Source organism: Geotrypetes seraphini, chromosome 8, assembly GCF_902459505.1.
Source record: "Geotrypetes seraphini chromosome 8, aGeoSer1.1, whole genome shotgun sequence".
Taxonomy (NCBI): domain Eukaryota; kingdom Metazoa; phylum Chordata; class Amphibia; order Gymnophiona; family Dermophiidae; genus Geotrypetes; species Geotrypetes seraphini.
In genome coordinates this window covers 6,920,019-7,208,376 of record NC_047091.1, presented here as the reverse complement: position 1 = coordinate 7,208,376, position 288,358 = coordinate 6,920,019, and the positions used below count along the sequence as shown (strand labels likewise).

Here is a 288,358-nt window from a genome sequence, read left to right as displayed (position 1 = left end):
AAAGCTATCTTGGCGAAACATGTCGGCTTGGACATCCCTTATAAACGCTGACATCTCAAGCCAAGCAGACTTAGCCACAGTTTTAAGCTAAGTATATAAAAAACACATATAAATTATAAATAAATAAATAAAAAGTCTAAAACTATTTAGCTCTAAAAAGATTATGAGACCCAGTGACGAGCAGACACGTAAAGCTCAGGACAATGAAAAGTTTGAGTCCTGAGTGGTGCCACTGAGGGTCGGTAAAAGTTACAATATGGTTGCTTGTTTAGCAGGAAAGAAAGTATTTCTTAGCTAAATCTTTGTTGTTAAATTACAAGACATTGAATTTGTGTTTTGGGACCCGATATAGTTGCAACAATTTTTAGTGGCTAGAGAGACAACATGACTACTGTTTACCTAATAGAATGAGGAATGAATATGAATAAAACCCTGATTTGATTGTTGTGAATGGAATTATGGTCCACTTGGTATTGGATTATTTTTCCATTCAATTTTTTTCTTCAGTTTAATCTCCTTAGACATGAAGTATGTCTCCTCAATAATGACGACTCGAAAGGAATTTATGATCTGAATTGTTTACTATTGGTAAAATTGTGATGATTTGTCCTTTTCTTTGTTCATTATGTAAATGTAATGATTGAAATTGAAATTTTTTTTTTTTTTTTTTTTTTTTTTTTAGTATAAACTTTTTTATTCACCAACATGAAAGATATACACAGAACAGAGAGAACACAATAATTTTCTCAGTACAATGCCACAATACAGATTAACATGGTAACACCCAACTAGAAATCTCAGATATCAGCGAGAGTCCAGGCCTGTACTCTGATAGCCTGGAGCCCTCCAAATCCATACTAGACACAACCCCCCAACCGCTCCATCCCAACACCCCCCACCCCCAAAACCCCACCCTCAACCCACTGGCAAGACGGGGGCAACTGGCTTCCGCAAGCGATTGACCACCTGGCTCTTTATCACAGGGGGCAGAGTATCCAAATAAGAAGCCCAAACAGACAGAAAAAGCTTGCTCCGAGATCTAGAGAACCGAGCGGACATAGACTCCCAGACCATTAAAAGATGCAATTTATTGCGCCAATACCAGAAAAGTCTTCAATCTTTTTCCAAAAAAAATTTGATACGTAGTGCATGATTTTAAGCTGGTAAAAAGAAAAGAACAAGAGTGGGTAGCTTTAAATGACGGAAAAGACAACTAAAAAGCATTTGTTGTGACAAAACTAACGTCAATGGTACAACTAAGTCATCTACAAGGGGCCCCTGAAAAGTTCTAAACCAAACCAACAAAGTTGGGGCAATCTCCATCAAGGGCTATATACTTAGGTCCTCTTTTACAAAGGTGCATTAAACATTTTAGCTTGCGCTAACCGCTAACGCGTCCACAGGATACCATGCACGTGTTAGTGTTTAGTGCGCGCTAAAAAGCATAGCGCACCTTAGTAAAAGAGGAGGGTAGTCCAGCAATTTTCCACTCTTTTCGTTTTGTATTTTTCGTCGGAATGAAAACAGTGGAAAATCTTTTTTGTGAGGCAAGTAAGTAAAAAGTAAGAGGAAAAGAAGGCCGCTTTGGTTCTCAAAAGTAGTAGCTGAGAAGGGAAGGAATATGAGGTTAGCTTTCATAAAGTACAAAAGATGACAGAAAGAGGAAAATAGGCAAAAATATCTGGAAAAGTTAAGAGAGGCTGCTCGAGTAGTCAGGAAAGCAAAGATGCAAATGGAAGAAAAAATAGCTGACTCGGTAAAATGGAGAGACAAGACGTTTTCTCGATATATCAGTGATAGGAAGAAGTGCAAAAGTGGCATTGTGAGACTGAAAAGTGAAGGGAAGAAATATGAAGAAGCTGATAAAGAAAAGGCTGAATTGCTTTAAAATATTTCTGTTCTGTGTTCACGGCTGAAGCACCGGGAGCGGGACCACAGAAGACAAACATGAATAGGGATGGAGGAGTGGTAAACCCTGATCAATTTTCAGAAGGTTGTATTCATAAATTAAATGTAGGCAAAGCGATGGGGCCGGAAGGTGTACATCTGAGGGTGCTGAAGGAACTTAGGGAAGTTCGGTGGCTCCACTGACTGACCTTTTCAATGCTTCTCTAGAGTCGGGAGTGGAACCCGAGGACTGGAGACGGGCAGATGTGGTCCCTCTTCACAAAAGTGGAAGTAAGGAAGAAGTAGGGAATTACAGGCCGGTAAGTCTGACTTCTGTGGTAAGCAAATTAATGAGAATGCTTTTAAAACAGAGAATGGTGAAATTTCTGGAATCCGGTGGATTACAGGACCAGAGGCAACATGGATTCACTAGAGGTAGGTCTTGTCAGATACATCTGATCAATTTCTTTGACTGGGTGACTAGAGAATTGGGAAGATGAAGTGTGCTACATATGGTGTATTTAGATTTTAGCGAAGCCTTTGACAGTGTTCCACACAGATGTCTAATAAGCAAACTGAGTGCCTTCGGGATGTGACCCAAAGTGACGGGCTGGGTCAAGAAATAGCTGAGTGAAAGACAGAGGGTAGTGGTCAATGGAGATGGTTCTGAGGAAAGGAATGTTAGCAGTGATGAGCCTCAAGGTTCTGTTCTTGGGCCTGTTCTTTTTAACATTTTTATAAACAATATTGCGGAAGGGCTGTAGAGTAAGATTTACCTCTTTGTGGATGATACCAAAATTTGCAATAAAGTAGACACCCCAGATGGTGTGAATGACATGAAGAAAGACCTAGCGAAGCTTGAAGAATGGTGTGAAATTTGGCAGCTAAAATTTAATGGTAAAAAATGCAAGGCCATGCATTTGGGCTGCAAAAATCCGAAGGAATGGTACTGTTTAGGGGGCGAAGAACTTATGTGCACGACAGAAGAGCAGGACTTGGGTGTGATTGGATGTGATGATCTTAAGGTGGCCAAACAGGTCGAAAAGGTGACGGCAAAAGATAGAAGGATATTAGGATGCATAGGGAGAGGTATAGCCAGTAGGGAAAAGGCGGTACTGATGCCCCTGTATAAGACTCTGATGAGACCTCATTTAGAATATTGTGTACAAGTCTGGAGGCTGCACCTTCAAAAAGATTTTAAAAGGATGGAATCGGTCCAGAGGAAGGCTACTAAAATGGTGCGTGGTCTTTGTCATAAGGCCTATGGGGACAGGCTTAAAGATCTCAATCTGTATACTTTGGAGGAAAGGCGGGAGAGGGGAGATATGATAAAGATGTTTAAATGCCTATGTGATGTAAATGCGCACGAGTCAAGTCTCTTTCATTTTAAAGGAATCTCTGGAATGAGAGAGCATTGGATGAAATTGAGAGGTGATAGGCAGGAAGGGTGGTAGATACATGGAACAGTCTCCCGGTAGAGATGGTGGAGACAGAGACTGTGTCTGAATTCAAGAAAGCGTGGAATGGGCACATGGGATCTCTTAGAGAGAGGAAGAGATAATGGTTACTGCGGATGGGCAGACTGGATGGGCCGTTTGGCCTTTATCTGGCATCATGTGTCTCTGTTTCTATGACATCACAATGCAAGTGTTAAGATCCTTAGCTTACAACAACAATGCTCTCTGACCTCACAATACAGGTGTAAAGAGGCTTAGCCAATCGGGAGAGGAGGAGATAGTGGATACTGTAGGTGGGCAGACTGGATGGGCCATTTGGCCTTTATCTGCCATCATGTTTCTATAACTTCATCAGTCCTGATCTGAAGCACTGCTTGCCCTCCTCTGTATGCCTGTGCTGAGACAAGACCCTTCTTCCTAAGAAAACCTGGCAAAATTTAAGTCTGAACTTAAAAGTTTTCTATTTATAGATGCCTTTAATGATTAATTTTTTTCGTATTCTTAATTTAATAGGTCAATTGTCTTCGTCTCCCTTCCTATTGTTTTTCCCCTGAATTAATGATTTTAATACTGAATGTAACCATTAAATAATTTTCCTTTTGTTTCATTATAATTTGTAGAAATACCCTCTAAATGTACTGTAATATGTATATATAAGATTATCATTTGTTTAATTTAATAATTGTAAGTATGTTACCAAAAATTTTTATTTATTTGTACATCGCCTTGAATTTTGAATAGGCGATAAATCAAAATACTTAATAAACTTGGAAACTTGGAAGTGCTGTTTGCAGTGGGCTATGGCTGTGCTAATGAGGGGTCAGCTTTTGCTTGCATCAGTTTAGTCATTGGTTTTATGAGAAGACATTCAAGCTTTGTTTTCCAATAAAGCCATATTATGCCACTCTGTGGGGAAGTTATTACCATGCTTTCAGACTTAATTCTAATTTGTCTATGAATTTCTGGAATTGCAAAATGTAATAGGCTTCAAAGGAATTTTCCCTCCAGCGTCATTTGCCATTATTGAGATTTGCGGTCCAGAATATGTTTCTTTAATTTCATCTATTGTTCTCCTCTCTGCCGATAATTACCCTGGGGAAGCACTGAGGAAAGGAAAAATCGCTGAGCCACAAACACATGTGCAGACATACAAGTGCCAGACAAATACTGCCATCAGAGAATACACAAATGGAAAAGACCTTCAGCGAAGAGATAATCAGCTTTCAGCTAATAAATGCCAGGCTGAAAAGTAGGCATGTGGTCCAAGTTTTACGCAGATCAAGTACAGAAATGTCAAATATATGGACACATCCTCAAACATACGCACATACCTACAAATGTATACACTCATATGCACACATATACATACATGCACATACAAACAAACATCTGCACATATACACCCATGCATGCATACACACACTCACATATACACATGTATACACAAATGCACCGATACAAATACATAGACATACATGTAGACATACACACATACATATGTATTCACACACACATGCATACACATATACACTTGCACATATATACCTGCACATATACAAACATAGATGCACACATGTATACATACACACAAGCATATATACACATACACACACAAAACACTCATGCACATACTCACACATGCACAAAAGCACATATATGCACACACATACAAACATGCACATTCACTCATATACATCTCTGGCAAGGAGTTCTAAATTAAATGGATAGCAGCAGCCCATGGATTGCACTATTTATTTTATTCTCAGCATCTGTACGGAGGGCTGTGCTGGATATGGATTCAGTTAAATTTCAATGCCGGAGCTCAACCGAATCCAGTCATTGCACCCGCTCAAAAACAGCCCCAGTGATTTCTGCAAGAAGAATTAATGCTTCATTTATTTCTGGGCCATTTTTTCAGTTCATTTCACATTTTCATTTAGAATCTTTTAACAGTGCAGAAATTGTACCTCCGTTAATTTGTGGAGATATTCAAAGGTGTTTAACTGGGAGGAGTTGGATCCTATCTTTGCAGGTGCCAGCTCTGAATACTGGCTGGCACCTGGGTCTGCTGAAAACTCAGATATGCCCTACCAATGCCTGGACATGGCCTGGCATCAAATATGCATGCCTAATTCAGCTTGCGGCCTAGATTTGGGTCACCCAATTAGATTACTGCTAGCATTTTATAACTCATTTGACCTCTGGTGCTGGAGGAGGATTCTACACATGCCATGGACCACTAGGAAAACTAACAATTCGATTTTGGAAGAGATCAGACCAGATATGTCACGGAAAGCCCACATGATGAAGTTACAACTATCTTATTTTGGACACACCATGTCTCAAATCAGACCAGTAATAAGAGATGATCAAACAGAAAATATTTAACCAAATCAGCATCAACTGGAAAGAAAAAAACTTTTTCGAGGTATCACAAGTGCACGCTGGAAAAAAAGGAGACTTTTACTTTTTCAGGTTCCAAAGGCGCCTGGACGGATTTAGCGTATGGTAATGATTATGCGCAGCTCAGTCCTGGAATACCCCCTTACCGATCAGGTTTTCAGGATATCCACAGTGAGTATGCATGAAAGAAATGGGTATATAATGGAGGCAGTGGATGCAAATCGAGTTTATGCATATTCATTGTGGATATCCTGAAAACCTGACTTGCAAGGGGGTCTTCCAGGACCGAATTAACACTGCACTAAATGACATATAGCCCATTATATTCCTACTAGTCTTATAGCCTGTTACATTAACGGGTGCTAGAATATATGTGTGTGTGTCTGTCTTTATTTCTTTCTCTCTCTCTCTCTCTCTCTCCTTAGCCGCTTTCTGTATTTCTCTTTCTTTTTTCTCGGCTGTCCACCACCACCCCTTGCTTGCTCCCCCTGTCCATTCTCCCTTCCTTTTACCTCCCCTGTGTCCACCACCACCCTTTCACTGCTCCCCTTATCCAGCAGCAGCCCTTCTCCCTTTGTTTTATCTCCCCCCCTGTCCAGCAGCATCTCTTTCCTGCTCCCCCTGTCCAGCAGTAGGCCTCCCTTCGTTTTTCTTCCCCCCCTGTCCATCAGCACCTCTTCCCCTGTCCAGCAGCACCTCTTTCCTGCTCCCCCTGTTCAGCAGTAGGCCTCCCTTCCTTTTTCTGCCCCCCCCATCCATCAGCACCTCTTTCTTGCTCCCCCCTGTCCAGCAGTAGGCCTCCCTTCCCTTTTCTGCCCCCCCTGTCCATCAGCACCTCTTTCCTGCTCCCCTTGTTCAGCAGTAGGCCTCCCTTCCTTTTTCTGTCTCCCCTGTCCATCAGCACCTCTTCCCCTGTCCAGGAGCACCCCTTACCTCCATTCGCGTCTGCCCTCCGCCACAGCCGCCTCAAGCCGCCGCAGCCTGCAGGCGCCGACAGCCACCTTAACGTTTCCGCCATCTCTGCCACCGCCGCTGCTTGAGAGGCCAGTGGGACCAAAGGCGGTCAGCGTGTCTGGGGCTCAGGAGGAGGAGTCCTGGTGTCGCGCATGTGCACTCCTGCCGACCACTGACCACTGACCTGGGAACACACTTAAGAGTGCCCATGCACGCTTAGCATTTTATTATTATAGATGGGTTTCTTTGCATTTATTGGGGCATTCTATAAAGTCTGCCTAAAGTTAAACACCTACATCCACACGCCTAGCTGATGTAGGTACCAAACTTAGAGGGTGTTTTACTAAGGCATGCTAACTGATTTAGCATATGCTCAATGCTAACACATCCATTATATTCTATGGACACGTTAGCATTTAGCAGGCGCTAAATTGGCTAGCAAACCTTAGTCAAAGACCCCCTTAAGTGTTTAATAGACATAATTGGTGCTCATAATTGAAACACATCATAACTGACCTAAATTGCACTTAATTGGATGTTAAGCTCCTTACTTGGTAGGCGTCTGTCCCTTTGAGGTCGGTGCCTAGTCCAAAGTTCCTACCGCAAAATAGGCGTGGTTCGGGTTGGATCGTGGGCACATTTTGTGTGCAGGCACTTGTTTTGGACTTAAGCACTGGCAGGTGCCTATCTTAGATGCAGGTCGGAGAAGGTGATCATGCCGCTGTACTGGGCCATGGTACGCCCTCACCTGGAGTACTGCGTCCAGCACTGGTCGCCGCACATGAAGGACACGCTACTACTCAAAAGGGTCCAGAGAAGAGCGACTAAAATGGTTAAAGGGCTGGAGGAGTTGCCGTACAGTGAGAGATTTGAGAAACTGGGCCTCTTCTCCCTTGACTGAGAGGGGACATGATCGAAACATTCAAGATAATGAAGGGAATAGACTTAGTAGATAAAGACAGGTTGTTCACCCTCTCCAAGGTAGAGAGAACAAGAGGGCACTCTCTAAAGTTATAAGGGGATAGATTCCGTACAAACGTAAGGAAGTTCTTCTTCACCTAGAGAGTGGTAGAAAACTGGAACGCTCTTCCGGAGGCTATTATAAGGGAAAACATCCTCCAGGGATTCAAGACAAAGTTAGACAAGTTCCTGCTGAACCAGAACGTACGCAGGTAGGGCTAGTCTCAGGGTGCTTGCCTTTGACCAGAGGGCCGCTGCGTGAGCGAACTGCTGGGCACGATGGACCACTGGTCTGACCCAGCAGTGGAAAATCTTATGTTCTTATGTATTTAGGCCAAGAAAACCCTGGCATAAGTATGGTGTTCTAGAGCAGTGGTTCCGAACCCTGTCCTGGAGGACCACCAGGCCAGTCGGGTTTTAGGGACAGCCCTAATGAATATACATGGGGCAGATTGGCATGCCTGTCGCCTCCATTATATGCAAATCTCTCTCATGCATATTCCTTAGGGCTATCCCAAAATCCTGACTGGCCTGGTGGTCCTCCAGGACAGGGTTGGGAACCACTGTTCTAGAAGGCCTAGAAGGGCATCGCTAAGCATGATTCTAATAAGTGCCCCTAACTTTAATAAAATCACGCTTATCACTGTACTAGTCGCCATATATGGAATCGGGCCCTTAGTAAATACTAGTCATTAGCACATGCCAACTCCATTAGCACAAATTAGTAAAAAAAAAAAAAAAAGAGCCTATAAGCTGAAAATCATTTTTCACAGCCTGAACAAAATTCACCTCGTGCACACATCCAAATGCAAACAATAAATCCCATGTTTCAAAAAATAAATAAGTACAATGAAACTTATCCGCGACTGAAGAGAAAACGGGAAAAAACCAACACCACAAATACAAATATGCAAAAACCAGAGTCGAATTGTCCAATCTAGATGCACGGTGTCAGTTCACAGGACTCGTACCGAATACGATATGATACTCTTCCTTGATTGATTTGTGGTTAGTTCCACTTTGTATGCCAGCATACTACGTATATCACCATTTGCAATTTTTAAGACTCCTGAGGCAGCCTGATGGCCGAAACATGTACATGTCCAGTCATTGAGTTGGTGAATGTGTCATTGATGCTTGAACAATAAAGATCTTCATATGACCAGACGAATTGTAGGGCACATTTTTTTTGTGCCCATCAGTCTAATTTGGACAATTCCACTTATCCGCGGCTGGCACGTGCGGTAAGGTTTTCCGCTTCCGTACTGTGTTCTGCAAGACTTAGGGCTCCTTTTACTAAGGTGCGCTAGCGTTTTTAGCGCACGCAACAGATTAGCGCACGCTAACCCTGCGCTACGCGGCCAGAACTAACGCCAGCTCGATGCTGGCGTTAGCGTCTAGCCGTGCGTGGCATTGTAGCACGCGCTATTCCGCGCGTTAATGCCCTAACGTAGCTTAGTAAGAGGAGCCCATAGTCGCTGCCCATCTCAAGGGAGCCTGCGGATGTGTCAGCTCATTCTGGGTTTTCTAGTTTCAGGCAAGAGACTGTGGATTTTTTTTATTTTTTTTTTATTATTTAATATTTATTGAATTTTTCAATATAATCAAGCCTAAAACTTGTACAGAAAGGAAATTCAGCATGAAATTAATACAATTGAAAACGTATATAAAGAAATATCAAATATAAGCATAAATTTCTACTCAAGTCCTCAATGAGATCCAAGAGGGGTAATAGGTGAATCAAAGTAATTATATTTAAATCAAGTAACAACTAGTTGAATGAGATTAAAGCACCCTTTCTTAAATTAAGCACTTTCTTTCTCCAGAGATGCAGTTGAGAGAAAGGTTGTCAGTTGAGATGGCTCAAAGAAAACATATTTATGAGAATGATAATTAATAACACATTTACATGGATGTCGCAAGTAAAAAGTCGCCCCCAGAGATATAACACCAGGTTTCCTTAACAAGAATTCTCGTCTCCTTCTCTGTGTGTCCCTAGCCAAATCCGGGAACATCTGAATTTTACAACCTAAAAATTATTTTTGTTTATTTTTAAAGAAAAGTCTCAGCAACCAGTTTTTATCTGGTGCGAGAGCTACTGTCAAAAGTAAAGTGGCTGGGGGTCACTAATTCTCTATCAGACATTTCCAAAATATTAGATATGTTCATTAAATCAGGTCCCATTTTCTGTTGTTGTTGTTGGTCTTGAGTCTTATTTGGAAGGTAATAGACCTGCATAAATGGTGGTAACGACTCTTCAGGAAGTTCCAATACTTCCGTCATATAACGTTTCAACATTTCCCTTGGGAAATTTATCAGTCTGAGGTTATTGTTACGAGAAAAATTTTCCATTGCCTCCATCTTCCTTCTTAGGTTAGTATTGTCTTTAATTAATGTCTCAGTAATTTGTTGGGAGACTTTTAATTCTTGACGGACATTCTGTACTGAAGTTTTTGAGTCCTCAAATCCAGTCTTTAAGTTTTTAATCTCAGTTTCATGGTTATCGTTTCAATTTGAGAAGCCCCGAGAGGTTACATTAGATTCTCTGTGGGATCTTGTGGCCAATTTGGCAAGATCTATTAACCCACAACTACAACAACTAGAAAAGAAACTTAATAACCATGAGACTGTGGATTTTTACAGACATCATCCTTGCGGGCACTGCTGCTCTGTTCGGGAACAGCGTGCTTTTGAAGAATAATCAATTCGTGTAGATTATATTTTTCATGTTCCTGTTGAAACCCCTGGATTGATTTACATCATTTTTATTTTTGCCTCCGTTCTCTATACTTTATTGGAAAAACAATTCACCCGTTAAGACTCTCATGATTGAACACCATAGCTGCATTCGGACATTAAACCTGGAAGCCCCTTTGGTGTCACATTGCGTTTAACTGAAGCATACTTTTCAAGATTTATGCTTTTCCGTGCTCAATTGTTCAACATTACCTCTCTGAGGTACGGGATTTATTGATTGAACATAGTGTTCCTATTTGGTCTTAACAATAAGGTTGACTAGTCCGTCTTCTGATTGCTTGGCTAATTTTTTTTTTTTTTTTTCCAATTCTTTATTCATTTTTTTAAAAAACTTACAATAAGTGTAACAGTATTTATAGCATTTAAAATTCGAATAGAACACTTAATATTCTGTTAAACATTATATCAGACTTTATCACCCTCCCCTCTAATCAATTACACTCTTAAAATTCCAGAAAACCTATCATAAACCCCATTCTTATATGCCTTATTTAATGTTCAAATCAATAAAAATCCCTTCCCTCCCCTCCCCCCATCCTGGATATGTATTTTTAAGGGAAAAAGAGAAAAAAGAAAAAGAAATATTCAATACATAAGAAGTACCTCTGCTAGGTCAGACCGGAGGTCCATCGTGCCCAGCAGTCCGCTCGCGCGATGGCCCAACAGGTCCAGGACCTGTATAGTAGTCCTCTTTTTTTTTTTTTTATTCGTTTATCATTATTCCAACAAAAAAAGCTTATTGAACAAACAAAAGTTTTCCCAAATTAAATATACAATGAAAATAGAATGCTCATTCAAAATTCAATTACTTACAAACTTTTGACTAGCCCACATTAAAGGGAGAAACAATTCACATTCATGGGAATGAAAAAATTAGGAATTTAGAATAACAAAATCAGTTGGTAGCTCGTCGTCTTCATTTTAAACAAACCAGTAAGTTGGTATCAGTTGGCATTCTGCATTGAGACTCCCTTCCAAAAAATACTGCAATTGGGAAGGTTCATAAAAAACAAAAGTCTTCTGCTCCATGTAAATGACATATTTACAGGGAAAACGCAATTGAAATTTTGCCCCCAAAGTTTTAACTTTCTCTTTCAACTCCAGGAATCTTTTCCTTCTTGTTTGAGTTGTCCTTGAGACATCAGAGAATATGGAAATCTTTCCATCCATAAAGGAGACTTCTTTCAACCTAAAAAAATAGGTGAAGAAGCGCTTCCTTATCTTGAAGAAATACAAATGTCACAAGAAGAGTTGTTCGAAGTACAACTTCTTCCTCTGAGGTCTCCAAAACTCTAGATATATTAATAGGACTTAAGTCCATATTAGGTTGAACAGCTTCTGAGGAAGATTTTTTTAACAGAAACTGGTATAAAGTATATTTTATGTAGAGGAGGAAGCCCTTCTTCGGGGTATTTAAAAACTTCTTTCAGAAATTTATAGAACAAATCTTTGGGGGGCATCGTAAGTGTTTTTGGAAAATTCAAAATTCTTAAGTTCAACTGTTTAGTATAATTCTCCATATTTTCCATTTTCCTCAAAAACACCAATTTGTCCTGAGTAAGTAAATTACAAGAAGATTGAACTCCTTGAACAGATTGCTCTAAAGATTTAACTTTCTCCCCTTGGGCTTTTAAATCCTCTTCAAACTTTTGCATATTCATATTTTGATTTTGAACAAGTGGTAGGATTCCCAGGCATACCTTGTGGAGGGAGTCCAGTGCAGTCCAAATTGATTCCAGAGTAATTTCAGCAGGTCTCTCTAGGGGTTGAAGAGTTGGTAATTCCCCCTGCACTGCTGAAATTGCTTTAGCCGTCTTCGGTGAAGATGATCCAGTCAGAAGGTCCTGGGGAGTCAGTAAGCCCGATGGCTCAGTAGACAGCATAACTTGTCCAGGACCACGGTGGAACGTGATTTAGGAGTGATCATTAGCGATGATATGAAGGCTGCCAATCAAGTAGAGAAGGCTTCATCCAAGGCAAGACAAATGATGGGATGTATCCGTAGGGGTTTTGTCAGCAGAAAACCTGAGGTCATAATGCCACTGTACAGATCCATGGTGAGACCTCATCTCGAGTATTGTGTTCAATTCTGGAGACCACACTACCGAAAAGATGTGTTGAGAATTGAGTCGGTTCAGCGAATGGCTACCAGGATGGTCTTGGGGCTCAGGGATCTCACGTATGAAGAAAGGTTAAAAAAACTGCGGATGTACTCGCTGGAGGAGCGAAGAGAGAGAGGGGACATGATTGAGACCTTTAAGTATATTACTGGGCGTATAGAGGTGAAAGATGATATCTTCAGTCTTACAGGACCCTCGGTAACCAGAGGACACTCGCTGAAAATCAGGGGAGGGAAATTTCGGGGTGATGCTAGGAAGTACTTCTTCACTGAAAGGGTGGTCGATCATTGGAACGAGCTGCCTCAGCGGGTGATTGAGGCCAGCAGCGTGTTAGATTTTAAGAGAAAATGGGATATTCATGTGGGATCTCTAGGAGACTAAGAATCAGGGAGTGGGTCATTGGTATGGGCAGACTCGATGGGCTATGGCCCTTTTCTGCCGTCAATTTCTATGTTTCTATGTTTCTATGTAACTTCCGTTGTCTCCGTAGCTGCCAACATTCCCCTTCCACCCCACCACGAGATCTCGCTCCCCAGCGCCGACGCTTCCCTTGCATTCGGCTCAGTGGGAATGCCCCGAGGCGAACACATGAAGAAGCCGGTGATAGCTCCCTGCCGCTGCAAGGTAGGCTCCAGCGGTCGGGCTACTGCCGCTCTACCTCTTCTTTTCGGCATATCTGTAAATGTGCTAGAAAAAGCAAGAGAATAATTTTAGGCAGGAGCTGTAGTCACTGCGTCTTACTGCCAAGACGCCATCTTGTTTCTCCAGAGCGTAGTAATTCTCTATCTATACCCTTCAGAAAATTGTCCAATCGCTTCTTGAACCCTAATACTGTACTCTGTTTATCATGCCCTCTGGAAGCGCATTCCAGGTGTCCACCACCCGTTGGGTGAAGAAAAACTTGCTAGCATTGGTTTTGAATCTGTCCCCTTTCAACTTTTCCGAATGCCCTCTCATTTTTGTAGTTTTCGAAAGTTTGAAGAATCTGTCCCTCTCCACTTTCTCTATGCCCTTCATGATCTTATAGGTCTCAATCATGTCCCCTCTAAGTCTTCTCTTCTCCAGGGAAAAGAGCCCCAGTTTCTCCAGTCTCTCAGTGTATGAAAGGTTTCCCATTCCTTTTATCAATCATTACAATATTTTGTTAATGGCTCACAAATCTCCTGAAATTTTCTAAAATTTCCCTGCTGTGTGGCTATTATCTTCTCCATTTTATATATATGACATAAAGAGTTCCACCAAAAACTGTAATTAAGTCTCTTCCAGTTTTTCAAATTATTCATAATCTGTTATATGGCAACCCGTCATAATAAGTAGAAGCATATTATTCTTAGACTAGTCTTTAAGCCTGTTACATTAACGGGTGCTAGAGTAGATGTCTGTCTGTCTGGGTATTTTTTTTCTTTGTCTCTCTCTCCTTGCATGCAGGCAGGCAGTCTGTCATTTTTTCTGTCTGTGAATCTCCCTGTACCTCCTTCCTATGTCCTTAGTGCCCCTTCCTATGTCCATAGTGCCCCCAGTGCCCCTTTCTATGTCCTTAGTGCCCCCAGTGCCTCCTTCCTCCCCCTCCGATGCCAGCCTGCCTTCCATTGAAACCCCCCACTCCCTCCATTGCCTCCCATCCCCCTTCCATTGAAACCCCCCCATGCCAGCCTGCCTGCCTCCCATCCCCCTGAGCAGCATATTTCCATGGAAACCACCCCCCCCGATGCCATCCTGCGTGCCTGCCTTCCATTGAACCCCCACCCCCCCCTCCAATGCCAGCTTGCCTGCCTCCCATTCCCCTTCCACTGAAACCCCCTCCCCCACCCCCAATGCCTCCCATCCCCCTCCCACCCCTACAATGCCTGCCTCCCATTCCCCTGAGCAGCATGTTTTCATGGAACCCCCCATGCCATCCTGCCTTCCATTGAACCCCCCCACCCCTCCTCCGATGCCAGCTTGCCTGCCTCCCATTCCCCTTCCACTGAACCCCCCCTAATGCCTGCCTGCCTGCCTGCCTCCCATCCCCCTGAGCAGCATGTTTCCATGGAACCCCCCCAATGCCATCCTGCCTGTCTGCCTTCCATTGAACCCCCACCCCCCCCTCCGATGCCAGCTTGCCTGCCTCCCATTCCCCTTCCACTGAAACCCCCTCCCCCACCCCCAATGCCTCCCATCCCCCTCCCACCCCTCCAATGCCTGCCTCCCATTCCCCTGAGCAGCATGTTTTCATGGAACCCCCCATGCCATCCTGCCTTCCATTGAACCCCCCACCCCTCCTCCGATGCCAGCTTGCCTGCCTCCCATTCCCCTTCCACTGAACCCCGCCCTGATGCCTGCCTGCCTGCCTTCCTCCCATCCCCCTGAGCAGCATGTTTTTAACCCCCCCCCCTGCGCCGACCCTAGGAACACCACTAACATGCCGTGACTCCCCCTTCCCCCCGACCTTAGGCACACCACTAACATGCCACGACTCCCCCCCCCCCCCGCCGACCTTACCCATAGAAACATAGAAACATAGAAAGATGACGGCAGAAAAGGGCTATAGCCCATCAAGTCTGCCCACTCTACTGACCCACCCCATTAAGTCTGAGTACTAATGACCTAGTTCCTTAACTCGACCCTCGTAAGGATCCTACTAGGGCATCCCATTTATTCTTAAAGTCAATAACGCTGGTGGCCTTGATCACCTGCTCTGGAAGCTTGTTCCAGTGATCTACAACCCTTTCTGTGAAGAAATACTTCCTTATGTCACTATCGAATTTCCCTCCTCTGAGTTTGAATGGATGTCCCCTTGTGACCGAGGGTCCCCTGAGAAAGAAGATGTCTTCTTCCACCTCGACACGTCCCGTGATGTATTTAAATGTCTCAATCATGTCCCCCCTCTCCCTGCGCTCCTCTAGAGTGTAGAGCTGCAATTTGTTTAGTCTTTCTTCGTATGAGAGACCCTTGAGCCCCGAGATCATCCTAGTGGCCATCCGCTGAACCGACTCAACTCTAAGCACGTCTTTACGGTAATGTGGCCTCCAGAATTGCACACAGTATTCCAGATGAGGTCTCACCATGGTTCTGTACAGTGGCATTATGACTTCAGGTTTGCGGCTAACGAAGCTTCTATTGATACATCCCATAAGTTGCCTTGCTTTGGATGAGGCCTTCTCTACTTGTTTGGCGGCCTTCATGTCTGCACTGATGATTATTCCCAAGTCTCTTTCTTCTGAAGTCCTAGCTAGTGTTTCTCCATTTAAGGTGTAAGGTTTGCATGGATTTCTGCTACCGAGATGCATAACCTTACATTTCTTAGCGTTGAAGCCCAGCTGCCATGTCGAGGACCAGTTTTCCAACGTAAGCAGATCCTGCGTCATACTATCCTGCAGATTGCTTTCACTTACTATATTACACAGTTTGGCGTCATCAGCGAATAGAGTTACTTTACCCTGAAGCCCTTGGGTCAAGTCTCTTATGAATATGTTAAAAAGGAGTGGACCCAGGACCGAGCCCTGTGGCACTCCGCTGGTCACCTCCGATGTCTCAGAGAGGGTGCCGTTGACCATCACCCTCTGACGTCTTCCACTCAGCCAATCTTTGACCCATGCAATTAGTGTCTCGCCTAACCCCATCGATTTCATCTTGTTTAATAGTCTACGGTGTGGGACGCTGTCGAAAGCTTTACTGAAGTCTAAGTACACTATGTCCAGAGACTCTCCCGAGTCCAGCTTTCCTGTTACCCAATCAAAGAAGCTGATAAGATTGGATTGGCATGATCTACCCTTAGTGAATCCATGTTGACTAGGATCCCTTAGATTCCCCTCATCCAAAATTGTGTCTAATTTACATTTAAGTAGTGTTTCCATGAGTTTACACACTATTGATGTGAGACTCACTGGCCAGCACAACAGAAACCCCCATTGACCCTCCCACCGCTACACGGCTGACAAACCCGGCAGGAGCAGCAACGTCCCAGGCATACTGAACGCTGCTTCGGGTTTTCTCCATGCGCTGTAGGGCACCGCAGGTAGGAGTGCGCATGCGCGCGAATCCCCCGAGGCGGATGTCGGCTGCGGCAGCTGTCGGCAGCTGCAGGCCGCCGCGGCTGTCGGCGGCTGCAGGCTCGGTGGCAGGTTGGAGACAGCGCCGATCCTCAGATCCCCCCCCCCCTCCAGCCATCAAGAGGAGACGTAGACGAGGTAAGAAACACCTCCTTCTCTTCCCCCCCCCCAACCCGGGCAGAGGCGCAGCCAACAAACGTACCCGGAGCTGAAACCGAAACGAAACGCCGAGGAAGGTAAGCAGGGTTCCGGCCGGGATATCCTGGTTTGTAGCTCATCTTGCTGTAGGAGGGGCGAATGGGAGGGTCAATGGGGTCGGCTGCACGGTGGCGGGGGGGGGATGGAAACAAGCTGATCACCGGTTCTACTGCACAGGGGGGGGATGGGAGGGAGGGAAATAAAAATGCCGGGTTCTACTGTACAGGGGGAATGGAAGGGGGGTAGAAATTTAAAGATGCTGCTATTGATTTATGTAACATTACAATGACCAAACAATGCACAATAAAATATTTTAATAGGACCGCATAGGATGTAAGTACAGGTGGCAACTCATGTTCTTCGAAGTCCCTGCTTTGCTTCCACTCTGCTGCTTCCTCGCTGAAGACAGTTGAATGTTATTTTGTGCTGCTTATTTCAAAGCAACGCAACACTTAAATCGCTTAGAATTTACGCCCTTGACATATCATCTCTCCCTTTTGCACTGGCAAATCCCCTTCTTTGGGATAGTTCACCCCGTCGTCTCTAGTTGATTAACGTCTTCGTTCTCACTCGCCCTGACGGTTCGATATCGCCCTAAGTGTGCATAAAATCCCTATTATTTGTGAGGACTCTTTCCTTGCCATTAATAAAATATTGGTTACTGCTGTGTGGGGATTCATTTTAAATCAACACTGGGTTTGGCCGGATCGAACCGCTGCCCTTCCACTCCTCCTCCGGCTTGGAAAAAGAGTGGGAGATGACTAAAATGCTTCCGCCCTGCCTAGATTTCAGTCCATAAAAATGCCTTTTCTGAAAGTGAGATGAGAAAACAAAGAGAGCCAAAGACCGCACACAAGACTTCAGATCAGATTTGTTTTTCCACCCAAGCAAGGCACCTCGAGAGACACCAGGCAATCAATAAACAAGAAACTGCAGATTGTGATGAGAATTTGACATAAAAAAGTAACCCCAGGAATAATTAGAGCCTTGATATGTCAATTAAGGCAGGGAATATATTACAGTGTGTAATTAGTACCTGTTATATTTTTCTTTTCTTTGTCTGGTCACCTGCTGCAAATCAAAAACTGTCTCTCTCCTTCTTTGTTTTTGCTTTGTGTCTCTGTTTAATTTTTCCAGTAATTGAGGCTAGGTGGGGGCAATAAATATTTATGAACCAATATTTTCTGTATATAAACATCATAATGGAAAGCTAGTTGGCGCTGGTCTTACTGGCTGTAGTCCAATACGATAGCCATGAAGTTTCACAGTTGGCGTGGCGGGGCTGATCCATTCCAGAGTTTACCCATCCCATTCCCTGTTCAGTCCTACCATCCCCTTTTACCGGGGTAAGCGTGGATTTAGGAAGTCCTTCTTCTCTTTAGGACATCAGGACTGCAAAATGCCACGGTCAGTGCTCACCCTGAATATTCAAACTGAGATGGTTAAATCACCAAACTACATGACTGCCTCTCGGAAATAAAAAAAGCTGGAAGGCCCAAAACAAGCTGCAACTAAACACAGCGAAAACCGAGCTCCTCTGGATACAGAGAGGTGACCCCTGAACTCGCCCGTACCATCGATCTCTTGGGAATTGGCCACCCTCAGGGCCAGATTTTCCTATAGGCTAACTAGGCTTCAGCCTAGGGCCTCAAGATCAAGAGGGACCTACATTCAAATTGTTAGCAAAATTAAAATTACACTATTCTAAAAACAGTGAACACTAAAACACTGAACCGAAAATAAGGAGAAATTCTACGCTTCGGGATCGGAACCGGCTCCGGCCGCAACGGGGCGCCGACTCGGCTTCTCCCTTTCTTTTTCTCGCCCTGGGAGGAGGATCGGGGAGGGAAAGACGTCATCCGGAAACAGCTGGGCAAAGCCCAGCCCCACGGGGAGAGAGGCAAAACGTGGATCCGTCAGGACAGGGCAGCCCAGACTGGCATCGGTGGGGGGGAGGGGTGTTTCAGTGGAAGGGGGATGGGAGGCAGGCAGGCTGACATCGGAGGGGGGGTGGGGGGTTTAATGGAAGGCAGGCAGGCAGGATGGCATGGGGGGTGTTCAATGGAAGGGGGATGGGAGGCAGGCGGGCATCGGAGGGGGGGGTGAGGTGAGGAAGGACGCACTGGGGGCACTATGGACATAGGAAGGGGCAATGTTAAATGTTATGTTTGATTAGTTATTGTTACAAGTACTATATATGGTGCTGAGAATAAATGTCCAAATAAGTGTTCTCGACTTTTTTTTATTTATTCTCCGTGTCACATTTTTTATAAAGGTTACTACCAATAACAACATGTTTCTTTTAACATATTGATATATATCACAGTAATGATGTATTTTATTATCTCTCATGTAATTTATAAACTTAAAACTGGGAGGTGAAAGGGCCTCATAAGTGGAATAGCCTAGGGCCTCTTTTCATCTAAATCCGGCCCTGGCCACCCTGACGGCCAAAGACAAAGTACACAACCTAGGGGTGATCCTTGATGGTGACCTCTTACTCTCTGACCATATCTCCCATGTAGTATCCGCCTCATTCCTGTACCTCCAGTAGCTATGGAAAATCAGACAACACTTCTCGGAACTGGATTTCTCTCAACTACTCTATGTCTTCGAACCTTGGATCCATGTTGGGACATTTTAATATTTTAAACAATAAATATCCCATTCTGGGACTGTTTTTTTTAAGATCCTGGGAGTGTTGTTTGAGACATCTCCCCTGCCTTTTTTTCTGTTTGCTGTATTTTCACGAGGCAAATACTCTTTGTTTCGCCATGGGTCCGGATTTTCCTTCTGGAAAATCGGGTAAACCTAGCCCTTGTTATCCAAGGTGGAGCGAAATAAAATGTTAACAGGCCAGAGACCCTAGTAGTGCATTCAACTCCCTGTCCTTTTGCGTAAAGGACATACTGTGAAGGCAACTTTTTTATCAATACAATTACCAAAAGAAAATCTAATGAATTAGCTGCAAATGAGCTTCAAAGATGCCTAGGAAGTGACAAGAAGACAACAGGACAAAGAGTGCCTGCTAGCTCGCTCACTTTCGACAGCACCTTTGATAGAAAGCGCCCACAGGAAGCAGCTCTTGGTTAGGGAGCTGAGTCAGCTGTCTTGGCTCAGAATAATTGTTTCATTTTGGCCGCATCGTCCACTGTAAGTAGCCAAGTCCTCTGTAGGCCAACTGTGTCCATCGCCAAAGAGTATCAGGAGGATAATTGCTACACCGTTTGAACGGCAGCTGTTAGTAGCACAAATTAACACAATCCATCAGGATCTCCTCTGGGACTAATCTTACAGCCCTGTATAGGCTTGTGCCAAATACTGATCCCCTGTACATCTGGATTTCCCCATTCAGGATCTCAGGAAACAGCTGACACAGAAAGACATTTGATGACACAACTATGAAAGTCTTAAGGACCTTTTCCCAACATTAGAACAAGGGTAACCCCTACCCCCTGTGTTCCCTCCCCCCAAAAAAAAATATTTCAGTGGAAGGGATTGAAGGGTTTTAGGCAAAGGATCACCTTACAGGTCATGGACCTGATGGGCCGCCACGGGAGCGGACTGCTGGACACGATGGACCTATGGTCTGACCAAGCAGAGGCAACTTCTTATGTTCTTATGAATCTGTCCAAGATGCATTCTGGGAGATAGAGAGTCCTCTACAGCAGTGTTCTTCAACCAGCAGTCCATGGACCAGTGCCAGTCCACAGAAATTTCCTGCCGGTCCACAGGGCCAGCACGTGCATCAGGCCCAAAACATTGTTCTTCAACCGCTGGTCCACGGTGCGATTGATGCGGCGTTATCTTCGAGCCAGCTCCCTCTTTCTGATTCAGTGCACAAAGCCACGGGCAGTGGCTCCTACGGGCATCCTGAGCCTGAACCGGAAGCCTTCTTTCTGACGTTGCAACGTCAGAGGGAAGGCTTCCAGATGAGGCACGGGACATGCAAGGTGCAATTAGTACTATTATGGGGCGGGGTCTGGGGTGGAGATTGGGTAGAGATGGGCGGGGTCTGGCCCACGACTTAGCCCAGTGTTTCTCAACTGCCGGTCCACGGACCGATGCCGGTCCACAGAATAATTATTTTATTTCTGCCGGTCCATAGGTGTAAAAAGGTTGAAAAACACTACTCTACAGCTGCTGTCTGTCTCTTTGTCTTTTTACGAAACAAATGGAATAGTGAAAGGAAGTGTGTGAAGGCCGAGGAAGTATTTACCCGGATAAACTGGCCTTCTTAAAATCTGCCCTCTGAAGACATCTCAGCTTCAGACCTTGCAACCTGTTAACTGCATTATGAAAGGGCCTCTCTTAAAGTGTGTTTAGGTCAGGGGGGAAAAGTAGCCATGTCACTAGAGCCAGAAGAGGTTTGCTGGGTACCCAAGGTAAACCAGCCTTGTGCTAGGCTGCCCACACCCCTGATTTACAGCGCCAGCTGTGGCATGGCTTTCCGCCATTCTTGGCATCCTAAGCAAAGCATTTGTTACGCTCTGGAACTCATTCCCAGAGGATGTGGTGAATGCAGTTAGGGTAACTGGGCTTAAAAAAAGGTTTGGACAAATTCCTAGAGACAAAGTCCAAAAAAACATTATTAAGGTAGACCCAGGGAAAGCCATTACCTACAATTTTGGAGGGGATTCTGCCAGGTGGCTTAGCTGCTGTTAGATGCAGGGAACTGGGCTAGATAGGACCTTTGATCTGACCCAGAATGGCAGTTCTTATGAACATAGAAAAGGTTCAAAGAAGAGCGACCAAGATGGTAAAGGGGATGGAACTCCTCTCATATGAGGAAAGACTAAAATGGTTAGGGTTCTTCAGCTTGGAAAAGAGACGGCTGAGGGGAGATAGGATTGAAGTCTACAAAATCCTGAGTGGAGTAGAACGAGTACAGGTGGATCGATGTTTCACTTCATAAAAAATTACAAAGACTAGGGGACACTCAATGATGTTACAGGAAAATACTTTTAAAACCAATAGGAGTACATTTTTTTTCACTTAGAGAATAGTTTAGCTCTGGAACGCATTGCCAGAGGATGTGGTAAGAGCGGATAGCGTAGCTGGTTTTAAGAAAGGTTTGGACAAGTTCCTGGAGGAAAAGTCCATAGTCTGTTATTGAGAAAGACATGAGGGAAGCCACTGCTTGCCCTGGATTGGTAGCATGGAATATTGTTACTACTTCAGATTCCAGAATCTTTTGTTGCTCTTTGGGATTCCGGAATCTTATTGTTCTTTAGGATTCTGAATGGAATGTTGCTACTCCTTGGGTTTTGGCCAGGTACTAGTAACCTGGATTGGCCATCGTGAGTCCGGGCTACTGGGCTATTCTTATGCTCTAAGCACTGGCCCCACAACCACAGTTCTGGCACACAAGGAGGAGGAGTTCTACTGGTGGGGCCACTTGGCAATCTCTACTTGCTCCTTTGCCATCCATCCCCTAAATTCTGACACCATAGCCAGCTGCCTGTTTTGAACAGTGGTAGAACCGGCCCTGCACATCACAGAAAATTTTCAACCTACCTGCTATTGTCCACCTTTTGGCTGCCTATTCAAAACAGGCGCAGACTACGCAGATGGCTTTTAGTGAGGGGGATATATACAGATTTTCAAAGGCAAAAAAGTCTGCATAGGTTTCCTTTGAAAATTCTGGTAAAGTATATTTGACCACTAATCATTTCTGCTGTGCTGCTAGATGTATGCAGATATTTCCTCTGTCCCTAGGGGGCGCACAATCTAAGTTCTTTGTACCTGGAGCAATGGAGGGTTGGGTGACTTGCTGTTGGTAATGAGGAACTGGGAATCAAACCCAGTTCAACAGGATCAAAGCCCACTGCATTAACCATTAGGCTACTCCTCCAATCCAAGGTGCGTGTGAATTCGAGAAAGTATGGGACAGGCAAGTGAGATCTCTTACGAAGAGGAGGCGATGGTGGATGCTGAGGACGAGCAGACTGGATGGGCCATTTGGCCTTTATCTGCTGTCAGGTTTCTATAACCATAAAGCTCTATGACCTCACAATGCAGGTGTAAAGAGCCTTAGCCTATAGGAAGAGGAGATGCAAATGTTAAGAGCCTTAGCCAATAGGGAGAGGAGGAGATAGTGGATGCAGTGGATGGGCCATTTGGCCTTTATCTGCCATCATGTTTCTATGTTTCCATATCCATAAAGCTCTATGACCTCACAATGCAGGTGTAAAGAGCCTTAGCCTATAGGAAGAGGAGATGCAAATGTTAAGAGCCTTAGCCAATAGGGAGAGGAGGAGATAGTGGATGCAGTGGATGGGCCATTTGGCCTTTATCTGCCATCATGTTTCTATGTTTCCATATCCATAAAGCTCAATGACCTCACAATGCAGGTGTAAAGAGCCTTAGCCTATAGGAAGAGGAGATGCAAATGTTAAGAGCCTTAGCCAATAGGGAGAGGAGGAGATAGTGGATGCAGTGGATGGGCCATTTGGCCTTTATCTGCCGTCGTGTTTCTATGTTTCTAAAACCGTTCATGTACTCTGTAATTAATGGGTGTTGTTTCAAAACAGACCCCCCCCCCCCCCCCCCCCCCGACCTTTTGCTGTTGCTGTTACTGACAGGGGTTACCCTGGAAGAACAAGACGGTGATACTGGTTTTGAGAGCAAGAAGCAGCCACATGTTGCAGAATGGGAAATTTTTACATCCTGTTGGTATCTCCAACCCTAAGAAACCTTCAGCTTAATTAAAGCAAAGCAGCGTGATAAAGAAGAGAAAGGAACCAAATTAGCTCTAGAAAAGGAGTCTTAAATTGAATGCCATTGAGAAATTCTCAGAGGAGGATCTAAGCAGAGCAGGCCTCCGATAATTAGGAGCCTGGAGTTTATGCTATTCCTTGGTGCTGCAGAAGCAAAGTGGAACAGACTGTGCTGGTAATTGTGCATAATAGAGGGTGATTAATTCATATAAGGGAATGCAAGCAGGAACAAAGGCAGCAAATACAGTATATCGAAATAAACGAATTAAAATATATTTTCGCAGCATCTTCCTGCTCTTTAGCCCTTTGTAGAAACTAATCTTGAAGTCTTGTAGAGACCTTGGTGTTCGTAGGATGGATCCTCATTGGTTCAAGCATCAGAGCAGGAAGACACAATCCACCCAATATTCAGAACTATTTTGCCGGTCAGAAACTTTGCCCCCCCCCCCCCTCCCCGATTGGCTAAATAACACATAGCCACCTAAATGCTAATATTCAGGCAATTGGGGCAAACTCCGGGGGTGACTCGGGGGGTGTCTCCGTGGATGAACTCCGGGGGTGTCTCCGTGGACGAACTCCGGGGGTGACTCAATTTACCGTCGCTGTTGTGCGATTCATGGCTGAGTTCTGCCAGGCGACCGATTCACTACAGAGCCCTCATGCAAATTATCTGATCGGATGCACGCCCCACCGTGATCACACAGATCGCACGCGCAGACCATCCTGGTTGGCTGTAGATGCGATCCGTGCATGCGCTTGCTCTCCGCACAAAGCGAGGTCAAAACTAAGGGGGAGAGGGGTGGCTGCAGTTTACTTGAGTGGACATTTCAATTTAATGGAACAGAACACGCTTTTACGGGCTCGCACTGCACTGCGCTTTTTGTAGAATATTTGGGGACTAATGTACCGTTTTACTTTTTATTTTGAGGGGGTTTTTTTTTGTAACCTCGATACTGGGATTTCAGAGGCGGCAGAGAGCAAGAGAGCCAGCAAGGACAGTAAGCGACGGGTCCTCAGCAGTCGCCTCATTTTGGATCGTCAAACCCAATCGGTGTTTCTTGTTCTGTTTAGTGAATCGATGACTTCCTACTTAGCATGCAAGAGCAAAGTGGAAATGTCCAATCAGATTGGTGCACAAAAAAGTGTCTTTCAACTCATCTGATAAATCCAGTGGTCTTTATTAATCCAAATAAGCTCATACATCCAAAGCAACTCAACGACTCGACATGATCATGTTTCGGCCACCCGGCCTGCATCAGGAGTCTTAGGAGTCTTTGGGTATCAAATAGTCTCAAATGGTCTAAAGCAAAACGAACAAACCGTTGCTCCGAATCTGTAACACCACAGAATAACACAGCTTTGGGGCCGAAACATGATCATGTCGAGTCGTTGAGTTGCTTTGGTTGTATGAGCTTATTTGGATTAATAAAGACCATTGGATTTATCAGATGAGTTGAAAGACACTATTTTTGTGCACCAATCTGATTGGACATTTCCACTTTGCTCTTGCCTGTTTGATTTTGTGGAATTGCTTCCCCTGTTTTATTGTTCCTACTTAGCATGCCATTTCCCCTCATTTGCATGGGCGGATCGGATCGAGTGGGAGAATGATCGGGCACAAGGTTCGTGAATCGGGTCGGGGAACGATCGCAAACTGGTCGGCAAACGATTGGTGAGTTTCATGAATCTGGCTCTTGGTTTCTTGCAACTACTATTCCCTTTGATTATATCAGTTCCAGTTAGCGTACCGATCCCAGTATTGTTAACACCTCGACCTTTTCTTAATGGTCGGCTTTTTCATAACACTAATTCGCAAACGTTATAATCAGCTTGACTAATACTTTCAAGGACTTTGGATCACTTTTGTACTCTTCATTTAGGACTTTTGAACAGTAGGTCAAGAGAACATAAAGTCCCACTGGTAACTGATCTTTTCTCTTCCTACCGCCTGGATATTCTCTGTTTTACCGAAACTGTTTTACCGAAACCACTCCATAAAAAAGGTTGCAAAATGGAGGCTGCAAACTATAGACCGGTGAGTCTCACATCAATAGTGAGCAAGCTGATGGAAACTCTAATCAAACGTCAATTGGATACGATCATGAACGAGGAGAATCTACGGGATCCCCGTCAACATGGATTTACTATAGGGAGATCCTGCCAATCCAACCTGATCAGCTTCTTTGACTGGGTGACGAGGAAGCTGGATGTTGGGGAGCCCCTGGACATCGTATACTTAGACTTCAGCAAAGCTTTCGATAGCGTACCACACCGCAGGCTGTTGAACAAAATGAGTTCTATAGGATTGGGTGACACTTTGACAAAATGGGTTGAGAACTGGCTTGGAGGCAGGCTTCAGCGAGTGGTGGTGAATGGCACCCCCTCTGAAATGACAGAGGTGATCAGTGGAGTGCCGCAGGGATCGGTCTTGGGCCCGATCCTGTTCAATATCTTTATAAGAGACTTAGCAGAAGGGCTTCGAGGTAAAATAACGTTATTCGCAGATGACGCCAAACTATGCAATGTAGTAGAAAGGAGTGTAACGATCAAAAACTCAATATCCGACAATATGACGCACGACCTACTCCTATTGGAGCGCTGGTCTAGGATCTGGCAACTAGGTTTCAATACCAAAAAATGCAAGGTCATGCACCTTGGCAACCAAAACCCATGCAGAAGTTACACCCTTAATGGCGAGATCCTAGTAAGGACTGTAGCAGAACGGGACTTAGGAGTGATCATCAGTGAAGACATGAAGACTGCCAATCAAGTGGAGCAGGCTTCATCTAAGGCTAGACAAATCATAGGGTGTATACGTAGGGGTTTCGTCAATCATAAGCCTGAAGTCATTATGCCATTGTATAGATCCATGGTGAGACCCCATCTGGAATACTGTGTACAATTCTGGAGGCCTCATTACCGGAAAGATGTGCTGAGACTAGAGTCGGTCCAGCGAATGGCCACCCGGATGGTCTCAGGACTCAAGGACCTCCCATACGAGGAACGGCTGGATAAGTTGCGGCTATACTCACTCGAGGAACGCAGAGAGAGGGGAGACATGATCGAGACGTTCAAATATCTCACGGGCCGCATCAAGGTGGAAGAAGATATCTTCTTTTTCAAAGGTCCCACGGCTACAAGAGGGCATCCGTGGAAAATCAGAGGAGGGAAGCTGCACGGTGACACCAGAAAATACTTTTTCACCGAAAGAGTGGTAGATCGCTGGAATGGTCTTCCACTTCAAGTGATTGAGGCCAGCAGCGTGCCTGATTTTAAGACAAAATGGGATCGTCACGTGGGTTCTCTTCACAGAGAAAGGTAGGGGTGGGTCATTAAGGTGGGCAGACTAGATGGGCCGTGGCCCTTATCTGCCGTCTATTTCTATGTTTCTATGTTTCTAATCATACTTATATCAATCCACCCCCCCTTCAGCTTATAACGCACCACTCTCCGCAAGGAAAGGTGGCGGGACAGCTATTATTCTCCCAATTGCCTACGCTTCTACAGAGATACCACACTCTGAATTGTCTTACGAAGAATTGATGGTCATTCATATATTATTACCAGTGATTTAACTATTGAAGGTTGCTATTTTCATCACAAGCAGCTTGAAATTCTTTATTCCAAGCTCTAGCGAGAAATTGGTACCAGATTTCAAGATCTTATAGTGCTAGGTGATTTTAATATTCATATTAATGTCCCGGCACAATCACACTCTTCAATCTTTCTCTCCTTTGTGAAAGACATAAGATTCTCTCAATTAGCAGAGGCTCCTACCCACGTCCAGGGGTGAAGCAAGGGTGAGTGGCACCTGGGGGGGTGCCCCTCCCCCACTCTCTTCTCCACCCCCCACCCGCCACTCCTTCCCAACTCCCCCCTACCGCAAGCACAGCCCCCCTTCCCTTCCCCGTGCATTTTTAATTTTCCGGGCACGAGCAACATCATGAACTCGCTGCCCGTGTCATGTCGGCTATCCTTCTGACATCACTTCCAAGGTGAGGGGCCCAGAAGTGATAACATAGAGAGGCGAAACCGATGCGGGCAGCAGGTTCATAATGCTGCTTGCCCAGGGAAAATTAAAAGTGTACGAGGGAAGGGGTGCACACGCATGGAGGGGGGGTTGGGAGGAGCATGAGTGAAGGATGGGTGCCTGAACTCCGGTCCTCGAGAGCCATATTCCAGTCGGGTTTTTTAGGATTTCCCCAATGAATATGCATGAGATCTATTTGCATGCACTGCTTTCAATGCATATTCATTGAGAAAATCCTGAAAACCCGACTGGAATATGGCTCTCGAGGACCGGAGTTTCCTACCCCTGCCCTAGAGGAAAGGAGGGACGGGGGGGATATGATTCAGATGTTCAAATACTTGAAGGGTATTAACGTAGAACAAAATCTTTTCCAGAGAAAGGAAAATGGTAAAACCAGAGGACATAATTTGAGGTTGAGGGGTGGTAGATTCAAGAGCAATGTTAGGAAATTCTACTTTACGGAGAGGGTGGTGGATGCCTGGAATGCGCTCCCGAGAGAGGTGGTGGAGAGGAAAACAGTGATGGAGTTCAAAGAAGGGTGGGATGAACACAGAGGATCTAGAATCAGAAAATAATATTAAATATTGAACTAAGGCCAGTACTGAGCAGACTTGCGCGGTCTGTGTCTGTATATGACCGTTTGGGGGAGGATGGGCTGGGGAGGGCTTCAGTGACTGAGAGGGTGTAGATGGACTGGAGTGAGCTTTGACGGAGACTTCAGTAGCTGGAACCTATGAAAGGTACCGGGCAGAGCTTTGGATTCTTGCCCAGAAATAGCTAAGAAGAAGAAAAAAAACCCAACAAATTTTTAGATTGAATCAGGTTGGGCAGACTAGATGGACCATTCGGGTCTTTATCTGCCATCATCTACTATGTATGTTAAGTACAATCCCGCTGCCTTGGACAGATCACTTTTTTGTTACTGCTCTACTAAAAAGACCATTTTGTTCCAGATCCATGTCAGTTAAAACTCAAAGTAAAGTCAAGTGGTTTCAATACCATGATCCGGTAACATGTCCTCCTTTAGAATCTTTCTTTCTGTCTAACTGACTACTTTGAACTTGATCTAAACTTGGCTCCATTTTTTTCTGCATTTCTTCTCCTCAAAAACAAGCCTCTAAAATGTCTAGGGAAAAATCCTTGGTTTCATTCAGGCCTATTCTTACCTCGACAACCAACGCGTCAAGCTGAAAGACAATGGAGAAAAAAGCGACACCCCGATCTCTTATTAATCTGTACACAAACAGGAAATTGCAAAAGCAAAGAAGGAGTACTTTGAAAAATTATGTGTAAACAATTTTTATTGATGATAAACCAAAACAATCAAAAACACGCAGCAAGATCATATCATAAGCACCAAACAGGACATCAGCAGAACAGAAAATAAACATAGCTGTATCATCGTATTTTACAATAACAAAGGTAACATAAATCCCCCACCCCATGTAATTCTAACCCCTCCCCAACACAAAGATTTGAGTTTGAAAGGAGCCAACTCCCCCCCACACACACAAACCTCTCAAACCCCCCCCCCCCCCCCTTTCACCCCTTCCCATCCATCCCCTTACCCTCTCAGCCAACCCAATGATAAATAAGGACGAAATACCACTGGAGCGGGAAGCGTGTCAAACTTTCCAAGTTTATTCAGAAAATAACTTCCCACACACGGGGGTAGCCGATGAATACTTTGCAAAATTAATATCTAGTTCTAATAATATATCAAGAACTACTTTTTCCTTTATATCTGATCTTACTAGTAGAAGAAATACTGACACTCAATTACCTTCAGCTAATATTTATGCTTCTGTTTTTTTAAGACAAAGATTACAGAGCTGTTTCTATTGATAATGCTTCAATAAAGTTTCTCTTTCAATTCAAAATTCTTCTATAAGGGCTACATGGTCCTCTTTCTTAATTCCATCTCTTCAGCACCTTATTTCAAAATTCATTTAGCAAAATCTTTACTAGATCCATTTCCTTCTAGCTGGCTAAAGATTCCAAGGCACGGGCCATAGTCAAAGGTTCTACATCTTATTAACCTTAGCCTAAGACAGGGGTGTCCAATGTCAGTCCTCGAGGGCCGCAGTCCAGTCGGGTTTTCAGGATTTCCCCAATGAATATGCATTGAAAGCAGTGCATGCAAATAGATCTCATGCATATTCATTGGGGAAATCCTGAAAACCCGACTGGACTGCGGCCCTCGAGGACCGACATTGGACACCCCTGGCCTAAGAGATGGCATAGTCCCTCTGCATGGAAGACTGCCAATGTTTCCCCAACTCTGGAGTCCATCTGCTGAAAATTGTCTGCCAAATCATTTCATCCAATTTCAAGCCTTTGCATAGTCTCAAAAATGGTTGAAAAAGTGGTCTTTGACCAGCTTTCAGACTATGGGGCTTATAATCAAAACTTTGAAACGTCCAAAAACCAGCCTAAGTCGGAACTTGGATGTCCTCATAGCAGGGAGGTCCAAGTGCCGATAATCAAAGCCAACTTTTTGGACATGCAACAGTACTTCTCAGCTGCTGTGCGTCCAGAGCTCAAAGGAGTGTGTTGGGAGATGTGTTATGGGCGGGAATTGGGTGAGCTTAAAGCTGGACGTGCTGCAGTGATAATCAATTGTATTACCAGGCACCGTTAATATAAATCTTGCTTGAAGTATATATTCATGAAACCAATATTACAACCATAAGAAGTTATCTTACTGTTGTGATTAACTTCAATCTATTCAGCTCAATATTATTCATAGGTCCTCAGCGGGCCACCACATACTCAAATCTTTTCATTGTATGTGGCTTTACGCTCCAAATCCTCATCGGACCATATATTCATTTTTGATTTTTTAAATTTTTTAAGGTAAAGCTTATTCGAAATACATTCAAAATATATGCTAAGAATACTTAGCTTAGCGTGTTCGACGTTAGTCAGGAGGGAACAGATGTCGCCAACATGTTTCGCCCGGTCAATCCCCAGGGCTTTATCAAGGCTCCCTCTCCTACATAAATATATAATGTGTAAAAGTGACGTAAACCAGCATATATTCGTCCCTATAATACTTTAAACCTATTTAGCCTTAAAAGTGTATAACAATAAAATTCACTCACACCACTCGTTTAGCTCACTCCACCATTACGTCGGAACAATAATGGCGGCACAGAACCCTACACCCCTCCTCCCAATATCCCCCTGACATCCCTGGACCCCCAACATTCCCCCCATATCCCCCAACATTCCTGTCCCCCACATCACCCCACACCCTCAACATCAGGCAACACCACCTGACATCAGTCACCACCCGAGAAATGGCCATTTTGAGCCAATCAGTGCCTTAGGCCCCTCCCACTGCATCCCAAGATGCATTGGGAGGAGGAAGGCCCCCATCATTCACAGCACGCAGCCCTGTAGGCAAGAGAGAGTGGGCTTCCCTCTGCCGATTTTGCAGCAGAAGGTATGGGGTGTCGGGTGATGTGGGGGAGTGTTGCCTCAGGTTGGGTGGCACTGGGTAATGTGGAGGTGATGCAAGGTCAGTTTCTTTCTTTTGGTCTCCTTTGACTTAATTGAACATTCTTTATTGCTCTGAAGTCCATAAGTATGGATGGAACATTTTAGCATGGTTCACCGCATTTCTTACTAACAGGCAATTTCAAGTATCAACTTCCATCTTCAGCGTTATCTTCATTAATTTCTATAATATAATCCGGGCACCAAGAACACTTGTGCAACCCAGTTCTGGCACATTTAACATTTAGGCATCTACAGTTACACCAGCCTTAGACCTGGCATAAGTGCAGATGCCTAAATATGGCAGGGTAGTTGTGCATTGCAGTGGCAGACCCACCCGTGCCTTTCCACGTTCCATGTATGTTCATGCCGCATGCATTTGCAACACCATCCTCCAAATTCTGCATATGGTGCCTTAAGTTGTGTGCGCAATTCAGTGCGCCCAGCGGATTTGCACATTTGTTTAACAAGCCTAACGAGTGCTGACAATTGGCAATTAGCACTTCATAACCGATGCTAATTGACACTAATTAAAAGTTAACACATACAACTTGGTAGGCGCATTCTATAAAGTACTGGGTGCCAGTTCTAGTGCCTGAATCCAAAAAAAGGGGTCGGGGCCAGGGGAGGAGCATGGACGGATCATGGAAGTTACTAGAATTTATGCGCACTGTTGTAGAATACGCCAGTGCGCGCACAAGTCAAATGCAGCTAATTAGGATTCGTTTTCCTTGGCTTAAATGGGTGCGCCTAAAAGTTATGATGCGCACTGGCACTTAGCGTGATTCTATAAGGCGTGAATCTCAAGAAGCACCATTCTAGTCAGTTCTGATTATTTTGGCGCCATATGTAGAATAGGACTCGGGGAGTAATTCATAAGTCATGGCAACTATTTTTTTTACTCTCTCCAAAATGTGCCAACACAGGAAATCGAATATATAAGTTTGAAAGTGTGCGATATATACTTCTTAATGTTGCCACCAGATGACAGATGAGCGCAGGCGTCTCTGGTACGGGAGAAGCAAAAAAAAAAAAACATTACATTTGAAATCACTGTTTTATTATGGCATACAGTGTGCAACATGAACAAAGTACTTTAACTGTTGACACCCCTCAAAGTAGTCCATGTCTCTTCAATCTGGTTGCTAATGTGATGAAGCCGTTGCGTGGGACATTTTAACTGCATTTTTGGCGACAGCTGATACACTTTAGCGAATCTAATGCAGCTGATGGTATTCACCGCCCTCCCCATCGACGGCAACGAACCGTGGACAATATGGGTGACTACTTTGAAGGGCATTAACAGCTAAACAGTTTGTACTTGTGCTTTGGTGTTCATGATGTTCTACACCAGTGGTTGCCAACCCTGTCCTGGAGGACCACCAGGCCAATCGGGTTTTCAGGCTAGCCCTAATGAATATGCATGGAGCAGATTTGCATGCCTGTCACTTCCATTATATGCAAATCTCTCTCATGCATATTCATTAGGGCTTGCCTAAAAACCCGATTGGCCTGGTGGTCCTCCAAGACAGGGTTGGCAACCACTGTTCTACACTGTATGCCATAATAAAACAATGATTTCAAAGGTCATCCACTGCCTCCATTGTATACAAATCTCTTTCATACATATTCATTGTGGACGACCTGAAAACCCAACTGGAAAGGGGGCACTTGGGAAACACTGCTTTAGAGTAGGGTTACCGGATTTTCCATCTAGAAAATCCAGAACCCCTAGACCCGCCCCCAGGTTCGCCCTGTCCCACCCATCCCTGCCACATCACGCCTCGGTTCCACCCTGTCATGCCCCCCCATCCCCCCTCCAGCCCTGCTGTCATCGCGTCATATCCATGCATGCGCAGATGCGCTCCTATACGAAGGAAAGCTTTTCAAAACCCGGACATGTCCTCAAAAGGGGAAATCCGGACGTCTGAAAACCCTACTTTAGAGAAGCCAAGTCCAGCAACCTATAGGGCTAGTGAGGCAAAGCCAGGTCTGGCTTGGATGACCTGGAGCTGCTGGAGGTACACATACAGTGTGGGAACTCCTCACATTAATAGAGGAGGGGGTGGAGGGTGAAAAAGCATGTACCTCTTTGAGCATGAAAACAAAGGAACACTGCTGTGTGATTTCATTACAGAGGCCCCGGGTCTCGCTCTTCAATCTTTGTTAATATAGTGAATCTTTCAGCAGTGCTCAGGAATCCAATTATTGTTTAACAAGGTGGCTTAACAAGAAATCTAATTACTGCCCTGGACTTTTGGACGGAGCCTTACCTGGCACACAGCCGTCTTCAAATCCATCAATTAAGAGCTGAAATATTGCTCCGGGTCGGTTAAAGGGTGGTACCATCCAGCCTTTGCATTTTCATTGGAATTAACCTGCGTGGCTTACTGGGGTCTGATGCCTCTCCACATCTGGACGATAAATTATAGCCCAAATTAGAGAGGTTATTTGATCTGACACCACCATGAAATTACAGCTACAGTTAACAATATGGGGGGTCAATATTCAAAGCAAACTAATTGATCAGAAACAGCTTCTTGCTGATTGGTTACTTCCACTATTTCTATAGCGCTAAGAGATACACACAGCGCTGTACATTAAACACGCAAGAGACAGTCCCTGCTCAGAAGAGCTTACAGTCTTATTATGACAGGCATACAGGTACGTTTAGGCATGGAATTACTGAGGGAATGATGAGGTGAAGAGGGTAAGGGACTAAAGAGGGAATGGCAAGAAGATTTTTGTTCTTTGCAAGTTGAGAGGGTTAGGACTTAAATGCAGTTTTGACGAAGTGGGCTCTCAGCCTGAATTTGAATACCACCAGAGACGGAGCCCGACGTACCAAGTCAGGCAGGTTGTTTAAAGCGTCCGACTCAGCAAGGCAGAAGGGACAGAGTCGGGAATTGACAGTAGAGGAGAAGGGTACAGGCAAGAGAGACTTACCGGATGATCGGTGTTCCTGGGGCGGGGTATAGTGAGAGATAAGAGAGGAGAGATACTGAGGGGGAGGGGGCCGCAGAGTGGATCCGCTTGTAGGGTCAGTAAGAGGAGTTTGAACTGTATGCGGAAATGGACTGGGAACCAGTGAAGCAACTGGAGGAGAGGAATAATGTGAACATTGAAGACCCTAGGCCTTCACAGATAGACCACTCAACTCTCTTTATGCTGATACAAATAATATGAGGTTTAATAATCAAATAGTAACAGCTTACAGGAACAAATCTCACAGCATACAGAGTGATAGAGCATACATCAGGCTTTTATATGATTCTGGCAGCTCTGGCCCACGTTGGTGCATATTACATTTCACACTTTCATTGGTTAATTATATTCATTATCTCATATATTAAGCTATGGATTCGATAATTTAAATTGAGTGATTCTGTGCCACGCCTTTCCTCATAAGCTTCTCCCTCACTTCCCCGTAAATGTCCTTTTAATATACCAAGTTCCTCTTTTGAGCACCTGGGCCTAACGGTTTTCCAGCTCTGTGGTTGGCCTTTTTGTTCACTTCTGTCCGTGGTCCGTCTTTCCTCTGGTAAAACTTTCATAAAGTTATCATGCTGTTTATATTTTTCATCAGAACTGTTTTTCTCTATAACCACACTCTCTGTTTCTAGGAAAAAGCAGAAGTGTCTTCCAGAGTTCACAGCCCCTTTCAGAGTTGACAATTTCTAGTCAGAGAGTCAGAGAGTCCATTTGCTTTTTCAGCCACCATTTTAGGTCTTAGCTGTACTGGCCTTAGTTTGGCTTGCTACTGCTGTGACAGGGAGATTCTCGGGGGTCTTCACCTGAGCTTACAGGACTTTCCCCTCCCCCTTCTCAACCTGACGACCTTGGTGGAATATGACCTGTGCGGCAGAATTCTGAACTGATTGAACAGGGGGGGGGGGGGCAGGGGAGGGAGAGATAGCTTAGCAGAAGACCTGGTGAATCTCTTGGTCAGAACTATTTATTTGGAAAAAATTTTTGATTCTAGATAATTGCTGTTAGCTTTGTTGTTTTTCATTTATAATTCACCAGGTATGTCTGGGGTTTATTTTTCTGTGAGCCACGTAGAACTGTAAGGTTTTTTTTGTCATATACAAATAAAATGTTATATTATGTTAACTGGTTATATTTAGGGCACTTAACCAGTTAATATAATCGAAAAAAAAATCCAGTTAGTGCCCAACTCAAAACCAGCGGAGGGGGCGGCAACCATGCGAAGTTGCCTTCAGGTTGAATCCCTCACGAAGGAATTGAAGGAACTGAGTGGCAAGGCTGAGAAGCATCCTTATGAATGAGAGAAACGTGGATGAAATGCTTCATGAAGCATCAAAGATTTCCAGCCGTGGGAAAGAAGAGGCCATGCTGAGGGAGAACAGCTGGACTCAGGTTACCAGACCTTGCAGGATCGATACTATATAACTCCACCTCCCCTTGAACTGAAGAACCGGTATGCAGCCCTGGAAGCGGAGGAGATGAAAGCATCCCAGGGAGAGGAAGGACCAAAGCTCAAAATCCCCAAAGTTTCTGGATCCATGACCACTAGCAGGTGAAAGGTAGTGGTGGTTGGTGACTCCCGTCTAAGGGGTACAGAGGCATCCATCTGCAGACCATGCCTGAAGTCCTGGGAGGTGTGCTGACTGCCTGGTGCCAAAATTCAAGATGTTACGGAGAGCTTGTCAAGACTCATCAAGCCTAATGACTATTATCTGATGCCTGCCCTTCCATGTTGGTCCTAATAATACTAATGTATTCATGGCTCTGGGAAAGAAGGTGAAGCCGTCATGTGCACAGGTGGTGTTCTCCTCGATCCTCCCTGTTGAGGGTAAGGGCCAGGTCGGAGAAGCCTCCGTGAGGGGGAAAGGGGTAAAACGTGGACCTGATGGACCTCGCGGATCTAAACCCGCACGTCCTTAAAAATCTAGACCAGTGATTCCCAACCCTGTCCTGGAGGACCACCAGGCCAATCGGGTTTTCAGGCTAGCCCTAATGAATATGCATGAGAGAGATTTGCATATGATGGAAGTGATAGGCATGCAAATTTGCTTCATGCATATTCATTAGGGCTAGCCTGAAAACCCAATTGGCCTGGTGTTCCTCCAGGACAGGGTTGGGAACCACTGGTCTAGACGATGTGTTGTGGAACAACTTTTGCCCACTTACAGGTTAGATCGGTGTCCTACAAACTTTGTCGCACCGCGGTACATTAAATGTAGTAGCCACGGCTCAAGGCATCCGGAAGTTCGCGGACATCACCGTGATGACATCCGCGCATGCACAAAGGCCCTACAGCCGGGCCCCAAGCCGCGAGTAGGGGATGCCATCAGGGAAGAAGGCCGGAGAAGAGAGGCACTGGTGCCTGCTGATTGCCTACAGGATGTGCCTCTCGCCACGAGAGGCACGTCCTGTAGTCAGTCAGCCAGCACCTCTCCTACTCCCCAGTGGGTCGCGGCACACCTGAAATCTCAGGAGGCACACAGATTGTAATACACTGGGTTAGGTAATAAACAAAGCCCTACCTTTTGTGGGTAAAATGTTACTTTCCCTGAAGACGTAGCTTTAATAATTATTCTCCAATTCTGTCCTGCACTTTAACTCTTATTACAGAGTATTATTGGTACACTAAGAGCTTCTCTTTTATTTTAAAACAAGTCTTTGCTTCTCGACAGGGTCTGCTGCTTCTGTAGCTCTCATTCTGCTCATTCTTTGGGGGCCATTGTTACCGGGCTCTGGGCCTGGGGCTAGCAACGCTGCAGAGTTTTCCAAGTAGCTGGTCTCCCTTCCCTTGCAGGGAAAGAAATATTTCAGCTTTAGGAAGATCCTTTTCAGCAACTCCACAGTATTTGTTAAGTCTCATTATTGTCCCCTGAGGAAGGCGACGCTCATCGCCGAAACTTGGATCCTAGTCAGGACTTTATTTGATAAATACTTTTTAGATATTTTAATTTCATTAAAGGACATGTGACCATCAGTTGACTTTGACATAAGAACATAAGAATTGCCACTGCTGGGTCAGACCAGTGGTCCATCATGCCCTGCAGTCAGCTCATGCGGCAGCCCTTAGGTCAAAGACCAGCGCCCTAACTGAGACTAGCCCTACCTGCGTACGTTCTGGTTCAGCAGGAACTTGTCTAACTTTATATTGAATCCCTGCAGGGTGTTTTCCCCTATAACAGCCTCCGGAAGAGCATTCCAGTTTTCCACCACTCTCTGGGTGAAGAAGAACTTCCTTACGTTTGTACGGAATCTATCCCCTTTCAATTTTAGAGAGTGCCCTCTCGTTCTCCCTACCTTGGAGAGGGTGTACAACCTGTTCTTATCTACTAAGTCTAGTAGTACCCTTTAGTACCTTGAATGTTTTGATCATGTCCCCTCTCAATCTCCTCTGTTTGAGGGAGAAGAGGCCCAGTTTCTCTAATCTCTCACTGATGTTTAAATTAACTACTCTTTGGAGAAATAAGAAACAGAATTATAATACCATCTAGAGTGCATATGAAATTTAGATTAATTCTCAAAATGATAGTCCCATAGATCTTTGATATATAATCTTGTACCCATATCTTATGAATCTCCTGCACACATCCTTCCATAGGGGTGGGGGGGGGGGGGAGAATGGTAGGATGGGAGGGTCGAGACATATCAGACATCATTGACAAATTGGAAAATTTTTATTATTTATTGTGAAATAAGATATATAATGTATCAATGTACTGATCTGCATACAACTGTATAAGTCAGATGTTTTAGAATGCATTATTTTTCAATCAATTAAAAAAAAAAAAAAGACGTGTTCCTTCGTGGGTCCGGACAGCTTTTCAAAACCCGGCACTTTATCTGGGTTTTGAAAAACTCTGAACAAATCACAGTTGGGCAGCAGCGCATTCTCGCATGCACGGATGCCCTTCTGCCCAATGAGAGCAGGCAGCGGGGGGGGGGGGGGACTAGGGCATAATGGGGCATGGATGGGTGGAACTGGGCGGGCCTGGAGGTGAGTCTAGGGGGATCCGTATTTTCCTCACGGTGGCCAATCCAGGTCACTAGTACCTGGCAAAAACCCAAAGAGCAGCAACATTCCATGCTACAATCCCATGCAAGCAGTGGCTCCTGAAAGCTAATCAAGAAATATATTAATTTAGTGAAAGGTACCTCCTTATATTTTTTTTTGTAAATGCTCGCTTTGGTTTTATTTATTAACGTTTATTTTCTAGACTTTCAAATGGACTAACATGGCAACCACACCACTGACACCGTTTTTAACCTCCATGAACCACTGCAGGTACTATTTGGCATAAACGCAGCCACATTTCAAGTGTGATGTCTTTTTTTTCATCCCTCGTGCTCTCCTGAGCTTGTTAGAGTTAGGATTCAGCCTGCCCAGACCCTCAGGGTAAAAGCACTTATCACACTTCTGTGATTGTATTGCGAACTCATCTGAAGGTGCAAGGGAAGCCATTTATCTGCCATAGTATGATCGCTCTCCTGGCCCCCGAGTGGTTCCCGTCTCATTCTGCCTCTGCCATCACTTCATCTTCACACCATCATCTTTGCTCAATAGGCAGCAAAGGCTATCTGTCTGATATGGAGCAGAGAAATGTTGCCAGTTTATTTTGAGATTCCACCCCCTCTAGTTTTAATCACTGATTCTGTATGGAGCACACAGTGGCGTAGCGAGCGTAGGGGGTGCCTTGGGCGATGGGGGTCCCCCCTCCCATGCCCGCCTCTCCACCCCCTAACTCGCTCCTTCCATGCCACATTCACACCTTCCCTTCCCACCCGTCCCTCTTTAAATCTTCGCCAATGCGAGCAGCTTCTCCAGCCTGCTGCTTGCACTGGCTTTCTCTCTGATGTCACTTCCTGGCCCTGCAACCCGGAAGTGATTGCAGAAGGAGCCAGGCCGACGCGAGCAGCAGGCTAGAGCCACTGCCCGTGCTAGCAAAGGTTTTAAAGAGGTAGGGGGCGGAGAAGGGTGGGCGCGAGTGTGGCACTACCACTAAGTTTGATTCTATATATGGTGCATGCCTTTTATAGAATCATGCTAAGTGCTGAAATTATAGCCATTGAGATATATATATATATGCGTATATATATAAATGATACATGATCTGTTATAATAGAGATCTATTGTTGTTGATGGCATTATTGCTACAACTGTTTTCTTTTAGGGGAGAATTGTATAAGAGATACCGAAGATAAATAAATAGGCACCTAATTTAATTAGTGAATTGGCTTTAATTGGGTAATAGGACGCCGTAGCAAGACCAGCAATATTTTGATGATGAAGGGTCTATCAAATGAGATCTAATAGGGGTCAAAAGCGACAATGGCTGTGCTTCAGAGCAAGGATGCCTACAGGTTTCTATCGGGGAAGTTTTTTACTCTATCATACACAGCATTGTGATGTTCAGTTGCTTTTTCAAAGCGAGCTGCGCATTCGGTCAGCGTTTAATTGTTGTTTGGAAGTCCCTTTTTGGGACCTTAGTGAGTGTACTCCACCTGACGAAACAAGCAGCCTTGTAGAGTTTTTCTTTACTCGATAAAATTTTCACTGGTTGATTTGAACATCTCACTTGCCTTCTTCTCTGTTCGTAACGGAAAAGGGGGGGACATTTTGATTGGCCTTAGCTGAGCTGCTATTTCATCATAACTTTGGTTCTGTTTTCACATCATATAGAACAGTGGTCTCCAACTCAAACCCTTTGCAGGGCCACATTTTGGATTTGGCGGTACTTGGAGGGCCGCAGAAAAAAAAATAGTTAATGTCTTTTATTAAAGAAATGACAATTTTGCATGAGGTAAAACTCTTTATAGTTTATAATTCTTTCCTTTTGGGTAAGTCTTAATAATAATATTGTCATTTATAGCTAAAGAGACATATGATCAAGAAACTGATTTATTTTACTTTTGTGATTATGATAAACATACCGAGGGCCTCAAAATAGGACCTGGCGAGCCGCATGTGGCCCCCGGGCCGCGAGTTTGAGACCACTGATATAGAAAAACTGTAAAATTCTGGCCAGTTCTTGTTAATAAATAAAACTGCCTTTAAGGATTTGTCTTTCTGAAAGGCAGAAACTGGAAGTCATCAATATTCCAAGTTCGCATCCATTTTTTGCGACAGAGCTTGAAACTGAACCTCTGAAGCTGCAAACAGGAGCAGGTGAGTAATTTCACTGATATAGAACTTGCAGCATTTTAGATGGCTGGTGTTTGCACCCTCTGACAGGTTATATCTGTGCAACAGGAATCCGAATTGCCAAACAGTTGGCTCTCTGAGTGGCACGGTGTGGTAGCTGTGTTAGTCCACTTTCAAAAGTGAATGACTAACTGGCAATGCTAATGATGTGTCTCTGCAGAGCGGGTGCATAAAATATTGTAGTCTCCTAGTGCCAGCAAAATGGAAGAGAATCTGTAAACGGGTTACGCTCTGAGGGGTAGATTCTCTTTACTGCGTCTAAACTGAGGCGTGCTTTAGACGTCCGATTTAAGTGAATAACGATTGAGTTAAGGGTCTTAATAAGCGTTAATTGAGACTTAGACGAGGCTAGACGTCCTGAGAAGATAGACGCAGGACAGACGTCTAGATAGAGTGTAGACGCGTCTAAGTTTATAGACGTGGGCGGAACATGGCCGTGGTAAGGGGCAGGCACTGCTAAGACACTACTTAGGCAGCAGACCGCGTCTAAATATCGTCTAAAATGTAGGCGAATGAAAAGCTGGTCTATTGCTTTATTTCAATGCAGTTTGAACTTTCATAACGCCGGCTCTCTCTAGACGCAAGTTATGCGTGCTCTCTGCTTTTGCAATTATAATTCCCATACTGAGTTTGAGTAAGTATTTGTTTTTTTCTTTCTCCATCCTAATAAATGTAATGACACCATATCAATAAAGCACATTATATTGCATGGATAACAAAGTACATTACTGCCCAAACAATACTAGAATTTACTCATTCCTGTTTAAAAAGAACCCTCTTTATTTCTCAACAAACAGTGCTGCAATCAGCTCTTTCTTGAAAGCAAAGAAAGAACATGAGAAACATATCATTATTGCACACATTACTTCATTTCTCAGCACTTAAAAAGAGAAAAAAACAGATACAGACCTTAACATGCATTTTCCCACATTGAAAAATGGAGCTCTCCAACCTCACAAAGCTGACCTCATTGTGAGATCATCAAGCTGCACCTTCAAGGTAGTATGCCACAATTAAAAAGATGTGCTGGGTGTAGAACTCACAACCTCTGTATGACTAGCACAGGAGTTTAATCCATGGAGCTATACCAGCTTCTAGTGAGGTGTATCTCACTGCCCTTTCATATCATACTTGACTGACCTGCCTATGTATCATCTCATTAGCTATCATGTCACACTCAGCTCAAAGAAAGCATTTCTGGCTCACCAGGTTAATGCACCTGGTCCAACCTCTCAAGGTCACTAGTTCAACTCCCACCCTCACCATCCCTCTTTTTCACAGCTTCCTATTAGCTCTCAAAGACGTCCGACGCAGGTGGAGATCGTGAGAGGAGCCACCGCCGTGTCTTTCAACTAAAAAAACAATAGGGCAAGGTGAGCAGGGAGCAGGCCAGACCGAACAACAGGATGAACAACAGAGCCCTTAGCATGCATGCGCACTCCTACCTGCGGGTCCCTACAGCCCACGGAAAACAGGCACACGCAGTGGGAGTGCGCATGCGTGGATTAGGGTTTTATTATATTAGATTCAGTAGCACAATGCTGAAAAGGAAAATTACTGTGTGAGCATGGTCTGGATTCGACTCCTTCAGCTCACACAATACTCATTTTAATAAATATTACAAGACTAGTATTTTAGCCCGTTACATTAACGGGTGCTAGCTGTCTGTCTTTCTTTCCCCCCCCCCCCCACTTCCCTGTGCAGCAGCCACAGCAGCATTCCCTCCCCCTCCATGTCCCTGTGCAGCAGCATTACCCCCATCCTACTTCCCTGTACAGCAGCATTTTGATTCCTCCCCACTTCCCTGTGCAGCAGCCACAGAAGCAGCTTTCGCTCCACCCACATCACTTCCCTGTGCAGCAGCAGCAGCAGCAGCAGCAGCATTTTCTGCCGCCCTCTTCCCAGCCGCCGCATTGGAATTGATAGAAAAGCGCTGCACCGCGCTACCGCTGGCTTCTATCCACTGCGGCCAACCCTAGCGGAAACAGCAAGTAGTCAGAGAGGGTGGGCCACAGTGGACAGAAGACGGCGAGGCCAGGGTTAGTGCGGTGCAGCGCTTTTCTCTTAATTTAAACGCGATTGAGCTGGGCAGAAGGAGGAGGCTTTGGCGGTGGTGGTTTTGGCGGTGAGTGAGGGTGGGAGGGGGGGAGTCGCCGGCTGTGCTGTGTGTCTCCGAGTTGCCTGGCTGCCGCATCTGCACTCCTGCTGGCCACGAACCTACTGATCACAGATCAGAGATCACGTAAGCACGCAGGTAAGTGCGCATGCGCGACTAGGGTTTTATTATATAGGATATAGACCTATCGCATCTCATTTTCATCTCAAACACATTAGCAATACTATACACAATACATTACAAAGTTGAGCTTGCGTTTGATAAAGAAACAGCATAATTTGACTCCGTGTTACATTTATTGAACCATACTTGAGAATATGGGTTTTGCATCCGTGACAGCAGTGCTTTAAACCATTGAGCTACCAGTCTTTTGCCTCAACTGACTCTGAGATGATAGCTAAGTAGATTATACCTTAGCACATCAATAAGGTATGCTATGACAGGGGAGCCAGAGACACTGGAGTGAAAGGTGCTGTAGCTCCGTGAGTAAAAGTGCTGTACCGATCTTCCAGATGTGTGGGTTCAACTCCTGGCTTGTCTTTTACTTGTGGCATATCTACCTTCCAGGTTCACCTTGATGATGTCACAATGAGGTCAGCATTGTGCTCCTGGCTACTTCCTCTTCCTATGAACTAGAAGCCACATTCAGGTCTGATCTGTGTTTTGATTCTGTTTCTAAGTTGGGCCAGTGTAAGTTATGGGATTTACCTTTGGTCTGAAGAATGAGCTGATTGTAGCAATGTTTTAAGACCAGGAGAGTGTTATTTAGAGCAAGATATCACTTCTAAAGTATCCTCTCTCAAATAATGTCTCTGGGAAATCCAGAGAAAGCTCATTGGATGACTTAGGGTGCCTTTCCTGCCAGTCTTTGTGGAACTTAAACTAGGTTTATCAGAAGCCTATATGGTGTTCAAAGTCCTATCCTTTCCACTTCTAATAGGAGGTGAGTATAACATTACTGTGCAACTTTCTGTGTAGCATACATCTATAGTTTCCCACCTTCCATACTGATAATATAAGTTCAACACCCACTCGGTACGTTTCATCTTCTAGTTCTCCTTTTAAACATAACATATTTTTTTACTTTATATTAATGGTAAACTCTACAATTCTGATATCATAGAGGAAAAATATACAACACAGCAGTGTTCTCTGTCTGCCATTCCCTACCTCACTGATATTCCCAGATCAACTCCCACTAAAACTAATATATTACAGAAAATATATAGTTTACAAAATGGTATACTGTGTTTTGATTATCCTTTTCATCATCCTATAGTTTGGGTTAATTATGTGAAAGCTTACAATGCTGAATGACTGATAATAAATCAATAAAGAGTACTTCTTTATATATACTTATATTAAAAAACATCGTACAGACGTCTATCTGGCGTCTAAGAACGGCCATTTGGAGACGTCTAGATGACGTTTCAGAAAGCCTCGTCTATTTGCGCTCAGCGTCTGTACAGGCGTCTACCAGACGTCTAAGTACCGTTGATTGACACTTGCGCTTTCTGGACGTCTAAAGCACACCTAAGTTTAGACATACTATAGAGAATTTACCCCTTAATGCCTAAGTCAATCATGCCTATTCTCCACCCCTAACCACGCCTACTTTTCAGGTAGGCATAGTTAGGTGTCAGAGGGTACCTTGACTTAGGTGTTGCTGGGTGCCGGGTGGATATCCATGCGCAACTTAAACTGATTTTTAATGGTGTGGTCAATTCCACATGGAACACAAGCATCACTAGGCATTCCGTGATTAGAGCATCTAGTGGTGGCTAACCGAGACGCTTTTTACAGAATTAGGCCCCACAGAATTTATCTGCGGTCATTGTTTTCCTATGTTAAAAAATTTGGTATAATTTAGCTACAAACCTGCTGCACAGTTTACTTATAAAATTACCCTCATCATCTACTCCTGCCTCTACAAATTTCCAGTCCACCCTTTGGATAACCCTGCTAAAAAAATGTTCTCCTACTAGGAGGCAGCCTTAACACATCAGTGCAGTAACCAAAATCTATGAGAAACTCGTTTCCCCTCCTGCAACAGTGCTGGTTGTCATGGAAACTAATAGGCCAAACGTACAGCTCTCTTGGCCCAGAAAATGAAATCGACAACATGAATCTCGATGACGAGGTAGGTCCATCCCGGAGAGGAGCTGACTAACCACTTGATATCAGTTCGTTGGAGTCTTGCAGCAATGCACCATTCAACGGACTGAGGGCAAAAAAAAAATATAAAGTGTCTCCAAAGTGTACAAAATGCAGCAATCAAGTATGTCAGCCCACTGGCTACCCATAGCCAAACGCTGCATCTTCAAAGGCTTAGTACTTGTGTTCAAGTCCTTACACACTCTTGGCACCGGCTACATATCAGCCAAACTCCTGCCTTATGTCTCAGACACCTCCACTCCCAGGAGGAAACGCGTCTTCAAATACTCCCTGATTGAAGCCTCCAACTAGAAAGTGCCAGAAGAAGGTCATGCTCTCACTTATTAAGTACTGGAATCAACTTCCTCCTAACATCAGATCCCTTGATGGACTTTTGAGCTTTAGGAAAGCAATAAAAACCTACCTCTTCGCCTGACTCCTCAGGACAAGCTAGCATTCAGACTGTTACTCCCAAACCACCGGATTCTTAATAGATGTTCAACTGACTCTCTCCCTGTGCGTGCTTCAGGCGCCAAGTGTCTTGAACTAGACGCATCTCATGGTACCCTATTGCCTTAGTCTTCTGTTCCTTGTTGTTAACTGTAATATGTCTTATTGCTACCTGTTATGTATGTTACCATGTAATGCATTCTGGGCTCCTTAGGGAGGACGTGATATAAATGAAATAAATACATAAATAAGATATGGGGGCTGATATTCAAACCACAGGAAGCAGGCCAGTTAACTCCTAGCATTGGCGCAGACTACTACCACTATTACTACTGATCATTTCTATAGCACTGTACATTAGAACATTCAAGGCATGGCCCCTGCTCAGAAGAGTTTACAGTCTACTTAATGGACAAACATGACAAGTAGGTGGATATTCAATGTCATGCCATTTTCAGTGACAGGCATTGAATTTCAGGGGGGGGGGCATAAATGTAACTGGCTAAGTCAATATTCAGCACTGGCTACTTAAGTTTATAGTGGTGAAAGATAGTACTGCCATATACGTGGCCTAATTTTGCCACTAACTTGGCCAAACAATGAAAGTTGCCAGTTGCAATGCGATATAACTGGTTACTTTCAGCCACTAACCATGAATATTCAGTGAAGATAACTTATTATCTCAAGCTGAATATTGTGACCAGGCGGACACGAAGCAGGCCAAGGTCCCAGTTAGTTCAGGAGTAAAAGTAAAAGGGAAAACCCGGAAGGCAAATTCCAAGGTCTTTCCGGACTAGATTTCTGACAATTTTTCCTTTGACCACCAAAGGGAGCCTGATATAGCTGGGAATGAGATAAGTGAGCTGTACCCAAGCCACCACCGGGGGAGCCCAAGAACCTCCAGGTACACTGCTGACTCAGCCAGAGTAGGGCAGGGCTCTAGGGTATGTAAGCCAGCAGTGGAGATTAGACAGGGAGGCCGGCTAGGGAGGAAGTTCAAGTCTTGCCTCCCTGAGGAGTTCCCTGGGCCAAGCAGGAGCAATGGACCCATGTCCATGGAGCTAACAGAGGCTGGAGAAGCTGAGGATTTGTCTTTACTGGATGTGGAGCCCATGGACTATCAGGAAAGTTGTGCAGTGTGTGAAACCGATTGTCCTGAGCCCATGCAGGTGGATCTCATCTCAAGCTACAAAGAGTGAGTGCTTTGAATTGTTTGCCTGTTTTGGACTATTTTGATATTTTTTTTGAAAAGCTAGGAGTGTGGAATTGGGGAGAGGTTTTGTTAACATCCTGGGTGGGATTTTGAAGGCCATTACTGTGGCTTTATTTTTGGCAAAACCTGAATCACTCTCCTTTCCTGGCATTAGGATAAGACTGTCAGAGGCTTTACTTATTTTTTTTCTTTCCAATTACTGTGAAGGGTGGAAGCCAGTACCCTTAAAGCTAGCTGTGAAATTGAACAAGCTGCTTGGGAGTAGGCTTGTGGTAGCTCCACTGAGAGTTGAAGACTTTTGTAACCAAGGTGAACTTTACTTTTGGAGCTGTTTGAACTGCTGTTTCTTTTTGGTATTTTTGTTGCTTAATTACTGTTTTGAATGCTGACCATTTTGCAGCTGTACAATTCAAGGCTTTACTTACCTGAATGCAAAGCATAAGTAAAACAGAACTATTTTGACTACAAACTTTAGTGATGGTGACTTTGTTTATTTAATTTTCAAGTTCCTATTTTTAATTCCAGTTCAATCCTGCAGGGTGACTCCATTTCGGGTCACATGCTTATGCTGTTTTCTTAGTAACCACTGGGGGAGCTGTGGAGTCCCGCTCGGTCCACAGTTCCGGTTACGATATTCACATTTAACCAGTTAAGCACTACTTAACCAATCAGCGCCATTTCTGGCCAGTTACGGTTAATCGCACTGAATATCAACTGGATTCTCTTCCCAACTGCTACCGTATTTTCGCGGATATAACGCGCGCGTTATACGTGATTTTACGTACCGCGCATACCCCTCGCGCGTTATATGCCTGAGCGCGGTATACAAAAGTTTTTAAACATAGTTCCCACCCCGCCCGACGCCCGATTCACCCCCCCAGCAGGACCGCTCGCACCCCCACCCCGAACGACCGCTCGCACGCGCTCCCACCCGCACCCGAATCCACGATCGGAGCAAGAGGGAGCCCAAGCCCTCTTGCCCGGCCGACTCCCCGACGTCCGATACATCCCCCCCCGGCAGGACCACTCGCACCCTCACCCCGAAGGACCGCCGACTCCCCAACAATATCGGGCCAGGAGGGAGCCCAAACCCTCCTGGCCACGGCGACCCCCTAACCCCACCCCGCACTACATTACGGGCAGGAGGGATCCCAGGCCCTCCTGCCCTCGACGCAAACCCCCTCCCCCCAACGACCGCCCCCCCCAAGAACCTCTGCCCGTCCCCCAGCCGACCCGCGACCCCCCCTGGCCGACCCCCACGACACCCCCACCCGCCTTCCCCGTACTTTGTGTAGTTGGGCCAGAAGGGAGCCCAAACCCTCCTGGCCACGGCGACCCCCTAACCCCACCCCGCACTACATTACGGGCAGGAGGGATCCCAGGCCCTCCTGCCCTCGACGCAAACCCCCCTCCCTCCAACGACCGCCCCCCCCCAAGAACCTCCGACCGACCCGCGACCCCCCTGGCCGACCCCCCCACCCCCCTTCCCCGTACCTTTGGAAGTTGGCCGGACAGACGGGAGCCAAACCCGCCTGTCCGGCAGGCAGCCAACGAAGGAATGAGGCCGGATTGGCCCATCCGTCCTAAAGCTCCGCCTACTGGTGGGGCCTAAGGCGCGTGGGCCAATCAGAATAGGCCCTGGAGCCTTAGGTCCCACCTGGGGGCGCGGCCTGAGGCACATGGGCCAAACCCGACCATGTGTCTCAGGCCGCGCCCCCAGGTGGGACCTAAGGCTCCAGGGCCTATTCTGATTGGCCCACGCGCCTTAGGCCCCACCAGTAGGCGGAGCTTTAGGACGGATGGGCCAATCCGGCCTCATTCCTTCGTTGGCTGCCTGCCGGACAGGCGGGTTTGGCTCCCGTCTGTCCGGCCAACTTCCAAAGGTACGGGGAAGGGGGGTGGGGGGGTCGGCCAGGGGGGTCGCGGGTCGGTCGGAGGTTCTTGGGGGGGGGCGGTCGTTGGAGGGAGGGGGGTTTGCGTCGAGGGCAGGAGGGCCTGGGATCCCTCCTGCCCGTAATGTAGTGCGGGGTGGGGTTAGGGGGTCGCCGTGGCCAGGAGGATTTGGGCTCCCTCCTGGCCCAATATTGTCGGGGAGTCGGCGGTCCTTCGGGGTGGGGGTGCGAGTGGTCCTGCCGAGGGGGGAGAAGAATCGGACGTCGAGGGGGGGCATCAGGCTTTCAGGATGGGGACAGGACTTCAAGGGGGGACAGGCAGATCTTCAAGGGGGACAGGCAGACCTTCAAGGGGGACAGGACTTCAAGGGGGGACAGGCAGACCTTCAAGGGGGGACAGGCAGACCTTCAAGGGGGGACAGGACTTCAAGGGGGACAGGCACGGAGAGGCGGGGCAGTGCACCGAAAGTCAGGGCGGGTGAACGGTGAGTCGGGGCAACCAGAGGAGAGTCGGGGCAGTGCACCGAAAGTCAGGGTGAGTCGGGGCAACCAGATGAGAGTCGGGGAGGGCGAAAGGAGAGTCGGGGTGGCCAGAGGAGAGTCGGGGAGAGCGAAAGGAGAGTCGGGGTGGCCAGAGGAGAGTCGGGCAGCATGCGCGTTATATGCCTGAGCGCGGTATAGAAAAGTTTTTGTACATATCATCGTGATTTCTGCGCGCTATACCCCTGTGCGCGTTTTACAATGGTGCGCGTTATATCCGCGAAAATACGGTAATTCAGGCAAAGGGCTAGAAATGACCAGTAGCAAAACCAGCTGAACAGTGGCATGTGTAATCTCTATAACTACAATTTGAAAAGTTAGACGCTTTCTCCATGTGCATCTATCCTTTCCTTGCTATTAGCCTGAGAATAATTTTAAACTGTGCCTAGTCTTTATTTCTACCCTGTTCCCATCCCCACCCTATTAATGCAGACTCAAACTCCATCATCATCCCATATGCACAACCGTAATATAAAAAGCAAATGATTGGCTTTGATCAAAAAATTATGGGACTATTTTGGTGATGTCTGAGTTTAAGGGAAGAGGATAGGGATAGGAGTGATATATATGCCAGAGAGCATCTGTGCTAAGGTATCGTAAGATTTGAGAAATCCCTTCAGCCCAGCCAGTGAGAGCAGAGAAAGTTTTGCAACTTCAGCTGTCTCCTGGCAGATCAGAAAGGTCAGTTCCTAGTCACCTTTCCATAAATGTGCATTGAACCCTCTGCCAGCTATAGGGACAATGTGGTTAAAGTCTGAAGCCCCCACCAAGTCTTAATTTAAATTTAGGATGTAACATTAGAGTAAACTCAAGTCTGTAAAACGCTCTGGGGGGGGGAAGGTTTCCCAAGTGGAAAACAAATTATAATAGAACAGGGTCTTCTCAATAATAGGAGTGCAATATTGTATACTAAGAATGTGTGCAAATTACTTTTCACAGATTTTTTTTTTTTTCTTTGCTTTGGTACCTGGTCAGTTAAGGGTAATTTAGAAGAGTTAGACTGTGCCTGAGTCTGAGAACGTTTTCGTCTTTCCAAATTACTTAAACAAAGCTTCCCGGTCTGCCTTGACGGAGCTGTCAATGGTGCTGAAGTGCTTCACCCTATCCCTCCGTTCCCTGATTGGATCGCCTCCATTATCAAAGGGTAACGTTACACACACGGGAAGCAAGATAATACGTCTGCTTGCTTTTTTTTTTTTTAAACTCTGCTGAACACTCCTATCTTGACTGCACTGAATTAGAAACGGGTTGCAGCGTGAAGCATGACTGGGATAATTTAGGTTTAGCTTCTTCTGCCTCTGCAGAGTTGAAATGATCCTATTATATACCCAGGTTTGCTGTTCTTAAAAACTCCCACATAAGTTTGAAGATGGCATTTCTAATTTATCTGTCCCACAAGTTAGTTTAAAATGTTGCTAACATTATATATAACAATGAAATGTAGTGATATGTAGCTGGAATGGAAGAAAGTACTTGTTAGTACAAATTCTGGTGTAGGACTGTAATTAACTTGAGACTGGAAAGTGTAGTTTAGTTTCTAAAACCCTTTTCAGTTATCCAACACCGGGTTAGTCCCCTTTATCTTGGATAATCGAGACTTTGGTGTATAAGCAAATATTATCAAATTGCCAACATGGACATTTTCAATTCCTATTTGTATGTTCTTCCAAAAATCTGCTTCGATGAATAGAATTTTGCTCTCATGTAGACTTTTACATGTGGGATTAATTTTATAAGATATATATATATATTGATTAGAGTGGTAGGAAAGTGGGATATAATGTTTTAAATAAATAAATAGTGGCACAAATGTTAAAATTGCTTTATCATATTAGCTCCAAAAGGGCAGTCCAGTTTTCGAAGTGAGTTTTCCAACACCAAGGTCTGGTCAGATTCCAGTGTGAAGCTAGGAAAATGGATCTTTCGGTTATCAAAAATGTTCAGTCCTCCAAAGATAGTGATAGTCAACTCTGAGATGACATGAGACCGATGACGAGGCAGGCTATATTACTACTATGAATTCTTTGTATAGCGCTACCAGATGTACACAGCACTGTACTGAGTCACAAAGACAGTCCCTGCTTGAAAGAGCTTACAATCTAAAAAGGCAAGACAGACAAACATGATGTCATGGATACAGTTAAGGGGAACGGTTAATCTGCTGGCTGGGTTGGAGAACATAAGAACATAAGAACATAAGAAATGCCTCCGCTGGGTCAGACCTAAGGTCCATCGCGCCCAGCAGTCCGCTCACGCGGCGGCCCATCAGGTCCAGGACCTGTGCAGTAATCTTTTATCTATACCCCTCTATCCCCTTTTCCAGCAGGAAATTGTCCAATCCTTTCTTAAACCCCAGTACCGTTCGCTGCCCTATAACGTCCTCTGGAAGCGCATTCCAGGTGTCCACCACACGTTGGGTAAAGAAGAACTTCCTAGCATTTGTTTTGAATCTGTCCCCTTTCAACTTTTCCGAATGCCCTCTTGTTTTTTTATGTTCTGAAAGTTTGAAGAATCTGTCCCTCTCTACTCTCTCTATGCCCTTCATGATCTTGTAAGTCTCTATCATATCCCCTCTAAGTCTTCTCTTCTCCAGGGAAAAGAGACCCAGTTTCTCCAATCTCTCAGCGTATGAAAGGTTTTCCATCCCCTTAATCAGTCGTGTCGCTCTCCTCTGAACTCTCTCGAGTAACACCATATCCTTCTTAAGGTATGGTGACCAATACTGGACGCAGTACTCAAGATGCGGACGCACCATTGCCCGGTACAGCGGCAGGATAACTTCTTTCGTTCTTGTTGTAATACCCTTCTTGATTATCCCCAGCATTTTATTCGCTCTCTTGGCGGCCGCTGCGCACTGTGCCGTCGGCTTCATTGTCATGTCCACCATTACCCCCAAGTCCCTTTCTTGGGTACTCTCATTCAATAACATCCCTCCCATTGTATAGCTGTGCCTCGGGCAGAGGGGAGTACAGGACAATCAAGCCATTGTGACATCACTGATGAGGTTGGCTCTTATTGGTGGAATGAGGCATTATGACATCAGAGGGTCAAGGATTGAAAGCTATATCAAAAGGTGGGTTTTCAGTCTGCTTTTAAACAAGGGAAGGAAGGGGCCTAGGCAGTAGTTCTAAAGATAGCCACTGAGGTTAATATCTAGGGCTGTTGGCTTATATATTTGTAGGAGTTTGAATATGATACTGTATTAACCCTACTGACATCAAAGTGCCTTGCTCTTTAATGCCTACTTGTTTCTTTCCCCAGCTAGGGAAATCATGGCAAATATTTCTGTTACACTGTAGTTGTTTGGCTAGTGACCAAAAAAAATCAATTCGATGGATACCAAATGTTCACTTTCCAGAATAGATTTGATTTGGTTTTTTTTTTTTGGTTTTTTTTTCATGCCAAGCATGCGCTAGACGACAAAACTGCCTCCTCTGCTCAGAGCTCTCATTTTAATTGGGGTTTCATTTCAAATGCCACGTTTCTGAGCTCTTGTGATCTAATATTCATACCAGTCATGCTGCCTGCCAAGGAATAGAAGACACAGCCAGAAGACTCATGTGCTGGCCTTTCAACCCAGAGTGGGGAGGGGGGTGCAGAGAAGGGCAAATGTTATCAGAAGATGAGCTGCTTTAAAGATTTACGCAAGGAGGACAGTTTTCAGAGACATTTACCTGCATGTGGGAGAATGTGGCATAGTTGTTAGAGCTACAGCCTCCGCACCCTGAGGTTGCAGGTTCAAATCTTGCACTGCTCCTTGTGACCCTGGAATAGGGGGAAAAATGCATGACAACCTGGTTGTAAATTGCTTAAAACGCCTTGTCCAAGCAGTATATAAAACCCCATTCCCTTCCCATAAAGTGCTTATCTGAAAATAAACGGGTCTGTCTCAATTTTGGCTAAACATATGAGCAGGTTTCTACACTATAAATCAGGGATCTCAAAGTCCCTCCTTGAGGGCCGCAATCCAGTCGGGTTTTCAGGATTTCCCCAATGAATATGCATTGAAAGCAGTGCATGCACATAGATCTCGTGCATATTCATTGGGGAAATCCTGAAAACCCGACTGGATTGCGGCCCTTGAGGAGGGACTTTGAGACCCCCTGCTATAAATGCTTTCAGACAGACTGAGGGGTTCAAGCATTCCTAGGGCATGTTTGGATTTGCAAATCCCTGTGTGGGTAGGTTATAGAAATGGTCAGAAACCACTTCACAGGTCACAGACCTGATGGGCCGCCGCGGGAGCGGACCGCTGGGCGAGATGGACCTCTGGTCTGACCCAGTGGAGGCAACTTCTTATGTTCTTATCTGCAGAAAAAGCAAGTGGAACGTCCACAAGTCTCTGGCACCTAAGGGGCAATTGTTTCAAAGAAAACTATGCATGTCATTTCTCCTTGAAAATGAAGAACAAACTTTGCACCTAGAAGGGGTTTTTTTGTTTTGGTTTTTTTTTTTTAATGACCTCACTTCATTATAAATGAGTTTGGTGACCCCATTGAATCAAACCCTGCAGAGATGAAATGTTGCACTGGGTAAGTAGGATTGGGGGCTTTCATAGTAATATAATAAAGACTTGAACAGTCCATCCAGTCTGCCCATTAAAAATACATGATTAAATTAACTTGTCTCTTTTCTTTGATATTTCTGGGCCATAGACTAAAGTCCTCCCAGTACTGTCCTAGGTTCCAATTGCTGGAGATGCCGCCCAAGCTCACTCCAGCCTATCCAACCATCCCGTTGTTTGCAGGATATCTACCGTAAAGTCTGGCCAGTAACATCTTATGTTCCATAGTAGTGGAGTTCCCATTGATGCCCTCCCCAACCCATCCAACACCAAATCACCATATATGGGACACAGACCATGCTGGTACCAGCCTTAGTGCTTTAATTTTTACAATTCATTTTCTAATTAGAGATCCTCTGTGTTTATCCCACACTTTTTTGAATTCTGTCACTGTTTTCCTCTCCACCACTTCCCTCGGAAGGGCATTCCAGGCATCCACCACCCTCTCCGTGAAAAATAATTTCCTAACAATACCCCCAAGTCTTCCTCCCTGCAACCTCAAGTTATGCCCTCTAGTTTTATCATTTTCCCTTATCTGGAAAAAATTTGGTTCTACGTTAATACCTTTCAAGTATTTGAACGTCTGAATCATATCTCCCCTGTCCCTCCTTTCCTTTAGGGCAGGGGTCTCACAGTCCCTCCTTGAGGGCCGCAATCTAATCGGGTTTTCAAAATTTCCCCAATGAATATGCACGAGATCTATGTGCATGCACTATTTTCAATGCATATTCATTGAGGAAATCCTGAAAACCCAACTGGATTGCGGCCCTCGAGGAGGATCTTTGAGATCCCTGCTCTAGGGTATACATATTCAGGGCCTCCAGTCTCTCCTCATACGTCTTATGGTGCAAACCTCCTATCATTTTTGTTGCCCTCCTCTGGACTGCTTCAAGTCTTCTTATGTCCTTCACCAGATACGCCTTCACCAGTATATCTTGTAAATCCTTTTGGACTCTTTTATACCCGACATGATCTGTGTTTCGGCGACAACACTGAAGCCTGCATCAGGGGTGTGGGTAAAATAATCCACTAGATGGCGCTGAAACTCTTTGTCTATGGAAAAATACTATGCTGTTCCCGGTGCAAGCAGCAGGTCAGGGTTGCTGCTCACACCGAGAATGATAAAGAGGTACAGGAGAAGGGAAGGGGTGTGCATTTGCAGCAGGAGGGGGCAGGGGGTGTAGAAGAGGGGAAGTGAGGGAAGGGGCCCAAGCACCCCGGCCACCTATCATCCTTGCTACACCACTGCATACCATACCATCCAATTTCATGTATCCCGCAAATTTCAACAAGGATTCATTGTGGCTTACAATAAGATTCCTAAATTTTCCAGTACAATTACAGGAAGATTCTTAGATTACAATGAAATGATGATCATGAGAATTGCAAAGAGAACAGGTAAGTCTTTAACATTTTCCTGAAATGGTAGTAGGAAGTAGTGGACCTTCCTAGACAAAATAAACTCTATTCCCTTCTTCATGGTTGCTACATTAATACTCATTAAGAAAACCAGCCAGCTATTAATATGTATGATTTCACTAAGAAATTACAAGTCTTTACTCGTTTGATGGTGAATGTTCCAATTAATCCACCCAGGGGTGAAAGAAGTCCATTATGTTATATAGTGGTGAACTAATTTCTATTCAAGGATGCCTTCACTCCTTAAGAACTTTCTGTTTCTAGGTAGTGCAGGACTTCAGCCTTCCCCTCCCTACTGTGGAAGCCCGTTTGTCTTTTTCTTTTATTTTGAATAAATCTATTCCCTTCCCCCCCCCTTTATTCCCTTTTCACGCTTTATTCCCCCCTTTATTCCCTTCCCCCCTTTCTTTTATTTTGAATAAATTTATTCCCTTCCCCCCTTTATTCCCTTTCCACGCTTTATTCCCCTCTTTATTCCCTTCCCCCCTTTATTCCCTTTCCCCCCTTTCTTTTATTTTGAATAAATTTATTCGCTTTCCCCCCTTTATTCCCTTTCTCTGCTTTATTCCCCTTTATTCCCTTTCCCCCCCTTTCTTTTATTTTGAATAAATTTATTCCCTTTCACCCCCTTTTGCTCTTTAGTTTACTCTGTCCTATTGATTATATGTCCTAATAGGATTTTTGTTTCTCTATCCCCCTATACTTGTAACAATTTTTATTCTTGTGGAAACCACCTAGACGTAATGATAGGTGAGGTCTCAAATACTTAAACTTGAAACTTGCTCTGGTAAGTGTATATTTATGTGTGTGGGGAGGGGGAATATGAAATGGGTTTGTACATAGGAGAAAAAAAAAAAAAGTTATGAGAAAGCAGGAATGGCTCAGTCCCTGATCTAGTGCGGCCACCAGACCTGTTACATTTTCATGGCTTTCACTCACACCTGTGATTAATGATACACTTTTAAATTTCTAGCTACTTCAATAGGCAGGATGAAGGTGAAACACTGTTTCTTAAGCTGAATGGGAGTCCTCCATCTATAGTCCTGCCAGTGTGTGTATGTGGGGGGGGGGGGGGGGGTGCTGTTTCACTATCACAATTTCAATAGTAAGGGACAGGCAAACTCTGCAGCACTCCAGGAAACCTGCCTGTCTCTAGCAATTGAAAAAAACACCATTGAAGCACCACCCCCTAGTGGCAGCAATGCAGATGGAACAGTGGTCTCAACTCGCAGCCCTCATCTATCTCTTTAGCTATAAATGACAATATTATTATTAAGACTTAGCCAAAAGGAAAGATTTATAAACTATAAAGAGTTTTACCTCATGCAAAATTGTCATTTATTTAATAAGACATTAACTATTTTTTTCTGAGGCCCTCCAAGTACCTACAAATCCCAAATGTGGCCCTGAAAAGGGTTTGAGTTGGAGACCAGTGGCCTATAGGAAGAGGAGATGCAAATGTTAAGAGCCTTAGCCAATAGGGAAAGGAGGAGATAGTGGATGCTGTGGATGGCCGTCGTGTTACTATGTTTCTATAACCATAAAGTTCTATGACATCACAATGCAGGTGTAAAGAGCCTTAGCCAATAGGGAAAGGAGGAGATAGTGGATGCTGTGGATGGCCGTCGTGTTACTATGTTTCTATAACCATAAAGTTCTATGACATCACAATGCAGGTGTAAAGAGCCTTAGCCAATAGGGAAAGGAGGAGATAGTGGATGCTGTGGATGGCCATCGTGTTACTATGTTTCTATAACCATAAAGTTCTATGACATCACAATGCAGGTGTAAAGAGCCTTAGCCAATAGGGAAAGGAGGAGATAGTGGATGCTGTGGATGGCCGTCGTGTTACTATGTTTCTATAACCATAAAGTTCTATGACATCACAATGCAGGTGTAAAGAGCCTTAGCCAATAGGGAAAGGAGGAGATAGTGGATGCTGTGGATGGCCGTCGTGTTACTATGTTTCTATAACCATAAAGTTCTATGACATCACAATGCAGGTGTAAAGAGCCTTAGCCAATAGGGAAAGGAGGAGATAGTGGATGCTGTGGATGGCCGTCGTGTTACTATGTTTCTATAACCATAAAGTTCTATGACATCACAATGCAGGTGTAAAAAGCCTTAGCCTATAGCAGTGGTCTCAAACTCACAGCCCAACAGGTCCTATTTTGAGGCCCTCGGTACGTTCATCATAATCACAAAAGTAAAATAAAAGAATTTCTTGATCATCTGTCTCTTTAGCTATAAATGACAATATTATTATTAAGACTTAGCTATAAGGAAAGATGTATAAACTAGAAATAGTTTTTACCTCATGCAAAATTGTCATTTCTTTAATAAGACATTAACTATTTTTTCTGAGGCCCTCCAAGTACCTATAAACCCAAAATGTGGCCCTGCAAAGGGTTTGAGTTGGAGACCAGTGCCTTTGAGGGAACAGTGACGAGGGCAGACTCAGGAGGTTAGTGGTCATTGGCTTCATCATAGAGCATAAAGGGATAGACCTAATGATCTCAAAGGCGAGAGAGGGGAGATTTTGATTTGATTTGATTTATTATATTTGATATGCTGCTTGCACAGGAGTATTAAGCACTTTATAATACTAATACTATAGAAATGAGGGATTATCCCTCTCTGTCTCGGTGGGCTCACAATCTAATTATAGTAGATAGACATGATAGAGAGGTTTAAATACCTACATGGCATATGGGGCGATTCTTTTTCAATTGAAAGGAAGCTCTGGAATGAGGAGGCATAGTATGAAGTAACCTCAGAAAATACTTTTTTCGCAGAAAGGATGGTGAATGTATGGAACAGCATCCCAGTGGAGGTGATGGAGACAAAAAGTGAATCTGAATCTCTAAGGGATCTCTGAGGGAGAGAAGGGGATAGTAGAGGGCATGGTTAGGCAGACTAGATAGGCCTTGTGGTCTTTATCTGCCGTTGTTTGTCTTTGTTTCTATAAACATAAGAATAGCCATACTGGGTCAGACCAATGGTCCATCAAGTCCAGTAGCCCGTTCTCATGGTGATCAATCCAGGTCAATAGTACCTTTTCAAAACCCAAAGAGTAGGAACATTCCAGAATCCCAAAGAGTATCAAGATTCCATGCACAATCTCAATGAATAGCAAGATTGCGCAACACTAAAGAGTAGCAACATTCTATGCTACCGATCCAAGGCAAGCAGTGGCTTCCCCCATGTCTTAATAACAGACTATGGACTTTTCCTCCAGGAATTTGTCCAAACCTTTCTTAAAACCAGCTACGCTACCACAGCCTTCTTCATTGGAAGGCTGATGGATGACTGCAACAGGTTTCCAATGAAGGGAGGGCAAGACTGTGTCTGACTTCTTGAAAGCATGGAACAAGTACGTAGAATCTCTACTGGAAAGAGACTAGATGGTACGGATGGGCAAACTGGTTAGGCCATATGGTCTTTATGAGCCTCCGGTTTCTATAGAGTCAACACTCAAAAGTGATTTGACTGAAGAGGCTCCTACCTGGTTAAGTTGCTTGTGCAGGACTTTCCGCTTATATTTTAACGGCACTCAACTGGTTCGTGCCCCAGAATATTAGTACTAACTGCTGAAGCCAGAGCCGGCGATTTTGTGGGAGATCTGAGGCGGTTGAGCGACAATAATCAGAACTTGCCCACCTATGTTAACCTGACAACTTGGACCATATATAACACAGTCCGATCATTGTCCGGTTTCACTTAGACATTTGAATGCTGAATGCTGCACTCATAACCAGATAAGGGATAGCCAGCTGTATAGAACGGTGTCAGGTCAAAAGCGCGCCGGGACAAAGGCACGAGCAGACAATTGAGCGCAGCGAAGAGGCACGCGCCGCACAAAATTACTGTTCTTACGGCTCCGACAGGGGGGACATGGGGGGAACCCCCACACTTTACTTAATAGAGATCGCGCCGAGTTGTGGGGGTGTTGTGGGGGGTGTGGGGGGTTGTAACCCCCCACATTTTACTGAAAACTTCACTTTTTCCCTGTTTTTAGGGAAAAAGTTAAGTTTACAGTAAAATGTGGAGGGTTACAACCCCCCAAACCCCCCACAACGCCGGCGCGATCTCTATTAAGTAAACTGGGGGGGGGGGGCTCCCCAACAAAACCCCCCGTCGGAGCCCCTAAAAACTGTAATTTTCTTCGGCGCGCACCTCCGTCTTGTGCTCAGTTGTCGGCGCACGCCTTTGTCTTTCGCCGACTTGTCTATGAACCATATAGAACCAGATACTTAATGCCTGACCCTGGACATAGCCAAGCACTGAATATTTGGCCATAATGCCAACGGCAGCGAAAAAAACCCCAACACACTGAACATTTACTCCTGTGTTTCTAGGTAAGCCTTTGGTTTTCCCCTAATGAGGAAGTCTCTGGCTCAGCATTTCTCCCCTTTTGTCATTTTCTTAGTCTGTTTTATTCTCTGCTTCTTTCTCCTTCCCTCCTCCATAATATTTTATTTTGCTTTCTTAATTTCTTGTCGACTAGAGATGTAGCCAGGTGCCGGGCACTTGAAGGACTAGACCTTTATTTTTATTTTTTTTAAAAAAATGATGATCTCTTTGGGGGTGACCTTTTTTCTCCGACATCCTTGTAAATGTGTGATACAATATTGTATGAAAAAATATGTTTTCTTTGATCCAAGCCAGCTGACAACATTCTTGTCTACAGCACCCCAGGTTTAAGGGCTATATTGATTATTTGTTATCCTGTCTCAGTCTAAAGGGCCTGTTTTTCCTTCATATAGCAACTTAGTTTGTTAAATTTCTGTTAATTTTTCACTATGTATACCTTGTGGACTTGAGCTGAAGTTAAGCTGTATTGATTTTCTTTTCTATTTTGATAGTTTGAAATGTTTGATTGAATACATTATTGGCTTATCTTTATCTTTCTGTACAAGTGGATACTTGATTTTGTAATTTGAAAATTATTTAAAAAAAAAAAAAAAAAGAATGATGATCTCAACTTTCACCCAGTCTGACATCCCCCTCTGTTCCACTAGTCACATTATAAAATCATCTAAGGAGCAGCTTTTGAAGGCTGGCCACTTTATACATTATTCAAACCTTCACCTTTTCTCTTGAAATGTCAGTTTCTCCAGGATTTTTCTTCTTTTTTCCTACTCATTTCCCTTTCCTCTCTTTCCTCATCCTTGAATCTCGCGCTCGCCTGTGCTCCGCTCGTTCTCGCTGTTCCCCCATCTTTGATCTTAGAACCGGCTGCTCCTCGGTTAAATCACCAGGGAGGGGGCAATCTGCCGAAACCAGCTATTCAGTGGGTGATCCAAGGACAGAGTTCTTTGATATATAAGGTACGACACGCTGGCGCTTCAAGAAATGTTATTTATTTGTCTTTTTACTTAGTTATTTGGCCCGTCCTCCCCAAAAGGCCCAGGGTGCGTCCTTATGGAATGAATCTGTCCCGTATGAAATGTGGCTTTCCAATTCTTCAATTTAAGCAATGTGATCTGTAACCTATCTACAAAGGATGTAATACTTCAAATCAGGTGAATTATGTTCATTTCATTTGAGTTCATTTTTATTGTTTAATTCATCCATTGTGTTTTGGATTTTACTAGCTCATAGGTTTTATTATTTATAGGATTCCATTTCATAATTGTATCCACCTCCTATACCAGGGGTAGGCAATTCCGGTCCTCGAGAGCCGGAGCCAGGTCAGGTTTTCAGGATATCCACAATAAATATGCATGAGATAGATTTGCATCTCAAGGAGGCAGTGAACGCAAATCCATCTCATGCATATTCATTGTGGATATCCTGAAAACCTGACCTGGCTCCGGCTCTCGAGGATCAGAATTGCCTATCCCTGCCCTATACCATCGAGTGTACCCTGACTTGGTATGTTTTTGGGCCATAATCAACTCCTTATGTCCACACGGTTACATCATTGCTGCATTGCACCTCTGGATATTCGTCACTTTGTCCTACTGCATCAGAATGTCTTTCACCCATTCACTTTGTCATCAATTACGATTGCAGTGGTTTTTAATAATAATAACTTTATTCTTTTATACCGCCATAAACAAAAGCTCTAGGCGGTTTACACTAAAAATAGCTGGACAATCAGCGAAATACAATAAAACAGTAAAAAATACAAATATTTGTAAAATAGAATTTCAATAATAAAACTCACTAATAAACTTATCGAACAAAGTGGTCTTAATTAATTTCCGAAAACAGCATTAGGATAACATAGCTTGCTGAATACATTTACCTAACCAAGATTGTTGCCTACCAGCTTGAAATGCTAGGGTCCTATCTAAGAAGGTCTTATATGTATACCCATTAATTTTTGGATAAGCAAATAAGTAGAAGTTTCTAGTTTCTCTTGATGGTCTATGCAACACAATGAGGAAAAAGGTAAGCAGGAGACAATCCCGATATCAGCTTAAAGCAGATACAGGAAAATTTGAATAATACTCTTGCCTCCAAAGACAGCCAATGAAGTAAATTATAATATGGACTAATATAGTCGTTCTTTTTTAAACCAAAAATCAAGCAGCTGTATTCTGAATTATCCTTAATTTCCTTAGAATATTTTTGGGTGCTTCTAAATAGATGATGTTACATTAGTCTAAAATAGATAAAACTAATGCCTGCACCAATAGTCTGAACGATAAAGGATCAAAATATTTTTTTATGGTTCTTAATTTCCACAATGTAAAAAAGCATTTTTGTATCACTAAATTCGTGTGTTCTGCTAGTGTTAAATGTCGGTCTAGTGTGACTCCCAGAATTTTGATAGATTTAATAATCGGGTAGTCATGACCATTAAGATGAAGCAATGAATTTGTTATTTTGTCATTGGGACTAGCCAAGAACAAAACGACAACACTTGTATACGCTCTCCCATTAATATCGTATCACATAATCTATTGTTGCACACTTAACTTACATGTGTAACTTACACATGTAAATTACACGTGTAGGTTACACACTTAATTAGACAAGAGAACAAATATGCCCCCACCCCCCCACCCCAATAATCTAGGCTTCCAGGACTGTCAGCAATGGAGTAGAATTGTTTCTGCTATAATGAACACCATTCTGAGTCCAATTTTTGAACTTATGTAAATCGCATTGGATTTGGACTATGCGAAGTAATCAAAGAAATGAAATAAACTTGAAACTTAAACTCAAGAAGAACAAGGATATTAAAAAGCATTGATGAAGTACCATCAGTACTCAGGGCAGATGGAAAATATTATTTAGAATGTGATCGTAAAAGACCAAACCCAGAATAACAAAATGGGTTAAGCATCCATAAAAGAATAGGAGCAGAAAAGCTAAATGAGCTCGATGGATGGAATGCCTTGAATTCTGAAGAGGTAAGAACGCCTTTTTAAAGTGATATCATGCTCCCCTTCCCCCAAACGCAAGCGGCATGGTGACTTGTGAGACCTAGCTGGATTTAGTAACTGTGGGTACCTTTCCTGGCCAGTGATACCAGGCAGGCAGGGTGAGCCAGGTGACCCTTTTTGGCAGACATAAATGACATATGAAGGAGAACCGAGGCTGGCGCCAACAGTAGGTAAGAGATGCTGTTCACTGCTTGTGAAGATTTGAAGAGGTGGATGGGCTGAGAGGAACAGAGGTGCTGGCGTCCCCACCAAGATGGCACCACCACCCCCTCCCCCCTCACTGGGGTTACCAGATTTTCCCGAAGGAATATCCAGACCCATGACCACGCCCACATCATGCCCCATCCTGCCCCCAGCCCCACCCCTTAACCTAGTCATGCGTTGGGACAGCATCCGCGCAAACGTGGATGCAACGGGATGACACCGCGGGAGCGCACGTCCCAATGTCGGAAGCTTTACAAAACCTGGACAAAGTGCCGGGTTTTGAAAATCCGTCCAGACACGGCTTCAAAAGAAGGACATTACATTACAGATTTCTATTCCACCATTACCTTGCAGTTCAAGGCGGATTACAAAAGAAATTATCAAGGAAGTATTACAAAAAGATCTTACCAAAAAGAAATTAGGTCCTTTTCAAAGAGAGCAAGAAATAAGTATGGCTATTTGTTTAGGGTAGTTGGCTTTAGTGAGAGGCAGTGTTTGATACTTGCGGTGTTATTTCTTTTTCAGGGATTTCTTGAAGAGTATGGTCTTTATTTCGTTTCTAAAAGTTTTGTAGTCTAGGGATGCCGTCAGTAGATTGGCGATTTGGTTGTCTAGTTTGGCTGCTTGAGTGGCTAGTAGGAAATCCGGATGTCTGGAACCCTACCCCTCACTATGCCACTGTATTCAGGCCTTTATCTGCTGTGAATCCCAAATTCAGCTGGCAGCAGTCGGCAGAATGCCCACAAAAATAGTTGGTTTCAGCTTAGGCCTAACTGGGCATTTTCAGAGGCAGTTACTTGCCATTAGAAATGCCCAGTTAGCCCCATACAAGTCATTTAAATAGCCAGAAACCTCTCCTGGTCATTTAAATCACTTTGAATCTGAGGCCCTGTGGTACTATGTATAACCATGCACAAAGAAAAGTCAGCCTTCTTTGGGTTCTCCCTGCTGCTCTCACCAAAACTGGCAGCATTGTATTAGTTTAAGCTAGACAGGGAGCCAGCTGGCATCCCCGGGGAAGCAGATTTGTCAGACTTTAAAGAAAACTGAATATTTATATTTTTTGACAGCAAATAATGTTGGGGAATGAACTCCGTGAGACATGGCAGAGAAAAGATGGCTTAAGATTGTTTGTTTTTTTTTCCATGATTAGCAAATGAACAGTCGTATGTGGGTGTACCATCGTGTCTGGCTGGGCAGCCGATACCTGAGAAGTCCCCAGGATCCTTTCTATCAAGTTTAAGTTTCAAGTTTATTCATATTATTTGATTGAACACTTTACCAAATTACAAAGCGTTGTACAAAAGGTAAAAATATGATTTTAGAGAAATCACGTATACATAATTCGTTACCAGACCTACTTGGGTATTTGCTTTTTAAAGCCACGGGAAACAGTAGGAAAGAGGGGAGGAAATACAATTTTAAAGGAAAAGTACATAAAAGGGAAGTACATAAGGAGGGTAGGAAGAAGAGGATTGCTGGCGGAGATGGGGGTCGAATAAAAGAGCTATTAAAAATCTTAATTTGGAGATGGCTGAAATCGTAAAGTATAACATCTTGGTTGGACATTGCATTTTCAGTTAAGGGCTTCTTTAAAAAGAAGACACTTTAAACTACTCTTAAATTTCTGCAAATCTTGTTCGAGTCTTAGATATAAGGGAAGAGAATTCCAAGTCATTGGAGCAGTTACAGAAAAAATAGAAGCACGGCGTGTTCCAATAATTTTCAAGGAAGGAACATTAAGGGTAAACTGTGAAGTAGATCTAAGAACTCTCGATGAGCTCCCTGGAATCAAAAGCCTATCTATAAATGCCAGAGCATTGGTTTGTATAGTCTTGAAGACTAGAAGAGCTATTTTATATGTAATCCTATATGTAACTGGCAACCAGTGAGCTTTTTTGCAGTAATGGGGTGACATGGTCAAATTTTTTTGAGCCTGAAATTATCTTTATTGCTGTGTTTTGTATAAGTTGAAGACACCTTATGTCTTTTAAATATGCCCCATGTCAATGAGATCCAGGGCTAAATTAGATGAACTTTCAGACTCCCTCCCAAGGGAGGTGGCGGAGAGCAAATCGGTGACGAAATTCGAAAAAGCGTAGGGCAAACGCAGAGGATTTCTAATCAGAAAGTGAGGGGTATAAATTGAAGAACTAGGGCCGGAACTGAGCACTCTTGGACGATATATGATTATACGGTGGGCTGGGCTGGGAAGGGCTTTGACGGGAACTACAATAATTTGCGCTGGTTTAGAAAGGCTGAAGTAATCTTTTCTGATAATATTGTCTTTCACCCTCTGCCCTCTTGTTTCCTGTCCGTCTGTCAGTCTTGTCCATGTCTTGGCTTTTGTTAAATATTTTAATTTTGTTCCCCTCATTTTTAACTGTACTGTATATCGCCTGGATTAGAATGTTGACAGGCGATCAATGAAATTTTTAATAAACCTTGAACTCCAGTAAACATAGAAACATAGAGTATGAAGGCAGAAAAGGGCCATCGGCCCAACAAGTCTGCCCACTCGAATAACCCTCCCCCCTAAACACTCCCTCGAAGTGACCCCACATGTTTGTCCCATTTTTTCTTAAAATTGAGCACGTTGTTGGCCTCAACTACCTGAAGTGGTAGATCATTCCAACGATCAACCACCCTTTCGGTGGAACCCTAATGACAGTGCCAGGCAAACTTCTACGACTGAAATATCAAATAAATTTTTTTTTAAAATAGACTGTTGGGCGGACTGAATGGCCCATGCTCCCCCCTCCCCCATTACATTCCAACTCTCTAACACCCAGTGGTGTAGTGAGGGTGAGAGGCGCATGGGATAGTGGTGCTCTCCCCCCAGATCCTTCCTCATCACCCCTGCCCTGGGAGCTCCCTTTCACCCATACTTCTAGTTGTTCACCACAATTTCAACGTGCTCCTTGCAACCCCCATCGGCTCTCCTTCTGACATCACTTCCTATGTGCAGCACCCAGGAAGTTGATGTCAGCGGAAGAGCTGACGCAGTCGTAAGAAACGCGTTGACGTTTCGGCCTGTGGCAGTGAACAGCTAGAGTGACGGGGCGCACGCGAGGGGAGGAATGGGAAGAGGCAGGGGGTGGAGAGGTGCTGGCGCCCCCTCCAAGATGACGCCCGGCATGGACTGCCACCCCCCCCTATGCCACTGCTAACACCCTTCCTGAGATTCTCCCAATAAACTCAACAGTCATGATTACCCCCAATGCCAGCCCTCCCAGAACGATCCTGCTACCGTACACATTTTCAAATATTAAATTTTGCTTTGTAGACACACGAGAGATTAATCCAAACCTGCACACCCTGCCTGTGGTAAAAATACACACTGATGATTCTTTCTATTTATGTGGCTGTCGGGGTCTAGTTTTGTCTTTCAATGTGGCTGCCCTAAACTAGTACCTTGTTTACGTAATGGTCATAAGAACATAAGAAATGCCTTCTCCGGATCAGACCTAGGTCCATCTAGTCCGGCGATCCGCACACGCGGAGGCCCATTTAGGTACTCCTTTATGGAGACCCGGTTTTCCCGTAACCCTCAATATGATTAGCAAGAAGATATGCATCGAACTTGTGTTTGAAACCCAGAACAGTAGTCTCCATCACAACCTCTTCCGGGAGAGCATTCCAAGTGCCCACCACTCGTTGTACGAAACAGAACTTTCTGATGTTAGTCCTGAACCTGCTGCCGCTCAGTTTCAGACTATGACCTCTTGTCCGTGTCACATCTGAAAATGTTAGTAATGAGGGTTCCTGATCTATTTTGTCAAATCCTTTTAATATTTTAAAAGTCTCTATCATATCCCCTCGCAGTCTTCTCTTCTCGAGAGTGAACAATCCCAGTTTCTTGAGGCATTCTCTGTAGCTCAATTTCTCCATACCTTTGACTAGTTTCGTGGCTCGCCTCTGCACCCTGGTCAAGCCAGCCCTGAACAGATCCTGTTGAAAATGGTGTCAAAAGGTGCCTCACTGACAGTCACCCCTGCCTGATGCTGGAAGTTTCCATTTTCTGCTGGTACATTAGGCCTATCAGGTGCCCTCATGCTCTTGGGGACCACCATCCATCGCCCTGGATTGCTCCAGCAGATCCCATGCTTTGAAGAGATGTTCCTTCACCTCAAGGCCATCTCCTTTTCATATTAGCCACCCGAGACTCTAATAACACAGGAGCCGGAAGTAGTTAATTGCATTTTGCAAGGACTAATTTTTTTGTGTGTGGATGTCAGATACGGTACTAGTGTTTGCAGCTGGAGCAGTAATTTGTGTTCGTATTATGAGACAATTTAATTAAAGGAGGGATTGTTTTGTTAACTCTCTTTGCCTCGCTGGGAGAGAAAGCATTTGTGTTTTGACTAGAGCAAGAGAGAGGAAATGAGCAGGGAAAACTGGCGCTGAAAGTTTGGAAGAACGACATAGGACGTGGCATAAATATTCATGGATTACTCTAGGGCTCTAGGGACAAAAAGTCAGAAAATTTGTAGTGCTTGTCATTGTTGAGAATGTTTGCATTATTCAGTTTTATTTTTTGAGGCACAGATTCTATAAAAGACACTTAAAATTAGACACCTTAATCGGCATGCGTAGCCAATTTTGGTGCCTAGCAATTATTTAGGGCTCCTTTTTCAAAGACGTGGTAGCAGCTGCTGCTGCAGTACTTGCTCTGATGCCTAGAAGGCAGCGTCTCCCAAATCTTTTTAGCTCTGGCACACTAAATGGAGCAAATGATTTTCATGGCACATTATAATTGAAATTATAAGATTGCAAAATACCAACAAAAAATTAAATTTGAGAGTTATTTATTTAAAGTTATTTAAGCTATGTATTGGTAGTTGTAACAACAGTGAAACTAGATAGACTAGAATTGCTAATCAATGCAATGGATGTGCTTGTTTTTGAGTTTAAATTTACTCAAAACGTGGCTCGATAGTCGACAAGCAAACGCGCACTTCATCATCCACCATCTGCAGCCCGTTCTCTTTTTTTTTTCCAATTTAATTTCTGTTAGAACTGAAAATCCAAGTTTGCAAAGATAGAAAGATCCAAACGGTAACAAAGCCTCAATTGCTTTGTTGCTCAAGTTAGGATAAGCACTGCGTAAAAAATAAAAATAAAATTACTTGTCGTTGATTTTCAAGGACCAATCACGTCAAAGAATGATGATTGTCTGAGCGGTTGTATCCTTACACACACAGACACTCATAACATTGACAAACTGTTGAGTATGTGACGTACATGTCATCTATCCTAGTGTATGCTTACTGTATAAAGAGAATTTTTTAAAAATAATGTAAAATTCTGGAATCTCTCATGGCGCACAGTTTAAGAGACAGTTCTATAGGGAGTTAATGGGTGTCGGAACGTTTGCCGCTTGGCAGCAGCTACCACGGCTTTGTAAAAGGGCGGTTAATTAGCTTAGTCAGTGCTGATAAGAAGCTTAAATAGTTTAAATTAAAATTATTATCAGTAAGCATCTAGCTCAAGGCGCCTACCAGGAAGTAGGCTTGGTTAAGGGTGAATCATTGATAGATCTTGGGCATGTTTTCCATGTAGGTGACTAAATTAGGGGGCAGTATTTAGGCCAGTGTATCGCAAACTGTGTGCCGCTGCAGACTTCAGGTGTGCCCCCAGCGAGATGCCAGTAAGGAGGAGAGGCGCCAGCACGGGCTGACTGCTTATAGGACATGTCTCTCACAGCGAGAGGCACGTCCTGTAGGCAGTCAGCCGGCACCGATGACTCTTCTCCCCGCCGGCGTCTCTCCCCGCACCTCCCCTCCTTCAGGACCCCCCACCAAAGTGATGGGTTCAGGGTCACAGCCAGATGGGCCTCCGCAGATGTCAACGTAATGATGTCACACGCGCGACGCCATCGCGTTGATGTCTGTGCACTTCTGGTGTGCCTCCCAGTCGAAAAGTTTGCGGGACACTGAATTCAGGCCAAGAAGATTGACATCGACTATAAGCCGTGTTCCTCGGCACCTGTTTTTTTTAGAATCAGGGCCTCAGTGTGCAACTTTTTGAAAGAGGTCACACTATGGGCTGAATTCAGTAAATGGCATTCATAATTCATCACCAAAGAAAAATCAAGGCTAAACAGTGTTCTACAAACGGCGTTCCAGGTTCTGTGCCCTTTCCAGAACAGTTCATAGAGCCAGGATCCACACTCAACTTTGAATGCATGGGAATGCCAGCAATTCTACCATACCATAATAGCAATAACATCCATGAGTCATGTAACAAGGACCTACCTAGGAAAACACAGCAATGCATACTAGAACATCAATAAACCTACTGGAAAACTAAAGAAGCCAGATTAGTGCAGATCCATCATGCACAGTTAATGCTAATAGAAACCCATCTCTTTCATATGCGCAGAACACACACAGATCCTCACACTGTATGGAATAACTAACCACAAATTAAAAATAGAAACACATAGAAAAATATTAAAATTGAATCCCCAAGCAGCAACAATGCAACATCAGAGAAAGAGAAAAAGTGGTATCTCACTATACTGTGTAAAATATAAAGATAGTAGAGCAGTGGTTCCAAACCTGGTCCTGGAGGCACCACAGCCAATCAGGATTTCAGGATATCCACAATGAATATTCATGAGAGAGATTTGCATGCGGTGGAGGCAGTGTATGTAAATCTCTCTCGTGGATATTCATTGTGGTTATCCTGAAAATCTGAATGGCTGGGGTGCCTCCAGGTTTTAAGAAGGGTTTGGACAATTTCCTGGAGGAAAAGTCCATAGTCTGTTATTGAGAAAGACATGGGGGGGGGGGGGACCACTGCTTGCCCTGGATCAGTAGCATGGAATGTTGCTACTATTTGGTGTTCCGGAATCTTGCTTCCTCCTTGAGATTCTGGAATGTTGCTACTCTTTGGGTTTTGGCCAGGTACTAGCGACCTGGATTGGCCACCATGAGGAGGGGCTACTGGGCTTCATGGACCATCGGTCTGACCCATGTAAGGCTATTCTTATGTTCTTAGGTATGGAAACCACTGTCATAAGCAGTGAAATTAACCAGAGCTATAAGAAAACTGTAAGATGAAAGAAATGGCTCCATAATGAAGGAACTGATGGGTGTACCCAAGGTACAGAAATATTGTATTTACAGAATACAGGAAAGGGGAAGAGGTGGATGGAGAGAGGAAAAGAATGGATTGTGATGATGAATTTCAGAGAGAAAGAGAAATGTCCGCAGCTAAAACACAGGAAAGAAGACGGAAATCAGAATCCAGGACGGGCACCACTGAACATGGGCTGATCCAGGGGTGCCTGTCTGTCTCTTATCGTGTGCGTCCTTCTGTTGCATGCTCTACTTCCCTTCGCCTCCTATAGTGCCTATCTCCCAAATGCATTGCTGACCTCCTTCCTCTTCATCAGTCATTTCTCGTCACAAGAAAAGCAGCAGCTCCGGATTAAAAGACTAATTACACCCGTAACAATAAATTAGTGTCTCATAGCTTCTCATCTTCCCCCACACTCCTTGCATTACAACCCTGAACAATGCATAAGGGGCTGATAAGATGTATCGTTTCTTTCTTTGTGTCATGAATAATCTCTTGAAGGTCATGGAATTGCTGCTTCCACCCCTCCTTATTCTCCCTACACCACCGCCACCACCACCAGTTTAAAAAGAAAATGTTGATTTACTTTCCTGGAGTTCATAGTTATCCCCCTCCTTTACAAAGCTGCGCTTGTGTTTTTAGCGCTGGCCGCGGCAGTAGCAACTCAGATGCTCATGAGTGTCGGAGGTGTTACCACGGCGGCCAGCGCTAAAAATGCAAGCGCGGCTTTGTAAAGGAGGGGATACATTTCTATACCGATTTGTTTGGCTTGACAGAGTGGAACATTAGATGCTGGAGCCTAGGAGTAGAAAATGACGCGGGAACAAATATGTCCCCGTCCCCACAGGAACTCAATTTCCCCATTCCATCCCCGTGAGTTTTGTCACTGTCCCTGTCCCATTCCTGTAAGTTCTGTCTTAACTGCACAAGCCTCGAACACTTATGATTTGAAAGTGTGTGAGGCTTGTGCAGATGAGGATGGAGCTTAGGCATTGGTGGAATGAGGCATTATGACATCACAGTCTGAGCTCTGGAATGTTGCTACTTATGATTTCAAAGTGTTTGAGGCTTGTGCAGATGAGGACGGAGCTTAGGCATTGGTGGAATGAGGCATTATGACATCACAGTCTGAGCTCTGGAATGTTGCTACTTATGATTTCAAAGTGTTTGAGGCTTGTGCAGATGAGGATGGAGCTTAGGCATTGGTGGAATGAGGCATTATGACATCACAGTCTGAGCTCTAGAATGTTTGAAGCTTGTGCAGATGAGGACAGAGCTTGCAGGACTGGGACAGGAAAATAAATCGACAGGACAGGATGGGAAAATGAGGACAGTGATCAATGGAGATCTCTCAGAGGAAAGGGATGTTAGCAGTGGAGTGCCTCAAGGTTTGGTTCTCCAGCCTTTTCTTTTTAACATTTTTGTAAGTGATATTGCTGAAGGGCTGTCTGGTAAGCTGTGCCTCTATGCAGATGATACCAAAATCTGCAATAGAGTAGATACCCCTGATGGTGTGGATAACATGAGGAAAGATCTAGTGAAGCTTGAAAAATGGTCCAGAATTTGGCAGCTAAGATTTAATGCTACGAAATGCAAAGTCATTCATTTGGGCTGCAAAAACCTGAGGGAACAATACCGTTTAGGGCACTGTCTCACAAACTTTCTGCCGCGGCACACTCAGGGCCGGATTTTCCTATAGGCTAACTAGGCTTCAGCCTAGGGCCTCAAGATCAAGAGGGGCCTACATTCAAATTGTTAGCAAAATTAAAATTACACTATTCTAAAAACAGTGAACACTAAAACACTGAACCAAAAATAAGGAGAAATTCTACGCTTTGGGATCGGAACCGGCTCCGGCCGCAACGGGGCACCGACTCGGCTTCTCCCTTTCTTTTTCTCGCCCTGGGAGGAGAATAGGGGAGGGAAAGACGTCAGTCCGGAAACAGCTGGGCAAAGCCCAGCCCCGCGGGGAGAGAGGCAAAACGTGGATCCGTCAGGACAGGGCGGCCCAGACTGGCATCGGTGGTGGGGGGCGGGTTGTTTCAGTGGAAGGGGGATGGGAGGCAGGCAGGCTGACATCAGAGGGGGGGGTGGGGGGTTTAATGGAAGGCAGGCAGGATGGCATAGGGGGGTGTTCAATGGAAGGGGGATGGGAGGCAGGCGGGCATCGGAAGGGGGGGTGAGGTGAGGAAGGACGCACTGGGGGCACTATGGACATAGGAAGGGGCAATGTTAAATGTTATGTTTGATTAGTTATTGTTACAAGTACTATATATGGTGCTGAGAATAAATGTCCAAATAAGTGTTCTCTACTTTTTTTTATTTATTATCCGTGTCACATTTTTTTATAAAGGTTAGTACCAATAACATGTTTCATTTAACATATTGATATATATCACAGTAATGATGTATTTTATTATCTCTCATGTAATTTACAAACTTAAAAATGGGAGGTGAAAGGGCCTCATAAGTGGAATAGCCTAGGGCCTCTTTTTATCTAAATCCGGCCCTGGGCACACTAAACTCGCGGCTGTGTCTACAGGGCCTCTGAGCATGCGTGGATGTCAACCGGTGACATCATATATATATGCGTGATGTTATCATGTCGACATCTGCACATGCTCTGAGGCCCTGTAGATGCGGCCCTATGTCTGGGGGCCTTCCTTCAATGGGGGGGCAGAGAGAAGGAAAGGTGCCAGTGCTGACAGTGATCCACTCGTCTCTTTTGCGGCACACCTGGAATTTCACCATGGCACACTATTATGCCATAGCACACAATTTGTGATACACTGATTTAATAGGTGAAGATCCTTTGTGTACAAAAGAGGAGCGGAATTGGGTGTGATAGCGTGTGATGATCTTAAGATATCTAAACAGGTTGAAAAGGCGACGGCGAAAGCTTGGATGCACAGGGAGAGGTATGGCCACTAGGAAAAAGGAGGTATTGATGCCCCTGTATAAGACTCTGGTGAGACCTCATTTAGAATATCCATGCACACTTAGGGTTTCGTGTTCCCTGCCGCCGTGGTGTGTGATCCATGGCCGTGTTCCATTTTAGAACCCGGCGGCAGGGAACATTCTGACCACTCCCCTCCTCCCGCCCTCACTCACCATTTGGCCAGGCAAGCTCTGTCCCTGCCCGCGTTCTCGGCAGGGAACACACCTCCCGCCCTCACTCGCCGCTGTCGCCGATCCTCCTCTTCAGAGCAGCCTGTCCTGCCCTCACTCGCCACCACCGCTGATGCTCTTCTAAAGAGCAGCCTGCGATGGTGGCCGGCTTTAGCGAACCTCACAGGCCGCTCTCCAACCTCGGTAGCACGTTCCCTCTGACGCACGGGATCGCGTCAGAAGGAACGTGCTACCGAGTTTGAGAGCGGCCTGTGAGGTTCGCTAAAGCCGGCCACCACGATCACTGGCTGCTTTGAAGAGGAGCAGGCCAGAAGATGGAGGGAAGGTAAGAAGCAGATCAATACCGGGGGCCAGGGGGAGAGGGAAAGGGGGCTGCTTTGGGGGTAGGGGTGTGCTGGGGGGGAGACAGGAGGGGCCATGGAGAGATAGGGAGAGGGAAAGGGGGCTGCTTTGGGGGGAGGGGTGTGCTGGGGACAAACAGCTTTGCTTTGGGGGGAAGACAGAAGAGGGCCATGGAGAGACAGGGAGAGGGAAAGGGAGCTGCTTTGGGGGGGAGGTGTATGCTGGGGGCAGACAGCTTTGCTTGGGAGGGGGGGAGACAGAAGGACACAGACAGCGGCCAAGGAGAGAGAGATAAAGAAACACAGACAGACACATCTATTCTAGCACCTGTTAATGTAATCGGCTTAAAGAGTAGTTGTGTATAATTCTGGAGGTCGCATCTTTCAAAAGATATAAACTGGATGGAGTCAGTCCAGAGGAAGGCTACTAAAATGATCAGTGGTCTTCATTATAAGGCGTATGGGGACAGGCTTAAAGATCTCAATATATATATGGATATGGCTTGGCAATGAATATCTGGATCTAAGAAAACCTGCAGAGGTCAGCATTTAGAAATATGCTGATTACCATGGCCTGAATTTCAGGAGGAAGGTCTTTTGGACTCAAAAAAACCCCTAGGGGATAAAAATCCATCCAAACCAGTGGTGGACGATTTTTCGTCACTGCTGATTTCATGTCCGGATATTTGATGCTCATTGAGTGGTTGTACAGGATGAGAAAGATCCCTCCTTTTAAAAATTATTAAGGTCTTGTTCTTTGTAATCAGAGGTGTGCCCCTCCCTTGCTCCCCACGGCAGGACTCTCTGAGCCCTTTTGCCTCTTTGCTCAGTACTTGGCTGGTACGCTGGGTCTCACTGCAGCGCGGTGCTAGCCTGTGAATCTGAAGTGCCCATGGCGGGGGGAGTGAGAGCGAACTGGTGAGGCAGAAACGACCTGGATGTTGCCATGGCAACTAATTGACCTGATCCATGACACCCCCATGGTTCCATCAAAGAAAGACTTCTGAAAGGTTCCAGCTTGGCTCTTGTGATGAATTGAGGAACAGAAGAGTAAATGAATATGTTCCCCTGCGTCGAGGTTCAGCCGTGCTGCGTCTCCTCTTCAAGCAGCTGGCTTTTTAAAAATCAGAGCCATTTTCCAGCAACTTCGTGTCAGTGGAGACAACAAGAGCCAGGTCTGGTCTAGTTGGGATGCATCACATTTAGGGGGGGGGGGACAACCCCAGTCCTGGTTCAGCCCATCTCTGATGTTACTTGGCAACCCTAGTTCATCTAGGGGTCCTAGTACTAAGGCGTGCTAGCTGATATTGCACATGCTACACACTAACGAGTTCATTATATCCTATGGACGCATTAGCATTTAGTACGCATTAACACTAAAAGAGGGGGATAGTTAAGGAAGCCAATTCCACATCAACAAAATGATCTCATGTTTTTTTTTTTTTTTTTTTCTCTTTCCCCTAAATTCTTTCTTTTACTTACCCTACTTTTTCAATCTTTGCCTACCTTTTTCTCCTCTATCCCACCCTTTTCCCTATCTTTTCTCTTCTTCAACTGATTCGTTTCAACCTATTTAGCCAACCGCTTTAATTAAAGCAAACCTACCCAATATGTTTTTTCCCTACCCTCACTATTTCCCTCTCTCCTCCAGAATATGTAACTTCCCCCCCCCCTTCCCCTCATATCCTCACTTTCATGTTAGTCAAATTATGTCTTTAATGTTCACCCACTACATTTTATATTTTAAATTTTATCTTTTTTTCCTTTGTATAAATTGTATTGTAAACCGGCCAGATACTTGGTGATGGTCGGTATATTAAAAAGTTAATAAACTTGAAACTTGAACATATTTATACCATTGGACAGAAAAATCTGGTGTATTGACACACCAGAAATCTCGTTGAAGAAATGTGTTGACATCCTTGTTTCTTGAGCCCTGCTGCTCCCAGCCATTTCTTTTATACCCTAATGGATAGTTCTCATATTATCTAATCTTAAAAATTAAATACAGGCAGTCCCCGGGTTAAGAACGAGTTACGTTTTTAAAGCTGTTCTTATGTCGGATTTGTATGTAACTCAGAACTTGTAGATTTTAAGGTTCTTGCTGCTTACCACTGCTCCCAACTGACCCTACCAGTGTTCCCTGCAAGATAAGTTTATTGCTTCTCATTCCATATATTAAAAATTGAAAATAAGCTAACAGGAGGAATTGAATACTGAGCAGCAGAAGATTATAATGAATAAAAATTCAAAGTAAAAAGAATAGTGTAGAAATTGTTAATAGGGATCAATGAGGATTGTAGCCAGCCTGTGTTGTGCTACCTGGGTGGTAATCCGAAGATCCCTTTACCTAACATGGTGTCAGGTCAAAAGCGCGCCGGGATAAAGGCGGGCGCAGACAATTGAGCGCAGCATGGAGGCGCGTGCCGCAGAAAATTACAGTTTTTACGGCTCCGACGAGGGCGGTGTGGGGATCGCGCTGCATTGTGGGGGCGTTGTAACCCCCCACATTTTACTGAAAACTTCACTTTTTCCCTGTTTTTAGGGAAAAAGTTTACAGTAAAATGTGGAGGGTTACAACCCCCCAAACCCCCACAACACTGGCACGATCTCTATTAAGTAAACTGGGGGGGCTCCCCAACAAAAACCCCCTTCAGAGCCCCTAAAATCTGTAATTTTCTTCGGCGCGCGCCTCCGTCTTGCGTTCAGTTGTCAGTGCGCACCTTTGTCTTTAGCGGGGTTGTCTATGAACCACCTAACATACATGACCTGCGTTGCTAATAATTGTGTGAATGTGGTTATAAGCACTGGATGTGTGGATAGTAGCCAGGATTCTAATTTGGAATTGACTTGGTAAAAACCTTCTAAGGTACAGCATGCACAACCACACACTGTTCTTAATGTGGCCATGCGCCATTCCTGAATCTGCTGCAGGAGAAATGTAGGAGTCTCTGCCACTGGAAATACTGCTCAGTGAAGTCACAACCACGTTCTTAAGTACGAGTCATACTTAAGTCAGGCGTCTGTAACTCGGGGACTGCCTGTCTATGCACCTCTCATTTTGATCATATCCCTTTTTTTTTTTTTTTCTTTTTTTAACATCTACATAGTTCAGTCTGCTCTTCACGTGATCTGCACTCTTTAAATCTTTGCCAGCACGAGCAACTACTCTTCAAAGTTGATGGCGGCAGGATCTACTGGTTTCTAAAATAAGTGTTGCCTTTCAATTAGCAATAGAAGGTTTCTTGTCATATAAATCATAAAAATCTTTTTAACAAAATTTATTTAGAGATATTTATGGGTGCTATTGCGTAAAATATAAGTTGCAGAATTAAAAATTAAAAATATAAAATTTACATAATAGATATAATAGGGAATGGTAGGTGGTGGTGGACAACACACAAGAGGGGACTTGAAATGATATATATATCATAAGAGATTCTAAAGACTGACGTCTGTATAGTTATGATATGCCCACCTTAGGTTTAAAAAGAAAGGACATTAATAGAGATGCATGATGGAAGGTGATATTAGGAATTGATGACTGTTATCACAACAACACAAATTTGAATAATCATTTACTTTTAATAGTGAAAGATTGATCATCTTGGCACCTCATTTTTTGCTATATAGGATTTGGAATACGGGGTTGATGTCTTAAGGCTTTTTCCTCTTACAAAAACCCAAATAGTAGCATAATTCCATGCTACCGTCCCATGTCTGTCTCAACATCAGACTTATGGACTTTTTCTCCAGGAACTTAAATAATCCGCTTCTGAGGCTCCTTTGAGTTCAAATAACATATGCAGAAACACTTATGAGTATATAAAGAGAGAACAACTTGATATGTATAGCCATAATTGAGATTTTCTTTTGAGATGGTGGACTGGCGATATTGATTTATTAATCGTTGGCCAGCCCTATTAATCTATTTTGCCCCTGGTGAAAGTGAGTTTCTACATGGTGGCATCTTCAGAAGCCAGTACCCTAGCTCTGTTTAGACATTAAGACAACTTTCAGCCTCACTGTACACTGAAATTTTAAAGCAGGGACGTGACCCGAGGCTCTTGAGTTATCATTAGGACTCACTGTTCTACCTGAAAGCAGAGTAGGTCACTTTCGTGCTCAGATCTTATTACCACTCTGTCTTCAAAGTCTTGCTGTGCAAACTGGATGACAGAATAAATTTTCTCATCAGACCCACTTACTGCAAAGCTGTCAAAATTGCAATTTTAGGGCAACGGTTTTAGGTTGTTTCTGGATGTCTTACAACCATATCCAGATGCATTACGGGATCTTCTCCCTCTGTTAGAGAACTGCTGTATGGAGGAACTTCTCCAGCATAGCGCCCTCATCCCACCCCCACCCTGAACCAGCTTCCATCAGCATCCCTCCTCCACTTTGCTTCTTCCCCTGTAGGTCATGTATCTCCTCTCTAGCCCATCTCTTCCCCTCCCCACCCACACAAGTCCAGTATTGCTCCTTCTGCCTCTCCCTCTTCTCTTCTAAGGGGGTGCTAATGTGGGAGAGATATGGGCAGGTCAGGGGTCACCAAAATATGCACATACATGTTACAGAATACCTGCATTTACACATGCTTTTGGTACATTTTGGTGCCTGCATTTTTTTTAGCCTTTGAGCTGGCATAAGTGGGGGCATATGCATAAGTAGACTTAGTTGCCATTCTATAACAAAAAATGCACACATTCTCCTCCTTATAGAATAGCTGCTTAATGCACCCTTCCCAGTGTCTAAATGTGAGCATCCTATACAAAATCTACCACTGTATGCACATCTATCTCATGCATATTTATTGTAGATTTCCCCCAATAAATGACTGGATAGATGTTCCTCTGGGAAAAAGTTGGGAACCACTAGACTGTGAAGGGTTAGTAATTTCTTGAAACTGAAGCATAGATAAACTAAAGGCTGGAATCTAGGAGGACTCTTCGTGAGTCTCTCATGTTAATAATTTCCTTACGAAAAGAGGGTTCAAGAGCTGGATTTGGTGAAGGGTCCATTCTTTACAAGGAGAGTTAAGGAAGGCATCAAGGACAGAAGACAACAGAATCTATGATTCGATTCGAACCTCACCGACCTGTCTAAAAACATATCCTGTTGTATAATGAACCTACAATCCTGGGCCCACACTGTGCAAATGAAATTGAATGAGTCCAAAACAAGACTTCTTTGGCTCGGTCCAAAGCTAGATCACCTACCCATCTCCATCCCACTACCCTCTGGCTCCTCTCTGCAGCTTGAGTTCTCGAGCAAGGTCTTGGGCATCATCATTGATTCCACATTGTCCTTCAATGACCACCTCCAATCCTTGGTAAAAAAAAAAATGCTTTTTCAGCCTTCACATGCTGAGGAAAGTTAGATCCTGCTTCCATCAAAAACATTTTACCCTCCTTGTCCAATCCATCATCCTCTCCAGATTGGACTATTGCAACTCTATCTACTTAAGCCTAACTAAGAAAAACCTCCACAGACTCCAACGGATTCAGAATGCCGCGGCCAAGCTCATCTTCGCTAAAAGAAAATTTGACCATGTCTCCCCACTCCTGGCCAAGCTCCACTGGCTTCCGATAATTGCCAGGGTCCACTATAAATGCGCCTGTTTAACTTTCAAAATCCTATATGGTATCCTCCCTCCCTTTATCCCTCTTTCTTGGAATTCCTCAAACCCTAATACCACCAGATCCTCCCACAAATTAAAACTATCCTTCCCCTTGCTAAAAGGCATTTCCCACACAGGAAAGCTAGGGACCTCCCTCCACTTCAAAATCACTGAGCTCTGGAACAACCTTACCTCCCCTCTTCAGAACTTGAGCTCTCTCCAAGTTTTCCGCAAACATCTGAAACCTGGCTTTTCTCAAAAAATGTAAGTCTCCCTCCAATTTAGGAATCAAGGAAACTCTTATATCTTGGCATCCCAAGTCCTCTAAATTTTCTTCACACTTCTATCTCTAACCCTCTGTTGTAGTTCCTTCCTATTTCTCCTACTGTAAACCGCGTCGAGCTCTACGAACGTGGAGATGATGCGGTATACAAACCTAAGGATTAGATTAGATTAGAAAGCAAACAGCCCAGAGTCCAAGCTATGTACATGGGGGTCAGCCTGGTGACTCAGTGCTGCACATTGCCATTCAGAGGACCTAGGTTCAATTTACAAATTAGGTTTTCTATTCCTCAAGCCAGCCAAGGCTGGGGAGGTTATATAGACAGTGTTTTGTTTTTGGTTTATTTAAATCATTTATAACCTTCATAACTGGTGGACATCATACTATGTAGCATTCACCGCTCCTAGAGTAAGGTCCTGCCAGCCTTTGTGTATTGGAAACAACTAGAGGTCACAGTGTGGAAAAAGCCCTGGCCAAAGATCATTTCTAAGATAATAATAATAATAATAACTTTATTTTTGTATACCGCCATACCCAGGGAGTTCTAGGCGGTTCACATCAATTAAACAAAACTTAATAAGAAATTACAATAAACTATATTTACAAGTAATGAAGATATTGGAACAAAAATTAACAAGAAATTACAATTGATCATAGTTACAATTGATCATAATGAGTAGGTCCTTGGAGTTAGTGAGATGGGGGAGATCAAAAAGAGGGGGGGAGGGGACCGGGAGAGTTGGGTCGTTTGAGGGGGGGGGAGAGGGAAATGGAAGAGAGGGGATTAGGGATATTGAGCGTGGAATAAATGAGTTTTGAGTATTTTTCGAAAATCAAGGTAGGTGTGGGCCTTGAGCAGAATTTGGGCTAGCCAAGGGTTCTGTTTGGCTGCCTGGAAGGTGAAGGTTTTGTTGAAGAACCTTTTGAGGTGGCATAGTTTTAGGGAAGGGAAGGCGAAAAGATTGATTCTGCGGGAGTTCTTTTTGTTGCAGTTCAGGTTGAAATGAGGGGTGAGGTAGCTCGGAGATAGCCCAAAGACAGTTTTGTAGCAGAAGCACGCAAACTTGAATAGGATTCTAGATTCAAGGGGTAGCCAATGTAGTTTGTGGTAAAAAGGGGTGATGTGTTCCCATTTGTTTAAGCCAAATATAAGGCGAATGGCGGTGTTCTGGATAAGTTTCAGTCTCCTGATGGTTTTCTTCGTAGAGGCCAGATAAATGATGTTGCAGTAGTCTAGGATGCTGAGAATGGAGGATTGTGTCAACAGGCGGAATGAGGTGTCGTCGAAATATTTTTTTATGGTGCGTAGTTTCCAAAGAACTGAAATGCATTTCCTGACCGTAATATCAGTATGTTTTTCCAGGGATAGATGTTTGTCTAGGGTGACTCCCAATACTTTTAAGGTTTGTTCGAGGGGGAAGGCCATACCTTTCACTTGGATTGTGGTGTCTTTGATTTTGTTGTTGGGGGTAGCTAGGAAGAATTTGGTTTTGTCAGGATTTAATTTTAGTCTGTGGGATAGCATCCAGAGTTCTATCTGAGTAAGTGAGCTTGAAAGAGAGGTGAGCAACTCTGGAGTGAAGCTGGTTAGTGGGATGACTATTGTAATGTCATCTGCGTAGATGAAGAATTTGAGCTTGAGGTTTTGCAGGTTTCCCAGGGAGGCGAGGTAGATGTTAAACAGGGTGGGGGAGAGGGGGGAGCCCTGTGGGACCCCACAGGCATTATCCCAGCTGTATGAGAGGGAGTCATTCTTGAATACCCTGTATGATCTATTTTTTAGAAATCCGCGGAACCAATTGAGGACTTGGCCAGAGATGCCGATGTAGGCAAGGCAGTCTAGGAGGATGGAGTGGTCGACAAGGTCGAATGCACTGCTAAGATCAAGTTGTACTATCAAGGCGCTAGTGCCCTGGCTGAAAAGTGAATGAAGGTGGTCGAGTAGAGCGGCAATGATGGTCTCGGTGCTGTGGTCCTGGCGGAAGCCTGAATGGTTGTCGTTTAAGATACTGAATTTTTCTAGGTAAGTGGTGATTTCGGCATTTACTAGCCCTTCTGCTATTTTGGTGAACAGCGGGATGCTCGCGATCGGTCTGTAGTTAGACAGGGTGTTGAGTGGCTCTTTTGTGTTTTTTATAATAGGGGTTATTATTATATGGCCTTGTTCTGCCGGGAAATTTCCTGTGGATAGTGAACTGTTTATCCATGCCAACATATTGGCTTTGAAATGAGTTGGTGCGGTTTTCATGATGTTTGGGGAGCGCGAGTGCCTTCCCGCCCGATGCACCGGGCATGTCTCCTCAGTTCAGATAGCTAGCAGAGAAGCCAACCCAGGGGAGGTGGGTGGGATGCGAGAATAGCTGCCTGCTGTCCCTGGATAACAACTGTTACGGTAAGTAACATTGCTTTATCCCAGGACAAGCAGGCAGGTATTCTCACTAGTGGGTGACCTCCAAGCTAACCACAAAGGGATGGAGGGAGAGTTGGCAACTTAGGAGAATAAATTGTGCAACACTGTTTGGCCAAACTGTCCATCCCATCTGGAGAAGGTATCCAGACAATAGTGTGAGGTGAAGGTATGAACCGAGGACCAAGTGACAGCTTTACAAATCTCCTCAATCGGTGTCGATCTGAGGAAAGCTACAGAGGCTACCATTGCTCTGACCTTATGGGCTGTGACTTTACTGTGAAGGGGTAATCCAGCCTGGGCATAGCATAAAGATACAAGCCGCCATCCAGTTGGAGATGGTGTGCTTAGAGATAGGGCGTCCCTACTTGTTCGGATCAAAGGAGATGAAAAGTTGAGGAGCAGTTCTGTTAAATTAAAATCATGTTTTGCATCCCCTTCCAACTCACATAGCACTCATGATGTTTGGGGGGCAGATGTCCAGTCTGCAGAAGACTTTGGTATATTTATTGTAATATTTATTGAAGGTTTGCCAGTCGATGGTAGTAAAGTGGTTCCAGCTCAGGTTCGTTCTGGATCCAGAATCGGGTTTAGATGTGTCGGAGCGACACATCTAAACCCGATTCTGGATCCAGAACGAACCTGAGCTGGAACCACTTTACTATCATCGACTGGCAAACCTTCAATAAATATTACAATAAATATACCAAAGCCTTCTGCAGACTGGACACCTGCCCCCCAAACATCATGAGTGCTATGTGAGTTGGAAGGGGATGCAAAACATGATTTTAATTTAAAAATCCCTAAGTCACTGCAACTGAATGTTCATGACCCTGGACTCCAGCCAGAGAAATGGAATAAATACAATTTGTACATACAGAGTTATAACCTTCAGGAATGGCCACTTTTTAGCAATGTTGCCAAACTATGGCCTGGATAAACCTCTGACCAGTCTGGCTTCAAGATATCTGTAATGAATATCAGTGAATCTCAAGTCGAGGGGAATCCTTGAGTTTGTGTGTTAATGTCCAGGCAACAAGGCAAGTTGTGAAATGGAAGAACCGTCAGTCACACTATTACTATAATTGCACTGGATATATATGAGATGGTAATAAAAACATTGTAATAGTGACAAGGCACTGGCGCTTGGGACAGTGATGTGGCTTTAATGGTCCCATGGTAACCCTTGCCTATCCTGTGGCATTTTGGTTATGGGTATGAGCACACCATATTTTTAAAAAAACATTTTTTTCAAACTATTATTTTGAATGAGGAGTTGACTTATTTCAAAGTGGGTTTGTGTTTTTGGATGGAAAATTTGTGCACAAGCAGTGATTTTCAAGTGTACTCCTAATGCAAATAGTAATAAATACGAATGAGATATTTGCATAACTATATGTCTGTGGCAATCCTGATAATCTGATTGGCTAGGTGTGCCTCCATGCAATGGTTAGGAAGAAATTTATTATAGAATGAACCTAATTTCCCTAAGCATAGGGTGTCCAAGATTGCACACAACCAGGGCAAATCGTACTTGGCAGGTGACATTTACTGTGGAGGAAATCAAACACCCTTGAAGAAGAGATTTTGGTGCGGCTTTATTTATATGTGTGTGTGCTGGGAGGGAGGAATGAGAGTCCAAGGGGACCATGCAGGTTAATATAGCAGATTAATGCTGGCTTTTACAAAGGCCCCGACAGTCATAGAAGTCTATAAGCATCGGAAAATTTACCTCACCAGCCCACTTTGTAAAAAGGAAACCTAAGATTTACGGCTGGTATCAGAAATAAGCCAGAGTTTGGTAGTGTTTATAAGGGAAACAAAAAATACAATGTGATGCATTTAAAGTGTCCGGTTAAAAAATTCAGTTTCTCATTTTCTTTCAGAAATAGATGTAGGGTTTGCCATCACTTCCATCTTGTGGCAGAAGCCTGGAATTGAAAATACTGTATTCTGAATAGTAAGAAAAAGTGAAAGTGTGTTGGGGGAGGAGGGGGGGGGAGAGAGAAACACAGCTGTGTTTTTATGGTAAATACAATTTAGCCCAATCACAGAACAGGGATAGGATAATGCAAGAGGGAAACATAAACATGGAATTTCTATTAACTAATAAAATACATGAAAAATTGGGTAGATGAGAAGTCCAGTGTGTCCCTCTAGACCAGTCCATCAGCTGACTGGTTCTTCCAGAGGTTTGTACAGCCCGTTTAACCAAATTCATTTTACTGAAGTCATCTAGCCTGTCTTCACATCTCTGAAACTTTAAGTATAGCTTTCTTTTCCTAATTCTGTCCTTTATCAGTCTCTTGTCTTAGGTTTAGGGATGTCACCTGGCCCAGATCAAGCCTAAGAGGCTGATCCAGCTCTGGTTTTGTTCCATTGCATAAATGGACTTGAAACCAGCCTTTGGTAGAGCCTATATGTAGTGGAGCAAAACCCAAACTGGAACAGCCTCTCAAGGTTGGGTAGGTAGGACTCTGGGTTGGGTAGGTAGGACTCTGCAGAACAGGGATGCCCAGACCTGCCACTTGGGTTTTCAGAATATCAACAATAAATATCTAGAAGTGATTCACAAACTTGTCCTGGGAGAACACCAGCCAGTCACATTAAAAGGATATTCACAATGAATAAACATGACATCTATTTGCATATCAAGGAGACAGTGTATGCAAATCTAGCTCATGCATATTCATCGACACCTGAGGAGTGGGTTAAAAATTATTGATAAAACTCTCAAATAGTTGGTCTCATGAAGTTTTTCTCTCAATATGATGTGTGCAGATTGATGACGATATGTGCAGACTGACCCCCTGATGATGCTTTAAGTGAAACAGGGTTCTCCCGTTGGAGAATTAGCAGTTTGAATTGGATATATGGGAAGGATTTCAAGGGACATTAATAGTAAAGAGTGGCCAAGTTTAAGCTAAGTACTTTATCGTTTGTTGAAATTATGTCCCTCTGAATTATTTCAACTGTCTTCACAAGTACTTTATCATCCATTTTCACACGAGAAGTATTTCAACTATATTGATATGCAGATATACTGGATATAGAAAAATGATGGCACATAAAGGCCAAATGGCCCATTCAGTCTGTCCATCTGCAGTAAATTTATAGCTTACACTGTTTTGTATCTTTTTTCCTGTTGATGGAAGAGGAGCATATATCATGGTCACTGCTCTAGTGTGGAGTTTTTTTGACCTATGATGAGCAGTGAACTTACAAGGGCTGTTCAAAAAGCATCAGACCTTTATTCATAAAAAATACTAATTCAGATACAACAATCTTATACTAATCTCCTTCAAAGTAGTCCCCTTGGGCTGCCACACACTTCTTCCAATAGTTCTGCCACTGTTGAGATTGCTTGCAACTGGTCCGTCACATTCTGCATGTTGTCTTCTCTTGATTGAAATCTGGTCCCTTTCAGGGACATTTTCAGCTTAGGGAAAAGCCAGAAGTCACGCAGAGCCATGTCGGGAGAGTAGGGAGCCTGAGGAATCACAGGTGTGTTGTGTTTGGCCAGGAAACTCCGTATCGAATGTGAAGAATGGGCAGATGCGTTGTGATGGAGCTGCCAATTGCCCGCTGCCCACAGGTCCAGCCATTTGCATCTCACACCGTTACAAAGGCCACACAGAACCTCTTGGTAGTACCCTTGGTGATGGTTGCGCCGTGTGGCATGTACTCGTGATGAACCACGCCACTGGAGTCAAAGAAGACGGTCAGCATGACTTTGACATTGCTGCGGACCTGCCTTGCTTTTTTTGGCCTCGGAGATGTTGAAAGCTTCCATTGTGATGACATCAGCTTGGTTTCTGGGTCGTACTCATACACCCAGGACTCATCGCCAGTGATCACCGTGCTGAGGAAGTTGGGCTCACTGTTCAATCTCCAGCATGTCCTTTGTGATCTCCAAACGTAGTTGGTTCTGCTCAATAGTTAGCAGCTTTGGCACAAACTTCACTGAAATTCTCCTGAAGCCCAAATCCTGTCAAAATGGAATGAACAGATCCAACGCTGATGCTCACCTAGTCTACAAGTTCTCTAATCATGATTAGACGATCCTGCACCACCAGGATCCTCACTTGGTCAATGCCAATCTCATTTCTGGATGTTGAGGGCCTACCAGAACGTGCTTCACTCTCCACTGAAGCGGTTGTACCACTCCTTTATCTGTGTGGTGCCCATTGCTTCGTCCCCAAAGGCCTGTTGAATCTAATGGATCGTTTCCACTTGGGAATCACCAAGCTTTACACAAAATTTAATGCAGTAGCGTTGTTCAACTTTTTCTGTCATTTTGTCAAAAATGAAAATCCAACGGTGCTCACTTACACTTCCTCACTCATTGGCGGTCTTGCCGGCAACTGGCAGCTTCTGTAGGCAGGAAAAAATTCAAGCATGCACATTAGGGTTGCCTACATACATGCATCAAACCACACCTCCCTGGCTTTATAGTTTACGCAAGAAAAATTAAGGTCTGATACTTTTTGAACAGCACTCACTTTCAACTATGGCTGTTAAGCTCCTTGGTATAAATATGAGGTCTTTTTTTCCCACTTCTGGGTATGTGTTTTGATTGCTGCCTTCTCCTTAGCAGAAGAGAATAGATTAAGAGTATGTTATGGTAATTGAAATCACCCATTATTATACTGTTAACTGATTTGGCAGCTTTCCTAATCTCTCAAAATATTTCTTCATCTGTCTGCTCATTCTGTCCCGGGGACAGTAGTATAACCCTACCTGTATATTTTCCCTTCACATATGGGATTTCTATCCAGATGGATTCCACAATTTCTATCTGTATTATGCAAAATGTTTATTTTGTTTGATTCAATTTCTTCTTTAACATATAGCACAACCCCCCTCCAATTTGATTTATAATTTGTACCCAGGTAACACAATGTCCCATGAATTGTCCTCCTTCCACAAGGTTTCTGAGACACCAATTATATCTACCTCATCATTCAATGCTATACCGTATACTCTTAACTCTCCTATTTTATTTTTTTTAGGCTTCTAGCATTTGTATACAGACACTTCAAATTATGTTTTTTTCCTTGTATCTACAGCCTGCTGAGATGACTGGGATAATTTGAGTTCTTTACTCTGCCTTCCTATTGACTTTCTTTCACCATTATTGAAACCTCTGTATTGGGACTCCTTAAATATCCTTTTTCAATAGTATCCCTTCAAGGATACTCCATACCAAACCATCCGCTCCTGGGCGACTGTTGGCTTCCCCCCAATCTCAGTTTAAAAGCTGCTCTATCTCCTTTTTAAACATTAGCACCAGTAGCCTAGTTCCATCCCGGTTAAGGTAGAGTCCACCCTTTCAGAATAAGCTCCCCCCTTTCCCAGGTTGCCTAGTTCCTAACAAATCTAAATCCCTCACTCCTGCACCATTGTCTACCATGCATTGAGACTACAGAGCTCTGGCAGCCTCCTGGATTCTGCGCGTGGAACTGAGAGCATTTCTGAAAATGCTACCCGAAAGGATCTGGATTTTAGCTTTCTACCCAAGAGCCTAATTTGGCTTCCAGAACCTCCCTCCCATATTTTCCTATGTCATTGATACCTACATATACCAAGACAGCTGGCTTCTCCCCAGAAAAATCTAAAATCCTAAGTGATGCGTAAGGTCCGCCATCTTCGCAACAAGTGATCCTCATGCCTACCCGCTACCCACATGCCTATTTGATTGAATCACAAACTACAGCAACTGTCCTAACCCTTCCCTCCTGAGATGCCATGGAGATACAGTCACAGTGTGAAAGGATATTGCATGCCCGAGTGGCCAGGTCCTGGCTCCAAGATTATTTCCTATTTCACCAGGGTGATGCTCTTCCATTAGTAGACCTCCCTCTAGGCAGCACAAGAGCTACCAGACTTGAGCTGGGACTTCTCTACAACATCCCTGTAGTAGATCTCCTCAAGGCAACATACTCATTCGCTGAGAGCTAGGAGCTCTTTACAACAAGCACACACCTATAACTTCTCACCAACTGTGATATAATCATACATGTAACATTCAGTGCAAAAGACTGGATAGCACCCTCACTTTGGTCTTTCATATTTAGTATGTTCTCAATTAAGCATGTTTCACAGGTACTCAGCTCACTAAGTTTTTCTCTTTATAACACCAAAACAAAAGCAAAGCAGAACCATATTAGATGGGCTTTATTTTGTCTCAAAGCATATCTGTACTATGGTTAATCCAGATTGTCACCTTTCCTCATCCAGAGCATAAAATTCCTTAAGTACTTCTAGGTGTTTTCACACTGACTCACTGTAATCTCCCTTAGCCACCTGTTCTAGTCTCAGTAAATTCCAGGAGTGCTTTCAAAAAAATGCCTCTGCATTTCCATTCAAATGGATCACAGCTGCCATGAGTTTGGTATTTCACAGCTGGGAGATTAGCCAGCCTGTTGTTACTGCAACACCCCCACCATGAAGCATTTATCACTTAATGACTGGATAAAGCATGGGCACTGGAAGCAAATCATTAACTCCAAACCACAGGAACCAAAGCTGTTCTACCTCCAAATGTCACATTTGGGTCGTTATTAAAGTGAAAAGCAGAAGCTGAGAGATGGATTCAAGCACCAAAGCCATTGCCTGACAGGAACTGGAATGGAGATTCCAATCCATGCATCACAGGCACAATTGTATGAGTACAGAAAAAGGGGAGGGGCTGTCCAGTGCCAATGTGATATGATGAAAACACAGGAGCATCAGTAGCTCATAGAAAAGGGGCGTCAACTCAATCACATAAGGGGCCAAAATCTAAAACATAGGCTAAGTCGAGGGTTGAATTTTTTATTAAGAAACTTAGGGGTCTCCTTTTATTAAAGGTATGCTAACCGATTTAGCACACGCTAAATGCGCACCTTAATAAAGACTTTTCTTCTTTCTTTTAGGTCCTACTTCATACTTGCTAACACCAGCTCTAGCAGGATACACATGTCAAAGCTGACGTAATCACAAAACAGAAATTAAAATTATCCTTTTCTTGTCTGGTCATTTATTCAAATCATGTTGGTCCCAGGCTCTGGTTGTCTTCTGATAATTCGCTTGCCAGGATCTCCTGCCCATTTGTCATTTTCTTCTTTCTCTGTGCTAACCATCCATCTTCCATCTCTGTCCTCCCCTTCTGTTTCCCTTCCCTGCCCCGGAGGTCCGGCATCTTTCCTTTTTTTGTCTCTATCCCCACAGCTGCAGCTATAGACCTCACCATCCCCAGATCCACCATTCTCTCCTTTTCTCAACTACCCTTTCATCCAGCATCTCTCCCTCCTTCCCCACCACCCCAGGGTCCACCATTTCTCTCCTTTCTCTTCCCAACTACCCTCCTATCCAGTATCTCTATCTCCTCTCCTCCACACCATCCCTTGTGTCCAACTTCTCTTTGTCCCTTTCCCTCCTTCCATCCCATTGTCCACCATCTCTCCCTCTCTTGTTTTAGACCCATTATTTCTTCCCCTCCCCCATCCCAGAGAGATTAAATGTAACAGCAGTTCTTTGCAATAACCTCACACTGCAAAAATGATTTTTAAAAGTGGAAAACAGTACTAAGGAAGGCACTAAGAGCCTGATTTTGGCCATGAATGGCATGGGCGAGGCTGGCTCATATGCTGCAGGGAACGGCACGAGAGCTGTGGATCCGGTTCCATAGGAGTTTCTAAGTTTCTATTGTGGCTTGGCCTTCCTAGCAATGCTTTGCTTCGCTGGGCTGCCTGACTAGCACCATCTCTTCCAATCACACTGCTCAGGTTTTTAATTCTCACTCACTTGCAGAGGATCGACGGTCATCTGTAACAAACCTCGCAGGCTGCCGTCTACCTCCACAGCAAGTTCCCTCTGTCGCGGTCCCGCCCCTCTGCTGAAATACGGGACTGCAGAGAGAATGTGCTGCTGAGGCTACGGCAGCCTGCAAGGATTGCTACAGCCGACCGGCGATCCTTAGCAGGCTGCTTAGACCATCTCCTGTGGGTCAAAACTTTATCAGAAGAAATTCCGCTTCATCAGTGAATACATGTACTTCAACAGCAGGCCGGATTGCGGGCCAAATTTAATTACCCCGCGGATCAGAGTTTGACACCTTTGTCATGGAAAGAGAGACCACCTTATTCAATTTCATATACCAGTCAAGGGTTATAGAATTGATATACAGCCTTTCTCTAGGTATAATCAAAGTAGTTTACATATATAGCCTTTGTGTAATTGTATAGCACAGACCAAGAAAACTGGGAGCAGCGGAGACAGAGCGGGAGCAGTGACCAGAGCACAAGGGCATGGGAGCGAGCTCCACCCCTCCCCCCTGCACGTTATACCCATACTCCCTCCCAACTGGACACAACATAAAACCAACTACCTATTCTGAGATAACCACAGAAAACCCCCAAAGAACCGGTCACAGCACAGGATCAACAGCATAATCTGAAAACCTCCCCCCTACCACCAATATGAAGAAAAACCAACAAACATTCACCCAGGTTATCCTACTGATAATCCTCCTTATTACCAATTGGAAGGTAGTAGCAAATAACATATCCACTCCTCCCACTAGCTCAATCTCGAACAATATCCAACACCACAACAGGAGAATTCCGACAATCAGAAGCACTAACCACCATACCAGCAGTCCACACCCCATCTCCACAACATGGGAAAGAAGATCCACGCACCCCAAGACCAAACCTCAACACCTACCTAAATCACTCATCTACCCTAAAACATCTCACAACCAAACAGAAATCACCACACTAACATGTGCCTACCAAAACATCAGAGCCTTAGGTCCAAAAATAGAACATATTAAAAACTGGATAAAAAACAAGAACCTAGACTGCCTCTTTCTTATAGAAACCTGGCTAACATCAGACACAGATCCCAGAATAACGGAAGTCTGCCCTCAGGGATACAAAATAACAGTGTCTTGCAGAAAGAAAAAAGAGGAGGAGGACTTGCAATCATTTTCAAAGACTCCCTAACCCTAAACATTCTCGAAAAAAACATCCACCCCACACATGGACCTTCTAGCATGCCAACTCTCAAGCATCACACTAAAGAACACACTAAATTGCATGCTCTGCTATATGCCACCGAGAAACTGGACCACAGTAAGACCTGAATTTGAAAACTTCATATATCAATTCACTCACAGCAGCACACAACCTTATCCTAGGAGATATAAACCTACATCTTGAAGACCAAACATCCAAACCTGCTGATAACCTTCTATATCATTCCTCGACGCCTTATCCTTCTGAATCTTAAATCCAAAAACTACCCATGAGAAAGGACACCAACTTGACATCGCAGCTTTCATGACCCATCAACCATCCACTTCAGAAATTCAAACAGCTAATGGAACCTGGTCCCCTTCCTTGTGGTCAGACCACTACACATACACTTTCAACTTAATCTGGACCAAAAACAAAACCACACCAAAAACCAAAAAAAATAACCTACACCTCACGCAAGCACATCGAACCCACCAAATTCTGGACTAAAATAGATGAATCAATCCTGGAATGCAACTCCAATGACTTCATTTCACATTGGTGCAATTTGAGCGATAACACCCTTGATGAGCTAGCCCCATCACAAACCAAAACTAGAACCAGCAGACGATCTGACCAATGGTTTGACAAAGATCTACTACTACTCAAAAGACAATGTAGAAGACTTGAAAGAAAATGGAGAAAAAACCACCTAGAACACACAAAAACCACCTGGAAAAAAATCAAAATACAACGAATGGATAAGAGGAAAACATACTACACTAACCTAATTGGGAAAGAAACCCAAGACACCAAAAAACTATTCCAAATATTAAAACAACTAACAGATACCAAACCCCTCATGACCACTAACACCTCCCTCCCTCAGCCACCCTCTTAGCAGAACACTTCAAGAATAAAATAAAAAATGCCAGAGCTACCCTCAACTGCACTCCACCTCACCTAATTGAATTCACAATATGCCCCACAGATCTTGCTGTAGACAGATCTTGGTCCCAATTCCGCAATATACAATGGCCCGAATTCAACAAACTCTACAAAAAGTACAGCCATGCATCCTGTGACCTCAACCACTGCCCACCATATCTCCTAACAACATCCAGTACAAAATTCCGTATTCTACTCCTTCAATGGATACAAAACATGCTCACAGATGGCCTTTTCCCAACTAACCTCAGTGAAATCATCATCACCCCGATCCTTAAAGACCCTAAAGGACCAACTGATCAACCTTCCAGCTATAGACCCATCGCCTCAATCCCTCTATACGTCAAACTAATAGAAGGACTAGTAGCTAAACTCCTCACCACCTACCTAGAAAACCATAACATACTGCACCTCACACAATCTGGCTTCAGAACCAACTTCAGCACAGAGACATTACTAGGTTCCCTTATGGACACAATTAGACAACACCTCAGCACTGGAAAAGGAATGCTTCTCATACAACTGGATCTAACTGCAGCATTTGACCTGGTAGACCATAACATACTACTGCAAATTTTAGATTCAATAGGTATCTCAGACAATGTATTCTCATGGGTTGAGGGTTTCCTAAAATCCAGGAACATACAGAGTTAAATCAGATAAAGAAAAATCTGAACCTTGGTCCAACCCCTGTGGAGTACCACAAGGATCCCTTCTATCTCCTACTCTATTCAACCTATATACTGCCTCTCTCGGAATGTACATGGAAAAACTGGGCATAACCTCCTACAGTTATGCAGATGACTTCACCATCCTCATACCTTTTGATCAACCAAAAACCACCATAACAGACACTCTACACCGAACTCTGGAAACAGTAGCGAACTGGATGGAAGACCACAAACTGAAACTCAACCCAGACAAAACAAAATTCATTCTTCTCAAAAATAACAAAACCCCAACTATTACCAACATAAAAATCAACTCGATCAATTACCCCATTCAAAACACCCTGAAACTACTAGGAGTGACAATAGACAGATGTTGCACCATGCAATCACAAATAAACACAACAATTCAGAAATCTTTCGCCGTAATGAGGAACCTAAGACAAATACGCAAATTCTTTGAAAGAGCACAATTCCAGCTCATAGTTCAATCCCTTATCCTAGGTATGCTGGATTATTGCAACATCCTCTATCTCCCCTGCCCTGCAACAATGATCAAACAACTGCAAACAGTCCAAAATACAGCACTAAGACTCGTCTACTCCCTAAAAAAACATGACCACATTACTGAAGCTTTCATGAGCTCACACTGGCTCCCAATCCAGGAAAGAATACTATTCAAATTTTACTGCACGCTATTTAAAACCATAAACGGGGACAGCCCAACCTACCTGACCAACCGACTCATCCATAATACCTCAACCAGACATAGAAAATCTCACCCCCCATTCACACACCCGCCAATCAAAGAAGTTAAACGAAAAAAAACTTTACGACAGCCTCCTAGCCACCCAAGCAGCGAAACTGGATAACCAAATCTCCAATCTGCTGATAACAACCACGGACTACAGGTTATTCAGAAAAGAAATAAAGATCATACTCTTCAAGAAATCCCTGATTAAGTCTTAACATCACGATTACCTCATTCCTCCTATCTTCTTCTTAACTCCCTGAGAATACCCGCCCTCTTCACTAGTCATGACCACTGATCTCTTCTTGTAACAGACCACTGTTCCCGTCTTGTAACAGACCAACCTTAAATCTTTTGTAATCCGCCCTAAATCTTTTGTAATCTACCTTGAACTGCAAGGTAATGGCGGAATAGAAATCTCTAATGTAATGTAATGTAATTATTAAAAAGGCCCTGTGGCAGGGGAACTTTGCAACATTTAGAAGTCAGAGCACTTAATCCTGCTTTGAGTTGTATAAAGCAAGAGGTAGTCGGAACAGTATACAAGCCATTTAGCACCATAAGCTGAATATTAACATTAGGGGTGGGGTATGTGTGAAGTAAGTCATCAATGGGCGTTAACTGCATTAACATATGCTAGATGCCCTTTATATTCCTATAGGTGTCTTTAGTGGTTAGAACATGCTAACATGGTTAGAAACATAGAAATAGACGGCAGATAAGGGCCAAGGCCCATCTAGTTTGCCCACCCTAATGTCCCTCCCCTACCTTCGCCCTGTGAATAGATCCCTCCCCTACCTTCGCCCTGTGAATAGATCCCATGTGACGATCCCATTTGGCCTTAAAATCAGGCACGCTGCTGGCCTCGATCACATGCAGTGGAAGACTATTCCAGCGATCAACCACCCTTACTGTGAAAAAGAATTTCCTGGTGTCAGCTCGTAGTTTCCCTCCCCTAATTTTCCACGGATGCCCTCTTGTTGTCGTGGGACCCTTGAAAAGGAAGATATCTTCCTCCATCACTATGCGGCCCGAGAGATACTTGAATGTCTCGATCATGTCACCCCTCTCTCTGCGCTCCTCGAGTGAGTATAGCTGCAGTTTGTTTAGCCGTTCCTCGTATGGGAGATCCTTGAGTCCTGAGACCATCCGGGTGGCCATTCCGGGTTAGCGCCTGTTGAATGTCGCCCTTCGAGTCAAAGGGAGCCATCGGCTCAGATTAGCTCTACCATTTTTCTGGCTAAGCTACTGAATTTTCAGTGCCAGTCTTTAAAGTCTCTCCATGCTACAGTACTCTGTAAAGGAGCCACTTGAATTTCATGAAGGATTTTCTCAATTAACTTCAAGGCCACACTTGCTCAGTTTTCTGATTTACCCTTCACTTAACAATTTGCAAAGGGCACATTCAGAATAACTTTTAGCTGTATAGAAAGGCTTCAAGGTTTAGGGACACTAGCATCCACAACCAACCTCCAGTCTTGAGATTTTTGGAAAGGGAGCTGGTGGAGATAAAGTCGTAATAATTACCATAAACTAGCGCAAGGTCACTGTCAGCCTCCTTTTAAACGTTCACACAGCACAAAGCACATCTCATTAAAACAGAGGCAAAAGATGAATTTAAGCTTTAAGAAATGCTGCTCCAGCAACTTTAAAAAATATCTACCTATTACATATACGATTAATTCTGCTTAAGGAGACTAAAAGATATTCATACAGTGTCTATGAAAATGTAATAACTACTGAATTTATGCTTCACCAGGATGGGAAACAAAACTTCAAAAGCCAAGCAGTTTAGGTTAACTCTTCTGTTGCTGAAGGCGGGGTGGTTTTAGATTCAGGGTGCATTAATGCATCCTGAGGTTGGGGGCAGGAGGCCAAGAAGCAGGACAAGTCACATTTCAAAGGATCAGAAATAAGGAAAATGTTGACATCACCGAAATTTCAATAGTTGGTTGGGCAAATAAATGCTTGAATTAGCACCTCTCACCCCAAATCACACACGAGACCTTGTATTGCCTCTGTTTTTAAAAACATCAGACACTGTATATTACTTTTGCCTGAAAATTTTCATAAATTTCTGTAAAAGTTATAAAATTTGTGAAACTGGATCAGTCAAGTCCGAAAACTGACCCAGAATATCAAATTTAACAATAAGAAGAGATTTCCTCAAAACTCAGAACAGAAAATAATCTGAGGGAGCCAGGTCAGGACTGTAGGGTAGATGGTTCAGTTGCTGAAACCCACATTTGCGAATGGCAGCCTGTGATTGTCATATGTGCACTGTCGTATTGTTGTGAAGAAGCAGCATGCCTGTTGTGAGTTTTCCTCATCTTTTCTCCTTGATTGACTCCTGCAAAGTGATCATTGAGTTGGCATAGCTCTTCTCAGTTATGGATGTCTTATGTGGCATGAACTCTAGAAGCAAAAGTCCTTCATCACATCCCAGAAGACAGTTGCCATGACTTTGCAGATTTTTCTGTTTTTGAACATTTTTGGGGTGGGGATGACTTGTGCTTTTACTGCATTGACTCCATTTTGGACTAGGGATTATTACGATAGACCCAAATCTCATTTCCAGTCAAACGATGAAAAAAAAAATTCACTTGGTCTTCACGGAGCATCTCCAAGTTCTCCTGACAGTACTGGAACCTCGTAGCCTTCTGCCATGGTGTCCACATTCTTGGAACCCATCTTGCACTAACCTTGGACATGCCCAAGTTTTCATAAATAATTTTCCACACTGTATCGGCTGAGATGCCCATTCTTTTAACTATTCAGGAAAACTTAATTTGTCTGTCTTGTACATTTCTGTAGAAGTTGATTCTCTAGGTTGTCCAGTGCGAGGGTCATCTTCAATGAATTCTCTACCCCACTTAAACTGCTTGCTCCAAAATTTTACTTTGTAGGATGATGTGGCAGTCATGTAAGAAACTTTTTCACTGAACAGTGCTCCACATCTAGCAGTTTCTTGATTTGCACAAGGACTCTCCTGACATCACGTCTCTTGGAATGTTAGATTCGCACTGAGACGCAACTGTGAAACGTGTTACAACATGCACATCTTGTTTCAACATGCAGCACTCCACTGTTTACTCTTCTCCATTGAGAAAACTGACCATTTAACCCTACCCTGTTTTCTATCTGATAACCAATTCCTAATCCACAACTGAATTTTTTCAGGAGCCTCTCATGAGGAATTTTATCAAAAGCTTTCTGAAAATCTAGATACACTACATCAGGGGTGTCAAAGTCGGTCCTCGAGGGCCGCAATCCAGTCGGGTTTTCAGGATTTCCCCAATGAATATGCATGAGATCTATGTGCACGCACTGCTTTCAATGCATAGTCATTGGGGAAATCCTGAAAACCCGACCGGATTGCGGCCCTCGAGGACCGACTTTGACACCTGTGCACTACATCATCCGGCTCACATGTTTATTCACACCTTTAATGAAGTCAAGCAAATTGATGAGGCAAGCCCTCTCTTGGCTGAACACATGCTGACAGTGTCCCATTAAATCATGTTTGTCTATGTGCTCCACAATTTTATTTTTTACTTATTTCCACCATATTTTTTTTTATTTTTTTTTGGGGGGGGGCAGGGATGGATTAGCCTAGGTTGTCCCTTCTCCTTTGGGTTTCCGGCTCAGTAGCAGCCAGAGTTGGGATTTTCTCACTTTAAACATCCCTTCCTCACTCACTCCATTCAAGCACTGCAGCAACAGCTGGAGGTCAGGACTGCTCCCAGAATTCACAACCATGAACGCTGATTCCAGCAACTCCATATTAGCGCTGCTTAGTATTGAACTCCCATATTCCAAGTGCAGCTTCCCCAGCCAAACCAAGGAGCAGAGGATGATCATTATAAATGCAAATGAAACTGAACCCATCTACAATACAAAAGAAGACACTCAAAGGCAGGCTGTAACTACTGAAGATTTCCAATGGCTTTCAGCTTCTCCCTTGTGAACAGTGAGTAGCCCCCATTTGTCGATGAAACTGTATTAGTATTAGCTGTGATTTTTCTAGCTCTTGAGGTATGCCTTCATTCAGCTGCAACATAGCATCCCTGTCTTCAGAAAGGCCCATGTACATGAACAAAACAAGACAAGCATTTATCAAAACGTAGATTTATTCAAAACTATTAAAACTCATTTGCCCCGTCCTCCCACAAGCCCAGCTCAGCAAAATAGTTTGGCCACTTTTGTGTTTAAAGGGAGAAGAGGGAGGGATAATTTTGAAAACATTGCTTACAATAGAGTACTATCAGAGATTTTCTCTGCAATACATCTTGCATTATAAAAAAGGACATATCTGTTTAACGGAGCTGCACAAAGTGAGCAAGTACAGAACATACCGACAGAAGACGAAGACAGCTACTGCTCTCAACTTTGGTTTGTGCCACTTGGGGCTGAAGGAGTATTTTCTAGCTGAAAGTTACTTGGAATAAATAATGGATGAGTAATCAGATTCCATTTTCATGGCATGAATTTTTTTTTTTTAAGGCATCAAGCAAACCCTAAACCAAACTGTATTAAAATAAATTTTTACCCAAGAAAACAGCACAGATCAGGAACCAACATGCGCCAGGGGCCAAGCACAGGTTCTGATTGGAGGAAAATGAAAGACCAGTAGTACATCACATACTAAAAAGATTTAAGGTAGATTTCAGAGGAAGCAGATTCTAGTCCTCAAAAGCTTATACTTTTATAAATTTGTCTATAGGTGTCCAATGCTATGGGTCATCTTTGCTACTCCAAACTAACAGATATATTCTGAAACAATTAGTAGGAAGGACAGACAATACAAGTCTTGGAAAAAGCTGGGAATGGGAATGTTCTAATTGTAGCATTGACAAGATGTATTGTTATTTTTATTAGTTTAGTAATATTATGAAGTATATTCATTACTAGTTGTGTTCTGTACTGAGTTTATTGTATTAAAATTATTAAATAAAGAATTTAAAAAAAAATAAAGGAAAAAGCTGGGGAAACTACCCAAGAGATTTAAGAACCAGAACTGCAGTTGTAGCCCAGACTTAAAAGACAAGCAGCACCTGTCTTTGGATGCTTCAGATTCTGGGATTTTCAATTTCCTACTGTGGCTACGATTTTGCAAAAACACTAAATTTGAATTCTCTCTGTTAACATCTACAGTTTTCAGGCAAGCACATATATAGATCATATCCACCCCTATCAGAAACCTGACATTTGCCTGCTTCTTTTCATTTCATGCACTTGGAAGCCCTGACCTAGACACAAATTAGACCGCTACAATTTAAAAAAAAAAAAAAAGAGAGAGAGAAATAAAGCAAGCATATACAAGAAATGGTAAAAATTGGTCATGCCTGATCAAAATCAAGGAAGAAAGCAAAAGAAGTTAGAGATCTTTAGGACAAGGAGAAGCTTTGGAATAAAGGCCCTAAACTCCTCAAATAATACTTTAATACAACTCAACTTGTCTCTTCAGCCCTGCAGATCAAATCCAGTGTGTAACCAAACCCATGCAGATGCCAGGTAGTAGGACTATACCAGTAGCTTTCCACACGTCACATTGACAGTCCCAAAGTGGAGCTTCATGGCAGTAGTTCAATTTACAGGCTTTCCACAGAGCACAGACAGCTCCGAGCCTGTTAAAACATCTCAGTCAAAAAGCTAGGGGATGATCCACCGTCAACACACTGCTGATGCCAGGAGCAAATACTGTAGATTAGAGCTCTTGCTGTTACACTTGAGGAATGGAAGGAAAAGGGCAAGAAAAATCTGATTAAAAAAAAAAAAAATCCTCCAGAATCCAGCCACATACAACTGAATTGTCCCTGAAATTCCCTATTAATTGCAAAGCAATGTTAAGAAGGACAGACATTTTAAAAAGGCCAATTTACGGCTTCTCAGTCCTGGGGATATTGCCAATGCATCTTTATGTAAATTGTGGCTTTACCAACATGATCCATGCTGGGCTCGAGAAGGCTGCACTTACTGGTCAAGATAAGGTGGGGGGGGCAGGGGGGAGGAAAGCTGCTCTCTCAAAAAGAGAATGTTCCATCAGAAATCTAAAAAGAGAAAGCAAGAAGGACAACAGGAAGCAAGAGAGGGAATGAGAAAAACTTATTCTAGAAAATAGGAGTCCCAAAATGCATGACTGTAGTACCAGATACAAAAAATGGATCTGGAATCTGTTGCTTGAAGTTGATTTCTTTTTTTTTTTTTTCCATTTCTGTAGTGAGGGAAATTTTCCATACTGAACAATGACAAGGTGGCGTAAAATGAAAACACCCCAAAATCCAGTCCTTCTGTCAGTCACCATCAGTTCATCAGCTCTGCTCTTTGTCTTTCACTAGTAGGACTGTGTGCTGCCCCCCACTGGACACAGATAAAACAACACGATTCTCTAACTGTTTGCCTGACATCTCAACAGGGCTCCAGAGATCCTCTTCCTCTCCATTTCCTAACTGATAATTGGTGCCCATACCCCAGGCATATACTCGACCTGTGAAGAAAGCAGAAAGTACTACAGCTTAAAAATTCCAAATGAAGCTGCTGGCATTTTGGAGGCCAGGAATTGACACAGAAGAGTTCTATGACTGCAAGTAGTGAGCATGCAATGCCTAGGAGTGAGAGGAGAAGGGACAAGATGGGATTCAAACACACACAAAAGCTATCGAAATTTACTATTCTGGTTGAAAAGCAAAGTGACATAAGAAAACATGAGTCATGAGTCATGTTGGGCTACCAAGTAGGTCATTCCATGCTACACATCCCAGAAATAAGAGATAATAAAACTCAAGTCAACTTGGCTAATAGACCCATCTGCCAGAAACTTGGCCCAACTTTTTTTTTTTTAAACTAGACTATATTACTTCTCTTGACCACATCATCCAGAACAGGTGTGCCCAAAAGGTCGATTGCGTTGCCTTCGCGTTCTACCTGCTTCCCGACACAGAAGCACCGAGCCAACCAACCTTTCCCATCCGATGTCAATTCTGACGTCGTAGAGGAAGTTCTGGGCCAGCCAATCGCTGCCTGGCTGGGCCAGAACTTCCTCTACAACATCAGAATGGACGTCGGGGAGAGGAATGCTGGTCGGCTCAATGCTTCTGCGTTGGGAAGCAGGAAGAGCTTGGGGCAGCTTTGGTTTGGAGGCCTGTTCTCCGAAGGCGGCAGCAATGGCTTGGGGGAGGGCAGGGAGAAAGAAAGAAAGCATAAAGAAAGAAAGGGGAAACAAAGAAAGAAAGGGGGCATGGAGACAGAAAGAAGGGGCAGGGAGAGAGGAAGAAAAAGCTGGTGGAGGGAATGAGGTCTGGAAGCATACAGCATGCTGAAAGAAGGGAAGAAATATTGGATGCACAGCCAGAAGAAAGTGCAACTAGAGACTCATGAAGTCATCATACAACAAAGGTAGGAAAAATTCTCCCCCAAAACCTCCACTTAAATAATCTCTTCCTCCCCAAAACACCAACCAAGTATTCAGATCCCTGAAATGTAACGTAATCTTATTTGTACTCTATCAGTAATCTACTTGTTATATCACACAGTAACGTACAGTCAATTTAATATCCAATTTGCAAGTTCTTCCGGAATTAATCCAGCTACCTCTCCTCCCTTGTAACCAAAAAACCCCCAAAACAAAACAAAAAAAAAAAACCAAAACTGTTGTAACTTCACTGGAAATGTCCAGTTAGCTCTTTTGTAATCCGCCTTGAACTGCAAGGTATAGGCGGAATAGAAGTCCCTAATGTAATGTAATGTAATGTAATTTAGTGATCAAAATGTGTCCATTTTGAGAATGTATATCTGCTGTCTATATTTTGCACTATGGTCTCCTTTTACTAAACCGCAATAGCGGGTTTTAGCACATGGAGCCCATGAGCGTTGAGAGCAGTGCGTGGCATTCAGCGCAGCTCCCTGCGCTAAAAACCGCTATTGGGGTTTACTAAAAAGAGAGGGGGTATATTTGTCTATTTTTGTATAGTTGTTACTGAGGTGACATTGCATAGAGTCATCTGCCTTGATCTCTTTGAAAAAACCACAGAATATAAATAATTCACATTTTCTCTGCGTACTGTGTGCTTTGTGTTTGTTAAAAATTTTATTGTTGGTAGATCGTTTTGACTTGGTCATTTTAAAAGTAGCTCGCAAGCCCAAAAAGTGTGGGCACCCTGATCCATCATATAAAGGAGATAAGAGAATGAACAAAGACTGTGTGAGGACTCAGTACTGAAGTAACATTGAATGCATCAGGTCAAATCAGGAGATACATTAACTGAGAAAAGAAAAGAAGCATTAGGTTAAAAATTCCTCAGACCTATCCTTCTGAACCCATAAACGTAGCATTACAGGCAGGTATGGAAAGTCCTGAATTGGGTACTATAAGATCAGTTAAATCAAAATCTGTCAGTCAGATTTAACATCAGTACAATGTGACTGCAATTACAGTATACAACTGACAAACAAGTTGTGCCTTCCTATCCTCGCTCACTTTCAAGGACACCTTACCATCCTTAGAGACAGCATAGCTGACTGATGCTCCACAAGCAACAGATGCAACGCTCGGCAGTCCTGGAATTAGCGTAGGTTTGCTCTTCTCTTCTGCTCCCTGTCCAAGACCCAGACGACCATACTCCGCTCTTCCCAAGCTGTAAGCTTTCCCTGTACCAGGCATACGATGGAAAATTCTTTATGTCTCTTTAACAAGTTGTATTTCTCTCCTTTTTCTCCTACCCCTTGATGAACACTAGAATCATCAGATCAAATAAACATCACAGTGACTATATTCAAAATCAGACTCTCCTAGTAAGAAGGAAGTACAAGAACAGAAACGCATGTACCTTTCCAGGTCTTGTTTTACAGTGGGGGAAGAAACAAAGAGGTATGCACAAAGTGCCATTCAATAAAAGTCAAGGAAATAACATTCAGCTGGCCGCACTGAATTTCTAGGCAGTGGGCAGCCTGCAGGGAGTTACTAGAACACCACTTATATTGCCCCAGCACTAATCAGATAGTGGCAGTGCGATTCCAGGGAGACTACCATGGTTCGCATGGCTGAAAATCCAGGAATCACCTAGTCAGTAGGAGAGAGATGGATAGGGGCCTCTCCCTGTCAGGTTAACTAACGATGAATATTGGCCTCCAAATCTAGAGCAAGCTGTGGCAAAGAACTACATTCAAATGCTTGACAGAAGTAGGTATATCCCTGTTCTCACAAGGCTAACAAACTAAGTTTTTACTTGATGCAAAAGATGTCCGTTATTTGTCCCAGATCACAAGCAGCATCTGAGATATGAACCCTGGCATCCCTGGTTCTCAGCTTCCTCTCCCCACCAGAGTCCCAAGTCCCAGAGTTAAGGAATTATCAAAAAGCACACGCCTATCCCTCACCTTCAGAGTCCAGACAGATGGTGTGGTGTTGTCCACCTGAAAATCCAATCCACGATTTCGTGGAGTTCTTGAATGACGTCAGATTCTCAGGGGCAAAACATGAGTTGGTGTCTTTGGTCCCTACAACAGAAATTTACAACTGGTGAGAACCATGGGGAAAATACAAAATAAAAAAATAATTGCATTTGAAGAACGTCATTCAGTCTTTCAAATGGTCCTATCCGGGTTTAGCTTTACCTTTATAAAGTTTAAGACAAGTCAATGAACTTGAAATTCAGAACAAGACAGACAAACAGGATGCCAGGGTGAGGATATAGTTAAGGGGAACGGTTAATCAGCTGGCTGGGTTGGAGGACAGAGGGGAGTACAGGACAATCAAGCCATTGTGACATCACTGATGAAGTTTGCTCTGGGAAGAGGATATATTTTCTAACAACTCACCCAGCTGATGATAGTTTGAAAGGCCAAAGCCATAGACATGACCTTCTTTGGAAACGGCAAAGGTGAAGTAAGCCCCACAAAAGATATCCTGAAAAGCCACCCGCTTGCTGCCTTTGCCTTTGAGGAAAACAGGCTGAGGAACAAGCAATCGCTCTGAGGGAGAGAAAAAAAAGCCAAAGTTGGATTGCAATGTAAAGAGGAAACCCCCCCCCAATAACATGGAAATGATTAATTTAAAAGAATTTCAGCTAATTTATCAAAACCATCTAAGCAGACTACAAACATACTTTCATAAAAATATATAACAAACTAAACAAGAACCCTTACACCCCAATTACAAGCCCTTACTTTTATCATAAAAAGTCCTGTTCATCTCACTATTTCATTAGCTGAGAAAAGGCCAGCTTGCTCTTGATAGCCTAAGCAATTTTCTTAAGAGGCTAGATCAGAAAGCATTCGTAAAGCAACTGGAAGGCAATTCCATTCAGAAAGTACCACAAAGGCATGTATCTCGTCATCTTTAATCTATGGATTGGTCAAGCTATGTACAGCATCAGAGCATAAGGACCCAGGAAGGTTGACAGTACTTAAGATATGCACTTATTTAATGAAAGTACTTAGTTAAGATTCACAACAGCAGAGACAAAAAGAGCATGCATCTAGCTACACCCCCGCCTCCCCCCCATATAAAAAAAAACTTTCTTTGCTTCAGACAGTGAAGAACTGTCAACTAGAGACACTGTTAGAATCTAGGTGAGAACCTCACGACAAAAACGTCACTACTACAGTGCTGTGTAAGCCAAGAATAAACAAGGCAAGCCTTGACAGCCAGGCATCTGTTTGATAATCCTAGAGAGTTGTTGAAGTGAGTGTGGAAACTAAAGTCTCTGCAATAACATTTTCTAAGCAATTGGCCCTGTAGCAGCATGTTAAAAGAAACAAGAAATAGCAATTTACTAGTCAGTTCAAACAGATAAATTTATTAGCTCTAAATTTTAGGGGGGAGGGAGTGCTCAGCAATTTTCTTCACTTACAAGCCAGATGGGCAAATAAGTTTTGGTGAACTATGACCCCCAACTGCTCTCCTACCAAGTGTACTGCAGGACTGCTTACCCAATCCTCGTCTTCCTCCTCGGTTGGTAAAACACTCAGGAACCCTTCCCAGCTGACCCTGTTCTCCACAGCCCGAAGTATAAAGTTCACCATCGATGGTCAGCATCACCAAATGGTCATTTCCTGATTGGACAAAAGGAAAAAGACGAGACCGCCCTTAACTGCAACTGGGTAATGAGGTTAAAGTCCCCTGACCCCCCTCCAGGCTGCTATTGTAGTCACCGGTCCTTACTCACCAGATGCTATTTTAACAACAGGCACATCCAAATGAACCTGTTCAGGGAAAGTGCTCTTCTTCATGGGCTCCAGCAATCCGATCATGCCATTGTTATCCTAAGCGTGTCAAGAAATTAAAAAAACAACCATAGAATGTAAGTCTCACACTGATAACCAGCGCTTTTACAGAACATAAGCATCACGCTAGGCTGGACCAGCAGTCTGTCAAGCCCTGCATCGTGTCTTCAGCAGTGCTCAATACAGATTTCTTGGAAGTATCCAGTAGATCCAAATGGGCAGAATGCATTCTGTCACTCAACACCTGAGTGGCGTTGAACAGGTACAAGTGGATCGATTTTTCAATCCATCAAAAATTACAAAGATTAGGGGACACTTGAAGTTACATGGAAATACTTTTGAAACCAATAGGAGAAAATATTTTTTCATTCAGAGAATAGTTAAGCTCTGGAATGCATTGCCAGAGGTTGTGGTAAGAGCAGATAGCGTAACTGGTTTTAAGAAGGGTTTGGAAAAGTTCCTGGAGGAAACGTCCATAGTCTGTTATTGAGAAAGACACAGGGGAAGCCACTGCTTGCCCTGGATCAGTAGCATGGACTGTTGTTATTCTTTGGCATTCCGGTATCTTTTGTTACTTTGTTGGGATTCAAGAATCTCGCTATTCCTTAGGATTCTGAATTGATTGTTGCTACTCTTTGGGTTTTGGCCAGGTACTAGTGACCTGGATTGGCCACCATGAGAACAGGCTGCTGGGCTTGAGAAATCTTTGGTCTGACCCAGTAAAGGCTATTCTTATGTTCTTATAATAGAAATATCACAATTATTATAAATCACAAGTATTAATAGACAACAATCCAGGTTACTGGCACAAAGATAGGGAAAGTTAAAAATAAGAATTCTCTCTTGGAATGTTGGCACAAACCAGACAATCTATTATCTTTAGGTACCAAAGTATAGACATTATATATGGAATTAATCAACCACACAGTAAAACAGCATCATGATCATGGGGAATCCATGAAAGATCAATTAATACAGCAATTAACAAGTGATCATGGAAAATGCCATATTAACAAGCCGAGTTTAAAAAATAAAATAAACATAACAAAAATGTGACAAGAGCAGTGATGATCAAGGGGAGGAAATGCCAAACAACTGTTGAAGCCACCTTGGTTCAAATGTTTATTGTACTGGCAAAGATTCACGATGACCTGACATGGATGTGTTTTGGTGTACTCAGCCTGCGTTAAGGGCCCACCCGCAGTTAAATGCCAAATCCTAAAACCCGATTCATAGGATACTCTCTAAACCAGCAACTGCCTCACTCCAGAGTGCTTGACCTGAAATGTCTGAGATAGCATCAACTATCACATTCAGCATGTTTTCAAGGAGTTGTCCGTAGACATCCTGCATTTCTAAACCAAACCTTCCAGCTTCCTAATTAAAAACAAACGAGCTTTATGAATCCAGAGAAAGCAAAATAGAAACATACCCGAAAAGATCCACAGACAAAGACTTTGCCATCCTCTGTCAATATAGCTGTGTGGCTGTCACCTGCTGACACCTGGACTACCACCTCTTGAAGCTCAATTTTTCCAGGTATCATCTCAGACCCCTCTTCAGATGTGTCCCGGCCCAGGGCGCCTTCATCATTGCATCCAAACGTATAGAGCTGGGAAGAAATAGAAAGCAGATACTTAATAAGCTTTGAATAAACTACCAAAGCTCATCCATCACACCCCCTTCCCTTGTTCAAAAGCAGATTGAAAACTCACCTTTTTGATTTAGCCTTCAATCCATAACCCTACTGCTCACTACCCTAGCCAGCAGATTAACCATCCTCATTAACTGTATCCTCACCCTGGAATTCTGTTTAGATTAGATTGAAAGCTCTTTTGAGCAGGTACCATCTTCTTTGTGACTGTACAGCGCTGGGTGCATCTGGTAGCACTATAGAAATAATTTATAATGGCAGTAGTGTGAAGTGTTTCAGTCTTTTGGAAGCAGAGCTGAGATTGTGATGTCATAATGCCTCATTCCACCAATAAGAGCAAACTTCATCAGTGATGTCACAATGGCTTGATTGTCCTGTACTCCCCTCTACCCTCCAACCCAGCCAGCTGATTAACCGTTCCCCTTAACTGTATCCTCACCCTGGCATCCTGTTTGTCTGTCTTGTCTGTTTATCTTTTGAGCAGAAACTGTCTCCTTTGTGACTCTGTACAGTGCTGCGTATGTCTGGTAGCGCTCTAGAAATAATTAACAGTACTAGTCATTGGGGAAGTTATGTTCTGTAGAATTCTTCTAAACCACCTCCCTTCACCCATTTAAAATACAAACTATTCGTCAAGATAAGTACTGCAGAAAAGCCACACAGAAAACAAGGTGGTTATAAACCAGAGAGAAAAGTAATATTGGTAATGTTGGTATTTATTAACACACTGGCCTGTAATATTCAACATAGGCTGTGAAGATTTTCAATGCTGGGGAACCAGCAATCGCTCTGTGGGAGAGAAAATAAAGCCAAGTTGTATCGCAGGGGAATGGGGACTTGTATCCTACCTTTCTGTCGCTTTAGCATTTCAAAGCAGACATTCAAAGCACTGGAGGGTTAAGTGACAGGGTCACAAGGAGCAGCACCAGGATTTGATCTCACAACCTCTGGGTGCAGAGGCAGCAGCTCAACCAGTGAGCCACAGTGCTTCCCTGAGAGACAGTGGCATCTAAAGATATGTAGTTAATTAATGGAAGCGCTAAATTCAGATCCAGTAGGGACCAGATTTAGTAAGTGATGCTCAAATATAAACCAAAAAAAGAGTGGAGAATGGACAAAGTCGACCAACCTCAAGGACAATCAATTTATTGAAAACATATAAACAGCTAAAACATATGCAAGAAATGATGCATGCCTAACAGAATCTTTCAATCCTTTTTGTACTGGACCCCAACACGGTCCGTGTTTTGGCTTGAAAAGCCTTCCTCAGGGGGTGTACTGTATAAATGAAATCCAGTAGATGGCGCCAATGTACTTTTTAAAGAACCAAAAAGGAATGCTCTCAATACATAGACAAAAGCCTGCAACCTGAAGTAGTTCCAGTCCAAAATGTGCTGCGAGCGAACGCATCTGCTGAATGTCGAGTTGCAGGCTTTTGTCTATGTAATGAGAGCATTCTTTTTTGGTTCTTTAAAAAGTACATTGGCGCCATCTACTGGATTTCATTTATACACCCCCGAGAAAGGCTTTTCAAGGCGAAACATTTCTAGTATATGTTTTAGCTATTTATTGGTTTCTAATAAATTGTCCCTGAGGCTGGTCAACTGTGTCCCTTCCCCGCTCTTTTTTCTGTTTTGGAGTATTATATATATGGGTTGTGCTTTTCCATTTTGTTGTGGAACACATGCTCAGATATGGACATCAGAACAAAAGAAGCACTCTGCACTATTCTAGAAAGCTGTGCTCTGCACTGCATAAATGGCACTTAGCGCAGATTCCATGCCCAAATGGACACCAGGACATACGCCTGCTGAAACCAGGTGCTCGTTTTAGGAGCATATCCATGGTATTCTCTAATGTTGCTTACAAACTTCCAGAATGTCTCTGATCTACCCATGCACCTCCCATGGCCACACCCTCTTTGGATTGCACGCAACAGGAAGAGCGTGAGCAAGATGCACATACAAAACAATATTGGACTGACAATGCCCAATTACTACTAATTGGCTCATTACCCAATTTAGTTGCACATGCATCTCAGGATCATAATCATGAGTGCGTGATGTTGGGTACACTTTATAACAGTGGTTCTTAAACCTGTCCCTGATGACTTCCAGCCAGTCAGGTTTTCAAGATATCCGTAATAATGTGCACGAGGCTCATTTGCCTATAACAAAAGGTGACAGGCATGCATATTCATTAGGTGTATCTTGAAAACCTGACTGACTGGAGGTCCCCTAGGAGAGGTTTAAGAACCACTGCTTTATAGAACCCAGGGGTACGTCTTTAGTGCCATGAGCAGCTTCCCTGTTCCCTGACACCCCAGGGCAGTATGCACCACAAAATGCGCTAAGACAACAGAAGGATGGAGCTGAACTCACATTTCCAGTCTTACTCAAGCACACAGTGTGCATGCCACCTGCTTCTGCTTGCACCATCATTTCTGGAAGTAGCACGAAGGCAGGCCTTTTCCTCTCCAAGAATTTCTCCCCCAGGCCAAGTTGTCCAACATCCCCCTGTCCCACTGTTAGTACCAAGCCGATAATGGACCTATGTGATGGATGAGAGACTTACAAACACCAAGGAAACAAAGAAGCTTAATTAATATTCAAAGAAGAAATCCAAATGTCAGTCATTTATTTATCAAGGAATCAAAATCACAACATAGCAGTGTCAGTCCCACACCTACCCCCAGCCAAATCAAAAATTCAGGATACCTGAAATTAATTGACTTAGGATACCCAAAAGATTAGGCTGAGAACCCCCCCAAAAAAAAAATAAATAAATATATATATATCAGACATAGAATACCAAGTAGATACTGATGCTCCCTCGTTAACATACAAAAGTATGACTGGATGCCTGGAAAACATGCTACCCATATCCACCCATACCCACGGGGCATGTTCTGGACAGATTGATAGTCACTTTTAGGAAATCAGGACCACAAGTGAACGAGTATAAAAATAGCATTGGATGAACTGGTTAAAAAGAAACAAACTCATAAGCTCTGCCTGTGAGAAATGAAAATACTAATATTTTCTAATGGTGATAATTATTGCAGAATAACACAGAGAGGGTGAACACTTAGGGCTCCTTTTACAAAGGTGCATTAGGGCCTTAACGTGCAGAATAGCGCACGCTAAAATGCCCCACGCGCTAGCCGCTACCGCATCCTCTTGAGCAGGCGGTAGTTTTTGGGTACTGCACGCTAATCCGGTACGTGCGCTAAAAACGTTAGCGCACCTTTGTATAACACTTGCATATGATCGGGTGTGGTCAAATAACTACAGAGAAACTAATAATAACAGTTTATATACCGCAATACCGTTAAGTTCTATGCGGTTTACAATAGATTAAGCGAGGTACAAATTGATTGAATTTAAGAGGTGGGAAGAGGAGAATTAATAGGACCGGAAATGCGTTGTTGAGGAGAAAGAGATTAATAGGAGGAGAAAGAAGATGAGTGGGTCAGTTGTCTAGATACTTTAGGAACAGTTGAGTTTTTAGACGTTTTCTGAATTCCTCATAAGAAGTGGGCGAAAGCAGTTGATTTACCCCACAATGTTGCTAGATGTGAAAGAAGGTGTTCATGGTGTTTTTTCAGTTTACAACCTCTAACTGGGGGGGTGAGGGGAGTGGAAACGAAGTAGGAATGAGAACTTCTCTTGTGTCTGTTGGCAGAGAAGGAGAAAAGGTCAATTATGTATTTAGGGGCAAGTCTGTTTAGCGCTTTAAAGCAGAAGCAGGCGAATTTAAACTTTATGCGTGCTTCCATCGATAGCCAATGTAATACATGATCGAATTTCTTTAGTCCGAAGATTAATCTGACCGCTGCATTTTGCATTAGTTGTACACGTCGTATATTTTTGGGGGAAATAGCTAAGTAGGCGATGTTACAGTAGTCAAGTTGACTTAGTATGAGGGATTGGACCAGGGTTCTGAATGGACCGCATGGCATTCACCACATGGGACCGCAGCTTTGTAAAAAGGGCCCTTAATACTTTATTTATAGAAATAAAGCTTTTTTGATTTTTTTTGGGGAGTGTTTAGGACTTGATTGCTAGAGGCAAGTCATTAAAAAATATATCACAAAAGACTCAGACAAAACAATGCCCATCAGTGAGAGAACCAAGCTCCTGCAGAAATGCTGCTATGTACAATATGCATACACATTTTTCTGTGCACACTTCTTCCCTCCATATTCGTGGGGTTTAGGGGCAAAGCCGGCCTACAAATAACAACAAAAAAAACATGACTAATTGGCAGCCAATGAAGCCTCTTTAATATGGGAGTTATATGTGCTGTTCTTGAAGCCTCACTAATCAACCTAGCTGCTGAATTCATCAATACCTGCAATGCTTTCAACTTGGTTTTTGCTAGGGAACTTCAATTCATATTGAGCTTATGCTATTTGAACAAAGTTGTTTTAACTAATCTTTAAAAAAAAGGGTAAAGGGGGATGGGATTTGATATACTGCTTTTTCTGTGTAATTACAATCTTTATTTTTATTTTTGCATATTTATATAATCGCATGATCCAACGTTCTCTGTCGTTTCCAAATAAAAACCACACAATAAAATAATCCATAAATCTAAAACATATATAGTACAAACAAAAATACAAAACCAAATCAGCATGATTCATCTAAGCATCCTGTAATCTTCCTCCTGTTATTAATTAAATACATCATCCAACTGATTCAGCACATGTGCTCTCAAGGACAATGTGTTTTTTTTTAAATTCCTGTAACCTAAAAAGGGTTTTCTATAACACTCTAATTTGATCTTCTAGTAAGAAGGTGTTACATATTTTAGACAGGTACTTACTTTGTACCTGGGGTAACGAAGTGTTAAATAATTTGCCCAGAGTCACAAGGAACTGGGTGCGGAGGCAGCTGCTCTAACCACTAAGCCATTCCTCCATTTTTAAAAGCAGCATCTTATTCTAATCATAGGATGTATTTCAGCAAAGCTATATCATTTTCAACATATTGGTCATAGTTAAGAGCATAGTCAATATTATACTGTAAAACAAATAGCATTATATGCTTAAACAGCACAAGTCAAGTTTCCAGTTTATTTAAATTTGATACCACCTAAAATTGTGTATACAATAAAAATATATATATATATACAGTATATACAATAAAAAAGGGGAAGTATAAGGACAAGAAATAGGAAATATCACACAAGGGAAGGCATAACATCAGTATCTCTATGAAAACCCCTTCCAAAGACAGTAGAATGCTAATTTCACAGGTCTAATCCACGGCATGCCGGAAAAGCTTTCCAGATTTCTTACACAAGAAGGAATGTTTCAGAAAATACTTACTTTTAACCTTCTTGCTGTCAGTGGAGGCATGCACTTCTTCCGGTGGAGGGGACCGCTTCAAAGGCCTCTTTCCCCTCATGCTAGTTTCTGTTCAAAGAAAACACATGTATAGAAGTCAATATTCCAAATAACTTGGGCGTACAGTTAATCCGAGTTACTACAAATGACTTGGTTTGCAAAATCCGAGGCCACCCTCTGCATAACTTTTGGATGGAAAGGTTATCCATTTGGAAGGAGAGCAGGCAGGCAGGCAGTCATTCAAGGGCCAGACAGTGCTAAATCTATGCTAACTTTACCCGTTTAATCAGGGTATCATAAAATAGCTCTTAGTCTGACTTAAATGGATAAGCCAGTTAAAGCAAAGTATCTCATTAAATATAAAACAGATTTTGCCACTGAATACTAGTCCCATAGGCATTGGCCATCAATACAATTCTTAGAGCAACAGTTGTGGAACTGTCAAAGACTCTGAAGTGGAAATTACAAAGGACTCCAGGGTGCGAAGTGTTCACCTGGAAAGGTAAAACAGCAGCTATAAATGGGTCCCTTGAGTTGCAGGTGCTGCCTGGATGAATATACTGTATATGTCAATGAGGAGATGGCCTGGAAGTTCCAAGATGCATTTGGGTGTTTTGTTGGGGGAGGGGGGGGTTGGTCTCCCGCACGTTTGCAATTCCCAAGAGACTGGCGGGACCTAGGTTGGAACTGTTAAAACTATTCTTCTGAATTTACTGTCCTATTACCCGATACGTTTCCCAGTTTGACCTTTTATTGTATTTTTATGTACTGTAAACTGCTCATAAGTTCCATTCATTGGGCGATATGTCAAGCGCTGAATAAATAAAGACAAAAAAAGCCTGAAAATGGGACTGAAACAGCAAGTCCACAGTAAAAAAACATTCTTATAGAAAAAATAAAAATCAAAGAAAGTTAAAAGCAGGAAGAGAGCACAATAGTTTCATCTGTAGAGAATGACATGGTGACAAAATTCATCACCGTTCCCATGGATAACTACGGGAAACCATCCCGTGTCATTCTTTAGTGTCTATCTCAACCTCAGTCCTTCTACATCAGCATTCTTCAATGCAAGGCTTGAGGGTCAGTGGCTGGGCCCGTTTGTACTCTGATTCTTGTGAGCCAAGTATAGGATAATGAACTCATTGTGACATCACTGATGAGGTTGGCTCTTATTGGTAGAATGAAGCATTGCGACATCACAGTATCAGCTCTGGATACCAGAGACTGTCATTCTGTAGTGTTTATCTCAACCTCAGTCCTTCTACATCAGCGTTCTTCAATGCAAGGCTTGAAGGTCAGTGGTTGTGCCCAATCGTACTCTAATTTTTTCCTCTCTCCTTAAAGAATGACATGGAGATAGTCTCCCACTGTTATCCGTAGGGATGGGGACGGTGATTGATTTTCTCATGTCATTCTCTGATCTGTAGGACACCAGGTAGAGTGAGGACCATCCCAAAAACAGTATGTTATCCCAAACAGGCCTCATCCTATCCACAAATCTCTAGCTGTGCAAAATGGTTTGAAATGGCTTGGATATCTAGACATAGATTGTCAATGCCAACTGCTGGACAGCTATACAATTGTGATGCTAATCTTGCTCTTTCTTGGTCAGGCTGGAAACTTTTCAAAGAGTGAAGGAGTAAACCTAATTGTTAGTAGAATGAGATGAGAATCAGGGGAGCCATGTTCGATCGACACAGCTGCTCCCTGTGATCCTGGGCAGGTCATTTAATCTTCCACTGCCCCAAGTAGAACACCCCCCCCAAAAAAAAAAAAAATGCTCCGTTGCCTCATAATATGTAAACCGCTTTGACTAATCACAGAAAGGTGGTATATCAAATGCTATCCCCCTTTCCCTACTAAAGGGCCGACAACCTCCTTCCCTCTCTTATCCCCAGATTCAACATCTCTCCCTTCTGCCACTCTACCCTCATGAGCAGTGACACAAACTTGGTGGCGAGTAGAACAAGCTCTTCTAATGGCTGCTAGAGCTCTCTGCTTAAGTTCCTCCATTAATGGCCCCTCCAGTTCTGCTTGCGGGTCTGCATCTCATGCCTCTCCCTCCACCTGAGAATCAGCATCTACTCCTCAATCCCCCCCTTAGTCTACCTTAAAAGATGGCAGCATTACACTCATGATGCTTGCAGCCTGCTCTGAAGCTTTCCTCTGGCCAGCCTCCTTTGACATATCTTCCTTTTTCACCTGGGTAGGATGGGCCAAAGGGAAAGCTTCAGAGCAGGCCGCAGGCATATGTGTAATGCTACCACTTCCAAAGTGCAACAGAATACCACTTTTAACGTAGACTGACATGAGGGCTGATGTTGAATTGCACCAAGGATAGGGGTTAGGAATGGAAGATTGGAGAAGACACTGTAATGTGTAATTTTTTTTAAAACCACAATTAAGGCATTAATTGCAGAATTAACTGCAATTAAAATGCAGCAGTATTTTGAACCGTTACTCACTCATTCATTTTACCTTCAGACATATCCAGCCTTGGATAAGAACCAACCAAGTCTGGTGTTTTGCTTTCAGATGGGTGGGGTGAAGATGGATGGTAAGGACAGTTGCTTTGGGGGGTGAAAAGCAAGTTGATGAATGTCTGCGATTTCAATTTGGAGCACCTGTTGCATATTAGAGTCTGTCTTCTTGGTTTTGGAAGGATTTTAATATGTGAAAAAAAAAAACCAACACACTCCTCATTCCAACAATCAGCATTTCAGGTTAGATAAAAAGTGAAATTGTCAGAAAAATGTTTTCCTACATAGTAATGTAGCACCATACAATAATTTGTTCTTTAGATGACAGAAATGGCTGCAGATAAAGGCCATATTGCAAATCCAGTCTTAACTTCACCAAATGCTCCGTTCTATTACCTCTTCTCCTCTGGGGGTCCTCTAAAAAAAATATTGAACTTAGAATTTTTATATGCTATTTGTCAGCCTCACTAGCTATGTAAAATTTAGCATGCTTTCTAATAGGTATCCCCATGCCCTTGTGCTAACAGTGACCACAAATTGTACTTTTTCCCCTCCTAACCCCTGCTACATGCCGGTCACCTTGGGACTGGTCTCATCATAACATTTTCAGATCAAGGTTAAGAAGTGTCGCTCAATCATGACAAGCCTTCAAATTTCCAGCCTCTTGCCAGCCATATGCTACAGAACAGCTGTTCCAATTGTGGCACTGCCAACAGATCTCCAGGGAAGATCTGCTAGAATTAAAAAGCTGGACAAAAGAGCTGACTTGAAGGGCATGGAGGTGGACACTTAAATGGGAACCTGAGGAATGAGAAGCTAAGAAGAACAGTACAGGAAGAGTATGGGTGCATAGGTTAGAGCTAAGGAGACACTGTATGTGATGGGGGAAAAAGTAGTGGAGACAAGATATTTTTGTTTTACGAGTCACTCCGACTGTGTTTCAGGGATAGGAATCCCAGGCCAGCTGTCTCATTCATTGTGCCAGGTGCTGGCTGCTTTGTCTGGCCTCTTGCTTCACACAATCAACATTTTGTTTTTTTTGTTAGTTTTTTATTTTGGGGAGGGGTTGCCAAAGTACACCCCCTCCCCATTACTGAAACTATCATCCCAGCACCTCTTGTTAAAATGCATCAGCAGTTCTGTGAAATTGCAGTGACAGAACAGTAAGGCAACACTACCTTTATGACAGGAGGGAAAACCACAAATACAGAATGCCCAGTTGTATAACAGGAGATGCAGCTAGGCCTTTTCTCCCTTCATTTCACTTCCTACGTTCTATAGCAGTGTTTTTTCCCCATTCTCCTTACATCCGTAACCAAATGAAAGGGGACCAATAAAATTTTGTGACCCACTGGAGGTGTAGAATAATTATGCACCTATGGAGAATCCAGAGTTTGTGACTCCAAAGGCAGCTTTTGTTAACAAGCCTCTTTTTATGGCCACGCTAAAAGAAGGCCAACAAGAAAAAAAATGGTGTTATGCCTATGGCCAGGGGGTAACTGAAACTCAACATACTACGTAATATGTCTCCTCAAGTCTGCTTATCTAACCTGGGTGTTGCCAAGACAACATCAAAAGGACAGTAAAAACCAGATGGGAAGCTGATTTCACACCTCCTTGACCTGAATGTTGTCCAAACAACATCAAAGGTTTCCGCAACAAGTATCTGCTATCTTGACCTTTTTGACCTGGGTGTTGTCAAACAAAGAACAAAAGACCGGGTGTGCCTGAATCATAATAAAGAACTGCCGGTTACTGCAGGACCAGCTGTTTTTCTATGAATTCAGCAGCTTTTCACCCTATATAAAAGACGGGACTCTGCCCCTAAAAGTAGAATCCAAGACGTCTAAAGGGATAGTCTCCCGTGTCCACCTACCTATCAATTGCAGGGATTCCCAATTGTGAAGGAGGTCGTTGTCTGGGATTACGGTGATGTTTTTTATTCTTATATTTATATATATATATATATATATATATATATATATATATATATATATATAATAAAGGGTTATTGTTTATGCTTTTATATTGTCTGTGTGCTTTTCTGAGTGTCACTGATCATCCCATTTGACAGAAATAAGTGGCGGAACAAATGGAAATACTGAAAACAATACAAGCAACTTTGTATAGACTGCCTGGAATCTCTGAATGATATAAGTTAAGCAATATAAAATTTCCAAAATAAAAAGGTCTTCAGTTGTATACAACTGACAGTTTCTGCTTGTATAGTTAAAGCAGAATAGTGCAAAATTTAGCTGCCTGAAAACTAAAATAGGATTTAAGAACAGATTTATAGTTAATATTTTGGATAAATGAAAAAAATCAAAATGAAGTTAATCAATGGAACAAGTTTTATCTTCATCTGAATTCCTAAGACTGCAAGGAAGATTTGGGCTCGTCTTCCAACGGTCCTATGTTTCATCTCTCTCAGATCTTCACTAAATCATGACGTCCCACAAAACGGCAATCTGATGAGTCTCAGAAGCAGTTATCAACTGACCAGCTCCTGAGCTAAAAGAAGCTGCCTAGTAGAGACAGCAACCAATGCCTCTGCAGAAGACCTGAAGAAAACATATCAGGCGTCAGATACATATATCAAATCCACTTCCAAAGATGTGGGACCAAATGAAACTAGATCTGCTATATTCAGTGATAAAATGCCACTCCCACTGCAACCAGTGATAAACATATGCACTACAAAGTATACCATGCGCCTGCTTGAAATGACTCCAACTTCTAGGCTGTACTTCCCTCCCCTGATGCTGGCTTTCCTTCCTAAGCTGCATCCTGTCAGGATCGAGCAGTAGCATCAGAGGAGAAAGAACATAAGAATTGCCGCTGCTGGATCAGACCAGTGGTCCATCGTGCCCAGCAGTCAGCTCACACGGCAGCTCTTAGGTCAAAGATCAGTGCCCTAACTGAGACTAGCCTTACCTGTGTACATTCTGGTTCAGCAGGAACTTGTCTAACTTTGTCTTGAATCCCTGGAGGGTTATTTTTTTCCTATAAAGCCTCCGGAAGAGCATGCCAGTTTCCTACCACTCTCTGGGTGAAGAACTTCCTTACGTTTGTACGGAATCGATCTCCTTTCAACTTTAGAGAGTGCCCTCTCGTTCTCTGTACCTTGGAGAGGGTGAACAACCTGTCTTTATCTACTAAATCTATTCCCTTCATTATCTTGAATGTTTCGATCATGTCCCCTCTCAGTCTCCTCTTTTCAAGGGAGACGAGGCCCAGTTTATCCAATCTCTCACTGTACGGCAACTCCTCCAGCCTCTTAACCATTTTAGTCGCTCTTCTCTGGACCCTTTTGAGTAGTACTGTGTCCTTCTTCATGTATGGCGACCAGTACTGGACGCAGTATTCCAGGTGACCGCGTACCATGGCCCGATACAGCAGCATGATAACCTTCTCCAATCTGTTCGTGATCCCCTTCTTAATCATTCCTAGCCTGGGTGGGGGCAGGACACAGGGCGATGCCAAAACAAAGTAGGTTCAGGCCACCATAACCTCTTGAGCCAGCCCTGGCCCTGTGTATACTCCATGAACAGAAATTGAAAGAAGTCTGAATCTCAAAGTGACCAATTCCACTTGCGTACTTAAGCGACTAAAGATTATAAAAATGACAAATCTTAATCATTCACAAAAATCTGTTTAATATCATTCACAGCTGAGACTACTTCAGCATTTCAGAGGAAGATACTTAAATGGCAATACCAAAGAGCAGGTCAGTTCGAGAAATAAAGCAAATACCTTTAGTTACACATAGTCACCACATACAATAATACCAAATGATCTTCAGAGACAGGAATCAAGGTGGCTGCAACCATTCCAAAAAAAAAAAAAAAAAAAAAAGGCATCAGCAACACAGTCCAAAAAAAAAAAAGCCTAACACTAGCCCAAAACAAAATAAAGGCAACAGCTGAAAAATGTACAGCTGCAAACTTTTGGCCACGAGTATAGATCGCAGCTTAATACACTAATTGAACAAAGCACAGTACATTACAGATCTTTAAAGCAGAATACAAGCAGGGACATTTCCCTTGTACTGATCATCCCTTACCTAGCAGCATGTAGTTCTTTCTCAAACTATTTTACAGCTCTTCCTTGCATTATTAGCTTCTTGCACTGACCAAGAGGTTCTACTTTTTTTTTTTAAGAATTCATCTGCTATTTATAATGGATTTTTTGATGTGCTGAATTCTATCGTTTCCAAACATTTTTCATATATGTAAACTATTTAGACTGTAAAGTTTTAATAAAAAGTTGTAAAGCTACATCTTTCCATCTATGTATGGTTGCTTTACATGATTTTTCACCCAAGTAAAACTTTAAAAATCAGCAAAAAGAATTATGAAAAGAAAAATCTGTTTGTATACGTACATTATAATTTAGGCTTTATTCAGTGTATACTCAGTACTTCTTGGCTTGTCTCTTGTATTGACTAAATAGAACATTTCTCGTCAATGTCCAGCAGTAGTTGGAAAGCATTAATAGGCTCTATTAGCCCCGACAGTGTTTCTCCGTTCTTGATGAAATCGCTCCTGTGTAAGAGTGGTAACAATACCACTTTGATTCAACAAGCAGCAGATGCCGAACAGGCTCCAGTGACGGTCTGGGTGGCCAGTCTCTTGATGTAATGGGATTCTCTTGCACAACTATCCCAGTTCACATAGAAAACAGCAGTACTTCATATATCCAGTCTGCCTTCCAAGCAAGAGCACCATTAGGTTGCCACCAATGTTGGTCAGTCTATGCACTTTGAAACTTGTTTCATGTTCAGAGGTTACCTTGAAATTAAGTACCATGACCAACTTGAATTCGTTGCAAAACAGATTGTCTGTTGCTTCATCAAAGACAAGGCTCCATGCATCTGGACCATGAATGATGTTGATGACTGCCAAGTAATCTATATTAGACAAAAAGAATGAGACCAGACACTTGTAAGTATGAGGGTTTTGTTGTTTTTTTTTTAAATAGATATACTGTTTGACTCCTGAAGCAGTTTTTTTTAAAGCCAAAACACAGACCATGTCAGGCCTCACTCTTTTTGTCTAATAAAGATTACTTAGAAGAAAAGTAAAGCTTCACTAAGTTCTATTTAAGGACTCTTGTGTTTAGTCAAGAGATGTTTTGGTTTTTCCTGCTCTGTGTAGACCTGTATTCACTGTGGGATCGCTGTTCTGTTCTTTTGCTGCTGTTGACACAATAATTACATTCAGATTGCAGCATTCATTGTTTTGTTTAAAAAGAAATTATCCAAATCCAGTCAGATTTAATCATAGATGAAACTGGAAAGGAGTAAAATATTTTTTTAACTGCGATACCTTCCCTTTATAGCCCACATCTGCCATTCATAAGTCAAGAAATCATATATTCTGACCCAGTAGCATATATTAAAAAAACAAACTAGAGCCAACCAAGTTTTAAGCATCATTTTTTGTACTCAATAACCCACCATTAGCAAAGTTTCACTACATTTATTTTGGAAGTATCTTGGATGTAGACCAGTGTAATCAGAACATACCTTTTAAAATACAGTACATGGACTTGAATACAATGCTTTTACATGCAAAGTGCCTACTATGCTGATTCCCCCCCCCCAATCAAAATGAACAGAATAGAAAACAGTCATCTTTTCTCAAGACTACTGTCCATCTTACATGGGGGGGGGGGGAAAAAAAAAAGAGGAAAAAGATGAGAATTAAAGAAAAATGGACTACAGACACTATATTCTATTGGCTTATTAGTTAAGAGTTTACACAATTATACAAAGAACAAATCCTAAATAATATTCTATTTTGTTACCATCAGATTTTTTTTGTTAATGTTAAACTTTGGCAACACAAAATTTAAATAAAAAGCAGCATAACTTGAGTTTATACTCATCTGAATGTATCCTGCATGGTTTGTCTCCTCAGTCATAGCCCAAAGACTCTGAGGGGTACTAGGAATATACAGGATGAAGCCCTCAGCAGCCCGGAGGCCGAGGACTACATCACTCTCCAATGTTGTGGAACAAGACCATACGTCATGAAGCCCAAGGGCTCTACGCTCTTTTATGCCACACAGACAGAGCCAAGAGAGTACCCTCTCTGGATGTCCGCATTGGAAGTTAATCATATCGCAGGAGAATCATACAAATTAAAAACTGAGGATTTTTACTAATAAACTGCACTATTTATACACTGTTTACTACAGTTTTATTGCACTGTGTACCAATTTAACTACTGGTAAAATAACTACACTCAAAAATAAGGTAATTGGTAAAGAACATATATACACAGTAAGGGACAGCAGAACTAGGATGCAAACCCTGTTTCTACTACTTGGACAAGTCACTTGGTCCACTGCCTCAAATAAAAACGATGTGGTTGTACCTTACGACAGAAAGGCGTAGAAGAACAGAAAACCAAAGAAAAATATTGCAGAAACAATGTACTAAGATGACAAATCTTTATTTCAAACAATAACCATTGTAAAAATGTGGTACACCTATGTGATGAAGGAACAGGGTCCCGACACGGTCCGCGTTTCAACTAACACATCTTCCTCAGAGGTCCAATGAGTTCTTGACAGGGCTACAAACACACAAATAAACCCCTTCTCCCAGCCACCTCCTTTCCCTCTCTCACTCCAACCGCAGTCGTCTCCCTCTAAATCCCACTCCTCTCTCTCACACCAAGAATTCCCTCCCTCCCTAGCCCCCATGTTCTGGCATCTCTCTCCCCCTTTCCACTGGCTAAGAATCTCTTCTGCCCTTCACACCACTTTTACTGGTCTGGGTCACTCTCTTCCCATCCCCTTTATCCTACAGGTCTGCCCTTTCACTCTGATCCACCCCCCCCCCCTAAGTAGATCTGGCATCTCCAGCACCTCACCTGATACTCCTCTCCTCTGTCCCAGTCTAGTCTCCGATTGACCCCTTTCCCATACGGCTCCAGTATCTCTGACCACGGGCCCTTCTAAGGCAGAAGCAGCAACCAGCCAAAAGAGACAGCTCTGACCAGTCTGCTTGCGGCTGGCTCTGCCAGGGCCTTTCCTCTGCTGTGTTGGAAGTAACATTGCATAAATTACAAAGGCTAAGGGACACTCAAAGCCACAGGGAAATACTTTTAAAACCAATAGGAAGAAATACTTTTTCACTCAGAGAATAATTAAGCTCAGAATACATTGCCAGAGGTTGTGGTAAGAGCCGGTAGCGTAGCTGGTTTTAAGAAGGATTTGGACCAATTTCCTGGAGGAAAAGTCCATAATCTGTTATTGAGAGACATGTGGGAAGCCACTGCTTGCCCTGGATCGGTAGCATGGAATGTTGCTACTCTTTGGGTTTTGACCTAGAGAAGCTCCAGATGAAAATTCCTTGGCTGGAGGTGGGAGCAACAGAAGGACTCCAGAATCTCTTTTCAAGGTAGGTAGCCTCTCTCCAGAGAGCAAAAATTGCCGGCACAACCACTTCCCCGATTTGTGTCAGATGACACAATTAGTAAGGGAAGTGAGGCAGCTAAGCCTGTAGACCGTGAAGAGAGAAAATCCCATGACAAGACAGCTTACGTAAATTGATTCACCATTACAGATGCCATTCTGTGGTGATTTGAAATCGGCAGGGGGAAAGCAGGATCCACTTTCTACTGATTTAGTCTCAGGTACTGTGAAAGCTAATTATTTTTTGATTTATACATCTAATTCCCCGTTTTAAAAACCCTTCAGTTATTGACTTGGACTCAATTTGAGAAGCCATTTTTCCTTATTACAAACTTCTCTGGGTACTCAGATACAGATTTTAACTTCTCGCTGTATTGGAATGCTCTCAGAAACGTCAAAAATGAAAGATAAGAGTGGAAAAACTGGAATATAAATCTCTAGAGCAAGAAACTAAAATAGAATGTTTAGGAACAAAGCCAATTTCTGAAAGACAGTGGAAACATTAACTTTAAATTGGAGGTATTAGAGAATGTTACTAAACAACAAAATCTCAGACTAATTAATTTTCCGAAAGTTTATCCTTTTTCAGCTCTTGATACATTTTAAAGAGATTTGTCTAGAGATCTTACTCCTATCCACCAATCTTGAAAATCTATTATCTTCCTCTGGAAAAGAAGAAATTAGTGGATGTCCAACAAGGTCTCTCAGTGGACAGTTTAGACTTGACAATTTTTTGGGAGAAATCAGATGGAGAAGCAGTGGCTTCAGCTACACTGTTTGGTCAATTAGCATTGAACTCACATAGAGATTGGTTATTGAAAATGTTTTTCAAACACCAAGATAAACTATTTATGAATCATACAATCAGAATGTATCCAGATATATCAAGAATTACTCAGAAGAAACAATTTTTACTTTTGCGACCTCAGGTTTTAAAATTGGGGGCTATTTGTGCTTTGATATCCTTGTAAATCTATGGTCAATTGGTCACTCTTCAGGGAGTTAAATGTTTTGTTTGAAGCTTCACAGTTAATTTATTTCTGGTAAAGTGGTTTCTTCCTCTAGTACCCCATTAAGCTTACAAAAACAATATTCATAATTGACTAATTAGACCCCAATAACAAGTTCAGCCATCTTTTTCTCTTATAAAAATGTGTGATGCAATTACTTAATCTCTGTAGCTACCTCTCCATTAATCATGGACTAATAGTGCAAGGTAAGTGACTATTTTTTTCTTTTACTAATGGACTGTTAATATTAAGTGATTTGACCATGAAAAAATTAAAATTTTAATAAAGAAATATTGGGGGAGGGGGAAAAAAACACGTCACACACTTAAAAAAAAAATTTAGACATTGTCTCCGCCACATCTACCATCCTTTCTGTAAAAAAGTACTTCTTAGATTACTCATGAGCCTATTACCTCTTAACTTCATCCTATGCCCTTTTGCTCAGGAGTTTCCTTTCAATTGAAAGATTTTCCTCATGTGTATTTATGCCAAATCTCTCTTAACTGAAAGGAAACTCTAGAATGAGAGGGCATAGGATGACATTGAGAGAAGACAGGCTCAGGAGCAATCTAAGGAAAGCTTCAGGCAGACACCAGAGCGCCAATTTCTTCTCTGTATGGGCAAAATTATCCTACTTTGAAGCATCACGTCGGGGTCCATGTTAGACATGCTGGGGCCAGAACAGAAATTAGGGAGGTGGTTCCAAAAGCCCGCCAGCATTCTACGACGCCTTCAGCAGGCTTGGGGCCTAGGGCAACTGCTCCATTTGCACCCCCTTAACATCAGATATAAATGGATTTAGCGCAAGTTACATTAAGACACAGTAGGTACACTTTGGTCCCCAAAGAAATTACTGCCTTATGTTTATACTGGAGGGGGTAACAGACACCAATGAGCTGTAGGCCTCAACATAAACCATGCTGTCACAATAAATAGAACAATACGGTAGTGGATTATTGATTGGCAGAGTTGTTGAGATTAACAGAGTGCAATAAAGACATTGAGAATTTGAATTGACTGGTGAATTGACCAAGTGAAGATTTTGCTGGAAATTTATATGGACACGGGTAAAGTTTTTATGAATTGATGTGGGGGGGGGGCTCTAGATATGTGAATGAAGGATGAATAATTGAAGTATTTATAGTATGATTTTTTTAAATAATGTTAAGTGTAAATGAGATTATAATAAGTTTATTTTTGAAAATTTGGGATCCTTATATACAAAAATTATCCTCAAAAGCAAGAAGTATGATTCTTAATATTTTACATTGTAGCTATGTAAATATTCTATGCATTTTTATACTTTAGATTTGATGTCACCTTTCATTCTAGGGTAGGGGGGAATAGGAGGGATGATATTAATGTGTGAAATTAATTTAATTGTATTTATGTTTAATTCATTTATTATAATGTAGTAAAATTAAAACAACAAGGGGGGAATTAAGGGGAAAAAGAGGGTAAGGGGGGTTGGAAACTAAGGGGTCCTTTTACCAAGGCGCGGTAGGGGTTTAACACGCGTTAAACCGCCTGCCGCGCTAGTTGCTAACGCCTCCATTGACGAGGCGTTAGTTTTTTGGCTTGCCGCAGGGGTTAGCGCGTGATGAAATGTCCAACGCGCTAACCCCCGTAGCGCGCCTTGATAAAAGGAGCCCTAAGGGAATGTATTGAGATGTAATAGATAATTTGAAAAATTTATTTTGAAGGAATGATAGATATATGTTTGAAGTTGATATGATAAATTGAAATGTAATGATTATTTTATTATATTATTATTGCATTTCTTCAACAAAAAGTTATATATAAAACAATGGTGGGAAGGGGGGAAGGTAAAAGGGGGAATATATTGATAGTTGTAATAGGTAATTTATTATTGTATATTTATTTGATTCCTTCAATAAAAATGTTAGAAATTAAAAATTTATTTTGAAGAAATGAATGACATGTGATGAAATGTTATAGTATAATATAGGTTTTTTAAAATTTATTTATTTATTTTTATTTAAATATTTTTGATTATTTGGTGTTTTGTGTCGCCTTTCATTCTGGGGTAGGGAGAGAAATGGAAATGATTTTAATATATATGTATGGAGTGGTGAGGGGGATATAGGGGAAAAGTGGTTTAGATATATTAAAATATATTTTGGAGGAACGATAAAATGTTTATGCAAATGTTTTATTGTGAATTTGATTGTAAAGAATGTCGTTTTGTATCATATTGTTATATATTTGTTTGATTCCTTCAATAAAATGTTATAACATAATGATTATTTTATTGTAGTATATTATTGCACATTTACTGGATTTCTTCAATAAAATGTTATATAGAACATTTATAATAAATGTATATTCATAGGGCGTAATCCTGAAAAGCAAAAGCAGACTAGCTTGTAGCGAAGTGAGCTATATTTACACTCTTTTCCACCCGCTACAACGCAGCCCCTCTTAACAGTCCCGGTACCTCACTCACCCGCCATATTCGGCTTCTACGCCACAAACAGAGCGAGCGTTCCGCGCGCGCCCTTCTTTTAAAGCCTTCCAGAGGCATCACGGGAAAGAATTAAAAAAAACCAACCCAGAAAGTATACGTGCGAACACGCGCAGCGGAAAGCCGGCCGTCAGCTACACAGAGAGGCGCGTGCGGCGCTAGAGCGTCACCTTCGACTCGTCCCGCTGATCAACGTGAGCCTCGCGGCATCTGGACACCACCATAATCGTGCATGTCTCACCGGGTAGCGTCGGGGGAAAGCGTCGCCAAAAAGTCTCCTAAAAAAAGGGGGGGGGGGGTAAACTTGACAAACTGCCTGCAAAATGCAGACTTTGCTCCGTATTCACCCACCTGCAGAGCCGCTGCTCCACCGACACGAAGGGTCGAGCAGGCTTTCACTAACCCCTACGTCCCCAGGGCCGTAGGAATCCTTGCATCTACTTGCCTGCCCCCTCTCCTCCACCGTCAAACCAATACCTGAGATCGCCCACCGCCGCCGCCGCTCCCGCAAGCTTTCCTTCTTCGGTGGCCGTCCCCCCCCTGTGCTGCAACGCGAGAAAGCAGGAAGTTGCGTCAGAGGAAGGCGGAACGCCAGGGCAGGAAGTATGCGGGGGCGGAAGTACTCGTTCCGGCTGACGCAGCTACGCATGCGCAAGGGGCCGGGGACATAGAGCAGTGGTCTCCAACTCAAACCCCTTGCAGGGCCACATTTGGGATTTGTAGGTACTTGGAGGGCCTCAGAAAAAATAGTTAGTGTCTTATTAAAGAAATGACAATTTTGCATGAGGTTAAAACTCTTTCCTTTTGGCTAAGTCTTAATAATAATATTGTAATTTATAGCTAAAGAGACATATGATCAAGAAACTGTTTTATTTTACTTTTGTGATTATGATAAACATACTGAGGGCCACAGACTTGCACGGTCTGTGTCTGTATGGCCGTTTGGTGGAGGATGGGCAGGGGAGGGCTTCAATGGCTGGGAGGGTGTAGATGGGCTGGAGTAAGTCTTAACAGAGATTTCAGCAGTTGGAACCCAAGCACAGTACTGGGTAAAGCTAAAAAGAAAAAATTAAAAAATTTAAATTGAATCAGGTTGGGCAGACTGGATGGACCATTTCAGTCTTTATCTGCCTCATCTACCATGTTACTATGTTAAAATAGTACCTGTAGCTTATACTGACTAAATAAAGGGTCTCCCTTCTCTGCAGGAATGGTGATAGTTACCATTTGTATGGATTAAGTTAGTCCAATAAAAAAGGTCTCTCTTTATTCTTTGTTTTTATTTATTAAAATCTGTTTCCATACTTTTAAAGTAAATGGGCAATCACACAACTTTATCCACATGCAGTCCCAACTCTCATTTTTCACAGTACAGCTCCCAAACTGCAAAATCTCAAATAACAAAATGTTGAGCCTATGGAAAAATAGAGCTTAGATTCCAGCAGTATATGTTGCGCATCAAAAGCAGGGAAAGTAAATCCTATTGAGAAAATATGGTTAAGATTCCTGCATGGGACAGCACTGGAAATGGTTGTAATTCACTATCTGGCCACTTGGGGGCCATAGCAGAAAGGAAACACCAGCTGGGGAGGTTTTATAGCAGATCCGCAAATACATGAACAAAGTGGCACAAATGGGGAATATTGGTTACAATAGAGTAGAGGTACCAGGCTTCCAGATTTACCCGGACATGTTCATCTGGGTTTTGAAAAGCTTCCACCTCAGCACTGCATCAGGAGGGCATCTGCGCATGCGCAGATGCAATGCAGTGATGTCACATTGCATCTGTGCATGCTTGTGATGTCATCACATTACAGCCATGCATGCATGTGAAGTCATTGAATTGCATCTGTATGCATGCGAAGATATCCTTTCGACGCAGTCCCAAGGACAAGAACAGGTTGAAGGGAGCAGGGCGAGGCTATGGGTCCAGATTTTACAGGAGTAAAATCTGGTAATCCTACAATAGATGCAGCCACAGATAACGAAATTACACATTAGGAAGGAATGCATGAACAACAAGAACACACTGTATAGTGTAGCAATTTAAATGAATGGGACCACTGAATACGAGTATAAAGAATAGCAACAGTAAAATACTAGCCTCGGTTAGTGCTAGTTATTGTTTCTGCTCACATTAATTCCAGCCTGATGGCAGGGTCCAACATATTTTGTTTACCATAGCTGCTATTTCTTTGGTTTCCTGGGTTAGTTTTCTTGTGGTTGTTAATGGTACCATCTCTAAAACATCGGAGGTAGCCAGTGGGGTGCCGCAGGGCTCAGTCTTGGGCCCGATCCTGTTCAACATATTTGTAAGAGACATGACTCAAGGACTTCAAGGTAAAATAACATTATTCGCTGATGATGCCAAACTATGTAATATTGTGAGTAACGGCAATCTGTCCGACAGCATGATGCAAGACCTGCTTTTGTTGGAACAGTGGTCCTCGACCTGGCAGCTTAGCTTCAACAAATATTATGTTATTTCCATGGAAAGACAGTTCCGTTCTTCCCGCTTCAATTTCTATAAAAAACACCCCCCTACAATCAGTCAATAATATAAAAATTTTAGGGGTGATTTTCGATAACAAATTAAATTTCCACAATCACATCAGCAATATCGTTAAAACAACATTCTATAGATTACGTAAAATTCGTTCAATCTCCAAATTCTTATGTCCAACGTCATTAAATATTCTAATTCACTCTTTGGTAATCTCTAAAATAGACTACTGTAACGCACTCTTTAAGGTAATATCATTAAATGAAATTAAACGCCTTCAGATAATTCAGAATGTTTCCATCAAACTTATTACCAATTCTCGAAAGTTTGATCATGTTACACCCCTTTTAAAAGATGCACATTGGCTTCCAGTTATCCATAGGATAACATATAAACTCTGTTTGCTTACCTTCAAATCCCTTCTCAATAAAACACCAGCATTCATATATAAGTGCCTAATACCAAATAATCCTGTCAGAACTTTAAGATCAAATGAACAAAACTTATTAACTATCCCTTCACTTAAGATTATAAATACAAGACGCCAATTTATTTTTTCAGTGACCGCGCCACAGACCTGGAACGCTCTTCCAATTTATTTACGAAGGGAGCAGGACCTAGGAAAATTCAAAAGTAATTTTAAAACTTTTCTTTTTAAAGATGCCTTTGATATTTAATTTCTTAATACCCAGGTCATTGATTTTATTCTATTAATATGCTTTTATTTTTTGTTCCCTTATGTACCTTTCCTTTTTTGTTCTACTTTCCTATATTAAATTGTATTTCACTGTCCCTTTTTTACCTTATGTTTATGAATTTGATGAGTTAATTTTTAACCTATTGTATTGTCTTGTATTGTTCCCCTTTGAATGTATTTTAAATTGTTCATCGCTTAGAACTATGATTAAGCGATTAATCAAAAGAATTAATAAACTTGAAACTTGAACGCTAACAAATGCAAGGTCATGCACCTTGGCAACAATAATCCATGCAGAACGTACACATTGAATGGAAAAACCTTAGCAAGGTCTGCCGCAGAACGGGATTTGGGGGTGATCATCAGCGATGACATGAAAACGGCCAAACAAGTGGAGAAGGCTTCATCTAAGGCTAGGCAAATGCTGGGTTGTATCCGGAGAAGTTTTGTTAGTCGGAAGTCCGACATCCTAATGCCTTTGTACAGAACCTTGGCGAGACCTCATCTGGAGTACTGCGTGCAATTCTGGAGGCCACATTACCGCAAAGATGTGCTGAGAATCGAGTAGGTACAGCAAATGGCCACCAAGATGGTCTCGGGGCTCAAAGATCTATCATACGAAGAAAGGCTGAACGAATTGCGGCTTTACTCTCTCGAGGAACGTAGAGAGAGAAGGGACATGATTGAGACGTTTAAGTATGTCACTGGTCGCATCAAGGTAGAAGATAATGTTTTCCTTCTTAGGGGACCCTCAGCCACAAGAGGACACCCGCTGAAAATAAAGGGCGGGAAGTTTCATGGCAACACCAGGAAGTACTTCTTCACTGAAAGAGTGGTGGACAGCTGGAATAGGCTCCCAGTACAGGTGGTTGAGGCCAGCAGCGTGCAAATTTTTAAGATCATTTGGGATGCTCATGTCGGATCTCTTCGAGGGAAAAGGTCATCAGAGAGCAATTAACTAGGGGGGTGGGTCAATGGAGTGGGCAGACTCGATGGGCCTTGGCCCTTTTCTGCCGTCACTTTCTATGTTTCTATTCTGGTAGATGTATCCTCCTTAAGCAATTGTACTATGCAACGACTTCTTTCCTTTTATATATGATTTGCTTTACTTGCATGAAAAAGCAGTTGAACACCAAATTAAAAGTGTAGCTTAAAGCATAGGCGTCGGAAGGGGGGAGCACAGGGGCCATGGGCTTCCCCAAAATTGCCAGTAATATAACAGGGCCTGACAGCTATCCTGCAGGGGAAAAAATGGCATCTTGCTACCGGCCAGCATACCTGCTGGTTGGCATTCGCAGCCGTGGTCCCTCGCCAACATCTACTCCTTCCCACTGCGTGTATACCTTTAATTGTGCAGCACCGTCATGACATCTGCCCTGGTGTCTTCCCTCCACTGCGGCCCACCCTAGTGAAAACAGAAGTTGTCAGAGAGGGCGGGCTGCAGTAGAGGGAAGACGCCGGAGCCAACGTCCGGACAGCGCTGCACTTTTATAAGAAATTAAAAGGTATACACGTGGTGGGAAGGAATAGAAGTCGGCGAGGGGACACAGCCAAGAGAGTCGACCAGCAGGCACGCTGGCCGGTAGAAAGGCGCTTCTAACCACCGGAGTGACATTTCAGATTCAGGGGAGAGAGGGAGCATATAGGACTTGGGAGAGGGAGTGAGGGAAGGGAGATGTTAGACGCAAATCAAGGCAGGAGGGAGATATGTGAGGAAGGGAGAGAGGCACATTGGGTCACAGGTGGGAGGGAGAGGGGCGCATTGAGACACGGAAGAAAGGAAGGGAGCATGAACTGGGGGCAAAGGAAGGAAGGAGGGAGAAAGGGGGCACAGACTTGGGATAAGGGCTGGAAGGAAGGAGGGAGGGGGAGCCCTAATTTGGGACATAAGATGGAAGGACGGGGAAAGAGATTCTGAGGTCGGGGAGGGAATAGAAAGGGAGAATTGGTGAGCATGGGTATGAGGGAAAGGAAGAGAGAAGAATTGTTGGGTATAGTGATGGAGTGAGGTAGAGATAGATGAGGGAGAATTGTTGGATGTGGTGCTGGAGAGAGAACAGTGGGACAGATGAAAGGGATGCAAGAGGGAGGAATGTTGGACATTTTGGTGGAGGGAATGGAGGAAGAGATGTGGCATGGAGCTGGAGAGGGTTGATAGACGGAGGAATGTTGGGCATAGGTGAAAGATGCTGCACACAGTCTGGGGAATAAGAGAGAGAAATGTTGGATGTGGCACTAGAGGGGATGGGAAAGATGCACCCTGGATCCCTCTCTCTCTTTTTCCCAACTCCCTTTGCAGCAAGGGAGGGAATAAGAGAGATGGTGGACTGAGAGGGAGATGTTGCACAGTGCAGTGGTAGAGAGGGAAAAAGAATGTGCATTGTGTATTGTTAATAAGATTATATTGTGTGTATATGAAAAATTGCATTTACACTTAGTACTATTATTATGGAGGTGGGACCTGGGGCGGGGTTGGGTAGATTTGGGGCAGGTCTGGGGTGGGGTTTTTGCCCCCCCCCCAAAAAAAAACAAAAAAGTGTTCCACTGCCTATGGCTTAAAGAAATGCAACATTATTCTTCATGGAAAGTTAATTGAACCCTTACAGGTCAGTGGCAGATACTTCAGTAACATAATTAAATGACATAACTACTGCTGAAGGTTAGGTGTATTGGCAGGGATGGGTGAAATTTCTATCCCCATGCAACTCTATTCTGAAGGTGAGAGTGAGAGCGAGGTGCTTAATTGGGACTGAGGATTTGGGTTAGAGATGGAGAGAGAGACAGCTTGCAGCCGGGGTAGGGATGCTCGACATCCACCCCCTCCCCCCCCGATGGGGGAACTCAAATACATTCTCCCTCCTTCTAGCTTTCACTAGCAGTGGATTCTCATCCCTGCTGCTTGTGCCAGCTGAGCTTCTGATGTCATTTTCTGGTCCTACGAATTGCAGATCCTTACCATCTGTCATAAGCAGGACAAGTAAGGGACATAGAAACATAGAAAACATAGAAAGATGACAGCAGATAAGGGCTACAGCCCATCAAGTCTGCCCACTCCATTTGCCCACCCTCTTGTCTACTGACCCCCTAAAGTATAATTGTAATTATACTGTCACTCTACTTACCCTTATCATTCAAGTCCATACCCTAGTGACCCTATCCCTTGGCATGACCCTCGTAGGGATCCCACATAGGTATCCCATTTGTTCTTGAAGTCTGGGATGCTGCGTGCCTCGACCACCTGCACTGGAAGCTTGTTCCAATGCTCAATCACTCTCTCCGTGAAGAAGTACTTCCTGGCGTCTCCACGAAACTTCCCTCCCCTGAGTTTGAGCGGATGTCCTCTTGTGGTCGAGGGTCCCTTGAGAAGAAAGACATCATCTGCCACCTCGACCCGTCCTGTGATGTATTTAAATGTCTCAATCATGTCTCCCCTCTCCCTACGCTCTTCGAGAGTGTAGAGCTGCAATTTGCTCAGTCTTTCTTCGTACGGGAGACCCTTTAGCCCCGAGACCATCCTGGTGGCCATCCGCTGAACCGATTCAATTCTGAGCACATCCTTACGGTAATGTGGCCTCCAGAATTGCACACAGTATTCCAGATGAGGTCTCACCATGGCTCTGTACAATGGGACCCTCAGAGACAAAATACAAGTCAGAAAAAACTACACAACAATAGGGGTTTTCTTTAAAAAAAAATCTCTAAAATACTTTTATTTAATAATTAAAATTTGTAGATAGGAAGACAGATATACAATACAATGATTTTCTTTTAAATCTAGACATTTTATACAGTACAATTTTTTTTTAAGCATGATCAACCTAAGAAGAAGTTGCTTTCTGTACAAATAGAGAAAAACAAAATGGCTACCTGTTGTCTGCATGGTATTGAAAGAGAAATAAAACAAGCTATTCACATTTGAATTGGTGAATGAGATACATGGGGGCACAGGACACAAACCAAAGAGACTTCGAGGGAATGGACCCCTGATCAAAGGGGTAGGGGCGGGGGACAGTGGAAATATGATGTAACCACCAACTTGAAGGCATGGGTTGTCAGTCCTTGCCTTGCAGGAATGACCATGGGGAGCTGATGCGAAAAGGCTAGGGCTCTCCCTCTCCTGATTTGGAGTCTAGAGTGGGAGTGGGGGCAATGTCCACTGTACTTCATAAGTGATTTGTATAATGGATGGGGTTTAAAGAGCACTTACCTAGGCCACCCAATGAAATATTACTCGTGGGTAAAACACTACTAAAAGCTAATGATTGCAGAGCTATAAAAAATATATATATATATATAACTTATTGCTAAGTGCCTACACTTTTGGAATGCATAAAGGGTGCTATTATTATTGCTGTTTTGAGGTCACCATTCCTACAGCATCCCCCTCTCTCGACATATTACCCTGCAATGGCAAAAGCAAGTAAGTCGTCTTTCTTTTGCCACATTAGGGCAGCATAGCCGTGGGTTAGAAGACAACCAAGTCATGACACCAGAAAGCAAATCCCCCCAACTCTCAACTATAAAGCCATCTCTGTCTCATACCAAAATCATGTAGAATGTGCAATGTTATCCCTATACAGACTTGAGTAGTAAGGCATTACTAGTAAGCTTCTAAAACTGTCTCCCCTGAATGTAGCCCTGTGCAAAAGACCTTTCAAAAATGACTTTACATTAAAAAATATTAAGTAATAGCACAGCCAACATGAACCAATTAGAAGCAATCAATCAATCAATCTGTGGCTTTTTGCCAACATGGCTGCCTACAAGGTTTTATAGGAAAGCACATTACTTTTTCCAGTTTTGAAGGAAGCAGGCAATGGACAGCTCAGGCTTTAAAGTATACAGTAAAGAAATCCTTAAAGACCAAGATGTCAGTTTTCAACGCAGATAAGTTGATATATATTTTTTTTAATATTTTGGGTATATTTTCCATTGTGCTGATTCTGTGAAATTACATATACCGATATAGCAAACTGAAGACTTTTTCCTCCTGCCCGAGGAGAGGATAGCGTGCATTTGTGGTTTTACTAGTTTTGGGATGGTGATTTTTCACTTATAATTATCATTAAAGAGGCTTAAACATTATGATGTACGGGCGGACTCATTTTAGATAACAGGGCTTGCTCCCATATGAGCTGCCTGCCCGGGGGATCTTATAGAATTTTCAGTTCCCCAGTACCAAGGGCTGTTCCCTATGGACATTTAAGTTTGAGTTGTATTTCCACATTGCACGATATAATCTCTTTGTAGCTGGTTATTTGGTGAGAGACTTTTTCCTCTCTCCATATCGATTGCCAAATTGTCGTGGATACTTTATTACAAGCTTTCAGGGCTACCAGGGTCATTAGTAATGCTGGGATTTTTTTTTTTTTTTAAATCCCATTTTTAGTAGTTTTCTTCTACTTTCATAGAGAAATAGACCATTGGATAGAGTGTTATTACTTAAGGCATACTTTTGCAATACTGGCAAGGGTATCCAGAGGATAATGTCCTCCTCTTCCCCCCTCCTTTCCTCAAAATCTGTCCCCTTATCTGAAGTTTTAGATGTAGCTTGACCGGGGGTTTACTGAGGACTGTCAGATGATCCACACCAAAGGGAAGAAGGAACCAATCAAAAATGAAGAGTAATGGAAATTGTGCACACCAGAACAGAAAGTCATTGCTAATGATCATTTTTTTCATCTCACCCCCTTGCTAATAAAACTATTTTAAAAATGCATTTTGTTACATTTTGCTATGATTTAGATCAATAACAAATATTTACTCCATTAACAATCTTGGTTGTCCAGTACAGAAATAATTCTTTTGTTACCCAGTTTGACTACCACAGCCCCCCCCCAATCCAACCCCTACCCCCGTTTCAAGGTATAGACCAGCAAGGAGAGTAATAACCATGCTGCCTAACCACCTCAGAATGATTAATAAACCTTACTTTCTTAGGGAAATCTGCATAAGTTGCAGAGCTCCCTCTCTTAAGGTCAACTTAAGTTTTAAGACCTGAACATGGCTGCTTCTAGGAGGAAATGAGGGAACAAGCAGTTCATATATATATTTTTTTTAATGGAGTCATGTTTATAATTGAGATGAGGGGTAGTGCTGTAGCCTGTGTGTCCCCCCCCAAAAAAAAAAAAAAAGAATACTGCTTTGCACATAAAAGTCCAGCTTGCTTTTAATGCCCCAGCTCCCAGTAAGAAAATTCTCAAGGCCTCCAGCAGATGGCAGCATAGGTGTAGGAATACCAAAAGGGGAAGCCAAGGAGATGCAGAGACCAAAAGTGTTGGGGGTTTTTTTGTTTGTTTTCTTCCAAGACCATTTCGTCAACATTAAAAGAAAATAAAAACAGTAGATTGAGACAATGATAGAAACAAATAAATAAAAATGAAAAGGCAACAGTTATTTCTGAATTAGCTGCTCATTTGTTAGATGATTTTCCCCTTATAGCTGTAAATTTTTGGTTTGTTTACAAAACACCCATTAGTTTTCTGCAGCATTCATGGCAAAGATACATTCCCTTTTAGGGAGACCATTATAAATTTGTCAGTAGTGATTCACAATCTCAACATATTTAAGAAAACAACTATCTGAAAAGCCACCTGCCATTCCATTACTTGTGTCAGTAGCTCCTGACAGCACAGTCTACCAGAAATATACATAAAGGTGTCTGGAGACAGCATGCCAGCACCAGGAAGGGCGAGGAGAGAAATACTCCCACTGCCAGACTCAAAGCTGCCTCCACCTCAGTTCAGTAGACGTTTTATACAGCAGACACTATTCAAGGCAGTTGTGAGGCAGAGGCAGGACCACAGCCTCAAAGCAGCAACAAGGGAGTCTGTCCAGAAAGGTTGAATATTGCTCTGGAGAGGTGCAGCTGATGTCTGTCCCCGCTCACACTCTGTGGCTATCAAAGATGATGCCATGGGCAGGATGGCAGAGTCCTAGGGCTACAGAGAAGGCATCAGATTCCAGGCACAGCAAACCCTTTACAACCCTCCTCTTTCTCCTCTCCAGTAGGCTGGTGATCAAGGTCTATGGAATCTGAGTGCAAAAAAAAAAAAGTTTTGAAGTTATTCTGCTCGTTGGGAAGTTCTGAACAAAATTGCTACTCGGCAAATTATTTTTTTTTTTTTAATTCTTTATTCATTTTTAAACTTTCATCAAGTGTACAAAAATTCATAATAAACACAATTAATCTAAGCACTTGAACATCTTATCATTATAATCTATAAGTAGAAATGTAACCCTCTCCCCACCTTCCCTCAAAGCCCATTATTCATCATAAGATCATATACTTGAAACCCTCCCCCCACCCAATACTAAATGGTGTATAATTAATAGAAAAATGGCATCTAATCATGACAAAAAGATGTTAATGGCTCCCATATTTTAATAAAATTTTTATAATTTCCATTCTGTACCGCTATTGATCTTTCCATTCTATATATGTGACATACTGAATTCCACCAAAAATTAAAAAAAAAAAAAAAAATTAAAAATACTCGGCAAATTCTGATTACTCTGCTATAGGTGAAATCACTTATTTGAGTTAAGAGCCAGGTGTATATGAAGTCTCTAGGACAGCTATCAGGTAGAGAATGACACGGTGACAAAATTCATCACTGTTCCTGTCCCCACCCAGTGTCATTCTTTAGTGTCCATCTCAACCTTAGTCCTTCTACATTAGTATTCTTCAACGCAAGGCTTGAGGGTCAGTGGTTGTGCCCATTCGTACTCTCATTTTTCCCTCTCTCCTTAAATAATGACATGGAGATGGTTTCCCACGGGGACAGGAACGATGATGAATTTTGTCACACTTTATCACCAGGATTGGGGTAAATAAGCAAAGTAAGCGCCTCTCCACTTACCGTGTGTACTGTTTGCTCTCTTCATGGACTGCCATCTCTAAACTCTTGAACTCATTCAGCTCCTTTCGTATAGCAGCCTGTAAAGCAAACAAAAAGGTGGTGTGGCTTTACCTGAATCCTTTTAATTCCAACTCAACCAGCTAAAGTATCTCTTCTGCCTCTATTCCCTCAATCTCACTGTACTGCAGATACCCACCCTAAAGACACACATACAGAGCATGTATCTCACCCATTCCTTGCAGTGCACATGACTTCTACTAATAATGGCTTTCTGTCTGACATGCTTCTGGCACTGGTTTGGTTAATGTCTTATAGAAATGGACCAAAAATGCAGTAACTCCTGAGCTAGAAGAATGCGCCTCACATTGGCCTGTCATTAGAAGTGCTGGGAAAGCTCATTGCACAAGAGACTGGAGCACTACAAGCCAGGCTCTTTTTCCCTTCCTAGCTTGACTGCCTGCCGGCACATTCTCCAGCAGCACCAGAGGTGCCAGGGTGCAGACTAGGGGGGGGGGGAGCCAGCTGTGCTACACCCAAGATACACAAAGGGTAATACTATAACTTGCATCTACATTTATCATGTGTCGTTGCTAAGAGAACTGGCAGTGACACACATAAGTGTGCCAGACCCAATTCTAATATGTCAGTGAGTACAAGGGGGGGAGGGGCATATGCTTGGGAGGAGAATGGGCATGCCTCCAACTTAAATGTGCACCATATAGAATCTCTAAGTTACACCTGCCATTGATCAGGCATAGACAGAAGGTCACACTTAATTTTAAGTGCACTTATGCAAGTTAACGTTAGTATTCTATGGCATCACTCTAGCGCCCAGATACTGTCAGAGAACTGGTGCTCAGTGCATGCTACTGGAGCAACTAAATAGAGGTGCCATGTTGCAGAATTGCCTCCATGTGGAATATACACAATAGAAGGGCTGGAAGCACTGTTCCCTCTAAGCCAGTGGTCTCCAACTCAAACCCTTTGCGGGGCCACATTTTGGATTTGTAGGTACTTGGAGGGCCGCAGAAAAAATAGTTAATGTCTTATTAAAGAAATGACAATTTTGCATGAGGTTAAACTCTTTATAGTTTATAAAACTTTCCTTTAACAGTTTTACCTTATGCAAAATTGTCATTTCTTTAATAAGACATTAACTATTTTTTCTGCGGCCCTCCAAGTACTTTATTTTTTCTGCAGCACTCACATTTAAAGTTTAATATCTTTTCTTTCTCAAAACTGGCACATTTCTATTACTAAATTGAAAATAAAATCATTTTCCTACCTTTGGTAATTTTATCAGTCTCTGGTTGCACTTTATTCTTCTGACTGTGCATCCAATATTTCTTCTCTTCTTTCAGCCTCCTGTATGCTTCCTCTCCTCCAGACCTCATTCCCTCCCCCAACTTTTTCTTTCTTTTTCTATGTCTGTCTTTCTCTGATTCCTTGTCCCATTTTTAACTTTGTTTCTGGCTCCTTGTCCCCCCCCTTCTTTCTTTCTTCCTTCCTGCCCTCCCCCATGCCACCGCTGCCGGGGAATAGGCTGCTGCTGCTGGCGCCATCGGGAACAGGCCGAGATCTCCACGGGGCCGACCAACTCTCGCTGCCCGACGTCAATTCTAACGTCGGAAAGGACGTTCCGGGCAGCCAGGCAGCAATTGGCTAGCCAGAACGTCCTCTCGACGTCAGAATTGAGGTCGGGCGGCGAGAGAAGCAGGGAGATCAAAGAGCATGGTGCCGGCGGTGAGAAGGGAAGGGAAGCAGTTGGGCACCCCTGCTCTAGACGAGCCGCGAGCCGCACTCTAGGAAGAACAGTGGAGGGTGACCAGCTGTGTGGACCGCCCCTCCCTTGGTACGCCACTGGAGCAGCAGCGTGTCTGGCCAGCTCATTCCATTCAAAGCCGCAGGTGGCGGCTCCTTGCGAGATCCGCACCTGCGTCTGAAGCCTCTCTGATGTTGTGATGTCAGAGAGGCTTCCGATGCAGGAGCGAATAGCGCAAGGAGCCGCCAACCCGCGGCTTTGAACGGAACGAACCGGCCAGACCCGCTGCTGCTCCAAAAGGAAGGAATTATCCAGTTCAGACCGCGGGCCGCAAATAAAACTTGGAGAGCCACATGTGGGCCGCGGGCCGCGTGTTTGAGACCGCTGCTCTAAGCTGAACTGAAGTCCTCCACCAGTGGGGGCACTGTTTCACTATCACATTTTTAATAGTGCAGGGCACCTGCCCATCTCTAGGCACTGAAAACACAATTTTGGAATACTATTCCCCTTCTAGCAGCAATAACAGCTGGATTCTCACACATCTTAGTAGGAAGTGGCTGGAAGAGAAAACCCTCTTAGATAATTTGCATTTGTATGCAGTACTCAAAGGCATAACACCTCGTGGCAAGAATGGACTGGTGACACGGCAAGGTTGAAGGAGAATACTGGGATTGTGTTTTTCAAGCTGGCTCAATGCTGTGGCTTCACAATACAAAGGGATATTTCTCCACATACAAGTTCAAACAAAACATGCTAAGAACAAACCTTCCCTTACAAGCACCCCTGGGGTTCAGGTTCTGGTGCCAGTTTCACCAGGTATTGGATTAGCACAGTACCCGCCCTTACTTTATCAGCAGGTGTGAGCTTTGTCCAGGGCTTGTCTGCCCGCCGGTCATAATCGTGCGCTTCTGTGGCTTCCACGTATTCATTAAACCTTAAGATTTTTCGTTCCAGCAGTTCAGCCACTGTGGGCCTCTGGCTGAGCTGAAATAGAGAACAGAGAATCAGTTTTCCTACTAAACCACTGCTGCTGTGCTGCCCAGGTCACCATGTGATTTTAAATAACCCTTTCCCGGGTCAGTGATGGAGCAGCTGATACTGTTGACATCACCCATCCGTTCGAAACCCGTTTTCGCTGAAAATGTTCATACTTGGAAAACATTCAGAGCCTTGAAAAGGGAATTGGTACTTGCAGACTCCCTTTTTGTAGTTACATAACCACATTCAAAGTGGTTTACATACAGGTACTCAAGAATTTTAAAGAGGGAAGTGGGAATGTTTCTGCTTGGATATAACCACACAGAGGATTCACATGTCAGGGTGCTGCTGTCAGATTGCTTCTCTTTTCATGTTGTATTTAAAATGTGGGGATTTTTTAAATTTTCCAGATCTTCCCTAGAGGTATGCATACTTACACTCATCACTGTGCTGTCTGCCCTACTCCCCCTCCCCCCCCATTAAGCTCCATAGCTTATCGCAAAGCCTGTTCCTCCTGGGAACATACCTTCCTGGTGAGACGCCGTTTAATCTCACGCTTCTCTGCCTGGCGATCAGCTTCATTTTTCTCTAAAAAGGACCAGATGCAAAATAAAGATGTTAAGAATAAACAGAAGTTTAAATCTTGGTAAAACAAGCTCCTTGAACTGTATTTCGGCTTATGGCAAGTACTGGACCTTCTTTAATAAATACAGAGAAAACACCTGGCCTAAGAAAGGACCATGAAGAAACCAGAAGCTGATTAGCAAACTTTTTATCACATGTAAGGTGGCATTTTGGACAGCAAAATAAACTTGAGAAGAGGCTGATATGGATGGCAGAAAGGGGGATACCGCCTTTTTGTACTTACACATTCCTTCTTTTAAATTTAGTCATTTCAATTATACACATCAAGTATAGATATACAAGAAAAAAACAACATTGGTGAAACATATTTTACAATAAATACTACAAGTAGAAAGAAGCTAATTGTAAAGTCCACTTCAAGGATAGACTAAAAGTAAATAATTCCTGAGGGAAATCCTATTAGCATCTTAACTATAAACATTGAGACACATTTTCTGTTATAATTACCCTTTTTTCCATGTTCCAATAGAAATTTCTCCAAATAGGAATGATCAAAAAATATAAATTGTTTACCCTGATAATGTAAAATACATCTACAGGGAAAACACAGGAAAAAAGTTGTTCCAACAGCCAAAACCCTGGATTTCAGGGCCAAGAAGTTTCCTATGTTTCTGAATGGCTCTTGTTATATCTGGAAAAATTTGAATTGGCTGCCTGCAAAAAAACAACTTTTTTATTTTTAAACTAATTATTTAAAACTAGCAATTTATCTCTTTCTGATAAGAGTTAGCAACAATGTTATCTCTAAGAAGGCAGTGAGATCCCCAGCTGCTAATGCTGGGGCTACGTCCACCACTCCCTCTAGTTGACATTGATAGTGAGGATGGCAGGTACATAACCTTCTGAAATACAACTGACTCATATAGAAACATAGAAATAGATGGCAGATAAGGGCCCAAGGCCCATCTAGTCTGCCCACCTTAATGTCCCTCCCCTACCTTTGCCCTGTGAATAGATCCCATGTGCCGATCCCATTTGGCCTTAAAATCAGGCACGCTGCTGGCCTCAATCACCTGTAGTGGAAGACTATTCCAGCGATCAACCACTCTTTCAGTGAAAAAGAATTTCCTGGTGTCACCTCGTAGTTTCCCGCCCCTGATTTTCAACGGATGCCCTCTTGTTGTCGTGGGACCCTTGAAAAAGAAGATATCTTCCTCCGCCTCAATGCGGCCCGTAAGATACTTGAATGTCTCGATCATGTCCCCCCTCTCTCTGCGCTCCTCGAGCGAGTATAGCTGCAATTTGTCAAGCCGTTTTTCGTATGGTAGATCCTTGAGTCCCGAGACCATCCGGGTGGCCATTCTTTGCACCGACTCCAGTCTCAGCACATCCTTGCGATAATGCGGCCTCCAGAATTGCACACAGTACTGCAGGTGGGGCCTCACCATGGATCTATACAATGGCATAATGACTTCCGCCTTACGACTGACGAAACCCCTTCGTATGCAGCCCATGATTTGTCTTGCCTTGGACGAAGCCTGCTCCACTTGATTGGCAGACTTCATGTCCTCACTGACGATTACCCCCAAGTCTCGTTCTGCTACCGTTTTTGCTAGGATCTCGCCATTAAGGGTATAAGACTTGCATGGATTCTGGCTGCCCAGGTGCATAACTTTGCATTTTTTGGCATTGAAGTTGAGTTGCCATGTCCTAGACCATCGCTCCAGTAGGAGTAGGTCGTGCATCATGTTGTCGGGCACTGAATCTTCGTCTGTTGTGCATTTGCCCACTACATTACTCATATTTCCAGTTAAGGGAAAAATATATTCCATTTGATTCTAGCTTTCTACTGCTTCAAAAAAGTTCATTAACGGGTGCTAGAATAGATGTGTAGACTTAGGCATTTCTTTCTTCCTGGCCCCATCTGTCTGTCTTTCTTCCTTTCTGTCTCTCCCCCATGTCCAGCAGCACCCCTTCCCTGCTCTCCCTTCCTTTTACCACCAATCACACCCCTCCCCCCCCAAGGAAAGCAAGATTGCTCCCTGGGCCCCTTCCCCAGCACCCCCCCCCCCACACTCTGTCCTTTACCTAAATCAATGCACAATAGTTAACAGCTTCCCCAGCACACACCCTTCACCCAAAACAAAATGCAAGTATTTTTTTCCTGCCCAGCAAACTGCTTTTTTAAAAAAACAACAAACAACCTTTTCTTCAATGTCGGTGCCTTCGGAAGCAACCGTTGAATGCGCATGCTATTACCACGGAGGTATTTCAGCTGTAAGGGTATTTTGCTCGGTAGAGTACTGCAAGATCTTTGAATTAAGTGAGAGCGGGTATGTGGTGCAGTAGCGGTATTTCCCTCCCCCTCCACATTGTCCCTTACTGGATTTTTTTTTGTGTGTAGAAGTGCCTAGCGGCTTCTCTCAGGATCCCTGCTTGCCTCCCTTAGTTCCTTGCCGCCCCCTTCCCGCAGTCCTGACAAACGTCCTTACTCCAGCAGGGGCCGCAGCACTCTAAACACGCTGCTTCACGGCCTTCTACTGGCCTGATTTGCTCGGCCGTGTCGGGCAGAGCAAATCAGGGCAGTAGCAGGCCATGAAGCAGCGTGTTTAGAGTGATGCGGCCCCTGCTGGAGTAAGGACGTTTGTCGGGACCGCGGGGCGGGAAGAGAAGAGGAGCGGCAGCAAGGGACTAAGGGAGCCGAAGGTAGGGTCGGATAAGAGTCTGAACAGGGGTTCGGGTGTGCCGGGGAGAGGAGCGAAGACGACGCCGACGACCGGCCAGAGAGAGAGATTCGCGCGCATGCACACTCCTACCTGAGGTGCCCTACAGCTCACAAAAAACCGGCGCATGAAGGTGGGAGTGCGCATGCGCGGCTAAAGCGTTATTATATTAGATTACAATTTTTATTAAAATTAACATTTATGGTATGTTGAAAAAGAAAAGTATAAATAAATATTTTCTTTATATTTAAAATTTTTAAAGCGTAGAATAGATTATTAACACACAAAACGATTTTCCAATTGTTCCAATTTATGATGCAAAATCAGACTGATTGAAGTGCTTTCAATTGATTTTGCATCTCCTGACTAGCAGATTTAATTTTTGTATCATCATCTTGTAATACAGAAGGCACAACTTGACTAGAAGAGTACATAATTGTGCTACTTTCCCTTTAAGCAAATTCTCAGTAGGGTGACAATTCGCCAAATATCTTTGAAGGAAATATCACCTTCAAGAAATGGTTACACATTCAAAGCAGTTTACTTATTTTGTACCTGGGATAATAGAGGATTAAGTGACTTGCCCAGGGTCACAAGGATCCCATAACCTCTGGGTACAGAAGCAGCAACTCTACCACTAGGCCACAAGACTGACCGATTATCGAGGAGACAGAAGATGATTAGCATCTTTGACCAGTCAAAGTGGTAGTGAAACTGACAGAATTTAAGCATGGCTGGGACTCAGAGCATGGGGTACTGAGATGAGCAGAGATCATGGCATTATGAATTCATGTGTGACTCCTCTCCAGGGTCTAATATACCCAGCACGGATTCTGCAGGTATGCCAATCATTAATAGGGTAACCATCCATATAACTTCATCTTAAACTAATTTGGTTAAATTCTTTTTAGGTAGGGAGCATATAGGAGTAATTGAGCATCCTACCAAAAAAGAATTCAACCAAATTCAGATAAGTGATTTAAAAGTTAAGAACGAAAGGTTTATAAATAATCAAGCTACTATGCTGAACTTATGACAATGTGGCTAATACCCAATAAGTTGAAAAACAGAAGATTGGGATTTAGTTTGGTATATACACATACCATCTGGCACTTTTATTTAGGGTACCATCACATAGGAAAACAAACACACCAAGTCATCAGTCCTCAGTACATAGGCTGGATTGTTGTGCTGAGAACTGGCCTGCATGGCCTATAAACACTACAACTTAACGCCTTTCCAGGTGGGAATGGGAAAAGTCTTAGTACGTCAAACACGTAGGGGATCTTTTACTAAGGTGTGCTAGCTGATTTAGCGCGCACTAAATGCTAACGCGTCCATAGAATATAATGGGTGCGTTAGCATTTCGCGGGTGTGAAATCGGCAAGCACGCATTAGTTTGAAGTGAGAAGTCTTTTTTTTTATAATTCCTTATTCATTTTTGTATGTTACAACAAGTATATCAATTAAACTCATATAAAACTTAAAGATACACACTTGATTAACTCACATATTAGCATCAAATTTAACATTTCATTAGAAAATTAGTATTCTATAATGTTAAAATATTATGTAAGAAATCTAAATTTATATCATTCTTATTGAATATAATAATCATCTTTATTGTTAATTCATTCAAATATTGATATATTATGTAATAATCAGAAATAAAATCCCACCCCTTTTCCCCTCTAATCAAATATCTTATCATGGGAAAAGTTAATCATTCATTACAAAAATCTGTTAACGGTCCCCAGACTTTCTGAAATTTACTCACATAACCTTTTTGCGTTGCAATGGTGAGTTCCATTTTGAAGTGAGAAGTCTGATAAAGTATTTTGTAGCAAATGAAAGGAAAGAACTGACACGCACACAGGTCTTAAGAGTGCTGTCAACATCTTGCTTTCATGAGTTTCATAAGGCAAAGCTACATATACAAATTAATTGGACTCCTGGATTGGAATAGTTTGGCCAGTCAACCTCCCTGGTACATCTCTCCCCCCACCCCATTTTTCAGAAGTGCATATCAGCAGCCTTAGCTGTATTATCAAAAGCTATCCGTGACCTTTGCATATAGTTTTGAGAGCGCATCAGGATCCCCTGCTTGCGTCTGTACATAACTGGAAGCATCGGGACAGCTATTACTTACGCTGCAGAATATTCCTTTGCTCCAGTTCCTCTGCTGTGGGTCTCTGGCTCAGCCGCCTGAATGATCAAAAGAAAAAGGAGAAAATAACCTTCGGAAGAGAGCAGGTTACAGTCCTTCCACTTCCTGCTTTTGAATCAACCCTTTGTGGTCCTTTATCCTCGCACCTGCATTTTCTACCTAACCCCCACCCCCCCTCCCATAGGATCTGTTTATGCTGCAGCAGGTACCCTGGGCCAAAGCACAGACTAGAGAGGGATCCTATCCTGATTCATCTTCACAGATACAAGCATTTGTTCAAGGCATTCCTTTTCCATTCTGTTACTATGAAGGAGTAGCCTCATGCTTACAGAGGCCTCTCCATAACACAGAATTGAAGCTCTGGAACGCATTTGCCAGAGGATGTGGTGAGAGTAATTAAATGCAGTTGGTAAGTTCCTGGAGGAAAAGTCATGGGGGAAGCCGCTGCTTGCCCTGGATCGGAAGCATGGAATGTTTTGGGGTTTTTGGTTTTTTTTAAATTCTTTAGTCATTTTTACAACTTACAACAAGTGCTTCAGATAATGACATTTGAACTTGGATACATCACTTGATTTTTTATCGTAATCAATTTAAATTAATTAAATTTAACCCCCTCTCTCCCATCCCTATCATAACATATGCAATCACGTATACCATACAATATATTTTTTCCTATTAATCTCAACATTTAATAAAAGACCAAAAAACCTCCCTCCCCTCACTTACAATTATATTAAGGGAAAAATCTTATCTACTCATTACAATTATCTGTTAATGGCCCCAAAACCTCTTGAAATTTACTAAAATTTCCTTTCTGTGTGGCTAATGTTCTTTCCATTTTATATATATGACACAAAGAATTCCACCAAAAACTGTAGTTCAATCTACTCCAATTTTTCCAATTAACTGTAATCTGTTGTATGGCAACTCCTGTCATAATTAGTAAGAGCTTATTATTTTTTGAAGATATTTGACTCTTTGCCCTCATTGACATGCCAAATAATATAGTATCATATGATAAAGCCACCAGATCTCCTAACAGACAATTTATTTGGCCCCATATTGATTTCCAAAAAGCCAAAATAAATGGACAATAGAATAATAAATGATCTAAAGGCCCTGCTTCGAGATGACAGTGCCAATATTTATTAGACTTAGAGCTATCCAATTTTTGTAAACGAACAGGGGTCCAGAATGCTCTATGAAACAGAAAAAAAACCAAGTTTGTCTCACAGATGCAGACACTGTACACCTCATCCTGCAAGACCAAATTCGTGGCCATTGAGACGCAGTAATTTGATGCTAGATCTCAATGCTCTAAATGTCCCGAAGACCAGTTTTTGGTTTTTTATTCATAAATCCAGATATCATTTTATACCACTGTGCAGCCTGGTGTCCCAAGAAATTCACCTGAAAGCATAAGAGCTCTAAACTATATTGATTATTAAGATATTTCCATTCAGGGAACCCTGCCTGAATGGCCTGCTTCAGTTGCAACCATCTAAAACTTTGTGATTTACCAAGGCCAAATTTATGTTGCAACTGTGAAAAGTCAAGCAGCTTACCATTAGAAATAACATCAGCTAGAACACATATCACCCAATACTTCCAGATGATCTTAAAACCGCCAATTTGAATCTTGGAGTTCAGCCATATAGTTTGATTTGTTGATTTATGGATTGGATTAGCATGGAATGTTGCTACTATTTGGCTTTTTGCCAGGTACTTGTGACCTGTATTGGCCACCATGAAGATGGGATACTGGGCTAGATGGACCAGTAGTATGACCCAGTAAGGCTATTCTTATGCTCCTGTTCTGGATGTTTTCTGTACTTTTGTACAAGACAAAAAAACTCCAAAACACTGCCACAAACCTATACTAGAAACTACAAAAAGGCAGGAATAGTCAAGGGTTCAGAGAGTGGTCGCTCAGGGTGCCTATACATAAACTCAGTAAAGATAAGGTATAGGGTGCCCTCAGTGTGGGGAGGCAGCGACGGGAGACAAAGCTCTAACGCTTAACAGAATCAGGTGAAGGTAATATACCTACACCCGCACACCATCGTCGGGCACCCTGAGTGTGCAAAGAATAAAGAGTGCTAAACCACAACTCAATAAATTATAAAGTCAATTAAAGTGTGATTCAAATGACAAACCACAGAGCGACCACTCGCTGAACCCCCCAGAGACAATAAGCAGCGAACTTAACTGAAGGATAGAAACTCCTGGGGCTCAAAGAACAAAACCTCACAGGATGCCAGGTGGTTTTTCATTTGAATCACACTTTAATTGACTTTATAATTTATTGAGTTGTGGTTTGCACTCTTTATTCTTTGCACACTCAGGGTGCCCGACGATGGTGTGCGGGTGTAGGTATATTACCTTCACCTGATTCTGTTAAGCGTTGGAGCTTTGTCTCCCGTCGCTGCCTCCCCACACTGAGGGCACCCTATACCTTATCTTTACGCACCCTGAGCGACCACTCTCTGAACCCTTGACTATTCCTGCCTTTTTGAAGTTTCTGTGACAAATCACTAAAGTTTTCAGAGCAGGGATTCATGATAAGCAATGCTCAAAAGAGCAAACGTTCTAGTAAAAAAGACCTAACCGGCTAGTTCTAGCTCCTGTTTGGAATAGATCTAAACTCAAATATGCTGCTACTGTGTTTAAACAGTTCATAGTGGTAGAAAAAACAAGCCTGCTTAACATTCCAATATGGGCAAGTTTTAGAACATAAAAGAGTTGCCATACTGAGACAGACTGAAGGTCCATCAAGCCCAGGATCCTGTTTCCAACAGTGGCCAACCCAGGTCCCAAGTAGTAAAACAGATTTTATGCTGCTTAGCCTAGGAATAAGTAGTGGATTTCCCCAAGCCATGTCAATAACGGCCTATGGACTTCTCTTTTAGGAAATTATCCAAAGTTTTTTTAAACCCCGCTGATTTCACCACATTCTCTGGCAACAAATTCCAGAGTTTAATTACACTTTGTATGACAAAATATTTTCTCCAGTTTGCTTTAAATCTACTACTTAGTAGCTTCATCGCTTGCCCCCTAGTCCCAATATTTTTGGAAAGAGTGAACAAGCAATTCACGTCTACCCTTTCCACTCCACTCAATATTTTATAGACCTCTATCATATCACCCTTTGAGCCTTCTCTTCTCCAAGCTGAAGAGCCCTAGCCTCTTTAGCCTCTTCTCATAGGGAAGTCGCCCCAAACCTTTTAGCATTTTTGTTGCATATTAGCAATGGTAGATAATGCTAACTTAAAAGGGATCGAGCTTGTTTGGATTTAGCTCATAACGTTTTAGTTGCAGCTCAGGGTACGGTGTATTCAAATACACTAGATATTTCCCATTCCCTGAAGGGCTCATGGTTTGCGCTTGTATCCGAGGCAATGGAGAGTTAAGTGTCTTGCAGTGGGATTTGAGCTGGGCTCTCCTCTAAACTAGTGCTGCCCGATTCACGATTTGAATCGATTCTCCGATTCACTTTTGGTGAATCGATTTGAATCAGTTTACTATTAAAGAAAATCGGACTTACCAATTCGTTGGCTCCGTTGCTACTGCTGCTTTTGCCTGGCCAGGGAGGAGAACTGGAAGTTACATCGAAGCAAGGACTCCGGTGGCAGAGGGGAAGCCCGAACGGATCTCTGGTGCAGATCGGGGCAGCACGGCTCTCTCCTTCCCGCAAGCAAGGCTTTCTCCTCTCCTCCCTGGCCAGGCAAAAGCGGCGGTAGCGAATTCAATTCACTATCCTGCTGCTACTCTGGGCGTTTTCTCTCCATTCGACTGCCCAAGCGGAAACAGGAAGTTTTCACTGAGGGCAGGCCGCAGTGGAGAGAAGACACTAGGAGTAGTGGCAGGAATGGATCGCTACCACCACCGGCAGACCTCTTCCGGACTCTCTTTGGGAAAGGTGCGGGGGTGTGGTGGTGGTGGAGGCTTAGGAGTGCCATAAAAAAAATGTAAAAAGGTAGATGGAGGGAGAGGTGAGATGGGGAGTTGGTTGACTGGAGGAGAGATGGGGAGAAGATAGATGGGAGAAATGAACTTGGTGGAGGGGGGAGATCATGGAAAGGGGAGATAGGGGAAGGATCTAAAATAAGGATCTAAAAATAAGGAGAGGGAGATAGATGGTGGACAATGGGATTTAGGGAGGGAAGGAACAAAAAGGGAGAGAAGTTGGACACAAGGGATGGTGTGGAGGGGGGATAGAGATACTGGATAGGAGGGTAGTTGGGAAGAGAAAGGGAGAGATGGTGGACCCTGGGATGGTGGGAAAGGAGAGAGAGAGATGAAGGATGAAAGGGTAATTCAGAAAAGGTGGATCTGTGGATGGATACGAAAAAAAGGAAAGATACCAGACCTCCGGGGGAGGGAAGGGAAACGGAAGGGGAAGACAGAGACAGAAGATAGATGGTTAGCACGGAGAAAGAAGAAAGAAGGAGACCCTGGCAAGCAAGTTATCAGAAGACAACCGGAGCCTGGGACCGATAAGATCTGAATAATGATCAGACAACAAAAGGTAGAAAAAATAATTTTATTTTCTATTTTATGGTGTTAGACCACGAATGTGAGCTAGGATTTAAGAGAGAGGGGAAAAGTGTTTTTTGTTTGTTTTGTTTACACCACAGCACCAGGAGAGGGCAAAGTGGGTGAAGAGGCTATAAAATAAACCCACCAGGATATTTGAAAAAAAACATCCACTTGGGCAGGAAAATCGAATCGAAAAATCGATTCAATAGGCTGAATCGAATCAAATTTTTTTTTCCTGACTCGGGCAGCACTACTCTAAACACTAGATTATTCCACAAGGGATGATGAAATGGTATTAGGAAGTAAGCTTCAGGCCTTTATCAAAGATATCAAGTGAAATCATCGTAATCACCCAATACCACTCTCGCCAGAACACTATAAAAATGTCCACCAGGGGGGTTTGCCTGATTTTCTTAACGATTAGGTAGCCCTGTAGGCACATCACCAACCTTCCACATTTGCAGGGACAGAACAAGTGTGTACCTGGTAAGTGCAGTGCCGATCTGCTGTTTGATCTCATTCCATTCTTCCTTGCTCTTGCGAGGCAGAGTGTTCTTAGCCTCCCGCTCCTCTGGGATGGATCTATTGTTCAGCTTCATTGCCAGCGTATCCTTTCTCTTCACCTTACTTGCCAGAGCACCTAATGAAGTGAGGAAAGATAATTCCTTAGAGAAATGCCGGCAAGGAATTAATGTCTGTATGCAGAAATGACTGTATATTACTCAGAGTTGAAGCAACGTAGGCGAGAGGTTGTCCCACTGAACGTGCTGAAGGCCTCAGATATTCTAATCTTAACTCTTATCCAGATCAGGGGGGAAGCCTCCACCCAGATTAGCTTCCAGTTCTGTACTGCACAAACTAAATGTGTGGCGGGGGATGATGATTCAAAAAAACAAGCACAGGTACATTAGCTAGATTGTGAGCCCACCGGGACAGAGAGGGAAAATGCTTGAGTACCTGATTGTAAAACCGCTTAGATAACCTTGATAGGCGGTATATAAAAAAAATCCTAATAATAATAACATCTGATTACGGTAAGTAACTGTGCTTTATCCCAGGACAAGCAGTCAGGTATTCTCACAAGTGGGTGACCTCCAAGCTAACCAAAGTGGGATGGTTGGAGAGTTGGCAACTTAGGAGAATAAATTTTGCAATACTGTTTGGCCAAACTGTCCATCCCGTCTGGAAAAAGTATCCAGACAATAATGAGAAGTGAAGGTATGAACCGAGGACCAAGTGGCAGCCCTACAAATTTCCTCAATAGGTGTAGATCTGAGGAAGGCCATAGAAGCTGCCATTGCTCTGACCTTATGGGCTGTGACTTTACCGTGAAGAGGTAATCCAGCCTGGGCATAGCAGAATGAGATACAAGCCGCCATCCAATTATTGATGGTTCGCTTAGAGATAGGACGTCCCAACTTGTTCGGATCAAAGGAGACAAAAAGTTGAGGAGCAGTTCTATGTGGTTTGATGCCTTCCAAATAGAAAGCCAAAGCACGTTTACAGTCCAGAGTATGAAGAGCTGATTCTCCAGGATGAGAATGAGGCTTTGGAAAAAACACTGGAAGAACAATGGATTGGTTGAGATGAAATTCCGAGACTACTTTAGGAAGGAATTTCGGATGAGTGCGAAGAACCACCTTGTCATGATGGAACACTGTAAAAGGTGGATCCGCAACCAACGCTTGAAGCTCACTGACACGTCGAGCAGAAGTGAGGCAATGAGAAACACCACTTTCCAAGTGAGATACTTCAGATGAGCCTTGTCCATTTGTTCAAAAGGAGGTCTCATCAGTTGAGTAAGAACAATATTGAGGTCCCAAACCACTGGAGGCGGTTTGAGAGGAGGTTTGACATTGAAAAGTCCTTTCCTGAATCTGGAAACCACAGGATGAGCAGAAACAGGTTTCCCTTCAATAGGCTGATGGAAAGCAGCAATTGCACTAAGATGGACTCGGATCGAAGTAGGCTTGAGACCAGACTGAGAAAGGTGCAACAGATAGTCCAAAATTGAAGATAAGGAGGAAAGTTGAAGCTCTTTATGATGAGAAAAACAACAAGTAGAAAATCTAGTCCATTTTTGGCGATAGCATTGTCTAGTAGTAGGCTTCCGTGAAGCTTCCAAAACATCCCTCACAGATTGAGAAAACTGTAGATGAGCTATGTTGAGAGGAACCAAGCTGTCAGGTGTAGAGACTGCAGGTTGGGATGAAGCAGAGATCCCTGATGCTGCGTAAGCAGAGATGGAAAAACTGGTAGAAGGTAGGGCTCCCTGCTGAGTTGAAGTAGAAGGGAGTACCAGGGTTGTCTGGGCCACCGAGGAGCAACCAGAATCATGGTGGCATGGTCGGACTTCAGCTTGACCAGTGTCTTTTGAATGAGAGGAAACGGAGGAAACGCATAGAGAAAGAGATTCGTCCAGTCCAGAAGAAAAGCATCTGCCTCAAGGCGATGAGGAGTGTAGATCCTGGATCAGAACTGAGGCAGCTTGAAGTTGTGGGGGGCTGCAAAGAGATCTATCTGAGGTGTTCCCCCCTGAGAGAAGATGTGATGAAGGGGCGTGGAATGGAGAATCCATTTGTGAGGCTGTAGGAGACGACTTAAGTTGTCCGCTAAGGCATTTTCCGCCCCCTGAACGTAGACAGCTTTGAGGAAGGTGTTGTGGCGAATTGCCCAATCCCAAACTTTCACAGCTTCCTGACAGAGGGAGGCAGATCCCGTGCCTCCCTGTTTGTTGACATAATACATCGCGACTTGATTGTCCGTGCGAATGAGGACTACACGGTTGTGAAGCAGATGCTGAAAAGCATTGAGAGCATTGAAAATCACCCTGAGTTCCAGGAGATTGATGTGACACTGACGATCCGTACTGGTCCAATAGCCTTGAGTACGGAGACCATCTAGATGAGCCCCCCAAGCGTAAGCTGAAGAATCGGTCGTGAGAACCTTCTGATGGGGGGGCATGTGAAAAAGTAAGCCTCTGGATAGATTGGAAGAGAGCATCCACCAGCGAAGAGACTATGTCAGAGCAGGAGCGACCTGGATGTGTCAAGTCACAGGGTTGGAAACCTGCGTCCATTGAGATGCCAGGGTCCACTGAAGAATTCTGAGGTGAAGTCTGGCAAAAGGAGTCACGTGTACTGTAGAAGCCATGTGACCCAGAAGAACCATCATGTGTCTCGCCGAGATGGAAGGGCGAGAGGACACCGCATGACAAAGATGGAGAAGCGCTTCCATACGTTATTGAGGAAGGAATGCTCCGAGTTGGATCGTGTCCAGAACGGCCCCGCTGAATTGAAGAGTCTGAGACGGCTGTAGATGGGATTTGGGAAAGTTGATTTCGAATCCCAGACTTTGTAGGAACCAGATAGTTCACTGGGTTGCCAGGACGATTCCTTGAGACATGGAATCCTTGATGAGCCAGTCGTCCAGGTAGGGAAACACCTGAAGACCATGATTCCTGAGCGTAGCAGCCACCACTGCGTACCAGGCATTTGGTGAAGACCATGGGTGACGAGGCCAGCCCGAAAGGAAGCACTCTGTATTTATAATGAAGATTTCCCACCCGAAATCTGAGGTATTGACGGGAGGCTAGATGGATGGGAATGTGTGTGTAGGCCTCCTTGAGATTCAGAGAGCATAACCAGTCGTTCTGCTCGAGGAGGGGATACAGAGATGCTAGGGTCAACATGCGAAATTTTTCTCTGACCAGAAATTTGTTGAGCATCCTGAGATCCAAAATAGGACGCAGATCGCCCGTTTTCTTCAGAACAAGGAAGTACCGGGAGTAAAAACCCTTGTTCTGTTGAGCCAAAGAACTGGCTCGATAGCTCGGAGCTGCAGCAAAGCTTGAGCTTCCTGAAGAAGAAGGGTGGTCTGGGCAGAGTTGGAAGGATACTCTCTTGGAGGATGTTCCGGAGGAACTTGATGGAACTGAAGAGAGTATCCCTCCCTGACGATGGAAAGGACCCAGAGTTCGGTGGTAACAGTCATCCATCGGTGGTAAAAATGATGGAGACGACTTCCGATAGGGGGGAAAACGGGAAATGGCAGAACGACTGGGGTTATGCTTTCTATCAGACAGTCAAAAAGGCTGAGGAGCCTTGGATACAGCAGGTGGCTGAGGCTTCTGCTACTTCTAAGGATGTTGCCTCTTGACAGGCTGACGAATGGGAGGAGCCTGTTTTGGTGGAAAACGCCGTTTGTAAATCAGAGGAAGGCGTGTAGGGCGAGGAGGAGCCGGCTTCGGCTTCAGGCGGAGAATGGATGCAAAAGACTTCTCGTGGTCCGAAAGCTTCTTGGTGGCTGCCTCAATAGACTCATCAAAGAGGTCATTGCCAGCGCAAGGGACATTAGCCAGCCGGTCCTGCAGGTTAGGATCCATGTCGATGGTACGGAGCCACGCCAGACGACGCCTGGCCACCGAGCAAGCAGTAGCTCGAGCAGACAGCTCAAAAGCATCATAGGAGGACTGAAGAAGCTGCAGCCGAAGTTGGGACAAGGATGCAAGGACTTCCTGATATTCAAAATGCACACGAGAATCCAGATAAGGCATGAACTTTTGAAAGATGGAGAGAAAGAACTCAAAATAGGTGATGAAATGAAAATTATAGTTGAGCACTCTGGTGGTCATCATGGAGTTTTGGTAGATGCGACGACCAAATCTGTCCACCGTTTTGCCTTCCCTGCCCGGAGGAACAGTGGCATACACCTGGGAAGGGTGAGATCTTTTTAAAGAAGATTCAACCAGAAGGGATTGGTGAGACAATTGAGCATTGTCAAACCCCTTGTGATCTACCCCTTGTGGTCTCGGGGCTAAAGGGTCTCCCGTACGAAGAAAGACTGAGCAAATTGCAGCTCTACACTCTCGAGGAGCGTAGGGAGAGGGGAGACATGATTGAGACATTTAAGTACATCACGGGACGGGTAGAGGTGGAAGATGAGATCTTTCTTCTCAAGGGACCCTCGACCACAAGAGGACATCCGCTCAAGCTCAGGGGAGGGAAGTTTCGTGGAGACACCAGGAAATACTTCTTCACGGAGAGAGTGATTGAGCATTGGAACGAGCTTCCAGTGCAGGTGGTCGAGGCACGCAGCATCTCAGACTTCAAGAACAAATGGGATACCTATGTGGGATCCCTACGAGGTCATGCCAAGGGACAGGGTCACTAGGACTGAATGAGCGGGTCAGCAGAGTGACAGTATAATTACAATTATTCTTTAGGGGGTCAGTAGATTTAAGAGGGTGGGTAAATAGTGTGGGCAGACTTGATGGGCTATGGCCCTTATCTGCCGTCATCTTTCTATGTTTCTATGTTTCTACAGTCCTGTATCTGGAATCCAATTTGCCTGGAACAGCTGGAATGGAATAAGGAGTTTCCAGACAGCGGACAAAGGTTTGATCTAAAAGTTTGTGAAGAGGAAGCTTGAGGGATTCAGCAGGAGGTTGAGGAAGATGCATGGTCTCGAGATATTCCTTGGAAAACTCAGATCCAGTGTCAAGTTGAATATCCAAATCAGCTGCCATCTGACGCAGAATAGATGAAAAAGACAGCTGATCTGCCAACGCCTGGCCTCGAGAGGGACTCGAGGATGTCGAGGCAGCTTGCTCCAATGAAGAAGGAGACCTGAATGGAGAAAAAGAACCCACCGGGTCTTCGAGATACGGAAGCGAAAGGGTCGAAGCAGGCGGTGGGGAATATTGAAGAAAAGGCTGCTTCCGATGAGGCGAGGCATGCCTGGATGAATGCTTCGAAGAATGCCTCGATCGATGATGCGAGCTGTGTCTCGAAGCAGGCCTCGACAATCGAGGAGAGTGTCCCCGCCAAATCCCTCAGAGAATGGATAGGACTGGAGGCTGTGGAACGAAGCAGAGGCGGTTGAGTGGAAGAACCTCGAGGCACTCGCAAAGACTCTGCTCCTTGCATCGAGTGTACGGGTTCCAACGGAGGCATGGGCAAAGACTCTGCTCCTTGCGATGCATGCCGAGATGCCAGACCAGACACTCGCAGGGACTCTGCTCCCTGTAGAGTGTGCGCGTATGACTGAGGCACAGGAGGTGGCTCGACCTCATGGGAGACCTCCGCATGACCAGGCTGGATTTGTGAGAGAAGCTTCAGCCCTATGGTAGTAAAGAGCTGACTGAATTGCTTCTCCAATAAGGTCTGGAACGAAGCCGGCAAGGATGGATCTGCGTCTCCAACGGGACCACCTGCACGGGCTTCGTACTCCCTCGAGGCAGTGTGAGAGTGCTTGGACTTAGAAGCCTTGGGCACTTTAAGCACCACCGGGGGAATGGGCTGCTGCCCTATCTGACCTAAAGAGACAAAGGAAGGCATCGCAGCAGGCGTCGAAGACAGAGCTGGTGCAAACGAGACAGGTTTGATGAGGCTCGGAGTAGAAACTGTGGAAGCTGGAAGAGCTTCATATGAGGTCGAGGGCGAAGCACGCTTCGAGGACGAAAGCTCCATCGAAGACTCCATGCTGAAAAGCTGCTCCCACAGGATGCAACGATGCTTGAAAGCACGAGACTTAAGTGTTGAGCAAGGCCGGCACGATTTCGGGAGATGTTGAGGCCCGAGACACCAAAGACAGCGTCGATGAGGGTCCGTCAGGGAAATCGCGCGCTGGCACTTGGAACACTTTTTAAAGCCGGTTGCAGGCCGGGACATAGGCCAAAAAAGCTCCGCAGCAAGATCGAAGCCACGGGGCTGCGGCCACGTGGCCTGCCCGGTTGAACGAACGGAAGAAATTATTATTATTTTTTTTTTTTTTTGAAAACAAGAAAACAACGAATAAAAACAGTGATTCTGAGAAAAATAACACAAAACCGCGGACAAAAAAGGCACAAGTGAAAACACTTCACGCAGAGAGTCAAAGACGGACTTCTCGGCTCCGCGGAAAAGTAAGAACTGAGGAGACGCGCCCTGCGCTGGGCAGGAAGGCACTCGCGCATTCAAAACTTCGAGTTTCTTCAAGCAAGTCTGCTTGTGAGGTGTCCGCATAGGGGCTCCGTTGGATCACATCACCCACTTGTGAGAATACCTGCCTGCTTGTCCTGGGATAAAAATCTTTCCAGAACTGCCCTCCAATATGTCAAACTTAAAACTTGTATATAGGTAGTTATGAAAACCATACTACACTTTAGATTTATAAGAAGCTCTGATGTCTGAATAATCTAATAAAAGCTACATGTCTAGACAACAAGCAACGGAATCAACACCTGAACCTAATTTCAATCCAAACCCTGCTACTGCTTTCTCTTACTGTTCTGAGTTTCGTCGTCATCCTCCTCATCCTCATCTTCATCATCTTTGTAGAGGATGGGTCCCTCGGAGTCCGAGTCACTCACATCCTCCTCCTCCTCCTCTGGAAGGACCTGTGGTACCTCAGGAATAATGGTGACAGACTCAACGTCCCCAATGTAAATGTGGGGTATTGGCCCCTGCTCAGATTCTGGCGACATTTCTTCCTCCTCGTCAAAATCATCGTCGGGCCTAAAAGGAACTGGCACAAATCAGCAAACACAGCAGGCAAAATTCTACTTGTGTAAGCATTTTAATAGATTTACTATTAATAGGATTTCATTCAAGTCACATATAAAATGGCAGATCTGAACCAGGTTACAGTTTAGCAGTTAGCATTCTGCAGTGCAAACAACCCAGGTCACATCAACGTTAATATAGCTTCTTGCAGTTGGAAGAGGGGCTGCTCACTAGAGACCAACTGAATTTCGGTTCTGAAACCAGTTCAAAATCCAGATTCAGCCAGCCCTGAAATCGAAATTCTGCCCACCCCACCCACATGACCACTTTTTGCTGCCTTCCCACCACCCATAGGCCTCCCTTTGTAACCCTGAGGGCACTAGACTTTCAAGGCCTTAAAGGTAAGCCCAGGGAGGGCCTGTGTGTGAGAGTGGGGATAATCTTTCTGCCTAGGGCGAGGTTGGCCCAGGGGTATTGGGTGCAATGGTTTCAGTTGCCCTCTACTGCTCAGAAAGCAACACCTTAAGGTCAAGGACAGCCAAAGTAGGCTTAAAAGACGCTACACCCTGCTGTTACAAGTGACTGCTGCAGTAGAGCTCGTACTTGCAGACAAATATGAGAAATCAGCATCCATGACGGACAAAGATAAAAACAGAGGATCCAGATGCAAACCACAAAAATGAAGCTAAAAATTCAAAATGATGCAATATGAGCAAGTTAATTACATCACCTTAGTATATACTGTTTAGCATAAATTTATCTTGCAATACCTTAGGTTTTTGTTGTGTTTTACGTTAGTTATTAATATCCATTTGTCCAACTGTCTAATTTACAGATAAAGTACAGTTAATATTTCAAATCTGACCAAGCACAAGGTCTTGAGATTTGGTAGGATATGCTTAAAAATGATTTGAATTTACGTTTTCCATATATCAATGTTTACATTTTTTCCCGTAAGAATGCAATTTATGTTTTATGGATATTTATATTTCACGTGTGTGTTTTCTATCAGTGTTTATGCAGCTACACAGATTATTCCAAACGCGATCGTGTTGAATACTAGGCTTGTTTGACACAAAGTTTTGAATTTTTATCTGCATTTTTGGTGCTTTGCATTTATATCCTCTTAAATTGATGCTGTGGTCCATCTGATTGGCAGAAACTTGGAAGACCATGAAAGCCAACAAAGAATGGGCATTAGGTGGAAAACAGGTCTTATTTTTCTATGCTGCTACAACCTTACGACGTCTAGGCGGTTTACACTGAAGAGAACTGGACAATCAGCGAATTACAAAATACAAATAGTAAAAGTACAACATGTTTCTCAAAAATAATCAATAATTCTATACTGATTATTTTTGAGAAACATGTTGTACTGTTACTGTTTGCATTCTGTAATTTGCTGATTGTCCAGTTCTCTTCAGTGTAAACCACCTAGACGTCGTAAGATTGTGGCGGTATAGAAAAATAAAGTTATGTTATGTTAGGCTATGTTGTAGGACTGCTAGAGAGAGAGAAAGCAAACTTGGTTTTCTGACTATTCCGAAATGAGTTCCTCCATTACTCACACTTTTAGCAGTTCGATGGTAACTGGCAGAGACCGGACTCGACCACCTGTGTTGATGTCGCCTACCAGGCTCTCTTGGTTTTCAAACAGTAGCGAATGGGCTCTGTGAGATCCCTCAGGCGTGACTGGCTGGGGGCTGGTGAGTGCCTGCTGTATCCGGATGTGTAGTGGGACCTGGGAGAGCCGAGGGGGATGCTCAGGCTCGCCTGCCTCCTGTGCCGACTTGATAGTCGTATCCAAGACTGGGAAATGCGTCTGTTCGGTGTCTTCATTTAGCAGTGCCAGGTCAAGTGGGGGCACCAGAAGCTGTGGTTTGGGTATAGGATGTTGGGTACGATGGGGGTTTGGAGGTATGTGAGTGGGCAATGGAGGGGATGGAGATGATATGAGCAGGGGCGGTTGCTGTACTATGGATGGAGTATTACTGGTCAACTCCTTTTGATCGTTCTGTACTCTGGGAGTAGAAGGTGCCGGGGGCTCCGTCGCAGACGCTGGGGTAAGAAAAACATTTCTCTTCGGCGGTAAAGGTGGGGAAAGTTTAGCATTAACGAGCAACAACGTATTTCCTCCAACAGCCTGAGACAGCTCCACTGAAAAACAAGAGAAGACTTGTTATACCACTGAGCACTTTGCCCACTATAAGACAGTTTAGAAGCAGGTCACGAGTCAGAACCAACAATAAGATGGCAAAGCAACAGACAAGGCAGTTAGATGGAACCAAGTGAAAAGTAAATTCCTCAAAACAGTCACTGACCATTAGAAGGGTTGATTACAAGTATTTTATGAGATGTTTGTAAATTGAAAATGGGTGGGAAAAAAATACGTTTTCTCTTTATTCTATTAAGTATATTGTGCTGTAATGATATTAATTTATGTAAATGCATCATCTTTTGTGCACAATTAAAGTTTTAAAAATGAATAAAGAATATTTAAAAAAAAGTCTAACTACAGGCCCATGGCTAATTAAATTCCAAAGGAATTTGAGTAGCCATGGGCTTCGGAAAATCCACTGCTTATTTCTAGGATAAGTAGCATAAAATCTGTTTTACTCCTTGAGATCTTGCCAGGTACCTGTGACCTGGGTTGATCACTGTTGGAAACAGGATCCTGGGCTTGATGGACCTTCGGTCTGTTCCAGTATGGCAATTCTTATGTAATGTTCTCAGTATGTATACTTTAGAAGAAAGACAAGCAAGAGGATATGATTGAGGCATTTAATTATCACCATGGCACCATTGAGGGGTGTCTATCAACTGAAAGGAAGCTCTGGAATGAGAGGACTAAGATGAAGTTGAATGGGATGATCTCAAAAAGGAACCTAAGGAAAGCACAGTTACTTACCGTAACAGGTGTTATCCAGGGACAGCAGGCAGCATATTCTCTACATGTGGGTGACGTCATAGAAACATAGAAACATAGAAATAGACGGCAGATAAGGGCCCACGGCCCATCTAGTCTGCCCACCCTAATGTCCCTCCCCTACCTTTGCCCTGTGAATAGATCCCATGTGCCGATCCCATTTGGCCTTAAAATCAGGCACGCTGCTGGCCTCAATCACCTGTAGTGGAAGACTATTCCAGCGATCAACCACTCTTTCATCCACGGAGCCCCGACGCGGACAGATTTTCAAGCAAACTTGATTGAAGATGTCACGTTTGCTGGTGCTGCACCACGCATGTGTGTGCCTTCCCGCTCCACTAGAGGGCGCATCCCCTCCTCGTGGTCTTCAGTTCAGATAGCTAGCAAAGAAGCCAACCTCAGGGAGGTGGGAGGGTTGCGAGAATATCTGCCTGCGGACCCTGGATAACACCTGTTACGGTAAGTAACTGTGCTTTATCCCAGGACAAGCAGGCAGCATATTCTCTACATGTGGGTGACCTCCAAGCTAACCAAAAAAGGGACGGAGGGAAGTTGGCAATTTAGGAAAACAGATTATGCAAAACTGACTGGCCAAACCAGCCGTCGCTCCTGGACAAAGTATCCAGACAGTAGTGTGAGGTGAAGGTATGAACCAAAGACCAAGTGGCAGCCTTGCAGATCTCCTCAATTGGCATGGACCTGAGGAAAGCGACAGAAGCCGCCATCGCTCGGACTTTATGTCCCGTGACCCGACCATGCAGCGAGAGACCAGCCTGAGCACAGAAGGAAATACAAGCAGCCAACCAGTTGGACAAGGAGCGCTTGGAAACAGGACGTCCCAACCAATTAGGATCAAAAGACAAGAAAAGTTGAGGAATCTTCCGATGAGACTGGTACGTTGGAGATAGAAAGCCAACGCCCGTTTACAATCAAGAGTGTGAAGCGCCACCTTGCCAGGATGAGAATGTGGCTTAGGGAAGAACACCGGAAGGACAATGGACTGATTAAGGTGAAAATCGGACACCACCTTAGGCAAGAACTTGGGATGAGTGCGTAGAACCACCTTGTCATGATGAAAAACAGTAAAAGGTGAGTCCGCAACCAAAGCCTGCAGCTCACTAACCCTGCAAGCAGACGTGAGGGCAAGCAGGAAGATCACCTTCCAAGTAAGGAACTTCAGATGAGCTTTATCCATGGGCTCAAAGGGGGGTTTCATCAATTGAGCGAGAACCACATTGAGATCCCAAACCACAGGGGGAGGCTTGAGAGGAGGATGAACATTTAAGAGAACCCGCATGAAACGAGAAACCAAGGGGTGGACAGAAAGCGACTTCCCATCAAGCTGCCGATGGAAGGCGGCAATTGCACTGAGATGTACACGAACAAAATTGGTGTTGAGGCCAGACCTAGACAAATGAAGCAAATAATCCAAAACCGATGATAAAGAAGCAGACGATGGTTCCACCCGAATCAAAGCACACCACATGGCGAATCTAGTCCACTTCTGAGCATAACACTGTCTAGTGGAAGCTTTCTGGAAGCTTCCAGAACATCCCTCACCGACTGGGACAACTCAAGGGAAGGAGTCAGGTGGAAAGGAACCAAGCCATCAGATGCAGAGACTGCAGATTGGGATGCAACAGTGAACCTCGACTCTGAGACACCAAAGAAGGAAACACAGGCAGAAGCAGAGGATCCCTGATACTGAGTTGAAGAAGCAGGGAAAACCACGGCTGTCGAGGCCACCGAGGAGCGATCAGAATCATGGTGGCATGGGTGAACTTGAGATGGACAAGCGTCCTCAGAATCAACGGAAAGGGAGGAAACGCATACAGGAACCTGCCCGTCCAATCCAAGAGGAACGCATCGACCTCGAGACGATCCGGGGAGAACACCCTGGAGCAGAAAAGAGGCAACTTATGATTGAGGGGCAAGGCGAAGAGATCTATCTGCGGAGCCCCCACCGAAGAAACACCTGACACAGAGTCTGGGAATGGAGAGACCATTCGTGCGGCTGCAGGAGGCGACTTAACTTGTCCGCCAGGCAGTTGTGTTCGCCCTGGATGTAGACCGCACGAAGAAAGATGTTTTGGCGGAACGCCCAATTCCAAAGGCAAAGAGCCTCCTTGCAGAGAGACAGGGAACCCGTACCCCCCTGCTTGTTTACGTAATACATTGCCACCTGGTTGTCCGTGCGTACCAGGACCACCTGATCCCGAAGCAAATGGCGGAAGGCCACCATGGCATTGTAAATGGCCCGAAGCTCCAACAAGTTGATGTGGCAACGACGGTCCGCACTCGACCAAAGGCCCTGCGTACGCAGCCCGTCGAGATGTGCACCCCAAGCATACGCCAAGGAGTCCGTTGTCAGGACCTTGTGATGTGGAAGAGCGAGAAAGAGCAACCCTCTGGAAAGATTGGAAAAGTTGGTCCACCAACGGAGCGAGCGTGTTAAGGAAGGAGTCACTGCAATGAGATGAGAAACGGGATCCTGATCCTGTCACCACTGAGAGGCCAGAGTCCACTGAGGGACCCTCAGATGCAGCCTCGCGAACGGCGTGTCATGCACAGTGGAGGCCATGTGCCCCAAGAGGACCATCATCTGCTTGGCCGAGACCGAAGCCCGCAGGGAAACCTGCCGGCTCAGCCGCACAAGCGTGGCCTGCCGAGAGGGAGGCAGGAACGACCCCAATGAACTATTGAGACTGAGAGGGACACAACTGGGACTTTGGGAAGTTTACCTCGAACCCCAGACTCTGAAGGAATATAATAGTCCGATGGGTCGCTGAAATAACCCCCTCCCTCGACGGGGCTTTGATCAGCCAGTCGTCGAGGTACGGGAAGACTTGGAGACCCTGAGACCGCAGAGCCACAGCCACCACCATGAGACACTTCGTGAAGACTCGTGGGGACGAAGCCAGCCCAAACGGGAGGACCCTGTATTGAAGATGCAGGTCCCCCACCTGAAAGCGAAGGAACCGGCGACAAGCTGGATGCACAGGAAATTAAGTGTAAGCTTCCTTCAGATCGAGGGAACATAACCAGTCCCCCTCGTCCAGCAAGGGATACAGAACGGGAAGCGAGAGCATCCGGAACTTTTCCCAAACAAAAAAATTTGTTCAGCTTCCTGAGGTCCAGGATAGGCCGGAGGTCCCCGCTCTTTTTGGGGTCCAGGAAGTACCGGGAGTAAAACCCCCACCCCCGCTGACAAGGGGGAACCTCCTCCACCACTCGAAGGCGAAGGAGAGCCTGAGCCTCCAGAAGGAGCAAGGGAAGCTGCGCACAATTCAAAAGAGACCCACCGGAAAGACTGTCTGGCGGAAACTCCTGGAAGTTCAGTGAATACCCCTCTCTGATAACAGTAAGGACCCAAGCGTCTGAGGTTATGCGGGTCCAACTCGGGTAGAAGGCCCCGAGATGGCCCCCGATAGGCAGAGGGGCGTCCAGCGCGGAGGGGGCCAGCCCCCATCCGCTCAGCCCGTCAAAAAGACGGCGCGGGCTTAGACACCACAGGGGTCTGAAGCTTGGGAGGAGCCCGCTGCTGCTGCTGGCGGCGAGGAGGCGGGTGAGAAAAGGCCGGTGTAGACTTCTGCGGGTACCGCCGGGGCAGCAGCCAATAAGCCTTAGGAGGAGTGGGCTTTGGCTTGGGCCGCACCAAAGAAGCTCATGCTCCGAGAGGCGCTTGGTGGCCGCCTCGATCGAGTTGTCAGAATGTTCATTCCCCAAACAAGGAAGATTGGCCAGACGATCCTGGAGGTTAGGGTCCATGTGCACAATGCAGAGCCACGCCAAACGGCGCATGACTACCGCAAAGGCAGAGACCCGGGAGGACAGTTCAAAAGCATCGTAAGCCACGTGGAACAGGTGCATACGAAGCTGCGAAAGGGAGTCCATCAGGCGCCCAAAATCCGCCTGATGGGAGGCGGGCAAGTCACCCTGGAAGGCGGGCAAGGACTTGATCAGAACCTTAAGGTACGAGGTAAAAGTGAAGTTATAGTTCAAAACCCAATTGGCCATCATAGAATTTTGGTAGAGACGCCTGCCAATTTGTCCATCGTCGCCGATGCCCTCGAGGACGAGGCGGAGGTCTTCAAGGCCGACATCGAGGCCGAAGCCGGGGCCGACGTCGAGGCCGAGACCGGGGCCTGCTCCACAGCAAACAACTCAGCCATGCGGGCCCATTGACGACGCAGGACGCATTTCTGGAAAGTGGCACACCAGGGGCAAGAATCGGTAGGATGACCGCCCCTAGGCACAAAATGCACCAACGATGCGGGTCGGTAATAGACAGAAGCCGACCGCACTGGGTGCACTTTTTAAACCCGGTAAGAGACCGGGACATAGAGAAACACGGCCATGGCCGAACGAGGCCGAGCAGCCACGGCAAACCGGGAGCCCCCGGATGCCGAACTACGTTCGGTAATGCACAAAACAACAAAAACAAAGAAGAAAAAAACGCACAGCGACTCCCGAGAAAAAACCCAAAGAAGCTGCGGTGCTAGAAAGGCACTAAACATGGAGAGAAAAAACGACAGGGCTTTCTGGCTCCGCAGAAAACTAAGAACTGAAGACCACGAGGAGGGGATGCGCCCTCTAGTGGAGCGGGAAGGCACACACATGCATGGTGCAGCACCAGCAAACTTGAAATCTTCAATCAAGTTTGCTTGAAAAGCTGTCCGCGTCAGGGCTCCGTGGATGATGTCACCCACATGTAGAGAATATGCTGTCTGCTTGTCTTGGGATAAATATTTCTTCACAGAAAGGATGGTGGATATATGGAACAACTTCCTTGTGGAGGTAGTTGAAACAAGGCTGTATTTGAATTCAAGAAATTATGGGACCGGCATGTGGGATCTGTTAGGGGGAGGAAGAGATAGCAGATGAGGTGGATGGGCCACGTAGCCATTATCTGCTGTCATGTCCTGCCATTACAATTACTGTGTGTGGGTAAAATTAGCATGTTTTGACTTGATGGCATCCAACTAAATGCTTCTCTTATCTGCCTGCTTGAGGAACACTCCAAAATAAAGGACTGAACGTGAATGCCTTCTTATTTGCCAAATCCTAAGGCTTATGGAAATCTTTGAACTAAGAAGTTTTCAGAATTTATCAGACAACAAAACAGCTTTAAACTCTGCAGCAAGCAATGTGGATAATGAATGTCTCACTTTTTTTTTTTTTAACTTTAGCAGACTTCGATACAACACTGCTTATCTTCAGTTAATTCACTAAGAAAGGATTAGGCTCTTACCTCAATAATCCTCTTTCCTGTAGAACAGCACACGGATCCTTAAAAGATGGGCTGTGCACCCCAACTCACGAGTTGGATTATAGAAGGCCCCCAATCGTTTTTCTCAGCTCTGCCTCCTTGTCTCCCTGGGCAATGCCCTCTCTTCAGTCCATACCAAAGCAAATGATAACCCCTATTAAGAGGAAATAAGGAGGGGTTTAGGGAACTCCCCGATAATGTTAATTTTGCTCTGCTGTGCAATAGGAACAAAAACCAGTAAACAATCATTGCAATTGCAAAGTTAAAAGTGGAACCAACTCACCATCTACCTACCAGCACTAACATTTGTATAGCTCTGTGAAATATCGTGCAGCGAGTAGTGGGACTCTAAACCCACCGACTTACAATAATTTTCTTTTCTTCTCTGTTGGCTGCCATGAGCAAAGCCACTGGAAATTCAACCCAGACTACTATTTAATACAGGCTGTATCCATCTCCAACAGGGTGGGGCATAAGAAATCATATGCTGTTCTACAGGAAAGAGGATTATCAAGGTAAGAGCCTAATCCTTTCTTCCTGTACAAACAGCATATAATTCCTTATAGATAGGACATACCAGAGTAGTCCGAGTCTAGGGTGAGACAAATGAGCCTGCAACAAACACCAAGGACCCAAAGGCCACATTTGCTTGTGCTGACATGTCCACTCTGTAAAGGTATGAAGAATGGACATGCGGCTGCCCTTCAAATTTCATCAGGCAACATTGCCTGGACTCTGCCCAAGAAGCAGCCACACTTCTAGAAGAGTAAGTTTTCACAGACAACTTATGTTGATGAGATCGCCAGGCGAATCCATCGGGATATAGAAGCTTTAGAGGCTGGCCTTCCCTAACAATTAGCACTGGAACTTCGGGAGGAATATTCTCTGGATAGATTTAAATTGAACTTAAAAATATTCTTATTTAAAGATGCATTCAATTTATAATCTTTCAACAACTTAACTAAACAGCTAAAATAGTTCCCTTCCTATTGTATTTACCATCTGTGTCTTACTATCTTATCAATTATTGTATTTCATCCCCTTACCTATTGTATGATAACATATGTCTGTTTATGAGACTTGTGTTTCCCCTACATTTTAATTATTTAAACTTTGTACACCACTTAGAAATTTGATAAGCGGGATATTAAATTTTAATAAACTTAGTGGGAGGGCAGAGCCTCAGTTCTCCCTTCAGGAACCAAGAATCATCTGGATGAAAGGCTTGATCTACTCTAGCACAGAAGCATGAAAGACTAGCTAATTGCATTTTAAAGAAGTCCTTTTCCAATTCTTCCTTGACCTCAAGAATGGAAGCCCAGAAAAGATCCAACTGCTTATCCTGCACCAATGCTGAAAGTTTCCACACTTTAGCGGAGGCCACCACTATCGCTGGCTTTCTAGACCTGAGGAGCGTTAATATTACCATCTCTGAATATCCCTTCTGCACTAAAGTTGCACGCTCATTAGCCACGCTGTAGATCCAAAGCATTCTGGATTGTACAATAGTCATACCGGATTCAGTAGATGACGTCACCCCACATGTGAGAATATGCTACCTGCTTGTTCGATTTCCAAACACATTTCTTTTTTCTTTCTTTACAGAGGGAAGTTATCCATATGGGCTACCATTAAGCCATATTTTACTGTTAACCCCAGTTATTAGTAACTAGGTCTCGCTGCATAAAGTGGGACATGTGCTAAATAGCACAAATAATGGGCTACCATTAAGATGGGTTATTTTATCACATAGGCAGATTGAAGGGTATAGTTACCAATTTCCAAGTTTACCTTGGTGTTCCAATTGTGTTTTATGCTAACATTTGCTGTTTTTCTATTGTTATACTATTACTACAATGTGAGTTGTTTATATCAAGCTACGCTGCCTTGAATGAATCATAAATGTATTTAATGTATAAATAAAGACTTACCAAATAAAGGGTTACTATTTCTGTTAACTGGCTTAGGGGGCGGAACAGGGGGCTGTTTGACAGTTACTGTGTTGTTGGTTGGCGTGGTTGATACAGAGTTAGTGTTGGAGATACTGATGGGCACAGTCCTGGGGGCTGGGGAAGGAGCAATCGTGGAATCAGACGTCTTTGAGAAGCTGGTGGTTGGGTTGGTGGCAGCAGCTGTAATGGCGAGGATAGTCCTGACTGCACTGGAGGCAGTGGTAAGTTCTCTCAAATGCCCCTCACTCGTCTCTTGAGAGGATGAGGAAGACGACGGGAGTCTTTTTGGAGGAAGCAAAGGCTGTTTAGAAGCAGAAGGATCACGAGGCGGTTCACGGACAGGCTCCACTTCTGAGCTGGGGCGGCTTCCACTTGAGTCTGCAGTGCGAAGAGAGAAAAACGTGCAAAAACATTGGGATGTGTTTATAGTCCTTGGAAACGGTGCTAGTATGATTTGATCGGCATGCTGCCAAGCTACCGCAGAGCAGCAGAAAAGCAGCCTCACCAAGCATCTATCCCTTCCTGCCCTATCCTAAACACACCTCAATGCTGAATTTAAAAGTTAGTTTCAGCTCTATGGTGCAGAATTCCAGCACCGTTTAGGTCAGGGGTGTCCAATGTCGGTCCTCGAGGGCCGCAATCCAGTCGGGTTTTCAGGATTTCCCCAATGAATATGCATTGAAAGCAGTGCATGCAAACAGATCTCATGCATATTCATTGGGGAAATCCTGAAACCCCGACTGGATTGCGGCCCTCGAGGGCCGACATTGGACACCCCTGGTTTAGGTGGTTTGTAAAGAGAAGACAAGATCTCTTCCCTTTATGTTACTGCAGAGCAACAGCAACTAATAATAATAATAACAGTTTATATACCGCAGGATTGTGAAGTTCTATGCGGTTTACAATGATTAAAAGATGGTACAACTTGAGTGGAATAAACAGAGTTAAGAGCTAGTGATTAACAGGTATTGATTAACAGTTATTTTGGAGTAAGAATTGACTAAATAGGGCCGAGGTTGATACCTAATTATTTAATTTTTTTAAAATAACTAGAGGCCTTTTTATATTGAAAGCAGGGCTAAGGAGTCTGTAAACCAAAGACTTCATCTCAGACTCCTCTATTTTTCTACTGTCTGACTTCGACACCTACTGGCTTTAAGATTTTTTTATTCTGGATCTAAAATACTGGTAAATAAGAGACTTTAGAACCAGGACCAAAGTATAATGCGATATATTTACTATATATTATCATGTTCTATTTTGAAGCTAGAGTAAGACTCCACAGTCCTGATTGGAAGGTCTCCCATGATATTCTATAATTTTGACCAAAAAATTCTTTATATCTTGTTCCTAGAGCTGTTATTTTGACATAATAGGATTGTTTTTATAAAAAAAAAATTTATTTGGAATATAAGCTAGAGAAGACTATAAATTAAAACTAAAAAAAAGTCAACTGAATTTTTTCCCCTCTCCTTTAAATTTAAGAGAGAAGCACTAAAGGTTAGACAGCACAGCATAGTAGAAAAAAAGGAAGCCCAACTCCAACCCCATCCCCTCTCACTTTGCTGCTGTTTGAACTCCTCAACTGGCACAGGTTTCACAAGGCTCACTCTCTTCTCAATATCTTCCTCTAAGTTGGAAGGCATATGGAGACCAATTGGGACAGTGTGTCCATTCTTCAGTGCGGGCTGACCATGCTTGCCCAGTTCTCCATCTGATGTAAAAGAGAAAGCTTTATTATACCACACTGTTGAACGAAATGTGTATGTAAAGGTGGTTGCATGATGAGGCAGAGATACAGAATCACAGGAAGAGAGTGGTGCCCAATTGGGACACGATACATGCTAACTAGGTTTCCTGATCTAAAAACTAACATAGTAAATGACAGAAGAGAAAGACCTGCATGATCCGCCCAGTCTATCCAAAACATGAATACTATCTTTGCCGTTTTCAGAGCACAAATTTTAGAAATGGCTGAATTTTCAACTACTGGAGTTGCGTCCTTTTCTTGTGTAGCATCTTTTTACTGTTTGCATGCAAAGTCAAATCTCTCCACAGCTCCCTTATGTTTGTGCTTTTCTTTGGGCATTTAAACACAATGTGAAGACACATTAAAAATAGGAGCATGCTGTAGTAGATGAAACCAGGGAGCTCAGAGAGAGACCATCCATCTGCCTGCGGAGATAGAGAATACTGAAGAACCAGTGAGCAGACCCCTGTAGAGGTGGCTGAGCTCAACTTAGTGCTCTCTATCTCCACCTGCTGGTAGGTGGACTTAACTCACTCGTCTGGATTCATCTGCTGCTGACGACAAGGAATGTATTTATGCAGCCAAAATGCAGCTGTCTTCACTGAATGCTAACTTGAGAGCTAAATTGTTGGGAAGAAACAGAGAAGATGATCTCCTGCCATAGCTGAGCATTCAAAGCAAAACTGGATGCCTAGCTGGGAAAAAGTATGCACCCTCCTAGTTATTCTTACGGATCTATTAAGTTAGGAGAGTGACTGGATTCCTGTACAACTATTTTGACTAGGGCAACTGGGTGAGAAGTGGAGGGAGGGCTTGCAGTTCCCCTGGCTTAAGGTTTTGAGGTATAGGAGGAGGAAGAATTACTTGAAGTGAGGAGGGACATGTCCTCAACTGTACTTTTATGCCCTACAGGGGTAGGAGGATTTGAAGCATCTACCTCTGGAAATGAGTACAAGGCAACAAATTTCCTCCTTAGACCTGGCTCTGCTCTTTTCTACACCCACATTAGGTGCCTCAATTCAAGTGTTCAAAGTTCAGAAGATTTTCATGCCTACATCTTTTGAATAAAGGAATTCTGTGACACTGCTGAAATATGAGACAATAGAAGAATAACCAAAACATAGACAGTGATGAAAATCACAGAATCAAAGAGAAACGATTAGAGTGTGAACATAAGAATGCTCCTTTGTGACCTTAGACAAGCTACTTAGGGCTAGATTCACTAAACTCACTGGTCCGGATCGTTGTTGGGCGATCTGTGGCCAAGTTCTGCCAGGTGACTGATTCACTAAAGAGTCCCCATGCAAATTATCAGATCGGATGCACGCCCCCACGGATCGCTTCAGGGAGATTGCGATGTACATGCAGACCATCCTGGTTGGCTGTAGATGCGATCCGTGCACGCGCTTGCTCTCCATACAAGTAGGTCAAAACAAAGGGGGAGGGATGGTATAGCTACAAGCAGCTCCCAAAAGAAATCATTTAAATTTGTACAGGCAGAATGGCACAGAACACGCTTTGCAGCCAGACTACAGAACACAATATGCTTTAAACCCGCGGGTTAAAACCACGGGCTCGCATTGCGCTTTTTGCGCAATATATAAAAAGGGGAGTATGCATATGTACAGTTTTTTATTTTTTTTATGTTGATGGTTGTTTTCAGGGCGGCAGAGAGCAGGGAGATTTCAGGGTGGCAGAGAGCACGAGAGTCGGCAAGGACAGTAGCGACTGGTCTTCAGCAGTCGCTTCATTTAGAATCGGCAAACCCAATCAGTGTTCCTTCTTCTGTTTAGTGAATCGATGGTTTCCTACTTATACATGGCATATCCCCTCATTTGCATGTGCGGATCAGATCAGAGCTTGATCGCACAGCTGTTTAGTGAATCGGGTCAGGGAACCATCGCAAATCCATCGGTACACAATCAGTAAGTTTTGTGAATCTCACCCTTAATCCTCAGCTGTCTCAGGTACAAACTTACATTGTAAGCCCTCTGGTTAGGGGGATACCTACTCTGTTCAACTAAAGAACTCACCTTCGAGCTACTATTAAAACTGGAGATGTACGAGGGAAAAAAAAAGTTTCACTGCTACACTGAGCTACAGAGATCTCTATCTATAGGTAGAGCCCAAGCGATGGAACGCGCTACCGGAGGATGTGATAAGCAGGAGCACGCTACAGGGCTTCAAAGAAGGACAAAGGGATTGAGGGGTACAGATAGGAGTAGAGGTAGGTTATAGGGATAGGATTAAAGGTAAGTTATAAAATTAGTCAAGGACCACTGTTCAGGCAAGTAGGCCTGATGGGCCGCCGCGGGAGCGGACCGCTGAGCAAGATGGACCTCTGGTCTGGCTCAGCGGAGGCAACTTCTTATGTTCTTATATATCACACCCTCCCATAGCACAGACCTGAGCCCTGCAGAGGAGAGGAGACTGTTGCGATACAATCAACTCCAGGTGTAACAAGGTATGCTTGCATGCGAGTCTCTCCTCTTACACCCCTCCTGGGAACTCTGTTCATCAGGTAAGTCACTCCTGTCTAGTCTTCTCCTCCATTGCCAATTTCAGACTGTTCCTTCCATTTGTTGCTCTCTATGCCTTGAACAGACTTTCTAAGTCAGTATATCAAGGACTATCCGATTCCATTCACATTTAGGCTAAAAGCCCGCTATATACCTGTTCAGTATGGTTCATAGTCATTCGCGTGCGGGACTTCGGCGTGCCAACATTGCAGTGCAGAAAATCGGCGCAAGACCCCAGCGTACTGCCTAAAAAGTTACTTTTAAAGAGCTCCGACGTGGGCTATGAGTTTACTTCATACTCTTCGTGCTACCGTTGGGGGGGAGGAGGGGTTGGAACCCTCTATTATAGAGTAAACTTAACTTTTTCCCGATTTTTTAGGCAAAAGTTAAGTTTTCTCTTTAATGTGGGGGGTTACACCCCCATACCCCCCACGGCAGCGCACAGAGTATGAAGAAAAGTGTGGGGGAGTTTTCCCCCCACACCCATCATCATAGCTCTTTAAAAGTAACTTTTTAGGTGGCGCGCTGGAGTCTTGCGCCGAATTGTCGGCGCGCCGAAGTCTCGTGCACTTTTGTCCCGTCACCATTCAGTGCCCATGTTTGTTTTAATCATTCCCACAATAATCCTTTATTTGTCTTGAATAATTTGTAAGTCCACTGAACAGGGATTCTTGTGTGTTTTGTATATAGCATCATGTACAACCAATAGTGCTACAGAAATTAGAACTAGCAGCAGCAACGGGGGGGGGGGGGGAGGGGATGGGAGTAATGTGAAGATGAGAACCAGACAGATAGAAAGGTTGTCTCCACAGACTCACCCTGTTCAGGGTCTTCCAAGAGAACCCCTCTCTTAACCAGCTCCTCTCTGGGCTTTCGCATAGAAATCTTTCGTTCCAAAACTGACATTAAAATAAATAAAAAAATGAAAAAATAAAAATAAAAAGACACTCAAACATCTGTAGCTTTTTCGTTTTCTTTTCCATTTAAAAAGGTTTCATTGATTGTTGCTTGCCTTCTGCAAAACAACACAAAGATTGGATCCTGATTATTAGAGCATTTGCTCTGCAGGACATGTAAGGGAGCTGTGATGGTTCGACATCAGAACACGACAACCAGCAACAGAGAGAAAGGGAAAGGGATGGGCCTTTCTGTGCTTACAATCAAAGCGGTTTACATATTATATACAAGTACTTATTTTGTACCTGGAGCAATGGAGGGTTAAAGTGATTTGCCCAGAGTCATAAGGAGCTGCAGTGGGAATCGAGCCCAGTTCCCCTGGTTCTCAGGCCACTGAATTAATCATTAGGCCCCTCCTCCACTCCCTGGTTTTAAAATCTGGATATTAAAGATCAAAATTCCTCCCCAGTCAACATGCCCCAGTAATACTAGGTCTGGAAACTAATCTTCCCTGCCATCTTCCCTCTGTCCCTCCTCCAGCTGGAATGCGCATCCAGTACTGATGCTTCTACTGGACAGGTGGACAACCCAAATCTCCTGTCCGATATGCAGATATTTATTCGTTCAACTTCCTGTCTGCTTAACTACACTGCTTTTAGTGCAGCCCAACACAATTTATCTTCAATAACCACCATAATGGCCCTTATTAGTCAAAACATTCCCCAGATGTCATTAGAATTAGCCAGGTTTTTTCCAGCTTACATTGGGCACAATCATATTTCCAAGGGATACTTTAGAGCAATGGTTTGTAGCTCGCGGCCCGGGGACCATATGCGGCTATTTTGAGGCCCTCGGTATGTTTATCAATCAGAAACGTAAAATTAAACAGTTTCTTGATCATCTGTCTCTTTAGCTATAAACTACAATATTATTATTAAGACTTAGCCAAAAGGAAAGATTTATAAGCTATAAAGAGTTTTACCTCATGCAAAATTGTCATTTCTTTAATAAGACATTAACTATTTTTTCTGAGGCCCTCCAAGTACCTACAGATCCAAAATGTGGCCCTGCAAAGGGTTTAAGTTTGAGATCACTGCTTTAGAGGAACAGTAAAGAGTACACCAGATATAAGGGGGAAAAGGGCAATATTGTCTGGTAGTCCAGTGAACACCCAGCATTCCTATAGTAGCTGCAAGTCCCCACATCCAAAGAGCAAGAAATCCTGTGTCACAATTCAGTGAAGAAAAACATCCCCCATTCTAAAACATTTTTTCACCGTACCATAAACAGGCAATAAAGCCCACCTTTTAAATTCAACTTTCTTTATGCTTCTTTACAAAAGACTTGTCTACAGAGATCAAGTGCTGATGCAACTATTCAGAAGTTCCATCTAAACCTTTCACCACCCAGAGCTAAAAATTCAAGTCAGATTCATGTCCATCAACACAGCCAAAGTACAGTCCCAGTCACAACAGTAAGTCAGCCCCCCACCCCTACCCCCTCCAGTGTAAAAAAAGGAAAAAATATAGGAACCCAAAGGATATAAGTCAAACAACTATATCCTTCAACCTGCAACCATCAAGATCTCATCTCACCCGTCACAAAAAAAACAAATCCATTCAGTTTACCTTCTGAAGTCTCCTTAAATTTATCGCTGCTTTTCTTTTTACGCCATTTCCAAGGTTTGAAGATTTTGCCAAAGCCAGAAAACTTGCTTTTTCTCTTTGTTGGAGGTGTGGTGTCTACAGAGTCAGGAAGCTCTGTCCCCATCGTGGGCACTGGGTGATCCACCTCTTCAGCTGCACAGAATGACAAAGTATTTTTTGGGTTAGAATTCCTGTATCATTTGCTTTCTGTCACTCCTCCCCACCCATCTCATCCTTTCCAAGAACCTTTGGAACATTTTCAAGAGTTCAGCTAGACTCAAGAGGCACTGTCTCATAGCTCCAATGAAGCCACAAAATCCTAGTTTGTGGCAGCATCCACAATTGCACAAAACATTCTGGGCAGCTGCAGTTTCAACCTGTATTGCCTCAATATTACTGTGGTCCCCACCTCCTATCAGTCAAGAATACAAATCTGCTTCAAGCCAAGGTGTGCGGGGAAAGATGGGCTTGGATCATGCAATTTTTGGAGCCTCTAAAATGTAGAGCACTGGGCTAGGTTATGTTTTGAAGAATTTTGTGCAACACATGGCTTAAGGAGCAGTATTTGACGTGGGATTCGGGAACAGTTATGAATAAAAAAAAAAGACTGATCAAAACAGGAATGGGGAGGAAACATAGCAACATTTTTTTATTATTATTTATTTATCATTTTATAATTGATTATCAAGTATAAACTTGTACAGAAAGCAAAAATTTAAGTTAAGGATGCATAACCATGTACATGATATTAAAGTCCAAAAAACAAATGAATAATACATATCCATATTTTCAAAAGGGAAAAAAAGAAAACTCCATTATGTTACTTAAATTTTTAACTCAAGTCCACTTTGAGGATCTAGATGTACAAGGGACAGTTTAAATTAAGAAAAAAAAAAAGAAAGAAACAAAGAATGCTAAGATTAATCTAAACTGAGCTCAAAGCTCCTTAATAACTTCCCATCTAGGGCTAGATCTTATCATCCTTTTCTTTGTCCAAGCGAGACAGCGACAGGAAGGTCACCAGCTGGGAAGGATCAAAAAAGACAAATTTCTGAGAAGACGTAAGTAAAAAGTTGCCCCTAGGGCCAACACCCCTGGCTTTAATAATAGAAATTCTTTACGACGCTTCTGGGTTTCTCTGGCAAGATCAGGATACATTTGTATCTGCATTCCTAAAAATATTTTCAATTTATTTTTAAAGTCTCAGTAACCAGTTTTTGTCCGGGGCCAATGCCACTGTTAATAATAGGGTTGCTGGGACTGCCTTTTCAGTATTCGAGGATTCCAATATAGTGGACACATCCAAATTTTCCTGTTCACCCTCTTGCTGTTGTTTCCGTTGATTAATAGGAAGATAGTAAACTTGTGTAAATGGTTGATTACAAGTGGTAAATCTGCAGAATTTTAAAATATTGTGTGAACAATACAAAGTTTAACACAGAATTTCTCCAAGGGTAATTAAGCAAAGTTTCAGGTGCTGGCAAAGTCAAAAGGTACAAAATGCATCTGATGAAACCAAAAAACTGATGCAAAGACTCATGATTGATGCCAGTTTCCCTCCTCCTGCTCAATCTAGTTAGGCGACTGCTTCCCAGCTTGACTGAATAATTCTACCGTTCCCCGACTGGCAAATCTCACCCTGCCTGGATCCAGTTTTAATAGTCGGAGCAACTTAATTTTACATATAGCTTTTGCTCTCTACCTGGGCTATGGTTAAAGTCATTGGCAGGTGACAGCTGCCAGAACACAGGCTCCTGCAAGCAGACTGGCAGTCACCCTCATCAGTCAGATCTCATGAATTAAAAGCAGCAGAGATTTTCCAGGAACTCAAAGAAAAGGTCAATGGCTAAGACCTGGCATGGGAGAGAGAGTTTAGAATTTAAGGAAGAGGGGGGGGGGGGGCTTGAATCAAGGGGACTTTGGTTAAGGGGTCTGTTTTAGATTTATATTGCTATAGCAACATTCTTGCCATTTTATTTATTACTCTTTTTCCTATTTGTTTTGGAAAACTTAACAAAAATATTTTGGACAACAGAAAAAAAGGTCAATGGAAACTTTAAAAATAAGACAACCACCTCTTCTTGTTACATTGAAACACTGGGCCCAATATTCAGAAAATCCCAAGTTTCTACATTTGTGCTCTCTTTGCAGCCAAACAACTTTTCAGCTGAAAAGTTCTTAATTTAGGAACTTAAAAGTCACGCCATTCATTTGCCTAGATTTAAGCACCCAGTGCTGACTACCTGTTACCAACTTTTTAGGCTCATAAACTTACAATTTTGCTGAAAGTTCTGAGTAAAAATGTAAGCACTCGGCCCTAGCAAATTTTCAAAGAAGCCAATTTGTGAACATAACTCTCAACATCAGGTCCCATAATACTTTATCTGGAAATTCATGGTAGCAAATTTAACCGATACATTTCATTGCCATTTTCACATACCCAAACAAAATACAGGATGCAGATCTGCTCTGTGCTCTTCCAACAGCCATACTCCGAGGTCATGCAGTGCAATTTTATTGTCTCCTGAGCGTGCTAAAGTGGAGCCCAATAAAAACGGCCAAACGGTCTATAAAGCTTTCCCAAAGAGGTTTTGCCAATTGATGGGATAAACGTTGAGGAGGAAGTGTTCACAGCCTCCAAGACCAATGAGGAGGATGGGATTGATAGAAAAGGGAGTAGCATTCATTTGTCAAAGGCGACATCTAGTGGTCAGTCAGGTTCCCCAACTACAGAGTTCCAGAAGGTACAGTGTCCCCTATCCAGAGCTGTTATTATAATGACTACATCAGGGGGGAAAAAATCTGGGCACTTTCAAATGAAGTCTCATTGTGCCTGATCCCAGCCCTGATTCTGACTCATGAAAGAAAAAGAAGAAGTGGGAGGAAACTGTTTGGTTAAAAGAAAGACCAAAAATGAAAAAAACAGGTAGTACTGTACTTGTAAAATGCTGGCCAACTACTTTCTTTCCCACCACTCCTCCTGGGCTGGCACAACAGTGTTTTACCTATTGCACTATCCTGATTTGGACAATCTTTTCAGACTCAAAGATCAGAGTTTATACCAGCATCACGATCAGGCCAGGGAAGGAGCCTGGACTGCAGGTGCCAGAAAAGCCTGTGGCACCCGTGCCAAGAACAGAATTTTTTTGGGGGGAGAGAATACAATGCATACTCAACTCCAGCTTGAATCATGCCACAGTCCCTCAGAGGGAAGGGTAGGCCAGGCAAGCCTAATATGTTAAGACTCTTCACTGCCAGCCCAGATTCTGAGATCACTCCTACTATCACCAATTTTTACAAAAGTGTGTATCACAGTCTGCAACTTCTCAGGAAAAAGATACTGGGAAAGTAATCACCAGTACTCAGACAATTAACCTGTCAGTTTGTAATAAAATTGAGCATTTAAAGATTATAAATCAACATATATACAGTACTTGACTATACGTTGAGAAATTTTGGCCCAAAAAAGCACCAGAAAAACCAGGGTCATCTTATCTTTGTGACCCTACCCAGACCAGCACCTCTCTCTCTTCCTCTCTCTCCTCCACTGGAAAGCTGCTCCCTCTCCTCCATAGTGCTTCCTGTGTAGCATACCTGCTACTTCACAGTGCCACAGCAGCAATCCTCAGAGGCTGCTGCTTTGGCACTGAAGCTATTTTTAGCAGATATGACTACAGAGGGAGTATGGTGGAGATTCCCAGAATGGTGGTGACAGCAGGGGGAAGGACTAGCTTTCCAGCAGAGATGGAAGGGATGCAGAGAACTGCTGGCCCAGGTGGGGTCAACCTATGCACAGGTTGAGGGATTTTTAGACCACTTTTAGGTCTAAATGGCCCTTAGCCTATGCCCGAGATCGATTTTCAGCTTTTGAATGATCTTTTATCAGGACCTGCATGCTCTTGGTATTTCACTAGTAAACATTTCATAGTGGAGTAGCCACCTACTAGTTAAGAGCAGCAGACCGAGAATCAGGGGACCCAGGGTTCAAGTGCCACTGCTGTTCCTTATGACCTTGGGAAAATAACTTAACCATCACTTGTCTGAGATACAAACTTAGATTGTAAAGCCTCTAAGGACAGGGAAATATCTACTGTATCTACCTCACCTTGAGCTATAACTGAAGAAGGTGCGAGTTAAATCCAAAATCCAAATCTCTTGCTAAAGCCTTTTTTATGTGGTATCTTCCATCTTAAGTGCCAGAGTCATTAAGGCCATTTTTATGTTTAATTATACTCCTCAGGTTATGCTAGCATTCTAAATTTCTGAAAATGCCAATCATTCTAAAACTTAAATAAACCAAGGTGTTACTGTACTGTTAGTCATCTGAACCCTGTGCAAGAACACAAAGATGTGGACTCAAAGAAGATTTCTAGAAAAGTATAATAAACTACACAGCTAATTCAAAATAAAAGTATGATGTAAAAATTATGAGCGATGTCCATTCAACATAGATGGCAGCAAATAAAGACCAGTCCGCTCTGTAAGATGTTACTAGATCTTCCAACCTGCTGACCTATCAATATTCAAAAGATCTAGCTCAGCAGCCTTATTTTCAAGAGACCAAAAGAGAAGCAGATGAAAAAAAAAAAAAAAAAGATTGTCAATTTTTTTATTTTTTTCCCCCTCTTTATTTGATTATTCATTACATTAATAACAAATATTCATGAATATCATATAATTCTGTATATAAAATACATTGTAACAAACATAAGATATTTATTCAACCATGATATAGTCCACATTATAATGGTCGCCAGCATTTAAATTAGAAATTAAATCTATCTTTCATCTACTACGTGGACAGGCAAAAATGGCTAATCTTTATATTATCCAACATCCTCCTAAGATGAAAATATCATTAATGGTAATTAAACTTTCAACAAAGGTTTATCTTTAATAAAATCTTCTAACTAGACTGGATCAAAAAAAATATATTTGTCACTTCCGTACAAAATCAGGCACGTGCATGGAAATTTTAAAAAGAATGTAGCCCCAACCGTCAAAACCTTAGGCTTTAGCTGAAGGAATTGCTTCCTTTTAAACTGGGTTTGTCTAGAGCAGTGGTTCTTAACCTTGTTGGAGGTACTGAACCCCACCAGTTTCATATGCGTGTTCACCGAACCCTTCTTTATTGGAAAAATAAAATATGATTTTTACAAATTCAAAACATAGGTATACAGTGAGGGAAAAAATAATATCAATTTTGAAAACAAAAAAGTTCTCCTATATTTCGAATAATAATAACATAATAATGAAATTTACTGCAAATCAGTGTGACTTCTGCTGTTGATTGATACACGATCAGTCTTGATCAAAATCACTGAATAACTGATAGATGATTGAACGTGACCGAAGCGCTATATGAGTCGGAGGTGTGTTTTGACCTCCGCCGAACCCACGAGACTGACTCACCGAACCCCTAGGGTTCGGTCGAACCCAGGTTAAGAACCACTGGTCTAGAGACATCTGGAAAAATTATCACTCGTTGGCCACAAAATAGGTCTTGTTTTTTCAAAAAAATATAGTTTCAATATAGCTTGTTTTTCTAACTCTGTTTTGAAGGCCACTAAAAGAGTTGCTTGTTTATTAATTATATCTTTAGAAGATTCGAGAAACTGCGATACATTCAAACTATCAGGTGAAACAAGTTTGTCCATTTCGCCTTCCCCTGCTATTTCTTTAGAAGCTCTTGAAATGTAATAGAGGTTATCAAGTTCTAAGGCATCCACTTTAGTATAATGCAATATCTCCCTCAAATACATTTTCAAGAGTTCTAAGGATGACAAATAATGTGTAATAGGAAAATTTAATAAACAAAGGTTTTTAGCTCTTAAAGAATTCTCTAGTTTAGCATAAGTCACCATACCATCTTTAATATTAGAAGCACCATTAACTTGTAAAGTATTTACAACTTGATCTAATTTTTCCAGCTTTTTTGCTATTTCATCATGTTTAACATCATGCTCATTAATTTTTACTGTTATATCTGATGAAAATTGGAATAACGAACATGAAGATATTTGTATACAATTAAGAGTGCATGTAGGGACATTATGGGATCCATGAAGACTAGGGGGTCAAGGACAACTGATCTAGCTGTTGCTACTGCTTCAAGCAACTAGTCCAGGATGGAAGAATGAGCAGTGAATAAGGGAAGATAAAACAAGCCTTCAAAAAAAGAAAAGTCTCACATCCCACCACTACTTCATTGTGCCAACAGCATGTAGGGATTTTGATTAGAAAGAGTTAAAGGTTAAATGCTCTAGTTATCCTCTTAAACCTGAGAGCTGGTAACTTGCCAAACCAGCTGTTCAATAACTTTTTTAAATCCATGCCATGTATATATGCCACCACTGTGTATGTGGCACATGGGAATTACGCACAGAAGTATATCACGAACCAATAATTAACGTGAACAATGAGTAATTATTTTACCGTATTTCCTTCCATAGAAAATCTCACCACACCCAACCAGAGGGAAGACTGCAGCCTAGCAAACAACTTCAGGGCGCTGTCAAGTTACTGAAGACAGGGAACCTGCACATGACCAGTGCAGGCCCGTCACATGAGGCATGGCTGTACCTGCATCAACTTCTGCCCAAAGCCAGAAGAGGTTCTTTTGGATCGCTGGAAAAACCGGCTGGCATTTTCACCATGTACTTCAAACTTTGTAAATAGGAAACAGCAGATGAAGACCACCATGGGCCATCTCGTCTGCTAAGTGGCTGAGTTGGACCTGCTGCTCCCTCTATGTCTTGTTTGGCGGACATTTAAGTTTTTTTGTTTTTGATTTCCTCCTCTGTGCTCATCCCACATGCTTTTGAACTCCCATCACCGTTTTTGTCCCTACACCAGGAGGATATTTCAGGCATCTACCATCCTGTGTGTTAAATAAATTAAAAAAAAAAAAAAAGTACTTATGTCACTTAAGTTTATCTCCTTGCAACTTTGTGTCTCTTAAAAAGATATTTGTATACCAATACCTTTCAAGAATTTAATCATCTGTATCATATCCCCTCCTATCTGTCCTTTCCCTCTAGAGTACACATATTAAGATTATTAAGCCATAACATCATAACAATTGCCATACTGGGACACACCGAATGTCCAATCAAGCCCTGTATCCAGTCCAGGTCCAAGTCCCTAGCTAGATCCCAAGTAGTAAAACAGATTCTATGCTGCTTATCCTAGAAGGAAGCAGTAGATTTCCCCAAGTCATCTCAATAATGGCCTATGGACTTCTCTTTTAGGAAATTATCCAAACCCTTTTTAAACTTTGTGTCTCTGTATAGCACTGAGTATGTCTGGTAGTGCTCTAGAAATAATTAATAGTAAACCCTAAATTGATTTCACCACATTCTCTGGCAACAACTCCGACTGGCCCAAGTTGCCTAGGCCGAAGGGGAAGGCCTGCCATTTTGTAAGAGATGGGCCTACGAGCCGGAGCGGGGTAGGTATTGCTCTGGCCAAACTTCCTGAATAAGGTAAGGTGGGGCGGGAGGTTGTTGGGCAGGTTGGGTGATGGCAGAAGGGAATGGGCATCTCTGCCGCTGCCAGGGGTGGGTGTCTGGGAATTGTGCAAGCGCAGTGGGAGGGAGTGGACATCTCTCCTGCCGATCTTTGATTTGGGGGTTTGTTTTTTTATTTTAAATTTGGGAGGGGGGGGTCTGAGGTGTCAAACCTTACTTTCCTGTCAGTGCCTGAGCCAATCAGCGCTCAGGCACTGATCAGAAAGTAAGGCTACGACAGCTCAGACCTGTCGGCAAATTTTGGCCGCAAACGTGGCACAACGGTTAGAGAATCGCTCGGAGTGCTCTTTTTTTTATTATTAATGACCTCGTTGTACTAAATTTCCATGACAGTATCGGAGACTGCTAGAAAACTCAAAAAAGACCACAGTAAGCCTTTGATAATCCCCCATTAAAATACATGCAAGCTAAATCGGCTGGAACTGGTTTAGCAAGCACGTTAGACACATTTTCGTTTTGAGAATCTTCCCCTGTGTTTCGACCACCTCTACTGGGAGACCACTCCACGCATCTACCACCTTTTCTTTAAAAAAAAAAAAAAAAAAAAGGTGTCTCTCTATGCAGCCTAGTCTGTGTATCTAATATAATAAAGCCCTAAGTGCGCATGCGCACTACCACCTGCTTGCTCCTGTTTTCCGTGCGCTGTAGGGCACTGCAGGTAGGAGTGCGCATGCGCGAGAATCCCCCAAGGCGAGCGGCAGCTGTCGGCGGTTGAAGATGGCTGAAGGTGTTACGAGAGCTCAGTAGAGGCAGGAGGTGAGGAAAGAGACACAGATGGATGAGAAGGACAGAGGGGCTACTAGGGGGACCAGGAGAGATGGTAGGGGATAGGGAGAGATAGACTTCAGGGAATGTGGAGGGGGCAGGAGAGAGAGATGGTCTTGGGGAAGGACAGAGGGGGACAGGAAAGGGAAAGATGTCAAAAGAGGTGAAACAGGGTCAGAGAGAGATGGTAGAGGGTGTGAAAGGGAGAGATGGAAATGGTAGGACCACTGCTGTTTTGGGGCACTGAGGGAGGAAAGGTTGCTACGTCAGGACTGCTGCTGCCGTCTCAGGTAAGTAAAGACCTTGTCAGGAGGGCCAAAAGGGTACAAAGGAAATGGTGAAAGATGAGGTAGTGGGACTGGGATCACTGGGAGGCAGGGTCCGGGTATGATAGAGGCGGGGCATGGGTGGGGTCAGAGTCAGGGTATAGGTGGGGCTATTCTAGCACCCGTTACTGTAACGAATGTAATGGGCTAAAACACTAGTACACTATAATCTCGTTATAACGGACTTCAAGGGACCTGGAAAAACGGTCCGTTATATCCAGAGTTGCATTTTTAAAAAACTTTATTTAGGTGAACTTGAAAGAACGTACAATCAATGAACAACAGTCACTGCACAAGCATATCAGCAACATCAATTACAAAACTCAGCAAAACATTGGCGTGGCACAAAATGATTGCAAAACCAGAACCCTAAAAGATGTTCTAAAGCATTACGTCGTGCTGTAATACTCTGCATGCCCGTTATAGCCGAACAAAACTACAGCTAAAAGTGGCTCTGGGGACCAAATTGTTTGTCCGTTATATGCGGTGATTTTCTGCAAGTTCATAAAGGCGCACGGCTGGGACCAGCGGACCCTATCCGCTATAGACGATATTCCGTTATAAGCGAGTCCGTTATAACGAGATTATACTGTATCAGTTTCTCACTCCCTAGAGTGTACAACTACTTAGGATTTTTGCACCCCAAATGTATCATCCTGCACTTCTTGCATTAAATCCGATTTCTACTGCCACATATCTCAGACCATTCAATATATTAAGATCACTTCTCATGTCCACTCTTTCAGGGGTGTCCACTCTGTTGCAAATTTATTTATTCCCCAAAGAGCTCAGAACGTGTTACAGGTTAAGATACATAATATACAGTTAACAGCTTACCATTTGCCATAGTTACTGTACAATTATTGTAAAAACAAACAAAAAAAACCCCAAAGAAACACTTCCTTCCAGCCCTTCAGCCATATCCTTCACAAACATATCGTTTAGAACCTGCCCCAGGACTACCGTATTTTCACGCATATAACGCGCGCGTTATACGCGTTTTTACCTACCGCGCATACCCCTCGCGCGTTATATGCGTGAGCGCGGTATACAAAAGTTTTAAAACATAGTTCCCACCCCCGCCCGACGCCCGATTCACCCCCCCAGCAGGACCGCTCGCACCCCCATCCCGAACGACCGCTCGCACGCGCTCCCACCCGCACCCGCATCCACGATCGGAGCAAGAGGGAGCCCAAGCCCTCTTGCCCGGCCGACTCCCCGACGTCCGATACATCCCCCCCCCCCCCGGCAGGACCACTCGCACCCCCACCCCGAAGGACCGCCGACTTCCCGACAATATCGGGCCAGAAGGGAGCCCAAACCCTCCTGGCCACGGCGACCCCCTAACCCCACCCCGCACTACATTACGGGCAGGAGGGATCCCAGGCCCTCCTCCCCTCGACGCAAACCCCCCTCCCTCCAACGATCGCCCCCCCCCCCCAAGAACCTCCGACCGCCCCCCCCAGCCGACCCGCGACCCCCCTGGCGACCCCCACGACCCCCCACCCCCCTTCCCCGTACCTTTGGTAGTTGGGCCAGAAGGGAGCCCAAACCCTCCTGGCCACGGCGACCCCCTAACCCCACCCCGCACTACATTACGGGCAGGAGGGATCCCAGGCCCTCCTGCCCTCGACGCAAACCCCCCTCCCCCCCAACGACCGCCCCCCCCCAAGAACCTCCGACCGCCTCCCAGCCGACCCGCGATCCCCCTGGCGACCCCCACGACCCCCCACCCCCCTTCCCCGTACCTTTGGTAGTTGGGCCAGAAGGGAGCCCAAACCCTCCTGGCCACGGCGACCCCCTAACCCCACCCCGCACTACATTACGGGCAGGAGGGATCCCAGGCCCTCCTGCCCTCGACGCAAACCCCCCTCCCCCCCAACGACCGCCCCCCCCCCAAGAACCTCCGACCGCCTCCCAGCCGACCCGCGATCCCCCTGGCGACCCCCACGACCCCCCCACCCCCCTTCCCCGTACCTTTGGTAGTTGGCCGGACAGACAGGCCCAACCATGTGCCTCAGGCCGCGCCCCCAGGTGGGACCTAAGGCTCCAGGGCCTATTCTGATTGGCCCACGCGCCTTAGGTCCCACCAGTAGGCGGAGCTTTAGGATGGATGGGCCAATCCGGCCTCATTCCTTCGTTGGCTGCCTGCCGGACAGGCGGGTTTGGCTCCCGTCTGTCCGGCCAACTACCAAAGGTACGGGGAAGGGGGGTGGGGGGGTCGTGGGGGTCGCCAGGGGGATCGCGGGTCGGCTGGGAGGCGGTCGGAGGTTCTTGGGGGGGGCGGTCGGTGGGGGGGAGGGGGGTTTGCGTCGAGGGCAGGAGGGCCTGGGATCCCTCCTGCCCGTAATGTAGTGCGGGGTGGGGTTAGGGGGTCGCCGTGGCCAGGAGGGTTTGGGCTCCCTTCTGGCCCAACTACCAAAGGTACGGGGAAGGGGGGTGGGGGGGTCGTGGGGGTCGTCAGGGGGATCGCGGGTCGGCTGGGGGGCGGTCGGAGGTTCTTGGGGGGGGGCGGTCGTTGGGGGGAGGGGGGTTTGCATCGAGGGCAGGAGGGCCTGGGATCCCTCCTGCCCGTAATGTAGTGCGGGGTGGGGTTAGGGGGTCGCCGTGGCCAGGAGGATTTGGGCTCCCTCCTGGCCCGATATTGTTGGGGAGTCGGCGGTCCTTCGGGGGGAGGGATGTATCGGACGTCGGGGGGGGGCATCAGGCTTTCAGGATGGGGACAGACCTTCAAGGGGGGACAGTGCACGGAAGTCAGGGGGGGTGAACGGAGAGTCGGGACAGCGCACGGAAAGTCAGGGCAGTGCACGGAAGTCAGGGGGGGGTGAACGGAGAGTCGGGACAGCGCACGGAAAGTCAGGGCAGTGCACGGAAGTCAGGGGGGGGTGAACGGAGAGTCGGGACAGCGCACGGAGAGGCGGGGCAGTGCACGGAAGTCAGGGGGGGGTGAACGGAGAGTCGGGCAGCATGCGCGGTATAATCGTGAGCGCGTTATACCAAAGTTTTTGTGCTTATCATCGTGATTTCTGCGCGCTATACACGTGTGCGCGTTTTATACGGGTGCGTGTTATTTGCGTGAAAATACGGTAATCAGTTTGGTTTCCTCTGAGTGAACACCATTTACCCCCATCCTCCGTTACCTGTAGGTCAATTCATTTTCTAATCCAGTTCACCACCTCTAGTAGTAACCAAGATGCTCAGTCTATTCATGAGCTCCTAGAAGGAACCGAAGGGAAACAGTCTCTTCCAGGTGTAAAGTGCAGTCATTGCCTAGTGGTTAGAGCATTTGGCCGATTACCAAGGAAGTCTGTTTCAATCCTATTGTTGCTCCTTGTGGTCTCAGGTCAGTGAATTCTGGCAACTCCCAGCTACCTTCACTTTTTTTTGGGAGAAGCACCATCAACTCTGGTTTTCATTTATGTAAATGAAAAGACACAATCATGTCAACCCCCAGCAACATTAAGATTTGTTCCCTGATCAAGAACTAGGACTGAAATTACAGAGATTAAATTTACCTTTCATATTACAGAAAAAGTACTGCCTGGTAGAGAATGACACAGTGACAAAATTCATCACCATTCCCATCCCCGCGGATAACTGCGAGAAACCATCCTCTTGTCATTCTTTAAGGAGAAAAGGAAGAATCAGAGTTTGAATGGGCCCAGCCACTGACCCTCAAGCCTTGCGTTGAAGAATGCTGGTGTCGAAGGACACGGTACTACTCGAAAGGGTCCAGAGAAGAGTGACTAAAATGGTTAAGAGGCTGGAAGAGTTGCTGTACAGTGAGAGATTGGAGAAACTGGAACTCTTTTCCCTTGAAAAGAGGAGACAGAGGGGACATGATCGAAATGTTCAAGATACTGAAGGGAATAGACTTAGTAGATAAAAACAGATTGTTCACCCTCTCCAAGGTAGGAAGAACAAGAGGGCATCCTCTAAAGCTGAAAGGGGATAGATTCCGTACAAAAGTAAGGAAGTTCTTCTTCACCCAGAGAGTGGTGGAGAGCAGGAACGTTCTTCTGGAGTCTGTTATAGGGGAAAACACCCTCCAGGGATTCAAGACAAAGTTGGACAACTTCCTGCTAAACTGGAACGTACGCAGGTGAGGCCGGACTCACTTAAGAGCACTAGTCTTTGACCTGAGGGCTGCCGCGTGAGCGGACTGCTGGGCAGGATGGACCACTGGTTTGACCCAGCAGCAGCAATTCTTATGTTCTTATGAGGTTCCAACAGATACTAAAGAATGACACGGGATTGTTTCACATGGTCATCTGCGGGGACGGTGATGAATTTTGTCACCGTATCATTCTCTACTGCCTGGCCCATCTCGTCTCCTCACTCCCCCCTCCTGTTACAGTATAGACAGTGCTGGGCAGACTATGGTCTACATATGTCCCAGAAATACCAAAGACATAAAATACTTCATCATCATCTATCACATTCTTTGTTGGTTTATGAATTGATGAGTGTGACTGTTAGGCAGGCTGGATTGACTATCCAGGTCCTTTATCTGCCATCATTTACTGGACTACGATTAGCAAGAGCTAACCGAAAGGATCAAGCTACACTTCCTCCTTCGTATTCACGGGGATTAGGGGCAGAGCGAATATTTAAAAAACGTGAATAATATTTGGGCCGGTTCTGCCCCTAACCCCCACTTCCCCTGGCTATTTTAAGCCCTGAAAGCCCCCCCCCCTTAAGCCTTACCTGGTGGTCTAGCGGGTTTTCAGGCAGGAGCGATCTTCCCACGCTCCTGCCCCGTGCAGATCGTTCACAGGAAATGGCTACCTTGAGCTCCCGTAGTTTCTCGAGCTATTTCCTGTGAGCGATCTGCACGGGGCAGGAGCGTGGGAAGATCGCTCCTGCCCCGAAAACCTAGACCACCAGGTAAGGCTTAAGGGGGGCTTACAGGGCTTAAAATAGCCTCAAAAATGAAAATAAATTTTGTGGTTTAAAATCGCGAATAAGCGAATCCGTAGATACAGAATTCAAAAATACGGAGGGGGAAGTGTACAGTTTCTGGCAAGTCAGCAGAAGCTCAAAATTGGGGGGGGGGGGGGGGGGGACAACCACACAGAAAAACCAACCCAAGGACTATAATTACTGAAATGAGAATATAGCATTAAGTGATTTCTTTTTACTAGCCAGGCCATTTCAGGCCCAAGGTAGCTATGTGAAATTATGCTGCCTATCCCCAAAATCAAGAAATACAACAAGTATCAATCCATTATGAACTCTGACATAGGGCTTTGATATCTGGTTTTTAGAGACTAAAGACCAAAATGTGCCCCACTGTTTCTCCTGGAAATGCAGAAATATAGATCAATGCAAAGATGTGTGATCTTCAAAATCTACATTTTTACAAGCGGAACTAGAAAATCTAGAAAGAGAAAGGGTGACTTTAGTCATGAATCACAAATGGACAAAACATTCCAACTGTCAAGAAGAGGACCAATTGATTTTCGAAATGTGGAACAGCCTTCCAGACTATTATCGTCAACTTAAAATAGTAGAGTTTGGAATTGTGATGATTTTGGATCCACTTGTGAGCAGACGTTCTCCAACATGAATGATATCAAAAGCAAGCTAAGAAGTCAGCTTAATGATGTAAACTTAGAATCCTGTTTAAAACGGAAAACTTCCAACTACTCACCGAACATGAAACAACTTTGTGCGAAAATACTGTCAAGAGTCTCATTAAATTGTTTTTATTTGCTGTAAGTATTTGAAGTTTTGTTTTTGTGTTAAATGCATATATAACCATATCGCATTAAAAATCGTATCTCAAACCCCCTTCTCTACCTATTGTGGTTCTTTGTAAAATCTTGGGTCAAACATTTAGAATAAAATGGCTCTTTGCTTTAAAAATGTTGCTGACCCCTGGTCTTAAGGCAAAACAAAAGCTTAGGATGCTTCCAAAAACATATGTTCAGATGCACAAAGCTCCATCAACCCAGTAAAAAAAAATAAAAATACCAGGTTGGAAGCGATTTACTCACACAAAGAGCATGCAAATCATATGCATGCTATTTGTGCGGAGTAGCCCAGTAAAAGATGGAAGGAACTGTGCCTGGTGACTGCTCAGAACAAAATCACTAGGTACAGCTCCTCCTACTCCTCCTGCCTGCAGCCACCATTCTCCTCTGCCCAGTTGATGGCTGCTCCAGAATCATGATCAGCTGAGAGCCAGCAGAGGGAAGAGTGGCAGCTGCAGTCTCAGCTGATTTGAGGCTTCCCCTTCCGACTCTAGAGCTGCGATCAGCTGATCGGGACTCTGAAGATGGCAGGGGAAACCCCAATCAGCTGATCGCAGCTCCAGAGCTGACAGGGGAAGCCATGAATCAGCAGAGCCGGCAGTCACCACTCTCCCCTCTGCCAGCTCTCAACTGATCGCAGCTCTGGAACCACCATCAGCTGGGTAGAAGGGGAGAATAACAGCTACTGGCAGCTCCAGTGCTGCCGGAAAATTTCCCCATTTTGTGCATCACTAGGAGAGCTCATTAAAATACTAATGAGCTCCTTGTAATGCATTTGCATAGGGTTCTCAGTGGCTGCTACGAGGATTGGTAACAGCCCTCCTGAGAACCCTTTTGAGCATCGGGAGGAAAGCTTCTCTGCCAATAAGACTGCTTTAACAAGGTCTTAACAGCATGAAAAGCTTTTGAGTATCAGGGCCACAGACATTTCCGCAGGACCTCAAGGCTAGGCCCCAATTACCCTGCCTCACTAGCTCTTGTGGTACCATTAATCACACAGCATGGAAGTCCCCAGAATGGCATGTGAATGTGAAGTCGACACCACACCTCAGCTAAAGAGGAATAGTAGACAGTAAAGCATTGTCTTCCGAGACTGCTAATGGAGAAAGCATTACCACGCAGGTTTAACCTGCTTTTAAAGATAAAAGTAAACAAACACTCATCGACCAAAGCAATCATATATACCGTATTATGTGCATAGGTTTTACTGGCTGAGCAATACAGAAATGGTGTCAGAAAGTGAAGCCCCCACTGGAGCAACCTGTACACACAAATTCATTCGAGTGCTGTCTGGCAAGAAAGGCATTAATTACTCCCACCATTCTGGAAGTTTAGCAGCACTTGTGTGGCACATTACAAGCTAGAACGTGGCCTTTTGGGGACTCTCTAGCTAAATCGCAGGACTCCAATTTGCACAGGACCGTAAATGTGGACAGCATATCAAAATGTATCCATCGCCACAAATTGATCAAGATTTCTTAAGGCCTAAGATTTTGTTGCAACCAAGAATCCCAAACAGCCACATTCAAAATGTGTTTTGGGAATAGCTGCACAGAGCCCAGGCCAAGCATGCAACTTATCACATAAATTACACTAGAATACAGGTGTGCTAGGATCTAAGAGAGTGGTGGGAGTAACTGCTTCTCTCAAAACACTTTCCTCCCTTTTCTCCTCCCTCTTGTTAAAGTATGCTAACCATGCCAGCTTTGGACTGCAGCCTCCCGCAGAATATGAGCTGCAAAACAAAGGAAAGAGAGCACTCACTCAGTTCAACCCAGTGCACTGGTACCGCTGCTCGAGGCACTCCTGGAAAATGCCAGCTGCAGTCTCTCCGGCACATGCCCTCGGCCAGTAACCATCGCAGAATCATACTGTGAGTAGCAGCAACTCAACCCAAAGGCAGTGAAATCACATTTATTACATTCTTGATTCTACTTCAGAAAGATGAAAGCTTGGCTCCTCGCCCAAGCTTTTAATGGAAGCAACAACTAACTTGTTAATCAGAAACACAAGGAGTAACACTGGCTGCCCACATGTAACAGGACTTGCGTATCTACTCCTGTCCTAGAGATTATATTCGTGCACCTTTCTGATTTCATGTGCAAGTTTCTTTAAATTAGACCCCTTTTTTCCTAACTCATATAATCCCAGTGTTGAACCAACTAACCCATGCAGCAAAGGATTCACTTTAAGATCCTTTCAACTATGCATCAGATTTTGTATCATGTTTCTCTGGTTGTCTTACGGGGCTTTTTTGAAATTTATCAACCTAGAACAGTGATCTCAAACGTGCACCTCGGGGGCCACATGCAGCCCGCCAGGTACTATTTTGAGGCCCTCGGTACGTTTATCATAATCACAAAAGTAAAATAAAAGAGTTTCTTGATCATATGTCTCTTTAGCTATAAATTACATATTTATTATTATTAAGACTTAGCCGAAAGGAAAGATTTATAAACTATAAAGAGTTTTACCTCATGCTAAATTGTCATTTCTTTAATAAGACATTAACTATTTTTTTCCGAGGCCCTCCAAGGACCTACAAATCCAAAATGTGGCCCTGCAAAGGGTTTGAGTTGGAGACCACTGACCTTGAAGGTGTTTGAGATCAGAAAATAGTATGGAGCTTGAGTTTAGAGGGCAAGATGTCAATCTCTCATGTTAGGATTGTGCAGCGATGTTGGTCTGTGGCAGGTGCCCATATTTGGAATGTGTTGACTGGAATTTTGCAATACTGTGCTGGAAGGATGAATTTTTAGAAAATGCTAAAAACTCAATTGTTTGCTAGTGCATTCTTGTGTTCATTTTTGCAAACCATATATAGTCAATATACAGTATATACATTTTTAAATAAATAATAAAATAAAATAAATATGCCAGTAATTCCCAGACATGTCCTGGGGGAACCCAAGTTTTTGGGCTATCCACAATGAATATGCATGAGATTTACATACCAAAGAAGAAACATGCAAATTGATTTCACAAAAATTTAACGTGAATATCCTGCAGACCCAACTGGCTGGGGTTCCCTCAGGGCAGCATTGGGAATCACTGCTGTATACTGTTATTTGAATACTTTTCCTGCTGTAATTGTCTATTGCCTGTTTGATTTATCTAGCTGCATATCACCTTGGATGAATTTCTTAAAAAAGGTAAATAAATCCAAAGAAATGCATCCATAATTTTTAATTTTTTTTTTTTTTTTAAAGCTGCACCTATCGTTTTGAATTTTAAGTAAAATCAAGGTGCTACTGTACTAATAATCCTACAGGAAATGATTATATGGAAGTATTTTCCATAGGTATTAACAAGTATTTTAAATGCTTCATAACAGAATCACAGTAAGATTTCAGTGCTGCAAAAGCTACATTAATAGTCATTAATAGTCACTATCCAAAAATCAAGGATATTTAATAAAAAGTTTAGTTGTGTTGTTTTTGTTTTTTTTTAATTACAGTGGAACCTTGGTTTACGAGCATAATTCATTCCAGAAGCATGCTCGTAAACCAAAATATTCGTATATCAAAGCGAGTTGCCCCATAGGAACTAAAGGAAACTCGCTTGATTCATTCCCACCCACCCCCGAGGCCAGCGGCGCTGCTCTACTCACCCAAGAACCAGCATTGCTCCCCTCCCCCCCCCCGGCTCATGAAGGCTCCCCCACGATCCGGCACCCCCCTGCTCACGTGCCCCCCCCCCCCCATGATCCGGCATCCCCCAGGCACCCATCCGATCACATTGCTTACCCCCATTTGCACCGGCACCAACGCACAGGACATGCCGGTGCCTGAAGATCTGCCTTCTTCTTTTTGCTGGACCTTGAGCAAATCAATCATCTACACCCAAATGATGGGCTCAGCAGAGGATTGTCACCCTCCGTGGTAAATATACTTCATTCATGCTTTTTATCCTGCCAGATTGGTTAATCGCTTTTTAGAATAGGATATTATCTGAAGTTTTCTAAGACAGGTTGTCGGCCCCCACCCCTACTACAGAGGATATCAATACCTGTGAAGAATCTGAAGGCAACATTTTTCTCTAAGATTAAGTCACAGAAATGGGCACCCCCCCTTAAAAAAAAACCAATTCATTTTTATACACTAGAGAGGAATTTTAAACATTGTGCTGATCCAATTAGCTTCACTGGCTCAGCAGGAAAAAGCATTTCTATAGTTTCTTTGTTAATTATATCTTAGACTCTGGATGCTGCTTAATTTAAGAGTGTTCTGGTGTTGAGGCATTCTGTATATTATGCTGGAGCCTGAAACAAACATTGGATGTCTGGGGGGGAAGATATCCAGCCTGAGCTCTGAATCTCGATAACAGTACTTCCCATAAACCACTGCCCCAGGGACTACTCTATTTGCAGCAGTTATTCCCCTACCTTCTGTATGACGAATGATACACAATCTGCTGAGATTAAATACTGCTAGATTTCCTGGCAGTCAGGAAAGAATCAATCATTCTTCCTGTGGGAGCATCTCTTCACCAGCTCTCTGAGCAAATTTCTCTTTGAATTCCAGGCACCCCAAACAATGACACATGTTACTTAAGCCATGCCCTGACACAGGCAGGTCTGATCTCATTACAGGGGTCTAGGAGATGAAAGTCATTTTACCCTGCCCTGGCATACAGTACAGCACTGCTGAATTAAAACACAAATGCAGAAGATAGAGAACAGACACAATGAAAACGATGCCTGCAGGACAAAGAGGGGAAGTAGCAAGGGGCCGGATGCTCTAAAAATCGCCCTTAAAATCCTGTGGGTCGCTGTGGTGCCGATAAATGGTCTGATTTGATAATGGTGATCGATACTGAAACAATTTTGCATGCAAATTAGTTTCTCAGAGGTTCGCCGTAATCCCATCCAATCATTGGAGAAAGTGACTGACACATGCGCAAAGCCGGTAGGGGAAGCCCTGAAGCAGCCTCTTGCAACTCAATTGTGATGGGCAAGAGAAGGTTTGTTTTGTTTTTTTAATGGTCAGAGATGTTATGTGCAAGTTACACACACATCTATGGCCATTTTTTAAAAAATATTGTGCCGGGACACCCACACCCCCCAACATATGCTTAAAAAATATATATATATATATCAGCATGAAGGAAGCCCAATCCCTCCTGCCTCAGTCACCCAGAAACCCCCCCCCCCAAACACACACACACCCCTCCTACCTTTAAATCGAAGATCAGTACTTTCTCCTGCTGGCAGGTCTTCCTTTTCAAAATGGCAGGCCTTCCCCTTCCAAGTGCATCCTGGGATGCACTAGGAGATGCCTAAAACTCTGGTGGAGGGGCCTTAGGGATCTGTGCCAATCAGGGCCTTGAGAAGGGCCTTGAGAATCCCTCCTGCCAATCTTCAATTCAGAGGAGTAGGGGGGTCCCGGCAGCAGGAGGGAGTGGGCAGCCATCCTACTGATCTTCAATTTTGGGGATATGGGGGATCCAGGTGGTCCAATATCTAACCTCCCCCTCTTCTTTTCAATATCTTCACATCTCTCCTCACAACTGCACAATCAATAGGCTTTACCATGTATTCCTATGCCAATGACATCCAACTGATACATCCAATTGATTTAACTAACCCCAAAGACATTCAGACTATCAATGACAAACTTAAAAAAGTTAGCCAATGGCTCACGAACAATATGCTATTTTTAAACACCTCCAAATTAAAAGGGATGTTATTATCATGGAACAATGATGAACATCCGGTCTCTCCCATCTGTCTTAAATCCATTCCAATTCAATTTTCTTCCTCTATTAAGATTCTTGGTGTTATCATTGATGACAAATTATCATTTCATCAACAGATTAGCTCAGTGGTCAAAAAATGTTTTTACAGGTTGAGAGAATGATCAAATCAATTTCTAGTCTTCTAGAACCATCATCTCTCAACATCCTACCTGGTGATCTCACAACTAGACTACTACAATTCATTGTATCAAGGAATATGCCAGAAAGAATTAAGAAGATTGCAAGCTATCCAAAACACAGCCATCAAACTAATATAAAAAGCAAAAAAATGTGATCATGTTACACCTCTTCTAATAAAATCGCATTGGTTACCAATTACTCACAGAATCACCTATAAAATCTTATTACTCACATTGAAAATTAAAAATCTACATTCCCCAGGATTCATCGACAGGTTAATCATTCCTTACTGCTCTTCCAGAACACTCAGATCTAACAATCAACATCTCTTGAATATTCCCTACGTCACCTTTTCTACGACACCACCAGAAAAAAGATTTTCTCAGTTGCAGCTCCAACTCTTTGGAATTCAATACCACTGTCCCTGCGGGAAGAGATCCTTATCGATAAATTTAAAGCGAACTGAAAAACATTTTTATTCAAATATGCCTATGATTTCTAACTCTCCAACCAAAGAGCAATGAAGGAAGAGCATATTCCTCCCATTACATTCACCTTTTTATTTCACTATCCTATCACAAATTGTGTATCCTATCACTTTCCAAATGTGTCTATGTTTTTGTCATTGTTCATGTCTTAGTCACGTCACCCTGATTTTTTATATTCTTCTTTTTATACCACTTAGACAATTTTTAAAGCGGTATATCAAATTTTTAATAAACTTGAGGCAGGAGTGAGAGGGGCTTCCTTCTTACTGATTTTTTTTTTTTAAGTTCAGGGGGTGTGGGCCATCATTGGGGGGAAGGGCACTTTTTAAAAATTATTTTTAATGGGGACAGATACTGTGCATGTGTAACACACGTACAACTTATGTGCCTATTAAAAATACTGTTTAAAAAAAAATTGTTCAGGGCACTTTTTTATTTTTTCTTCAACACTACTGGCACCTCCAGACCTGTCAGAGATTTCAGAGCATTAAAAACCAGCATTTCATTTTGTGCATCATCTGGGCATCAATCGGCGTGCTCAATTTAATATTGATAGCTTGTTTTAATCTATTTACATATGATTATTGGAGGCTGCTACAAACCACAGAAAAAAATGTGATTAGCCATTTTGAGTATCAATAGCTAAAATACTTAAAACTGGTTTAACGTTGATCGTTAAAGGCATGGTGAGTTTTGAGAATATGGGCCAAGGAGACAAGAGGAGTTAAGGCCCAGGCATAACTATTCAAAATTACTGGAGAATAGAATATTCTAATAGCTAGCATTTCATCACCTAGCATGTCAATCTTCATCACCATTACCACTGACAAATGAAAACGACAAATTTTAAAATGTAATGGTGGTGGTTATTTTTTTGCTCGACTAGACTACTGTAATGTAACACTAGTTCTTTGCTCTAAAACATTGCTATCGCGTCTACAACTAGCTCAAAATACAGTGACTCCAAGTTTATTAACTTTCTATCCCATACTTTATGGTAAAACCTTCTCAGTGGCTTACAATTCTAAATAAAATTTAAGGGATGTGCCAATTTAAAAGACTAGACAGTGAGGATAAATAATAGAAATACATTCATTACAGAGAAGGAAAAGGACTTGTATATGGACCATTGAAATCGGAACATCTACATTCCTACTATATGAAACTATATTGGCTGCCCATAACCAAAAGGATCAAGTTTAAATTAGGCATCACTGCCTTTAAGATCCTTAAGAGGAAATGTCCCAGACTAACTAAGAGTTGACTACCCTACCTCCAGGGTGCCTCCCAACAGATCTTCTACCATAAATCTTTCCACTTAAAATTCCCAGCATGCAACAATATAAAGTCTACCAGGCAAATTACCTTATCCATCCAATATCAATTAGCAAAATGCTGGAACCAACTACCACTTAACACTATGATCTTGTGACCACTATCTCAGGTTCAGATAACTTTTAAAAGCACCCTGAAGGTTGGAGTCTCGCTTTGTGGGAGGATACGGCTCCGCATCTTCGTTACTTTGTCAATGTGATGTTGTCTCCACTGTTGACTGAAAGAGCTGATTTGCTGGCTGGGGCATGGAGCGCTGACCTGGGGTGTACTATACCGTCTTCCTTGCTTTCTCATTGTTTTGTTTTTTTACGTACTATTTCTTTTAATATGTTACATAGGGAGCAGGAATATAAATTCTTCCATAGAGCGTTTATTTCCCCGCTTAGGGCTTACCGTGCCGGCTTTGCTGCTCATGCCTGTTGTCCCAAGTGTAATGTGAGCTCTGCCACCCTGGGCCATATGTTCTGGGCTTGCCCTTTAGTGAGGACTTTCCGGCTACAAGTGTGGGCCTTTTTGTCCTCCTTGTATTCTTCGTTACCTGCATGCACCCCTTCCATTGTACTTTTCTATGATGGAGCGGCCTATTCTCACTGCTCTGCTGGACAGCGGTTGTTGGTTTCCAAGGCACTCCTTTTAGCTAAGGCGGCCATCTTGGTTTTCTGGCGGGATCCGCATGCTTCCTCCTTCTCTCAGTGGCAGTTATCACTCTATGATTTAGCGCTCTTGGAGCATAGGGCGGTGGGGACACATGATGAGAACCGGTGGAACAAATTTCAGGATGTGTGGGAGGGGTACTGGTTGTCCCTTCCACATAGGGAGAGAAGTTTGCTGCTAAATTGTTGACCTCTTGGGGTGTGCTGTTCCTGTTGAGGGCGGGACGCTGCTTCCCGGGTGCACTGTCTGCTTTTGCTTCTTTCTTTCTTTTCCTGCGACCTCTTTATCTTCCCATTTTTGCTTTTTCATCTTACCACATAGGGAAGGGGTCTGGGGGGGGGAGTTGGGAGGGTTGGGGGGCTTGGGTTCTGTAGGGGGGATTGCTGGTGGCTCATGTATAATCCATATTGGGCATATTTTGATCGTTTTTGGCTGCATTCTCCTGTATTATTGTTACATGTTGATTACTTGTCTTGTTTGGAGGCTGCTCTGGAACTGTTGTTGAGTTCATGCTTCCTGTTGTTTTCTCTGCTGTTGTGTTTGCTCAATAAAGAAATATTATATAAAAAAAAAAAAAGCACCCTGAAGTAACCGAAATGGTAATTGTAGAAGCCCATTTCTAAACTATCTAATGCAACTCCTGGGACATAACGATAAGCCAACGATGACCTACTTGAACTTGTAACTTTGTATTTGTAACTATGACCTAACTATATTAATAACTTTATGATCTACCTGTACTAACAACTCAGTTGAATGTCCATGTCAAACTATCCATTGTAACTTCCTGGGTAATTGACCCAACCTCTTATAATGTACACTTTCCCCTCCGAATTTGCGGGGGTTCAGGGCAGAGCCAGCCCACGAATAATATTCGGGCTGGTTCTGCCCCTAACCCCCGCTTCCCCCGGCTATTTTAAGCCCTGAAAGTCCCCCCCCCTTAAGCCTTACCTGGTGGTCTAGCGGGTTTTCGGGGCAGGAGCGATCTTCTCATGCTCCTGCCCCGTGCAGATCGCTCACAGGAAATGGCTGCCTTGAGCTTCCGTAGTCTCTCAAGCTATTTCCTGTGAGCGATCTGCACGGGGCAGGAGCATGGGAAGATCGCTCCTGCCCCGAAAACCCGCTAGATCACCAGGTAAGGCTTAAGGGGGGCTTAAAATAGCCTGAAAATTAAAATGTATTTTTTTATCTAAAACCGCAAATAAGCGAATCCGTAGATACGGAATTTGCGAATACGGAGGGGGAAGTGTAATATGACCTTGAACTGAATAGGTAAAGGCAGAATAGAAAACCTGATTAACATGACAATAAGCCCAATAAAAAATATTCTCTGGACCGGCAGAGTTTATTCTACAGGTTCCAGCTCAAATGAGCGAAAGGGACATGGCAAAATGTCTGATGCTATGTAGAATTGACCAATGTATGTTTTACAAGTAGATAAAATACATACATAAAACGTTTGACATATTTTAAAATCTATTTTAAGAGTGAGCATAACTTCACTGATAACATATAACCTGCATCTGCAGTAAAAAAAATTCCTATATAAATCATAAATTAAATATAAAAAGTAACGATTACTAATACTGATGACAAACAGTATTTTGTAAAGAAACAAAATCTGAATTAGTGGCTATACCATAAAGCGTGATTTCTAATCCTCTACCAAAAAAAAAAAAAAAAGAAGATCTACTTGAAGCAGAAAACAAGCTCGAAAATATCACAATCCTAGAATAATAAAAAAAAGTGTGGTAGCATAGTGGTTAAAGCAGTAAGAACCAGGGGCTGCATGTGTTGAAATCCTCCTCCCCCCCCCCCCACAACCACATTGCTCCTTGTAACCTTGTACTTCTATTATTTTTATAGTGCTACCAGACATACGCAGCGCTGTAGTCACAAAGAAGACAGTCCCTGCTCAAAAGAGCTTACAATCTAAACAGACAAGACAAACAAGGGAAACGATTAATCTGTTGGCTAGGTTGGTGGGCAGTGGGGAGTAGGGTTATGGATTGAAGGCTGCTTTAAAACAAGGGAAGGGGCTTGGTGGACAAACTCGGGTAATTTGTTCCAGGCATAGGGGGCAGCTAGATGAAATGAACGAAGTCAGGTATGTACCCTCCACTGCCTCTGGTACAATGAATGTAGGTATAGGTATGGGTCACGCATTTTGATAAATTGCCTTTCTGAAAGTGCAGACACTGCATACAGTTTTGTACATAAGCTAACCCTATGCAAAGCCATGTGTTTAGACACCACTGCACAACATATTTCAAATCGATAGCAATGCTATTAGCTATTCTACCCCAAGGCATAGAAAGGTTAAGCTCATGCTTCTGTAATAGTTGAGGATTTAGGGCCTGTTTCTTCTTTATGCTGCTAACATAAGAGTATCTACAACTTTTCATGGCTTCTATGAAGAGCATGGATCAAAGGACAGAACAAGGCAAGTAAAAGCTTTGCATTAAGGGCAGCTACAGCTGTGTACTGGTCTGAGCAGGAAAAAAAGTATCGGCCCAACATCTGTGCAGGTGCAGGAATGATGATAGACGTGAACATTGGCGTTGCAAAAGTTTCATGCAAGGAATACCATTCCAGCACACATACACAAATGTGTGCCAGTACTTTTTCCTGATCTTGGCACACAACCTTGTGTAATGTGTCCAGTGCACTCTCCCTGATTAACAAGTTTTGTGCAGGTTCTATCTGCATATACTTTACATTAGTTTACAAAATTGTGTGTTAAGTTTGCATTAGAAGCAGTGCACAGCTCTAAAGGCAAGCTTTCTGCATCAGGCCCTTAGATTGTAAGCCCTCAGGAACAGGGAAAAATACCTGTTGTATCTGTGAGCTACCACTGAAAAAGGTGTAAGGTAAAATCCCTAGAATTAAAAATCAGACCTATTAAGCATAAAAGGAACTGCATATAGCACTTATATCCTGTGCAACTGAACTTTTAATAAAAAGGTGATTGGGAGAAGGGGTAATATCTTTGAAGGATCTTCAAAAAGTTTCCGCACTTTTATTTTGTTAAACGCCATTTATTAAATATCTCAAAAGCAAATGACATCACTTTTCCACATAATCACCCTGTTTTGGGATACATTTTTCCCATGGCATTCTGCGACATGCCCTCTTACCACTTCTCCTGCCCCAACCATTTCCCACAAAAATATAAAAGTACGGAAACCTTTTGAAGAACCCTCGTGAATCTCCCTCAAATTTTAAGAGACAATACAGAATCAGAAATCCTTTTAACCTTCCTTTTCAGGAGAACAGGCCTGCCTCTCTGCCAGCATGTAATCTCAGGGCACATCAAAGATCAGGAGACCCAAATAACAGGCTGCAGGACATCAAAGGAATCATGTTTACTCCACCATCAGCAAAACATTCCTAACTGTACAAAAAAGGGAAGCGTTTTACTCCGAGTGCCTGAGCAAAAGCCTCTCCTGCTCCTTCAGAGGTTCCAGCCACAGAACTGCTCAGTATGAGGGAACAGTGGAATGAAGAAAAAATAATAACAATAAAAAAAGTTTCCTTTAAAATCATGACAACCTCCCCCCCCCCCCAGAATTGGGAAGGAGGAGAATGCCACGCAGCACAGTGAACAAGCTTAGTTCACGAAAGAGTGAATAACCACCTCCAAGAAACAACTTGTTGCCATGTTCTCAGGAAGACAGAAGCATTTCCAGTTTGACTAGGTCTCTGCAGCTGGCACTTTCACACACGTACGCAAACTATCTGCGATCCCACCCAGTCCCTGCAACCTCTTGGATACCCTCTTTTTTTGTTGTTTTTTTTACTTACCCACAATGGCCGGGATCATCGGCTTAGAGAAGAATGCCTGGCCCATGATCACTGCCTCTTCCTCCCTTAGGTAAAGGGAGGGAAGGGGGTGGCCTGAAACAGAAGCCTCTTTTTGTCAGTTTAGAGGAGGCAGGCTTTTAATTCCACTCGGGAACGGACACAGCAGTAGGAAGAAATTTGGGCAGGGGGGTCCCGCGCCCAGCCACTTGTGGTTCTAATAAATCAGGTTAGGACGCCAGCTCGCTAAGCACAGGAATGCCTGTCATTCCAGAGAACACACGGTTTGGGGCAGGAGGTTAGGGAGGGGGAGGAGACTGGCAATAATACTGGGCTGCTTAGCTGCGTAGCCCAAATAATCAACACACACATCCTCCACCCACCCCCTTTTCCTGCTTCCCAGCTCCATGTCTAGGCAAGAAATGGGGTGGGGGGGGGAGGAGGAACAAAAAACAGTCAGAAATCAGTTTCACTTCACCCTAAGCAATCGCTAACCTCTGTAAAAGTACAAAGGCTCCCTCCAGTGTCACTGTCAAACACAGCCCTCCCCTCCCCATGGGACTCTAGTCTGCCCCAACCTGTTCTTGGATCTCCACTCCAATCCTGCAGCTTACACAGGCTCATAAACCTGCCCCTTCCTGAAGGCTTCAATTTAATTTCCCTTCCCTTGGAAAGGTTAAAGACGCATCACAATGTGGAGACAAAGATCTCAGTATGTATACTTTGGAAGAAAAGCGGGAGAGGGGAGACATGACAAACATTTTTAAATACCTGTGTGGCATAAATGCACAGGAAGCAACCTAAGGAAGCATAGGATGAAGGTGTAACAGGACAGACTCGAGAATAATCTAAGGAAGTATTTCTTTATGGCAAGGGTGGTGGATGCATGGAAAAGCCGCCTCCCAGCAGAGGCGGTGGAGATAAAAGACTTTATTGGAATTCAAGAAAGCCTGGGACAAACAAAGGATCTGTAAGAGAGAGGAAAAGATAGAAGAGCTAGATACACTTCTCCCTCAGTATTCGCAGGGGTTAGGGGCAGAGCTGGCCTCCGAATGTTGAAAATTTGCGAATAATTTTTTAGCTGGCTCTGACCCACCCCCGCCTCCCACCCGGCATCCTGGACATTACCTGGTGGTCTAGCGGGCTTTAGGGGCAGGAGCGATCTTCCTACGCTCATGCCCCGTGCAGATCACTCATAGGAAATGGCTGCCGTGAGTTCCCGTAGTCTCGAGACTACGACGGTAGCTCACGGTAGCCATTTCCTATGAGTGATCTGCATGGGGCAAGAGCGTAGGAAGATCGCTCCTGTCCTTAAAATGCCCGCTAGACCACCAGGTAAGGATCAGGATGCCGGCAGGGAAGGCCCAGAATGTAGCTTTATTTAAAAAAAAAAAAGTCCCGGATTCGGAGGGAGAAGTGTAGCTGGATAGGCTGTGTGGTCTTTATTTCTGCTCTCTTTTTCTCTGTGTTACCTCGAAGGGGACCGCAAGTATTAAATGTGTGCGAGAACACCTTCCTTGCCAGGGGCATAGTATGAGAGGGGTGCAGACCGCCCCAGCCGCTGTCTTGGTGGGGGCGCTTACACCTCTCCACCCCCCAATGCCACGCTGACACCTCTCCACCCCCCAATGCCACCCCCCAATGCCATCCTTCCCTCCCCGTACCTCTTTAAATCTTCACCAGAACGAGCAGCTTCTTCAGCCTGCTGTTTGCACCGGCCTGGCTCCTCTCTGAAATCACTTCCTGGTTACGGGACCAGGAAGTGACATCAGAGGGAAAGCCAACACCAGCGTGAGCAGCAGACCGGTGAAGCTGCTCACATTGGCAAAGATTTAAAGAGGTACGGGGGAGAAAGGAGGGCTGCCAACCCTCACTTCAACCACTGATCCTCGCATATCACAAAACAACACACAAGGATCACAAGGCTCATTCATCTTCTCAGTCCTTGTACCATAGCACTGAGCACAGTTGCCACTTCCTTCAGTCATGGTTGGCTTTAATGCCCTAGGTCACAGCCCAAATCACCCTGTCAAACCTTCCTAGCAGTAGTGGGGAAGTATCAGTTTGAGCAGATTTGTGCCAGTGCTGCTGTTTGAAGGTGAAATGTCCAAGACAACCACATAAACAAAAATGGAAATCTAAGTATTTTGTAAAGTTTCTGGTGGCACTTGTGCTTTGAGGACCTTGGAGATAGATTTTCACACATATCATTGCAGTGGTGTCACATATAATTTTTTTTATTGCGCTTGCTATACTGCTAATACTGATCACATAGAACTAAGTTGTTCACAAATTAAATTAATAAGAAACTGGAAAGGCAGTAAGAAAAGGAGTGGGGGGGGGGGACAGTGTACCCATATGGTATGACCCATAGACCCAACTACTATCAGAAAATTTATGCAAAACAACCAAGACCCCTTTTACAAAGCCATGGTAGCAAATCCCCGCAAGGCAAATGCAACGTGGCTCTGTAAAAAGGGGACCCAAGTTTTTAATAATTTCTTAAGTTTGGTAAGAAATAGATCACTGTACATTTCCAGTGGAAGCTTGCACTGTGAAGTAGAAAGTACTATGTCTGGTCTGTTCGTGTTGGGTTTGCCTAGGCTCGGGTAGGACCAAACTGTAACACAGGAGTACAAGAGGGAGAACATGGAATGGTTAAGAGATGAAAGAATTGTGGAAGGCCTGCATGATAAGCTTTGAAGGCCAAAAGAATCTTGTACTGCATTTGAAGAGACATGGGTAGCCAAATCAATCTTTATGGCTTAACTCCAAGATTCAAATTAGCGGTTTTAAAATCGTATGGAAGCACTGGATTATTGCAGGTATACGGACTCTAGGTGATGTTATTTTAAATGGTAAACTGCTTGATTTTTCACAATTGCAACATAAATATGGTCTAAACAAAACACAAAGCTTTAAATGGTTGTAGCTGAAGCAGGTTATTCAGGAGGGGTTCCCTGAATGGAAAAATCTTAACAATCAATATAGTCTGGAATTCTTATGCTTTCAGGCGGATTTCTTGGGACACCAGGCCGCACAGTGGTATAAATTGATATCTGGATTTATGAATAAAAAAACCAAAGACTGGTCTTAAGAGACATTTGGAGCATTGAGATTAAGCATCAAATTTCTGCATCTCAATGGCCACGAATTTGCTCTTGGAGAATGAGATGTACAATGTCTGCATCTATGAGACAAACTTGGTTCTTTTTGTTACATAGAGCATTTTGGACCCCAGTTAGATTACAGAAGTTGGATAGCTCTAAGTCTAATAGATGCTGGCATTGTAATCTGGAAGCAGGGACTCTAGATCATCTATTATTTTTTTTGTCCCTGTATTATGGCCTTTTGGAAATCAATTTGGTCTCAAATTAATTGTTTATAAGAAAACCATGTAGCTCTATCATATGATACAATTCTATTTGGGACGTCAATGAGCATCATCAAGTAAGACTAGTCATATGATAATGCTACATGGTTTTCTAGTAAACAATTAATTTGAGACCAAATTGATTTCCAAAAGGCCATGATACAGGGACAATAGAAAATTAAAATTTTTTAAAAGCTTGTGCCAGGATCCACCCCTCCTCCCCAACTTCAAAGGAAAAAAAAAGAATTTGTCAGGAGGGAAGCTTACTCCCTCCTGTCTCAGCCACTCAAACACCCACATCCCTGACCCCCCACCTTTAAATTAAAGAGCAGCAGGAGGGAAGCTCATTCCCTCCTGCTACCGGGACCCCTGCAAATCCCCGATACCCCACCCCAAACCCCCGACACCTCTCCTACAACCCTGTACCTGTTAAATGGCAATCTGGCAGGAGAGATGCCTATTCTCTGCTGTTAGTAGGCCCACCTCTAAAATGGCAGGCCTTTCCCTTCCCAGTGTATCCTGGGATCCACTGGGGGAGATGTCTGTGATTGACCCAGACACCCAAGGCTCCTCCCATAGGAGTGGTCTTAGGCATAGGGGCCAATCAGGGCCTTAGGCCCCTTTCTGGTGCATCCTGGAATGCACTGGGTGAGGCCTAAGATTCTGACTGGCTCAGGTACCTAAGGCCACTGGATCAGGGTCTTAGGTCCCACCCAGTGCATCCCAGGATGCATTGGAAAGGGGCCTAAGGCCCTGACTGGCCCAGGCACCTAAGTCCACTCGCTTTAGAAATTAAATAGTAGTAGTATTATCGGTCACACAACACGTGTGTAATGGATGCATGCAATATTTTTTATATTATGCATGATTTCAGCATTATTTACCTTTATGTAATATTTATATTAATCTTGTTATACAGTAATTCAAGTCCTGGAGGTAGCCTTTCAGGCAAAACTTGGCCAAGTCGGGCATGGTTTTTTAAACCCTCCACTTCTGCTGCTCAAATAAAGCGTGTGAACTTTTGATTGCTTGTGTTTTTCTCCAGTCTGACTTATACTGCACCATTCTGACTCTTGTGGACTAGTTGCCTATTTGTTTTTTGGGACAATTATACAGCTAAGCCAGTGTTGCTTTGGCAAAAATATATATATATAATTATTATTAAGGATAAAATTCTTTCAGGGAGAATCAGACAAAATCTAAAGCAGCTCTGAAAAACTAACAATGAAATACTTTCTTGAAGCATCTGTGTACCCTTAGAAGGGATATGTCAAATATAAATCAAAAATAATTTTCATCATCACTCGTTACCTTGGGCAAATCACTTAACCCTCCATTGCTCTCAGGCACTCTAGGAATGGGAAAATACCTACCGTTCTTAATATAACTCAACAGGAGTCAAAAATAAAGACTATTTTCTCTATGTTTCTGGACTTCTGGTCAGTATTACCCTGCTAGATATCATCAGAAATATATATAAGACTGGGTGGCATCTCCCTTCAACAGCAGCTGTGAGTGCGCTAAAAAGCTAACATTGGCCGAAATAACTAAATATTTTCTCTAATACCCTTTACGTTTTGTAAAAATATCCACTAACATACTTCCTTCCTGTGCTCACGTCTAATTCTTAAGAATGTTAAGACAGAACCTGTAACCCGTTCTGAGCTCTTTGGGGAAGGACGGACAGAAATATAGTAAGCATGTCTCTCTGTAGGTGATATGCACAGATAAGAGGAATGACCAAGAAAAGGCAAGTGGATGAGAATAGTGGGGGGGAGGAAATGCTACAGTGTTTAGGCGGAATATGAAGCAACTTTGATCGCAGTCAGAGGAACTCTGCACAGTTAGGTCACATCATAAAAACTCAAAATAGCCAAGGTCCCTGGCTTGCCTTCAATTTCATTAAAATATTCTAACCTGCAATGAACCTTCATTTGGTTCTTACATTGTCTAACCAGATACTGTCCAGCCTTAGACAGGAGGGAGCCCAGAGGGAACGTTTGCTTCCTGTTCAGTTTCCAGGCTGAAACTCCCATTTCCTTAGGCTGTTCTCAGTGTCCCTGCAGTCATCCCACATAGAATTTTTTTAATCCCAGGGAGAAGTGGGGGAGAGGAGGAGAGAAGAGTTTGCAACAGAACTTTCTATGAAGTTATTTGCCAGTCAGGAATATCGCTCAAGAAATTAAGGGTAAGCAAAAGTGAAGGTAAATATATAGACCCAATGGTTATACCAAGTTGATGCCAAAAGAAACCAAGAGTAAATTTACTCAGAGGGAATACAATTGGCAGAGTGGCATCATCTTATGCCATAATCTCTCCTAGCTGCTCTTCATTTTCTAGGCCAGTACTGTGAGCACAGAAGTTAAGTGCCCACAGGCTCAGCACTTTGTGATGTTCATCTCATGCAAGACAAAATCAGCATCAGAGGTGATGCTGTTTCAATGTGGAGCTGTTAGGGATTGGCCTAGTGCAGGGGTCAGCAACTTGAGGTTCTTCTTGCATATTGCTGCGGCTCTCCAGGCCACAACCCCTTTAATCGCCCTTCCAACCCCATGATCCCCCTCCCCTCTGGGCCTACTGAGATACCTGGTGGTCCAGCGGAGGTCTTTGTGGCAGGAGCTTAGTTTTCTCGTTCCTGCCTCCTCGCAGCTGCCTTCTAAAATGGCTGTTGTGACCTCTCACAGCTGTCCACGGCATTTCCTGTAGAACCGCGAGAGGTCGCAGCAGCCATTTTAGAAGGCAGCTGTAAGGAGGCAGGAGCGAGGGGGCCACACTACTGCCACAAACACTTTCACTGGACCACCAGGTATCTCGGTAGGCCCGGGGGAGGGGGGGGGAGTATGGAATCGTGGGGTTGGGAGAGAGATTAAAGGGTTGGGGCCTGGAGAGGGGAGAGAACCTTGGCTATGGGTTAAGGGGGAGGGGAAGAGACAGGGGAGGGAGGGAGGGCTGAGAGGTGCAGAGACCTGCAAGGGGTTAGAGAGGAGAGAAGCTAGCTACACCTTGTGGCTCTTTGTAGAACTTGGGTCAAACATTTTCGATAAATTAGCTCTTTATTCTAAAAAGGTTGCAGACCCCTGGCCTAGTGGTTGAAGCTGCTGCCTCAGCATCCTGAGATTGTAAGTTTGATCCCAGCCTGCTCCTTGTGGATCTGGGCATATATATAAACGTTTTTTTAAAAGTTAGTTGTAGTTGGCAGGGTAGTTAGTGCCTGACACAAAATCGAAGACAAGCCCAGACCCAAACAAACCATATCCCACCACACACTGGGACAACAGTACAGTCTTCAGACAGTCCCTTTGGATAACAGACAAACTTAGCCAGTTTTTCCCCCGTTGTCTTTTAAAATGAAAGAATATAGAGTTATCAAACCTGTCTTCAACCTTTTAAAGAGCCCTACAATTTTAAAATCAAAAGTTATAGCGGGCCAGAAGTCTTAAGGAAGGAGAAAAAAAAAAAAGACAGACTCCACCCAATGCTGCTTTATTCAGAGCACATTTATTTCATGCCCATCAGATTCTAGTCGTTCCGTCTGGGCTTGCAGCTCAGAACCAGGGGCTGGGATCTGGCATGGTGAGCCTTTGTTCACAATTGCCTGGGGATTTTCCCCACTATTTGTTATCTCCCTTTACCTCTCCTCCTTAATGAAATCTTCCACATGTTAGGAGCTCTTTCTGGAACCCTGACATCATGAGCCTTTAACAAGCCCACTAGGTATTATGCTTTGTGATGACCCACAGTCTTCATACAAGTACTGCAAACTGCTTGTAGAGCACTTGCAAGCCTATGTGGAAGAACTGAGCAGGAATTTCTTTTAAGTCCCTCTGTATAATAGTGGCTGTGCACTGGGCAAAAAGAATGCATATGAAGAATTTCACACACTTATATGCTTCTAAAGTGTATCTAGAGGTGCTTGGGCAACATCCTTGATTGAGAACTTCCTCATACCCAAGTTGGATTCCATAAGTATAGAGGGCCCATAATCACATCGCAAACTTAAGGGGCATCATAGAAAAGGCGAGGGAGTACCAGAAGAAGCTTTACCTGCGCTTCATTCATTATACCAAGGCTTTTGAGTCTATTGAGCATGACAAGCTTTAGGAAGCACCAAGTGAGGTAGGGGTGCCAGCACACCTGATCAGGTTAATCAAAATGCTCTACTATGATCAAGAAGCTACAGTGCGAACCAGGTATGACACAGATACAGAATGGTTCAAGATCAAAAAAGGTACAAGACAAGGATGCATCCTCCTTTTCAACCTCTATGCAGAAGTAATCATGAAGAAGCTGGACTTAGATGATTTGAGTGTTAGGGTGAAAATAGGCTGAAGAACCATCAGCAATCTGAGATACGCACATGATACTACTCTACTGGCAGAGAGTGAGAAGGACCTCAAGAAGTTGATCCTGAAGCTGAAAGAAGGAAGTGAGAAGATGGTACTTTACTTGAACATCAAGAAGAGGAAAACCATCACTACCGCCAACAAGAAAATCTACATAAAGAAAAATAATGAAGAAATATTAGTGTTTCACAGCTTCATTTTCCTTGGGTCACTCATTGATCAAAGAGGCAGTTCAAAAGCAGAGATCAAGCGTCGACTAGCACTGGAGCATATAGCCATGGTGAGCATGGACCACATATGGAAGTGGAAGGACATCTCAGTCACCATCAAAAACAAAGCTGATCGCTGCCATTGTGTTACCAATCCTGACATATGGCTGTGAGAATGAACACTCACAAAAGCAGATAGAAGAAAAATAGAAGCCTTCGAGCTGTGGTGCTGGAGAAGACGTTTACAAATACCATGGACAGCTAGGATCACCAACAAAGATGTTCTTGATCATATAAACCCAGAGTTGATCCTGGAAGGCAAGATTACCAGATAGAAACCTACCTATTTTGGACACATGATGAGGGTGAATTCACTAGAAAAGGAGGTGCTACTCAGAAGAGTCGGTGGTAGAGAATGACACGGGGACAAATTTTTCCCTGTCCCCATTGAAACTCATTTTCCCCAACCTTTTCCTGTTCCTGTCCCATTCCTGAAAGCTCTGTCCTCATCTGCACAAGCCTCAAACACTTTAAAATCATAAGTGTTCGAGGCTTGTGCAGTTAAGGCAGAGCTTACAGGAATGGGACAAGGACAAAACTTGCGGGGAAGGGAAAATTGAGCTCCTACGGGGATGGGGAAAAATTTGTCCCCAAGTCATTCTCTACTCAGTAGTAAAAAAGCAGGGGAGGCCAAAGGCCCATTGGCTGGATACCCTCAAGAATGACATGGAATGAACATCAAGCAATTGAAAGAAGCCATGGAAAACAGAGAAGCAAAGCGAGGACTGGCCTACAGAGTATCCAAGGGTTAGTCATGACTGAACATCTTTCTCATTATCTAAGGCAGAAAGAACAATGCATGAAGAGATGAACACATGCAATGCTTACTGGGGTCAGTGTAGCTAACATGTAGCTCAAGTAGTAGGTAAAACAATGAACCACCACTTCTACCCAAGTACATGAGGCTGCTGATATCCAAAATTCCAACACACTAATATTATAACAAAACTACTAAAATTTCTACTGCACTGTAAACAAACATATACTGAGAGAGGGAGCTTACAGTTTACTGAAGACTGGAACATGGTCATACTTTTGTCCCGTCTGTCTGCTTTGGTAAGGGCTCACTTGGCATTCCCTCATAGAAATCACAAGACCCAATTCTAGCTGGCTCAGAACAAGGAGTATGGGAAGAATGTTTTAAGAGAAAAATGGAAGCTGCAAATATAAGACCAGAATAGAGCCAAGAGTAACCTCCAGGCCACCGCCCCCACCATACATGCATGTCTGCCTGCCTGATATATCCCTGTTTGGTTTACTCCTTGCCCATTTAATCAGCACCTCTACTGGACCTCTCATCACCCACTGCAAAACTTTTTTTCTCTAACCTATTTAAAGAACTAGTTGAGAAACCACATTTTTCACACATTACAACCATCAAGGTTATTCATCCCCTTACTGACTACCCAGGAATTCCAACACGCATCGTTCAAACCATACGCACAATTTACACACACAAAATAAAGCAAAAGCACTCAAAATGTGTTTTTCAAAAAACTTACTGTGTACAAGATCTTCCAGCAATGAAAGCGGCCTGTTTTCATTTGAAATGGAGCATTTTAAAACCTCTCCCAGTATTCTATAGCATGACTCAAGCTCAGTTCTTTTCATAAATGTTGTAAAGCAGGGCTACCAGATATGAGTCTGTGGTCATCAGCGGCAGAAACAGCAATTATGATCCAAGGTGGTGCCATTGTGGTCACTTGATCAAGGCCAGGGGCAGAGGAGAAGAATCCTTTCCTCACCCTGTGACTTTCAGCTAGTTACTCATCTCTCATGTTCAAGTTTAAAGGCTAAGCTTTAGACGGGAAGGGACATCAAACAATAGGAATTCTCTTACACAGCACTATGTACATCGATTGCACTAAGTAAGCAAATACTTCAAATAATTTGAAAGCTAGCCATGGATTTATAAACTACAGCACCAGGCGAAATAAGGTAGCATGGCTTAACTACTTGAACTGAACCAATAAAAACAGTGGCACCACTACCCTAACAGAACTGCAGAGAATTAAAGTCATTGTGTACTTCGGATCACCTGGGAAATTCTCATTCCAACCGATAAAAGCTTGAGGTTAGAAAACACAAAACAGCACCAAGCGACTATTCTGTATGAAGAAACAAGGGATGAGGATTTCCTGGCCACAGAGGGCTTACAATTTAAATTTTGTGCCCAAGGCAGTAGCAGGTTAAGTGACTTGCCTACGATCACAAGGAGCTGCGATGGGGTTTTAACCGTGGCTTCCCCAGTTCTTAGTCCACTGCTATCAAGTTTCAAGTTTATTTAAAATTTCTTATACCGCGCAATCAAGCTTTCTAGGCGGTGTACAAAAACGCCAAAACAATGCGCCAATTAAAATACAATTTAAACGAAGAGAAACCAGGGACATGACATTTTTTTAAAGACATTGACGAACAGGAACAAAAGGGAAGAAGGGTTAGGGTGTCAGGTCAAACGCGCCAGGACAAAGGCTGGGAAAGGAGCAAGATAGGAAATAGGAGAGCTAGAGCATGAGAAAGGGAAATGGAAAGTTGGTAGGTAGCTGAAAAGTAAAAAGAAGTAGAATGGTGAAATTTGAGTGGATGGAGAGTCAGGAAGAGCTAAAAAGAAAATATCAGTATATAAGAGAGACAGGTGTAACCACAAAATGAAACGAGACAAGAGAGAAAAGACAAATGGACATCAACCACTGTAAAGGAAATTATTAGAAGACAAAGGAAAGCAGAAGAGACAAAATGGGACCAACAGGATGGAAAAATAAAATGTCAAAATGACAAAGGCAGAAAAATGTTTTATTTTGAATTTATTAATTGGAATATATTAGCTATGGGATATGTATATCACAGATCTTTGTATTGTATTCAGTGGCTTCACAGGCAGCTAATGTAGGTGAGGGAGGGAGCAGTGGCCCTAAGCTCAAGAAAGGGCAGGGAAGAGAGGGGAATCAGGGGCCCTCTCCTTAATTTCTGCCTTGGGACCCAGCATGTCTAAAACCAGCCCTGTTAATTATGTCACAAGAACTCCAATGTGCAATGCAAATATTAAGATCAGTGCTAGCTGTAAATCTGAGACCCAAGTTGGCCCCCATCATATCCTACGGTACTGGCTCCCAAAACTGTCTTGGAGGTATTGCCAACCCATGTCAGGTCTTTATCAGTGCTTTGCCGATAACAGCGTGATTTATATTCTTACACTTTTGTGCAGGTAACTTCTTGGCCCACTCCTACTTGTCTGTTCTTTGGCCTTGCTACGTAGAGGTTTTCTCCTTTTCTTGATTTTCTTGGGGTGGGGGCACCCCAGACTCTCAAGTTTTCTGACTATTCATAAGAGAAATCTGATTTGCATTTACAGCTTTTGTTTAGACAAAAAAAAAAAGGGGTGGGGGGGAGAACAGAAGACAGTGTGTATTGAGCTCAGAGCAATGAAGTTTTAATGCAAAGTAGTAAAAAATAGATATACATGTATATCAGTGCATTGTAAAGGAATAATTAGGGATTTCCATTTAGGCAGATGCTTCCAGGATTACAATTCCAGAATTGTAACAATATTTTTGAGTATTCAAATTGTTAGATTTTTTTTTTTTTCACTGCATTCAAATCAATCTCATGACATTTCCCCCAAGACTGTTATCCCCTTATATTCCCCCCTGCAAGCTCTGCTCAACTGGTAAGTCCCTCCTATCTGTGCCATCCTCATCTGCCAACTCCAGACAGTCCCTTCTATCTTGCTGCACCATATACTTGGAACAAACTCCCAAATTCCTACAGCAGGCTCTGTCTCTGGCAGTTTCCAACTCCAAGTTAAAAGCCCACCTCTTCAAGACTGCTTCCAACTCCTAACTCCTCTCATCTTGGGGTCTACATCCCCAATCCTATATGTCATGTCTATCTGTCCAAGTTAGATTGTAAGCTTTTCTGAGCAGGAACCATCTATCAAATGTATAGCGCTGCATATGCCTTTCAGCGCTACAGAAGTGATTTGTAGTAGTTAAGTGCGCTACCAAATTCACCCGTATTCAGCCAACCAGGGGAGGGGCCTGGCTGAGGTGGTTTTGGGATCCCCACCAGCCAAGGTATTAATTAAACGGGGGAGTCCAGAAAGTTATTGCATGGGCCCAGCTGGAAATTCACTTCTGGCTGTGGTGCTGTAATCCAATCTAAAATTTTGTGTATTGGTGTTAGGATTTTTTAACAATCAGCTATAAGAAATTGACATCAGTCTCTAAGCAGCAGACGGAGTCAAGTGCATTCAGTAACTGCCCTACATTCACAGCATGCATCAGAAAGGAACCTGGTTCAGATGTGCAGAGACAATGCACAGCTGCCCTCTCCTGGAGGGCAGGCAGAATACTCAAGAAGCCCAAACATTTTACCATTTGATTGTGATGTCCTGTGAATTGTGATATATTGGCAGTTATTAGTTTGTAATGTCTGTACTGTTTTTTAGAATTTTTATATAAGATAGGTATGTTTGATGTAATCTGTTTAGGATTAAGTGGAATAATTTTTTTTAAATAAATAAATATACGGTGGGATCTCAATTATCCGGCACCCATGGGGATTGGTGGGATCGTTTTTCTGCTTAATTGAGAGTGTATTAGAAACCTTGTCTAAGTGTCTCAATCCCCCCTCCCTCCTGCCCACCTCAAAGCACCAGTGCGGCAATGATCTTGAACCACAAAGCCCTTCTCCCTCCCTCCAGCCCCGAAGGGCAGAAGCAGGCGGCAGTCCTGAGCCATGAACCACCTCGCTCCTTCCCTCTCTTCCTTACCTGAAGTGCAGCAGTCAGCAGCATCAAAACAGGCTGCTCACGGCCAGCCCTGGCAAGGCCTTTCCTCCAATGCATCGGAAGTGACGCGTCAGAGGAAAGGCCCTGCCGGGGTTGGCCACAAGCAGCCTGTTTTGAAGCTGTCTCCTGCCATACTTCAGGTAAGGAAGAGAAAGAGAAGAAGGGAGGGAGAGTTTGCAGCTCAGGACCGCTGCCTGATTCTACCACTTTGGGGCTTAAGGGTGGAGGGCTTTGCGGCTTACAACTGCTGCCGGCTGGTGCTTCGGAGCAGGAGGGAAGGGTGTTTGCAGCTGCTTCAGGGCTTGAGGGAGGGAGATGGGGGGTTTAGGACCACTGCCACTCTGGTGCTTTGGGGTAGGAATGAGGGGGTTTTGCGGCTCAGGACTGCTGCCACTGGTGCTTCACGGGACTTTTTTTTTTCACAGGCGATTTTTTTGCCGGTTGGGTGAGAGTTCCGGTTAACTGAGACTACTGTACCTAACAAATCTGAGTACCCATCTGAGAAAAAAATAAATGGGATAAAAAAAAAAACAAAATAAAAACAAACAGCAATATGCATCACTTCCCATAATGCAATAGACAGGAGGAAAATACACACACACACATACATCTCAAGTGGCTCATCCAGTGTGCACAGCAGTGGAAAAAGTAGTACAAAATTCAACCAAATGCTTTTTCATGGATGTACGTAAAACATATTTTTTGGCTAGCTTCCAGGAGCCAAGGCTTCCTTCACTGTTTTGTTTTGAACGGGCATGCAAAGATGGGAGGAGGACATTGTCTGAATATTTGGGCGAGTCACAAAGATGCCACATCATTCAGAGATAGACCAAGGCACTTCTTCAAAGAGCTCAAAGCCCAAGAGTGACAGAGGTTAAGTAGTGGCAAAAAAACAGGCTCCCTGGGAACAAGGTTTGCACTACAAGCCGCTTCTATAGAACACAGTGTTCTCCCCAGGGCCTTTCAGCCGGGCCCAGCTAATTTAGATGAGCGCCCGGCTGTAATCTCGATCGCAATCCTGCTGCTACTGCCACCTTCTGCTCAACATTAAAAAAAACAACCCTTCTCACCGGCTTGGAGATTTACCGGGCTGACTCGGCACAGCCTGAATCGCAGGAGCCCGCCTTTTTTTTTTTTGTTTTGTTTTTAACGCCAGCAAGCGACTTGAACCCATGCTCCGGGGCTCTAACATGTGCATGCCGCTTCTCTCCGAAACCGGAAGTCACGTCCTGAGGGAGGAAGAGAAGGGAAGTCGGCATGCACACGCCCCGGAGCATGGGTTCGCTATAGGAGACAGGTCAGCTTACAACTTGCTCTTGCTTGCTTCGGGCTTTCTTCGCTGCCGGATCCTGCCTACTTTCTGTTTCCGAAAGTAGGCAGGACCCGGCAACGAGGAAGGCCCGAAGCAAGCAAGAGCAGCAAGTTGTAAGCTTCCTTCCGTTGCTGACTTATGGAAGATAGGTCAGCGATGGAAGGAAGCTTACAACTTGCCTTAGTCCAGCCCTGCACAACATGTGGCCCAAAACGGATCTCACTGCTGATATGGCTCTCACTCCGCTCTCCTTTGAAGATCAGCTCAGGAGGCAAGATTTAGCCCGAGATCAGACGAATATTAAAGGGCATTTGAAGGCATCTGAGCAGATTGAGGAGAACACATCCTGTTTTTCCATGCCTAAAAATACCATCTTCTCTAATGTAATCTCTGATCAGATCCTTAAGAGTGATGCAACTATATATGCTGGACAGTCTCCTCCAGTAAACAGCTTTAAAGCCTGCAACCATACAGAACCAGATGGTCAAAGGGCTCTGAAGTGTAGTATTGCCAAGGGATCTGTCTCACAAGTTTCTGACGCTGGCAGATGTAAGCACAGCACAAGAAATAGAGACTTGTGGCATTCTGTGTAGAAAGCTGATGCATAATGAATTTACTATTACCCATGTAATAGTGCCAAAGCAGTCTGCTGGACCAGACTACAATACAGTGATATGGAGAATGTGGAAGAATTATTCAGTGTTCAAGATCAACATGATCTCCTCACAGAAGAAAGACGGAGAGAAAGAGAGAGGCCTAGACCAAAGAGGAAAGACAGGAGGCAGATACTGGAGAGGGGGGGGGGAGAGAAGGGAAGGAGATAGAGATGTCAGACCATGGGGTGGAGTGAGAAGGAAGGAAGGAAGGAAAGGAGAAGAGAGAGATGCCAGAGCATATGGGTGGAGACAAAAAATGGAGAGGGGTTGAAGCTGAAATAAATCATGTACAAAGGAGAGAAAGGGCACAGGATATAGAGTTTATTGAAGGGACATAGAAAGAAGGAAGATATACCATATGGAACAGAGAGAGGGCAGACACTGGATGGAAAAGGCAGAAAGGGTGGACAGTAGATGGAAGGGGTAGAGAGAGGGTAGAGGCTGGGTGGAAGGGGCAAAGAGAGAGGACAGATGTTGCATGGAAGGGAGCGAGGACAAATGCTGAATAGAAAGAAGAGAGTGAAGAGATGACTAAAGCAGAAATGACAAAAGGTAGAAAAAAAATATTTTTGTTGCTTTACGTAGAATCAAGTAGTATTGTAACTGTATTGATTAAAATTTATCAATAGGAAATGGAAATAAGGCAATTTTGGGAGGGAATAAACCCCTTTCCTCAGGTCAGGACAGGATACTATAACAGCTGTATACTGTACTGTCTTGAAAAAAGATTTGGCTTCTGAAAGCTAATTGAAAAATGGATTAGTCCAATAAAATGGTATTTTCATATTTCTCATTATTTTATTTCTATTTGTTAATTTGTAAAGTGGTGACTTATGTAGAAGATTTTTTCAAATTTACATCTACTGTCTTTATATTTTGCACAGTAATAGGGGACATGTGTCACTGTTTCTGTGGTGTTGCATTGTATGCAGAGTCTGGTTTCTTGGTTCAGTTTAACTTTTGACTACATATTTCTATTTTTAGTTTGTGATTATTCCATATTGGGCGAGGGTGTATCTGTGTTCTGTGTGTATGAAAAGGACATGGCTTTCTGTTAGCATCGACTACAGGATCAATTGACTGTGTAGGATCTGGTTTGTTTAGTTTTACAATGCGTGTGTTGGTGTTCTAGTGCTCACTGCAGTGTTTAAGATGCTGCCTTTTCCTAGATGCACCCTTATTGTGTGACTCATGGATTATTACTAAAAAATATCTTTTTTTATATAGAGGAGGGGGTTGTTAAAAAAATGATTAGCACTGGCTGTCATATATACTAGGTACACCACTGGATTTAATGACTCTATTCTAACTTTACTGTTGACGTAGTTGTTGTCCCCCCAACACACAGACACACATTATAAAGAATTAAATTAAAGTTGTATTATCATCAAGTAGCTTTCAAATGACATTATAAGCAAATAAAAATAAAATATTTTTAATACATTGCTAATTATTACCTGCATCTTTACCTATACTGATTTGCCCTAGCTCTTACTTTGCACTATAGCAAAATAAAAAAGAAGCAGATAAAGATCAATCACACAGGTGCCCTTCAAGGCTCAGTAACACCTCTCCATAAATTATGTGGAAGAGGTCTGGAAGTGGGGATAGCATCTATTTTATATCCTCAGTGAGACCTCAGGAAGGAACCTAGTGATCAAAACATTATTAGAGGTGTTGTACAGCCATTTCTTGTATGACTGGATGAGCTATATTTATCCTTTTTTTAATGCTGTTTAAATTCATGCAGAAATAAATGGTTAGATTGAACCTAATGACTTCATTAACACATTTCCCTTTTTTAAACCTCTATACTATTTGAGAGAGGGTGAATATCTAATTATTCACTTCTAGAATTGGATACTTCTTAAATTTAGTAAAAATATTCTGGCACAAGTGTCAAACCTTAAAAAAGGAAGTCATATCGAGCATTGGAAAATAATAATAATTAACTAATAAAAATAGTATACATTTAATTTTCCCACTACCAAATTTCCCCGCCCCGCCCCACCCGGCTACTTTTTCATGCCACCCGGCTGGAAAAAATTTCTGGGGAGAACATTGGAACAGTTAATTTCACTGAATGAAGACAAGTTGATAAGGAGGTAAAATGTTTAATTCATTTTGCAACAAACAGGGTGATACCATCTTAATACTGTGGGCCTTGCTGGTTACTCTCAAAACACATACATGAATGCATCACAAATCCAAAAGCCTTAACCCACATGGCACTAAAGTAACTGCAGGACTGCTCGACACCTTATGTACCTACCGGAGATTTGAGATCTTCTACACAGTTAGGCTTGGTTGTTCTTTTCCAAAAAAGTTTGCATTATGAGTTCTTAAGGAACAGTGTGTTCTCATGTGAAGGGCTATCCGAGTGGAATAAGCTGCCAGTGTATTTAAGACATCTAACAAACTTGTCTGCATTTAAGCAAATGTTTAAAAAAAAAAAAAAAAAAAAAAAACACCTTTTCTGTAATATGAAATATGGTGTTCAGTAATATTGGGTTTTAACATGACAGCAGATTCTGTTTTGTGAGTGTGTCCGTTTGCATTATTATTGCTTTAATATGTATGTATTTGTAATCTGCCTTGGATAAAGACAAACTAGAAATAAATTGAAATTCAGTCATAAATCAACCTAAGAGGCTTCAGTGTATAGAATTACCATCCTAATGGTTTTTCTGACTTTATACAAGTTCAGGGCCGGAGGCCCTGGGTTAAAAAAAAAAAAAAAAAAAAAACCAGTCCTAGACTGGTGACCTGGCAGAAAATTGTCACTGCTCAACTATTAATTTCAGATCCTATTACCTAACTCAGACACTTGAGGCCAAAGCAACTTGTTAACCAACACAGATCAAGGCCAGAGAAGATCACCACAACTCAGTGGGGAAAATCAGCAGGGTTGACAAATACAGAAAAAATTAAGAAAAGAAAAAAAAAAGGGAAGAACCCAGAGAGACTGCACGCTAACAGTGATGAAGAATTGCAACCATCCACCCACACAGGAAGTACGGCAGCTGTACAAACCACCAGGCCTGCAATGCCTCATTCTGATTAAGAATGCTCCGATACCCAAACAAAGAACCAAGCAAGCTCTCCAAAATTCCCTAAATGCCCACATGTATACAGTAAGGGCATCATCTCCAACTGCATAGTATACTGCCCTGCCATTGGGCATGGATGCCCAAGATATGCCAAGGAGGTCCCCTTTGGCTGCCTTGACCATTCAATGGTAGAAAAGGGAAAGAAAACATCAGCAGAGGTTTCTTACATGATGATCTACTGAAAAGACAAAGAAAGCTTCAGGACAGACTGATCTTCCATTATCCCATAATATGAGGGGGGAAGAGGCAAAATAGTGTCACCGGCATTACTCTCTCACTAGCAGAGAACAGCTTCAGCATCACACCAAGATATTATGTTATGTGCATGGACCAAATATGAAAGTGCAAGGATGTCTCAGTCACCGCTGAACACTGACAATGTGTTCCCAATCGCGACATATGTCTGCAAGACATGGACATTCACAAAAGCAGATAGAAGAAAAATCAACGCCTTCGAGCTGTGGTGCTGGAGACTTCTATGAATGCCATGGACAGCTAGGACCAACAAAGATGTTCTTGATCAGAGTTGTCCCTGGAAGGCAAGAAACTAACCTATTTTGGACATGTGATGAGGGCGAGTTCACTAGAAAAGGAAGTGCTACTCGGAATGGTCAGTAGTAAAAAGAAGCAGGAGAGACCAAAGGCCCATTGGCTAGAAAAATGAAGGCAGATAAAGACCATATGGCCTATCTAGTCTGCCTAACCATGCCATCTACTATCCCCTCCTCTTCCTTAGAGATCCAATGTAGTTGTGCCAAGTTTTCTTGAATTCAGATACACTTTTTGTCTCTACCACCTCCATCAGGAGGCTGTTCCATGCATTAACCACCTTTTCCATGAAAAAATATTTTCTGGAGGTTACTTCCGAGTCTATCCCCTTTCACCTTCATCTGAGAGTTTCCTTTCAATTGAAAGATCGCCTCCATGCACATTTATGCCAGGATACATTTTACTGAAACTGTATTGCACACACGGGGGTTTCTAGCACCCTGCCAGGTACCTATGACCTAGATTTGTCGCAGTTAGGAAACAGGATACTGAGGGCCTGATGGACCTTTAGGTTGACCCAGTATGCAATTCTCATGTCCTCCTCCTCCAGATGTGACTAAAGATTGTGTTCGTGCCATCAAGTTTAATTTTGTTTTAAGTGAAGACTACAGCAAACATTTCACTCAGTTATGTTAACTGCTCCTGTGCAAGAACACACAAAAAAAATCCTCCTCCTACACCTGTCTCTCTCAAACTGTGTGCCACGGCACAGTGGTGTACGCCAAAAAGATTCCATGTTTGCCATGAGGGAGACCAGAATTTTACTTTATTTTTATAAATTCCCTTCAGAAGTATACACTAGAAAAGATGACACGTACATCGCGTGCACAAGAGTTTGTCAATGTTATGAGTAAGGATACAAACGCCCAGACAAGCATCATTCTTTGACATAATTGGTTCTTGAAAACTAAAACAACCAAGTAACTTCATTTTTTATGCAAAAAGTTATCCTAACTTGAGCAACAAAGTAATCAAGGTTCTGTTACCATTTGGATCTTATCTTTGGGCTAGATTCACTAACCTCACGGATCTGATCCGTGACCGGGTGACCGATTCACAATGCGTCCTCGTGCAAATTCTGCCAATCGGCAGCACACCCCAGAGTGATCCCAACGCATGGGCAGACCATTTGCTTTGCTTGTAGATGGTCTGCGCATGCACTAGCTCTCTGTGGCAAAACTTTGCTTTTTTTAATTTTTTGCATTTTGGGCTTTTACTCATGAGCCTGTGGTTTTAACCTGCGGGTTTAAAGCAGGGCTGCGCTGCGGTGTTTTCTGGAACAAAACAGAACATGCCATAGTGCAGCCCCGCTTTAAACCCGTGGCCTCGCACTGCAGGGAAGGGCGATCCCCGGCGGCAGCAGCTTCTTCCCCTTCGCCGACTCGGACACCTGGGATCCCCCTTCCTCCTCAGAGTCCCCAATGATAGGGTCGAGCATGTGGCACCGATCGGTCAAGCAGTAGAAGGCGAGAGCAACATCAGCAGCGAGCACAGCATCAGTACGATGCTCTGGGACAGAGGCTCCGGGATGGTGGCATGGGAAGTTTGCCATGCTAGGCTAAATGCCATAGCTGAGGAGGGGTAGTTGCTCCCAATGCGCCCCCTGCCTAAACTCTCGTCCAGGTCAAACTGTAGCTTCTCTGGGTCCTGGGAAAGTTCATCTGGGAAAATGCTTAGCATAGGAAGGGTCCGGGGGGAGGTTTGCACAGAAAGGTGTATTTGGAGGAAAGAGGTGGGGGGAATAGGAAACACAGCGACTTGCCACTGATTGCTTTTCAATGTCGCTTTACCAAAAGCAAAAGCACGCGCTTTTACAACCACAAACCCAACTGTTCGTGCTTAGCAAGATGACGCATAATTCCCTGCTCTTCTTCAGGAGCCGAGTTGAATTGTTTCTAAATAATAATATTGATCCATGCACGCAATAATCTAGAGCCTTTTGTAGAACACCACCAAAAAAAAGAACAAGTATTCCAGCTTGCAAGGCTTTTATTTGCTGTAGCCATTATTGTGGATGAGCAGGAGAGTCAGCAGGGACGTGAGCGACTGGTCCTTGGCAGTTGCTTGTTTTGGGATCGGCCAACCCAATCGGTGTTCCTTCGTTGGTTTAGTGAATCGCTGCCTGTGCGGATCAGATCAGGTGCGGACAGGATCGGCCAGAAGGTTAGTGAATCGGGTCATTATCGGAGGGCTTAGTGAATCTAGCCCTTTGTGAACTTGGATTTTCAGCTGACAGAAATTAAATTGAAAAAAAAAAAAAAAAAGAACTGCAGATGGTGGATAATGAAATGCGTGTTTGCTTGTAGACTATCAAGCCATGTTTTGAATTAATTTGCACTCAAAAACAGCACATCCATCATATAGGTATTCAATTTCTTAAATATTCATTATCTTTAAAATGTCAGTAATTTTTAGAATTTTCAAAATTATATTTATTAACAAAAGTTTTCACTTATCTGCAGTCACATTGGGGGAGAAAAGTCTACTGACACAAATTCATGTTTTGCCCATAAGAGCTGTTTCAAAGCAACATCCCACCCCACCCTCCAAAAGGGCACAGGCCGACTTCATGATACAGAGCAGGAGACTCAAGTTTGAGTATCCCATCTGTCAGAACTGGCAGCAGTTGGTACACTACAGACATTGCTGTTGACCTCCAATCAAGGTTGGAAGGTAGGTCACAGCTGCTGTCACTATGACCTCTACTGGCCACTGAGACATTCCCAGTCTTGCCTAGATGTCATCTGAGAAAAGAGTTTTACAAAGATTTAAAAAGTGGGGAATAGAAAATAAATTTCAAAGAATATGAATTTTGTTTAATTCATGATGCTATCATGGTGATTTTGTAGTTTTCCGGTTTTATTCTTTGAAATCCGATGAGATTTCTGATAAGGCAAGAAAATGAATTTGAAATAAAATATCCAAAAGAGGCAACTCACCAGTCTGTTCATCCATGCCACACGTATATATCTAGTAGAAAGCTTCCTGTAAAGAGAGGGAGAGAAAAATAGATCAATCTCAATTCTGAAGAAGAAATGCCAGCAACTATGCCCCAACAAAGAACCATATATATCTAGGTGCTTGTGAGCCCAACTCATTCAAAATGTGATAGGACCTCCTAGCTCCCCCTATCAAATCCCCTTGCCTCATTTAAGGCAACATTTCCAAAAACACATCTACACCCGAGAATGCTGAACACAGAAGAGCATTACCTAGGATCCAATAGGTTCCCATTCATACCAGCAGCCAGTTCCTACTGGCCAATTCAACAGAAGAGAACCCATGCTAGCCTTGCATCCCATAAGGTTACAAGGATCCCTCTTTAAAAGAAACTTTTTATGGTGGGCACAGGCAGGATGAGCGACTTCGTACTGGTGGGATTCAAGCCTGCACATGGCCAGGCTACATTGTGTAACTTAAGCTTAACTCTGCAACAAGTGGCTTTGTAGCAAAGCTTCATTCAGATGTGTACAACTTCTTTCTTTGGATTTAGCTGCCTTTTCAATAGTAGTTCGAGGAGAATTATATGCACCTACAGTAAGTCCTCAGAGGACAGTTCAACTAGGAGTTGCTAGCATAGCTACTGCATTGCATAAAACCAGGACCTGAAGCAAACATTAATGGCATTAGCAGATATTGGTAACTCTAGCTTTAATTTTGTACCTGAACCAATGGAAGGTTAAGTCACCTTGCCACAAGGAACCAGTGGGGATTTGAACTTAGCTTACTTGGGGGCTTATGCACAAAAGCTTGGAGTAGCTTAATGGTTAGTGTAGCGTGCGAAGATCTTGGGGAACTGGGTTCAATTCCCACTACAGGTCCTTGTGACCATGGGCAAGTCATTTAATAATAATAATAATTTTATTCTTATATACCGCCAAAGCCGTAGTAGTTTGAGGCGGTTTACAACAAAGAAGAGCTGGACAATCAGCAAATATAGATACAATGTAAAGTCATCAAAATACAGGTGAGCAGGATACAGAGGTAAGGCATAAGAGATCTTGGGAAACAATTTGATTAGAGTTGAAGAAATAAGGCATAAGAGGTCTTAGGTTACAAATCGATTAAACAAGTTTGTTTTTACTAGTTTTCTGAAACTTAGGTAGGATGAGGAATACATGATGATGTTACCCAGCCAATCATTCAGTTGACCTGCTTGGAAAGCAAGTGTTCTGTTCAGGTATCCTTTGTAACGGCAGGCCTTTAGTGTTGGATGGTTAAAGTCTCTCCATTGCCCCAGGCACAAAACATACCTTATGTAGATTGTGAGTCCATAGGGCAGATAAAAGTAACTGCATATATGTGTACAGTTTTGCATAGGTCTAGTAGCACATAGAAATGTTATCAGTAGAGCTGTGAACTAACTAGAGGTCTGCACGGGAACGGGGATCCCCCCCCCCCCCCAGGTCTATGGGACTCCCACAGGTATGGAACCGGGGTTCCTGAGGCCTGGAAAGAGAATTAGTAGAAGATAGACAAAAGCAGAAACTGGGACCAAGATGATGGAAAAACAAAATGTCCCACCAGCTACAGCAAGGGAGATGTTCATTTTGAGGGGGGTTAAGCTCAAAGTGGGAGGCCCAGCCCCCTCTCATGGTTATACCATCAATTGTGTTTAGTGCAAAATGAAGTACTTGCTGAGTTTGTTTTGGGGTCTCCAGTTCAGTTTTGGCACATTTTTCTTATGCAACCCTTGTCCTGCAAAGTGCCTCTCTCAATTCTGCTTTAAATGATTTCGATGCTGTGTCGTTTGATTCTTTACTCATTGCTGAATGAAAAACCATTTGTGGGTCTTGGAAGGACCTCTCACAAGTTACCTTTGCCAGATGGTGGAACCAGATTAGTTTGCTCTACAGATATGAGCTTTATATTGCCAAAAAAATCCAAACCTTATTTCTTTTTAACAAGGAATGGTCGACCCTACAATCACATGACCTAATGTCTATTCTAATTCTTTCCAGTGATGTATGCATCTCTTATTTCTGTTCACTGTTATTTGTTTATATTATATTTTGGTGTGGGCAGGGATGGAAGGGATTCCTCATGAGGTCGGGCAGGAACAGGTGGGATACTGGTGAGGACAGGTGGTGATGGGCGGGATTTCTGTCCCCACGCAACTATCTGCTGTGAACTAGTAACTGAGTGCATGGCTTCTAACACAAATGTAATGCCAAATGTTTGCTCACTGATGCAATAAGCGAATCGCAAATAAATTAACACACACAAATCAGGAAGATCACAATGGATGCAAATGCATACAGTTCTGCACTAAGGGCAGCTGGTACAGTGGTGTGCAAAAGCCTTAAACCACTTGTGAATTTTGCACTCTTTCAACTTTCTGACCTTTTATTTTAATTTCTTTATTGACTCAATAGATTTGTCTGTGCGCCACGTTATAAGGAATACATTTGGCTATTTTCTAATTTACAATTTTGTTGATACTGAAACATAGCTATTATAACTTTTGCAGGGATCATGTTTCAAAACTGGATTGAGATTGGCCAATCAGGAAGCTGCTTTCATCAGCCAATCACAGTCCAGATATCTAGGTCAGTGGTTCCCAACCCTGTCCTGGAGGAACACCAGGCCAATTGGGTTTTCAGGCTAGCCCTAATGAATATGCATGAAGCAAATTTGCATGCCTATCACTTCCATCATATGCAAATCTCTCTCATGCATATTCATTAGGGCTAGCCTGAAACCCCAATTGGCCTGGTGTTCCTCTAGGACAGGGTTGGGAATTACTGGTCTAGGTAACAGGGCAGCTATAAAGAGCACGGGCATTTTGGGTTTCATACACTTTCTGTATCAGCCATTGACAAGACTCGGAACCTGATATTGGAACAGCATGTTCATGTGTCGGTGATGAGCGACAAAGGATTTTTGTGCCGCCAAATGGCCAGCAAAGTTGGCTGCAGTCACAGCATGGTAGTCAAGATTGTACAAAAGAAGAAAGCGACAGGTTTAGTGGTCGAAAAGCTTCAATCTGGTTGTCCAAGTGCATCAACATCACGCCAAGACCATGTACTTTGACGAATTTTATTGACAAATCGCAAGTTGACCTCACCTCAACTACTGTGCAAAGAATTCCAGAGTTTAATTACCTGGCTTTCAAGCGCCTGCATGGTTTAAAGCAGGGGTGAACATAAGCAATGCCTCCGCTGGGTCAGACCTGAGGTCCATTGTGCCCAGCAGTCCGCACACGTGGTGGCCCAACAGGTCCAGGACCTGTGCAGTATCTCTATCTATACCCCTCTATCCCCCTTTTCCAGCAGGAAATTGTCCAATCCTTTCTTGAACCCCAGTACTGTACGCTGCTCTATTACGCCCTCTGGAAGTGCATTCCAGGTGTCCGCCACACTTTAGGTAAAGAAGAACTTCCTAGCATTCGTTTTGAAACTGTCTCCTTTCAACTTTTCCGAATGCCCTCTTGTTCTTTTATTATTTGAAAAAGTTTGAAGAATCTGTCCCTCTCTACTCTCTCTATGCCCTTCATGATCTTGTAAGATTCTATCATATCCCCTCTAAGTCTCCTCTTCTCCAGGGAAGAGAGTCCCAGTTTCTCCAATCTCTCAGCGTATGAAAGGTTCTCCATACCATTTATCAGACGTGTCTCTCTCCTCTGAACCCTCTCGAGTAACGTCATATCCTTCTTATGGTACGGCGACTAATATTGGACGCAGTATTCCAGATGCTGATGCACCATCGCCCGATACAACGGCAGGATAACTTCTTTCGTTCTGGTAGTAATACTCTTCTTGATTATACCTAGCATTCTATTCGCTCTCTTAGCGGCCGCTGCGCACTGTGCCGTCAGCTTCATTGTCATGTCCACCATTACCCCCAAGTTCCTTTCTTGGGTACTCTCCTTCAGTAACATCCCTCCCATCGTATAGCTGTACCTCGGGTTTCTGCTTCCCACATATAGTACTTTACATTTCTTAACGTTGAACTTCATCTGCTATCTCGTCGCCCATTCCCCTAGTTTGTTCAAGTCTCTTTGCAATTCTTTGCAGTCCTCTTTAGTCCGAGCTCCACTAAATAGTTTGGTGTCGTCCGCAAATTTTATTATCTCACACTTCGTCCCTGTTTCTAGATCATTTATAAATATATTAAATAGCAGCGGCCCAAGCACCAAGCCCTGCGGGACACCACTCGTGACCCTCCGCCAGTCCGAGTAGTGGCCCTTCACTCCTACCCTCTGTTTCCTACCCGCCAACCAGTTTCTGATCCATCTGTGTACGTCTACGTCCAACCTTTTGGCTCCCCTGGGCCGCATTGACCGAAAAAAAACGTTTCTAGGGCCACACAAATGCTGCATAAGACAGAAGAGGGAGCCAGCAAGATGGTAAACACCCGGGGGCAGCAGTGGAAAACACTTCATCGCCCTCGACTGGGGCTGCACAAAATACTTCACTGGGCCGCATGCGGCCTTCGACCCGCAGGTTGGACACCTCTGGTTTAAAGTTTCTTGCACAGTTGTCTGGGTTGGGGCAGAATAGTTAACAGCCTCATTACCATTCATTTTAATATGCTATGTGCTGGTGTCTAATGCAAGGTTAGGGTCTGTGCAAAATCGTTTTCCGCATCATATGCCCAGAAAATAGAAGATGGTTAACATGACATCTATGCTAGCTTTCTGCACTAGCCCCCTTGTTTTCAGCTTCTCCTGTCCAGATATACATCCACTGACATGAGTTTCCAGGTCTGCTTCACATTAGCAATGCCAGTTAACGAGTTTAGCTTACTCTTCATTTGATTATTTTCCTTCCATTCCAGAGGATCTCAAAGTGAAGTGCATGACAGTATAATTAAATTTGCAACAAGAAAGCATCCTTCTGTTTATTGCATCTGGATCACATTGTGCATTTTCACTTTGCATGACCTGTTACCCTGCACTCAAATAAGTGTGCCACACAAGTTTATTCACTTTACAGAAAAGTTGTCAGCTAAAATTAGTACTGAAAACAAAAAAAACCACAACCAGCACTACTTCCTCCTTCTCACAGTACTGTATAGCTTTCTCCCAAAAACATTAGTACAAAATGTTGTCAAAATTAAGTTTGCTTTGCTTATTATGCTCTCCTCAGACTGACAACTAAATCAGTTCCGATGGTTCTGTTTACAAAAGTGCCAAGCTCCAACTTTATTTATATACCGCATTGGTAACAACATCTATGCAGTTTATATAGGCTAGAGAAAGAATATGAAAATATATATATATTTTCATATTCTTTCTCTAGTCTATCACAGATGTGTGTATTGATTTTTTTTTTTTTTTATAATATATTTAAAATGTGTGTGTGTGTATGTATATCAATATACACATCTGTGATAGGCTAGAGAAAGAATTTAAAATTTGTTGTTTGTGTTTAATCTTAGACTTGATCCCCACAAGGCCTGTTATGATAAAAGTTATTAGTTTATCAACCGAAAGTATCTGTGAAAAGAGTTTTTTAAGTAATTTTTAAATCTTTCAAGGGTAAGTTCCATTCGGATATAATTTGGAAGCACATTCCACAATTGTGGAGCAACCACCCAAAAAATACGATCTCGGATGGCTATATATGTAATATATTTCAAGTTTATTTAAAATTTGATTGAACGTCTATAATCATAGATTCAAGGCTAAAATAATTAATAACAGAGTAAAGGGGAACAATGCAAAAAAACATGGACATGACTTACGAGACAGATAGTACCATAAGGAAGGAAGGGATAGAAATACAATAATTAATAGGAAATGAGACAGATAAGGATGGGTTAAAAGAAATCAGAGGTTTGGAATAGAATGTAGTCTTTGTGATGGTATAGTAAGTCGATTCTTTTGAAGAGCACGAAGAGTATGAGGTTGTGTGTAAGGAATTAAGTAATTTTCTAAGTAGGAAGGTGATCCGTTAATTCTAGTTTTAAAGACTAAGAGTAAAATCTTATAAGTTAGATGGTGTTTAATAGGTAACCAGTGCACAGATTTTAATAATGGGGTTACGTGATCAAATTTATTTTCCCCTGTAATCATTTTTATTGCAGTGTCTCACAAACTTGTCCAAACCGCAGCACACTACACTAGGGGCTATGACTGGAGGGTCTCCACACATGCACAGACGTCGATGTGATGTCATCACAAGGACGTCCACGCACGCGCGGAGGCCTTCCAGATGGGGCCCTGAGCTCGTTAACCCTGAAATGACTAAGCCAGTGGGGAGGTGCGAAGAGCAGGAGAGGCGCTTACGAGGAGAGGCTCCAGTGCCGGCCGACTCGCCCGCACGACGCGTCTCGCACGGCACACCCAGAATCTTGTCACGGCACACAGTTTGCGATACACTGTGTTACAGCTTCCAGTGAAAGTTATATACACACACAATGACAGGAAAAGCTTCTTACAACACAGTGCACAAGGTATGAAGGTTTATCCTTCCACCCCCAGCCTCACCAAAACAGTAAACAGGCTTATAGATGACTATCTTAGCCTCCCTCCTCTCCCAACTTCACAGGCAACAGGGCAGGCAAGAGGCCCCCCCCCCCTTCTTTTAAGAGGGCAATCAAGAAGTGAATTCACAAATTCAGCAAACTAGCAATCCCTCACCTTTTCCTACAAGCTCTTACTGTGCACACTATCCGATTCATGACACCACAGATGGCAGAAAATGTTTGCCGATTCATGGTGCCAAGTCACCTAGCTCTAAAGTTATAGGCACCAAACCAAAATGGGAACCAGGAAGCTGTGGCACTGTACTCTGAAATGGAACACAATACAAACATTTTAATAGCTCACCACCACATTCCTGTATGCCACCGACTGAGACCAGAGCACGGTAAAAGACCGGAGTGATCGATAGTATCCCAGAGGACCCAGACTCATTATCCTTGTTCAGAAATTGGGAAGAATTCTTTTAAAGTGGAGCTCACAGCAAGAGCCGACACAGCTAGGTCATGACCGTGAACGTGGCAGGAATGCTGGGGAATCTGGTTCAGCCAGTCCAGACAGGTAACACTGTCTGAACCTCCCAAAGCAAGCACTTTATCCTCTCCGTGTAGAAAATACATCTCTGCAGTTTGTTCCCTTGTCAATAGGACACAAAAGAAGTTGTTCTAGCTGAGCTAAGCTTGAATCGCAATACTGAATATCAAGAGTTTGGGAACAAAAAAGCGCTTTGGGAGTAGCAAGGAAGGGACAGTACTGGAATTGCAGGGGGAGGGGGAGGGTCAGAGTGTTGCTAAACCAGTATCAGAAACAGAGGATGCGCCAGGGAAACAGGTGAAACAAAAGTGGCTCTCTCTTTCTTATTTATTTATTCATTAACTAGTCTTATAGCCCGTTACATTAACGGGTGCTAGAATATATGTGTGTGTGTCTGTGTTTATTTCTTTCTCTCCTTAGCCGCTTTCTGTATTTGTATCTTTCTTTCTGTCTTTCTTTTTCCTCAGCTGTCCACCCATTCTCCCTTCCCTGTGTCCACCAACACCCCTTCACTGCTCCCCTTATCCAGCAGCAGCCCTTCTCCCTTTTTCTTATCTCCCCCCTATCCAGCAGCACCTCTTTCCTTCCCCCCTGTCCAGCAGTAGGCCTCCCTTCCTTTTTCTTCCCCCCAATCTCTTCCCCTGTCCATCAGCACCTCTTTCCTGTCCAGCACCCCCCCCCCCCCCCCCGAGATACAGTAACTAATGTAATCCAACCAGCATTTCCCACTGCTATCTCCACTTTTTCCTCTTCGGGTTCTTGGCCTGCAAGGTCCTGGAGCACTACTGCCAGGTTGTGCCTGGCTGTTTCTATGGGAGAAGCCTGGGTTGTAAGTTCTTTCCTCCACCTCCTGCATTTCTTTTGTCAGCCCCCTACAGAGTCACCTGATGCTAGGCAGTTACTCTTCGACCGTTTCCTCCGCTTACTACCCGACACATCTTCCTCTTCCAACTTCTCCCCTAAGTGTGCAGAATGAATTGATCGGAAGGTCTCTCTCCTCCCTGCAGTATTATGAGGAATGGTGGAGGGTTTATCTTGCAGCTTCCGTGGCCAACAGCCGCCGCGGCCTGCAGCCTCGTGGGAGCAGAGAACTCAAAGGCATCATAGGAGGACTGCATCATCTGCAACCGGAGCTGGGATAAGGAACCGAGAACCTCCTGGTACTCAAACTGTGCTCTAGAGTCCAGACAGGGCATGAACTTGTGCAGGACAGACAGGAAAAATTCAAAATAGATGATGAAGTGGAAGTTATAATTAAGAACTCTGGATGTCATCATGGTGTTCTGATAAATTCTCCTGCCAAGCCTGTCTATGGTCTTGCCCTCCCTGCCAGGTGGAACGGTTGCATACACCTGGGAGGGGTGAGACCACTTCAATGAAGACTCCACCAAGAGGGATTGATGAGAGAGTTGGTCACCGTCAAACCCCTTATGGTGGACCATGCGGTACCTGGCATCCAACTTGCCCGGCACAGCGGGGATGGAGTAGGGTGTTTCAAGACACCGAACAAAGGTCTGATCCAGCAGCTTATGTAGAGGAAGCTTGAGGGATTCAGCAGGTGGTTGAGGAAGATGCATAGTCTCCAGATATTCCTTTGAAAACTTGGAACCGGTGTCCAGTTGAATGTCCAAATCAGCTGCCATCTGCCGAAGAAAGGAGGAGAAAGACAGCTGGTCAGCCAATGCCGGGCCTCAAGAAGGACTCGATGAAGTCGAGGCCTCGGGATCCAATGAGGACGGGGATCGAGATGGAGAGAAGGACCCCAGCGTGTCCTCGAGCTCCGGCATCGGAGGAGGGGAAGTAGCCGGTGGAGAATATTCCAGAAAAGGCTGTTTCCAATGAGGCGAGGCATGCCTGGACGAATGCCTCGAGCGATGATGCGAACTGTGTCGGGAAGCAGGCCTCAACACATGAGGCGAGTGGGTCTTCGCTGAAGCCCCCAGCGAGTGGATGGGGCTGGAAGCGGTGGATCGAAGCAGAGGTGGATGGCTGGAATCACCTCGAGGCACTCGCAAAGGCTCGAGCCCTTGCATCGAGTGAATCGGCTCCAATGGAGGCACTCGCAAAGACTCTACTCCTTGCATTGAGTGAGTCGGTTCCAATGGAGGCATGGGCAAAGACTCTGCTCCTTGCGATGCATGCATCGATGCCAGACCAGACACTCGCAGAGGCTCTGCTCCCTGTTGAGAGTGTGCGTACTGCTGATGCACCAGAGGCAGCTCAACCCCACGGGAGACCTCCACTTGCACAGGCTGGATTTGAGAGAGAAGCTTGCACCCCATGGTGGTAAAAAGCTCAATGAATTGCTTCTCAAGCAAGGTCTGGAACAAGGCCGGCAAGGATGGATCCGCATCAGCAATGGGGCCACCTGCACGGGCTTCGCGCTCCTTAGAAGCAGTGTGAGAGTGCTTGGGCTTAGCAGCCTTGGGCACTTTTAGCACTACCGGGGGTATGGGCTGCTGTGCTACCTGACCTGAGGAGATGGAGGAAGGCATCGCAGCTGGCACCGAAGGCCTAGCCGGCACAAACGAAGCAGGCTTGAGGATGCTCGGGGCCGCAGAGGTGGAAGGCTGGAGAGCAGCGGCTGATGTCGTAGGCGAAGCACCCTTCGATGAAGACAGCTCCGTTGAAGACTCCATACTGAACAGCGCCTCCCACAAGAAGCAACGACACTTGAAAGCACATGCAGTGAGTGTGGAGCAAGGCCCGCACGATTTCGGAAGGTGTTGAGGCCCAAGACACCGAAGACAGCGTCGATGAGGGTCCGTGAGCGAAATCATGCGCTGGCACTTGACACACTTTTTGAAACCGGTAATAGGCCGGGACTTAGGCTGGAAAAGCTCTGCCGCAAGATCGAAGCCACGTGGCCTGCCCGGTCGAACGGATGGAAGAAATTTTTTTTTTTTTCACAAAACAAGAAAGCACGACAAAAAGCAACGATTCTGAGTAAAATAACCCAAAACCGTAGACTTTAAGAAGGCGCAAGTGAACTAACTTCATGCAGAGAGTCGAAGACGGACTTCTCGGCTCTGCGGAAAAGTAAGAACTGAGGAGACACACCCTATGCTGGGCGGGAAGGCACTCGCGCATGCGCGGTGTAGGCAACTCGAAACTTCGAGTTTCTTCAAGCAAGACTGCTTGTGAGGCGACCGCATCGGGGCTCCGCTGGATCACGTCACCCATTAGTGAGAATACCTGCCTGCTTGTCCTGGGATAATATATTTTCTGATAATTCTATGAAATGAGACAGCAGTAAAATTGATAAGTTACACCCTTCCTCAAATTTAATCAATATTGAACAAGTAGTAATAGGTGCTTTAAAACGCTGAAGAGATACAATCTTAATTCAATTAGAGAAACTAGAAAACATACTCGGAACAAAGCAACACAACAGCATTTCAATTAGGTATAAAGACTTCTTGAACTCCAGAATAAATTGACAGAAAGATGAGACTACAGACCTCACAGCAGAGCAGCAGCATCTGGGAAGAAACAACTCAAAGCACATTTAATTATTAAAACAGGTAAATTCTTGCCTGGGTTGTAAAAGTTTATTAACAAAAATTATTCACAGCTACAAAGCCAACCCACGGGACTGCAGGAGGCACAATGGGCCAGATAAAACACACCAATCCCAGAGTATCAAGGGACTGCAGAGACCCAAAATGTCTCCAGATTCATGGGAGATCACTGAACCCTCCACAGCATGCACATACACCTAAAAAAGGTCAATTAATAAATCCACATTGCTTCCGCTTTAAAACATCACACATTCTCTTTACCATCTGCCCCTAACACCCAGTCTTCATGTCTGAGACAACATTCACAATTGCAGTCAACGTCGCACTGCATAATACAAACCACATACAACCACAGCTACCAATATTTAAATTCCCTACCAGCTGTTTTCTTCTCTAAGAAATTCCAAGAAAGTCTGGAATAAAATGCAAGAAAAATATGACAAATGCCATTAAGAGGTAAAAAACCCTATACGAAACCTTCAACACTTGTGGCTAAATTAAAAAAGAACCCCAAAAATAGTGTCTTAACTGGGTAAACAAAGGCAGGCTGCATGTCTGGAAAATTCTTACCCGCTGGACAATCTCTGAAACAGTTCACATTTGCAAGTTGGAGAATGAGCTTTAAAAAGGCAGAAATGTCAGTTAGCCAGAAATTTCTCTCTAAATTCGCAGACTGCCAGGCTCACAGTTAGGAAGGACTGGGAATCGGGATAGGGATGGAGTGATGGCACCAAACAGGGAAAGACAAAGCAAAAACGCCCTACAGAGAGAGAAATTAGGCTCAGGTGGTCCCAGGGCTTTAAAAGTGAAACATTTCATTTTAGTAAATATTTCCAGCCATAAATTGATGCCAACCCTTTACCCCTCCCTCAATAATAAATCCAGTCTCCACACTATCACCAGTCTGCTTCTTGTCCTTGTAAATTTGACCTACTTGCTTTTTGGTCCTATAATCTTTTCTTGAACAGGTTTGAGAGTCAGAAATGTTAAAATTACGACATCCCTGTACAGTGCATGGCTTCTAACCTTTTATTTTATTAAACCACAACAGTCCAAACATAATATGAAACAACCAGATTCCAAAGACTAAATGTAGATACTTATTGTTTTATCCACCTGTGGTATTTAGATAGAAATAATCCCTTCTCACAACCTCCATCTAATATCCAAGGTACTCTTTCTAAATTCGAGACAGCCTCTGTTTCGATTCTCAAGGTGGCTGTAAAGGAATGTTTTCTCCTAAAATCCTACTCTTCCCAAATCACAAATTAAGCAATAAATTATAAGCTCTGCAAGGAAGCCTTTTCCACAAAGGGAATCATGATAATAGGCCTCTGTCAGACTTCGGGAGAGCCACAATGGCTTCTAACCTTTTAAAGCACTGCAAAAATGGTTACAGCAAGAATGTTTAAGAAAACCACAGCTCAATCAGCATGCCATCATGACACTCCCATGGCTTTATGGAACAGAGCCATCACCGGGGGGCGCTCTCTGTACTGGTTTGCCACTGGTACAGGGCCTGCAGTGCCTCTGATGCTGTCAGACATTCTGCAATGAGGAGAAGACACGATGTTTCCACAGAAGATATGATGAACAGAAACAAAACTCAAAAACTGTGAGAAAGGATGTTCCTTCCTGATGCAGGCTTATTTAAAGTTTATTGCATCGATAATTCAGTCTATAACAATCCACAATTGTCTTCAAGAGAAGGACCCAACATGGGCCGTGTTTCAGCAGACACACCTTCCTCAGGGGTACTAAATGATGATTTCAATTTTGAAATAGAAATGAGGATGTGAGAAAATGGTCATAAAACCTCAACTCCAGTTTTCAATTGCAAAACACTCATCTGTATTTCGAGATTGAAATCATTATTTAGGACCCCTGAGGAAGACGTGTCCACTGAAACTCGGCCCGTGTTGGGTTCTTCTCTTGAAGATACAAGTGAATTGTTATTGACAATTATCGATGCAATAAATTTTTATTTAGATAAACCTACATCAGGAACATATTTTTCCACAGTCAAACATTCTGCTGCACCTCAAGCAGTTAAAGGGGCAGAACCATGGGAATCCAAGTCAGGTGGCCCTCCATTTGAAACAAAGAGATCACCCTACTTTATGTTCTCTCAGGGTTTCTGCAGCTGGCATCATGCTTGTTGCAGGTTTCCAGGTTTTTATGCATCTTATCAGGTAGAATCAACATTTCAGCCATAATGCTGACAAGACACAGCAAGACCTGGAAACCTGCAACAAGTACGTATGTATGTATGTATGTCTTCCAGGAACAGGTGCAGACAACTATTATTCACATCCAGTGACAGACAGGAAGTCTTACTCTGTACTACACTTCTGTAAGTCCCCAGGGGTTCTGAACATACCCTTCATAAGCCCAAAGTTCTTTACCACACTGACGGCATATTTACCTCGGCTTTCTGTGTGAAGCCACATCCACAGTACTATATTATTATGCTAAACCGCAGAAATTAAAAGTTACTTCTTTCAAAAGACTACAAAGCCAGTGACTGTGGTCAGTCAGCTTGTAAAAAAGCTTGAGTTATTTTGACCGACACATGGCTGTGCCCTGGCTGGATTTTGGCAGTGCTCCCGATAGCCTTGTCACTATATGTTTGGTCTACAATTATGTTTGTTACTTAGGTTGCTGGCAAGCAATGCTGAATCTAACATGGGAGAAATTTACTAGGGATGGAAATCTAAGTCAGAAAAGCAAGAATAAGATTTTTTTTAAAAATTGCAAGGATCGTGTAGATCAAATTGGAGGAGGGTGCACTATATGTTAAAAGAAGGAATTGAATCAAACAAAATAAACATTCTGCACGACACAGATAGCAGTATGTGTGAAGGGAAGGAAGGAATATATAAGTAGGGTTATACTACTGTCCCCCGGGACAGAATGAGCAGACAGATGAAGAAATGTTTTCAGAAATTAAGAAAGCTGGCAAATTAGGTGATTCAATTACCCCAACATTGACTGGATAAGAGAGTTCTAAGGAGGTATAATTCCTAGACATGCAACTGGTCCAAAAACTGACAAGAGGGGAAGCTATTTTAGATTTGGTCCTTAGTGGAAAGCAGAGTTTAGTATAGGAGGCAACTGTTACCGTTTTGATGATCTTATCATTGCGAATTGGGATTTTCAGCTCTTGACAGAAATTAAATTTAAAAAAAAAAGAACGACTGCAGATGATGGATGATGAAATGCGTGTTTGCTTGTCGACTATTGAGACGCTTTTTTAATTTGCACTCAAAAACAAGCACATCCATTGCATTGATTAGCAATTCTATTCTATCTACTTTAGCTTCACTGTTGTTACAATTACCCGTAACATAGCTTAAAGAACTTTACATAAAAAACTCTCAAATTTAATTTTTTGTTGGTTTTGCAATTTTATAATTTCAATTATAGTGTGCCAGAACTAAAACATATTTGAGACACACTAATTTAGCTTTTCAACCTAGTCCTCATGACACATGGAGCCAAATGGGTTTTCAGGATATCTGCAGTGAATATCCATGAGACTGGATTAACTGCCTATATGGCAGGGGTCTCAAAGTCCCTCCTTGAGGGCCGCAATCCAGTCGGGTTTTCAGGATTTCCCCAATGAATATGCATGAGATCTATGGGCATGCACTGCTTTCAATGCATATTCATTGGGGAAATCCTGAAAACCCGACTGGATTGCGGCCCTCAAGGAGGGACTTTGAGACCCCTGCTCTATGGTGTGCAAATCTAAGACTCTCATATACACATTCACTGTGGATATCCTGAAAACCCAATTAGTCAGATGTGCCCAGAGGACTGTGTTGAGAAACACCAATCTAAATAGAGAGAACCATGAGGAAAAGCCTAACTGTCCAACCTCTTCATCTCTGAAGGGCGGTCATGGCACCATGGAGAATGGGAGTAAGCTGTACGTGTGCTCAGATTCTTCGGGTCCAATTGGTGCCACTGAAGTGGCAGCAGAAACCCAGAGAAAGTGTTAAACCATGTCTGCAGACAGGAAATGTTAGAAACTAAATCCCCAGGACATCAATTTTGCTAAATGCAAAGCATGCAGAATGCAATTCAAATATGTGTAATTATTCTCTATGTTCTATTTGAAAAACACAAACCACATCATATATATTGATGTTATAAATCACCTTATTGAGCTTTGATGGCTAGCATAGTAATTTCACTAATGAAATGAGACAACACAGTCCATTACATCAGCCAGTGCTTTTACCATCATGAAGGAACGTGCAGTCAAGTGGACCGAGTGCAGGAAGCAGACATGCGCATCACGTTCACAGTCTGAACTTTGGCAAACTGCTGACAAAGCACATCACATGCAGCCGAGTTACACCTCCCATGCCAAACTCAGGCAGGAAAAGATTAGCAGAAAATGCTGCAAACTCTGTTGATTTCTAATTCAGAGAGAAAGGCAGCTAAAGGAAAACGGACGGATACCTGTGTCTGCACACATCACGCAAAATCCCCAGAGCCAGGAGGTGACTGTGCTATTAATTAACTAAGTGACAAAGAGGAGAAGAAAAAAAAGAGTTCCCTTAAACAGAAATAACTCATTAAACACTTGTTCAAATCCTGTTTCTTTCTGAAGTACTTAACAGCAATTACTACAATGAAAGAGTTGCTTCCTGTGATGATCAATCATTTGGTAGCACAAGGAATTTAAATAGATATTTTTTAAAAAAAAATTTTTAAAACCCCACAGAGATTTTTCTATTCTTTATCTTGTTTAGCAGAACTTTTCATGTTTATAAACATGTTCATCCTGCCTAAGCTCTACCAGTAACCATCCCAGAGCTGGAGGAGGGTCATTCCATGTCAAGTGGTCCAGAGTAGAGAATGACAGGGACAAATTTCCCCCCCATCCCCGCAGGAATTCAATTTCCCCCTCCCCATGAGTTTTGTCACTGTCCCAATTCCCACAAGCATCGAACACTTATGATTTTAGTGTTTGAGGCTTGTGTAGATGAGGAGGACAGAGCTTGCAGGAATGGGGCAAGGACACGAAAAGAACTTGACGGGACTGGAAAATGAGTTCCCGTGGGGACGGTGAAAAATTTGTCCCCATGTCATTCTCTAGTCCAGAGTTCCCCACCCGACCATCTCAGAAATTGATTGGGACCTCTAATGAAGATGTCCAAAGTTTTGGGGCATGGTCTCAACTAGGTTCAGAGTTAGGGGCCCCTTTATTTGGGCCATGTTTTTGTATCCTCAGAAGATGTTGAGTGGGGACCCTCCTTGAAACTGGACCTGTTGATGTGGAATTACCCTGCAGCAAGAGATTTTAAAAAGGACTCTACTACTGCTTATTTCTAAGATACTAGATGTACACCAATACTGTTCACAAGAAACCACGAGAAATTTCCTGTTTGACAGAGCTTACAACATATTAAGACAGAAAAACAGAACATAAAAGGTTATTTGTAGTGGAATGATTAAAATAAACATAAGGTACTAAGCAGGTATGTCCTCACCTTGAGTATTGCATTCATTTCTGGTCACTGTCAAAAAAAACAAAACACAAAAAAAAAGCAGAATTAGAAAAGGTTCAAAGAAAATTGGCCAAAATTTGATAAAGGGCAATGCGGAAGAGTCCTAACCTCTTTAGCCCTGGAAAAGAGATGGCCGAGGGGAGATAGTAAGTCAAAGATTAGGGGACACACAATAAAGTTACATGGAAAAACCTTTAAAACATATAGGAGGAAATTTTTTCACTCAACAAATAGTTACGCTCTGGAACTCATTGACATAGGATGTGCTAATAGTGGTTGATATAGCTGGGTTAAAAAAAAAGTTTGGACTAGTTCCTGGAGGAAACCTCCAGTCTTACTATTGAGACAGGTTTGGGGGAAGCCACTGCTTGCCCTGGGATCGGTAGCATGGAATGCTGCTATTTGGGATTCTGCCAGTTACTTGTGATCTGAATTGGCCACTGTTGGAAAACAGGATACTAGGCTAGATGGACAATTGGCCTGACCCGGTATGGCCATTCTTATGTTCTTATATATACAAGGTTAAAAGTTGAATGTAGAGTCCACTCTCGTTATTCGTGGTAGTATGGTTCCCAAATATGTTTGAGAACCATGAATTAGCAAAACAACAAAACATTGATTCTATGGGAAAATAGAGGTTAGGTTCCAGCAGTATACGTCGTGCCTCAAAACTACAGAAAGTGAACAATGGATCCTATTGGAAAAATAGGGTTTCTTTGCTTTCATTTTCACCTTGCAATCAGGTGTTTGCTTCCAAATATGGCTCCTAAGCATCTGAAGAGTGAATTACAAGCATCTACAGTGCTGTTCAACTGTTTTTTAAGAGCCAGTCCAAAAATACACAAACGGGAAATATTGATAGCATCCGATGCAACCATGGGCACGTAAAATTGCGCGGACGACAAGAATGGACTGTAGCTTCAAAGGTGGACTTTTAGTCTATTTGAACAGGGCCAGAGACTGAGCTTGACATATTGAATCAGGAAACCTATTCCAGGCATACAGTACAAAAGCAAGATAAAAGGAAGTAGGGTACAGATAAGAATGACTTACCAGATGAAGAAACTTCCCAGAGGAAGGAGTGATAAGAGGGAAGAGATACAAAGGAGCTGCTGAATGAATACATTTGTAAGTCAGCAAGAGAAGTCTGAACTGTGTACTGAAAGGGATGGGAAACCAAGAGAGGAGTTCTGGGATTGTAGCAACTTTAGTGGAAAATACATTGTGCAGCAGAATTTTGAACAGATTGAAGGAGAGAGAGAGATGGTTTAGTGGAAGACCTGTGAGTAAACTAAATATAAGGTGATGAGTGTTACTGAGGGTTTTAGTAGTATACTCAAAGAAAGGGATAAATTAGTGATGTTATAGAGAAAGAAAGGACAGGTCTTTGCAGTCTGTGGATATATGTGTAGAAGGAGAGAGAGGGGGAAAAAAAATTACCCCAAGATTACAAGTTGATGAGTCAAGGAAGATAAAAGTTATCCACAGAGAAGGGGTAAACAGTTCAGCCTTGGTCATGTTTCGTTTCAGATGGCAACAATGTCTGACAAGCAGGCTGAGATTTGGGCCTGGACTGCAGCTTAAATTTCTAGAGTGGAAAGGTAGATCTGAGAGTTGTTTCAAGTTTCATTTGGGTTTGATGATTCGCTTATTTAATTTACTAAGCGAAATACAACTTTAATAAAAAGTATAGGCATGTGATAAATATACCGTTTAATTTTTAAATATAATTAGGTTAGACTGATGGACTTACAGACTAATAGATACATAGGGCAGGAAAGGGCAGAACTACAAGTCAATCCTTTAGAAAAAAGAAGAGAACATGAATGGAAAGAACATTAGGGAGGGGAGAATGAAAACTGAGGAAAAGCTAAAATAAACTTTGAACATAATTAAAGATTAAAAGCATCTTTAAAAAAGAAAACTCTTTAAATTACTTTTAAAACGACTCAAAATCATTTTCCTCTCATATGTTGAGGCATACTGAGAACATATCATGTCGATGAGTTCCAATAACTTTCAAGGGGGAACTGCTATAAGTTTTTGATTTGTGGACTGAAGAGAACGCAATGTATTGTGAGGGATAAGTAAATTATTAGTGAATTGAGGTTCATTAGTTGACAAGGTTTTAAATACTAAAAGTAAAATTTTAAAAGTAATGCGTTGATTAACTGGGAGCCAGTGGGATTTGATCAGAAAGGGAGTGTGACGATCATATTTTTTGCCGTTATAAATCAGTTTAACGGGAGTATTTTGGATTATCTGAAGACGCCTCTTTTCTTTTTGTGTAATATTTATTAATAAAGAATTACAATGATCAAGTTTAGCCCATGGATTTCAGTGTCACCATACAGATGATACTGAAAACCATGGGAGAACAGAGCACCAGGAGGGCCGGCCCAAGGCAAAGCCACGAGTTACACCAAATGATGGTGGGAAAGCAGTGGAGAAGGATCCACCAAAGCTTACAGTAAAAGTGTGATAGAAGAGAGAAAAAACACAAGATGGAAGAGAAGCCTGAAACAGTGCAAAGGTCAACAAAGGTGAGCATTGAGTAAAAGCCTTTGGATTTGGTCAAGATTAAGTCAGTGGAGACTTTGGCCACTGCTGTTTCTGTTGAATGTAGAGGATAAAAGTCAGATTGCTGTGTATCGAGAATAACTTGAAGATGAAATGTCAAGACAAGAGCAGTGAAACGTACGTTGAAGTAACTTGAATAAAAAAGGAAGGAGGGATGACAGAGTAGACAGGGTCCAATGAAGGGGTTTTTTGTAGAGTGGCATAGCCACAGCATGTTTGCTCTATAGCCAAGTAAAGATCAAAGAAATAAGTCCTAAGCATTTCAGTAGCAGAAATCAACCTGGAGAGTGGCTAGAGCTACAGCCTCAGCACAATGAGGTTGTGGGTTCAAACCCCATGCTGCTCCCTGTGGCCCTGGGCAAGTAACTTAATCCCCACATTGCCCCAAGTATATTAAGAGTGCGAGCCCACAGGGACAAACAGTGAAAATGCTTGAGTACCTGAATGTAAAGCACTTAGGCTATAAGTGGTATATAAATACCAAACAAATAAATAAATCTATTTAAAACTTACGGCCTCTTTTATAAAGCCGGGCTAGCAGCAGCGCCGCACTAAAGGCCCCGAAGCCCATAGAGACTTAAAGGGCTGTTGCTGCGCGGCAGCCGCTAAAGTGGCTTTGTAAAAGAGGCCGTTAATGAAAATTATTTCTCAAAATGGTGTTTTAGATACAATTTAAAATATTCTCTTTTAACGAAGCCTGATCGGCTTCTTAGACAGGAAAAAAGGATTGTTCATTTGGAAAAATGCTCTTGGTATTATCTCTAATTTCTTCCTGTGAAACAAGTTTTGCAGCATCATCACCAGAAAAATTACATAGAACAAGATGCTACCGTTGAGTCATTTCCTATAATTCCAACCTGGATTTTTTTTTTTTAGAAGGAATAGAGATGATTGCACAGGCAGAAAAACAAACCGGCTTAATCAACGATGCCTTAACGGTTTCCAACATTACCTCTTTTGGATCAAGCTCCATCACAGTATGGTAAAACAGAATTCAAAACGCAAATATCATACCCGATTACCATTCAATGTATTGTAAACCACTGATATTCATGAAAGAAAGGCAGTATATCAAACAAAAATAAGCTAAACCATTTGATGAAATTAAAGTCACATCTAGGCTTGATGGACCTTCAATTTGTTCCAAAATGGAAACTCTTATGTTAAAAACCACCACCAGGTTCACCAATTCAAATAAATTCTACCATAGCTGGACCTGAACCCTTAGGTCTGATCTTCCTTTTACCCAGTGTTCTCCCTAGGGCCTTTTAGCTGGGTGGTCCGCCCAGCTAATTTAGACGAGCGCCCGGCTATCATCTGCTGCTGCCGCCGCTGCTGAACATTAAAAAACAAAACAAAAAAGCCCTCCCTCCCTCCGACGTCAGCACTGACATCGGGAAGACTTCCAGTCGGCTGTGTGCTGCGGCAGGGCAGGTAGGAAAAATTCAAGACAGTGCGTACAAGGGGGGGAGGCGGCGGTCCACCCCGGGGCAGCCTTAGGGGGGTACAGAGCCGGCCAGATCCCCTTACCTTCATGGTGCTTTCCCCCGACCGACCGACAACAGGCCCGGTCCGACAAACCTCTCTGCCCTGTAGCCACAAATCTAAATTACCTTCTTAAAGCAGCTGGATTCAGGGCAGGGAGGTTTGTCGGACCGGGCCTGTTCTGTTGTCGGGCGGGCGGGAAAGCGCTACGAAGGTAAGGGGCAGGGAGGGAGAAAGGGAGGAAAGGTGGAATGGGGAGAAGACGATGCTGAAGGGAAATGGGGCAGAGAGAGTGGGGAGAAGACGACGCTGAAGGGAAATGGGGCAGAGAGAGTGGGGAGAAGAAGACGCGGGAGCGGAGGGAAGAAGATGGGTGCCAGACCAATTTGGAAGGGAGGAGAAAGGGAGAGGCACAGTAACAGAGCAAATAGAAGACGCAGAGAGAAGAGAGATAGTGGATGGAAGGAATTGAATGAGAACATGAGGAAAGCAGAAACCAGGCAACAAAGGTAGGAAAAAAATTCTATTTCTTTTTTTTTTTTTTTTTTTTTGCTTCAGGATAAAGTAGTATATTAGTTGTGTTGATAAAAATTTATAAACATTAGAAGCTCTGGTAGAAACCTGTTTACAAAGTATGCATTCTTCCCAATTAATATTTCCAAATTAATAAAGTCTCTTTGCTTATTTATAAATGGGTTTCTACCAGAGCCTTTAATTCAGTAGCATAATTAAATGAAATAACTATTTCTGAAGTTTATAGGGATGGAGGGGATTCCTAGCGGGGACGGGTGGGGATGGAGGGATTCCTCACGGGGACAGGTGGGATTTCTGTCCCCGCGCAACTCTCTATTGTGAACCCCATTCGGTGTTATTGCAAATTTCAGTCCTCTTGACAAGAGGGAGGTTTGTGGCTTGATCCAGTGGTTCAAAGGTTAGGTTGGTAACCATATTGGTGAGGGATGCAGGATTTGGCTGTGGTTGTTGATGCATTGCTTGGAACTGGCCAATCACCTTCTCTGAGTTTACTGGCTAGGAGGAGATATAGTCTAAGGAGTTGTTTTCCAGATCAGTCTGTCCAAGTTTGGTGTATCTATTCTCTCGAAAGGGCTATGCTTGACCAGGTCAGAATCCGTTTTGCTGCTGGTGGTGCAATTTAAGGAAAGTGGATTTGATACTTTTTTCCTGCAACGGCATAGGAAGACTAGCTGGGTTAATCTTTGGTCTCTCTTTTCCATAGAGTGGAGAATTCTCTGGCGGGTTTGAAGATGTTCTCCCCATAGAGCTGGGTTATATGTTCTCTTAGGTTTCCATGGCTGGCATCATCATTGTTGCTGTTTTCCAGGTCTAAGGAAAATAACATGAACAGCCTACAGTGCACCACAGAAACTCACATTTACTGTACACTCACACATGTGAAGGACCGGTTACCACTGCTTCAAACCCCTGGGGTCTACGAAATCCCATGCAGCTGCAACCAATTCTACATTGGTGAAACTGGACACATTGTAAAGGAAAGGCTGAAAGAGTACAAGAGACACCATAAGCTATGCAACACAGAAATATCAACTATAGCCCTCCATGGCAGGGAAACTGGTCATACAATTAGATTTGAGAACACAAAAGTCCTGGAGAAAGACCGCTGGTGGCTGAGAAGAATCAAAGAGGCAACAGAGATAGCAAGAAATCCCAATAACTTCAATGGAGATAAAGAGCTCTCCATAAACAAAGCATAGCAACCACTCATCCAAAAGAAATTCAGCACAAAAAGGACTGGGGCCAAGGACAAACACCTTCTCCCTCCATCTGAAAGTTTACACCCTCCTTTTCTTGTTGGTCAGAATTTTTTTAAAACGTGACCACAGACATCTCCACCAGAATTTAAAATTGGATCCAATGGGCATTCCCGCCAAAATTCAACTTCATGACCAACAGACCTCCAAGTTCTCAATCAGGTCAGTGAACCCACTATATATAAATACAAACTGCAAACCTCACAGCATACCCTAAAGAAAGCCACAGCATCATGGCTGAAACGTCGAAAGACCTGGAAAACAGCAACAATCATTGGCTTCTGGTATCAAACAATCTCCTAAATTGATCCTAAGCCTCTAAATACAATCTTCAGGTCTTCCCCTTTTGTTACTTAGCTTATTAATACCCTGCTCCCCTCTAAGGACCCTTTGCTTCTTACAATATCTTTAAGTTATCCTCTTATTCCAGTGTATGCAAACTGGTGTGGCGTGAGATGCCAAGGCACCAGCTGACTGCTTACAGGACGTGCCTCTTGTGGCGAGAGGCACATCTTTTAGTCGGTATCGGTGGTAATAGGAGGCTGAGGGCCGTGGCTGGAGGACATCTGCGATTGCACAGATGTCGAAGTGATGACATCACGCATGCACATGATATCGCCCCAACATCCGCACATTTCTGAGTGCCCTCCAGCTGCAGCCGTGAGATTAGTGTGCCGCACCTTAAAAAGTTTGCAACACGCTACCTTATTCAACCAAGTTTACTTAGGTTCTATTTGAGATTCCTACTTTAGCACCTTGGCTCCAACTCTATGAAACAGCCTTCCTATTTATTTTAGATACAAAAGCTCTCAAATTCAATTCCCCACAGCCTTTCCACATGGATTGAATAAATGACTTTACAGCCCCTATCCATTTTGATCTCTTGACATGGACCTGCAATGAATAATGAGTAAAGATATTTTATGAGCTTATGTTCTTCCTTTTATTTTCCCTTTTGTATAAGATTGTATCCTCTCCTATCTTTCCTTGTATGTGAATCTTGCATTTTAACTGTCAGTTGGTTAGTCTTTGTCTTTCTCCCATTTATTGTAATCTTCTAAATTGCTTACGCCCTCTTTTATGAAGCCCCATTAGGCTTTTTTTAATCACTGGCCGCAGTGGTATTAGCTTATAGGAATTCTATGAGCGTTGGCGCTAATATTGCTGTAGCCGGCGATAAAAAAGTCTAACGCGGCTTTGTAAAAGGGGGGAGGGGTTAGTTTCTTCTGCGATATATTTGAATTTCTTTACTGCCTTTTTGAAGGAATTCACTCAAGGCGTTGTACACCAAGAATTAATCAAGCATGTTGATAGACAATTACAGCACTAAAATAATCAAGGTACAATATAAATCAAGTATGGCATAGTGGGCTACGTTATAATATGAACATAATATGTGATAAAACATTTTTATAGCGTAGGGTGAAAGTAAAAATGGAACATACAGACAGAATAGAGTAACAGAAAATAAGGGGACTAATTCAGAGTTGCATACGAGGTCAGAAAGGTGCTTGAATATTTACCTTAGCTAGGGTAGGCGTGGATAAACATGTCTGCGTGGTAGCTAAGCTTTCACTTGTGCTATATCAAATAAAACTGAACCTTGAACCATAGGATAGGGTATTTTCTTACAGCAGATTCAGTCAATAAATGTTGACAGACACGATTCAGTGATTTTTAAATGGCACCTGTACAGCAGATGCATTCTTAAGTGTCATACGCTTCTTCCAGGCAAGTGCCGTAGAAATGCCTAAAGTGTTTCACCATATCTGGCCACAACTACCAAATGAAAATAGTCCCTCCTCTGCCACTCTGCTCTTCACTAATTAAAGATCTCCAGGTATCACCTGGAACTAAGCATGGACAACGTTTTGGCTTCTCTTACCCCTATCTGAGATGATGTCAGCATGATATCAGGCTGCTGACAGATAAAATGGAGATGCATACATAAAGGATAAATAAATTTGCCTTCATTTTACTGTTTCTAACCAATGTTAAAATCAAGTTTTGCCCAAAGCCTCCTTTTAAATTCAATGGCAATGAAGGAATTAGCTATTCAACACAGATGAGGAAGTGCACAGAAGACCAGAAGGCTAAGCGCAGGGTTCTCTATAGCAAGGTCTGAGAAGGAAGCAAATGGTTAGCTTGTTCTTCTGCAACTAGTAAGCTGCAGAGAATGACATGGGGACAAATTTGTCCCTGTCCCCGCAAGTTCTGTCCCTGTCTTCATCTGCACAAGCCTCAAACACTTTAAAGTGCAGATGAGATTTCAGGGATCATAAGGGGGGGGGGAGGGGGGCAAGGGCAGAACTCATGTGGACGGGATAGGGATCGAGATAGATCCCACGGTAACGGAGACAAATTTGTCCCAGTGTCATTCTCTAGTGCAGACTTCACACCCCTTTCTCTTCTTTACTGTGAGCACAAAAGACCTGCACCTTTTTCAGGCTTTGTTGAAGAGAACAAGAGCTGAGGGGAGGTGCACTGAACAAAGAGTGCCGCACTGTGTGTACTGCTAAAATTGTATCAGTGCTCCGAGTTGAATATGTACAGAACAGCATTGAAGTACATGCACTGGTATTGCAAAAAGCCATATAGAATCATATTTCAGGACATATGCCGACGTATTCACATGAAACACCAATACCAATACAATATTTTGTATATAACATCCATCCCTTTTATCATCTCAGTGGCTCTTCTTTGAACTTTTTCTAGTGATGCTATATCTTTCTTGAGATAATGAGACCAAAACTGAACGCAAGACTCAAGGTGAGGTTGCACCATTGAGTGATACAGAGGCATTATAACATTCTTAGTCTTGTTATCCATCCCTTTTTTTAAAAAATAATTCCTAGCATCCTGTTTGCCTTCTTGGCCACTGCCACACATTGGGCGGAAGGCTTTAGTGTATTGTCTGTGATGACACCCATTGGGTACAAAATATTTTTACATTTGCATTAGGAAATTCTGCACCAAGCTTTAGCACAGAGTTCTTATGTATAGTTTTCTGTATCGGTCCCAAAATATGGGAAAGGAAGCTTTTTTCTAGGACTGAGGAGGTAGTGATGCAAAAATACAACACAAGGAAAAAGGTGCAGAAGCTCTGCTGAACCTCCAGAACATCCAGAGTAAATCAAACACATTCATTAAAAGATTACAACACAAGTTCCTTTCTTTATTGTAACCAATTAATGTTAATTTGCTCCTAGGCAGCCAACACCAGAGAAGAGATCTCAGCTGAAGTCTGAAGACAGACCAGAATTAGACAGCCAATGCTCTGACAATGCTTTGTTTTTGGCAAAGGGGACCGAATTGCCCTGCTGGTTACTAAGTTACCTGCTCAGCCATCAACCTCATTTGCGGCCCTCTGAATATTTAGCAACAATCAATCAGAGAAGCAGTACCATGAGTTAAGAAAAATAGAATAGACCCAGTGATCTCTCTAGAAAATATATTCCATGTGCTGTAATCCCTACTGAGCTAAAATTTTAATCATACTTCACACAACATTTTTAAATGCCCATCCTATGAATAGTAGCAGAAGTCGATTGAGGGATCCTATCTAGTCAGGCACACAAGGTGTCTAACATATCCAGGTGCAGATGAGAAAATTAAAAGGTAAACCTTACCACGGCTTAAAAATGCCTTGGCTGTTTGCTTGCCCTAAGTATAGCAAATATTTATCAAACTGTTCAAGCAAATGGTAGAGTGCAGAGCTCTCTCAGTGGAGTAGAATGGGTGGGTACAAGCAGACTGATTTTTCACTCCTTCAAAATTTACAAAGACTAGGGACCCTCAAAGTTACAAGGAAATATTTTTAAAACCAATAGGAGAAAATATTTTTTCACTCAGAGAATAGTTAAAGCTCTGGAACGCATTGCCAGAGGTTGTGGTAAGAGCAGATAGCATAGCTGATTTTAAGAAAGATTTGGACAATTTCCTGGAGGAAAAATCCATAGTCTGTTATTAAGACATGGGGGAAGCCACTGTTTGCCCTGGATCAGTAGCATGGAATGTTGCTACTCTTGGGGGTTTTGTCAGGTACTAGTGACCTGGATTGACCACCATGCGGACAAGCTACTGGGTTTGATGGACCATTGATCTGACCCAGTAAGGCTATTCTTATGTATGTAAATAAAATAGCAGCTTACTACTCCCCCCACCCCCTTTTTACTGAGGCACAATAGAGGTTTCTACTGAACCCAGAGTGCTAAATGCTCCGACGCTTATAGAATTCCTACGAAGCATTTAGCGCTCCAGGACACGGTAGAAACCTCTACCGCGGCTTAGTAAAAGGGGGTCAAAGTGTGCAAACAGGGTTAGAGGGGGAAAAAGGTGATTTTTTTTACTCTGTACATGAAAACTAGACACAAATGGGGCTGGAAGCCTGCATTTAACCAGTTAGGAGTCATCTAGCCTTTTAAAATCAAATTCATCACAATTTTCAATACTAGACAGCACTTCCTATTTTATATACAGTAACAAGTGAGATCAACCAATTTGGTGTCAGGTCAAAAGCGCGCCGGGACAAAGGCGCGCCCAGACAATTGAGCGCAGCGCGGAGGCGCACGCCGCTCTAAATTACAGTTTTTAGGGCTCTGACGGGGGGGCCTGGGGGGGAACCCCCCACACTTTACTTAATAGACATCGCGCCGCGTTGTGGGGGCGTTGTGGGGGGTTTGGGGGTTGTAACCCCCCACATTTTACTGAAAACTTCAATTTTTCCCTGTTTTTAGGGAAAAAGTTAAGTTTACAGTAAAATGTGGAGGGTTACAATCCCCCAAACCCCCCACAACGCGGCGCGATGTCTATTAAGTAAAGTGGGGGGGTTCCCCCACCACGCTCCCCCGTCGGAGCCCTAAAAACAGTAATTTAGAGCGGCGCGCGCCTCTGCGCTGCGCTCAATTGTCCGGGCGCGCCTTTGTCTTTTGCGCCGTTGTCTATGAACCTCCAATTTGGTTGCTTTGCCGACACTGCACCAATTCCCCTCCCCTCCAATTGAAATAGACAGGAACAGTGGACCAGCAGCTGGACTGTTAGAGACGCCTAATATACACATGGAAAACCATTTATATTTTGAGGTTATACGGGAATTGCTTGTTTACTTTTTCCGAAAACATAAGGACTAAGGAGCACACAATGAAGCTACTAAGTACTCGTATTAAGAACATAAGAATAGCCCTACTGGGTCAAAGCAATGGTCCATCAAGCCCAGTAACCAGTTCTCACGGTGGCCAATCCAGGTCACTAGTACCTGGCCAAAAACCAAGGAGTAGCAATATTCCATGCTACCAATACAGGGCAAGCAGACAATTTCCCCCCTCAATATATAATTAAACTCAAATTCATTGCCAGATATGGTAAAAGCAGTTGGCTTAACAGTTGGTTTTTTTTAAAGAAAGGTCAATAAGCCATTATTAAGATGGGAAAATTGTCTGCTTATTTCTGGGATAAGCAACATAAAATCTGTTTTACTTTTCTGGGATCTTGCCAGGTACTTGTGACCTGAATTGGCCATTGTTAGAAACAGGATACTGGACCTGAAGGACTTTAGGTCTGTCCCAGTGTGGCTCTATTCTTACATAGTAAACAGTGAAAATGTAAGTATCGTTACCACCCATGTGTGTTGCTGGACTGAATCACTTGCATTCTCTTGACAAATATGTACTAACACTTGCATAATTGCCCTAAACAACTCTTTCTTTTGAGCCAGGCTAGATTCCATTCTTTTCAACTTTCCCTCCGTTCAGATTATTTCAGTAAAAGTTCCTAAATTTTTGGACCAGAGCGTACACATTATTATAGCTGTTTTCCTTGTGCCCTCTATGAAGTCTTTCCTTGAAATACCTCAGACTATGAAAGTCACATGAAACAGGAGCCACAACAGCATTTATTTTGAGAAAACTAATAATAAGAAGGATCAAATTGTAAATTAATCTTTCCTTATCGTGTGTCCCGGATGACGGGACATTCCAAAAAAATTGTGTCTACAATAGCCGTAAATGATAACGGTGAATAATACAAAACTTTGCTAAAGTAATTACGATTGGAACCAGCGTAACGTAAAATTTATTACGATAGGAAAAGGTTAAGACTTTTTTTTTTTATTTAGACTAAAAATACAGCTTTTAAGAGCTGTGTTCCCAACATCAAGTCAAGGTAAGGAGAGACTTTAAAAAAAAACCCACTCACCTACAACTTGATCACCATTATTTTTAAACATCCTAGAGCAGTGGTCTCCAACTCCAACCCTTTGCAGGGCCACATTTGGGATTTGTAGGCCTCAGAAAAAAATAGTTAATGTCTTATTAAAGAAATGATAATTTTGCATGAGGTAAAACTCTTTATAGCTTATAAATCTTTCCTTTTGGCTAAGTCTTAATAATAATATTGTCATTTATAGCTAAAGAAACTGTTTTATTTTACTTTTGTGATTATGATAAACAGACCGAGGACCTCAAAATAGTACCTGGCGGGCCGCAAGTTTCAGACCACTGTCCTAAGGTAGCAAGCACACCACAGCAGATCTAAGAAAGTACACTACAAGCCTCTGCACAACCACAATGCACTTGAAAAAAATACTCAATCCCGTTCATTGCTCCTCACTAGAGCGATTTATATTTTTTTTGCCTGTGGTTGTTTGATTTTAGACTAGCAAAACAGCCATCTGCCCATTAGAAGGCACTCGAGAATCCAAAACGATTACCTAAAGCACAGGTGTCAAAGTCGGTCCTTGAGGGCCAGAATCCAGTCGGGTTTTCAGGATTTCCCCAATGAATCTGCATGAGATCTATTTGCATGCACTGCTTTCAATGCATATTCATTGGGGAAATCCAGAAAACCCGACTGGATTCCGGCCCTCGAGGAGGGACTCTGACACCCCTGAATAAAGTGTACTTTACAGAGAAATAGACGGCCCATCCAGTCTGCCCACCCTAATGTCCCTCCCCTACCTTTGCCCTGTGAATAGATCCCATGTGGCCTTAAAATCCCAAATGGCTCCCTAGCAGTCCTCGTTAACCCTTTCTTCCCCATCAAGTCGCTCTCTGCTGCACCCTCTTGCCCAGGCAGCTCGGGGGGAGGAGGGGGGGCTCCGCCCCCAGGTCGCCCGCCACTTTTCCTACCTTTTCGGGTGTGCCCACACCACCACTAAAGGCATGGCAAAGGGGGGGGGGTTGAGTCCGAATTCCTACCCCCCCCCCCCGCCAATCAATCCACCCACCCATGTAAAGTAAAGCAAATAGTCAAACCAACCGCAGGCTCCACCGGTCTCTGGGCAGCTCAGGCCTTTCCGACTCCGGGACCCGAAGCACCAACGGCTCCGGCCGGGGAGCGACGACCCCCCCTCCCCAACCGCCTTTCGCTCGCCCCCGCCGCTGCGCTCTACCTTCCGAGCGCGCCTCCGACCCCGAGTCAGCCAGGTGGGCCGCAACGGCCGCCGAGCCTTCACCCCTGCGGCGTCCCGCCCCGCCCACCGGAAGTAGGAAGCTGCGTCAGAGAGAGAGGGGAGGGGGCGGGGAGCCTGGCGGCTCGTGCATCGGTAGGGTCAGCGCGCGGCTCCGAGAAAAAGGAGAGGAGAGCTGCCTCTCTTCCTCCTCTCCCTTGGAATCGAGCATCTCTCCCCACTGCCTCTTGTAGTCCAACAACTCTATCCAGTATCTCTCCTCACCCCACATGGTCCTGAATCTCTTTCTTTCTCTAAACCCTCCCTCCTATCTTTCCTTTGCTGCATCCCCCTCCCTTTCTACTGGAAACAAGAAGTTGTGACAAAGGTGGTAGAATGCAGTAAAGACAGGCAGTAAGTGTGAATTGCTGCTACTGCCAGTGACCTCTAGCACGAGTTTAAAGGTAGGATTTGAGAGAGAAGGAAAATTGCTGAATCATGGGCAAGGGTGAGAGGAGTTGAGGAGGAGAGATGCTGGACAATGGGAGGAAAGAGAGAGGTTGAGATGTTGAACCCAAGGGCTGATGAGAAAGAGGAAGAGATGTTGGACCACAAGGACCAGGTAGAGAGGTAAAAGATACTAAATTATGGGAGAAAAGGCCAGAGGGTAAAGAGAGGGAGAGAGATGTTGAACAGAAATGCAAGACTGGTGTTCTGTCTGCTAGGAGTCCCCTAACTATTGCACTAGAGCTTCAGCAATATTTAGAAAACAAAATAACATGCAGCTCTTTCAAAATTTATACCTCAGATCCACCAACAGAAATCCTAACTCACTGGTCTTAAATCTCATTCATTGTGGTGGTGAATTTCATGCTATGGGATGTGCCTAGGGCAGACATTGGCAACCAGTCCTTGAGGGCTTGAATCCAACCGGGTTCTCAGGATTTCCCCAATGACTATGCATTGAAAGCAGTGCATGCAAATAGATCTCATGCATACTCATTGGGGAAATCCTGAAAACCCGGTTGGATTCCGGCCCTTGAGGCCTGGAGTTGCCCATGTCTGGCCTACGGTTACCAGATTTTACAATTGTAAACTCCAGACCCATGGCCCCACCCCTTAGGCCCATCCAGTGCTACCCGGCTCCGCCATGTTCTGCCACAGGCCACCCCCCCCCACCCCCAACCTCTTCTCATGCTTGGAGCCGATTTGGGAGGGCATCTGCGCATGCACAGATATGACGCAAAGGCATCATGCACAGATGCCCTCCCGACGCAGTCCCGAGCTGGAAGCTTTTCAAAACCCGGACAAAATGCCAGCTTTTGAAAAGCCGTCAAGACGCCTGGACAGTCCTTTAAAAAGAGGACATGTCCAGATAAATCTGGACATCTGGTAACCCTAGATATGCCACCCTTGTCATCTGCACTAGAAAGGGCAGCAGAGAAGTCGAAGGAAACTGTAAAACATTGATGCCGGTACAATACACTTCATAGCTAGCAAAAATAAGCAAGTTAGCTTGGCAGTTACTGAAAAACAGAACTCCCTGAAGCAACGGACAAGAACCCAAACTGCTGCACTGTTTGCTTTTCTACCCACACCAATCCCACCACAAAACACTGTTTCCTTCTGGGCGGAGCACAACTTCAGCCATAAAAAGTGCCTCTCAATGCTCTTCCCCCCTCCCTTTCTTCATCGGAGAATAACTGAACCCGCACCATGGAAACAAATGCAAATCACTTTCAGTTTCTGCCTCGGGAGAGGACAGGCTTACAAGGGGCTGCTGAAAGGTTCTCAACCCAACCAACTTCTGAGCATTATTTTGCCACTGTAACTGAAAAAGAGTGTGATTTCATTTTGCAAAGTGCCAGTTTGATGAACCGTAACGCTATGTTTTGACATTATTTCAGATCATCGATTGATCCATGTCAACAAAAAGTGTGGAATTCTGACGTGTGGAAATCCGAACCGTCCTAAGCTTCCTATTCCTGTAGAAGAAAACTCCAAAGGAAATCCATGAATGTATGAGGCAAACATTGAGTAACAAATGCCCTTCATACTCCACAGTGAATAAGTGGTGTGCAAACTTTCAGCGTGGGGATTTTGTGACTGAAGATGCAGCAAGGTCGGGGAGGCCTCACACAGTGTCAGCTCTTGAAATTGTCAACCATGTCTATAACCTGATTTTGGCAGATCAGCGAATATCAGCTAAAACAATTGCTGAGACACAAGAGATATCAGGGAACGTGTTGGGTGTATAATTCCCAGGCAGAAGCTGTCAGCCAAGCGGGTGCCCAAATGTTTGAATGCTGCTGAGAAACGATGTGGAGTGCACACTTTCAAGTTGATTTTGCAATTTTTTATTTTAAAAAACCCCAAAAACTTTAATACCTTCCTCTTGGCAAAAGCCATTCAAATTGATTTACAAATATAAAACATGAACACAAAATGCAAAACTCACTCATACAAATATAAGTAAAAACATCAACCAGTACTTCCTCTAGGAAATAAATAACATTTAAAGCACAGATGTCAAAGTCGGTCCTCGAGGGCCGGAATCCAGTCGGGTTTTCAGGATTTCCCCAATGAATATGCATGAGATCTATTTGCATGCACTGCTTTCAATGCATATTCATTAGGGAAATCCTGAAAACCCGACTGGATTACGGCCCTCGAGGAGGGACTTTGACACCCCTGATTTAAAGCGTCATTTGTTATTAGTTGACTTTTCACTCTATTCTTTGAAACATTTGCATCTTTTACAAGCACAGCAGTCAAAATGATTCATAGTAATCGACATCACAATCATGTCTCCCTTATTATCTCCAGAACGTTGGTTACCTACATGTGCTGATACAAAATTATTTTATTTGACATGTCGTGACTGCTTATCAAGCATCTTGCCTTCTCCCATATGTTCCATCTACATCTCTCCAGTCCTTTAGTATAGACTCAGAGGGGAATTTTCCAACTTGGACATTTCCATCTGAGCATCCAAAGTTGGAAGGAACAAAAATGGCCATTTCTGAATGGCAAACTGCTGGCTGTCCAAATATATATATATATATATTTATTATTATTTTTTTTTTTTAAATCATTTACTTAGATATCTTGGCCACCAGGACATCTAACTTTATACCCCATTTTCATTCAGAAAAGCATCCTAATTCTGACCATTTGGACACAGGTAGGACCAGCTTAGTAATGGATTGGCTACATAGACATCCCAACAGAGCAATGGGATACCTTAGAGGGCTCTGCTGTGAACTTCACCTAAAAGGTCTCATCATAACCCCTTAGAATTTTGGGTGAGCCCCTAACCCCCCCCCCCCAGAACTACCCTTCACTTCTATTCCATCCCCATCTCCCTCTCCTCCTACCACTACTATTCCACCCCCCTTTCCTCCTCTCTCGAAGGAAGAATGAATTGTAAAACTGAGCAGTTGGTGTGAATGAGCAGACTGGAGAGACCATAGTTTTCCTGCTGTAATGTTCTAGTTTTGGACTATACTATACTCAGTCTTTATTTGTAATTACTTGTGAGGATTTTTATATGACGTGTTCTGGCTCATGTTTTGCTGAGGAAGTCTGTTTAATATTTTTATATTACATTACATTAGTGACTTTTATTCCGCCATTACCTTGCGGCTCAAGGCGGATTACATAAGAGGTTATCTGAACATTTCCAGAAGAGTTACATAGTTGAGCAGGTTACTTCTGGGGATTGAAATGTTTCCTGCAGAGTTAGTTTATCTTGATTGATTTCTTGAATAGCAGGGTTTTTATTTCTTTTCTGAAAGTTTTGTAGTCTGGTGTCGTGATCAGTAGATTGGATAGTTGATGGTCAAGTTTCGCTGCCTGCGTGGCCAATGGGGCCATCGTGCATTTTTTTGCGTTTGACGCCTCTGATTGGGGGGGTGCATGAATGGCGTCTAGGTTCTCTTTTGTCTGGTTGTGGTAGTTCGGATAAAGCGGTTGTTCAAGTAGTCTGGGCTGTCTCCATTCATGGTTTTAAATAGTAGACAGTAAAATTTGAAAAGTATTCTTGCTTGTATTGGGAGACAGTGTGAGTCGAGGTATGCGGCGGTGACATGGTCGTATTTCTTCTGTGAATAGATCAGTTTTAAGTTTTTGATTCTATTGTGCATACTGGCAGATAGTTCAGGCTAAAAATGTTTAAATAAACTTAGCCCAGCCATTGCAATGAAGGTCTACAGCCAAGTACCACAAACAATAATTCACTCCCAAAATTCACTTAACACGAATCTAAGCTGGGACAGGATGTTTTAGTTGAGTGATGGCAAAATACTCCTTCCCCAGGAGCTGCGATCACTGGATCTGCAGCTTGCCAAGTCCCTGTCAACCTGAGTATCAAAATGAGTGCATAACACTGGCCTGCGAAAGATTTATTTTTAAAATGAGCAAAACGTCCATAATCACACTTTCCTAAGATGATTACCATGTGAACATTTATAATTATCTTAACAAGAAAATCATGTCCATCCTTCTTTAGAACACGATTTGGGATTTTTATTTCCTTAGTGGAGTGTTTTAGGTGTGCCTAACTGAAATAACATTCACAGCAGAAACTCTTGGAGCTCCTGCCCGAGTCATTGTGTAACATCATGCATTTCCATAACAGCAGATCCTTACGTCAAAGGATGAGTCAGTGAGAATAGAGCTAATTATAGAGAAGAGCTTGAGTGGGACCCGGAAATGAGCAATAATCGGTGAAGATGGCAAAATAAATGTCCATTAGAGTGCTACACGTGACTAATCCACCAACAGTTGCTGGCTCCGGAATCCTATTGGGCTCACCGAGTGATAACTAGGGAGCGTGCCTTATTTATTTTTTTTTTTTTGGCATGCCCAAACATTGTGGAATGGATTGCTACATCAACAATTTATTATTTCGATAGTGCTATCAGGCGCACGCAGCACTGTACATCGGAGGATATAAGGTCAGAGGAGTCCTTTAAGAGAGTGAAAATTAAATTAAAAACTTGGTTTATTTCAAAGGGCAGCTGGTGTCTGAGCTCTGGTTTCCACTTAGTTGAGTGGGCTTTTATAACTTGTATCTCTTGTATGCGGTGCTCTTCTATGAATAAATGTTCTTCTTGGGGTTTTAATTTACAGCCCTCTGCAATACCAGTGTGTCTTCCCCCTGACTTTGACACACATGAATGTACCCTGTGTCTGCTCCTTAACACCCACTGGCTACACTGCTCCATTGGGAGGCTAAGGACTGACCTGCTTGGATCAGTGGTTTGGGATGGGAGCAAGGGAAAGTAGAAAAGGTACCTCGATCCCTTGCCCTCTCACAGTTCAGATCTAGATCCTTGTAAACCCCTGAAGGAAAAAAGGGTCTGAAATGCCAGGGACCTCCCTCTGAATGATAATCTGCATAATGAGAATGTGAGAAAACTTCACTTTCTAGGGCATCGGTGCACACAGACTTCCAAGAAAAGTTTACAAAGACTTCAATTGATCCAGAATACCGTGGCTAGGCTGATCTTTGCAAAAAATAAATTTGATCATGTCTCTCCGCTTTTGCAAAAACTTCATTGGCTTCCAATACTTTCCAGGGTTTATTTTAAATGCGCCTGCTTAACATTTAAGATCTTGCATGGCATCTTCCCTCCTTTAATTCCCCTGTCTTGGAATTCTGCAAGATCTGATATTACCAGATCTACTCAGAAATTCAAATTGTCTTTTCCTACGCTGAAAGGCGTTATCTACACTGCGACATATTAGGGAAGTCTCTACTTTTCTAAATTACTGAGTTTTGGAATAATCTTCCTGTTCGACTGCACGATCTGGGCTCTTTCCAACTATTTCGAAAACATCTGAAAACGTGGCTATTTTCAAAGTTGTAAATTCCGCTTCTCCCCTTATTATTCTAAAATCATATTGTATTTGTTCTCTTTGCTAATTTTTGTAAACCGTGCCGAGCTCTGTTGTTTACAGAGAAGATGTGGTATACAGTACACCCCCGCGAATTCACGGTCGGCGATTCGCGGACTCAGCCATTCGCACTATTTTATGACCGCCTCTTCCGTTCAGAAAATAACGCGAATGACCATTGGAAAAGCTCTCTGTTTTCCCTGGCCAAACGCCTCCCATGCACCCTCCCACAACACAGTGAGAGGGGAAAGCAGAGCTACAGATTCCCTCCCTCCCACCACCAACATGGCGATTGCATCACTCCCAACGTTAGCCTCTTCTAACAAAAACTTGGAGCGCACTTTCTGTGCGGGGTTGTGCAGGAGGAGGTCAAGTGTACGGGAACCGGCCACAGGGAAACCGAGACACCGCCGATTAAGGCGACCAGGTAAGCGGCGCAGCTCAGGCCGGAGCAAGAGAGGAGGCAGTGGAGGGGGAGTGCCGATTGCAGTACTCTTACGATATTCTGTTTTTCAACATTCAAGGTCACTCCGCAAACGTAACCCCTGCAAATTTCGGGGGAGTACTGTATAAGTACTGTCTAAGGTTTAGTTTATTTCTTTTTTTTTTTAAATAAAGTAAGCCGCTTCAATCTATTGAACAATGCAGTAGATCAAGCTGTTAATAAACTATAACTAAATAGAAAAGATTTGAGACTGGGCTTAAATTTAGTTAACGATGTTTCATGTTGCAAATAGGATGGAAGAGCATTCCAGAGTCTGCACTCTTCAACTTATACATTGCCCCCCTCAGCTCCTGCCTTGACAAACATGGCCTAACCTCCTACAGCTATGCAGATGACATCACCATTCTCCTCCCCTTCGACCAACCCAGCGTCCACCATGATGGAAAATTTATGTTCTTACCTGTTAATTTTCTTTCCCTTAGACGCAGCAGATGAATCCAGAGACCAATGGGATAGCTCACATCTACCAGCAGGCGGAGATAGAGAAACTGATTAACAGGTGGTCCTATTGGCTGGCACTCCTCCTGTTTCTCCAGGATAGCTCCTTGCCCAAGCATCCGTAACCATCAATAGGCATAGCATGTAAAAAACTTCTTTCCCATAACAAATCTCAAAATGCAATAATATAGAAAACAACCTGCCATAATAACAAACTGCGAAAGTTGCAAAAGAAAAAGCCGAGAGACAATATCCAGAAAGGGTGGGGCTCTGGATTCATCTGCTGCGTCTAAGGGAAAGAAAATTAACAGGTAAGAACATAATTTTTCCTTCCCTAGCAACAGCAGCAGATGAATCCAGAGACCAATGGGATGTAGCAAAGCAATCCTCAATCTGGGTGGGAAGCAAATGCCGCCTCCGCAACAACTGAAGCACTAAACGCATCTACCGCATGCGCCCCCACATGCAAGCAGAAATGCGGAGAGAAAGCACTCTCGGAAGACCAATTAGCCGCGAGACAAATCTCCTCCAAAGAAAAAACCTCTGGGCCGAGCCCAAGAAGTAGCCATCGCTCCGGCGGAATGGTCATGAAGTTCTTTCGCCAACCGCTTCCCTGCCAGCAAGCAAGCATAAAGAATGTCCTCCTGGACCCATCGAGCGATGGAGGCTTCGGACGCCGCCATACGTTTGAGAAGTCCCTTGAAGAATACAAAAAGGAGATATAAACAACTAAAAGTCGTTAGAAACCGAGCTCGCGGAGAACGCTACGTACGTATCAAAAAAATGCAGTGAATAAAAGCACTGCTCCCAATTTCTCCTCCCAGGAAGAAGGAAGGAAAAGTGAGCACGACATAAAAGAAAGGATGACACCCCCCTAGAAAGAAATAATGGTACCATCCGAACCGATACCCCATATTTTGGAAATCAGAAATAGGAATCCCCATTGAACAAGACCTGCAACATAGAAAACTGCAGAGCTGAAGCCATGGCCACAAGAAACCCCATGTTCAACGGCACAGCCCTATAGAGTCCCAAAAGACAAGGATGAAATGAAGCCTTCGGTAAACTGAGAAGAAGTACGTGAAGATTGTACTCCAAACCGGGCTTTCTAAGAGGCACATGAATATACCGCACTCTGATAAGGAACTTAACTACATGAAGCTGAGAAGTAAGCGAAGAGCAATATACCTAGCCCTTGTAACAAGCCAAGAATGGAACTAGAAGCTGAAGGGAATTGAACGCTAAGCCCTCGGCAATACACTTGTGCCAAAAAGGAACTTTGGAGTGGTTCAAACGTTAAGAAGCACCCAAGAAAGGAAAAACCTCCAAAAGGAAGCAGAAGCCACAGGAGAAGACGTCTGTAGCACCTGGATAAGAGAAGAAACAACCTGCTTCGCATAACCCTTACACGTCAGCCAAGATTTTTCAAAAAACTAGGTTGTAATACTAAAGTAGTACAAATATCCATGTTGATCGGACCCTAGGCGAGCAAAGCTGGAGATACTAGGAAACTTCTTAGTCCGGCTGTCGAAACTCATCAAATCCGCATAGTAAGGATGGCGCCGCCAGTCCAGAAATTCTACAAATACTGTGTCCGGAAAGCAAGCTCGAGATGGCAAATCCAAGCCATCATCAGCCAGCGGAAAACACTGAAAAAGAGAAGGCAGAGGCGAGAAAGGAGCCATGCAGCTACCCCCTCTAACTCCCACTCCCTGGGAAGAAGTTTTGTCAGCCGAAAGCCCAAAGTTGTAATGCCATTGTACAGGTCAATGGTGAGACCTCATCTGGAATATTGTGTTCAATTTTGGAGGCCACATTATCAAAAGGATGTGCTGAGAGTGGAGTCGGTTCAGCGCATGGCCACCAGGGTGGTCTCAGGACTTAAAGATCTCCCGTATGAGGAACGTCTAGGTAAGTTGCAGCTATACTCTCTCGAGGAATGCAGAGAGAGGGGAGACATGATAGAGACGTTCAAATATGTTACTGGCCGTATTGAAGTAGAAGAAGATATCTTTTTCCTTACAGGACCTTCGGCAACAAGAGGGCATCCGTTGAAAATCAGGGGTGGGAGATTTCATAGCGACACTAGGAAAGGTGGTTGATCGTTGGAATGATCTTCCACTTCAGGTAATTGAGGCAAGCAACGTGCTCGATTTTAAGAAAAAAATGGGATAAGCATGTGGGTTCACTTCGAGGAAGTGCTTAGGGTGGGCAGACTTGTTGGGCCGGTGGCCCTTTTCTGCCATCATGTTCTATATATACACACTCGTATATATACAGTCGTACAGTGAGTGAAGAAGTAATTTTAAATTTACTACGCTGTAGCTTCATTGCATGTCCCCTAGTCCTAGTATTTTTGGTAAGCATAAAGAAGCGATTCACATCTAAGATGTCATGAAGGTAGCATTCACAATCCCTAGGGCTGGAAAAATAGCCCAGTTATGACACAGTAGCTGGATTTAGAATCCACGAGTGCTGGAAAGGAGCCCTGGTGTTTCCTAAGACTTGTTACTCAGCCTTTAGGTCATCCTCAAGGCATGATTGTGCAGGACCACATTTAACCCGGCGGGGCCCACTGCATTTGTAAGGATTGCAAGTCTATCTTAAAGGATTGGCTCTCATAATAGATTAGCTATTAGTAAGTTGCTTCAAGTATGAAGGTTTACAGATGACTCATATACCTATTACTGGTTTTTTGTAATATTATTCTGTTGATCTTACAAATCATAAGATTGATTTCATTGTTACTATAACATAAAAGATAAAAAGTATCAGATTGTGAGCCACTGGACAGAGGCAGTACTTATATCAAATTTTAAAGTGCACAAACCATTTCAGAGATACCATTTCCTGTTATGAATGTAGTTGTGCAACCACTAGGGTGGGGGGGGGGGGAATTTTGGAAATGGCACCTAAATAAAAAATGCCATTTAAAAAAACAGCACCATTAAAGCGCCTACCGCCACCTAAATACATGGTGGAATCACACCTACAGTGGCACTCTAGGCTGCCAAATGCCACTATGGGCATGGCTAATGCCGGAAGTGGCATTAGGCGGCCTTAAGCGCCTTTGTAGGCATGATTCACAGCATGGATAGGCGTCAGAAAACCCTGGCCTAGATTTCCAGCACCTTTTTTTTTTTTTTTTGCAGCAGTGCAATTCTCTATAGCACAGCTGTCAAAGTTAGTCCTCGAAGGCCGCAATCCAGTCGGGTTTTCAGGATTTCCCCAATGAATATGCATGAGATCTATTAGCATACAATGAAAGCAGTTCATGCAAATAGATCTCATGCATATTCATTGGGGAAATCCTGAAAACCCAACTGGATTGCAGCCCTTGGAGGAGGGACTTTGACACCCCCTACTCTATAGGGTAACAAAAGCAAAAAAGAAACTGCAGATGGAAATGTACAAGGCCAGGAATCTTTATTAAAAACCATATAAATTTGTAATCCTTTGAAAATGACTCTCATACACATGGAATGCGGACCCTACATGGTTTGTGTTTCGGAGAAACACTCCTTCCTCAGGGGTCTGAGATGCCCAATATATCACATGTAGAGAGTGAGGTGGAAAACACAGTAAAATGGTCATCAAAATTTTCAAAACTGATGCAAACAAATCTCTCCTTTTTTTTTCCTTTCACTTTCAGCAGCTGGACTCACTCAGTGCGTCGGCTCAGAAGGAGAGATTTTTTTGCATCAGTTTTGAAAATTTTGATGACCATTGTACGTCTCGGACCCCTGAGGAAGGAGTGTTTCTCCAAAACACAGACCGTGTAGGGTCCGCATTCCATGCATATGAGAGTCATTTTCAAAGGATTACAAATTCATATGGTTTTTAATAAAGATTCCTGTCCTTGTACATTTCCATCCTCAATTTCTTATTTGCTTTTGGTGTTTGTTTTTCACTGCAGATTCATTGGATTTTTCTTTGCTTTGTTCTCTATAGGGTGCTACCACATGATTGACACGTGATCGGTGTCCACTTTTTAGGCGGCCACCAATATCAGCACCCTATAGAAAATCTGGGCCTAAATCTCCAGCTCTAGGGCACCCTCAAAACTAGTGGCGCACACCCACTTTGAACTCCTAGATTCTCAATGACAAACAGCTGCCTGGCTGCTACATTTTGTTTCAGGGTACACACCTTTCTCCATTCCATAGGAAATAGTTACAAACAACTGGTTTTTCTTTGCTCTGGAGAATGCTTTTTGATACTGTTTTGGTTTAACAGACTGGTTTTTTGTTTGTTTGCTTAGGGCTGCATTTTAATCACAAATAATTGCACAGTTGATTAAAAGGTATGCTATTTCCTCTCTGAGCACACTCTTGTAACCTCACGCTTAGATTACTGCAGTCTACTTCTAACTGGTCTCCCGCAGTGCCGCCTGCAATCTGTGCAAAGCTCTGCTGCACGACTCATCTTCTACCAACCTCGCTACACTCATGTCACCCTTTTCCTTAAATCACTTCTCTGGCTCCCTATCCGCCTTCGAATACAGTTCAAGTTCCTATTGCTGACCTACAAGTGTCTTCATTCTGCTGCCCCCTCAATATCTCTCCCCTCTCTTTTTATACTCCCAGAGAACTCCGTTCCTCAGATAAGCCGCTCTTAGCTGTACCCTTCTCCTCTACTGCCAATTCCAGACCGTTCCTTTCAACTAGCTGCCCCCTATGCCTGGACTAAATTACCCGAGTTTAGCCACCAAGCCCCTTCCCTTACCTTGTTTAAAAGCAGACTGAAACCCCACCTTTTTGATATAGCCTTAAGTCCATAACCCTACTCCCCACTGCCCACTAATTCAGCCAGCAAATTAACCATTCCCCTTAACTGTATCCGTGACAACCTGTTTGTCTGTTTAGATTGTAAGCTCTTTCGAGCAGGGACTGTCTTCTTAAAAATACAAGGTTGCAATATTTTTTTTTGTCAATGTGTATAAGAACCCCTGCATTGATTAATATATATTATATTAGAGAATAAATTCTCTCTACAGTATTATTCCCCGAACCCAGAACTTCCCCCATCCTTTTCTCCATAGAGGGCTCAAACCACCAAACAAATATAATTCAAAGTCCAACCTCAGGACATATCTGGCATAACAACTAGTCCAATAGACAGTAATTAGATAGTGAGCGTGTACACAATTTAAGAAACTGTTTTTGTTTTGTTTTGGGGTTTTGGGGGGGGGATTTGCTTTTCTTCCATGAGAGTCTATTGAAAGACTTTCCATATTTAAACGTTTGTGAACTTGGTTTATCCATGTAAGGCATGGAGGGTATTTCCTAATCCAACACAGCATCGGGCAACATTTTGCCTTAAAAACTATAATACACAAATTGAAAAAAAAAAATTAACACCCCCCCCCCTCTTTTACTAAGCCACAGTAGAGGTTCCTACCGCAGCCTGGAGCGCTAAATACTCTGGCGCTGCTCCGAAGCTAATAGAATTCTTATGAGCGTCGAACAGCGTTTGAGCATTTATTGTCATGGTAGAAACATAAAAATTTACTTCTATGCCATAGTACCGTGAGGTTCTATGTGGTTTATAAAAGTAAAATAATTATAGTTAACTGAAGTGTTTTAGTTACCTAAAAATCTAGTAAACAAGTATGTTTTCAAATGTCTCCTAAATAGCTGATAACTACTAGAAGTTGTGATTAAAAGATTTAAGTATTTATCCCAAGATGCTGCTTGATAGGACAGGAGGCGATGATGGTATATCTTTTGAATTTACACCCTTTGACAGATGGGAAAGTAAATAATACATGTGAACGTCTAGTTCGTATATTTAATATTAGGGAATGCACACAAGTTCACAAGATAATTTGGTGTAAGACCAAACAAAATGGTATAACAAATGCAGCCAAACTTAAGCTGCACCCAGGCCTCTATCAGCAACCAATGTAATTTTCAGAAAAAAAAAAAAAGGAGTAATACGATTGAACTTTTTCAAATTGAAAATAAGTCGGACCGCTGCGTTCTGAATAATACGTAATCTATGCTACCTCTACTGCGATTTAGTAAAAGAGGGCCTAAAGAATCTAAAACAGCACGCAGCCAGTTTTCACAGCCTATTTCAGAAAAGCAAGCATACTACTGTACATATATTTTTTTATTTTATATTAAATTGGCAAAATGTAGAGTATTTACAGTACTGTCTTCTCTAGATTAATATGAGAAACACATTCTATGAAGCATGACCTTTATTTGTGAAGCACCAGTGCCCAGTAGAAATCAGCACGGGTGACACGGAGGGCTGGCGAAGGCACAGACAGCCCACACCATTAAAAAGGAAAAACGAGATGTACCGGCCCTGGTTCCCCAGAACTCATCCTCCCACAACAAAGCTGACAAACCAGTGAAAATTCACAAAATCCAGACTTATTGCTTCAAACAGGGCCCCATCTAAGAAGCAGACTCATGCACAGAATGGCAAAAATTTATCTCACAAAACTGCTGGCAGGAATTTCTTGATCACAACTAACTTGGCACCGGGGGCACAACCCACGCCAAATAGTTTCCTGTTCTTCATGTGGACATCCTTTCACATTCTGCTCTATATGTTCCATCGCTGCTTACATCCTTGGTTGTCTCTTAAGTTATATGTGCATTGTGTTTACAGTGTAAGTAGTATTGTTCTTTGAACGTGTTTACTGCTCTAATTGATTATTGCTTACGTCTGGCTTATTCTCAATGTAATTAAATTAATATCTAAAATCTCAGCTTTATTGATATATTTTCATTAAAATACTTTTTTTTTCCTTTTATAATTTAATAAAGTGCTCAGTGAAATCATTCATACGTTGATAACTTGCTACAGCGGTTAATCTTAGGCTATCTTGATCTTCATTGCCTTTTACCAACCCACAAATAAGTAACACACTTGTTTATAGTCTCTCTTTAGGTTGGATTTCGTCCATAACCACTGGATAAATTATAAAGGTGAACTTGTGCAAAAGTGCTGTAAACTTGACTCCTTTAAGTTTCAATTACCCCCCAACTCGAGTTTCGAGATTTGTCTTCATCAGGAGGGGTACTAGGAGCATAAAAGCAATACATAAAGAAAATTACTATCTAATTTAAAACTCAAGTTAACTACTCTGATAATATTTATTTACTAACACTCAAATCCTTCAATTGTTATGTCATAAATCCAACCTAAAGAGAGACTATAAACAAGTGTGTTACTTATTTATGGGTTGGTAAAAGGCAATAAAGATCAAGATAGCCTAAGATTAACCGCTGTAGCAAGTTATCAACGTATGAATGATTTCACTGAGCACTTTATTAAATTATAAAAGGAAAAAAAAGTATTTTAATGAAAATATATCAATAAAGCTGAGATTTTAGATATTAATTTGATTACAACATCCAGCAATATAAGTAATAACTCCCAAATTTTGAGTTATTCTCAATGTACAAATGGAATCAAATCTACACCTCTCCGATGAGTAGAGTAATCCGTTCACAAGAGTCGTGAGGCAAAGATTTCATCAACCACAAAGGATTTCAACCTAAAGTGCTATATTGGATATGGACTCGATACTGCCGGTGTTTCAGCAGCACGTGTTTACTTTTTTTTTTTTTTTGAAACTTTTAAATCTGATGGTTGATTCTTGCTGTTTTATGTTTGCCAATTGACGATACTTTAAAAAAAATAATAATTTATATTTCGCATATCCTACAATTCTATGCGGATTACAAATTATTCAGGTACTCAAGCATTAATCCCTAACTGTACCGGCAGGCTCCCACTCTATCTAATATACCTGGGGCAATGGGGATTAAGTGACTTGCCAAAGAGTCACAAGGAGAAGTGCGGGATTTGAACCCACAACCTCAGGGTGCCAAGGCTGTAGCTCTAACCACTGCACCACACACTCCCACTGGAAGACTCTGTGACTCTTGAGAAAGGCACATGCTGCTGAAACGCTGGCAGCACTATTAGTTGAAATCCTTTGTGGTTGATGACATCTTTGCCTCCCGACTCTTCTGTGTGGATTATTCTCAATGTGCACCATCTTGGGTGAATTTATTCAAAAAGGCAGCAAAATTAAATGCAAAATATAAACTAAAAAAGTGGAGGAAACATATCTATTAACTCTCCACTACTAAACGCATTTGAAAAACTTGCACTTCTAATGGCAAAGAAGGAAAAAGCCTCAGATCATGGTGAACTGCATACAGCTACTCTACCTAACACATCATTGGCATAAAATATCTTCAATGCACAACACAGGGAAAACAATATATCATCTACAATAACCACCAGTCTCTCTTGTAGTCAAAAAGGACTTCTGTGATAACTACCAGACTGTCTCTTGATCAAATTAGCACAGGCCCCCCCCCCCTCCCCTCCCCAACAATGGCCCATGTCTGGAGGAAAGATAACAATAATAATAACTTTATTTTTATATACCGCAATACCACAAACAGTTCAGAGTGGTTTACAGAGGAAGAGACTCTATACAGACAGCGATATTACAGAAAACTTTTGAAATTATGTTAGCATGTCAAGGTTAATAAAATTTGTCTGGAAGTGTTTTAGAAATATATCAAGGTAGAAGTGGGGTCAGAGAAATTTATCAAAGAAATAAGTTTTGATTGACTTCCTAAAAGTTTGATAAGATAGTGCGTCTGAAATAAAGTTGGTGAAACATTTATTCCAGTTGCCTGCTTGGAATGATAACATTCTATCAAGGAATCTCTTGTAGATGGAAGTTGAGCCTATGTAACTATACAGTCCAATTGCCCTGATGAAGTGGTTGCTTGCCACAAAATGCTGGCCATCGTTGGGGAGGCTGTGCTAATTTCATCAAAAGACGGTCTGGTAGTTATCACAGAACTTTTTGACTACAAGAGAGACTGGTGGTTACTGAAGATGGTATATTGTTTTCCCTGTGTTGTCCATTAAAGGTTTTTTTATGCCAGTGATGCATTAGATAGAGCAGCTGTATGTGGCTCACCACGATCTGAGGCTTTTTCCTTTTTTGCCATTAGAAGTGCAAGTTTTTCAAATGTGTTTACTAGTGGAGAGTTAATAGATATTTAGGAGTAAATACATACATACGTAAAATAAGCAAACAACCTACACCCTCAACACCAAATAAAAAAAAAAAAAAAATTATAAGCAAACCGCAGAGCCCACCTCACATCTGGCTGATGCTACCTCGGATGTGATTTCAGACAGCTACACTGGACAGCCAAGCACAGTCACTTGAGTCAGCAAAAAGAATGAGGGCCTTTTTTGTGCTCTTCTGTCCTGAGTTGGATGTTCACAGCTAATGACTGGCAAATAATTAAGTTAACGTGTTGGTGACATTTAGGGGAGACTCGGTACAACATTCAGAGGATTAAAACATTCCACTGGAGGCTTTGCAAAGCACATGGGCAGAGAAATGGTACACAGTGCAAAACAGAGAGACACGTTCAGATGGTTAAAATAAAAGTCAAATTGATAATAATTGGGAACATAAGATAAAATAAATTTAACAAGAAAAACCACAAGTCTCGCCACCACTAAGCAGAAAATAACTTGAAAGCATTTCAAACTGCTCAAGGAAAAGTATTTATTTAAGTTGTCAAACTGAGCAAGAACTTGAAAGGAAATTGGCATCTTCGGTTTGAATTTTCCAACCACTAACCTTCTCTTCGTGCTATCATAACACAGAGTGAGGCAGATTTTGTGCTGCTCTTTCCATGGCACATGTCCTTCACACATAAAGTTAGTGACTCTCCTAGCCCTGCTACTTGCAAAGGTCAGAATAGCTCCGGACAGGCAGGGAGAGAGAGAGAGATGGTAGACAATGGGAAATAAACAAATGCTGGATATGGTAGTGGAAGATAGAAACAAAATTTTATTTTCTATTTTGTGATTACAATATATCAGATTTGAAATGTGTATCCTGCCAGAGCTTGTGTGAGTGTGAGTTAGAACCTAACAGAGAGAGGAGAAATATTTTGTTTACACCACAGCACCGGCGTGGGGATGGAGAGGGCAAAGGGAGGTGGAAAGACTACAAAATAAACCCGCAAGGACATTTGAAAAACGAATTGAAAAATCGATTCAATAGGCTAAATCGAATCAAAAAATTTTCCCCTGAACCGGGCAGCACTAGTTTCCATGTCCATGACTTGCCTTCTCTCAGAGAAATTCCCTCATACACCATGCACTCAGAGGTATCTTACTACAAAATGCCTTAACACAGTCATGCAATAACTCACAAGGCAAATTAAGAGCTTAACATCATTTACTAACATTTCAGCTGAAATTATATGTACTGGCCCTGCTGGATTTGTTTGACATGAGGCATTGGTTGTATTAGCTTATAATCAATACTATCTCCTTGCTTATTAACTGCGATATGTACAACTAGTCTGTTTCATGTTTGAGTTATCTTTTGCATATTTATAATAATTATCTGTATACTTTGTATATTTATTTTGAAAAATAAAAATGATTCTTTGGGGGAAAAAAGCCCATCATTTAGTAAGCATAACCATTAGGAGTTTTAAATGCAAAAGTCAGCCACCAGCTCTGCCCCCTGGTGGACATACAGAAACAACCATGACAGACAAGCAGGAGATTTCGCCAGTGTTTCTAGCTCCAGGCCCATGATGAATCATTCTGGATTAAAATGAGGCTATTAATCAAAACATATTCATGCAAAAAAAGGTGTCTTTTTATTCTACTTTCTGAAGGGTAAGATTTATTTATTTACTGTGCTGAAAATGCTGCAGAAGTACTAGAAATTGGTCATCAATAATATCTGGCAAACATATATGGCACCCAGAATTGCATGCCTCCAAGATGCACGCGTACATTAACAAGCCAATTGTCAATAATTAGGTACTACCAATTATTAATGTTAATTGGCACTCAAAATTCATGCACACAACTGGCTGTATGCTAAAATACAGTCTCGCTCAAACTGTGTACCATGGCACAGTTGTGTGCAACGAAGAGATTCCAGGTGTGCCACGAGAGTCCAGAATTTTACTTTATTTTTAAAAATTCCTTTCATAAGTATACGTTAGAATAGATGACCTGTATGTCACGTACGCAAGAGTCTGTCAGTGCGTAAGTATGCAACCGCCCAGACAAGCATCATTCTTTGACATGATTGGTCCTTGAAAACTATCAGGCAAGTAAAATTTTTTTTTTTTTATGCAGTACTTATCCTAACTTGAGCAAGAAAGCAATCGAGGCTTTGTTACCATTTGGATCTTAGTTCCTCCTTACAGAATTGAGCCCATGTGCAATTGAACTGCGTGAGCCGTGTCCATTTTATTAGTAGTTCATGCACTGCGCTGCACTGTTGCTGCGCCAAACCTCTAGGAAACCCTTAAAGCAGGCGAGGTGCCAAAACGTGTCAGGCATTTATTATATGTTGATTCTGATTGTAAAGGAATAACAGTGGACAGTGACCACATTATTGTTAACATTGCCAAAATCCTTCAGTAATCTACTACACTGAATGAATTTATGATTTATATGTTGATGTGATTACCGGTAAATATTTTAATCTGTATGTGAGGTCTGACAATTAAGTTCATGAACTTGCCTCTGTGCGCTTACATTGGCAGCGCTGTACAAACAGCTCGGTAAGGTTTCATAAACTTGGTATATCAGTGTCTCACAGCTGTGTTCGTGTTGATGTATGGTGGTGTCTTGCTGAGTGGCGTTCATTATTGTTGCATGTTTTTCTGTGCCGTCAACAACCATTAAATTGCTTGTTAAACTTGGCAAGAGTGGAAGTGAAGTCAGGGACATGTTAGTCCAAGTTTATGGGGATAATGCCATGAAGAAAACAGCAGTGTACAAATAGAGGGGAGAGAAAGCATCACTGATGAAGAGAGGTTAGAGCGGCCAGTAACGAGCAGAGCTGACAGAAAGATTGCAAAAATTTGTCGAATTGTGCGTCAAAATTGTTGGCCGACTGCGAGAAGCATAGCAAACCAAGTAAAACATCGATAGAGAAACAGGAAAATTTTAACTGAAGATTTTGGCATGAGAAAGGTGTGTGCAAAAATGGTCCCTCGTGGCGTTTGCTTCACGACTATGCACCAGCCCACACGGTACTGTCTGTGAGGGAGTTTTTAGCCAGTAAACAAAACTGTATTGGAACACCGTCCCTACTCAACTGATCTGGCTCCCAGTTACTTTTTTCTTTCCCAAAGATATAGGAAATATGGATAGACTAGGCGCTGGGGTCAGTGAATAGCTTCCCAAGGGGAGTACTTCGAAGGTGACCATAGAGATATTCAAAAATGAGGTATGTAGCACTTTTTCTAGGATGAGTTCATGAACTTAATTGTCAGACCTTGTATCCTAATTGTGAGTTGTGTTATACGTTTATTTTTCGGCAATTAGATATTCTCTTCCATTTTTTTGTCCATTCATGAAACAGAAACAATCAAAACAGGTCAAAGAGAGAAACAAGATTTTTCTTTTCTGCAGCTGCCAGCCCAAAATTCTTCACAAAAATAATTTACTACAAAATTACACAACAAAACAGTTCTGGTAATGCATCACCTATTAAAGCCCTCAGAACCGTCATAGGAGTTATAATTTACCAGGTTCTATTCAGCCATATGAGAATCTTAAGGTCAAATGTCTCACATAATTGGAAGTTTAAAATGAGATGAAGCATGCAAGGGCTACTGCATGTTAATTCCGCTACAGTGTTGCACAGGCAAACCCTACGAGAAACCAAGAGACCGGACAGAGAAACCAGGAGTACCCAGTTTAAAGCACTCACCATGTCCGTCTGCTGAGCAAAAAAGCGATGTGTCTTTAAATTATGGCAATGAGCATCTGAAACCCTTTAAGCAACATCTCTGCCTCTCAGAACTTATGCATCCTGCAGAAGGAGCAAGACATCTACTTGAATACCCTGGCTCCTTGTAACCAGACTGCACAGGTCCTGGACCTGTTGGGCCGCCGCATGAGCGGACTGCTGGGCACGATGGACCTCAGGTCTGACCCAGCAGAGGCACTGCTTATGTACTGTCTTTAAAAGTTTAATTTATTTTCTTCGGGTCAATTTTCTCCAAGTGGACCAAGGGCTTGAGCTGCTCGGCAAAGCTGCGCATCTCATCAGCGACCGTGTCTTGTCCAGCTGGGGCTACCATACTCAGCTCCACAAGGTAAGAAAGGGAAAGTGGCTCAATGTTATCAGTGTTCCCTTGGATCAGGATGCGGAAGATTTTACATACCACAACCTTCATGATCCCCTTGCGGAAGATGTATCCTTTGGCAACAAACTCGCGATCCATGTGGAATCCCATCTCCAGGAGGAACTCTGTCAGGTTGTCAGATGTAGCAATGTCCACACAATTGCGCACCAGGGCATGGCGGTTTTTGTCTCCCATTTCTGGCTGGCCCAGGTAACGCAAGTGCCAGGGAATGCCAGCTTTGTCTATGGAACGCCGTGCCTTCAGAACAAAGGGGCTGGCCTGCTGGCCTTTCAGCAGAAATGTCATCTCATGGTCCACAAAGGCCTCGGGCTCCATGTTGTCACACAAACCACGCAGACGGTGAAGAAGGCTCTCCAGGCTTTGGTCCAAAACACTTCCTGGTGAGAAACCAATCAGAAAAGCCTTAGTAAGGTGGCAATCATCATCATCATCATCACCTGCACCATTCATTAAAGCTTCTGTCATTAATTCAACAGGAAGAGTTATTTTACTCTACAGCAAGTATCACCAGACTCAGAGGATGAACAGACTCCGGGACCTGATAAGTCCAAAAAGCAATTTTACTAAATTAGATTTAATGTGGACACATGCAAAGTAGGATTATCTTTCGATTACAATTTTGAATTTTTATTAATTTTTTAATAAATCTTTATTAATTTTCAAATGTTAACAGTGCCATGCAATGAATTTAAACAAACACTACACGGAACGCACTTTAAATACACAAATAATTCAAAAATCAATAATTTTCTCCCCCCTCCTCCCCATAATTAATAGAAGTAGTACATATTTAATTTCAATAATATAGATACTTAAGTATAGCAAACAATAATACATTCCCCTCCCCCCACCCACCCAGGATGTGTAAGGAAGTCAAATAAAAGGAAAGGTACATGACAGTTATTGTGACTCAATAAATGCAGTCAATGGGCTCCACACCATTTTGAATGCGTTACTAATCAATTTTGAATTGCGATTAATTGCAAAATTAAAGGTATTTTATTTATTGCCTGACATACCTCATTATGACTCTGTGAAAGTCATTTAACCCACCACTGCTGTAGGTACAACCCCTCTTTTACAAAAGCACGCAAGAGGTTTTTAGCACCAGCCGGCGCACTTGTGTGATTTTGTAAAGGGGGGAGGGGCAGTAAGTATCTGCATATAATAAGTAAACCGCTGTGACTGAAACCACACAAATGCAGTATATTAAATCCCATCCCCTTTCCCTTAAGGACTGATAAGCTCCCTTCCCTCTTCCTCCAGATCTTTCATCTCTCTCTCTTCCCTTCCTCCATTTCTTATTTTAAGTACCTTGGACTCTTTATCTATCAATCTGTAAGAAAAATATAAAAAGGTTGAAGATTATTCAGAATACTGCTATCCATCTGATTTTCGGACTGAAAAAATACAATCATGTGACACAATATTATCATAGACTGCATTGGTTGTCAATCGAGGCGAGAGTGATTTTTAAATTTTGTTCTATAATGCTTTAAGGCTTTGAGTGGGTTTTTACCTAGCTACCTTTTTGATCACTTTGAATTTGCCAATAGGAAACGTTTGCAGGAACTTCGGTTTTTTGATTTTCCACCTATGAAAGGATGTGTTTAAAAATGATTTTTTAATAAAATCTTATCGTATCACGCAGGAATGTGGGATAAACACATTAGTAATCTCATATCAATTTCTATCTCTTATCAGGCCTTTAGAACAGTGGTTTCCAAACCTGTCCTGGAGGACCACCAGGCCAGTCGGGTTTTCAGGATAGTCTTAATGAATATGCATGGAGCCGATTTGCATGCATGCCACCTCCATTATATGCTGATCTCTCTCATGCATATTCATTAGGGCTATCCTGAAAACCCGACTGGCCTGGTGGTCCTCCAGGACAGGGTTGGGAACCATTGCTTTAGAAAATGATTGAAAACATATCTATTTGGCAAATACTTTGAATAATTGATTATTATCAAACTGTGACTATTCAATAATTCTATCTTTTGTTAACTACACTGAACCGAGAGGTAGCTGCGATATATAAGCATTTTGTTATGCTATCCCTCCCTCCCCTCCATCCCCATGAGCAGTACCACCAAACTCTTCTCATGCTATTGGAGCTCACTGCCTTGGCCACAGCTTCCACCGATAGCCCCTTCAGTTTTGCTCATGGATTGGCAGCTGACTCTCCTCCCCTCATCTGGGGATCGGCATCTACTCTCCACTATCTACCTTAAAGGCAGTCTTCTGTTGGTCCCCCCAGCAGTGGCAGTGTTTCATATACCCTGCCTGTAGCTTGCTTCAAAGTTTTCCCTCTTGCCCATCCCATGCATGCAGAAACAAGAAGTGATGTCAATGAAGGCAGGACAGTTTTGCAATGTATGTGCAAATGCTGCTACTACTGAGGACCAACAGAAGACTGAGACCAGCATGGGTGGGGAAAGATGCTGGATCTCACCAAGGACAGGGGTTGGGAGTGAAAGAGAGAGCATGTTTGAAGGAGATAGGAGACGCTGCAACATAATAATTTTTTTAATCGCAGTTAATAAATGCATTAATCACAGAGTTAACTGCAATTAACTTGCAGCCCTAGTGCAAAGTGATGTATGTAGGGAGAAGTAATCCTAACCACAGGTACATTAATGATGGGTTCCGTATTTGGAGTCACCAACCAGGAAAAGGATCTTGGCATCACTATGAACAATACATTGAAACCTTCTGATCAATGTGCAGCAATCAGCAGTTAAAAAAAAAATGTAAATGACACATTAGGACTTATTCACTATTGCATTCTATTTTTCTTTTTGAATATCATCATGTCTCTGCACAAATTCATGAGCAGTATATGCAGTTCTGGTCACTCCGTCCCCAAAATAAAATTTAGCTAAGATAAAAAAAAGTAGAGAAGAATAACAAAACAGCTCCTTTATGAAAAATAAGGTAAACCAGATTAGGGATCTTCATCTTAGAAAATAGACAACTAAAAAGGGGTATGATTGAAATGTATAAAACCATAAGAGGGGTGAAACAGGAAGCGTTCTTTACCCCTTCAAGTAGTACTAAGGCTAGGGGAAATAACTGACAGAATGCTTATTTACTTGAATTTAGCTCATACCTTTGCATTGGAAGCTGGTGTGTTACATTCATGTACAGAAGGTATTTCCCTGTTTCCACAGAGCTTACAATCTAATAGCCTTATTTATGTGTTAACATGCCAACATGCATTAAATAATGCAAGCTCCTTATTCTCAGTAGGACCTATTTATTAACTATGCACGCAAGTCACATTAACACAATAGTAAATGAAGTCTTACCTGAAGCATGAGTGAAATGATTTGCCCACAGGGTGGATAAAAATCTTTTTTATAATAAAAAAAATCTGATATTTTTATTTAAATTGGATTTATTTTAATTACAATACTTTTTCTGAGGAAAAATCTAAGATAGTTTTCTATTTAAGATATAGTCCAAAAATTATTCATCATGAAAGAAGGATTAGTTTTTAATTATGTAACAGAAGGCTCTATATTCCTGCAATGTTTACATTTTTTGGTAAATGAACTCAGTTCATTCATAACATCACAGGCATGATTTAAATCAAGTCTTTCTGACTAGTGATTTAAATCAAAATTCACCCTGCTTGCCCAAAGTTAAAAAGAGCATCAACAAGATTGGACCCTGGCTTCCTTAGATCTCAGCTTTCTGCTAAAGCTGTTAACTCCCCCAAAACCCCAGAAAAAAACCCCTCTTTAGCATAATGTAAGTACATTTGAAAGAAAGAGATCTTACTCCACATACTCTGGCTTAGGTGTAAAATTCATTACTATCACTTATGCACAAAATTAACCCATTTGGAAACACTGCCCTTGAGAAAAACAGTGAACAATAAAACTGTGGAATTCATTGACAGATGATGTGATCAAGGCAGTTAGCATAACTAGGTTTAAGAGATATTTAGACAAGGTTCTGGAGGAAATTCTAAACAATTATTAGCCAGGTACAACTGGAAATGCCACTGTGCAAGTGAGCAACAAGGAATATTTCTGATCTTTGGAATCTTGATAGGTACTTGTGACCTGGATTGACCATTGTCAGAGATAGGATACAGGGCTTGATGGACTCTTTGCTGACTTAGTATGGCCCATTTTAAGTCAGTCTCAGCAAGACTGACATAAAGACATAAAAACATGAACACAGCACAGAAAGCAGAACTACAAACACAAGGCATAAAATAAAAAGATAATGTACCTTGCAGTAAATACTCCATCATGTTAATGGTACCTCCAGTAACTGGCATCACCGTGACTGGTGGAGCTTCCATACTGTCTGCATTGGAAAAAATTTTTTTTAAATCCTGAAACAATAACCTTTACACCAGCAAGTTCCTCATATAAGCAAAGTGCAGAAGCAACTAACAGAAGAATCAAATAATTGTCTGAATGCCATCAATTACCAGATCTCAGTACTCTCTGTATAAGAGCCAAGCGCAGGGTCTTAACTGAGGCTCAGGATGGCCTCTTAGCGAAGACTGAAAACCTGTACAATATGGAAGGAGGAGAAATAGTTAATGCTCTGCATTTCTCCCGCCCATTAGGATACAATGACTTATGACTATTGTCAAGCAGAAAGCTTAAAGCTCTTGATAAAGCCATGCATAAAAGCAATTATTATGCACATAAGGCTAAACAGTGGTGAGATTGGGTAACTGTGCTGAGTTGCTTGTCAGCTATTTTCAAATATATGGAGGCTCAGCCAGTCCTGATTTTACCTTAATGCCTGTGTGAACTTGGAAGTTCAGCTTTTCTTAGCGAACACAACAGAGACACCAAAATTACCCAGGGAGTGAAGTACAAAGCTGAAGCTCTTCTAAATCCTGGGGTACAAAATAAAGAATGACACGGGGACAGTTTTGTCCCCATCCCATTTTCGTGAGTTTTGTCGCTGTCCCTGTCCCATTCCTCTAAGCTCTGCCTTAACTGCACAAGCCTCAAACACTTATGATTTTAAAGTGTTTGAGGCTTGTGCAGACGAGGACAGAGCTTTCAGGAATGGGACAGGAAAAGAACTCATAGGGATGGGACGGGAAAATGAGTTCCTGCAGAGACGGGGAAAAATTTGTCCCTCTGTCATTCTCTAGTACAAAGGTGAAGCTCTCCCTGCCTGGCCATGTCTGCTCTTTTCATTAACTATATACCCTAGTGCAGTGATCTTCCCTCATTTTTAAGCCAGGGCCACTTTGGATCCACCAAATATCTTCTCAGGTGAGGCCTGGACAGCCTCTCTTCAAATTTCCTCAAGAAGATTGGCTTTTCCAATGCACTCTCTTTGCCTATTCATGAATGCCTTGGCCTTCAGGCACGTGGCTCTTCTTCCCAGCCACTTCCCGGTTCTGCTGTGAGCTTGGGCAGAGATGGAACACAAAAGAGCCAGGATGATGAAGGCCACCTTAGAGATCTCCAGGGGCAGTGCACTGTAAAGCACTGCCCTGCCACCGATCCTTGGTAACACCAGGGCTTTTAAGGTTCTCGTTCTTAATTTTATTTATTTTTTAAAATGTATATACCGTTTAAAAACTAAGCGGTTTACATAATTTACATACATAGTATTTAAAATAGACACATGATAAAACAAATGCATACTAAAATAGGCATATGATAAAATAAACATGCAAACAATCCTCAGAAAAATACCATAGTTTAGATAATACAAATCGCGGATAATTCATCAACTTTACCAGAAACAGCTGAAAAAAGGGCATCTACAAAGTAGTTTTCTAAACCTGCCCTTTTCACCGCAATTTCGAATCTGACCCACTCTTGTTTTCTTTCCCTATAAATGTTGTAAACCTTCCCCTCCCCTGTCAATCCCACTTGGGCTCAGTTTATTTATTTGTCTTGGCGCCCTGCTCGTCTTTTTCCCACCCATTGCTTTTACTTTTGTAAACCGCTTTAGCTTTCTGTTGTTGTTCAGATTTGCAGTAAGTGTTCACGTGGCGTCCCCTTGAAATGAATCGTAACAAGGAGCGCCCGGCTCGCTCCCCCTTCAAACGGCCACGTTAAGGCGCCAATTCCCACTTCCGGCAACCGCCCCTCCCCTTTAACGCAACTTCCTGTTTCGGGCGGGGGCGGGGCGAGGCGCTCAGAGGGAAAGCGAGGAGCCGGCGGGCAGCGGAGCGACCTCTAGCGTTCGAGACTGGTTTACAGGCGGGGAGGAGTTGACGGGAGCCTGGTTGTTTTGCCTCTCCGCGCGCTCGACGTCGATGCGTCGGTCCGCGTCGTTGCGCTGCCATCCTCGAAGATGCCTAAGGAGAGCGCGAGCTCCCGTCTGCAAGCGATTGCATCCGCCTTTAGGGCTTGCATGCTTTCTACCTTCCTGCGGTTTCCGCCTTTGAATCTCTAAATGCAGATCTCTCCACGTCCTGTACCTTCATTTTTGGATGTTGAATTTTTAAAAAACTTCGAATCTAATGGCTTTTATAAAATAATATGACGGATATGCACGTGCAAGTACATAGATCATCAAGAGCATGTGCCCGTTTAGATGGAACTGTTGCATACTATCATATACTGTATACACATATGTGCAGTGCACCTACCTTCTTTGGTGCAGGTGCAACTTTGTGTGAGAACTAGAGAATGACACGGTGACAAAATTCATAATTGGTACCGTCCCCGCGGATAACCGCGGGAAACCATCTTCAGGTCATTCTTTAAGGAAAGAGGGAAGAATCAGAGTATGAATGGCCACAACCACTGACCCGCAAGCTTTGCTTTGAATAATGCTGGTGTAGAAGGACAGATGATGAAATAGACACTAGAAAATGACATGGGTTTATTTCCCGTGGGTATCCGCGGGGACGGGAACGGTGATGAATTTTGTCACCGTGTCATTCTCTAGTGAGAACCTTTGTGTTCTCCTGGGGATTATTGTAGGAGGCTGTAGTATAAAGGCAATTAAAGAACTTAACAACTTGTCTTTGTATCACAGGCTTGTGGGTTGATTTTTAATTTGTACTGTTATAAAATTAATTTTCATGTCTATTATTTTGGCAACACCTGTTAGACCAATAAAGTTATCTGAAGCTGTAAAGGAGGTTCCTGCTTTCTTGATAAGAGAGTGGTGGGTTCCACATTAGAAGTTACCACACAGTAAAGGGACTTAGGTGCCCCTGATGATACATTGAAACCGGAGCTGGAATGATAGTGATCTGGGCTCCTAGGCAATAAGGGGGGAGGGCATACCCCCACCAATCTCCCATTCAATAGAGATTATAGCTTTTTGCATTTGTTATAATAGTTCTAAAGCTCACTTTAAATAAAAACCTACTGTAGAAATATACAAAGCTAGACTTGAATATATATGAGAAAAAGAAAGCATTTTAGTTATTAAAACACTTTTTTTTAATTTATGCAATTTAAAAAAATTATCAAACAAGTACTACACTTGACAGAAAAGAGTTTATAAGTCAAAAACAGGCAACATGACTCAAAAACACACTCATGGCCCACTCTTAAACACACCTACTTTTAAACTTACCTAAACTTACTTAAACTTACCTACTATGCGCTTTGGAGTAGGCACATATCTAGGGTTACCAGATGTCTAGATTTACCCAGACATGGCCTCTTTTTAGAGGACTGTCCAGGAATCTGGACGAGTTTTCAAAATCTGGCAGTTTGTCTGGGTTTTGAAAACCACTGAGCTCTGGGCCATGTCTGAAGGACATCTGCACAATGACAGCACACACATGCGACATCGCATCATATTCGAAAATGTCCTTCAGGGCCCTGAAGAGATGTTTGTGGGTATGGGGGGACCTCTCATATACTGACAAGACTGAAAAGGCTGGGGTTTTTCTCCCTGGAAAAGCGACGACTCAGGGGAGACATGATAGAAACCTTCAAGATCATGAAGGGCATAGAAAAAGTGGACAGGGACAGATTTTTCAAGCTATGGGGAACCACAAGTACAAGGGGGCACTCGGAGAAATTGAAAGGGGAAAGGTTTAGAACAAACGCCAGGAAGTTCTTTTTCACCCAGAGGGTGGTGGATACATGGAATGCGCTGCCGGAGGATGTGATAGGCAAAAGTACGCTACAGGGCTTCAAAGAAGATCTGGACATGTACCTAGAGGACAAAGGGATTGAGGGGTACAGATAGGAGTAGAGGTAAGGTTATAGGGACAGGATTAGAGGTAAATTATAAAATTAGTCAGAGACCACTGTTCAGGCAGTGGACCTGATGGGCCGCCACGGGAGCGGACCGCTGGGCAGGATGGACCTCTGGTCTGCCCCAGTGGAGGCAACTTCTTATGTTCTTATGTTGTGTGAGGCTGTAGGCATAATGGGGTGGGACCACATATTTTCTTTTTTTACAACATCTGGTAATCCTACACATACCACATAAGGATGCCCCTCTCTATTAGATTAATTACAGAAAGATTTTCTAAAGCATGATTCAACCCAAGATCCATTAAAGACTAAATAAGCATTAAAACAATGAAGGGAAACTGGTAAATTGAAAAGGAAAGGGGTTTTTTTTTTGGGGGGGGGGATCAGATACAACAAATATGATTGTAAATTATAATTAGGAACAGTAGAAAATAAAATGCAGGAGGTGGATCTGACCACAGCCAAGAAAGCTGTTCAACTACCTACGACCTACTAGAGTGGCAGTGTGATGGGATGGTCTTGATCCTCTTCATGTAAACTTCTGATACATTATCACATCTTGATAGCCTAAATAATGTGCAGATAACAGAATTCTGTGCTATCTGTAACGCTATTAATACAGTAGAGGGAAACCCCCCCCCCCCCCATAGCACTATATTCTAGTAATTCAGACTTAAAAGTACAATCAACTGGAGGACCTTTCTGAAGTCACTATCACCAGGAAGAGAGTGCCACCTGTTGGCTATTTTCTGACATTGACATAATCAAAGCAGCCAGTCTGTCACATCCCATCTCTCAATTCATTTATTTTATTCACATTTGCAGATTTACATTTTTATGATGAGGCCTATTTTTACAGTAATTACGCAAATAGCAGTAAAATTAATGTGCTACGCTCACAAGAAGGCACAGGGTAACATGGGGTCCAGCAATTCCAATTCTAAACATCTTCATGGGTTTTCACTGTGGGTTGTTTGGCTGTTTATTTCCCAACATTCACTATCAGGTTGATGCTCTGGACTCCTGCACTGTTCTGTGCAGCACAGAATACCACAGGAACAGCGCTGAAAAATAACTTCCTATTGTTCACCATGAGCCCATGGTGCATTGGCTTATGTGCACAAGAGCTGTGCAGTAAGCAAAGCTCTTGTGCACATACCCAGTGAAACCGTGGAGCTGGGAAAAGGACAGTCACAGGCCTATCAGATGGCTCTGGAAAGCCCCATGGGGAGGCAGGGGGGGGAACCCACATGCAGCATACATCTCCATTCCCTGCCTGCCCTCTTCCCGCCTTTTCCACACCTCTCTGACCCCCTCACTGCCTCTTTTCAGATTCTGCCAGCAGCAATCCTAGATAGTCCTGTTCCAGAGGCTTGCTGAAGATCAAATGCCAAAATCCTTAGGTTTCCTGCTGAAGGGCAGAGTTTCTGTAAGGGCCCTCTTTCTGAGCATTGGGAGGGGAAGGTTAAGTAGCTCGTTTGACGTGCTATTTGTACTGATCTTCAGTGCCTACGCTATTTCCTGGGCTCATGCACTCTGACGTGAGTACAGTCTCTTTTTTTTTGTACATCGTACATTAATCGCTGGGGTAGTTTGCATGGGGGTTTTAATATTAAATAGCTAATTTGCATATCTGGATCGGAAAAATGGTCGATTGAAGGGAAAGACATGCGGTGAACTGTGTTATGCATCGGCAAATGTGATTGTCACTAAAGCAGTCAAAACTGGTTTAGCAACGATAGCTGATTTTAGTGCATCTAGGCCCCAGTCCTTTACTAGGTGGAAGCACAGCTAACGGTGCTGTTGGTCAAGACATCTATGTGAATATGCATAAGATGATTACACTGGAGACAAGGCCTGATTCTAAAAACAACGCTTGGGTTAGGCAACGCTAGGCACCCCACTCATGGATACCTAGTGATGCTTAACTTAGTTCTATGTGCAATTTAATTTGTTTTTAACCCTTTCAGGACCATAAGGATCGTAGGCCAATTTTTGTGGTTTTGACAACATTTTTATGGTAAAAAGGGCTTGCAGATGCCAAAAATTTTGATTTTTTTTGTGAAATATCATTATTTTTTTTTTTTAAATCAAACTTCTGGCTTATGGACAGTGTGGCAAGTGAATCTTCTCGTCAATCTGGCAACGACGCTAATGAATGAATGTCGGAACCAGTTTGTTTACATAAAGGCAGTATCATATGGAATCCGTACATATCAAATTTAGAACTGTAGACTATCCCAATCAAAATTTATAGGATTTTAAAGTTATGGGACAAATATGTCCTTTGGTCCTGAAAGGGTTAACTGGCATGGCAATTGACCAAACCATTAAAACCAATTATTTTAATGACCAATTTAGGTTGCATCTGGAGATCTGCGCAGTGCCTAGTGCTGCCTAATGACACCTACCTGAAAAGTAAGCATGGTTAGGGGCAGAGAATAGGTGTGATGGACTTACTTTTTTTATTTATTCCGTTTTCTATGCTGTTCTCCCAGGGGAGTTCAGAATGGTTTACATTAATTTATTCAGGTACTCAAGCAAAATCACAGTGTACTAAAAGTGAGCCAAGTAAAGGACATTCAAGCCTTTGTGACATCACTGATGAGGTTGGCTCTTAGGCATTGGTGGAATGAGGCATTATGATGTCACAATACCAGCTCTGGTTATCAGAGGCTGAAACTCTTCACACTATTTATTTCCTCAATTTTCTATATTGTCCTCCAGGGGAATCTCAGAACAGTTTACATGAAGCATTTTCCCCTATCTGTTATGGTGGGCTCAGAATTTATCTAATGTACCTGGGGCAATGGGGGGATTAAGTGACTTGCCCAGGGTCACAAGTAGCAGCATGGGTTTGAACCCATAACCCCAGGGTGCTGAGGCTCTAGCTTTAACCACTGCGCCACTCTAGAAATCAAAATGTAGCATAAGTGAGCTAAGTATAGGCCAATCAAGCCATTGTGACATCACTGATGAGGTTGGCTCTTATTGGTGACATGAGGCATTATGATGTCACAATACCAGCTCTGGTTATCAGAGGCTGAAACTCTTCATACTATTTATTCAGTTTTCTATACTGTTCTACCAGGGGAGCTCAGAACAGTTTACATGAATTTATTCATGTACTCAATCATTTTTCCCTGTCTGTCTCAGTGGGATCACAATCTAACTTACCTGGTGCAACGGGGGGTTAAGTAACTTGCTCAGGGTCACAAGGAGCAGCATGGGTTTGAACCCATAACCCCAGGGTGCTGAGGCTGTAACGTTAACCACTGCGCCATACTCTAGCTAGGCGTTGTTCGGCATCTGAGGTAGGTGGTGGGAAATTAGCCAGATAAAACCCGGCCTAATATAATGGGGCCTTCCTCTAGGATGCCTAAGTTCACTTAAGTAGCACTAGGTGTGATTTTATAAAGGATGTCTAGCAGTTGACACCTAGAAGTTAGGTGCCATTAGGCACTGTTTGTAGAATCAGGTGCTCCATGTATGCAAATCTATTTCATGCATATGCATTGCTGCTCTCCTAAAAACCAGATTAGTTAAGTGTGCCTCCAGGGCTGGAAAACACTGCTCTGGAGATCAGATAAACTAGCAGCATAGTAAAGGAGGAGGGGCGGTCCATCCCAGGTGCCATGTTAGGGGGGGGGGGCGCCAGCACTCCCACCTCTTCCCCCAGGCCTCTAGTTGAAGTTGTTGTTTGCAGCGGTCAACATCCTGCTCTTTGCGATCCCATCAGCTCTCCCGCTGACATCACTTCCAGGTGACACACATAGGAAATGACATCAGAGGGAGAACCGACGGGGTCTCAAGGAACACATTGTTCCCCACCACGAGCGACAAATTCAATTAGAGATGTGGGGTAGGGAGGGGGGTGCATGCGACAGGGGGATGGGGTAAGGAGCAGGGGGCTAGGGAGAGGCGCCACTGCAGATAACAGATTATAAAGAGTGGGTATAACAATACTGTACACAGCCTTGATGATAATGGGAAGCATTTCGACGTTTCAATGCTTTCAAACCTAAATTGAGAGGCAACATTAGAAAAGTTCAGAGATGAGCTTTGTGGTAGAAAGATACTGGTAGTGAGGAGGGTCAGAGAACCCAGAAAGGGACAACAGCTAATGCTGGCTTCCCACCTGTCAACAACGGCCTTACACACTCCTGGTGCTTTTCCACTTCAATAGCATCGACAGGGAAGGAAAAGTCCAAAGGTCATTAGAAGAGCCCCAGCAACGCTGTTCGCCGCCTGCAGTCTTTTAGTTCCCAGGCTGGCATGAGAATCACATGGACTAGTCTAATGTTATACGCCATCAGCTCTTTCCTCCTGGCTTGAAAACAAGCCGTCTACAGCAGTGGCCACATGGCCCACGGAGATGTTCTCCCATCCCTCGATTCTGCCACTCCTTCAGGGTCCCTTCAGCAGATGCCATCAAGTACCTGGGAATCATTAACCAACAGCATTTGAGGCTGATGTATTTGCCACCGACAGAACAACTTTTTATGTCTTGCATCGCATCCATTCTTTGAAACACTACTTGGATATGACTTCATGACTCAATTTATTGCAACTCTGTTTGCTCTGAGATTGTAATCTCTGATCTTAAATGGCTTTGAGCCATTCAGAATACTACAATTAACCCCATATTATTTCTCTGCTCATGAATGCTTAACTTATTACAATTGCCATATGGCAATAAGGGATGTGAAAGGGTTAAGGTCTTTTATCTCTGTCTATCTATTTATCTCTCTATCTATCTATCTATATACTAGTCGTTAAGCCCGTTACATTAACAGGTGCTAGAATATATGTCTGTCTGTCTGTCTTTTTCTTTCTGTCTCTCTCCCCTTCATTTCCCTGTGTAGCGCCATCTCTGCTTTCTTCCTCACTCTGCACTCTCCAGCTGTAACATTACCGCCTCGCTTTTTCTCCCTGCAAGCATCTCTGCTCTCTTTCTCATCCCCAGTCCCTTTGTTCTTTTTCTCTTCTTGCAGGGGTCTCTGCTCTCCTTTCTCTATGTTCCTGATTTCTGCAAACCTCTACGCTCTCCCGTTTTCGCTGTATGCTCCTGATCCTGTGTTTCCCTGTAGACGTCTCTTCCTTTTTTTTTTTTTTTTTTTAGTCCTTCTTCAGTCTCAGTTCTGAACATTCCCTTCCTCAGTCTCTCCAACTGCAGCTCTCTTGCCCTCTAAGCCCCTGCTGTGCAAGTCGCTCCTGATCCCCTTTCACTGACCCTTGCGACGGCATCATTTTTGTTATGCCTGATTTTCCATAGTACCAACACCTCCGGAGCAGTTGGTGATTTTTGGTCACAAAACACCTGCACCACGCTTGGGGAATCATATGGTGATGATGGAGAATTGCTCGGAGTTCTCCTTTGAATACTAATGAGCCCATTTTAATATTAATGACCTCATTGTACTACATGTGCACGGCAGAGTCGGCAACTGCTAGAAAGCTCGGAAAAGACTGCGGTGAGCCATTTTGATAATTGGCCGCTAAAAATGCAACTGATACATCATCACATCTTGATAGCCTAAATAATGTGCAGATAACAGAATTCTGTGCTACCTGTAACGCTTTTAATACAGTAGAGGGAACCCCAATAGCACTATATTGTAGTAATCCAGACTTAAAAATACAATCAACTGGAGGCCCTTTTTGAAGTCACTTCTAGACTGATAGTGATAAAGATTACTTACAAGTCACAACTTGAAGTACGTTCTCCTTATCAGCATCCGTACATTCAACTTAAATTATATATATTATTGTTCAGTTAAAGCTAAGGTCCCTTGTGCAAAAAGATGGATGGGAGACATTCTTACGTAGAAAAGGAGACCCATGAAAGCTACAAAGGGGTTTCACAAGATCTAGGAGGAAAATTTTGAGCCAGTGCTGGAGTCATTCATGGTGCCAATTTCAGTGGGTAGAACTGGAGTACAGAAATCACATAGCACAACTTTGGAATGCAGGCTCAAAACTAGGACTTCCTACTGGAATTAGGCATGTTGGAAGCTCATAAAAACATGAGTTACCATACTACTGTAGGACAGACTGAAGGTCCATCATAGGAACAGGTGGCTCACTGGTAGAGCTGCTGCCTCTGCATCCAGAGGATGCAAGATCAAATCCCAGTGCTGCTCCTTGTGACCCTGGGCAAGTCATTTAATCCTCCAGTACCCATTGCTCTGAATGCCACAAAAAGGTGGTATACAAGTCCCCCATTCCCTTTCATCAAGCCTAGTATCCTGTTTTCAACAGTGGCCAACCCAGGTCACAAATACCTGGCAGAAACCCAGAGTAGCAACATTCCAGAGCTGAGACTGTGATGTCATAATGCCTCATTCCACCAATGTCTAAGAGCCAGCCTCATCAGTGATGTCACAATGGCTTGATTGTCCTATACTCGGCTCACATAAGAATTGCCATACTGGGACAGACTGAAGGTGGGGTTCACTGGTAGAGCTGCTGCCTCTGCATCCAGAGGGTGTGAGATCAAATCCCAGTGCTGTTCCTTGTGACCCTGAGCAACTCACTTAATCGTGCCCACTGCTTTGAAATGCCAAAGTCACAAAAAGGCAGTAATGCAAGTCCCCTTTCCATCAAGCCCAGTATCCTGTGGCCAATCCCAGTCATTATTTTTTTTTCATCCTGCTGTTTTGCTTGCTAATGACAAATGGTGGGGAAGTTGCAGGATTTCTGCTCCTTACAACTGTGGATTATATTTTAAGAGTTGCTGTTGCAACTCAGATGGGTCCATTTGCAGCACCATCCTCCTCACCAGTGGCAACACACGCTATGTAAACCAGCTTGCATTGCAAGGGGGAAGGCAGGAGGGGAAATATGGGGCTCCTTTTACTAAGCTGCGATAGTGTTTTTAGCACGTGCAGAATTGCTGCGCGCGCTAAACCCACGCTACGCGGCTAGAACCAACACTAGCTCAATGCCGGCGTTAGCATCTAGCGCACCCGGCAATTTATCGCACGCTAAAACCACTATCACAGCTTAGTAAAAGGAGCCCATAGACCAAGCAAACAACATTGGCTAGACAACTACATCAACAAAGCTACACTGACCTACAACGCTTTTAGAAAACTCATAAAAACTGCCTTATTCGACAGATATATCACCTAAACAGAACCTTCTCCGAGCAGTTAGCTGAAGAGTTTTCTCTCTTTTTCTTTTCTCGTTCCAAATACGCTCCCTCTAAATCCTAACCAAATCGCATTTTGTAATTCAGGACCTGTCTTCTAATATGTCCCCACTGAAAATCCTTAACTAACTGTATACTGTAATTTTCGCTGTATATTGTAAATTTTCACTGTATATTGAAATTTTTGCTGTATTTTTCTGTAATTCACAACCTTTTCGTAACAGGCCCTCTCGGAATTTCACTGTATATTGAAATTGTCACTGTATTTTTTTGTAATTTGTGACCTTTTCCTAACAGGTCCTCTAAGAAATTTCCTAGCAAACTGTATATTTTATATATTTGCTTAGCAAACTGTACAACTTACATTTCTGCTTTCTCAAAGTTTCTGTACTCTATATTCCTCTGACTATCTGCATATTGTAACTCACTGAAATGTCCAGCTCTCTTGAATATAAACCGCCTTGAAGTTGCAAGATTGTGGCAGTATAGAAGAATAAAATTATTATTATTAAACATGGCCGATGTCAAGTGTTCAGAAGGCTAGCCACTGAAAACTTAAAAAAATAAGGCTCTCAACTATTTTAACAGTGTTCTTCTGTGCATGGTTGCTGACACACGTTTGGCTCAGCCTTCTACCCAAGGAAGCTGGGCATTGAAACTAGCCTTATCATTGCCATACGCATCTATTGGTCCCTCAAGATCTCCTGATTTCCAACAGGTGAGCTGAGCCAATGCACTCAGGTTGCAAAGTCCAGATTTGAGTCATTAGAAGAAAGTGGCCTTTTGCAAGCCCAGCAAAGAGCAATAGCCAGTTATCTGTGGCACCGATAGCAGAATTCTGCCGTCATTTAAACACACAAACAAATCTGATCTCCCTTAAACCTGAACACTTTGAAAAACAGAAATAAACAAAATCGCAGAAGCACAATATTAGTTTTAGAAGCCGTCTTTCCAGTACCACAGAGCAACATTAAACCAGAAAATTCTGACTCCTTGATAAGATAATATAGATATCCACAAAATAAAAGCTGAGCCTGAGGACTAGCCAGGTTTGATTTTTTTTTTTTTTTTGGGGGGGGGGGGAGAGTGGTTGAGGTTAATGTGGGTAGGGCACTAGGCAGTGCAGAGATGACACTGCCTCCAGTTCTCTTGCTGGCTTGTGCCACTGCTGATGACTGGGTGGGACTGCAGCCCGCCCATGCTTACACTTCTACTCTGAACAAAAAATAAAATAAATAAAAAAAAGTTAGGCATTTAGGGAGCTTACGAAAAAAGCAGCACCTCCGACACAGATCCTCCTAAGATGCACAACAAATGGAATTCAGCAACAAAGAATTATTGACACCAGTAATTAGAGAATGACAGAGGGACAGGGACAAACTTTGTCCCTGTCATTCTGTAAATAACTTAACACATCTTAAGACAATTGTCACGTGAATTCAATAATTTAAACAACCTGCAGAAGCTGCTTTTCGATTTCAATGAACTACTGTTAAATGACATCATTTGTGTCTTGTTTGCTATCTGCAGCATCCTTCCATCATGTGCCCAGCTGCTCAAGCATCTTACTGTTACTGCAACCAATTCACCCATCATTGCTAGCATCAAGGAACATTTCTGACATTTTATAGACATTTATTTTCCTGTTCATCCACCACAGTTTAGGTTCTCTTCTACACCCGTGTCGGAAAAGACAATCCCATTACCTTCCCAGATGATGTGAAAACATAGGCAACTAATCTTTGGGAAGGTTGTACCAAACCAGATTGAAATAGAAGGCTCAAATTATGATTTATGAACAGTTGCACTGAATATTGTCCTTTTTTATACTTTAATAAAAATATTTAAATATAAAATCTAAGTGTTTTGAGACTTGTGGAAATAAGGACAGAGTCAGCGGGGATAGGGACAGATATGGAGCCTGCAGGGACAGGGACAAAGTCATAGAAACATAGAAGATGACGGCAGAAAAGGGCTACAGCCCATCAAGTCTGCCCACTCTGCTTACCCACCCCCTGTCTATGTCCTAATGACCCAATTTCCTTATCTTGACCCTCGTAGGGAACCCACATGGGTATCCCATTTATTCTTAAAGTCTGGCACGCTGTCTGCCTCAGTCACCTGCACTGGAAGCTTGTTCCAATGATCAACTACTCTCTCTGTGAAGAAATACTTTCTGGTGTCGCCATGAAATTTTCCACCCCTGAGTTTGAGTGGGTGCCCTCTTGTGGCCGAGGGTCCCTTGAGAAAGAAAATATCTTCCCACTGCGACATGTCCCATGAGGTACTTAAATGTTTCGATCATGTCTCCCCTCTCCCTACGTTCCTTGAGAATGTAGAGCTGCAATTTGTTCAGTCTCTCTTCGTACGAGAGACCCTTGAGCCCCGAGATCATCCTGGTGGCCGTCCGCTGAACCGATTCAATTCTGCGCACATCTTTACTGTAATGTGGCCTCCAGAATTGCACACAGTACTCCAGATGAGGTCTCACCATGGCCCTGTACAACGGCATTATGACTTCAGGCTTTCGGCCGACGAAACTTCTATTGATACAACCCAATATCTGCCTTGCCTTAGATGAAGCCTTCTCCACTTGATTGGCAGTTTTCATGTCTGCACTGATGATTACTCCTAAATCTCGTTCTGCTGAAGTCCTAGTTAAAGTTTCTCCGTTCAAGAAGTACGTCCTGCATGGATTTCTGCTTCCGAGGTGCATGACCTTACATTTCTTAGCATTGAAGCCTAGCTGCCAGGTTGAGGACCAACTTTCCAATGTAAGCAGGTCCCGTGTCATTCTTTACCAGTGAGGTGCAAATTTCAGCTGCAGCAGTAGAAACATTAGCAAACATTTCCAGTGTAGGAGAGAAAAAAACCCCCAAACACCTAGCATCTGACAACTTGTGGCTCCTTAGATAGTAGCTATTAGCTTGTGACTTTTGGGTTACTTAATTGCACCTATGAATTTGGCTGGCCAGATGCTCACTGCTCAACCTTCTTTCCCCACAAAATAGGTTAAACCCTTTAGTATCTGAAGCAGAGTTTGTTTTCTTAGAGAAATGAGAACAAAAGTTCAGACATGTGATTCTTTGTTGGGAGAAAACTGTAGGCAAATTGGTTCTTTCCATATCTCTGGAGGAACTGTCCTTACATTCAACGTGTAAAAAGCTGCATATACCTAACAGTTTTATCGAGATGATTACTAGTAGTATTTTGGAAATCAATTTGGTCCATTTTACAACTAATTTTGAGTGTCATTAATGAATTGCCTTATTCCATATTCATAAATAAATGGTACTGGTATTAATCCACCATCCAAAAATGTCAAACGAAAAAAAAACTTTTGACAACCTACTAGCCTCCAAAGCAGCTAAGTTGGGCCAACTCACCACTCTGTTGTCTTCATCCACAGATTACAAAACCTTCAAGAAAGAAATTAAAACCATACTCTTCAAAAAACACATTAAATCTATCTAACCCAACATCCAACACTCTATAAACCCTTAGTACTCAAAAATTTTTCTAGTTACCAAACATTA

The 288,358-nt window shown here is 43.3% G+C and overlaps 3 protein-coding genes and 1 non-coding gene across 17 annotated transcripts; all 4 read right to left on the bottom strand.

Annotated features, from left to right (window-relative positions):
• Positions 1 to 96,819: 96,819 nt before the first annotated feature.
• RCC1 (regulator of chromosome condensation 1) lies at positions 96,820 to 124,626 on the bottom strand. 6 transcript variants are annotated; one of them, XM_033956364.1, is made up of 11 exons: positions 124,496 to 124,626; positions 117,482 to 118,007; positions 110,601 to 110,687; positions 107,647 to 107,834; positions 105,044 to 105,223; positions 103,554 to 103,650; positions 103,318 to 103,440; positions 102,205 to 102,357; positions 101,764 to 101,883; positions 100,882 to 101,034; positions 96,820 to 98,875 (listed from the first exon to the last, which is right to left on the bottom strand). In XM_033956364.1, exons 3-11 carry the CDS (start codon positions 110,677 to 110,679, stop codon positions 98,700 to 98,702), a joined length of 1,269 nt encoding a protein of 422 aa, XP_033812255.1. In that variant the 5' UTR covers positions 110,680 to 110,687; positions 117,482 to 118,007; positions 124,496 to 124,626; the 3' UTR covers positions 96,820 to 98,699. The 6 variants fall into 6 exon arrangements, with proteins under 6 accessions (XP_033812255.1, XP_033812256.1, XP_033812259.1 ...); XM_033956365.1 differs by having other exon boundaries at positions 124,370 to 124,507; XM_033956368.1 differs by lacking the exon at positions 124,496 to 124,626 and adding an exon at positions 124,001 to 124,065.
• On the bottom strand, positions 118,990 to 119,210 carry LOC117366273. Its single transcript, XR_004540545.1, has one exon. It is a non-coding gene; the product is annotated as a small nucleolar RNA SNORA73 family (small nucleolar RNA).
• Positions 124,627 to 132,522: 7,896 nt separating the features above from the next.
• Positions 132,523 to 249,542, bottom strand: PHACTR4 (phosphatase and actin regulator 4). Of its 7 annotated transcripts, XM_033954879.1 has the most exons (16): positions 249,326 to 249,542; positions 236,196 to 236,222; positions 235,162 to 235,222; positions 220,149 to 220,194; positions 172,260 to 172,430; positions 170,553 to 170,633; positions 167,027 to 167,179; positions 165,445 to 165,843; positions 156,887 to 157,475; positions 155,101 to 155,330; positions 148,318 to 148,474; positions 143,278 to 143,333; positions 138,347 to 138,408; positions 137,689 to 137,826; positions 135,081 to 135,157; positions 132,523 to 134,253 (listed from the first exon to the last, which is right to left on the bottom strand). In XM_033954879.1, the coding sequence occupies exons 4-16, from the start codon at positions 220,162 to 220,164 to the stop codon at positions 134,238 to 134,240; spliced, it is 2,145 nt and encodes a 714-aa protein (XP_033810770.1). In that variant the 5' UTR covers positions 220,165 to 220,194; positions 235,162 to 235,222; positions 236,196 to 236,222; positions 249,326 to 249,542; the 3' UTR covers positions 132,523 to 134,237. The 7 variants fall into 7 exon arrangements, with proteins under 7 accessions (XP_033810770.1, XP_033810768.1, XP_033810769.1 ...); XM_033954877.1 differs by lacking the exon at positions 235,162 to 235,222; XM_033954878.1 differs by lacking the exons at positions 235,162 to 235,222; positions 236,196 to 236,222.
• A 17,879-nt stretch (positions 249,543 to 267,421) lies between these two features.
• On the bottom strand, positions 267,422 to 275,586 carry MED18 (mediator complex subunit 18). Of its 3 annotated transcripts, none has more exons than XM_033957317.1 (4): positions 275,433 to 275,586; positions 273,952 to 274,034; positions 273,747 to 273,824; positions 267,422 to 269,878 (listed from the first exon to the last, which is right to left on the bottom strand). In XM_033957317.1, the coding sequence occupies exons 3-4, from the start codon at positions 273,817 to 273,819 to the stop codon at positions 269,325 to 269,327; spliced, it is 627 nt and encodes a 208-aa protein (XP_033813208.1). In that variant the 5' UTR covers positions 273,820 to 273,824; positions 273,952 to 274,034; positions 275,433 to 275,586; the 3' UTR covers positions 267,422 to 269,324. The 3 variants fall into 3 exon arrangements, with proteins under 3 accessions (XP_033813208.1, XP_033813210.1, XP_033813209.1); XM_033957319.1 differs by having other exon boundaries at positions 275,420 to 275,565; XM_033957318.1 differs by lacking the exon at positions 275,433 to 275,586 and adding an exon at positions 275,233 to 275,383.
• Between the last annotated feature and the right edge of the window lie 12,772 nt (positions 275,587 to 288,358).

Coding starts and splice junctions, on each gene's coding strand:
- RCC1 (XM_033956363.1), bottom strand. Junction 102,358..103,317: donor AGGAGGAAGACGAGGATTGG/GTAAGCAGTCCT, acceptor TCTCTCCCTCAG/AGCGATTGCTTGTTCCTCAG. Junction 101,884..102,204: donor TTCAAACTATCATCAGCTGG/GTGAGTTGTTAG, acceptor TTTCTGTTGTAG/GGACCAAAGACACCAACTCA.
- PHACTR4 (XM_033954876.1), bottom strand. CDS start 198,857: ATGGGCCAGGCATTCTTCTCTAAGCCGATGATCCCGGCCATTGTGG. Junction 165,844..167,026: donor GGAGTTCAAACAGCAGCAAA/GTGAGAGGGGAT, acceptor TTCGCACTGCAG/ACTCAAGTGGAAGCCGCCCC. Junction 138,409..143,277: donor GCAAAGGAATATTCTGCAGC/GTAAGTAATAGC, acceptor GGTCCTTTTTAG/AGAAAAATGAAGCTGATCGC.
- MED18 (XM_033957317.1), bottom strand. CDS start 273,819: ATGGAAGCTCCACCAGTCACGGTGATGCCAGTTACTGGAGGTACCATT. Junction 269,879..273,746: donor GATGGAGTATTTACTGCAAG/GTACATTATCTT, acceptor GTTTCTCACCAG/GAAGTGTTTTGGACCAAAGC.